This window comes from Loxodonta africana, chromosome 1, assembly GCF_030014295.1.
Source record: "Loxodonta africana isolate mLoxAfr1 chromosome 1, mLoxAfr1.hap2, whole genome shotgun sequence".
Lineage (NCBI taxonomy): Eukaryota > Metazoa > Chordata > Mammalia > Proboscidea > Elephantidae > Loxodonta > Loxodonta africana.
The window spans coordinates 239,164,430-239,452,787 of record NC_087342.1 but is presented as its reverse complement, the minus strand read 5'-3'; the positions used below and the strand labels follow the sequence as shown (position 1 = coordinate 239,452,787).

At 44.3% G+C, this 288,358-nt stretch overlaps 1 protein-coding gene across 1 annotated transcript; it reads left to right on the top strand.

The window, feature by feature from the left end:
* Positions 1-45,407: 45,407 nt before the first annotated feature.
* Positions 45,408-237,238, top strand: SMOC2 (SPARC related modular calcium binding 2; the record flags this gene model as incomplete). Its single annotated transcript, XM_064293301.1, has 12 exons — positions 45,408-45,591; positions 67,925-68,031; positions 69,103-69,202; positions 83,226-83,273; positions 88,978-89,028; positions 90,079-90,153; positions 141,656-141,842; positions 151,612-151,694; positions 217,739-217,841; positions 220,826-221,100; positions 233,062-233,099; positions 235,829-237,238. Coding segments are annotated over 12 exons (1,269 nt in total), but the record flags the coding sequence as incomplete, so codon positions are not given.
* Positions 237,239-288,358: the final 51,120 nt, after the last annotated feature.

Genomic DNA, 288,358 nt, shown 5'->3' with positions numbered 1-288,358 from the left:
CCAGTCCTGTACCCCCCCAGGATCAGTTGCAGATCAGACTGCTGTGATGATCCACAGGGCCTTCACTGCCTCCCAGTCCTGTACCCCCCCAGGATCAGTTGCAGATCAGACTGCTGTGATAATCCACAGGGCCTTCACTGCCTCCCAGTCCTGTACCCCCCCAGGATCAGTTGCAGATCAGACTGTCGTGATGATCCACAGGGCCTTCACTGCCTCCCAGTCCTGTACCCCCCCAGGATCAGTTGCAGATCAGACTGTCGTGATGATCCACAGGGCCTTCACTGCCTCCCAGTCCTGTACCCCCCCAGGATCAGTTGCAGATCAGACTGTCGTGATGATCCACAGGGCCTTCACTGCCTCCCAGTCCTGTACCCCCCCAGGATCAGTTGCAGATCAGACTGCTGTGATGATCCACAGGGCCTTCACTGCCTCCCAGTCCTGTACCCCCCCAGGATCAGTTGCAGATCAGACTGTCGTGATGATCCACAGGGCCTTCACTGCCTCCCAGTCCTGTACCCCCCCAGGATCAGTTGCAGATCAGACTGTCGTGATGATCCACAGGGCCTTCACTGCCTCCCAGTCCTGTACCCCCCCAGGATCAGTTGCAGATCAGACTGTTGTGATGATCCACAGGGCCTTCACTGCCTCCCAGTCCTGTACCCCCCCAGGATCAGTTGCAGATCAGACTGTTGTGATGATCCACAGGGCCTTCACTGCCTCCCAGTCCTGTACCCCCCAGGATCAGTTGCAGATCAGACTGCTGTGATGATCCACAGGGCCTTCACTGCCTCCCAGTCCTGTACCCCCCAGGATCAGTTGCAGATCAGACTGTCGTGATGATCCACAGGGCCTTCACTGCCTCCCAGTCCTGTACCCCCCAGGATCAGTTGCAGATCAGACTGCTGTGATGATCCACAGGGCCTTCACTGCCTCCCAGTCCTGTACCCCCCAGGATCAGTTGCAGATCAGACTGTCGTGATGATCCACAGGGCCTTCACTGCCTCCCAGTCCTGTACCCCCCCAGGATCAGTTGCAGATCAGACTGCTGTGATGATCCACAGGGCCTTCACTGCCTCCCAGTCCTGTACCCCCCCAGGATCAGTTGCAGATCAGACTGCTGTGATGATCCACAGGGCCTTCACTGCCTCCCAGTCCTGTACCCCCCCAGGATCAGTTGCAGATCAGACTGCTGTGATGATCCACAGGGCCTTCACTGCCTCCCAGTCCTGTACCCCCCAGGATCAGTTGCAGATCAGACTGTCGTGATGATCCACAGGGCCTTCACTGCCTCCCAGTCCTGTACCCCCCAGGATCAGTTGCAGATCAGACTGCTGTGATGATCCACAGGGCCTTCACTGCCTCCCAGTCCTGTACCCCCCAGGATCAGTTGCAGATCAGACTGTTGTGATGATCCACAGGGCCTTCACTGCCTCCCAGTCCTGTACCCCCCAGGATCAGTTGCAGATCAGACTGTCGTGATGATCCACAGGGCCTTCACTGCCTCCCAGTCCTGTACCCCCCAGGATCAGTTGCAGATCAGACTGCTGTGATGATCCACAGGGCCTTCACTGCCTCCCAGTCCTGTACCCCCCAGGATCAGTTGCAGATCAGACTGCTGTGATGATCCACAGGGCCTTCACTGCCTCCCAGTCCTGTACCCCCCCAGGATCAGTTGCAGATCAGACTGCTGTGATGATCCACAGGGCCTTCACTGCCTCCCAGTCCTGTACCCCCCCAGGATCAGTTGCAGATCAGACTGCTGTGATGATCCACAGGGCCTTCACTGCCTCCCAGTCCTGTACCCCCCAGGATCAGTTGCAGATCAGACTGTCGTGATGATCCACAGGGCCTTCACTGCCTCCCAGTCCTGTACCCCCCAGGATCAGTTGCAGATCAGACTGCTGTGATGATCCACAGGGCCTTCACTGCCTCCCAGTCCTGTACCCCCCCAGGATCAGTTGCAGATCAGACTGTTGTGATGATCCACAGGGCCTTCACTGCCTCCCAGTCCTGTACCCCCCCAGGATCAGTTGCAGATCAGACTGTTGTGATGATCCACAGGGCCTTCACTGCCTCCCAGTCCTGTACCCCCCAGGATCAGTTGCAGATCAGACTGTCGTGATGATCCACAGGGCCTTCACTGCCTCCCAGTCCTGTACCCCCCAGGATCAGTTGCAGATCAGACTGCTGTGATGATCCACAGGGCCTTCACTGGCTGATTTTCAGAATTAGATCACTAGGCCTTCCTTCCGACTCCATCTTCGTGTGGGAGCCCCGCTGAAACCGGCTCATCACCATGGCAGCACAAAGGCCTCTGCTGACAGAGGCTGGTGGCTGCAGGTGAGGTGCATTGGCCGGGAGTTGAAGCCGGGTCTCCCACATGGAAGGTGAGAATCCCACCACTGAACCACCATGCCTCTTCCAGGGATTCGGGTGATGTAAAAGGGTCATGAGCCACAGTCCCTTCCAGGAAGAGCTCCGGTCTGTTGGGGAGCTAAGGACAGGCTTGGAACGTCCCAAGGAGCCACTTCTCCTGCAGTCCTACCTGATGGGATAGAAAGGGGACAACTGAGGGAACTCAGATGAAGAAAGGGGGATTGTGATGAGGTGGTGAAAGGAGGATTAGTGGAAGTGGAATCTCAGGTGAGTCTTCAAAGAGGTGTAGGAGTTATACCCAAAAAAGGTCAATGTGGGTAAGGAAAGAGTTAGGAGGAAAGGAAGGAAAATGGTAATAAAAAAAACCTGTTCCTAAAGAACAGAAGGAAGGTGACCTGTCTGCTGCCGAGGCCTCCTGATGCCCAGTGTGCTGGCAGGTGAGGCCGAGAAGGGAGGGGCTTCATTCCAGGGGGGACATGCTGCTCAGTGGTTTTCGCAGCACGCTCTGCTGTCCTTAGAAGCTGAGTGCTGTCGGAGGAAGAGCCGCTGTGTGGGGTGTGTTTAATCCACACATGCCTTGTCTCAGAGACCGAGCCAGGGGCGTCTAACGATACACAGCAGTGCTGGTTCAGTGAGAAGGATCCTGCTGTTGACTAGCAATTTAAGGTACAATATTTGTAAATATGTAAGTGACCTTTTCCATAGCATAAAGGGTACCAAGGAATTAAAAATGCTGGTAGTTGCATGTATTAAGTGTGAAGTTTGAAGTCTCTTGCAGTTATTAAATGTGTTTAGATGGACTTCCAATCATTTATTTCTTTACCCTGGGAAGTTTGATGACTTTTTATTTTTCTTTCCTAGGCTGCTGTAACAAAGTATCACAAAGTAGGTGGCCTAAAACAACAGATACTTATTTTCGCACAGTTCTGGAGGCCCAAAGTCCAAATTTAGGGTGTCCGCAGGCCCGTGGTCCATTCAGAGTCTCTAGGGGAAGACCCCTTCCCGTCTCTGCTGGCTTCTGGTGACCCCAGACATTCCTTGGCTTGTAGCTGCAGCATCACATGGCGCCCTTCCTCTGTGTCTGTCTGTCTGTCTCTCCAAAGCCATGAGCTAATGGCTGAACCGGGAAATAACAACGGTAGATGTCCTGATTCTCAAAGCATTGCTTTGTCCATCCAACAGCGTTTTGGATTTAATATTCACGTAATTGTCCTTCTGTTCGTGTTCAGAATTGCTTAATGCAGGTGTGGCAGTCCAGCATTTACAAAGGGTCCACATGTTTCTTTGTTCAATTAAGCAAAGGAGAGAAAAGAAGAAAAATTAGGAAAAAGAAGAATGCCATGTCTTGTACCTGTACTTCTTCATAAAGATTAGCAGTAAACAACGTAGCAGAGATTAGGAGTTTGATGTGGCCCATTTTTAAGTCTGAGAGAGCTGCTCTTTATCCCAGCAATTTCCGAGTTGGCCCCCACGGCTTCCTTTCCCGAAGCCAGCACTGGTTGCAAGCACAGCCAAGCCGACTGTGATTCACCAGTGAATCAGGAGCAAAGTATGCTGGGGGCTGATTCGAGAAAACACATCTGACTTCGTACTTCGTTTGCTCATATTCTATTGCGGTTCTACAGTGTTGTACAAAAAAAATATGCCCCGTTCCAGCTCTCTGCTATCCAAATCCATGTCCTGTAATTTTTTATTACAGAGTAAAAGTCCAGGGTAAGACCTCAGCGTTCATAGAGTTGCATTTTCCTGGAAAAGAACCATGAAAGAAGTATCGATTGTATTATCCTACCAAAAACAAATCAAACCCATTGTCTTTGAGACGATTCCAACTCCTAGCAACCCTGTAGGACAGAGTAGAACTGCCCATAGGGTTTCCAAGGAGTGGCTGGTGGATTTGAACTTCTGACCTTTCGGTTGGCAGCCGAGCTTTTAACCACTGTGCTACATGAGGATCCTCCGCTGTCAGTTCACCCCGTGAGAAGGTTACTTGCGGACTTTTGATGCAATAACATTTAGGCCAGGGAACTACAGATAGTGTGAGAGTGGTTTATTGTTCTTGTTCATCAATTTTTGGTTAATCTCTAATGTACTGTATATGAATGGGCTGGAAGGTGGGCAGCCAGGGGATGGAGGCTGAGAAAGTTAAATAATCCTGCTAGAGGATGTGGCTGTGCCGTCATTAGCACGGATGTATAATCTATTACTGTCATTACCTACTTTTGATGCTCAAATTATCGGCCAGTGGGAACCCCTACAAGCTGGTTGCTGTGTCCTTTTGGAAAATCCCATACTTTTTAGAGCATGCCTTACATTTTGGCGCAAGAAATGTTCTAGGCACACCTTGTACATCTGCAGCCACAGCCCTGGAATCAGCCTTCTCTCTAAGGATCCCTGATTTCCATTAATAGAGAGTGCTATTTTGAAATGAAGACTGGACAATAGATGTGCTCATTGCTTCTGGGGTGTCTTTGCTTCTAGGTGCTCTCCACAGTGCTGGGAATTATGTGTTTGGATACACACGTGTGTGTGTATGTGTGTATATAAATATCCATTCATATCTACCTGTTTGTTTATCATCTATCTATTCACTCATCATCTGTCTATCTAGCTATCTATTCATCTATTATCTATCCTTCTGTCTATATATCTGTCTGTCATCTATCCTATCTATTTATGTATCTCTCTATCATCTGTTATCTATCTATGTATTAATCTAGCTCTCTCTCTCCCTCCCTACCTAACTACCTACTTAGCCACATATCAATGTATCTATTCTAATAACCAGGAGCTTGCAATGATTCTTCCAATACTAGTCTGACACCACGGGATACATTCTCACCTTCCTCCTTTCTGTAACTTCTCTCCCTTACAGTGAGGAACTTAGTTCTAATAACCCAAAATATACATTCTAATTTGATCAATCCTAGAATATCCAGAAAGTATTTCAGAAAATCTAATCCATTTCTCTGAGAAAAATATATCTAGTAACTGGAATTCAGTATTCACTTATCACTTTTTTTGTCTCTAGCCTCAGGCTATATAATTAAGTGCTATATTTAAAAGTAACTTTGGCTAGTTCTTCCCTCCTTCCCTTCAGTGTGGTTATGTTATTTATTTTAAATACAGCTTGGTTCCTTTGTTTCCTTTTGCAATCCATTTTAGCATTCCCACCAACATTGTTCCAGAATGTCAGAACTAAACAAAAAATGTCTGTGCTGAGAAATGTCACTGTCCTCTGCCCCTGTCTCTTTCTCTTCCCCTCATTCTTTCCACCCCCCGAAGGTTTCTGGTTTATTTTTCCTGTATTTGTGTTTTGTGATTTTCATTTTCTTAAAAGTCCAGTCTGATGATCATTGTCTTTTCGTTGAATTATTTAATTCATTTACATTTAGTGTGATTACCAATATATCTGGATTTATAAACATGCTTTTAATTTGTGCTATTTTTTCTGCAGTTTTCTGTGTCTTCTTTGCTACTTTTTTGTCTTAACCCTGACCATGTATTTTTTTCTCGTTCCATTAATCTAGAAATGAGAGCAAAACCTATATAAATTTATCAAAGTTTAAAGTTAATTGACATTAACTTTAAAGCATTCCTCCTGAACAATACACAGACTTTAGAACATTTTGACTTAATTCACAACCTTCTAACTTATGTTATTTTCCTGGGAAGTTTAATAAGATAATATTATTGTTCTGAACAACTAATATTTGTTCAGATTACTCATATGGTTCCCATTTTTAGAGTTTTTCATTCATTTTTGAACCTTATATCTTTCGCCAGCATCACTTTCCTTTTGTCTGCGATGTATCTTTTAGCATTTTCTTCAAAATCTTCTAGTTTTTGTATATCTGAAAGTGTATTTATTTCATCATCATTCTTAGAAGTTATAATTGACAATAATTTTCTCTCAGCTTATTGAAGGTATCAGTCCAATGTCTAGTAGGGTCTCTTGTTGCCTTGAGTATCCAGTGGGAGGGTGACTCCAGGTATCTAGTCCACCATTTTGTTGGAAATAGAAGGTCATAACTGAATTTTCTAGAAAGGAGACTGGTGACCTACACATAGTACCTAAACTCTCTAGGTTTTTTTGTGTGTTTGTTTGTTTTTTAATAAGGAAAATGAATAGACTATAATAAGTAAGATCTGAAGCTCAATTCTACTTCCAAGTTTTAGGATTGTGTTTCAACTTCTTTAGTCTTTCATAAGTGCACGTTATCTTGTAATCCTCTTAACGTAAAATTTATTATAAAACTAGAATATTCAGTTAGCCTCTCCTATGTATCTTGTACAGCATAGGTGTTATGGAGTTACAAAGAAGTGCAAGGATGTGTAGAAAAGACAAAAGAGAGGGAAGCATTAATACTATTTTTTTCTCTTAGTAAAATAAAAACATCAGTAATTTAATCATTTGGTAAAATCTTTAGCCATGCAAAATACTACATAGAATCTAGAAATACACCAAAAACAAGAGTAACTGAAACAAATGTCATTATTAAAAAAAAAAAAAAAAATCATAAAAACCTAATTTCTTGAGGAGTTGATAAAAGCCAGGACATGCTTAATTTGGAAATAATTTTAACAACCTTTATTGTCTGAAGTCTTTCTATTATGCCACATTTGGAGGCTCACTGATTATAGCAAAAATGTGATACCCAGTATATGATAGGAGAAGGGCAGAAATAATACTAGGAATTAGAAACGAGAAGAAGAACAATTACGAACATTGAATTTAGGTGTGAACCAGCTTGTATACCCCAATAGCCATGAGACCATCAAAACATTGCAGTACAGAACAGTAATGGGCATTCATAATGTCCGTTCCTAAGCCTGAATCATCATTAAATACTTAAATTGTAGTCATCGTAGTAGTGATAATAATGACAAAAATAGCTAATCTTTCTTGAGTTCCTACTGTGTTTCAGGAACTGGGCTGACATACTTAAACATTTCCAAAGAGAAACACCAACTTTTTAAAATATTTACTGCTTTCATGGGTTCATTTCAGAGTCCTAGTGGTGCAGTGGTTAAGAGCTCAGCTGCTAACCAAAAGGTTGGCAGTTTGAATCCACCAGCCACTCCATGGAAACCCTATGCGGCAGTTCTATTCTGTCCTATAGGGTTGCTGTGAGTAGGAATTGAGTTGACAGCAAAAGGTTTTTTTTTTTTCTGGTTTATGGGTTCGTTTCAGTTATTTGGAAGATTAACTTTATGCGAACTGACCCCTCCTTAGGGTTTCGTATTTAAGAGCTTGGTTATGCAGTATGATTAGGAAAACAAGTACACAGTCCATGTTTCTAACCTACAGCATGCTAGGAGATGTGACTTGTCTGTGAGATTTACTCTCTGAGTTTTGGGGCCCTGGGGGGTCAGTGGAAATGCTGATGGCATAGTGGTGAAGTGCTATAGCTACTAGCCGGAAGTTCGAATCTGCCAGGCACTCCTTGGAAACTCTATGGGGCAGCTTCTATTCTGTCCTGTAGGGTCACCATGACTTGGAATTGACTCAACGGCAACAGGTTTGGTTTGGTTTTTTGGGGGTCTATGTTGTTTAAGGCCATGGTGTTGTGGGGTGGGTGAGGGAGGTGGAAGGACACACTTAGGTTTCTGACCATTGTTGTTGGAAGCACAGATCCTGACCCAGGCTCTCAGGCAAGTCAGTCCCTGCCAACAAAACTGTTACAGAGTAGAACGAGTCAGGGAAGAAAACAGAGAAGCGTGGGTACCCCTTTCTCCCTTGGTGGTCATAGTAGTGCGTGTAATATTTAAATCACCATGGGACAGAAGGATAAGGATGCCTCTGGAGTGGACCACCGCTCCCTCATGAGGTTGATGCTGCACAGAGTCATATTTTCACGAGTGCATGCCCCCGTCTATAAACGCCAATCAGGGGAACTTGGAGACAGGGGAGCTAAGAGTTTTAAAGCTTGGTAGAAACTTAGAAATCACTTGATGCAATCCCCCAGGTTCATAAAGAGGAAACCAGCTGCAAACTGAGAGAAAGCAGCCACATGGACAGCTCAGGCAGGGACGGGGAAGAGTTTGGAAACTCCTTCTCCTTGTTGTTAGCTACTACTGAGCTCATCCCGACTCATGGAGACCCCATGTGTGTCAGAGTAGAACTGTGCTCCATAGAGCTTTCAGTGGTTGATTTTTTGGAAATAGATTGCCAGGCCTTTCTTCTAAGGAGCCTTTGGGTGGATTTAAATCACCACCTTTTGGTTAGTAATCGAGCGTGTTAACCGTTTGCACCACCCTAGGATTCCAGATGCAACCCCAGACCCCTCTAAAACCTTGTGACCTTCTACTTCAGAGTGAAATTCCTACTTTTGTCATCAGCACGGTTATTAATTTGCTGTATGTTTGGATTATGAATGCAATGCCACCATAGTGGGGTTACATCATAAAGCTGGTAGGATTCCGTTAAAGAGTTGTCAAGTCTGTCTGACTCAGGGCAAACCCGTGTGTGTCAGAGCAGAACCTTGCTCCAGAGTTTTCAGTGACTGACTTTTTCAGAAGATCTCCAGGCCTTACTTGTGGGGCACCTCTGGGTGAACTCCAACCTTTAGGTTAGCAGCTGAGCATGGTAACCATTCGCACTACCCAGGGACTCCTTCAGAAACTGAAGTGTTGGTAAATACAGAAGGGAGGCCATAGGGATTTCAGTAGCTTGGCTGGAGAAGAAGGCCTCGCATCTCACTTAGAATGCGCCCTCTGTGTGCTGAGCCCCCATGGGCTAAAGCTGCCTTGGGATTTGGACTTCCTGCTAGCTCTAAGTGGGGGCAGACCCTGCGGGAGGCCCCCATACCCACCGGGTTGTGGTTATGCACCATTTCAAACCCAGCAGGCAGGGGGCGGGAACATTTTTTCCATTATAAAGGATGACCCCGTGTAACTCTTGATAGTTCATCCCTAACGACGGGGAAATATTTCTGGAGGATCTTGCATACTTTGCAGTGGGCCAGCCCAGTTAATGGCACATATTTTCCCTATCAGGCCCTCACTATTATGTGTCTGGGGAAAGCAGCATTTTTGGTCCAGGTCCAACTGAAGCTGGATGAATGTGAAGTATGAAGAAGCAAGAGACAGACGGTGCTGAACAGAAAACTGACTTATTTCACTGGAATCACAAGTTAGTATGTGCCCACGAGGCTGCGGATGCTGAGAGGATGTGAAGTTAGTTTCCAAAACATCTGGATACTGTAATGGGAACAAAGTGCAAGAATTCGGACAGGGCTTTTCCGAGGCTGTGGACAGTCAGGATGTCAGGATGGTTCCAACCAGCTGGCATGGGAGGCTGCTCTGGCTTCAGGGTCTGACTGAGAGGCTATGTCCCATGGTACGGCTCTTTTAAAATGAGTTTTTGGGGTCAAAGTCAGCCTGAGTCCTCGTGGGTGACTTCCCCCCAAACCAGTCAAGGCTTCCCATGTGTATCTAAAGATGAAAACCATTATAAGCAATAAAATGACAATATTTAATGAAGATGTAAACCAAAGCGTTGCTTTGCTACCCTAGTTAAATACCTGCACGTAGGAGCCGTATGTGTGTCTGTCTTACACCTGATGGAACATAGATGCAGAAAAGCTGTGCGTTTCCTTTGTTGTGATTTTAGTTTGTTATTTTCAAAGAGATACTGCCCTGTCGCCCTGTTACAAACACCGGCATTAGACGGGAACCTTGACTGTAGAAATTATAAACTCGGCAAGGAGTAAAATGTGGTGTTTGATGTTAAAGTAGTATTTTAACCACTCTAGGACCACTCTCAGACTTGGTTCTTCTCTTTCTTTGATGAGTCTGACTTTCTCACTTTGGAAGCAATTTTTTTTTTGATTGTGGTAAAAACATACGTAACAAAACATCTCCCAGTATGGCGGGCTTTGCTTGTACTATTGCGTAACACCGATTGCACCCTTAGTGTTGTGTAACCATTGTCACGACCCTTCTCTGACTCATCCCAACACCATTAACATAAGCTCCCCGTGGCCCCTAAACAGTACCCCCCTTTTCCTCTACCCCCTCTCCCGTGTGGGTAACCAACAGTAAACAATCTTTGGTTTCTACCTATTTCCTATTTTGTGTAAGTGAGATCATACAATGTTTGTCCTTTGGAAACAATTTTTAAATATTGTATTATTTTTTTATTCCTTTTAAGGTGGCTCAGTCTTATTGATCCTCTTTTGGAATTACTACTGATTTATTTAAATGAAATAATTTCTCCCCCATTTTTTACTTGTGCGTGAAAAATCACAGGTTGTACCTGAAGGAAAGTGGAAAACACGGTTGCATTTAAAATGAAAGTTTTGACGTGCTGTTCACAGAGAATGCTCTTGGCCTCAAATCTCCCTTCTTAGAGATGCAGAGAGACACACGCCCACAGACACGTCCACGCAGATTATTTCTGATTCACAGTGCTTTCATCTCCTCCTGCTTTCACATAGCTTCCAGCTCATCTTGTTTATTAGAGAGAAGAGATACCATGAGACAACGAGAAAGGTCTGCCCCAATTAGATCAGTGGTTGTCGTCAGCTGCTGTCAAGTTGGCCCCGGAATCCTGGCGACCCCATGCGCAATGGAACAAAATGCCCCAGTCGTGTACCATCCCCATAATCAGTTGGGACCGACTGTTGTGATCCGTAGGATTTTCAGTGGCGGGTTTTTTGGAAATTGATCACCAGGCCTTTCTCCCTCGTCTGTCTTAGTCTGGAAGCTCCACTGAAACCTGTTAGCACCACAGCACTGACCGACAGGCGCTGGCTGCTCGTGAGATGCATCGACCGGGAGTTGAAGCTGTGTCTCCCACGTGGAGGGTGAGAATCCCACCGCTGAACCACCGCTGTCCCCTCCCACCCCAGGATCAGTAGCCCTGCACTAACTGTCAAGTTCTCATAGTTACTGGTTTGTCAAATCTCACTAATGTGAACCTGAAAACTTTACCCATGTGTTTGCACAATCAATGACACAGTTGAGGGCTAGAGGCAAAATAGTGTTGCTAAAAATAGAAGCGTGCCATCAGTTACAAATTCCATGGTTATAACTTCGCTGAGAAGTTTTATATGGCCAAGTGGGTTGATGTGGACAGACTGCTCTTTCAGTTATGAGATGACGGGGTACAACAGGCACGTTGCATTCCCAGAGACCACGCTGTCTTGTGGGGAGAAATGTCTTTCCGTGTGGCCCCCTTCTCCCACCACCACTAAGTAGTGTTTTCCGGTTTGAACAAGGCATTGTGTTTCTGCGGACATCAATATTGCCACCTGTAAAGTGAGGAAGAGTTTCTTGGTTTTCCTGCAGTATAGGTTCGTTAGGATTGAATGTGATTATATAGATGAATAGAGCCCTGGTGGCGTTGTGGTTAAGTGCTCAGCTGTTAACCAAAAGGTTGGTGGTTCGAACCCACCCAATGGCCCTGTGGGAGCAAAGACCTGAAAGTCAGTTCCTGTAAAGATTACAGCCTAGAAAACCCTATGGGGCAGTTCTACTCTGTCACATGGGGTTGCTGCAATTCGAAATTGACTTGATGGCCCCCAACAACAACATACAGATGAAAATTCTTTGTGTATCAACACCACCTCCGAGGGTCAGGAGACTGGCTTTCCCTGAGTTGTTGGTTAAGTGTTCTGAAGAACGCTTCTTCCAAAAGAAGAGCTTACGGATTCGTGTGAAGAAACCCTTTCCCTTGCTGCTGGGGATGCATAATGCTGCAGCCACTGTGGGAGACAGCTTGGCGCTTCACCAAAAAGCTGAACGTAAAACTACTATGTGACCCAGAATCCCAACCCTAAGGGTATTCCCAGAAGAAGTGATGGCAGGAACACAAGCAGAAACCCGTTCACCAGTGTTCATTGCAGCACTGTTCACAGTGGCCAGGAGGTGGGAACAACTGAAATGCCCATCGACAGATGATGGATAAACAAAATGTGGTCTCTACACACAATGGAATACTACTCGGCCATGAAGAGGGATGACGTCCTGATGCGTGCCGCAATACGGGTGAACCTTGAAAACACCACGCTGAATGAAATGAACCAGACACAAAAAGACAAATATTGTATGACCCCATTTATATGAAATAAGCAGATACAGAGAAGCCAATGATTATTAGTGGTTACTGGAGTGGGAGGGAGGGGAGAAGGGTAAGATTTTGCTTAGGGGGCAGCGAGTTTATGTTAACGGTGGTAGAACGATTGGAAGAGGTAATAATACTGGTTGCAAACTTGAAGAATGTAATCAATGTTGCTGAATTGTGCGCGTAGAAATTGTTGAGTTAGTGTATGTTTTGTTATGTGTATTTTCAACACAATGAAAAAAATTGAGTGAAGACTAGATTGTTGGAATATTTAGATGCGTTTGAAAGTAATCTTTTGAAGGACAACAGAGTTGAACATTGATCTTGGCTGGTATACATTTGTTAAAAGCCTGTTTCCCATTGCTTCATAATCTTAACTTGTGCAAGATATTATTTTACACAATGACGGAGTCAAATATTTTAAAGTAAGTGACAGTTTCCCATAACTAAAGGAAAATTATTCTTGTTCAGAAAATGACATTCAAAAAATAAAGGTCAAGATACGTATAGAATGGACACTCACTGTGATAAGATTTGGCCCTACAATAGTATTGCAATTTAAAATCACATTTAAAGGCATATCATGTTAATAGCAATTTCATTAAATCTTAGCTAGTTAAAGTTAGCTTTTGATGGACAAGTTGGCAATGCAGATATAATTTTATTTTTCAAAAATTGTATAAGCTATGGTTTTTCTATTCCCAGGTAAGTAACATCTGAGAAAGTCTATTTCCTCTGAGTCTTTATTTCCCCGGATTTATCTTCTAGTTTTTAAATATGTCTTCGTTGTTGTTGCTGTTTGAATTGATTCTTGTCACTCAGTGTTTTTTGGCAAGATCTCATAAAGGAGATGCCCTTCAGAAACACAATTTGACTTTACTCAGTAGCCACTTTTCATAAGTTTGCCTTGTCAACAGCCATGGATTCAGTAATTCTCAAAGACTATGAGTGTGGAACCATCATGATGCCATGGGAATGGTCCTGCATTTTAGGTTTGCCTTGTCAACAACTGTGGATTCAGTAATTCTCAAAGATTATGAGTGTGGAACCATCATGCCATGGGAACAGTCCTGCATTACTGTCTGTTTTCATTATAAACCTCATTGTTTTCTTGGTTTGGCATCATTCCAAGCATATTGGTCTGAATCTTGGCAAGTCTGCTAAATGGTTATACCAGATGTTAGCAAGAGCAGTTTTGTCTCATCATCTTGAGGGAGTTTATTCTTTATAAAATGTCAAAGCAACAGACCTGGAGCCAGGTGGCTGGGCACATGGGGGCAGGCGTTGTGATTACTCCCAACTGGGGGGTCTTAGGCAAACAATTTCAGGTTTTACTCGGCACACACCTCTGTGAAGTGCCTAGTACAATTAGTAAATCATTAAAAACAGTGGGTAGGTTTCTTCTATTCTTCCTCCTCTTATTCTTCTGGATTTAACACCTGGATAGCGTTTTTCTTCTCTTTAATTCAAGTCCTTATTAGGGTCAGCTACCACCCATCTATGGGCAGTTCTACTCTGTCCTATAGGGTCGCTTTGAGTCAGAATCGGCTCGATGGCAACTGGTTTGGTTTTTTTGGTACCACCCGTCTGTCAGTTTGTCATACAGTGGTGGCTTGCATGTTGCCATGAGCCATGATGCAGGAAGATAGGCCACTGGTATATCAAATACCAGCAGGGTCACTTATGGTGGACAGGTTTCAGTGAATGTTCCAGACTAAGACTAGGAAGAAAGGCCTGGCAACCTACTTCTGAAAATATGCCGGTGAAAACCTATGGATCACAGGGTATTGTCTGAGACTCCGACTGCTTTACTTTGGATGTGTCGGCAGGAGGGTTGAACCCTGGAAAAGGACATCTTGTTTGGTGAAGCAGAGTTCCAGCAAGGGTGTGGGAGACCCTTGGCAAGATGGATTGGCACAATATCTGCAACAATGTACTGTGAGGATGGTGCAGAACTGGGCAACGTTTGGTTCTGTTGTACAGGGGTCATCGTGAGTCTGAGCCAGCTGGATGGCACCTACCAAAAACAGCAAACTAGGATCAAAGAACCCATCAGAATCCTTTTGGATAAATGAATACACATTGCAAATATCTCATTTTACTGGTTAAGAGCTACAGCTGCTAACCTAAAAGTCGGCACTTTGAATCCACCAGGCACTCCCTGGAAACTCTATGAGGCAGTTCTACTCTGTCCCATGGGGTGGCTATGAGTCAGAATCGACTTGACGGCAATGGGTTATCAAGAGGATGGAGTCCTAGTGGTACAGTAGTTAAGAGCTCAGCTGTTAACCAAAAGGTCGGCAGTTCAAATCCACCAGCCACTCCTTGGAAACCGTATCGGGCAGTTCTACTCTGTCCTGTAGGGTCACTATGAGTTGGAATCAACTCAAAGGCAACAAGTATCAAGAGGATGGGGAAAAGCTTGTAAGTACACTGGAAGTTAGCTCACTGTGGGGCAAGGGAAACCCTGATGGTAAAGTGGTTGAAAGCTAAGGCTGTTGACCAAAAGTTCAGCAGTTCGAATCCACCAGGCACTCCTTGGAAACTCTATAGGGCAGTTCTACCCTGTCCTATTGACTCCCTATGAGTTGGAATGGACTCCCTACAGCAATGGGTTTGGTTTGGTTTTGGTGGGACAGAGAACTCTGTTTGGCCTTTTATCCCTGGTTTCTGAAAATAACTCTTGGAATTCTGAGCAATCAAGTTGTGTTTGTCTTTCTAAAACAACCAGGCAAAGTTTAAACGTGTGCAAATGCCTTGGGAGTCCCCAGCTCTTACCTTGGCAACAGGGCTCAGGAAGGGAAGGGGTATGGTGAGGTATTGGGACAACCGCCTCCGCTCCCCAGGCCTGATGTTTGTTAGCAGAGTTAAAGAGATAGCTTTCTGGAATGGGGCCAAGGTGTCTGACCCTACCCCCTCCTCAGGTGCTCAGGCGGGAAAAGTCTGCGTTCTAATCTGTGTAGCATGTCACTTAGGCTTTGTGGTATAAAATGTCTGGGGACGGGATTCTTGGGGTCTGTGGCTACAATGCTGTGTGGAAGCACTCACAGCGGCCGGTTTTAGCCTACCCACCTAAGCCTGCCTGGCCAGGGGGATCGGCAGAAGGCAGACCCCCCTCTTAAATCCTTCGCCTGTTGCAAAGTGGGGTCCACGTAGAGGAGCTGCCATCTCTGCCCAGACAGCCTTCTCCAGTGTGGAGGGGTCCACGTAGAAGAGCTGCCATCTCTGCCCAGACAGCCTTCTCCAGTGTGGAGGGGTCCACGTAGAAGAGCTGCCATCTCTGCCCAGACAGCCTTCTCCAGTGTGGAGGGGTCCACGTAGAGGAGCTGCCATCTCTGCCCAGACAGCCTTCTCCAGTGTGGAGGGGTCCACGTAGAGGAGCTGCCATCTCTGCCCAGACAGCCTTCTCCAGTGTGGAGGGGTCCACGTAGAGGAGCTGCCATCTCTGCCCAGACAGCCTTCTCCAGTGTGGAGGGGTCCACGTAGAAGAGCTGCCATCTCTGCCCAGACAGCCTTCTCCAGTGTGGAGGGGTCCACCACGTAGAGGAGCTGCCATCTCTGCCCAGACAGCCTTCTCCAGTGTGGAGGGGTCCACGTAGAGGAGCTGCCATCTCTGCCCAGACAGCCTTCTCCAGTGTGGAGGGGTCCACGTAGAGGAGCTGCCATCTCTGCCCAGACAGCCTTCTCCAGTGTGGAGGGGTCCACGTAGAGGAGCTGCCATCTCTGCCCAGACAGCCTTCTCCAGTGTGGAGGGGTCCACGTAGAGGAGCTGCCATCTCTGCCCAGACAGCCTTCTCCAGTGTGGAGGGGTCCACGTAGAGGAGCTGCCATCTCTGCCCAGACAGCCTTCTCCAGTGTGGAGGGGTCCACGTAGAAGAGCTGCCATCTCTGCCCAGACAGCCTTCTCCAGTGTGGAGGGGTCCACGTAGAAGAGCTGTCATCTCTGCCCAGACAGCCTTCTCCAGTGTGGAGGGGTCCACGTAGAAGAGCTGCCATCTCTGCCCAGACAGCCTTCTCCAGTGTGGAGGGGTCCACGTAGAGGAGCTGCCATCTCTGCCCAGACAGCCTTCTCCAGTGTGGAGGGGTCCACGTAGAGGAGCTGCCATCTCTGCCCAGACAGCCTTCTCCAGTGTGGAGGGGTCCACGTAGAAGAGCTGCCATCTCTGCCCAGACAGCCTTCTCCAGTGTGGAGGGGTCCACCATGTAGAGGAGCTGCCATCTCTGCCCAGACAGCCTTCTCCAGTGTGGAGGGGTCCACGTAGAGGAGCTGCCATCTCTGCCCAGACAGCCTTCTCCAGTGTGGAGGGATGCTCCAGAGTGGACCTGCCCTTTGCTGGGGTGCACTGGCTGCTGCTTCTTGTGAGCAATCAAGGTACCTTTCCCTGCACTCCTGCTCTGTCAGAAGACGTGATTAGCCCCCTGTTTCTAACGGCTTCCTGGCTATTTAGAAATCTGGGGTGACCTGTGAGTCCATATTTCTGGAGGCAGTGTTTATTTAACTTATTCTGCTTAAAATTTAACTATTTTCTGAACAGGGAATCCTAGCACTTGGAGCTGACATGAATTAAGCGTATTTTTACTTATATTGGTGTTTTGCAGGGCTTTTTTTTTTTTTTTTTCCCAAAAGGGGTGGGGGAGGCCCATCATCTGGTGCAACCTAATTCCGCATCCTCTCCACACACACCCGGGCTCAGACATCTCTGAGTCTAAGAGAGGAATCCAGCCCCAGGGCTGGGGGCTGAGGTCAGGAGAGCTGAGGTCAGGGGGCTGAGGTCAGTAAAAGGGAACCAAAACCCTCTAGTTACAAGGTGCCCTCTGACGGAAAATCAATACTGCCAGCATGGTGCGGGTTTGCCTTTGAATGGGGATTTCTGCTTCTCCTAATGAGTCGAGAATTAGGACTTCACACTCCAGGGAAGGAGCAGAGCAATTCCCACTTCTGAGCCCTCCTTTCTTCAGGGGAGGCCGTCTCCCTCTAATCTGCGGTTTGCTTGCTGTGAGGATAGGAATCTCGGGTTGCATGCTCCACCCCAGGAATTATGGGCTGGAGACATCTGCTCATCTGTGACCTCTGGGAAACCCTGAGCTTGATGTCTGTCCTACCTCCTCTCTTGTGTACACCAACTGGTTCAGTGACTCCCTGCCTGATTCTAATCAACCCCTCGGGGGCCTGTCTCAGTCACCTAGTGCTGCTATAACAGAAATACCACAAGTGGGCGTCTTTTACAATCAGAAGTTTACTCCCTCACAGTCTAGGAGCCAAGAAGTCTGAATTCAGGATGCCAGCTCCAGAGGAAGGCTTTCTCTCTCTCTTGGCTCTGGAGGAAGGTCCTTGTCATCAGTCTTCCCCTGGTCTCGGAGCTTCTCAGGGCCGAACCCCAGGTCCAGGGGACGTTCTCCATTCCTTGCTCTTCTTACTTGGTGGTGTGAGGTTCTCTGCTCGCTTCTCTCTTTTATATCTCAAAAGAGATTGACTCAATATACAACCTAATCCTGTAGATTGTGTCTTGCCGCATTAACATAACTGCCTCTAATTTGGCCTCATTAACATCCTGGAGGGTAGAATTTACTACACATAGAAAAATTACACCAGGTCACAAAATGGTAGACAACCACACAATACTGGGAATCACGGCCTAGTCAAGTTGACACACATCTTTTGCAACACAATTCACTTCATAACAGGGCCCCTCCAGTATTTGAGACATCTTCGTCTGAAATCCTGATTTCTTATGGAGTCCCTTACCAACTTCCATTCCCTGGAAGATGCAATGTCCGGGTGATATTTTGAGTACTGTATGGAAACTAAGGCATAATTTTAAGATGCCATGAGTTTTCTTCAGTCCTTAATGGCCTGAAAAGAGTTTTGTGGGACTGATGTTTAGGATGCCCCTCATTGGCCTCTTGGACAAGCACACACTGGCTATCTTCACGCTCCCTCCTGTTAGTTAAAACAAGGAGCCCTGGTGGCATGGTGGTTAAAGTACTTGACTGCTGACTGAAAGATCACCGGTTCGAACTCACCAGCCACTCTACTGGAGAAAGATATGGCAGTCTGCTCCCTTAAAGATTACAGCCTTGGGAACCCTATGGGGCAGTTCTCTTCTGTCCTGTAGGGTTGCTAGGAGTCGGAATTGACTCCATGGCAGTGGATTTTTTTTTTTTTTTAACAGGGCAGTGGTCGTTCAGTGGTAGAATTCTAGCCTTCCACGCTGGAGACCAGGGTTCCACTCCTGGCCAGTGCACCTCACGCATGTGCAGCCATCACCCCTCTGTCAGTGGAAGCTTGCATGTTGCTGTGATACTGAAGAGGTTTCAGCGGAGCTTCCAGGCTAAGACAGACTAGGAAGAAAGGCCTGGCAGTCTACTCCCCAAAACCAGCCAGTGAACACCCTGTGGGTTGCAACAGTCCGATCCGTGACCAATCATGGGGATGGTGCAGGACCAGGAAGCATTTCATCCCCTCGTTTCTGAGTTCCCCATAAATCAGAGGCTGACAGAAGAGTACCCAACAACAGGAAATGGGTATTTCCCAAATTGCAGAAACTCCACTTGCAAATGGCCCAGGTCACTTCACACAAGTTCAAGTCCACAGTGTCTCCCACCCCTGCCCTGTGGGTTTGCTCCGGGGGTATCAAGTTGCCCTGGCCCAGCGTGAGCTCACGGGCTCCCAGGGCAGACCCAGCCCGCTCCCCTAAACCCATCCTCCTTCCCCTCATTACCAACTTTTGGAACACCTTCCAATCCCTCAAAATCCCCTTACATCCTCCACAAAAGCCTCCTCCTAGGTGCGCTTCCTCCTGTAATTAAAAGATTTCTCCTTTCTCTATAATTAGAAGTATGCACGTCAAGCTGGTTCATAAAAAATAATTTTTCCCTCAGTATTTCAGGGTTTTTTAGTGAAAAATATAGCCACGGAATTGATTTTCATTGGCTGTTTTGCCACTGTGCATTTCTTCTGCGTTTCATGGAGAGATGTCCCTCCCTCACTAACCTGCCTCTGAGACACTGTTCTGTCCAGTGAAGATTTGTCTTCCTGCTTCCTGTTGTTAATCCTTAGCTGTGCTAGTTCAGGAAAGCCATCCCCTTCTAACCCTTGATTCTCGCTGGCACTGCCCAGCAGGACATTGTGTGACAATGGGATGGTCTGTGGTCTGCTGTGTCTGGCAGCTTCTCAGGGGACAGTTGAGAACTTGACTTGCAGGTAGTGTGACTGAGCAGGGGTAGTTTTTTTTTTTTCTTTTTTAATTGAACTTTAGATGGTTTACAGAACAAACTAGTTTCTCATCAAACAGTGCACACATTGTTGTATGACATTGGTTAACAACCCCACAACATGTCAACACTCTCCCTTCTCAACCCTGGGTTCCCTATTACCAGCTTTCCTGTTCCCTCCTGCCCTCCTGTTCCTGCCCCAGGGCTGGTGCGCCCCTTTAGTCTTGTTTTGTTCCCTGAGCCTGTTTAATCTTTGACTGAAGGGTGAACCTCAGGAGTGACCTCATTACTGAGCTGAAAGGGTATCTGAGGACCATACTCGCAGGGTTTCTCCAGTCTCTGTCAGGCCAGTAAGTCTGGTCTTTCTCTTTGAGTTAGAATTTTGTTCTATGTTTTTCTCCAGCTCTGTCCGGGACCCTCTATTGTGATCCCTGTCAGAGTAGTCAGTGGTGGTAGCCAGGCACTATCTCGTTGTACTGGACTCAGTCTGGTGGAGGCCATGGCAGATGTGGTCCATTAGTCCTTTGGACTAATCTTTCCCTATGTCTTTAGTTTTCTTCATTCTCACTCCTGAAGGGGTGAGACCAGTGGAGTATCCTAGATGGCCACTCATAGGTCTTTAAGACCCCAGACGCTACTCTCCAAAGTAGAATGTAGAACATTTTCCTTATCAACTATGATATGCCAGTTGAGCTAGATGTTCCCCGAGACCATGGTCCCCACAGCCCTCAGCCGAGTAATTCGGTCCCTCACGGGAGTTTGGATGTGTCTATGGAGCTACCATGACCTCGCCTTGTACAGGTTGTGCTGGCTTCCCCAGTATTGTGTACTGTCTGACCCTTCACCTAAGCCTCCCCTTATCTGTTGTCTATTAAGTGTTTTTCCATCTCCACCCCTCCCCTCCCTTGTAACCATAAAATGTTTCTTTTTGTACGTAAACCTTTTCATGAGTTTTTTCAGTAGTGGTCTCATACAGTATTTGTCCTTTTGTGATTGACTTATTTCATTCAACATAATGTCCTCCAGATGCATCCATGTTATGAGATGCTTCACAGATTTCTTGTTCTTTATCGTTGTGTAATACTCCATCTTGTGTATGTACCAGTTTGTTTTTCCATTCATCTGTTGATGGGCATCTAGGTTGTTTCCATCTTTTTGCTATCGTGAACAATGCTGCAGTGAACATGGGAGTACATATATCTATTCGTGTGATGACTGTTATTTCTCTAGGATATAGTCTTAAGAAGTGGGATTGCTGGATCATATGGTATTTCTATTTCTAGCTTTCTAAGGAAGCGCCCTATCGTTTTCCAAAATGGTTGTATCATTTTGCATTTCCACCAGTGGTACATAAGAGTTCCAATCTCCCCACAGCCTCTCCAACATTTGTTATTTCCTGTTTTATTGATTTGTGCCAGTAATGCCGGGGTCAGATGGTATCTGATTGTGGTTTTGATTTGCATTTCTCTGACGGCTAGAGATCATGAGCATTTCCTAATGTGTATGTTGACCGCTCGAATGTCTTCTTTGGTGAAGTGTCTGTTCATTTCCTTTGCCCATTTTTTAATTGGATTATTTGTCTTTTTTGTTGTAGAAGTGTTGGATTTTCTTGTAGGTTTTAGAGATTAGACCTTTGTTGGATTTGTAATAGCCAAAATCTTTTTCCCGGTCTGTAGGTTCTCTTTTTAGTCTTTTGGTGAGTGTAAGTGTTTAACTTTTAGAAGATCCAAGTTATCTAGTATATCCTCTGGAGCTTGTGTGTTGTCGATTGTGATTTGTATCCTGTTAATGCCGTGTATTAGGGCCTCTAGCGTTGATCCTATTTTTTCTTCTATGAACTGCATTGTTTTTGGCTTTATATTTAGGTCTGTGATCCAATTTGAGTTAGTTTTTGTATATGGTGTGAGGTATGAGTCCTGTTTCATTGTTTTTGGAAATGGACATCCAGTTTTGCCAGCACCGTTTGTTAAAAAGACTGTCTTTTCCCCATTTGATGGACTTTGGGCCCTCGTCGAATATCTGGTGACCATAGGTGAATGGATTTACATCTGGGTTCTCAATTTTGTTCCATTGGTCAATGTATCTGTCGTTGAACCAGTACCAGGCTGTTTTGACTACTATAGATGTGCAGTAGGTTCTGAGGTCAGGTAGTGCAAGTCCTCCTACTTTATTCTTCTTCAGTAGTGTTTTACTTATCCGGGGCCTCTTCCCTTTCCATATAAAGTTAATGATAAGTTTTTCCATCTTTTTAAAGAGTGTTGTTGGTATTTGGATTGGTATTGCTTTGTATATTTGAATTGCTTTGAGTAGAATTTTCATTTTCACAATGTTGAGTCTACCTATCTATGAACATGGTATGTTTTTCCATTTAGGCAGATCTCTTGGTTTCTTTCAGTAGTATTTTGTAGTTTTCTTTATATAGGCCTTTTACATCTCTGATTAGATTTATTCCCAAATATTTTATTTTTGGGGGGCTATTATAAATGTCATTGTTTCCCTGGTTTCGCTTTCATCGTTCTCTTTATTGGTGTGCAGGAATCCAGCTGATTTTTGTGTGTTTATCTTGTATTCTGCTAGTCTGCTGAATCTTTCTATTTGTTCCAATAGGCTTTCTCATGGAGTCTTTTGGATTTTCTTAGTATGGTGTCATCCACAAATAGGGACAGTTTAACTTCATTACCAATTTAGATGCCCTTTATTTCTGTTTCTTGCCTTATTGCTGTAGCTAAGACTTCAACACAATGTTAAATAGGAATGGTGATAAAGGGCATCCTTGTCTTGTTCCGGTCCTCAAGGGGAGTGTTTTCAGCCTCTCTCCATTGAGAATGATGCTGGCCATTGGTTTTGCGTAGATGCCCTTTATTTTGTTGAGAAATTTCCCTTCTATACCTATTTTATGGAGAGTCTTTATCAGAAATGGGTGTTGGACTTTTGTCGAATGCCTTTTCTGCGTCAATTGAGATGATCAAGTGATTCTCTTCTTTCCTTTTATTTATGTGGTGGATCACGTTGATCGATTTTCTAATGTTGAACCATCCTTGCATACCTGGTATGAATCTTACTTGGTCGTGGTGTATAGTTTTTTTGATATGATGTTGAATTGTATTGGCTAGAATTCTGTTAAGAATTTTTGCATCTATATTCATGAGAGATATTAGTCTGCCATTTTCTTTTTTTGTGGTGTCTTTGCCTGGTTTTGGTATCAGGGTTATGCTGGCTTCATAGAATGAATTCAGAAGTATCACTTCCATTTCTATGTTTTCAAATAATTTGAGTAGTACTGGGTAAGCTCTTCTCTGGCTGTGGGCTTCTTTTGCTGTTCTCTTTCTATTTGTTCAAGCTGTGTAACTAATGTTTTGAATTTGTGCCTTCTTTTTTGATGTGTGCATCTAGTGCTATAAGTTGACCTCTGTGGACTGCCTTTGCTGTGTCCCAGAGGTTTTGGTATGGTGTGTTTTCATTCTCATTTGATTCTAGGAATGTTTTGATTCCATCTGTGATTTCTTCTATTACCCAGTGGTTTTTAAGCAGGGTGTTTTTCATTTTCCATGTAATTGATTTTTTATTCCTTACTCTTCTGGTTTTTAATTTCTACTTTGATGGCATTGTGATCAGAAAAGATACTTCGTATTATCTCAGTGTTTTGGATTTTGTTGAGGGTTGCTCTGTGGCCTAAGATATGGTCTATTCTGGAGAATGTTCCATGTGCGTTGGAAAAGAATGGGTACTGTTCAGCTGTTGGGTGGAGTATTCTGTTTATGTCTATGAGATCAAGTTGGCTGAATGTGCTCTTCAGCTCTTCTGTATCTTTGTTGAGTTTCTTTCTAAGTGTTCTGACCTATACTGACAGTGGTGTTGAAGTTTCCTGCTATTAATATGGAACTGTCAATTTCTGTTTTCAGTGTTGTTTGAGTTTGTTTTGTGTATTTTGGAGCCCTGTCATTGGGTGTGTAGATGTTTATTATTGTTAAGTCTCCATGACAGTTCATCCCTTTAATCATTATATAGTGCCATTGTTTGTCTTTTATGGTGGGTTTTGTTTTAAAGTCTATCTTACCTGAGATTAGTTTTGCTACTCCTGCTCTTTTTTGGTAGTTATTTGCTTGGTGCATTTTTTTCCTATCCTTTCATTTTTAATAAATTTATGTCTTTGTTTCTAAGGTGTGTCTCTTGTAGATAGCATATTGATTGATCCTGTTTTTTTATCCATTCTGTCACTCTGCTTCTCTTTATGGGTGCATTTAGACCTTTTACATTCCGTGTAATTATTGATAGGTGTGAATTTATTGCTGTCATTTTGTAGTGCCTTTTTTGTGGTGCTAACATTTTCTTGGTTCCTCTTACTCTCCTGTGCTGAGTTCTTTTCTTTTGTGGATTTCTTTTGTTTTTATAGATTTTGTTTTTATTGAGACTATGTTTTTCTTCTTTATTTTGATGAGGTTTGTTAACTTTCTTTGTGGTTACCTTGAAATTTACTCTTATTTTCGTAGGTTTGAACCAGTCTATTATTACTTGGTGTATTGCCTTGCTTTTCTCCCCATTAGAAAGTTCTATACCTATACCATGTATTCCCTCTTTTATTGTTCTGACATTGTTGTCATTTACAACTTAACCTTTCTGGTTCCCTGTGGAAGTTGTTTTGGTTTTGGATAGTCCTTGAGAGTTCATTTCCTAGATTGGTAACTGGCTGGCACAATCTTGCATCCTAGATTCAGGCTGTGGTCTGATGTTGTTTCTTCTCAGACCGAAGGACTCCCTTTAATAATTCTTGTAAGTCTGGTTTGGTTTTTACATATTCCCTTAATTTCTGTTTATCTGGAAATGTCCTAATTTCACCATCATATTTGAATGAAATTTTTGCAGGGTATATTATTCTTGGTTGGCAATTTTTTTCTTTCAAGGTTTTATATATGTCTTCCCATTGCCTTCTTACCTGCATGGTTTCTGTCGAATAATCAGAGTTTAGTCTTATTGTTTCTTGTTTGTATGTTACTGTTCGTTTTTCTCGAGCTGCTCTCAGGAGTTTGTCTTTGGTTTTAGTGAGTGTGATTATGATATGCCTTGGTGTTTTTCCTTTGGGATCTATCCTATATGGGGTTCGTTGAGCTTCGTGGGTGGTCAACTTTTCATCATTTATAATATTAGGGAAGTTTTCTGTCAGCAACTCTTCAGTGATCCTCTGTGTGTTTTCCGTTTTCTCTCCCTGTTCTGGAATTCCGATCACTCACAAATTTTTGCTTTTGATTGTATCCCACATTCTCAGGATTTCTTTATTCTTCTTCATTCTTTTTTCTGATTTTTCCTCAAACAGAGTTGTAGCCAAGTGGTTTGTCTTCAGTTTCACTGATTGTCTTCCATCGTTTCAAACCTCCTCCTCAGCCCTTCTATGACACTGTCCATTTCTGAAATCTTGTTTTTTATCTTTTAGATTTCTAATTGTTATTTTTGAATGATTTCTAGTTGTGAATTTATTTTGGCATTTTGTTTCTGTATTACTTTCCTGAATTGTTTCATTTTTTTCTGTATTTTCCACGAATTTGTCCGCCTTTTACATAAATTTGTCTATTTTTTCCTCATTTTTGTCTGCTTTTTGCTTCAACTCTTGGACTGCTCTGAATATTAGAGATTTGAATTCCCTGTCAGGTAGTCCTAGTGCTTTTTCTTCTACTGAAAAGTCACCTGGTGTTTTATTTTGGACCTACTGGAACCATCCTGTCCTGTTTTTTATACGTTTTGTTATTGTGTTATTGTCTGCTGTCTTTGGGACTTTCAGTAGTTATTTTCCTCCTTTCTTGATTGTGGATTTGTTTGTTTTGCCCTGCTTTTTTGTTTTATTTGGTTATGTCTGAGCAGGTGGGCTGTGCATTCTTTGTTTGTTCGACTGTGGTCACAATACTTTTTACTTCCTTGTCCAATGGGCAGGGCCAATCAGCTCTGATGCAGCAGGGCAGGTCCAGCTGAAGGGGACGGGCTGGGATGGGTTGTTTGTGGCATGTATTAGGTCCGACAGGGCAGGCCAGGAATCAGGGCTGGGCAGGCTCCAGTAGGCTGTGTCTGTGCTGCTTGGGGGTGTGATGTTCAGTGCACGGTGCAGGTAGGTAGGAAAGAGGGGGAAGGTTGTGATGCGTGGAGCTAATAGGGGTATGGGAAAGAGGAGAGTGATAGAGGAACCAAAACCAAACAAGGAAATGAAGAAAGAGAGAGAGAGAGAAAAGAGTGCTAAGGGAGCTTGCTTCTCAAGTGGATAGGTGAGAAACCAAGAAATGGAGCAAAGCAAAAAGGAAAAAAAAAAAAAAAAGAATAATTAGGTAAAAATTTGGAAAAGAAAAGCCCCCAGGAGTTCCAGAGTCCCACCAGTGGGGCTGTTAAGGCCTGGGAAGTGGCTTCCAGGCTGCACAGTATAGCCTGGCTAGAGGGAGTATAGATGTCACACAGCACCAGGTATTCAGGAGATAGGAAAAGAAGATAAGTGTAGAGAGGCGAGAACTGAGAAATGGAGAAAGGTAGAAAAGGGAAAAGAGAGAGAAAAGAAAAAAAAAAGGGGGGGGGAAGAAAGAGGAGGGAAAAAAAGAAATGCCCCCAAGGATCCTACCTACGCGGCTGTGCACATTGGGGGCTTGGCTCCTAAGCCATGTAATGCAGCCTGGCTAGGCAGGGCTCCCAAGCTACAAAAAGAAAAAGAAAACAAACAAAGCAAAACAAAACAGAACAAAGCAAAATGAGGGGGAAAAAAAAGCCCCAGGGATCCCATTAGCGTGGTGTTGTGGGCCAGAGGAGTGGTTCCCCAGTTGAGCATGGCTTCACAGCCTTTCAAGAAGAAGCAAAGATGGCACACGGAGCCAGGTGTTCCAAAGAAAGGAAGGGGAGGTGGTCGGAGGCACAGAAGAAACCAAAAGAGACAGAAAGAAGCAATACCAGTTCAGGGGCTCGATCAGTGTGGGCAGGGCAAATCCAAGCAGTCTGAGGCCAAAGCAGTTGCCTCCTGGCCAAGAGACTGCGGCTAGAGGGGGACGAGTGTGGGGGAGAAGGAGGGGAACTAGGAGAGTGTGTATATGCTTGTTACTGGGTGCTCTGTCTCCTGCTGGGAACTTCGTGAAGCTACTTTTCTATAGTCTCTGTCTGCCAATCTGTGATGTGGGTGGGGCGAATCCAAGCAGCACAGACACTGCACTTACCGGCTGGCTGAGCCACCGCAGCCAGCCAGGAAGCTCAGAGGTAGAGTAGCGGGGAGAGGATATGGAATGGGAAAGCATGTATCGCTGGTAACCGGGTGCTCTGTCTCCTGCTGGGAGTTCTGCAAAGCTGCTTTCCCGTGCTCTCTGTCTGCCGATCCCCAACAGGAGCCCAAGATGGTGGATCCCTGCTACCTTAGCTAATGGGGCCCTTAGCACGTATCACTCCTCGCTGTCCCTCCTGTCAGTTTCTTCTCCATTCGGTGCTTGGCTGCGTTCTTTATCTCTTCATTTGACACTTCAGGTTCCAGGAATGACATTTATCTCTGTTTTATTTAGTTTTTCGGGTCTTTGCTGTGGACGGATGGCATAGTGTTTCTGTCTATGGTGCCATGTTGGCTGGAAGTCAGCAGGGGTACTTCTAATTTGATTTGATTTTAATTTATTTGAACGTGAATAACTACATGCGCATACATGGAGTGTTTGTATGCATCGGCATCCGAGCCGCAGCACTGGCATGGTGTGCCAGAAGAGAAGGCCCCCAGGGAAGCATCGTCTGCCTGGCTACCCCGGTCTCATCGGAAAAATCTGTGTGGAGCACAGGTCAGCCCTGGTCTGGGTTTACGTGACGTTCAGATCCTGACCTCTTATTAGCAACTAACCCTTCTCAGCCTCCACATCTTTATTGGGCACAAGCAATGCCCAAGAAAGTGAAAGATAATGAAAAGAGAGGGCCGTGTGAGGATGGGAAGTGGTCAGGGGATGGACATGGAGTTTGGAAAGGCCTGAGAGTTCCAAGGATTTAGATGGCTGGGCTTTGGCAGCGGGCTACGCAGGGCTTCTTCAGAGGTTCTGGTTGAATCACAGAGAGGTCCAGTCACTTGCTCCCATGCGAGATGCTTTCTGTTTGTATGAAGCATGAAAGTTAGCGAAAGCACTGGCTCTTCCCGTGCTCCCCCCAGGAGAAGAGGTGGCAGGAGATGGGCGGCCGGAGCAGGTGTCAGCCATGAACAGGCCTTCTGGAACCGTCTGTGCCCATCTGGAGGCTGGACCCCTGCATTCCAGCAGTCATGTGAGGCCTCCAGAGAGTCAGATATTCCCTTTCAAATAGAAGCTTTGACTCCTAGACTATCTCAGAACTTAAACACAGGCTTTTAGGAATGTGTGGAATAGTTTCACACATAAACCAAGGTGAGTAGGGTTGGGCCACCTTGCACCTGTGGCGAAGCCAGAATGCTGGCCAGCACTGCACCTTGTTGGAATGGGGGTGCCAGCAGTCTGAGCAGGATCAGGTGGCAGGGGAAAGGTCATGTCAGGGACAGGCCTTCCAGGCCCCTCTCAGTGCCCTGGTCAGGGCATTCTGACATGTCGCGGTCCTGTGTGTGCATACATGTGTGTGTAAATGCAGAGGTGCGTGGGTGTCTGTGTATGTGTGTGCTTGCATGCGTGTATAAGTGTGCGGGGTGTGTGTGCATGTGTGCGTGTAAGTGCGGGGGTGTGTGGGTGTCTGTGTATGTGTGTGCTTGCATGTGTGTGCGTGCATTTATGTGTGTGTAAGTGTGGGGTATCTGTGCACATGTGCATGTGTGGTGTGTGTGTGCATGTGTGGTGTGTGCGTGTGTACATGTGCATGTGTGGTGTGTGTGCATGCATGTGTGCTCACGGGTGTGTGCGTGTGCATGTGTGGTGTGTGTGCATGGGTTTGTGCACGTGTGATGTCTGTGCATGTATGTGGGAGCATATGCATGTGTGTGCCTGTGCATTGTGGTGTTTGCATGTGTGTGTGTGCGTGTGCATGTGTGGTGTGTGTGCATGTGTGGTGTCTGCATGTGTGTGCATGTGTGTGTATGTGTGTGCATGTGCACGTGTGGTGTGTGAGTGTGGGGTGGGTGTGTGTGTGCAGTGTGTGTGCATGTGTGGTGTGTGTGCGTGTGGTTTATGTGTGTGAGTATGTGTGTGGGGGTTAATAGCAAAGCCCTTGGGGTCAGGTCCTGGGGAAAGAAGACCCCCCAAACCCTCTGAGTGAGGGAGAGCAGAAAGCCTGGGGGTGATGGAGGTCTTGGGGGCCAGATGGAGGTTTTGGGGGCGGGTGGAAGTGTTGGGGTGGGGGGAGGCCTTGGGGGATGGGTGGAGGTCTTGGGGACAGGGGGAGGTGTTGGGGTTGGGGGAGGCCTTGGGGGCAGGTGGAGGCCTTGTGGATGGGTGGAGGTGTTGGGGTTGAGGGAGGTCTTGGGGCAGCTGGTGGAGGTGTTGGGGGTGGGAGGAGGCTTTAGGGGTTGGGGGAGGTCTTGGGTTGGTTTCTGGTTGTGCACAAGTGAGTTGGGTGACCTGCTGTGGGCCTCAGTTTTCTTGTCAGAAAACTGAGGGGCCTGAACTCCATGCTCCCCCAGCATGACTCTGACTGAACCTGGCTCAGCTCTGAGCAGAGTCTTCACTCACCCGGGTGTGTGAGAAAAAGGCGTTTGGCTTTCATTATCTCAGAGAGAGAAACAAGCTGCGTGCACAGGGGATTCCTTTTGCATCTGCAGTGCCACATGGTATACGTCATGAGTGTGGTATGTGGCATGGATGTGGTATGTGGCATGAGCGTGGTATGTGGCATGAGCGTGGTATGTGGCATGAGCGTGGTATGTGGCATGAACGTGGTATGTGGCATGGACGTGGTATGTGGCATGGACTTGGTATGTGGCATGAGCATGGTATGTGGTATGTGACGTGAGCATGGTATGTGGCCTGGGTGTTGTAGGTGGCACGGGCATGGTATGTGGTACGTGGCATGGCATGGTACGTGGCATGGGCACGGTATGTGGCATGAGCGTGGTACGTGGCGTGGGCGCGGTATGTGGCATGGGCGTGGTACGAAGGTGGGCAGGGGCAGGGGCTTCCCCAGCGTCGCCTTCCCTGTCATTGCTCACCCTCCACCACACATACACAGAGTGTTTGTGTGCCTCGGTGACCTAGCCTCAGTGCCGGCACGGCATCCTGGAAGAGAGGGCCCAATGCAGCATCCTCTGCCTGGTTCGCCTGGTCTCATTGGGAAACCCTGCGTGGAGCACAGGCCAGCTCTGGTCTGGGTTTGCAGGACATTCTGATCCGGACCGCTTCTTAGCAGCTAGCACTTCTCAGCCTCCACATCTTTATTGGGCACAAGTATTGTCCAAGAAAGGGAAAGATGATGAATACAGAGGGCCATGTGAGGATGGGAAGTGCTCAGGGCATGGGCGTGGAGTTTGGAAAGGTCTAAAGAGTTCCCAGGGGTTTAGGTGGCTGGTCTTGACTCAGAGATAAGAGGCCCCAGTATATGATGTGCTCATTCTTCAAGGGGTTTATAAAATGAAGGTCAGTGTGAACACAGGTGAGGTCCCATGGCTAGTACGTACCTTCAGACCTGTCGTGTGGGACACAAGGGGACCTTCCTAATCTTGCCTCAGAAACATGACTGCAGCAAAGACGTGTCTCTTGGCTTCCTATTTCTAATCCTTTGGTCATGCCTTAAGGAGCCCTGGTGGTGCAATGGTTAAGTGCTCGGCTGCTAGCTGAAAGGTCAGTGGTTCAAACCCACCAGCCGTTCAGCAGGAGAAAGACATGGCAGCCTGCTTCCAACAAGATTGTAGCCTTGGAAACTCTGTGGGGCAGTTCTGCTCTGTCCCACAGGGTCGCTATGAGTCGGAATCGACTTGACGGCAGCAGGTTTGGTTTTCTGGTTTTGGTCATGCCCCTCTGTGGGGATGATTTAACTGTGTAAGGAGTCTCCACTGAGGTTTGGCTGTGACACAGACTGTCTGGTACTCGGCTTTTGTATACAGCTCCCTCCCTTCCAGGTTGCTCTCATATTCTGCGACACACATTTTAGTGTAATTTGCTCTGAATCCTTTAAAATGAGCAGGAGCTTTAAGAAGAAACACCGCTCAGATGCCTGTGAGAACGCCATTTCATCAACGAAGGCGTTCGCTATTCCGAGGAAAGTGAAGACGAAAAGGAAATGGCAGCTGCACGCTGTTCAGGGCGCTCTCTCTCAGGAGGCGCCGAGGTATCAGGACTGTGAGTTACGTATGCACACGGGCAGAGCTGGAACTCTGTCCCCCGTCGGGAGACCTGGAATGGAGTCCCAGCCAGCACACCTCAGGCACAGCCATCACCCAGCAGTCAGTGGAGGCTTGCACGTTGCTATGATGCTGAACAGGTTTCAGCAGAGCTTCCAGGCTAAGGTGGACTAGGAAGAAAGGCCTGGAGATTTATTTCGGAAAATCAGCCAGTGAAAACCCTATGGATCACAAAGTTACCACGAGTCGGGGGCCGACTCAGTGGCAGTGAACAACAGCATGAGTTGTACATGGTAATGAGAATAGAGCTACTTTTCAAATAAAAGGCAAACAGTTGGGCCACGGGGGTTTTATGATGTCCCCTTTGGATACGTACACCTGGGTACCTTTCTTCCAGCTTCCTCCCTGTTACCTAGTCACTTGGTAAGAAATGCTGTTTGCAGTACTTGCGGAGTGTTGCTTCATAAGGATCATTGAAGATCTCGTATGTTCATATTTACCACTTACTGTATACCTGGTGGAGCCCTGGTGGTGCGGCAGCTAAGAGCTCAGCTGCTAACCGAAGGTTGTCAGTTCAAATCTAACAGCTGCTCATTGGGAACCCAATGGGGAAGTTCTCCTTTGTCCCATAGGGTTGCTAAGAATTGGAATTGACTCGATGGCAACGGGTTTGGTTTGTTTTTTTTTATGGATACACCTAGTGGTGCAGTGGTTAAGCACTCGGCTGCTAACTGAAAGGTCAGCGGTTCGAACTCATGAGCAGCTCTTTGGGAGAAAGATGTGGCAGTCTGCTTATGTAAAGATTTCAGCCTCGGAAGCCCAATGGGGCAGCTCTACTCTGACCTATAGGGTCACTGTAAGTCAGAATGCACTCAATGGCAATGAGTTTATTTCTTTCTGCATTAATTTTTTGGTACACAAGAAGTCTTAGGTCTACCCTAGGTCTGCTAAGTGAGAATCTCGGGGTGGAGACCTGGGGTCTGCATGTCGAACAAGCCAGCCTGGTGATGGAGATGTAACTAGAACGACAACGGCTGCAGTTTTGGTGTGGGGAGCTGGCTGTTTAGGAAACGCAGCCTAACGCTGGTGTGGGGAGCTGGCTGTTTAGGAAACACAGCCTAACGCTGGTGTGGGGAGCTGGGTGTTTAGGAAACACAGCCTAACGCTGGTGTGGGGAGCTGGGTGTTTAGGAAACACAGCCTAACGCTGGTGTGGGGAGCTGGCTGTTTAGGAAACACAGCCTAACGCTGGTGTGGGGAGCTGGGTGTTTAGGAAACACAGCCTAACGCTGGTGTGGGGAGCTGGCTGTTTAGGAAACGCAGCCTAACGCCCGCTGAGTGCTGATTTTCAAGGCTGTCTTTCACTTCTGTGGTTAGACACTTCTCAGTCTACCTATTTAATCTTGTCTTTAGTGAATTAGTCTCTGGGAGAAGTGTTTCTTATTGATATCACTGTGCATTTGTGTATGACATTCTGTGTGAGCCTAGAGATGTATGAAATACACCTGTATTAGAAATGTACCAAAAAGAGGGAAGTAATGAGAGGAAAGCTTAACTTGTAGATTAGAAGGCACTCGTTCTCAACATAGTTACCGTAGAAAATTTCAAATGCATGCTGCCTCCTGAAGTTTAATTTTCTTCTGTATGTCAACAAAATATACTTATGTATCTCCGTTGTTGATTTTGTTCCTGCCAATAGCATCATAAATACTTGTATCCATTTCCTAGCACTGCCATAACAATGTACTGTGCACTGGGTGGTTTATTAAAACAGAAATTTATCCTTTCACAGCTCTAGAGGCTGGGAGTCCAGCTGTCGGGTCTGGGCTGTGTTGACGGCTTCTGAGGGCTTGGAGGGACAATCTGACACGGGCTTCTCTCCTACCTTCTGGCAGCTCCTTGGCGTTGCTTAGTTTGTAGCTGCATCACTCCAGTCTCTGCTTCCGTCTTCACCTGGCTGTCTTTCCTCTGTCTTTCTCTCTTTATGTCTCTCCTCTTCTTTGATAAAGACACCACTCAGATGGGATGAGGACCCAGCCTACGCCAGCCTGGCCTCAGGTTAACCTAAGTGATAACACCCTCAGAGACTCTATTTCCAAACAAGGCCATGTTCACAGGTACTAGGGGTTAGGTCTTCAGCATTTCTTTCTGGAGGATACCATTCAATCCATAATGGTACGTTGTATCAGGTCACCATATAGGTTCCATTTGAAGCACTCAAGGTGCCACACATGCCGTTCTTAAATAAGAACAGTTTGGGGTCCGGGGTCCAGCTGCCTGTGTTCAGAGGGAGTGTAATGATGGATGATGCAAGTCGCTTAATCTGACTCCATCTTCTCACCTGTAAAATGGGCTTCATGATAGTGTTAGTTCAGGCAGTAGCTAGGTTAAAGGAGATAATGCACATATAAAAGTTTTTAGAACCGTGCCTGGCCCGTTTTAGCTGCATTACTTTGTTTAAATTTTGAGCGGTGGAGCAGTCTAGCAGGAGATGAATTCAGAGGGAGCTGAGCAAGAGGAGAAAACAGTGATGGGAGAAGAAGAGGTTGGAGGCAGGAGGAAGAGGAAAATCCTCGATGTACTGATCTTCAGCGTATATACTGTTGATTCACTCAGACAGGAAAGGGGTGCCTTAGTATTACAGAAAGTGGGATTTGGCACGGAGGTTTCTCTGTGGGCTGCCTGCCCGCGACCTTGTCTCTCTATAAACCCCATAATTATGCATCAACTTTCTCTACCACCTCCTCTGGCCCTGCCGCACCCTGTAATTCCATAATGGCCCGTGACGTTACATTAATACAGCTTGTCATCCAACAAACATTTACTGAGCACCGACCACAGGCCAGACACGTGCTGGGGCACCACAGCTACGTAGGTGAGAAAAGACCGTCTGTGTCCTTGAAGAGTTACAGGCAATGGGCTCTGAGGCAACAGGCTGGTGTCCACTGTCACGTCCACCACATCCCAGATTGGAAACCAGCTCCCGTGGAGTCGGCTCCAACTCATGGCAACACCATCTGAGCCAGAGTGGACCTGTGCTCCACAGGGTTTTCAATTGCTGGTTTTTTGGAAGTACGTTGCCAGGCCTATCTTCTGAGGCACCTCAGTCCAACCTGGTTGGACTTGAACCACCAGCCTTTCAGTTAGCAGCCAAGTATTTGCACCACCCTGGGACTCCTTGTGAAAAACATATCAATTGTTAAATATTCATTTGGCCTGTTCCTTGACTCATAATGAGATTGTGGATAAGAAACTAGTACTTTATTGTAGTTAAACTAAAGAAGGTAGTGCCAGAAATCTAGCGACTCCTCCATAAACGCTATTTTTGAAAAACATATGGTAGACATATATGTAGCAAGACATTTGCCATTTCAGCACTCTGTGTACACAGCTCAGTGAGGGCAATCGTGTTTGTCGTGTGCAGACATCACCATTACCTGTTTCCAGATTTTTCCATCACCCTTAACAGAAGCTCAGTGCCCCCTGATCAATGGGCCCCCTTTCTTCACTTCCCTCTGCTCACCCCTGGTAACCATTAATAACCGTAGGTCTGTGTGCACTTGCCTGTTCTAGAAATTTCATACAAGTGGAGTCATACGACGTCTGTCCTTTTGTGACTGACTTATTTTACTCGGTGTGATGTTTCCAAGGTTCGTCCATGTTGTGACGTGATTAAAAGTATGTGTATGTGATAACAGTATGACAAAGCCCTCAAATAAAGCATGTATTACTTGAGTAGAATTCCAGCTCCATTTCAGTATTTTATAGGGTATTCATTTAATCTTCCTTCTGCAGGCGAATCACCTCTGTTCCGTAGTCTATGGGTATTACGTGGATCGTATGGATGTTAAGTACGGTAATTTTTTATTGTTATTTTACTTTTGGTGAAAATATACACAGCAAAAGCTGCACCCATTCAACAATCTCTAGGATGCAGGTCAGTGACGTTGGGTACCATCTTCATGTCCTGCCACCATTCTCGCCATCTACACAGAGTTCCACCACCATCAGCTTGGACACACTGCCCTCTGAACGTTTGTCTGCGCTTCAGATAATCCCTTAAAAGCGCTCAATGTTGACGGCAAACACTCTGTACTAATTGGGCTAAACTCTTGTTCAGTTTAAAGATGACTTCAGGGGATTGTTTCAGTTCAAGGTTTACTTATCTTGGGATGAACAATTCAGAGGTTCCCACAGTCTCATGGGTCTAGTTAGTCTGGTTTTCATAAGAATTTGAATCTCTACTGCACATTTTTCCTCCTTTTGATCAGGATACATCTGCTGCATTTTTGATCAAAACATTCAGTTCTTCTAGTCCTTCTCTCCTCATGACAAAGGAGGTAGTAGCTCGTGGAGGCAGTCCATTTATTTCTCTGATTCCTGGGTCTCCTTCTTCCTCTGCAGTCACAATAGAGACCAGTTGTATCTTGGATGGCTACTCACAAGGTTTTAAGACCCCAGCCACTACTCATCCAACTAGGAGATGTAACAGAAATTCCAAACACAATATTAGGCCAGTTGACTGGGCAGACCCGAAAAGCTGACTCTAGACCTTAGAACCCAGAAAAGTGATCTCATGAGACATTTCATTGTACCTAAGTAGTATCAGCAGTTGCAGCCTCTTTTTTTATTTTTGGTTGCTGTTGTTTTTAGATTATATATAGCATTACATTTGCCATTTCGCCCTTTTTCTGGTGTACAGCTTATTAGTATCAGTTACATTGGTCAGTGTGTAACTATTACCCTCCTTGTCATTGTTGTCAGGTGCTGTCCAGTGGATTTCACTCATAGCCCTGCTTAGTGCCAATTTTCCTATCACCATAAACACAAATTCACTGTTTCCCAGAGATTGTTTCCCTCCCCTTCCACCCCAAGTACAGTAATTTTTTTGTTGCCAAAGATGATTTTTGCATTAAGATAACACTATCCACATGGTATTTCATTAAGAAGAGTTTTAGAGTAACAAGGTTCCCACTGAGTCTCAAGTAGATATATATCTGGGAAAGTTAGTACCCCGAGAGGGTTCCTGAATTATCTCCAAGAAGTCACTAGCAAGAGGCAACAATATTAATTTTCATCATAGAAATTGATAGAGATACGGAGGCAGGGAAGGGACATAAATAACAGAGAAATGCTTTGGGAAAGGATAGGTGAATGGACACAGCAAAACATACGCCCACCGTTGACTGGGGTTCAGGATGCAAAGCTCGCGTGTAGAATGTGGGATCAGAGCAGGAACTAGGACAGTTACGGGAAAACTGGGCTTGAGGACCAAAAGCCAATAAAGAGTCTATAAAAGCACTTATAAAATGTTTTATGTCCACTAAAACAAAACAATAAAGATAGCACAGAAGGTCATGAGGAAAATGGCTGTGGCTGTTCTGTCCCCAGCTTTAGTCACTTGGTGTGCATAGCAGGTTCCTGTCTGTCAGTCCTTGCTCTCTAGGAGACTCCTGGGACCTTTACCCATGCAGGTTTCTGGAAGGGTGATGGGACTGGGTTTCTCTTGGTTGCCTCCAAGCCCTGGGAGGCCTGTGTTGGTTCTCCACGCCAGGTGGATATTGTCCTGGTGTTTGGTGCTCAGGGGTGCTGCCACCAGCCTCTCTGTACCTGGTCCCCCAGGTCCTCCCTCCTGCACTCTCAGACCCCATCTCTGTGTCTGCTGAAGACCTGTGGGGCCTCTGGATCCCCCAGCATTTCCTTCATCTTCTCAAAGCTTCTATGAAAAACCTGCTTGCCTTCCTGACCTTCTAGTTTAGCTCTCTCTTTAATTTCACATTCCCAGGTTTTTTTTTTTTTAATTATCACAAACAGGAGGGTTATGAAGTGCTCATGTGGTAGAATGGAATTTCTCATGGATACTGAAAAGTGTACCCGTGTAAACATGCCTCTGTTTGCATATTAGGTAAGCGGGGCTGTCTGCTCAGAAGGGCTGATTCAAAGAACATCTGCAGGTTTTCTGAACATTTCCTTATGAGCCATCTCATTCTCTCCTCACAGGAATCCTGGGAAATGGGCATTGCGGCCACCACCTCCATTTTACAGATGAGGGGACCAAGGCTCATTTGGCTAAACAAGTGTCCCTGTCACAGCTGGCCTCTGGTCCCCAGTGTCAGTGCTCTTGCCCTTGACCCAGAGCCCAGGGCGAGGACCGCCCCGCACACCAGCCTTCACCATAGAGATGGGATTTGCTGCTCCTGCCTGGGCTTGCAGCTTCAATTTAGTCATGTGGATACTTTTTTAATTCATTCCTTTTGATAGTTTGCCTGTGATTTTTAGACTACTGCAAGTGCTCAATAAATATAAGGAAAAGGCACAAAGAGGCCGGAAACAATGGTGGTGAGAGTTGAAATTACCAGTTTGCCATCTCATCAACTTCACTCAGGCTCTCAAGCTCAACGGGACAAGCTGCCCTGTGATAGCACGTCTTCGTTTCACGCTCCCAGCTGTCCTCCAGGGAGAGTAGGGAGTATCTAAGAGAGAGGTCATCCTACTGTCTTTGCTGCCCTTGATTCCTCTTGGTGTGATGGACACTGAGCTATAGCGAGGGGCACTGTAGAAGTGCTTACAATGTGTACCACACTCACACAGACTACAAATCCAACCCCCAATGTATTCCTTTCTCTCTCTCTCTTTTTTTCTATTCTTTAGTGCTTTAGGTGAAAGTTTACAGCACATATTAGTTTCTCATTCAAAAAATTATGCACAAATTGTTTTGCGACATTGGTTGAAATCCCCACAATGTGTCAGCACTCTCCCCCTTTCCCTTTCCACCCTAGGTTCTCTGTGTCCATTCGTCCAGTTTTCCTGCCCCTTTCTGCCTTCATGTCTTTGCTTTTGGGCAGGTGCTGCCCAGTTGGTCTCATATGTTTGATTGAACTAAGAGGCACATTCCTCACGTGTGTACTGTTTGTTTTATAGGCCCGCCTAATCTTTGTCTGAGAAGTGGGCTTCGGGATCGGCTTCAGTTCTGAGTTAGCAGGGTTTCTGGGGGCCATAGTCTTGGGGGTTCCTCCAGTATCTGTCAGACTAGTAAGCCTGGTCTTTTTTATGAATTTGAATTTTGTTCTACATTTTTCTCCCGTTCTCTCCAGGGCTCTCTATTGTGATCCTGGTCAGAGCAGTCAGTGGTGGTAGCAGGGCACCATCTAGTTCTTCTGGGCTCAGGCTGGTGAGAGCTGTGGTTCATGTGGTCCGTTAGTCCTTTGAATTGATATTTTCCTTGTTTCTTTGGTTTTCTTCATTCTCCTCTGCACTGGACAGGCTGGGACCAATGGATGTATCTTAAATGGGTGCTTGCAAGCTTTTAAGACCCCAGATGATACTCACCAAACTAGGATGTAGAACATTTTCTTTATGAGCTATGTTATGCCAGTTGACCTAGGTGTCCCCTGAGACCATGGTCTCCAGCCTTCAGCCTCAGTAGCTCGGTCCTTCAAGGTGTTTGGATGTGTCTAGGAAGCTTCTGTGACTGCCTGGGTCAACTTGTGTTGACTTCCTCTATATTGTGTGTTGTCTTCCCCTTCACCAAAGTTAACACTTGTCTGCTATCTAGTTAGTGGTTACCCCTTACCACTCCACCCCTTTCGTAACCATCAAAGATTGTGTGTGTGTGTAAACCTTTTCTTGGGGTTTTTATAATAGTGGTCTCATATAATATCTGTCCTTTTGTGACTGACTTATTTCACTCAGCGTAATGCCTTTCAGATTCATCCACGTTGTGAGGTGTTTCCTGGGTTTATCATTGCTCTTTATCATTGGATAGTATTCCGTTGCCAATGTATTTCTTTACAGTAATCATTCACATGTGTAGAACCTCACTGTTTCTTTTTTTTCTCACAGTTACCTCAGAGGCAAACAGAGAAAGTATGATAAATCCCATTTTACAGATAAAGAAGTGCAGTCTCAGATTGCAGAGGTGGAGAAATGCAGAACCAACAGTGCCTTCCAATCTATTGCTTTAAAACAGGATACTGCATTGTTCGGATAGTAATTGTGATGGTTTGCCAAATGCCCTCCGTAAAATTAAATGGTGGCCAGAATCCCATTTTAATTGACATACAGTTGTTGTTGTCACGTGCCGTCGAGTCTACTCCAACTCATAGCGACCCTATAGGACAGAGTAGAGCTGCTCCATAGGGTTTCCTAGCCTGTAATCTTTATGGGATTGCCAGGTCTTTTCTTCTGCTGAGCTGCAGGACCTTTTGGTTAGCAGCCGAGCACTTAACCACTGTGCCACCAGGGCTCCAACTTACAGTTAGTATCCATAAATGTTGCCAGTTGGTCTAGTTCATTAAAAAAGACCTAAAACTGTGCTAACAAACAACCAGTTAAATTCTAAAAGAGGTTTGTTCACTGGCATCATATATGTAATAGTTAAAATACGCTATTTAGAATTTTCTGATTGATGGAACAAGGCGGAAATGAAACATGGCTTTCCCTCCTCCTGCCGCTGTTTTCCTGGCCACTGAGTGACTGTTCCAACATCTGGGCCTCACAGTCTCTCAAGCGATTCCCGTGGGTAAGCCACCCACCAGCACGATCATGTTCTTGGCCTGTTAAAAATTAGACTTCTTTCCAGTTTCTCCGTATTATTGATGTTTACACATTGGTTTATATTGGTTTTTCTCTGGGATTCCATCTCATATCTTTTTGTATCAAAGTTTTCTCCCTTCTTCCTAGATGATCTCTTTTATGAAGCTTTTTATATCCCCCTTGTCAGAGGCAAACCGTTTCTCCTCTCAGCCTTGTATGCTCTGCCTTATGTGATAATTACTTGGAGACTTATATTTGCTGCCGTTTAGATTTTAAGCAGAATCCCTTGGTGGCACAAGTAGTTAGGTGCTCAGCTGCTAGCTGAAAGGTTGGTGGTTTGAACCCACCCAGCAGTGCCTTGGAAGACAGGCCTGGCAATCTGCTTCCAAAAGGTCACAGACTTGAAAACCCCGTGGAGCAGTTCTGCTCTGACGTGCTTGGGGTCACCATGAGCCGACATCAAATCCATGACAACTAACAGCGTCAAGATTTTATGCTCCACTCCTGTATAATCGAAATCGACTCCATGGGGGGTGGGGTGGGGTAGGGGCACGTTTAGTACAGGGCCGGGGTTCTAGCTGTCTTGGATTCCCACCGTCCTGGCGTCTGGTAAAACACCTCGCAGGGCGAAATCACACAAAAATTCTTTAGTAAGTTCAGTTCCAGCTGGATCTGACTTTTGAGCTAACATAGAAAAGTAAGGCTTTATCCTCAGGGTGTGAAAAAAGAGGTAAAGACAGCAACATTGCTTAATGTAAGCATTCCTTAATGAAGTGAGGCATTGTGAAAACACACATACGGGTTGGCTTAAATTGCTTCCATCAAATGAATAAATGAATGAATGGAAGAAAGAAACGGCAGCTCTCTTTGGGAGGAAATACCCTGCGTCAAATCCTGTTGTATTCTCACGGTTAAGCTGCAGGTTTGCAGGTGCTACGTAATCATTTCCACGTCTGCACCGTGGATTGCAGCTCTCCATTTGACTGCACGGGGAACGCTGTGCTGAAATTGGAGCCGCTTCAGGCTGCACAGTGGAGAAATCACTGACTGAAGCAGGCCTGTGTTCATAGCACGTCTCCACCTGCCTCAGTTGTTCCAGAATTACTCGCCGTCGGCAGCGCCCATCAGGCCTGACCTGGAGAGCCTGCACCCCGCTCTCATCTGCTCCCCCAGTGGGTGACCTCGTCCGTAGACCCAGCAAGAGCACTTGGAAGCTTATCCTCACTTTTCAGGGGTGTTCTGTTTAGAAAGTCCCAGCTTTTGGACTCTTACAGCCGTGGATGTATCTATATCAGAGGCGGGTTTTCTTAGTGCCATCCTGCGCCAAAAAATAGGCTTCAATCAGTTAGTATGGTGGGAAAATTCATAAGATTCTTTAAGATTTAGAGACTATTTTAACTCTCTTCTTAAATATTAGATCTTGTTCCAACTTTTCCTTCTGGCCTAAACCCAAGTGTAAGAAAAACACAGAGCGCACGTCTGATTTATTTGTATTAGTCCTGTTGTGGCTGCCATTGCCTTGACCACGACTCATGGTGACTCTGCACAGTGGAGGGAGAGGCTGCCCAGTCCTGCACCATCCCCATGATCAATTGCCAGCTGGACCCTTGAGATCCCTAGGGTTTTCACTGGCTGATTTTCAGATGTAGATGGCGAGGCCTTTCTTCCTTGTCTGTCTTAACCTGGAAGCTCCTCTGAAACCTGTTCAGCGTCACAGCAACGTGCAGACCTCCACTGACAGACGGGTGGTGGCTGCGCCTGAGCTGCACTGGCTGGAAATCGAACCTGGGTCTCCCTCATGGAAGGCGAGGATTCCACCAGTAAACCACCACTGTCCTCATGTTGGGCCTTAAAAAAAAAGAAACCGCTGCCATCAAGTTGGTTCCGACTCATAGAGACCCTATAGGACAGAGTAGAACTGCCCCACCGGGTTTCCAAAGAGCAGCTGGTGGATTTGAACTTCCGGCCTTTTGGTTAGCAGTCAAACACGTAAACCACTGTAATTTTTAATGCATGATTGAGTCATTTTCCACAAAACAATACTTGCTGCATCTCCTGTAGCTTCCTAACACAGTGCCCTCTTGCACCCATGCAGACAGAGCTCTTCAGGAAAATAAAAGAAATGAAAAGCCCTTGTAACTGTCAGGCTTTTTTTAAGCGAAACCCCTCAAGGTCTCATTGATTTCTTTTGAAATTTGGCAAAATGCCTTTTATCATGAACTAGTGTGAGGACCCTCAGCCAAGTTTCTTTAGTAAATAGTGAGCTCTTTAGATGGGGGTATCCTCTTTTCTTCAATGGGTTCTGTTTATAAGAGAAACGACTTCGTTAAAGCCTTGTTTTCCTCCTCAAACTGACTGTCTCCCTCTGGATTTTAATTGCTGTTAAAACGGGGTGGGGGAGGGGACCTGTGCTCTCTCATTTCTGAGGGAGAATGCTTCCATTGTTCCTGCCCCGCCGTCAGAGTATCACCAATTATGGTTCAACTCCAAATACCTGAACTCTAGGGCTTTTTTTACCCCCTTCTTTTTTAAATAAAATTTGTAGAGGCTGTCCCTTTCTATTTAGAGAAAATGATAATTACAATGGCTTACCTAAGGGTTTACCTCACTTAGGGTTTCAGGAAATGCAAATAGACCCCTGCTTAAACATAAAAATTAACAGATTTAGGTTGTTCCATCTTTTTGTCTAAAATAGAAGAGAGCTATGTTATAGGGTGGAGTCTCTGCGTGGTGCAAAGGGTTAGTGTGCACAGCTGCTAACCAAAGGACTGGCGGTTCAAGTCCACCCAGAGGTGCCTTGGAAGAAAGGTCTGGCCATCTTCTGAAACATCAACCATTGAAAACCCTATGAAGCCCAGTTCTGCTCTGACACACATGGGGTTGCCAGAGTCAGAGTCGACTGGATGGCAACTGGCATGTGGTAGGGCGGGCTCCTGCTTGAGACCAGGGTCCTGTGACTTCTCGTGAACATTCTGTATGTTCAGGCTGAACTCTTGGTGGGTGTTTCCCCCCTCTCTTCCTCTTGTGCCTTGCTAAACTGTTCTGATGCAGCCCTGTGTTATGAGAACAAGTCTATCAGAATTCTCAGGGACTTGCAATGAGAAGAAGGTAGCACAGTGAAAAATTCTGTCCAACAGCCCACCTCAGCAGGCTTCGTCCCTTCTGACGTACAATATCCCCAGAGGGTCCTTGTGACTCACGCTGGGAACGTTTCCCAGAGGATGCATAGTTGGGGCCCCTCTCCGTGAAAGTTAATGATAGGTAAAGTGAAAAATGGGAGTCGAAACCCCTCATGCCCAAAGTGACTGTGCCCGTTTTTAAGTAAAAGCACACATTTTTGCAAAACCCCGAAAAGGCAATAATCTAATTTTCCTTTCCATCGTGGCTAAAATATGCCAGTATCACGTACCAGGTGAAGTTGGTCTCAGAGATTTGGAGCATGGTGCTTGAAGTTGGGAAAATCGGAAAAATGAGTATCCCCTTTGTGCCGGAGGCTCTCCCGACCAGCAGGCCCAGTCACCTGCCAGATGTGGGCCACGTGCCCTTTGGCTCCGGCCTTCCTCCAGAGACCTGGGCATGGCACTGTGAGCGGTGTTGACGGCTTCGATGTTACTGTCCACACCTTGCTGACCACAGCCTACCTGCTGCCCCCCTCCTGGGACTCCAGGATCTGGGGTGCCCTGAGCCCACCCCAGGTCCTTGTTGGTGATGTGGCTCTGCACAGGTGGTGGCTCTCTCTACCGTCTTTCGATGTCTCACCGTGGCTTTTATTCCAGCTTCAGCTTCTAGTTCTTTAAACGGAGCCAGTGAGGACACACAGAGCCTCAGGGCAGAGTTTTGGTGTCTTCTCCAGAATCAGAGCACCCTGAGCTGGAGAATGTTTCTCTTTTCTGATGCCAGAACAGTGGATGGGGTTCTACTTTTCCTCCAGCTCCAACTGGAGAAGGTTGAGGGGCATCTGATCTGAGCTCTCTTCATCTCCGTGAATGATGTTGGGGAAAACAGTGGTCGTGTTTGGACCCCCTCTGTGTTGTGTGCATTTGAACAAGTTTATTTTGCAGAGATTATTTAAGAATAACCACAGCTCCAGGTTTTCTTTTTTAATCAATTACTAAAAAAAAAAAGTTGTCACTGAGCCCCTGGGTGGTACAAACGGTTAAGTGCTTGACTGCTAACCTGAAGGTTAGCAGTTCAAGTCCACCCAGAGTTGCCTTGGAAGAAAGGCCTGTTGATCTGCTTCTGAAAAATCAGTCACTGAAGACTGTATGGAGCACAGCTCTACTGACACACGTGGGGCCGCATGAGTCAGTGAATTGTGGGGCCGCATGAGTCAGTGAATTGTCGTTGTTGTCACAGAGTTGACTCTGACTCATGGCAACACCAAGGGTGCAGAGCAGGACTGCTCCGTAGAATTTTCAAGGCTGGGAACTTTCAGAAGCAGATCGCCGGACTTTTCTTCCGAGATGCCTCTGGGTGGGTTTGTATGACCAACCTTTTGGCTAGTAGTTGATCTGTTAACTGTTTGTGCCACCCAGGGACTCCAGTGAATTACTAATGCTCCATAAACAAGAGAAAGCACATTTGTGGGGCAGGTGACATGTCAGTGGCCAAAGGCTTATCGTAATTCTGTTTGTCCTCATCGTAATTCTATAGTGCAAGCCCTTCATGAGTGTTATTCTGAAGTTCGCCTTCCCGTTGTCTTGTCCGTCATGGTATAGGGCTAGATGAGACCATGGTCTGGGACAGGCCACGGTGGAACTGGAAGGTTAGTGAGGGCAGGAAACGATCAGTAATCCAGGTTGTGGGGAGGTAGGATCAGAACCCAAGACTCCACTGAGCGCACTGTCAGCCCTGAGGCTGTGTGTCAGGGACATAAAATAGCGAGGCAAGGACTGGTGACCCAAGGGCAGTCAATGTAACCAGAATCTCCACGTGCAAAATGGCTACTAGGCGGCAACCCAGATGTGTTCCGTCAGAGAGTAGCTCTCTTGCTTGTAGCCATGTCTGAGAATCCCGGATGCCCAGTATGGCCAACATGTCATCTCATTATGCTGCTCTGTGCTGGGTGTGCTGCACTTTCAGGCATTTTCATAGCAATCATCAAGCCTCTTCTTGAGTATAATCCCATTAATTTACTCAACCAAAACTTGTTCACAACACGATGATTAAGTTCAAACAAGTATACATGGGTGGATTTTTAGACTGTAGATGGAGCTATGAATTCTTGGCGGCACAGTAGTTAAGAGCTTGGCTGCTAACCAAAAGGTTGGAATCCACCAGCTGGCTCTACTCTGTCCTATAGGGTCACGATGAGTTGGAATCAACTCAACGGCAACAAGTCAGATAGAGTTCTAGGAGCTGTTTAAATTAGGAAAGATCTCATCCAATTCCAGACAAACAGTGGGCATTCCTGACCCTTGTCACTTCCAGAATGGTGGTACACCACATTGAATGTTGAAGTAAATTAGCAAATGAATGACAAATGAAAAGAAAAAAACACTACTGTTCAAAAACCAAAATTAAACCCAGTGCAATCGAGTTGATTCCTACTCATAGTGACCCTATAGTGACCCTACAGGACAGAGTAGACCTGCCCCACAGAGTTTCCAAGGAGTGCCTGGTGGATTCGAACTGCCGACCCTTTGGTTAGCAGCCGTAGCACTTAACCACTACACCACCAGTGTTTCCACACTGCTGTTATCAGCTCATTAAAGACAAAACAGAGTATAGTGTTCCTTGACGGACATAAAACTTTCACCTGCCAAGTTGTCTATTAAGAGATTCCACCATCAAACATTGACAGAATTATCAAGGCTTTTGAAACAGTTGATAGGCTGATGGCTTATCATTTTCTAAGAGATCTCTGTGCTTCTGGCAGTGATAAAACTCAATAGTGTCATCCTTGATTTTTATTCCCTGCCTACTTAAAAAAAGTGGCCTTTAAATAGCCTCCTGTTTTTGGCTGCCCTAGAGAACATTTCTCTGAATTTCTCTGCTTTTTTTTTCCCCCAAGTTTTTGAGAGTTGACCAAGATAAAGACAAGGACTGTAGCTTGGACTGTGCGGGCTCTCCTCAAAAAGCTCTCTGTGCCTCTGATGGAAGGACCTTCTTGTCCCGCTGTGAGTTCCAACGCGCCAAGTGCAAAGACCCCCAGTTAGAGATTGCTTATAGAGGAAACTGCAAAGGTAAGTCACATTTTAATTATTCATTCAAAGATTGGTAGGTCCATCACTAAAATAAATGTCTGTGTATTTTATTTTTATCTTTGCTAGCTTATTTTGTATTTAAAAACACAAAAGGTATTTATTTGTTAATTTTTTCAGAGCACACAGGAAGTAATTTCTATGAATTCCAAGAGCGTAATCATTTTTTCTCATTTGCTGTTTTATTAGAAGGTGTGATGCCATCGTGAAACAAATCTACCCAAGTGTCTCACAGATTTTTTTTCCCCAAAGTCTTCTGAAGTTATTCTCACCAACAGTAAGCTCCTGGCTCTTTCAGCTCTTTCCCGCTTCTCTTTGCAGCAAGTGGCACCCGTGGAACATCACCTGGCAGGTTTGGCGATTTTATTGGCGCTGGTTTTACACTTGAAATTTTTCTCTTTCCTGATTTAAGAATCAGATTTAGGGTTAAGTAGTAGGCTTAAAGCAAAATGTTGAAATGCTTCCCACGTTAATGACGGGTTTGATTCTGAGCAAAATATGCTGATGTTTCAAACACAAATAGAGTGCTTTTCAGAAAGAGATTTGCCTTCTTTTTCTTATTATCCAGGAAGAAAGACCACACAGGCTAAAACTCCTTTGAGATAATTTTCTGCACTGTCTACCTATTAGCTCCAACAACAACTTAAATAAAACAAAACAAAGCAAAATAACCACCACCACAGCAAAAACCAGGAAGAACACATGGTCCCAGCCGTGTACTTAAACCAGGCTTTGAGTCAGTTTGCTCTGCCTTTGATGATGCGATAGAAGGCTGGTGAATGGATTTGAGTCCCTTCTTCAGATGAGCTACAATGCTAGATGAATGGGTCTGAGGCAGTTCTTAGGATGAGGAAGTCAGAATGTTGCCACGTTCTTCAGATCTGGGAGTTCTTCCTGTCACCACGATGGAGAACGCTCTCTCCAGTTAGATCCAGCCCTCTGGGTCTGAGGAACAGTGCAACACTCTGTCTGGAATCTTGGGCTTTGCTCATTGAGGAACCATTTCCCTACTCATTGTTTGTGCATAGCATCTGTGGGCACCAAGATCCCGAGCAAAGACTTCTTATTTGGTCCTATGGCTTTGCCCATAACTGATAGCTATACATCATTGAGATTTTTGTCTGCCGTCATAGTTTGTTCAAATTAAAAGAACTTTAAGACACTTGTTGTTGTTAGTTGCTGTCAAGTCAGCTCCAACCCATGGCAACCCCTTGTACAACAGAATTAAATATTGCCCAGTTTATATTGCCATCTTCATGATCGTTGGTATGCTCGAGTCCATTGTTGCAGCCACTGTGTATATTGAATAGCTTCAGCTCATTTTCTAGCATTATATCGGATAATGCTCTGTTGTGATCTGTAGGGTTTTTATTGGCTGATTTTTGGAAGTAGATCTCCAGGTCTTTATTCCCAGTCTCTCTCAGTCTGGAAGCTCCCCTGAAACCTGTCCAGTATGGTGACCCTGCTGGTATTTGAAATACTGATGGCATAGGCTCCAGCATCACAGCAACATACAAGCCCCTGCAGGACAACACACTGACAGACAGGTGGTGGTTCGTTCTCTTAGGCTCTCCAATAAGAGCACCTGCAGGCATTGTTTTATGTGCTAGGGAACAGGAGGGCACGATGCTGCAGGCCTTCAAGGGTGCTGGTCTTACTTTGTGCTCACAGTGCTGTCCCTGATTTGTTAGCCAAACTGATGGAGTTGCCCCTCGTCCTGTGCAGAGGGGGTCATGAAGAGACACAGCAGAAGCTCAACAGAGAGCCCTGGACGGGTGCTAGGAGGGGGTGAGAGGAGTCGGTGGAGCAGAGCATGGAGAGCTTGACTATCAGATTTTGGTCTTTGCGCTTGTCTTGCGGGAAATGGAAAGCCAGGGAGTTAGAGGCAGAGGAAGGGAGGAAGTGAGTTTTGCTTTGCTTTGAGAACTCCTGACCCGTGTTTTACCAGACTGCCCTGCTTGTCCGTATTCCTGGGCCTTGGACCATGGCACGCCCATGCTACAAGTCAGCTGATGCAGTTGTTGTTGTTGCTAGGGGCCGTGGAGTCGATTCTGACTCACGGCGGCCCCGAGTGTGTCAGAGCAGAACTGCTCCATAGGGCTTTCAGGGCTGTGCCCTTCAGTAGCTGATCGCCAGGCTTCTGAGGCACCTTTGAGCAGGTTTGAACCATCAACCTTTCTGCTAACAGTAAAGCACTTAACTGTTTCTGCCACCCAGGGGCTCCACTGATACAGTTACCTACCAGCATTGGTGTGTTTGGACCCTGGCATGTTCCAGAAAGGGTATACAAAATGAAGATGCAAGCTACATTTAGAGGAAAATTTATTTTTAGTTCATTCCGTAACCTCTCAATAGGCTACTGGGCATACAAGGGAAAAAGTGCAATGAGAAAGTTATTTTAATTTTGCTTCAAAAAAGGGCACTGCCATGGTAGTCTCATATCTGGGTCCAAAAACATGAAGCTGAAGGTGGTAAAATGACCTCACTGGGTTAGGTGTGGCAGAACTACTCAGAGTGGGGCCCATGGGCCGGCAGCATGAGGGTGACCTGGGGCTGCTGAGAAGGCCATCCTTGGGACCTGCCCCAGACCCCTGGTGAGAAAAGACCCACCAGTCACAGCACCCATCCTCAGGACCCACCCCAGACCACCAGTCAGAGCCCCAGTCCTCGGGACCCACCCTGCACCTGCTGGTCAGTGCCTCAATCCTCGGGACCCACCCCAGACCTGCTGGTCAGAGCCCCCATGCTCAGGACCAAGCCCAGACCCCTTGTCAGTTCCCCAGTCCTCAGGACCCACCCCTAGACCTGCTGGTCAGAGCCCCAGTCCTCGGGACCCACCCCGCACCTGCTGGTCAGTGCCTCAATCCTCGTGACCCACCTCAGACCTGCTGGTCAGAGCCACCATCCTCGGGACCAAGCCCAGACCCTTGGTCAGTGCCCCGGTCCTCAGGACCCACCCTAGACCTGCTGGTCAGAGCCCCAGTCCTCAGGACTCACCCTAGACCACCAGTCAGAGGCCTAGTCTTCAGGACCTACCCCACACCTGCTGGTCAGTGCCCCTAGTCCTCAGGACCTACCCCAGACCTGCTGGTCAGAGCCCCAGTCCTCAGGACCCATCCCACACCTGCTGGTCAGTGCCCCCACTCCTCAGGACCCACCCCAGACCCCTGGTCAGAGTTCTAGTCCTCAAGACCCACCCCAGACCACCAGTCAGTGCCCCAGTCCTCAGGACCCACCCCAGACCTGCTGGTCAGAGCCCCTGTCCTCAGAACCCACCCTAGACCACAGGTCAGAGCCCCCAGTCCTCAAGACTTACCCTAGACCACTGGTCAGAGCTCCAGTCCTCAGGACACCCCCTCCCCACACCTGCTGGTCAGTGCCCCTAGTCCTCAGGACCCACCCCAGACCTGCTGGTCAGAGCCCCCGTCCTCAGGACCCACCCCAGACCACTGGACAAAACCCCCATCTTCAGGACCCCCCCTAGACCACCAGTCAGTGCCCCCATCCTCAGGACCCACCCCAGACCCCTGGTCAGCACCCCAGCAAGCTGAGCTGAGGAATCCGTGCTCTCCTGGAGTCTGCTGAAAGCATGCTCTGTGACATGAGGGGCCAAAACCCCGTTTAGAAAAGTCTGGTCAGTGATTGTCGTGACTAGACTGACTCTCCGGGCCCCTGAGTACCCGGAAAACCATTCCTTTGGAGGGAGTTTTTCTTAACTCTGGCACAAAAAGAAAACCAGGTAGCTTAGGAGATGAATTAATAAGAAAAAACTATCATTTTTTTGATGTACAAAGCCAATGTAATTCACAAATTAAATTTTACTTTAGTAGGGAAAAACAGTTAAAAAAAATTTAAAGCACAGATGTGAAATTTCTTTCTGTAGAAAATTTCCATAAAAATAAAGAGGAGTGTAAGTCAAATCAGCTGCATTTGAAGTTGTTTCATTGAATTACATGCTCGTATATACTGTCTAAGGACCCCTGGTAGTGCAGTGGTTAAAGCACTCAGCAGCTAACCAAAGGTTGACGGTTCAAAACCACCAGCTGCTCCATGGGAGAAAGATGTGGCAGTCTGCTGCCATGACGATTACAGCCTTGGAGACCCTATGGGGTCGCTATGAGTCGGAGTCGAGTGGACGGCAGCAGGCTTGGTGGCTTGGCATGTGCTATCTAAGAGTTTCTGAGTTAAGCACTCGACTACTAGCTGGAAGGTGGGGGTTCAAACCCACCCAGAAACACCTCGTAAGATAGACCTGGTGATCTGCTTCCACAAGGTCACGGCCTCGAATACCCTATGGAGCACAGTTCTACTCTGCACACATGGGGTTGCCATGAGTCAGAATCAAGTCGACAGCAACTAACAATCCACTGTCTACGATAAAACGTATTAGAGCTTTGAGTGTAGGAGCAGCAAGCTGGAGTCTTTCTCCAGTCGAAGAAGAATTGCTCGAGGTTGCTTTGTGGTCATGAGGAAAGAGGCACATCCCTTTTAAAATGACTTTTTTGTAAACGACAAATTCTTTTTTCCCGATGAATATACATTCCCATCTGTAGAAAACAGCAGAAAATAACGTACTAGATCTCATCTACCTGAGATCTCATGGTTCCATATCATTATTTTGTCCTTATAGCTGGTTTATCAGGTTTTGGTAAGTGTATCTATTGTATTTTTAATTTCCTTGGTGGAAACTTGAATGAATGAAAACTCTCAAATTCATTTAATGGGAAGTACATGCACATACACACACACACACATTCATGCACACACATACACACACTCATGCTCATGCACACTCACACTCATACACACACACTCACATTCACACAACACATGCACACACACACACTCACAAGTATTCATACACACTCATTCACACATATGCATACACACCCATACACTCACACACCCATGCTGTCACAGACACCCATGCTCACTCACACTCACAACACCCATGCCCACTTACACAACACCCATGCTCACTCACACACACCCATGCTCACTCACACAACCAATACCCATGCTCACTTACACAACACCCATGCTCATTCACACACACCCATGCTCACACACACTCAGGCTCACACCTACGCTCACAACACACTCATGCTCACACCTATGCTCACAACACACCCATGCTCACTCACACTCACAACACCCATGCTCACACACACCCATGCTCACTTGCACACACTCATGCTCTCGCACACACCCATGCTCACTCGCACACACCCATGCTCACGCTCATAACACCCATGCTCACACACACCCATGCTCACACCCATGCTCACTCACACAGCCATGCTCACACCCATGCTCACTCACACACCCATGCTCACTTGCACACACCCACGCTCACACTCATCCTCACACTCAGAACACCCATGCTCACACACACACACACCTGTACCTATTCACACACACCCATGCTCACTCACACTCATGCTCACTCACACACACACATGCTCATTCACACACCCATAGTCACACACGCACTTTCACAATTCACACACACTCAGACTCACACACACAATTTATACACACATATAAACTGGGCCTCATGCACACACTTACAGTCCACATACACTGACACACATACGCACATTCACACATTCTCACACACTCGCATTCATATGCACTCCCGCATACACTCATACTCACAGCCTCACACACAGCGTCATACCTTCACACACGCACTCACACACACACACACAAATCTTAGTTTACTCAAGTGGACAATTGATACTCTTTGAGGCAGGTTTATTCTATATGATTTTAAAATTATATGATTGATAAGCTTCAACCTAATATTTTTCAACAGGCTCTGATGTTACTTAGTATTAATAACTTTAATAATTGGTGTTTTCTTATTATTATTAATGACTCCTTGCAGAGCAATCTGAACGGAAATGAATCAGTTTCCCTCTTTTATCAGAACACATTGCAATGTTTCTGTCTCCATTTAATTCAGTCCGGGAGTTCCCAGGCCGTGTGGGTGTGGCAGAACCCAGGGGCTGCAGCACCATTGTTATGTCATTACGTTGTTTCACAGGCTGGGTCCTAAAATTGGCCTGTTGATATTTATGACAGGATCCTAGAGCTTCCTCCATCAAACTCTCCTCTGGCCTTCCTTTGGCATGGACTGCCGAGGGCCCCTCGGTGACCCTGACTCACGCACCACAAAGGCACAGGCACTGGTCCCGATGGGGCAGCCTGGGCTGAGTGAGGAGGGCTCGTCTTACCTACTGGGGACTGCAGCATCATGGGGCAATGGAAACAGGCCCTGCGCAGCACCCCCTCCCCTCAGCCTTGGCCTCCCAAGCACCCCCCGCCCAGCACTGGAAATGTGTTTACATCGTATTTGACAAAGAATGAGTCAGCCCATTTATTTGGAGATCAAATATGTATTTAAAGAAGTGTTTTTCAAACCAAAGGACACACGCCCTGGAGGAACGGCATGTTTTGTTTCACATTTTGCCTTTTTTCAACCACAGACAGCTCGGCTCTTGGAGTTCTCTCACCTTCTCCTATAACGAACAATGTCCCCTGGGCAACTGCCAGAGGAATAAAATGGTTTAAAGTGGGGTTCACCACAGGGAACAGCATGGGGCAGGGATTACGGGAGTTGATGTAAAATAAGGAACATCAGTTGAAGAAACTCACTCCGTAGACAGTGTGTGCCAAAAATTCAGAGAGAGTGTTAGGCCCTGATTGTTGCTACCCACCTCAGTTATCTGTACTGACAAACAATTTAAAGATAAGTTTGAATATCCAATGATCTACTCTTCAGAGAAGGTTCTAGAAGCCACTGCCTGTGAAGTCTTAGTTTGTGTAAGCAAGTGCTGTGAGAATGGAGGGGTCAAGTAGTCTTGTTAAAGCTTGAGTTTAATATTCCTTTTTCCTGCCATGTTCCTTTAGATAACCCCAATCATTGTTCTGTTGAAAGGCCATGAGAAGGATATCGGATTAAACCTTCCCTTTAGTCACTGCCTTTGAGGCTTGGAGTCTGTGACGGATTTATTAGACAAAGGCTGGAGGTCTTCAGTTCCTTTTTCTGGGTGGAAACCAGATGCCTGTGGCCTTGTCTGTCCCTCAGTTTACTGTGGGCATCTCTCCCCGAGCATCTGATCCCAGATCTTTGCCATGCCCATCTGCAGGGCCAGTGCTGCATTCCTTCTTGACAGAGAGGGTAAATTTGAATTGAACACAGATGTCTTTTTCGGTAGTTTATCATTGTTGGGTTCTTTGTGTTTGAACGTAGCATCGTTTTTCTGGATGGTTCCCCTAGTCAGGATTCTTATTCACTTCACCAGACACATTTTGTACCACAAATTGGTGACACAATAAAGGTGAAAAGGGAGAGGTAGGTAAAGACAAAACTCACCTCACAAAAGTAAGTTTCCCTTAAAAAGATTAAATAAAAAGAAGGCTCAGGTACCTGTGGACTTCAAAATCATGCTTGTTTTGGCCCTACAGCCTCCAAGGAGAGCAGATGTTAAAATGATGTTACTTTAAGGAGAGGTTGTTAACTATACATTATATTTTAAAAACAAGTGGGCATTCTGCATTGTCTTAATTTCCTTGGGCTTCTGCAACAAAAATACCACCAGTGGGTGGCTTTAAAGAACGGGAATTGATTGTCTCACAGTTTTGGAGGCTGAGAGTCTGAATTCAGGGATTTGGCGGGGCCAGTCTCCCTCTCCCTGTTGGCTCTAGGGGAAGGTCCTTGTCTGTTTCAGCTTCTGTCACCCAGGGTGTTTCTAGTTGCTCCTTGGCTAGTAGAAGATTCCTCACATGGCTTCTCCACTGTGTGTGTCTCTCCCTGTCCCTTTTCCCTTTTTGTAAGACAGCATTCAGAAATGATTAGGTGTAGGACCCACCCTACTCTTACCTGACCTTATCAACATAACACAAAGCCTGTTTCCAAACAGGGTTACATGCACAGGTGTAGGGGTGAAGACTTCTGTGTATCTTTTGGGTGGGGCAGTTCAGCCCATAATGTGCATCTCTGATATTCTAGATTTGGGGTGCAGGGTTTGGGTTCGGAGAAACCTCTGGTTTAGCAGTTATCTTGCACCTGATTTAAATATGCTCCACCATGGGGACTGTCCTGAAAAAGTGGGTCTGTATCTGTCGTCACAGTTCTCACTCCAAAGCCCACTCTTACTGAGTTCTGGCTCATGGACGGGAATAGGACCTTGTTGTTGGAGAATGGCTCCTTCTCACAGGCAGGTTTACGTTGCCATCACTTACCGTCTGTTCACCCTGTTATGGATTGACTTGTGGCCCTCCCAAAAGATGTGTCTAAGTCCTGATCCCGGTAGCTTGTTTGGAAATAGGGTCTTTGAAGGTTGAGTTATCAGCTAAGTTAAAGTGAGGTCATACTGGAGTAGGGTAACTCCTATTCCCACCTGAGTGATGCCCTCATTAAAGAGGAGGAGGGACACAGAGAGAGACAGAGAAGATGCCATATGGTCATGCATCTGCAAGCCAAGGAATGGCCAGAAGCTGGATGAGACCAGGCAGGATCTTCCCATAGAGCCTTCAGAGGGAGTGTGGCCCTGCTCATGCCCAGAACTCAGACTCCCAGCCCCCAGAACTGTGAGACAATGAATTTCTGTTCTTGTGAGCCATCCAGTCTGTTGTACTTTTTTATATCAGTCCTGCAAAGCCAATACACTCACTCTTCACTTATCAACATGGTTGGGTTCCAAAGACCAGGTTGTTCTGGAGAAATTGGCATTATGCAAAAATGGAGGATGACTACATCAGATCACAAAATGGAGGATGACTACACTGTTATACAACTGCCAAATTATATCATTACATAGCTGCCAAATTACTTCATTACCCAGCTGCCAAATTACAGCATTATATAACTGCCAAATTACATCATTACATAACTGCCAAACCACTGAGAATCATGGTCCAGCCAAATTGACCCACAACCTTAAATTAACCATCATAGCCACTGTTACTCTCACCTTGTGCCTTGGTGTTCGTTATTGCCAGATATACATCGTTAATGTGCAAAATAGTAGATAGCAGATTTTTTACTATTGTCATAAATGTGGAATGTCAGATAACAAGATAGTTGATAAGTGAGGAGAAGGTGTACAAACCCCACTGTCCAGTGTTTAATAGCCACCAGCCTGCTTTAGGGAGTCCCTGGGTGGCACAGTGGTTAAACACTCAGCTACTAACAGGATGCTCCTCGGAAGAAGGCTCGGTGGGTGATCTACTTCCATAAAATCAGTCACTGAAAACCCTACAGAGCACAGTTCTGCTCTGACCCACATGGGGTCACGTAAGTTAGAACCCGATCGATGGCAGCTGCTCAGGTGTTTTTCAGCCTGCTTTCTGGGCAAATGTGGCAGAACTGATGCTCTGGGAGGGCAGGTGAGGTCTGAGCTTCCACTGAGCTGCTGCTGTTTCTCTCCCATCTCTAAGAACAAATTCTGCAGCAAAATCCAGGTCAGGAACCTTCATCTCTGAAGGTGAGGGAGGGAGGGGATTAAACTGTCCTCTTACGTCGTTCCCAGGAACACAAACAGCCATCCTGATTTCCTCTAAATTGTTCCTGTCGTTGAAATCCACCATGTCTCAGAGCAGCATCCCAGCAAATGCTGGCTCTGTCTTCAAAGTTCTGAGGGCGTCGTTGCGTATTTGGGGGTGACGGTCTCTAGGCGGATCCCTTTTGTGTGTCCTCGTTTGGAAACAACAATTAAAATACTTCAGTCCATATCTAATTAAGTTGGATGAAAATTTTCTGCCTATTTCCTATTACGGCCGAGCAATTGACCTTGAGAAGAATCACAGTGGTTTATGCTGGTGGTTTTTCTCATATTTCCTGGACATTTGTGGAGTTTGTGTTCTCAGAACTCAGTGAACACGTTAATATTTTTCTTTTGATCTGATACCATTTGGGCCCCCTTTCTCTTCAACAAACTCTCTGGCATTGAATAAAAAGCGGCAGAAAAAAAAAAGTTAAATGCCAGGAGACTTGGAGCTATTTTGAGATTTCTGAGAACAAGATTATAATGGATATCTGACAAAAGTAACTTCCTTGGAGATTTCCGGTACCAAGAGCTTTATAACTGACGGATTTGTGTGACCGGAGGGTGATTAGAAACTGGCCCCTGTTGTTCATCACGCCGTCCTTGTGGCGGGCGGGTCATAGACACCCTCATCACCATTGTGGCAGAAGTAAGCCCCTGCTCAGCGCTCTGGCTGGCTCTGTCAGAGGCAGCCACGACTCCGCAAGCGTAGGAGATGGGCTATCGGAGGTAATGACTGTAGTTATAAAGCCACGTCCACACCCTCACTCCGCAGTGTGAGTAAATGAATTATTATTAATATTTCCACTGCGATTTTGGCTGCTTAGAGTCTTTGTTCTTCCCCTAGGGGAACCCCCAGGGTGAGGCCTAGGATTTTACAGTGGCCAAATAATAATTATGGTTATATGAAGCTTAATATTTATTTACGGCACGTAGGACGGTGTTTTATCTCACACTCCCCAGGCAAAGCCTGGTCCTTCACGAGTGTATTCAGTGCAGCCTGGTAATCCGCTGGTTCTTACGGGTGGCGGTGGCATCATGAGGGCTGGGGGCCTGAGGGGCTGCTCTCCGGGGTCACCCGCCCAACATGTCACCTTCAAACCACCTGGATCCCGCCAGGGTATCTCTTCCCAAAGAGACAAGACCTGGAGCAGAAATGCCTCACAGAAAGCAAGCAGAGCGTTCCCTTGGATATGAGCAGGTGCCGTGTGCCAGGCGTCCCTTCCTTTCCTGGGGTGTGAGGTGAGGGCCGCTCGGGGTGGGCACACCAGGGCGGCCAGGACAGAGTGCGGCTGTGACATCCAGCAGAGATGTGGGTTTGACTATTCCACAGAAGGCAATAACTTACAGTTGTATCAGCCGTGGTCCCAGCTGACAATAAGGAGGGTTACCAGTGGAATTTCTGTGACACCTGAGGTGCCAACACCCCCCTTCGCTGCCCATGTTGGGTTGCGCTCTGTACATTTTTATTTTTATTTTATAAAAGAAATGTGATGTAAAGCCTGTGGTTGTTGGTTACAGTTGAGTTGACTCTGACTCATGGTGACCCCATGTGTGCAGCGTGGAACTGCTCCATAGGGTTTTCAAGGCTGTGACCCTTCTGAAGCAGATGGCCAGGCTTGTCTTCTGAGGTGCCTCTGGGTGGGTTTGAACCTCCAAACTTTTGGCTAGTAGTTGAATACTTAACCATTTCTGCCACTCAAGCCAAAAACCAAACCCACTGCCGTTGGAGTGGACAGAGTAGAACTGCCCCATAGGGTTTCTAAGAAGTGACTGGTAGATTTGAACTGCTGAACATTTTGGGTAGCAACTGTAGCACTTAACCACTACGCCACCCAGGGACTCCTGTATAGAGTCTGTTTTCCTGTGCCATTGAGTGGATTCTGACTCATACCAACCCCACAGGATATGGTAGAACTTTCCCACAGGGTTTCCTAGGCTGTAATCTTTACAGGAGCAGACTGCCAGGTCTTTTCTCCTGTGGAGCCACTGGGTGGGTTCCAACCGCCGACCTTTTGGTTAGCAGCCAAGAGCTTTAACCGTTGCTCCACCAGGACTCCTTCCCTATCAGTACACTCAGTGATAATCACTGTGTCTCTACCCACCCCCCAAACCTCCGAGTTTGTGGCTCCAACGTGTGTCAAGACCCTTGGGAGCTAGTTCACTGTACAGCCCGGGGCCCCCCAGCCCACCTGGAGTAGAATCTTTGAGGAGGAGGCCCCAGTATCTGCATTTTAGAATATTTCCAGGCTGTTCTGTTGTTCATTCAAGTTTGAGCACGCCTGAACTCACATAAAAAGCACTGTCTTCATTTCCGAGGGATGCGCTAGCAAAGGACCACAGCTAGGTGGCTATAACAATGGGCGTTTGTCGACTCACAGTTCCGGAGGCTGAGATGAGGGTGTCAGCCATGTCGACTCTTCCTGAACCTACCCTCTCACAGCTCCTGGTAGCTCCAGGGATTCCTTGGTTTGCATCTGCAGCGTTGTGGCCGTCCTTCCTCTGTCGGCGTCTGTTATTTTTTATAAAGGCGCCAGTCATACAGGATCTCGCTACTCCAGTGTGATCTTATGTTAATTTAGCTGACAACATCTTCAAAGACCCTATTTCCAAACAAGGACATGATCACAGGTACCGGGGTCAGGACTTCTGCATATCTTTTTGGAGGACACAGTTCAGACCACTATGGGCATCAAATTGGAGGTCACTCACTAGGTTTCTCCAACAAACTGGGTAAGGGACTGCATACATTTGAACCAGTTTTCTAATTTCTAAAATGGTAGTTGAACCAAATGAAGTCTAAGAATTTTTTTCTTTTTAAGATTTTCTGACCATTAAAACGTGTTCCTGCACAAAATATGGTAAATACAGACAATTGAGTATTGTTGTGGCTGTTGTTGTTCGGTGCCATCGAGTTGGTTCTGACTCATAGCAGCCCTATGTACAAAACAGAACACTGCCCGGTCCTGCACCATCCTCACAATCATTGCTATGTTTGAGCCCATTGTTGCAGCTGCTGTCAGCCCATCTCGTTGAGGGTCTTCTTCTCTTTCGCTGACCCTCTCCTTTACGAAGCATGATGTACTTCTCCAGGGATTGGTCCCTCCTGATAACACACCCAAAGTACATGAGACAAAGCCTCTCCATCCTCACTTTGAAGGAGCATTCTGGTTGTACTTCTTCCAGGATGGATTTGTTCCTTCTTTTGGCAGTCCATATATTCAATATTCTTCACCAACACCACAACTCAAAGGCATCAGTTCTTCTCTGGTCTTCCTTATTCATTGTCCAGCTTTTGCATGCATATGAGGTGACTGAAAATATCATGGCTTGGGTCAGGCACACACCTTAGTCCTCAAAATGACATCTTTGCTTTGTAACACTCTAAAGAGTAGTCCATTACTACTCAGCCATAAAGAGAAATGAATTCCGCTGTATGCCACTACATGGATGAACCTTGAAAACATCATGCTGAGTGAAATAAGTCAGCCACAGAAGGACAAATAGCGTGTGATCCCACTTATATGAATGTCATGGATTTAATGATATCCCCCCCAAACGTGTGTCAATTTGGCTGGGCCATGATTCCTGGTACTGTGTGACTTTAACATCCTGCCTCTATGATGTTAATGAGGGAGGATGAGCGGCGGTTGTATTAGTGAGGCAGGACTCAACCTAGAAGATTGGATTGTGTCTTGAGGCAGTCTCTTGAGATATCAAAGAAAAAAGTGAGCAGAGAGACGTGGGGACCTCATACCACCAAGAAAGCAGTGCCGGGAGCAGAGCGCATCCTTTGGGCCCAGGGTCCCTGCGCAGAGAAGCTCCTAGTCCGGGGAAAGATTGATGAGAAGGCCGACAGAGAGAGAAAACCTTCCCCTGGAGCTGACGCCCTGAATTTGAACTTTTAGCCCACTTTACTGTGAGAGAATAAACTTCTCTTTGTTAAAGTCATCCACTTGTGGTGTTTCTGTTATAGCAGCACTAGATGGCCAAGACAAGGAAATAAATGCATGTATAGAAACTAACGATTTTTGGTGATTACCAGGAGTGAGAGGGAGGGGCAGGGGAAGTTTTTGCTTAGGGGCCGTTGAGTTTCTGGTAATGGTGGTGGAACGTTTTGTAAAAGGATAGTGGCAATGCTTGCTCAGCGTGATGAATGTGTGTCACTGAATTGTACCTGTGGAAGTTGTCAAAAAACAAAAACAAGCGTGTTCCTAGCAAGCATTTCCTAGAAAGCTCTGTCACCTGCCCCTCTCCTTCTTCCATTGACGCTGCCATGGCGGAGGACAGAACCGTTTGTCTTGTTGCCACATAACTTCCTCTGGAAGCTCCTTTACCCACAAAAAAGCACCCGGTACTAGAGGGTGTAGTTTGGCTACTACAAATGAGTCAGCGGCCTGCAGTCATTTTCTCCACTGCAACAAGCCCATGGGGCCGTGGGCTTGTAAGGTCTGCACCCTGTTCCTACCACACTGGGTCTAAGTTAGATTTCTCTCTTCCCCCAGGCATTGTGAGCCTGTCTGAGATGTGGTCCATCCCGGGTCGTCCTGGGACTTGTTCATGCCATCTGCACTCATCTTTCAGAGACACTGTATCCAAATAATGTTTGCCGTAATCTTTTATGGCATTCTAAGTAGGTCTGCTGTTTGGAAATGCCCTTCTTTATGGACTAAAGTAGACATAACAAGAGGTGGTGTCTGGTCTCATGTTCAAGCCGTGATCAGAAACACACCAGCATATTTCTGAACCGTTACATAGGAATAAGAAAAAAGAAGATCTGTCTATTAGCAATACCTATTGTCTTTGGAAACCCTGGTGGCATAGTGGTTAAGTGCTATGGCTGCTAACCAAGAGGTCGGTAGTTCGAGTCTGCCAAGCACTCCTTGGAAACTCTATCGGGCAGTTCCACTCTGTCCTGTAGGGTCGCTATGAGTCAGAACCGGCTCGACAGCAGTGGTTTTTTGTTTTTTTTTTTTTTATAGTCTCGAAGCACTAGCTAGTCAGAAGAGCTTGGAAGAGTTGTAACACAGCTTTAAGGTGGGTTCCTGCCCCCAAGAAGGTCATAATCAAGCTTCACAGGAAAGGGCTTGGTGAATGTCTGTGTGATAACCTGTTTTGATGATTATTCATTATCATGGAGATGGTTATGATCAGTTGTTTCCTATATAAATGTTGTGAAAATTGTCTGAAAGCTTTAATCTACGCTTGCAGTAGTTTGCACTTTATCTTAATATTTTTCTTTGATGATTTGGTAGCTCCAGTTATGCAGTCAGCATTTTCCTATAGTAGCTTTTTTCCCCCATCATTATGAATTTAAAATGATAATATTTATATAAAATAAAAATATTTAGTTCCCTTCTCTCCTCACTCTAAAATAACATCTTTGTTAGTTACCTCACCTGCATCCTGGAGGACTTTCAGCCATATCCTTCTATTCAGAAAGGAAGAGAATATTTTGTTTATATCAAAGAAGATTGCAGCTAGCATTCTAAAATTTTCTCAGTCTGACCATCAAAATGATGGGTGATTAAAATGTTGTTAGTTGCCATCCAGTTGGCTCCGACTCAGGGCGGTCCCATAAACAGCAGGACGGAACACAGTCTGGTCCCGCACCACCTTCCCAGTCACTGGTCTGCTTGAGGCCACTGTTGCGGCCACTGTGTATTTTGATTCCAACCTTGGGGGCTCATCTTCCGCCATTTTATGGAACAGTATTCTTTTGTGATCCCCGAGGTTCCCATTGGCTAATTTTTGGAAATAGATCGCCAGGCCTTTCTTCCTAGTCTTCCTAGACACCACTCTCTCGTCAGTTTGTCACACCGTGGTGGTTTGCCTGTTGCTGTGATGCTGGAAGCTATGCTACTGCATGTCAAATACCAGAAGCATCACCCCCAGTGGAGAGGCTTCAGTGGTGCATCCAGACTAAGATGGGCTAGGAAGAAAAAAAAAGCCTGGTTAAAGTGTTACATCTTATAAAACAGTGTCTGTCTTCATTGGATACCAGTAGAAGACAAATTGTTGTCACTCTTGGGGATTTCACTTCTACGGCCATGACAATGGAGGGTTTACGTCTTTGCCTCTATTCAGTCACTCATCCAGTAGTCTTCGGATGCCAGCCCTGGGTGTGTCAGGCCCTCCCCAGCCGTGAGAGAGTTTACGGAGCCACCATCACAGTCACACCTACTTAGTAACCATCCTATATCCAGAGTTAGCACAGGACTCTGTGGACCAGAAACGCCTGCTCTCGTATTTCATGCTATCTGCCGTACCGTGTAAATCTGGTGTTGGTGGCGGTTGCTGTCGAGTCGATTCCGACTCGTGGCGACCCCGTGTGTGCAGAGTAGAACCGCTCCATAGGGTTTTCAAGGCTGTGACCTTGCAGAAGCAGCTCACCAGGCTTTCCTTCCGAGGCACCTCTGGGTGAGTTTGAACCTCCAGCCTTCTGGTTCGTAGTTCAGACCTTCAGCATTTGCACCTCCCAGGGACTCGGGTTGCGTATAAAAAAAATGGGACTCTAAATACTAACATATTTTCCCAAGGTTTCTGCCTCAACAAGAGGCTTACTGACTAGAGTTGAACTCTAGACCCACAAGCTCCGGGCTGTACTAAACACCTTGGAAAAGTAACACACGGAGAGTCAGAAGAAGTATGTGACTCATGTTTGTCTAGTTGAGCCTTCTTATGGCACCCTGTTCTATAATAGACACTACACGGCCCCACAGAGGGCTCGTGGGGCTTGAGGATGAAAGGTCAGACCACCCATAAACATCCGCCGACTGAGTCTTGTTTTGTTCAAGTGTTCTCAGTGTTTTGTAACTGGGTCTCTCCAAAGTTCCTGTGTGTAGAATGTTCAGCAAAGCTGCCTCTCCCAATTGTTCCTTCCTCCTGGTTTGATTGATTTTAGCAAAGTAGAAAATATTTGCTTGCTGCTTAAAAGGAAACCATCGTTAGAAATAACCATTAAAAACACGGTTGTTTATTTCTGGTTTATAATGAGTATTACATTTTGATGGTTTCCATGACTAGAGTATCCTGATACATAAACAAGTTTTGTGACCCCACTGGAAGAAGAATCCATTTTACTTTGTAACTGAGGGAGGGAAAAAAAAAAAAAAATCAACAACCAGGTTGAAATAAATTGCTTGCAAAACTCATTAACCTATACAACTCAGCCAAAAATTAATTTTAAAAGCCAGTTGTTACCAGTGCCTTGTGAAACGTGATATTAAACTCTGTTTTCAAGTCTCTGTTCTCTCAGATAAGAGCAAAAGATTTTCAAAAACATATGATCAAATTTGCAACAAGGAGTTTTCCCTTCGTCTGGTGAAAAAGCAATTAAATTCTTTGATTAGAATGAGAGTCGATTATTATTTTGATTTAATTAATTATTTTTTAATTAATATTATAGTTTTGAGATACGGTAGACTTCCTGAGGTGGAAATTGACCTAAACATTATTATGAGCCAAAAATTATGAGATACTACTTCTTATCTACTAGGATGGCTGTAATTAAAAAAACAAAAAACAGTAACAACAAAAACCTGGAAGTAAAGTGCTAGTAAGGATGTGGAGAAATTGGAACACTCTTCTTGCTAGTAGGAGTGTGAAATGGTGCAGCCAATTTGGAAAACAGTTTAGCGGCTTCTCAGTATGTTAAGCACAGAATTACCGCGTGACCCAGCAATTCCACTCCTAGGTCTGTACATCTAAGGGACTTGAAAGTGGGGAGGGACTCGAGCAGATACCTGCTGGCCATTGCTCATTGCAGCGCTGTTCACAAGAGCTGAAAGGTGTACACAACCCACATGTCCATTAACTGATGGAGAAACCAGACGTGCTATGTGCACGCAGTGGAGCACCGTTCAGCCACAAAGTTCTCATACACACTAGGGCAGGGACAAATCTTGGAAACATTATGCTGAGTGAAGGAAGCCAGGCACAAAAGGTCACATATTGTGGCCTTCATTTATATGAAATCTATCCAGAATGGACAAACCCATAGAAGTTACAGAAAGTAACTTAGTGGCTCGAGGAATGAAAGGATGGGGCGTGGTTACTGAGCAGGCACGAGCTTCCTTTTAGGGGATGAAGGTGTTGTGAAGCCAGATAGTGGTGATGCTCCTGCGTTATGACCATACTTAATGCCCGCTGAATTGTTCACTTTAAAATGGTTAAGATGGTAAATTTTAAGTAATGTGTACCCATTGCCTTTGAGCGGATTCCAATCCATAGCGACCCCATAGGGTTTCCAAGGCTGTAAATCTCAGTGGAACCAGACTGCCACATCTTTCTCTGGCAGAACCACTGGTGGTTTTGAACCACCAACCTTTGGGTTAGTAGTCAATTGCTTTAACCACTGTGCTACCAGGGCTCTTTAGGTTATGTATGGTTTGCCATAATAAAAGAAAAAGATGCTGTTCATGTTTTGAGGATTTAGAAATAGAAATAGTGTCCAGAGTAAAATATCAGTAAGGCCACTGAACAATTAAAGACCTGATTAATTTTTAATTTAACTTCTAGAAGCAGGAAGAGTGAAAATAAAAGAGGAAAAGAAATTAATAACCTGTAAATAAAGCTTCAAGGGGAGAATATTCTCTCTATTAAATTATTTCAAACGTGATTGAAAAGTTGGGGGTGTCTTTACTATTTTGCCTTCTTTAAAGAGGAACATTTAATTTAGTCTAAGGCTGAATTGAAGAGGACTTGAAGCACTTCCTGATGCAGATCAAAGACCACAGCCTTCAGTGGATTGCACCTCAACATAAAAAAAAAAAAAAAGGGAAACAAAAATCCCCACAACTGGACCAATGAGCAACATCATAATAAACGGGAAAAAGATTGAAGTTTTTAAGGATCCATAATCAACAGCCATGGAAGCAGCAGTTAGGAAATCAAAAGACACATTGCATTGGGCAAATCTGCTGCAAAAGACCTCTTTAAAGTGTGGAAAAGCGAAGATGTCACCTTGAGGACTAAGGTGTGCCTGACCCAAGCCATGGTATTATCAATCACATCATATGCGTATGAAAGCTGGAAAATGAATAAGGAAGACTGAAGAAGAACTGATGCCTTTGAATGGTGGTGTTGGTGAGGAATATTGAGTATACCATGGACTTCCAAAAGGACGAATGAATCCATCTTGGTAGAAGTACAACCAGAATGCTCCTTATAGGCAAGGATGGTGGGACTTCGTCTTACATACTTTGGACATGTTTCAGGAGAGACCAGTCCCTGGAGAAGGACATCATGCTTGGTAAAGTAAAGGGTCAGTGAAAAAGAGGAAGACCTTCAGTGAGATGGACTGACACCGTGGCTGCAACAATGGGCTCAAGCATAACAATGATTGTGAGGATGGAGCAGGACCTGGCAGTGTTTCGTTCCGTTGTACACAGGGTCCCTACGAGTCGGAACCAACTCGACGGCACCTAACAACAGCAACAAAGATGTGGGTACATTAAGCATATAATGGTTTAAAGTAATATTCAGAAAACAAGGGAGATGTTACTATCTTGAACATGCAGATCCCCTGATGATTTTGCACATTTCTATATAATTGGTTTGTTGGACAGCTATGCAGACTTCTCAAATAGTAAGGACCCCAAATCTGATTTAACACTAAATATCTGGAATGAGGAACAGTAAACAGTTGGTATGAGACACATTGGGACACCCAACTGTTTAGCACTTGGTTTAACAAGGTGACTGCAAACTGGCTTTGAAGGTGTGACTTACACAGCTGCTGTAATTTCATGCTGCGAAGTCGTAATTGCTTCCTATCACTAAATAATCTGCAAAACGCTAGATGTAAGCTTGCAATTTAATATTCCATTCGACGCGGGAGCTGCAGGTTGGGGGAATATTTGATTGGTTGCAAATGTGAAGTCTTTACTAGAAGAAATCCAAAACTGGGAATGAAGTCGGCAAGTTGCTTGGAAAATTTATGTGCTTTTTTGGCATGTTCTGTGATAATTCAGATATTAGAAATAATTTCTAACTCCATCTGTACCCTCGTAGGGACCTTGCAAGCTGGAACACATATCACTTTTCCTTTCAGGCAGCCAAACCACAGGTTATACTAAAAAAAAAGGAGGACAGGAGTCCACCAAAGCTGTGATTTATCCTCAGTTAAAGCACAGACTACATTAAAACCACATGTTGCTAAGTGCTGGCTGGCTGGGCCAGCATTTAGAATAGGACTTAGGCCCCAGAGCCTGGATGAAAGAGTTTTTTTTTTCCTTAAACGCAGAGGCCCATGAGCACAAGGCGGTGTGTTACCCTAGCGGTCTAGGAAAGCACAAGTCGTACAAAGGTCTTCAAGAATTTTCCGTGGTAGAACCTACACTCAGCCTCCTGCTACCACCAGAGTGATGGCAAAGGGAGCCCGAGTCCTTGAGCCGGTGCCCAGGACGGTGTCGTGCCTGAGCCAGCAGTTTTTAACTACCAGGCAATCAAAACGTTGCCATCGAAAGACCTTGGAGAGCAGACAACATCTGAAGTATCTCTTGCAGCCCCACGCCTTCGAGCTCTCCTCGAGATACAGACACTTGTTATTTGAATCTGGAAACACTTAAGAAAGATTGGGAAACCCGTTCTTTTCAAGCTTCAACATTCAGATGAGCTACATCTCGTGATGGGCCAAAGAAGTCAAACATGTACTTGTGGTGTGCTCCTCAGGCCTGACGCCCATGGTAGCAAACATTATAAAATTCTTCTCGAATGGCAGGGTGTTTTATTCCCCAGAACATGTTTTATTGGCCCTGGTTCACCCGGAGCTCAGCCCTTGTTAATGTTAAGCTCACACCTTTAACTTGTACCGGAAGCCTGAGACCAGCTCCAGTAAGCCCCGAGCTTTCCTGTTCTCAGAGATCTCGGTCCTTGTGTTTTGACAGACAAGAGGAAGAGAAAATTAAAGTAAGACTGAGCCATCTGTTCGTTTGTGCGCCACTACCTTACTTATGGCGATGCAGATCTTGCGTGGCTGATTTTATTGTTTCTGTATTTCTTAAGTCCGTGGGTGGGTACCACCCATCTGTCAGCTTGTCCTAGTGAGGTATCTCACCTGTTGCTGTCCTGGTGGAAGCTGTGCCACTGGTGTTTCAAATATAGGCAGTGGGTTACCAACACCCAGCTTACATATAACCTGTAGTTCTGAACCAACCCCATAAAATCTATTATATTAGGAATTTGAGGTAGAGCAATGGTTCGTAACAACAAACCGGGCGCTACCGGTTCGTAACAACAAACCGGGCACTACTTTGTGAAGTGCATCAAAACATTATTGCTGCATTATTGTGTTAAAAACATTTTAGTGTATCTGGAAGTATTTTTTTAATGTTCTTTATGCATAGAAAGGTACACTATACAGTATATACTGAGACAAACAGTACCTAACTGTTGTGACTTATGTACAAATTTGACTTAAAGATGGACTTAGGAGTGGAACTCATTTGTAATCTGGAGCCTGCCTGTACCTGCAAGGTCACCTGTGCTGGACTGGTTTCAGCAGAGTTTCCAGACTGACAGACTAGGAAGAAAGGCCTGGCAATCTATTTCTGAAAATCAGCCAGTGAAAACCTCTGGATCACAATAGACTAATGTCTGACATTGTGCTGGAAGCTGAGCCCCCTAGGTTGGAAGGCGCTCACAATGCACCAAACCCAAACCAAACCCGTTGCTGTCAAGTCGATTCCAACTCCTAGCAACCCAATAGGACAGAGTAGAGCTGTCACATAGAGTTGCCAGTGAGGGCCTGGTAGATTTGAACTGCCGAGTTTTTGGTTTGCAGCCATTGCTCTTAACCACTACGCCACCAGGGTTTCCTCAAAACACACAGTGGCTGCAAAAATGGACTCCAGCATAGCAACTATCATGAAGATGGCAGGACTGGGCATCACTGTACATAAGGTCACCTTGAGTTGGAGCCGATTCACCAGCAACCACCACCACCACCACCACATTTCCTAATTAGTTTTATCCAGAGTGAGATTCGCTATGCTTGCGTGCTTTTAGACTTACCACTTTTTTCTAGTTTGTTGAGGCAGTATCTTCTGAAGCAGCAGACATAGACTGCACTATGTCAAACTAGAATGTCATGGCAACTTTAACGTGGACACGTGGACATTTGCTGCAGAGTGGGGAGAGGGCTAAGGATATTTGATCCCCTTCTCTGATTTATTTTCAGTCTTTCCTTTTGAAGTTGGAAGAGGCAGAAGCTTAGTATTCACTTTTGAATCCTGCAAAACTGAGATGCAGAGAAAAGAGACAGCTCTCTTCTAAGGAGCATTATTTCGGTTGTATTTCCTCTGAGACTGGCTCCTTGGTGTGATCTTAATTGGGGCTCCTAGACTCACCTCCCCACTGTGTGCCTAGACGTGGTCCCAGTGTGCTTGGGTGGATGTCCTCGTACCCAGAGGAAGCCTGTCTGTAGTGACTAGATGACAGCTAGTGTTTCTCATTTCGAAACCAAGTAGCTCTCGGAGCCTCGGTTCCCTCATTGCTTAAGTGCAGAGAATGGCGTCTGCCCTTTTACCTCACGCCGTTTCATTAGGGTACAGATACGGGTACAATCTGTGGACACACCTGCTTTTCTGCTCAGAGGATCCTTTCGGGCAGCCAGAGAGAATTAAGTAGCCCAAGACAACATTGCCAGCCTTGGGCCTCCGCACTCATCTGTGACTCACGTGTTTGCGCTTTGAAGACGTCGTGTCTGTTCTGTTATCTTCACGTTGCATAACTCCCACCCACTCTGTTCTCTCCCTTAGATGTGTCCAGGTGTGTGGCCGAGAGGAAGTACACCCAGGAGCAAGCCCGGAAGGAGTTCCAGCAGGTGTTCATCCCTGAGTGCAACGATGACGGCACCTACAGCCAGGTGCGTGCCTGGGCTCAGGGAAGGCCACACCTGGGCAGTGGGGGAAGGTGGTGCTGAGGGGGCAGGGCTAAGGAAGTAGGAAATTGTGTTATCCCAGGAAGTTAATTAGTAACAAGACTCATCTTCATAAATGAGCGTGTAAGTGAATTTGTTTATTCTTTACCTGGGGCAGGTGTTTATGTCATTGGCATTGAAGTTCACCTCCATTACTGGGTGAATTTGGTGGGGGCCAGCTTCCTAGTGAGGTGAACCAGCCTATTGCGTAGAACTTAATTCTGGTTCCACTGTATTTCTAAGGGAGTAGACACTGAAAGCTACACTGCTCAAGTGCCAACCCGATAGTTACGGGCGAGGGGGCCAGGCCAAACCAAGCTCAATGTCTTGCCAAGGAGGTGTCCAGAAAGCAACCAAAATGTCTATCTCAGGTGCAATAGTTTAAGCTTGTCAATACTATTATTCCTTTTTCAGAAAAAAAAAAAAAATTCTAACGTGCAATGCTAATTAATAAAGTTTTGGGTGGAGAAGTAAAACATGATCTGCTATCTTAGATGCCCTTGACTCATCAGATCACGGTGAAATTCTGTGTATTTTTGCAACATCCATCTGACCTTAGCAGGAGTGAAGGATGGAGAGAGGTGGGGGTGAAGACAGTGTCTTCTCCGTGTCTGAGGGGTGGTGGGGGGAGCCGACGGAAGGACGTGCTTGGGAGGGGAAGGGAGAGCTGGGTATCCAAGCCCTTCCCCGACTGCCGCTGTCCACCGGTAGCCACCGCGAGCAGTTCTGGCTTCTCTGGCCTCTGGTTCCTCACTGGTTAATGAGGCCGAGGCTGCATCTCACAGGCAGTAAGGATTAGATGGTGCAACAGCTGATGTGCCAGCCCGCCCAGCCTTCACTCACAGCGCCTTTGGTCATTTCTGTCTCTGAAATCCTGTGGTCAGTACCAGGAACTCAAACACAGCACCTACGAAAACACTGCTCACCTGAGACCTTTGTCTCAAATGGAGCTGTAGAGGCGGGTCTGTCTTCCAACAGTGCTCCCAGGAGACTGCCCCACTGTGTTGTTTCTCACAGGTCCAATGCCACAGCTACACGGGATACTGCTGGTGTGTCACGCCCAATGGGAGGCCTATCAGCGGCACGGCCGTGGCCCGCAAGACACCCAGGTGCCCTGGTAGGTTCCATGTCACGTTTGTCGGGAGACACTGCTGCTGACATGAGCGTGCTTCTTTCCTGATCATTGTCTGCTTCTCTCTGTTTTCTCATGATTTAAAAGGAAATTCAGCTTAGGTGGAATTGTGAGGGGGAGTGGGAATGGGTTTTTATCACTGGACAACATATAACATAATATGAAACCTTTTTTTGGGGGGGAAAGGAGAAAAGCAAAGGCGTGTGTTCATAGGTATAAATATGTACATGTATGTATATGCACGTGTATTTACGTATATAGGTGCGTGTTTATACTTGTGTGTATATAGAGATACAGGTCTAAATATAGATACAGGTACAGATGTCTAGATACAGATACAGTTACAGATATCTAGATACAGAATAGATACAGGTACAGATCTAGCCAGGGACAACTTACCAAATGAAGATCTCCCTCAATCTGAACTGTGATGGGTTGACAACTCAGGACTCCTATTTTTTTTCTTTTTTTTTTTAAATAACCGCAAAGATGGTAGTCACCAGTGGATATGACCAAGTGTTTTCTTTGGCAAGAAAAAGTAAATGTTTCTGGCTTTGTATGTATATATTTGCAAAGAAGAAGTGGATAATTCTTCATAGCTCGATTTCCAGACGGTTTATTTGTGGTTTTGTGTTACTCCTGAGACAGTTTGACGCACTCAAGGCAGTAATACTGGCAGGAGGATAATCTACAACGTGGCCTTTTTTCCACGAGTATTTTACCAAAGTGCAATACAGTGTTCGGATTATTTTCATTTGAAAATAATGTGCAGTCCAATTTGGTTAAATTTTGGGGAGACTTATATATATATTTTTTTTATCTGATCACCTATGAAGAATTTTTGTGATCCACCCGTCAAAATCCCTATACCAGACAACCCCCAACAGGCAAAACGCCTCGAATACAATTCTACTGGAGTACATCTTTCCTGAGTTTTCATGTGTAATCAAACGTTGGTATTTGGAATTTACTGTTAGACTTATATTTTATTTAAAGGCAGGCATTTTATTAGGATTTCTGTTCATTATTCAGATACATATCGAACACCCCCGTATTGTTGTTGTTGTTGTTTAGGTGCCTTCCCATCAGTTCCAACTCACAGCGGCCCTGTGCACAACAGAACGATACACAGCCCGGTCCTGCGCCATCCTCACAATTGTTGCTATGTTTGAGTCCATTGTTGCGGCCACTGTGTCAGTCAACACCCCTATAGCCAGGTTAAAATTTGCAATTGCTGATGGCTTCCATAAGAATGAGGAAATACATAATGAACCATGATATAAAACCTAGACCTCAAGTGACTGGGCTATAGGCGTGTACAGTATGCAGTTAAACTATATTTATTTTTTAAAACTGTTGTGTTCTCCTAGACCTACATATGTTGGAGAAAATATTTTTGGTAAACTAACCTTTGCCATTAATAATTATTTTACAAGCTCTTGGAAGGACCAAAAGAAAGACAGACCCTAGCCTTGTTGAATTGACTTCTGCGTTTCCCTCCTTCTGAAAGATACTTTCAGGTTTCTATTTCATTCCATCTGCTTAGCAGCGTTCTGAGCCAAGCTTTATTTAACAAAGGAGGAAACAGAGGGGTATCTGTGTTTTTCTGTGATCTTAGTGATACTGTTGAAAAATTAAGCCATGTCCAAAAGTGCTTTCTTAGAAAGCCATATGCAAAATGGTTGAATTTCTTACAGTCTCCAAATAGCACTTGGTTTCTGGAATCAAATCACCATACTGCCCTCTCGCACTGTTTTTTTCAACCAGGTGTCCGGAACATTTTATGGTATCAAAATGACCCTTCTTTTCACTGCCCACGTTGATGTTTTTGGTCTAAGATACGGGTTACAGAAGAAGCAGCGTTCTCTCCTTTGCTCAACAGCCGGGCATTTATTGTATGGGAAATGCAGTGAGTAGGAAGTGTTCTAGGTTAAGATTACGACAGGTCTCCCTGAGCCATCTCGTCAGGGTGGCTGTCCCCCTTGGGGCTGCCTTAGGAAGTGCTGTCTCATACCCGGGTGGCACTACAGTATATTCTGTAATCCCCACACAGCTATGAGAAACCAAACGCAATCCCCAGATGTATTCCATGCTTTTACTCTGGGGGAAAAACAACAACAACACAAAGAGCCTGAGTGGGAGAGCAGGTGCCTTGCTTGGAACCTTGTGAAAACGGTGTAGCTGTGGGAAATGGTTGAGAGAATTTTGAAATTTAAGGGAAGGCAATAGAAGGATTGGTGTCCCTGGGTGGTGCAAATGATTAACATGCATGGCAGAAGGTTTGCGGTTCCAGGCCACCTAGAGGCAACTCAGGAGAAAGGCCTGGTGATCTATTTCCAAAAAAATTCATCATCAAAAACCCTACGGAGCACAGTTCTCCTCTGACACACGTGGGATCATCCTAAGTCAGAGTTGACTAGGAGCGGAGCACTGCATATATGAATACGCACACACAGAGACACACAGACAGACAGACACAGACACACATGTAGAGACGCACACAGAGAGACGCACCCAGAGAGACGCACACAGAGACACACACAGAGACACAGAGAGACACAGAGAGACACACAGACACACAGAGACACACACACAGACACACACAGAGACGCACACAGAGAGACGCACACAGAGACACACACAGAGACACACAGAGACACACACAGAGATACACACAGACACACAGAGACACACACAGAGACACACAGAGAGATGCACACAGAGAGACGCACACAGAGACACACACAGAGACACACACAGACACACAAAGACACACACAGAGACACACACAGAGACACACACAGAGAGACACACAGAGACACACAGAGAAACACAGAGACACACAGACACAGAGAGAGACACCCAGAGACACACAGAGACACAGACACACAGAGAGACACAGACACACAGACACAGAGAGAGACACACACAGAGAGACGCACACAGAGGCACAGAGACACACACAGACACACAGAGACACAGAGAGACACATAGACACACAGAGACACACACAGAGACACACACAGAGATGCACACAGAGAGACGCACACAGAGACACACAGAGATACACACAGACACACAGAGACACACACAGACACACAGAGAAAGACACACACAGAGAAAGACACACACAGAGACACACACAGAGAGACACACACAGACACAGACACACAGAGAAACACAGAGACACACAGACACAGAGACACCCAGAGACACAGACACACAGAGAGACACACACAGACACACAGACACAGAGAGAGACACACACAGAGACACACAGAGACAGACACACAGAGAGAGACATACACAGAGACACACACAGAGATGCATACACACAGATACACAGAGACATACAGACACACAGATACACACAGAGACACACACAGAGACACACACAGAGACACACACACAGACACACAGAGGCACACACACAGACACACAGAGACACAGACTCACAGAGAGAGAGACACACAGAGACACACACACAGAGACACACAGAGACACAGACACACACACAGACACACACAGAAACACAGACACACAGAGAGAGACACACAGAGACACAGAGACACACAGAGACACACACACAGAGACACAGACACACAGAGAGAGACACACACAGAGAGAGACACACAGAGATGCACACAGAGACACACACAGACACAGAGACACACACAGAGATGCACACACAGAGACACACAGAGATGCACACACAGAGACACACACAGACACACACAGAGACGCACATACACAGACACACACAGAGGTGCACACACAGAGACACAGAGACACACACAGAGACACACAGAAACACAGAGACACACAGAGACACACACAGAGACACAGAGACACACACAGAGACACACACAAACACACAGAGACACACACAGACACACAGATACACAGAGACACACAGAGAGACACACAGACACACACAGAGACACACACAGACACGCAGACACACAGAGAGACACACACACAGAGAGACACACACAGACACACACACAGACAAGTTTATGATATGCTTGTGCATAATATAAATTAATTTCTCCCTGAATGTTGACGCAACCCTCAAAAATAATGCAGAACGCATCACTATGTGTGAGATTGTTATTAACAGGAAGGGTCGAGCTGGCCAAGGTTTCCATCTGCAAGCACCAGGGAACTCAGTTTCCCGGTGCGTCCTCAGCCCCTCGTGGCGTGTTGACCGGCACATGTGACAGCTGAAATGGGTCACCCACTGCCTGTAAGTGATACCAGTGATTTCCATTAAGTTTGTTAAAATCGAGAAAGAGTCTCCATTCATTAAACGATTAACTTCATTGTTCAACAGTTATATTTTGACCTGCAATTCACACTGAGCTTACTGTACAAGTGCACTATAAACATTGGAAAGTCAGAAAAATTAGCTGTAAATAGTAGCTCACTTAGAATGTGTATGTATGCGTGAATATTACACAAACATGCAGATTTCACCATGAGGCAGGCTACCTGGGGCGGGGGCACCCGAAATGCACTTATTGGTGTGATTTCAGTAGGACAGAGGAGGGTCCCTGTTCCAAGAAAGACCTTCAAAAGGGGATGAATCCTTTTAGTTGACAATTATATATTTTTAAGCCATTAATGCACATGGCTGGTGCAGACGGCTAAGGGCCCACCTAGCACCTGAAAGGTTGGTGGTTGTAACCCAGAGGCGCCTCGGAAGAAAGGCCAGGCAGTCTGATTCCGAAAGGTCACAGCCTTAAAAACCCCATGGAGCACAGTTCTACTCTGCACACATGGGTCGCCAGGAGTCGGAATTGACTTGACGGAAACGATCAGCAACAACCAACAGTCCATGTGGCCGATTTCTCTAAGGATGGCCAGTTTGGAGCTGATGACTAATTAGGGCAGATTTTCGCATCTAGTGGGTGATCTGCTCTGTCACTATTTCTAGCCTCTGCAGCTCGGCTCCCAGAGTGGAGATCAACCTGTAAGAGGTGCACCAGGGCGATAGCCCTGACGGTCATTTTTCTTCTTGTGTTTTCTCATCAGCCAGGCACAAGAGACGGCGAGGTGGGGTGGGCAAGGAGCCTTAAGGGAGTACTCTTGGGGTCAGAGGGGTATATTAAATGGCAAACGGCAAATCCCCCTTAGAGAGCTCTAGGGCCAGCAGGCTGCTCTGTAGGCCGTATCCAGCTGCACCTCCATGTCTGGCCTGCTGAAGGGCAGGATTTATCACCAGGAGGTTTCCATGCTCCCAGAGCCCCGAGGATGGGACCCCTGGTCTGTAGCTGGCCTCCATTCAGGGTGTCACCTCACGCACTAGCATAAACGGCAGAGAGCCCCCTCCTCATTCCCTCTGTGTCCCAAGTGCCCGCCAGGTGGGTGGGGCTCACGGTCTGCACCTGTACAGGTGACTTATCTCTGTTCTGAAGGGGATGCTCCCCATTGTTTAAGATTGGGGCCAGGCGAGGACTTAAAAACAAAGGATCTTTTTCCAAGGGAGAATTCTTGTAGCGGGCCTATTCTGTGTTATTTGGAAATGGCTGCAGGCTTTTAATCTCATCTCTCTTCTGTAACTGTGCACCCAAGCCAAGAGCTTGCCCCTGGCATGAGTACAAAGTCCCTTCAGCTACTGTAAAGTGAACCTGCGTGCACGGATGTCTGATATTACCATGGCCAAGGAATCGGTTCTGTTTGTGAGGTAAGCTACAGATTTCCCTGTTCAGAGACAGGAGTGGAAACGCCTCAGAAGCACAGCCAGGGAAGCTCTTCTTAAGATTCCTTCCACCCCCTTCCCAACCCCCGCATTCTGAAAATCCCAAACCGGGGGCTGCACGTCACAGTTACGGGTTGAACGTTTCTGGTGAAGGTGCGGAAGTCGCCTTGTTGAAGCTGACATAACAGCGTCTAGTTTCAAGCAGTTCTTTCACAGAGCAGAGAAAAGCAAGTCGCTTCGTTGTCCTGTGTGTTTCCTACTGAGCTTTATAACATCAAGGATCTGAAGTTTTACTTTAATTGCAGAGGACTTTTCACTCCTGGTCAGGGATGAGCGGGTGAGTGGTCTTCTGGCGTAACTTTGTAGGGTCTGAAGGTGAACCTCTGCTCCTGGGCACTCGGATTGTGTATTCCAGAGATTGCCAAATTGGAAATCTTCTCGTGAAGGCCTATTTTTAAATGACAGAAATATCTTAAGTTGGGTCAAATAATAGTTCAATATATAAGTTACATTGACTATGATACCTGCATTTTCCTACGATGCCAAAGTTTTGGCCTCCACTTAATATGGAGGAACTCATGTTTGTTCGTGGAGCCCTGGTGGTGCAGTGGTTAAGAGCTATGCCTGCTAACTAAAAGGTCGGCAGTTCAACTCCACCAGCTGCTCCTTGGAAACCCTATGAGGCCGTTTTACTCTGTGCTTTAGGGTCACTATGAGTCAGAATCCACTCAACAGCAACGAGTTTGTTTTGTTTTGTTTATGTTTGTTGGAGCGCCCTAAAAGATTTCTGAAAATTTTCACTTTATAAAAAGAAAACCAGTTGCCGTTGAGTTCACTCCAATTCGTGGCGTCCCCATGTGCTTCACAGCAGAACTGTGCTCTATAGGGTTTTCAGTGGCTGATTTTTCAGAAGCAGATTACCAGGCCTTTCACGGTGCTTCTAGGTGGACTTGAACCTTCAGCCTTTTGGTGAGCAGCTGTACCACCCAGGGCTCCTTATAAAGAGAAGCTAACTTTATTTTTTTCCTGATTTAATTTCCCCGGCTCCACGTTAAGGTCCCTATTTAAATAAGGAGCTTGAAGGAAACATTCAGAACAACTGAAATGAACGGGATGGCTGCTGCTGATTTCCAGTACTGCCGAAGTATTTCCTTATAAAAGTTATGAAAGCGCAGATTGGAAGTTGCTTCATTTGAATTGGAACTGATCAAAGAGAAGGTGGTTTTTTCCGCAAAATGTTCTTTTTTTTTTTTTTTCCTGTGGGCTTAGCAGCTCTTTTCCTGAAAAGTGATAGTTTTAAAATAAAGCATTTCCATTCACAAGGAAATGGGAAAGCAAACGACTTTAACGGTCATTGGAAACTGTTCAGTGGAGATGAAGCCAGTCATAGATGATAACTTGGCACTTCAAGTGTCAATAAAACAATAAAACATGAATCTGAGTTTTATTTAAAAAACAAACTTATGAAGTGATTTTTTAGTGAACACATAAAGTATATTTGCCCAGGAATACTTCTCAGTATGAAAGTTCTTGCAGTATTGAGAAAATTCATTGTACAGCCACAATGAGGCAAAATAAGGGCAGGATTTGATTCAACCAACACAGAACGTTCAAATTTTCCAGTAAAAATCCCAGACTGTGGGAATTTCTGATGGTATTTCACTGATATTGAGAATTTTGAAAACAGTTAGATAAAAGGGTCGAGGGAAAGTCCTCAGGGAGCGGCTATCATGCCCAGCAGGAGACTTCACACGAGTTGAGGGTCAGCACAAGGACCTGGGTCCAGGCACATTGGCCTGTAGAGCCAGGAGCCCTGTCTTTTCAAGTTCTGATTTGCACTTCTTTGTTTTTATGATTTGGAGGTGTCTTTTAAAAATTTGGACATGTTTGGAATTATTCAGCTGCCTGAGGGACAGCGTTGCTGTGCTGTTGTTTCCCTCACTCCTTTGTGAGGCACCGAGGCGTCCAGCACTGGTGTTTTCGTCGTAGTCTGCTCAGCGTGCCTTTAGCGTGGTGGCTAGTTCGTGGCTGAAACTCTCATTAGCTTAAGAGAGTGCTCCATAAACTGCGTCCACCTGGTGCCTGCCCCGCCTGGTCCACACAGGCTTTTCTCTAACGTCTGCTCGTATTTAGTAAAACTTTCTAAGGAAAAGTAAGAGGCATTTCAGAAGTAAATGATCCCAGTTTACAGTGTCACTCAGAGAAGAATGGACTCTTGGTGCCCTTCCAGAGACATTCTAGCATCTGAAAGGAGGAAGGAGCCTGGCGGCACAACGGTTAAGTGCTCAGCTGCTAACTGAGTGGCTTCTCGGGAGAAAAGACATAGCAGTCTGTTCCTGTAAAGATTTCAGCCTAGAAAATCCTATGGGGCAGTTCTACTCTGTCCTAGAGGGTCGCTGTGAGTCAGAATCTACTTGATGGCACACAGGAACAGCAGATATTCTTTATCAAGTATATATTGCCTTTATAACAGAAAAATATATTGTCAGATACAAGAAGGTCTGGCCTCCAGGTGGGGCTGGTGGTCCCGCTGAGCATGATATTGCTGTCATTCTTGACCCCTGTCACCCGAGACCGAAAACAAAGGTGCAGAAGGGCTGGGTCCCTGGTGCAGGGCACACATGGAAGTCCATCCAGATGCCGAGTCATGACTTACAGAGGACGGCTGTGCCCTGGCAGCCGGCAGCCTTGCTCGTCTTCACACTGACCACAGGGCCAAAGCCCAAGCCCAGAGGGAACAGGTCCTGGCAGGCACCCAGCAGCCTTGCTCCTCTTTGTAGAGGCCATGGGACCAAAGCCCAACCCCAGAGGGAGCAGATCCTCCCTGAGACCCAGCAAGGCCATCTTGTGAGGAGCTGCGGTGGGCCTCCTCATCGCTGCTGCCTTCCTGAGCACAGAACACCCTGTGTTGGGCTCCACTGCCCTGGGACAGTAGCCACCTACCTCTTGGTGAGGAGGACAGCCCACACCCCCCAGTACCACTGCAGACTAGGACACACAGCCTACCTTCATGAGAGTCAGCTCCTCAAGGTGGTGTGGCCATGGCTGGTTCTATCTATCACCGCCCCTGGTCGATTGTTGTACAGAGGGACTGGGGTGCAGTGGTAGACACCTGCCAGCCTGGCTCATTGTCTGCTTAGGTGATCCACTATGGGATTCCCTGGGGCTCACTGTGTCCCAGGCTACACTGTGGGCATATGGATCACACCTGGGGGTACCACTGAGCTGCTGCATGGGGACCACATGGCTCCCAGCTCATGGCTGGAGAGGATGCTCCAGGAAGCACAGTCCCTGCCGAGTATGTTGCTCTCCTTTCATGTTCCAGCCTTCTGTGGGGAGGCACATAACTCTTCATCCTTGGGAAGGAGACAGGGCAGGTGACAGGCCTTCAGCACCCAGGACCTTACTGCTTGGGGACAGGGCAGGTGACAGGCCTTCAGCACCCAGGACCTCAGTGTGTTGCTCACATGACCCCCTGAGTTAGAGATCATCCAGGCAGGAGTAAGCAGATGGCATTGAGAAGGCCCAGCACTTCTTACCAGGGAGGGAAGGGCAAAGCAGGGACCATGAGACCTTAGGGGCAGTGCTTCCCTAGACCTCTGCCCCCAAGGGCCTCGGGGTCAGGAGGCTGCTCAGGTTCCTAACAGAGACAGATTTGCCCAGAAAACTCAGGAAGGATGTGGCCCTCTTGGTGCCTTTTCATTTGTTTCTTTGTTTTTCCTTCCTCCTCGTCCCCAGCCTCGTTTTTCCCCCTTCCCTACCTGCCTGCCTTCCTTCCTTTCTTCCTCCCTCCCCCCACTCCCTTCCTTCCAGGGTGTTCGGTAGGGTTGGTGTCACCCCCCATGGACCTCCTCCTCTACCAGACCATCCAGAATCCTTAGTAATATTTTTGTAGTAATGTTACTCATAAATCGCTATTCTCATCTATCACTCCTTTTCCTTTAATTACTACCTTCTTCTCAAAAAAGTTTTTGATAAAGGTTCACAAATACTAATTGCCAAAATATTGTAGCTAAAACACCAGAAAATCCAACAGAATCAGCGACAATAAAAACACGGGCAGCAAGGAAAACCACAGCTTGTGCTTGGAGCAGGTACAGACATAATCACGTGAGTCACAGTGTCACTGCAGTCGGGTCACAATGGCAGCCCTGACCAGAACGCATTAGAAGCTTCAAAAAGTAAACTAGCATAAGCCTTGTGGGTATATTGACACATATAAACTGGGCTTAAGAAAAATGGTTTTGTTGTAAAGAACTGCAGGGATATTTTTATAGATGGTCATTTGCTGTCATCCCCTCTGACACAGTCACCTGGTGCGGTCCACACCCCTGTACCCCCCCCAGTGACATCACCGCCTTCCCCCCGCCATCCCTCCCTCCGTTACTCTTTCTTTTTCTTGCTGAAGAAAAGCCACCTGCTGTTGTAAATCTGCCTCACGAAGTGAGATTTCCAAAAGGGGATAAATCACAGGAACTGCTTGTTTAACTCCATGGAAGGCACCGTCAGTCCCTGGGCCGAGCAAGTGCTCCGCACGGTGGCCTGACCCCATTAAACCCTCTTGCTGCCCCGCTAACTGCAAATATCACAGACCCTGCTTTTCTCATTTATTGTAAAAGTTCATCAAGTACTTGTGAAAGGAGCTTGTCTGAGACCACCAACTCTTTCAGCAAAATCCTGTATTCTCCCCTGGGACGTTTTGGCAACACGTTGTTGTTGCTGAGGGTAGCTGGATTTGAACCAGTTTCCTAGGACTAAAGACTTCCTTGCTCATTATTCCCCCCTAAAACCATAGACATTTTCCTCATACTGTATTTTTGTTGTTTTTGTATGCCCTAATTGCTAAAAAACAAAACAAAAAAAAACACCCTTTTTGAAATAGCATTTAGACAGGATAAGAATTTACAATGGAAGACATTCAAATGTGTCCCTAGGAACCCAAGGGAAAGGTGCATCCTTGGGGAGTGTCTTTGTGAGAACGAGTAATGATGAGAGTGTGAAGGTACAGCTGACCAACGCATGGTTTGCAAACCCATTTACTGTCCTCCAAAAGATTGTGTGCATCACCCTGAACTTCTAGACCCCCTCTCTGCACCCACGTGTTAGGGTCCTGTCTGTCAGCAGCACCTGGGAGTTCGTCTCTAATCCTTATCTCTAGGAAAATGTAATAAAAGAATGTTGATAGCAGTTTTGGCTCTGGGTCCATGATAGTTTGCATGGTTTTCTCATCATGTGGAGAGGATGCTAAGTTGTGCCCCACGTCCCCAAGGACACAGTGGGAGCAGGAAGTGTGGGGAGAAGCCTTTTTTCTAGAGGCAGTGAAAAGATGCAGTCAATGTGAACAAAATCATGTACGCAATGTTCATTCCAACGCTGTTCACGATAGCCAGAAGGTGGAAACAGCCCAAGTATACATCAATGAGTCAATGCGCACACAAACTGTGGTACGTCATACAATGGAGTATTACTCAACCAGAAAGAGAAACAAAGTCCGGATACACGTTACAACAAGGATGGACCTTGAAAACCTGATGCTGAGTGAAATAAGCCAGACACAAGAGGAAAAATATTGTATGACCTCACTTACATGAACTACCTAGATTAGGCAAATGTGTGGAGACCAAAGTTAATTAATGGTTACCAGGAGTGGGTGGGCGTGGGATAGGGGGATCAGTGCTTAGGGGCACTGAGTTTCTGTTATGGGTGATGGAAAAATTAGGGAACAGATAGAGCTAATGCTGTATAACATGGTGAACGCAACCAACGTTACAGAATTGTGCATGTAGGAAATGTTGACATGGCAGGTGTATCATTGTATGTATATTTACCACACACACACACACACACACACACACACACACACACACACACACACCCTATTGGATCTCTTCCAAATTCTGTGCTGCAAAAAACAGTTGAATCTTGGAGCAGATTATCAAGGGAAGCTTGGCTCTGTTTTAAAATGATTTCTTACATATTAAGAACAAAATAAAAAATTATTTTTGATAGACTTATTTAAGCAGATGCAGATTGGATTCAGGGCCTAGATGAGCAAGACACACTGTAGGTTAGGGTTGGGGAGAGAGAGATTGCCTCCGGCAGAGGCAGGCCCTTGTTAAGTGTTATATCCTGGAAGGCATCCACTAATGGAATTTTCCGTGGGGAGTGTGGGCTGTTTTTTTTTAGTGTGGGTTGTTTTGACATTAGGTTAAAAAATGGTACCTGAATTCAATTTTGAACCCCTCTCACAAGGGAGTTCAAGTGGTGGCTTAGGAGTTTCACACTTAGCCCACAATAGAAAGCCCTGCATAGGTCTGTTCAGAAATGTTAGGGGTATATGGTTAGTTCCAGTCCACAGTGGGAAACATGTTTCTTTGACTCACTGCAGGAACACATCTAAAAATGAGCTGATGACTGAGAGACACAAACTCTTTAAGAAATCTGGGTTTGTAAATGGAGGACAAGTAAGGGTGAGACAGGAGAGTGGGGTTTTGAAAGCTTTCTGTGGTGGCCACGTGGAGGGGGCCGAGGCAGCATTATTTCACGGGGGATAGTGAGAAACAAAGCAGAAAAAACACAGCTGCTGTTGCTGATTCCGACTCATGCCGACCCTGTGTATTCCAGCACAGGGCTGCGATCCAGAGGGTTTTGAATGACTAATTTTCCGGAAGCAGATTTCCAGGCGCTCCTTCCAAGGTGCCCCTCAGTGGACTTCAACTTCCAACCTTCTGGTTAGCAGCCGAGCAGGTTAACTGTTTGCACCACCCAGGGACTCCCTCCAGAGTTAAAATCTGGCATTTTTGATGCCTGGAAACCATGGAACGTTTCACCAAATGGTAACAGTGACAGTTGGGAAATGGCTTGCGTTATTGTCCAAATCCAAATCTGTTGCTGTTGAGTCGATTCCAACTCGTGTAGGACAGAGTAGAACTGCCCCATAGAGTTTCCAGGGAGCAGCTGGTGGATTCAAATTGCTGACCTTTTGGTTGGCAGCCAAGCTCTTAACCACTGCACCACGAGGGCTCCTACACTATTGTAAACACTTAAAAATGGTCTAAAAGTAGATGGACCGGGAAAATGGTGATCCTTTGATCCACTGGCAAAATTAACTCTGCAAATGCTTCGCTCAGTAACTTCACCGACACGTGCGTGGGCCGGGAGAGGACTGGCGTGTCTCCTGATGGCCGTGCTCAGGCCTGGGACATGGGCAGCGGATGATCAAGAATGTCCACATGTCAACCACCACCTCTCTCGAGACGTCTACAACATGGCGGACACCCGCCTGTGGAAATGGGTGTTGTGCAATGGTTGTATTTTGTTCCTTTAAGCATGTGAGAGCCCATAACCTTAGTGTGATTGAGTCAACACCTCCAGTCAATAAGTGATGCCCACGAGTTTATTTCCCTGCCGTCAGCAGTCCTTGAGTGTAATGACTTTCTCTACACTGCCCCACAACATTTGTTTTACTGTACTTTCTCCAAGAAACTGGGCAGACACTCACAAAACATCTCAGAGTGTGTGTCTTTAATGTAAACGTGGGCCTGTACCCCAGAGTCATATTCAGAATTTAAAAATAAATTTCAAGTTCCCTTCCATGAGAACTCTTTGTTAAGTAGTATTACCTAGCACGCGCCTAATTCTAAATGAATTCTGAAGAGAATATCCTGAGCTAAACTCCCAGTTAGTTCTGAACAGACTTTCCCCCCCTCTTTTAGGTGTAGTAATGATAGGGGAAATAGTTGGTACTACAGCAATTTTGATCGATTGGAAAAAGAAGAATACTGCATATTTGTAATATAAATCTTGTAGTATAAGTGTTAAAAAAAAATATGTCACAATTTACTTGGTCCACCTTAATATTTCCTGGACTCCTCTGCAAAAAGATAGCTCTTCAGTGTTCTTTTCTGTAAGTTGGAATCAAGCTGAAATCTGGGCTTTTAATTGGCTTTAGTTTCATAATTTGTTTATTTAAAAAGCCTTCTAATCTAATTATCTACACTAGTTCAGCATGGTGACACATGTTTAGAAGGTTATTTTGACACTTTTCAGAGGCATAACTGTAATCTCATGGTTGAAGGGTCTCACATACTTGCTCAGCTAGTTAACCGCGGGCTTAGGAGCTAACCTAGTCTAGAGCTCGTTACTGCAGATGGCACTGTCCCCTCAGGGCGCTGGGTTGTGTGCAATTTAACTGGAAAGTGCCAAGCACTGGGAACTAATCAAGGTGGAGTGGAGTGGCTGTGTGACATAGTAACTGATGACACGTGATACCGAAACGTAATTTCACTTCTTACCTTCTTCATTTAGGCTCTGTAAATGAGAAGCTGCCACCACGAGAAGGCACAGGAAAAACAGGTAACTATCTTAAATGAATTTCCCTGATGGAACAGGACGTCTAATCCAATCGGCTCCTTAATATGTCCTGTTTCTCAAGTTCAGAATTAAACATTTTTTTAGTAACGGTAGAAGGAGCCCTGGTGGTACAAAAGTTAAACACTTGGCTCCTAATCAGAATGTTGGGGTTGGAACCCACCAGTGGCTCCGTGGGAGAAAGACCTGGAAGTCTGCACCCATAAAGATTAAAAAACCTTGTGGGCACTCCTACTCCGTCACATGGGGTCACTATGAGTTGAAATCAACTGGACAGCAATCAACAGTAACTGTAATGGTAGTGAGAGCCGAGATGGTTGTTAATGAAGTATTCATTCAGCAAACATTTATTCAAGATTTATTCTTGCCAGCCGCTTTGCTGGGTGCTGGGCATAGAATCTTCCAGAAGGGCCATGTGTCCAGACCAGGGGCTTAGGACTGGGCTATGACAGGACCACTTGTAGATGGTGTGAAAGATGGAGTCATGGGCACTGCTATGAGAACCTGGTGCAGTGGCCATGGAGAGGGGTCAAGGACTCAGTGTCCCAGTTCTCTAGGTGTCCTGCAGTGTGCCATCTTGGGTACCTCTGGTGAAGGTGTCCCAACTATTCCTCACAGGGAAGAAGGACACTTTTCCCTTCCACAACAGTTGCTTCCTCTGCCCCTGGAATCAAATAGAGAGCCAACCATTCTCCCTGTAGCTTACAGGTTCGTCTTCCTGTGGCTAGAGCTTGCCTGCTGTGACCTTGCTCATTCTGTTTTCTTTGCCCTTTCTTTGGCTTCCACCCTTTAGAACCAGTGACAGTTCTCTGCTTTTTAGTCTTAGATCAACCTTTGAAGTCAGAAGCCATTTTTATAAAACTTTAGAGTTATTAACACATCATTAACAAAGCATCTTGGCTCTCACTGCTATTAGTAGTAACAAGGTGAAATTATGTTATGGAACCAAAGTCTTAGGCACTCTCCTTTTTTTAATTTTTTTCTGATGTAGTTTATCGTACACTGAACCAGTTGTTACTGAGTGCTGTGGAGTCGATTCTGACTCGTAGAGAACCAGTAGCAGAGATAAAAGTACTGTGAAAGCCCAATATTCTCTAGTTGTATAGACTCCAGCTCCCTGGGTACCTGTCGAACCTGTGGTAGACACTGTCCCTGCCCTAGGGGCTTCACCATTTGTCTTAGTTATCTAGTGCTGCTGTAACACAAATACCACAAGTGGGTGGCTTTAACATGAAGTCACTTATTTTCTCATAGCTTCAGGAGGCTAGATGTCAGTTCAGGCCACCAGTTCTAGAGGAAGCCTCTCTCTGTCCACTTGGAGAAAGTCCTTGTCTCAGCTTCTGTAGCTTCTCGGCACTTCTTGGAGATCTTCACATGGCATCTGTCTCTCTCCCCTTTGGGTGTGTTTCTCTCTGCATTCAATCTGCTCTTTTATATCCCAAAAGTGATTGGCTTAAGACACACACTACGCTGACTTGGTCTCACTGATATGACAAAGAAAACCCTATCCCCAAATGGGATTACAGCCACAAGTATGTGGGTTAGAATTTACAGCACATATTTTAGGGAGACACAATTGAATCCATAACATAGTCTCTTTGTATTATTAATGTGTGATATTGCCATATATTGTATTATTAACGTGTTGTATTGTCATATGTGGTATTATTGACGTGTGGTATCGTCGTGTGTCATATTATTGACATGTGGTATTGTCGTGTGTCATATTATTGACGTGTGGTATCGTGTGTCATATTGACGTGTGGTATTGTCATGTGTCATATTATTGATGTGTGGTATCGTTGTGTGTCATATTATTTATTGACATGTAGTATCATCGTGTGTCATATTGGTGTGTGGTACTGTCATGTGTCATATTATTGACGTGTAGGATCGTGTGTCATGTTATTGACGTGTAGTATTGTCGTGTGTCATATTATTGACATGTGGTATTGTCATGTGTCATATTATTGACGTGTAGTATCGTGTGTCATATTATTGATGTGTGGTATTGTCGTGTGTCACATTATTGACATGTAGTATTGTCGTGTGTCAAATTATTGATGTGTGGTATTGTCGTGTGTCATATTACTGACGTGTAGTATCGTGTGTCATATTTTGACGTGTAGTATTGTCGTGTGTCATATTGACATGTAGTGTTGTGTGTCATATTATTGACGTGTAGTATTGTGTGTCATATTACTGACATGTGGTATTGTCGTGTGTCATATTATTTAAGTATGGTATTGTCATATGTTGTATTATTGACATGTGGTGTTGTCGTATGTCGTATCATTGATGTGTGGTGTTGTCGTATTATTGACGTGTGGTATTTTCATATATTATTAACATGTGGTATTGTCGTATATTGTCTTATTAACACGTGAAATGATGCTACACACATTGGCAAAAGCATAAATGTTAGCCTATTTGAAGACACTTGATGGGATTTAGAGAAGGCGTTGTTGATGGGGTGGGCTCAGGGACGAGGAGGTGCTTGACTTGGACCTGTTGGCTGAGAAAGCTTGGGACAGGTGTCATGGGGAGCAGGGAAAAAGCTCACTTTCCAGCTGAAGAATGGTAACAAACAGGCATCCTTGGGACACTGGCACAAGGGAGCGTTTGTGTTTGGCAGGGAAGGAGCTAACCTTGCAAAGCTGGAGAGCATTTGCCTTTTGAGTGGTCTTGAATGCTAGAATAAGCTGTTTGGGTCTGAGCTGTAAGCTAACGGGGGACATATTGAATTTTTGCATTGAAGAGCAGTGACAATGTTCATGATTAGAAAAATTAATCAAGTAAAAGGAGGAGGAGACTGAGAGGTCAAACTCCTCAGGGGCGTTTAGTCCCTAATCCTGTTCATTATGGTACATGCTGAGCCCCGGTGATACATCCCTGGGGAGCTGGCACATGGACACAGAGATTAATTTCAGGAAGGACACGTTCCCTCTACTTATGCTCCCTTGATCTATAGACATAAATACCTGAAAGTAAGCATCAAAGTCAGCTTATGCTAAAATGAGATGTTTAGCAAACTCTAACAGGCGGATGTGGAAAACTTTGCACAGCGCTACATGATTTTTGCTTTACTTTCTTAAGGGTGAGCTCAGTAGGTGCAGTGGATTTGAATACTGGGATAAAATTGCTCCGGAGATGGCTGAGTGGAGGCTGGTGTGAGGAGGAGGAGGCTGATGGTGGGAGGAAGGACATGCAGAAAACAGAGCTACTTGTTATTCAGGGTTGGGGGAGAGGAGAGGTAGCCAGGTGCATTTTCACGCTGACGTGGACCCAGTGGTTTCAGGAATGGGATGGTGGCCCTCAGCAGAAATGCACAAAACTAATTGGGTATTAATTGTTGTCATTCCAAACCACGTATTCAATTGTTGTCATTCAAAAAGACTTTAAATACATTTCCCATTTTATTTCACTTTCATGGACTTATAATCTTGGAAGAGTCCCAGACCCAGTGCCGTTGAGTCGATTCCGACTCATAGCGACCGTATAGGACAGAGTAGAACTGCTCCATAGAGTTTCCAAGGGGCGCCTGGCGGATTTGAACTACCAACCCTTTGGTTAGCAGCCGTAGCACTTAACCACTATGCCACCAGGGTTTCCCTTGGAAGAGTATTACAAAATATTCAGTAGCAAAACACTCCGAGTTTATTTTACTCTCAATGGTGGACTTGGGGACTTCAAATAAATGATGCTGTATTTTTAGTATTTTGACAAATAGCAAACAATATTTCCAATGAATTGTGCAATGCTAAAGACTTTTGAAAACTCCTTTTTGGTTTTCTCTGAAAAGAACTTGAGAGAAACTTAGTTTTCATTCTTTGGATGGCTAGGAAGTCAGGGGTCACAGTTACCTAATCAGCGCAAGTAGCCTGGCTCTTGTCTCTACCACAGTTTCTTGTATTTTATCCTGAAATTTCTACATAATAAAATCACATGAGCAAGCTTGAGCAGAAAAAAAAAAAAGGATGGTTCTTGGGAGAGCCTACAAAGTACCAGAAAGTACCTGTCTGTCTGGAGCCCCCACTGGTCTGGAGTACAACTTCTAAAAAGCTCTTCAGTGTCTTCGTGTTAATGCCTCGAAGCTTTTTCACACAATACAGGGAAGTCAGCACACCTTGACCAAGGCAAGGTCACAGAAGCTTTGAAGACACATCCAGACACCTTCAGGGACTGAGTTACTGGGGCTGGGGACCATGGTCTCCGGGGACATCTAGGTCAATGGGAATTACATACTTCATAAAGAAAATGTTATACGCCCTATTTGATGAGTAGCATCTGGGGTCTCAAAAGCTTGCAAGCAGCCATCTAAAATACATCTGCTGGCCCCATCCCCTCTGGAGCAAAGGAGAACAAAGAAAACCAGACACACAAGGAAAATACCAGTCCAAGGACTAAGTAATCACATGAACCACAATCTCCACCAGCCTCAGTCCAGAAGAACTAGATAATGCCCAGCTACCAGCGCGGACCGCTCTGACAGGGATCACGATAGAGGGTTCTAGACAGAGCAGGAGAAAAATGTAGAACAAAATTCAAATTCACAAAAAAAATACTAGACTTACTGGTCTGATAGAGACTGGAGGGACCCCTGAAACTATGGCCCCTCGACACCCTGCTAACTCAAAAACGAAGCCACTCCCAAAGTCCACCTTTTAGCCAAAGATTGGACAGGCCTATAAAACAATAACATACGTGAGGGACGTGCTTCTTAGTTCAGTCAAATATAGGAGACCAAACGGGCAACACCTGCCCAAAAGCAAAGACGAGAAGGCAGGAAGGAACAGGAAACCTGGACGAATGGACACAGGGAACCTGAGGTGGAAATGGGGAGAGTGCTGACATACTGCAGGGATTGTAACCAATGTCGCAAAACAAATCGTGCATAAATTTTTGAATGAGAAACTAATTTGCCCTGTAAACTTTCACCTAAAACACGCTTTTAAAAAAGGCTTATGCTTTAGCAGAAACCCCAAGGTGTGTTTTTCGATTAGTTACAAAAAGATGGCTCAGTTGACACGTTTCAGTGAAGTCTCAGTGGTGTCCTTGTGTAAGCCACACTAGGATGGGTGTCCATCCTCTGATGGTTTTTACTCTTGCTCCCCACCCCCACCCCCACCTCTGCTCTGTGTTCCCCGTTCCACTGCAGAAGTGGGGAGAGGAGTCTAAAGGCCTATGTTGAGGGCCAGGGCTGCCATTCCAGCCATGGTCCTTGAATGCTGGCCCCCTACTTAGAGAAACAGTGGGCAGATTAAGTTCATCTGGCTTCGACCCTGGGGTCCAGTCTCTCATAACACCTCTGAGCTAAGTCCATTGGCTTTTCTGACTAATTTTCATTCCCAGCCAGCCTTCCTTTGCTTACATTTTTTCTATCTCTTCCTCATCCATCCTATAAAATATGGTTGGCTCTCATGGTTTCCAGCCAAATCCATTTCCCTCCCTTACATTTGTTTTTAGCCCTGAAGAGCTTATTGAAGTAGCAGCTCATGACAATGCTAGTTTATGGTTCCTGTCAAGCCATGGTCTCAGGGTCAGCTGTCAGTCGGTGTGGTGTGGTGTGGTGGCTGTGATGAATCTGTGGGGGCTGTATGCATTGTCAGCGTCAGTCATGTGTGCTCACTTACGTAACTTACTCTCATAATTGTAGTCTCCTTGCAAATCTTTTCCATTCTGAATTCAGATGACGCGGCTCCCCCTGTACTGGAGACTCAGCCCCAAGGTGATGAAGAAGGTAAGTCCTGGGGGTGGCGTGGCCGTCTTGGTGGTGGAATCAAGCAAGGGTGGCCGTGGCACTGGGGTAGAGCTCTCCTTACAGTGGGCTGTATGCAGCAGCCATTTCCCACCTCTACAAGAGCATTTCCATTATTTTTCCCTATTGACTTTGGAGGAAGGGCTTTTTAAGTGTTGGTTTTTTAATACAAATGTCATATTGCTTTCATATAGCAGAAAGCTAAGGTTGTTTTATTTTGTTTGCTTGTTTTTTATGATAAAAGTTTAAAGAGACACAATGTAAGCAGCCTTTAGTGTCTGGTTATGCATTGAAATATTACAACTTGGATGATATAGAATATATATTTCAAAAGGGTGCAGTGACGTGTGTTGTTTTTCCCATTCGTATTTCACGTCTTTGTAATTAGTCACAACAAGGATAGATTTCCTGTTCTTACCCAGGAATAAATTGTCTTAGGTACTTTCGAAAAAATCAACCATTGAAAACCCTGTGGAACACAGCTCTACCCTGACGCACACAGGGTTGCCATAAATCAGAGTTTTCTCTTCGACAGCTGCTTTTTTTTTTGAACTGTTTCCAGTATTTGTGTTCTTAGGTATAAAATAGTGACCCCTACTATAAACATTACTAAAACTGATGTGGTCCCAAAAAGATTTTGGCAAAGTTGTATTTTAAATATTGTCTTTGTATTGAGACTTTCAGCTGAGTGAAACCCCGTGTGTGATGGGCACTCACAATCTTTACCACATAAGAATACGTTTTTGTACGTTGGGGCTTTTTTTTGCTTTAAAAAAAAAATTAAGTAGCACCTGTCTGGATTCAAATAGTCTTTATAGATTAAAAAAAAAAGAAAAATGTTCTAAAAATAGTATTTTAAAGTGTGTATTATTGTTTTTATCTCATTAATTTTAATAACTTTCTTTAAAATATATAAAACGTGTTCTTTCTTTCTTTACTTATTTTTTACTCTTATGCTCCCTGCTACAAATCTTTGAAAGGCTTTGTGTTTCATGATGAGTTAAAAATCATTATTTTATTTTGATTTATTAGATATTGCGTCACGTTACCCCACTCTCTGGACCGAGCAAGTGAAAAGTCGGCAGAACAAGACCAACAAGAACTCAGGTAAAATGGGCTTAAGTCCCTGTGTAAGCAGTGATTTCACAGGCCTAGAAAACGGCTTTCTCTTCTTGAAGTCGGATGTAGACTGCCCATGTTCCCTTGGTTACAGTGAGCGATCTGAAAATAATTCTTACGACTTGACCACCAAGAACTATTTTAAATTCTGGCGTTTTTAGTCAGATTTTTAAAATTCTTTCAAATATTGCTCTGTACAGTCCAGGAAAACTATAGTTTTGAAGTATAAAAATAGAAATATTTGATAAAAAATATATGAGTTTTGACTTAATTTCCACGAAGCCAACAGGTGTGTCTAATTTAAAATCCACCCAATTGTGTGTGTTGTGTTTGCTACAAAACAGTGTTTGATGGGACTTTCACTGTTTAAAGCTGATGGTTTTGACATTGTGTAGACAGTCAGGCAATGGGTTTGCTTCATCTTAAGTTAGTGATTTTAATGGGTTTCATGAAGTCTGATTTTCTCTGAAATTTGTATCGAAGCTCTCAGTTGATTGCCTGTGTGTTTCCTCTTGCTTTTCAAGTGCGGTTTTTTTGTTGTTTGGTTTTTTAATAAATCCTATTGAAAGAGACAGTCATTCTGGGCTCAGAGTGGTCCAGCTGCTGAGGCAGCATGAATCAGCAGCAGCATAAATTCTCTGAGACCGGCCGTGCGGTTAGAAGTTTGTAGACGCTTCCTTAGAAAGGCTTCCTAGCGTCAGGACTTTGTTTTATCTGCGGTTATGTATTGCTCTTCAAAGTGTATTTTTGATAGCCATTTATAAAAGAAAATTTAAAGCTTTATTAAAATTCAGGATGTTAAGGTGGTATGTTAGTTATCTATTGCTGCTACAGGAGAAATACCCCAAGTGAGTGGCTTTAACAATCAAATTTATTTTTTCACCGTTTAGGAGGCCAGAAGTCCAAATTCAGGGTGCTGGCTCTAGGGGGAGTCTTTCTCTCTCTGTCGCCTGGAGGAAGGTCCTTGTCTCTTCTGAGCTTCTGCTCCTGGGTGATCTTCATGTGGCTTGGCATCTCTCTTCCCTATCTTTACTTCCTAACTTGCTTGTTTAATCTCTTTTATGTCTCTAAAGAGATTGATTGAAGACACACCCAACATTAATCCTGTCTCATTATCATAACTAAGACAACCCATTTCCAAATGGGTTTATAAAACCACAGGCATAGAGGTGAGGATTTACAACACATGTTTTTAGGTGACACAATTCAGTCCATGCCAGGTAGTTTGATTTCCTTTCCAGCATCTATATCTCTTACAAACACATCCTGATGAGCTAACATTAAGTTTTGATGAGATATTTCACAAGCCACCTCTAAGCCTCAAGATAGACTTTGCATGGCGAACCCATTTACTGATTTACAACTGCAAAAGGAAGGCGACAAAATGCCAAACGAACACCAGTGTGATTTTGTTCATTTCTAAAGCATCCTGGGGTCACTGAGTTTCCACGTGAACATTTGCCCAAACGTATTTGCCAGACAGCACCTAGAATACATGTTGGAAACCTCAAATTATACCATTGCATATTATATGGATTCACCAGTTATTTTTGGTGTGTGAATATAGCAATGCTGATAATACTGCTTCCATCATTACGCCAACTGGAAAGTACCAGGGACTGGGCGGCAGCGGCAGAAGCATTGTGGTGCCCGTGCGGAGATGGAGAAGTAGAGACAAAAGCATAGATTTTAGAGTGTTCCTGCCAATAACATGCCATCATTTAACCCATGCCTCCGTTTATGAGATCAAACCAGTTTTGCTTTCTGAATGTGGCACAGATGTTAGCTCCATGAGATCAAGAATTTGTGTGGGTGTGTGTGTTCACTAGTCTATTCACAGCCCTTAGAACAGTGCCTATAAAGTAATAAAAACCAAAGAAAAATAAAAAACCAAACCTGCCACCATCGAGTTGATTCTGACTCATAGCGACCCTATATGACAGAGTAGAACTGCCCCACAGGGTTTCCAAGGGGAGCCTGGTAGATTCGAACTGCCCACCTTTGGGGTAGCAGCCATAGCTCTTAACCATCACGCCACCCGAGTTTCCAGAATATAACAGGCACTCAGTAAATGTTTGTTGAATGCGTGAATGAATTATTAGAATACACAAACATGGATGAGAGAAAGGGATTGATAAGGTTTGAAAGAAGTTAGAGTAGTTACTTAAGGACCCTAAAAAAAAAACAATAACAAACAAACCTATTGCTGTCAAGTTGATTCCAACTCATGGTGAACCTGTAGGACAGAGTAGAACTGCGCCATAGGGTGTCCAAGGAGTGGCTGGTGGATTCAAGCTGCCCACCTTTTGGTTAGCAGTCGAGCTCTTAACCACTACACCACCAGGGCTCCTTTAAGGACCCCAGAACCCACCAATTTCCCCATTATTGATATTTTTCCATTTCAAACCAAATTTTGTTCACCATCTATCTACAAGGTGTTTCTATGTAGAGGGATATGTAGAAAGGTGATATTTATTGTGTTCTTACTGTGGTCATCTCTGTGCATCTTGGTACTCAATAATGAAAGCAAAACAGTAACAGAAGATTGGTCAAAGTGAACAACAATGAGGAAACTAATACTCTCCTTTTGTATTTCTAAGAATGTAACCTAAATGTCTACACTAATGAGAAAAACTGGTAATAAAATGTAGTTTCCAAGAGAAGCAATAATTGCAGGATCTTCGAGGGATATCCTTCCTGTGTAAGAACTTGGGAATGTTTTTTCCTAATTTCTATAACTCCGTTAGATATCTTCATTAGCAGAATGGCTTAGGACAAACGTTTCTTGTGTGTCTAGATAAGGTTTAGCTGTTGGGCAGTTGAAAACTGCAACGTTGAGTTTATTCTGTTCCGCCCATGTTGATGACTTCTTGATGAGCGACCCATGAAAGTGCAATGGACAGGTCAGATGGAACAAGCCTCATACAGTCTTCTCGCGTGATTTTTACCCCACAGTAGTCCTCGAACACTATGTCCTTTCTTGTGTCTGAACTGCTTGTCTTCAGGTTGTTACTGCTGAGAGCTTTCCCTTGGTCCTTCTTGGCCCCATCAGCCTGAGATGAAAAGGGGCAAAATCCAGAATTTTGACCATTAGATACCATGGGAAGCAATGGTATTGAAGTTTAAAAAATAATTTATAGAACTAAAAAATTTCAGAAATTATTGTTATGGACAAGATTTCTTTATTGTATAGAGATATTAAGCTGTAAATTTCTCTCACGAGCTTTAGCCACTGAGTTATTTTCATTCAACCTTGTCACCACATTTGAACTGTTATCTTCTGTTTGATTTGTTTCTGTATCATATAGCTCAGTGCATGGGAAATTAATTGAAATATTGTACGTTTCAAACTTACTGGTGGATCTTGAAAATTCCTCATAGGAGAAGTAATATGGCGGTACCTAAACTTGATGTACAAACAATGTCACTAGAAATGTGTATTTTTTCAAGCAAATTTTTTGGTAGGAAACTATGTCAGATTTTGACAGATTAAGGTCTCAGTAGGCTACTGGAACAAGTACATTTTTGTATGTCACCCTTCACTTGCTGTTAACAGATTTTCAGGCCTTTAAGTGACCTGCCAATTATAATTAACCAATTAAACAGGGCAGACATACAGTATTTACTGAGACTAAAAATAATGTTTCAGGAAATTCCAGTTTACCTAAGTTACCCTACACTGTAATTTGATTTAAATTGGCCTAAGCGAGTAGAACACAAAGAGATGACGTTGAGTAGATGTATAGACGTGGAGCATGAAATTGCTGGATGGTGTTTACGTTTCACAAACCAGTGGTCCAGGCACACGTTATTTCTGAGAGTCCGAAGAAAGTCAGACCTAGTTGGTATTTTAAGACATTAAAAAATAGTATGTAATTGATTAAGTTTTAACGATGAAGCGGCAGTCTTAGGATTTCCAAAATGATCACTGTTGTCATTGAGATTTCCAACATCCACAGCGTCTCACTTGTACAGAAAAGATACCGATGACCATCTTTGGTAGACATAGACCCATTTAACAACATGTAAATAATTTGGGACTTGTTTATTATTCTGCATTTTAAAATTTCACCTTATTTGTTAGTACTCTTTCATGTGCTTCTATAGGTAATGCCATACTTGGAATGGATTGCTTTTTTCTCTTTTTATTTTCGTTTTTTTTTTTTAGTTAGATAAGAGTGGAATATTTTTGCCAGACATTTGTACTAAAATAGTACATCACTTTCCTGATGTGAATCCGTATATATTAAATAAATGAGTAAAATATGAAATTGTGTTTAAGAATACATTACTCAACTCTTCCTATTAATATAAATTTGAACGTTGATTTATTTCTTTACTGTTTTGAATCATTTTATTATATTCAGTTTTATTATTCTATTCTTGAAAGACATATAAATTAATTACCAAATCTTATTGGATTAAAGTTTTATAAGATATTTGCTTTAGTTATGTAAAATTTATTCATATACATATTTATTAAATAAATACAATAAGCGCACTTCCTCAGTGGTACATTAAATACTTTGTAGATTTCTGCCTGATTTCCTGAAAAACCAATGTAGAATATTAAAGAGTTGAGTTCTGGGTTTTTTCTGTTAACTGAACAAGTTATTAGCCCCATCACAGGATAACTAGTGCTATGGATGAACTGGCAGCCCTGGTGGCGCAGCGGTTAAGGACTTTGGCTGCTCACCAGAAAAGGTTGGCAGTTTGAATCCACCAGGCGTTCCTTGGAAGCTCTGTGGGGCTGTTCCACTCTGTCTGATAGGGCTGCTATGAGTCAGAATCAACTCAAAGGCAGTGGGTTTGGTTTTTGGTTTTGGTAATTGATGAATTACAAACGGCCATGTGCTTAGTGCTCTGTAATCCGTCAATAATGAAGTGTTATATACCCAGTAAAAGCTTACAATGGCAACACTTTAAAACAAGCTGAAGAGTCGGGTGGGTCCTGAATTCTGTCCTCCCACCTCGGCATCAATGACCTACAGTCACAGCCCTGGCCAGCTGAGAGGTTCCAATTGGGCTGGACACTGGTCAGAAGCAATGTCTGACCTAAACCTGGGTGGTGCCCAGTCTGCGTGGCACCAGAGGAAGCCTCAGCCTGGAGCCCCAGCTCATGCTTCCTGTGGCTCTCTTCCTCATCCAGCACCATCATAAGTCGTTGTTGAGTCAACCCCAACTCATGTCACCCCTTCTGTCAGAGTAGAATTGTGCGCTGTAGGGTTTTCAGTGGCTGATTTTTTGGAAATGGATCACCAGGCCGTTCTTCTAAGGCACCAGTGGGCGGACTCGATCCACTAACCTCTTGGTTAGTAGCAAGTATGTTAACCATTTACACCACCCAAAGACACCCTCCTTTTTATTCCATCTTTACTGTACATCCCAAGTTGGCCACAGAACCAACTCTCTCCCATGGCGCTTCTGAGAGCTTAGTACTTGGGGCCAAGTAGACCAACCTCCGCAGACTGGGTGCTGGTGGCTGTGAAGCAGTCCTGGGCTGCCAGCACAAGGACTCACCCTATGCCTATCCCACTTTGACAACCCTCTGGTTTCGCGGGCGTGTTCATTTATTATCCTTTTAAATGGTGCAGGTAAGCTGAAGAAAACACAGGGGCCTCCAGTTTTGTCATCTCTGAAATCTTCCTCCCACTTGGGAGAAAAATATGTCTTCCTCCCTAAACTATTAAAACAGCTCTGTTTTCTGTCCAGGGAAGGCATCCTTTATGTTCTGGATGTTCCGCAGTTTTATGGGACCCCCTCTGTGGAAATATTCCTCTGCTGAATCCAGGGTTGATAATTTTTGTTTTATTGCGCATATTGAGATTAGTGCCAGGAGATAACTATCTTTTGATTCTGCTTTAAATCACAGTATATTGCTTTCCCTGGGGAAAAATAATACAACTTATATTTTCTTTTCCATTTTTAAGTTTAAAACAGTTATTTCCCCCATTTTCCTTTTCATTCCATTTTTCAGGCATAAGACTGAAAAAGCATAAAGATATAGACTACATTCTTAAATGAAAAAGCTTGGGGAATTTAAGAGATAAAGAGATTAAAATAAATCAGATAGCTTTTTTAAAATGTGGACTGTAAAAGTGTGTTATTTGAACACGTTGATTTATCTAAAAACATGCGCAACTGAATTCATCCAATGTTCCTAATTATACAATGGGGTTTTAATTTCAAACATTTTTAATTCTCAGATGTCAGTATTCAGTCAAACATGTGGATAAGTAATCAGGGTGCAGGGCTTCAACCTAAGAACAGGGAATAGTAGTGAAAGCAGGCAGATTGTATCCGAGCTGTTTGGAAACACGAAATTTCAAGTGTGAGCGCAAGGCCTTTGTACTCTCTAGAGGTAAAGAAAGGTATTTGACTTACTTTATTCTCTCCGTATAAACTTACTTTATTCTCTCTCTGTTACCTCATCACTGAACTCATGAGGTCGGAAATGAAATGGTTTCTTCTGTAGAACCGTAGATACAATATGTTACTGTTAGTCAGCTCCTGCGCCATATTCATGATCGTCGGTGGGTTTGAGTCTACTATTTAGGCCTTTGTGCCAGTTCATCTCATTGAAGGTTTTCCCATTTTCACTGACCCTCTACTTTACCAAACACGATGTCCTTTTCTAGTGATTGGTCTGTTCTGATGATGTGGCCAGAGTAAGTGAGTTGAAGTCTCACCATCCTCGCTTCTAAGGAGCATTCCGGTTGTATTTCTTGTAAGACTGATTTGTTCATTCTTCTGGCAGTCCATATTCTTCACCCACACCACAGCTCAAATGCACCCATTCTTCTGTTTTCCTTTTTCATTGTCCAGCTTTCGCATGCAGATGAAGTGATTCACAAGACCATGGCATGGGTCAGGAGCACCTTAGTAATCAAAGTGACATATTTGCTCCTTAGTACTTTAAAGAGGTTGTTTTGCAGCAGCTTTGCCCAGTGCAATACATCATTTGATTTCTTGGTTGCTGCTTCCGTGAGAATTGATTGTGGATCCAAGTAAAATGAAATCCTTGACAACTGAAGTCCATTTATTATGATGTTGTTTATAGGTCAAGTTGTTAGGATTTTCATTTCCTTCACATTCAAGCGTAATCCATGCAACATTCTGTTTTTATCCATAAGGTTTTCATTGGCTGATTTTTGGAAGTAAAGCCTGGTAATCTGCTTCCGAAAATCAGCCAATGAATATCTTATGAATTAGCTACAATATACAGAATGCTTAATATGTATCAGGCAAAGTATGAAGTGTTTTAAATGCATAATAAACTTAATTTTGAAAATTTCCCTGTGAAATTGCTTCTACTCCTCTTACAGGTATAATTTTCAAATTTCAGTATATTTTCAAAATTCTTAAGTAGCAGAGCTGGGGACTAAACCCAGGTCTGTGATTCCAAATCTCCCATCACTACGTGGTAGATAAGATGGAACTGTTTAATTCCGAAACCAGCGGTCTCTCCATGGAATAATTTTGGTCTGATTCTCTGGAAGATATCTTTATGGTTCACAGTGTTCAAGAAAATTGGGTTGCATGCACAGCTGTGGAATGCATGTATTGTAAGCTCTTGTCGACCTTGTACAAGTGGTTCTTGTCTAGCCAGGCTTGCACTTCGGGGGAAGGAGGTTGAATTCCAGAAGTAGAATTAAGTGTAAAATACTAAGCAGATGACTTCTTGGGCATACGAACAACGTTGTGGAAGGAGAGCCTGAAAGGAAGCAATGTTTCCACTCTTGCCCTAGAGCAAACCATGCCTTCCTGGTTTATTTTAACATAGAAGGGAGCACTTTAGACTGAGGAGAGGACAGAGAAAAGAGTGATTTGAGAGGCTGATTGATGTACTGTGTGGAGCAAAGGTATGTTAGGACAACATGCACATAGTAACCCGCCTTCTGTGTATGGGAGCACAGTGGCCTGAACAGATCTTTAGGTACATGTATCACACTCCTGCATAGCTGAGGGTCTATATTGGAGCCTGCCTTCTAGCGGGGATTCTACTTGCTGTTGCCTGAACTTGGCCTTGGCCTCTGGGAAGTCTGGAGGGAAGGGGACTGGGGTTGATTCTTACCTCCACTGTGTGGTCTTGACCGAGCCATGTGACTTCTCTGAGTTGCTGGATCTCATCTTTTTTTTTTTTTTTTATATATAATTTTTATTGTGCTTTAAGTGAAAGTTTACAAATCAAGTCAGTCTCTCACACAAAGACTTATATATACACCTTGCTACATACTCCCAGTTACTCTTCCCCTAATGAGACAGCCCACTCCCTCCCTCCACTCTCTCTCTTCGTGTCCATTTCACCAGCTTCTAAACCCCTCTACCCTCTCATCTCCCCTCTAGGCAGGAGATGCCAACATAGTCTCAAGTGTCCGCCTCATACAAGAAGCTCACTCCTCACCAGCATCCCTCTCCAACCCATTGTCCAGTCAAATCCATGTCTGAAGAGTTGGCTTTGGGAATGGTTCCTGTCCAGGGCCAACAGAAGGTCCAGGGGCCATGACCACCAGGGTCCTTCTAGTCTCAGTCAGACCATTAAGTCTGGTCTTTTTATGAGAATCTGGGGCCTGCATCCCACTGCTCTCCTGCTTCCTCAGGGGCTCTCTGTTGTGCTTCCTGTCAGGGTAGTCATCGGTTGTAGCCAGGCACCATCTGGTTCTTCTGGTCTCAGGATGATGTAGTCTCTGATTCATGTGGCCTTTTCTGTCTCTTGGGCTCGTAATTACCTTGTGTCCTAGATGTTCTTCATTCTCCTTTGAGCTGGATCTCATCTTTAAAGGCATGCTAATGAGACCGAGGAAACCCTGGTGGTGTTGTGGTTAAGACCTACGGCTGTTATCCAAAAGGTCGGCAGTTCGAATCCACCAGGCACTCCTTGGGAACTCTATGCAGCAGTTCTGCTCTGTCCTATAAGGTCATTGTGAGTTGGATTCAACTTGATGGCAAAGGTTTAACGAGATGGACCTCATGGAATCAAGGTGAATCTGAAAGCCCCAGGTGCTCAATTGAGTTGGGCCCATCAAGATCCGATCAGTAAAAAGGACTTGGATTAGTTTCTAGCTGTGTGTATCCCAGGTCAGCACTGACATTGCAAATAACAAAGACTCAGATACTTCCTGAGAATCTGCTGTGTTCATGTATGTGTTACAAAGATAACAGGTACTGGAGAATTCGGGAGCTGGGAATTGTATGTGACAGCATAAATGAGTCTGTAATGATGTACTGAGAAAAGGTATACATGGTGCACTGAAATTCATGAACTGAGTGAAATGTCTGAGCCTGCTTTTCACACTCAATTTTGGAAAGTTAATGGAATGGATACTACAGTGCTTCTGTTTCTGTGTTCTCTCCATCAGCTAGACTGTAACACCTCAAACAGAATTGATCCATAAACAATAGAGGGCCTTTTTGGAATGACTCACAAAGTCAAACTAGAATTAGGATTCCTACCTTTACCTGTAACCCACTGCCAGTGAGTCAATTCCGACTCATAACAACCCTATAGGACAGAACAGAACTGCCCCCATAGAGCTTCCAAGGCTGGAGATGGAAAACCAAAAGGGAAGAACATGCTCAGCGTTTCTCAAGCTGAAAGAACTTGAGAAAAAAATTCAAGCCTCGAGTTGCAATAGAGAAGGATTCCATGGGGAAAATATTAAATGATGCAGGAACCATCAAAAGAAGATGGAAGGAATACACAGAGTCATTATACCAAAAAGAATTGGTCGGTGTGCAACCATTTCAAGAGGTAGCATATTATCAGGAACCAATGGTACTGAGAAGTCCAAGCTGCTCTGAAGGCATTGGCGAAAAACAAGGCTCCAGGAATTGATGGAATATCAATTGAGATGTTTCAACAAACAGATGCAGCGCTGGAGGTGCTCACTCATCTATGCCAAGAAATTTGGAAGACAGCTACCTGGCCAACTGACTGGATGAGATCCATATTTATGCCTATTCCCAAGAAAGGTGATCCAACCGAATGTGGAAGTTATAGAACAATATCCTTAATATCACATGCAAGCAAAATTTTGCTGAAGATCGTTCAAAAATGGCTACAGCAGTATATCAACAAGGAACTTGCAGAAATTCAGGCCGGTTTCAGAAGAGGACGTGGAACCAGGGATATCATTGCTGATGTCAAATGGATCCTGGCTGAAAGCAGAGAATACCAGAAGGATGTTTACCTGTGTTTTATTGACTATGCAAAGGCATTTGACTGTGTGGATCATAACAATCTATGCATAACATTGGGAAGAATGGGAATTCCAGAACACTTAATTGTGCTTATGAGGAACCTTTACGTAGATCAAGAGGCTGTGTCGTTTGAACAGAACAAGAGGATACTGATTGGTTTAAAGTCAGGAAAGGTGTGTGTCATGGTTGTATTCTTTTACCATATCTATTCAATGTGTATGCTGAGCAAATGATACGAGAAGCTGGACTATATGAAGAAGAACAGGGCATCAGGACCGGAGGAAGACTCATTAACAACCTGCTTTATGCAGATGACACAACCTGGCTTGCTGAAAGTGTAGAGGATTTGAAGCACTTAGTAATGAAGATCAAAGACCACAGCCTTCAGTTTGGATTGCACCTCAACATAAAGAAAACAAAAATCCTCACAACTGGACCAGTGAGCAACATCATGATAGATGGAGAAAAGGTTGAAGTTGTCAAGGATTTCATTTTACCTGGCTCCACAATCAACAGCCATGGAAGTAGCAGTCAAGAAATCAAAAGATGCATTGCATTGGATAAATCTGCTGCAAAGGACCTCTTTAAAGTGTTGAAAAGCAAAGATGTCACCTTGAAAACTAAGGTGCACCTGACCCAAGCATGGTATTTTCAATTGCATCATATGCATGTGAAAGCTGGACAATGAATAAGGAAGACCGTAGAAGAATTGATGCCTTTGAATTGTGGTGTTGGTGAAGAATATTGGACATACTACGGACTGCCAAAAGAACAAACAAATCTGTCTTAGAAGAAGTACAACCAGAATGCTCCTTAGAAGCAAGGATGGCGATACTGCGTCTTACATACTTTGGACATGTTGTCAGGAGGGATCAGTCCCTGGAGAAGGACATCATGCTTGGCAGAGTACAGGGTCAGCAGAAAGGAGGAAGACCCTCAACGAGGTCGACTGACACAGTGGCTACAACAATGAGCTCAAGCATAAAAACGATTGTAAGGATGGCTGAGGACCAGGCAGTGTTTCGTTCTGTGGTGCATAGGGTCACTATGAGTCGGAACCGACTTGACAGCACCTAACAACAACAACAACCTTTACCTGTATGGGTGGCAGAAGGAATATTCTGCCAAACGTTCTCTCTAACTGCATCTTGTATTGTAAAGAGCCACGCTCTTGCTGTTGTTGTTGTTAGGTGCTGTCGAGTCAGTTCCAACTCATAGCAACTCTATGCACAACAGAACAAAACACGGCCAGGTCCTGTGCCATCCTCACAATCATTGTTATGTTTGAGCCCATTGTTGCAGCCACTGTGTCAGTCCATCTCATTGAGGGTCTTCCTCTTTTTCACTGTCCCTCTACTTTACCAAGTATGACATCCGTCTCCAGGGACTCTCTTGCTAGCAGTGGGCAACTCACAATTTATGTAGGGTGGGTAGTAAATAATTGACTCGTGGTGATCCCATGTGAAAGAATAGAAATGCCCCATAAATCTGCTTCCTTAAAAGATTACAACCAAGAAACCCCTCTGGGGCAGTTCTGCTCTGTCACATGGGGTCATTATGAGTTGTAATTGATTTAACAGCACCCAACAACAACAACAAATATTCCAGGGGACATACTTACACCAAATTATTCCTTGTTTATCTGAAGTTAAAATTTGACTGGGCATCCTGTATTTTATAGGGCAACCTGTCCTGTGCGTAAATACACTCCCCCGTTCACAGCGCTCGTTAGCTGATCTTCTGTAAGGGGAAGGTGTCTGGGCTGTCTTCAAAAGTCACATTTTAATGGATTATAGTGTGGCTTGGATTTGGGTGATTTTTCCATCGAGGACAAACCTGCCAGTAAAAAGGCGCAGCACAGGGGTGAGTCAGCGATTGATACGTCTGAGTACGTCTTAAACCTTCCTCTTCATTCTTCTTCCTGGGTCATTCTGAATTCCAGGTATCTTTCTCTTGAAAAGTCCTTTTGTAGCAGGACCAATTTTGTATGCTAATAAAGAAAAGTGATACTAGTAAAAGCCATGTGGGTAATTTCTCACCAATCTTTGAGACAAGTTTCCGCTTTGAAATGGAATTAAATGTCTTCCAGTGTATCAAATGTTGGCTGAAGGCAAAATCGAGAATGTCCCTCCAATTTACAGATATTTTAAATAAAATAGTTATTTTTAGTCAGTAGCAATTTTTCTTTTTCTTCCTTTTTTACTATTTTTATGAAAACCAATCAAGTGCAGTTCCCGTTAACTGAGAAGAAATGCACACGTTTTATGAACCCACGGCGACGTGTCTGTTACTTCTGCCAGCAAGGGTTTCCTTCAAATGTTCGTTTTGCCACATAAGCATGCCCTTGCATGCTAATGCACAGATGTATAATTTTTTATGAAGCACATGATTCTACTGCAATTTTCAGTAGTACATGGTGTAAATAATAAAATGTAGCATTTAAGATTGTATAACAAATCTTGTACGTGATTTGCCTTTGGTTTGTACATTTGTGGATTTAATATGCTTTCAGGACTGAAATTTCTAGCTAAGCTAAGAAGCATGGAAGGCGTTTCAGCCTTCATTATGGATATCCTCAGAGTTCTGCTGCGGGGTTAGGCTTCAGGAAACGTGGAGCGTGTGGCACCTTCGGTTCTGCTGGAAGACTCGCGCCACCATTTGATGATTTGGTTTCGGGGGAACATTGAAAAAAAGGGCTGGGTGGTCTACCAGCAAGGAGGACACAGAGCCCAGGGTCTTTATTTACAGTTAGATCTCTGGCTAAGAATGCCCCGAGACTCTCCCTCACCCTGTGTTTTTACTGCTCGTAACTTCTCAAACTTTGGAAATAAATTTTCCGAGATTAGTTTCAACCAGAAGGCATTTTTCCCTTTTATTTGGAAACTTGGAAATAAGTTTGTTTTTCTGTTTTGATGTGATTTTGCATCATGAAGAAGGAAAAAAAAAAAAAACCATCATTTTAGAAATCAATTTTTAAAACTAAAACTATTAGAGAATTTCTTAAAACGCTTGCTTGGTCAGGAAGCGAAATTGCATTAACTCAAGCATTTTTTGTTTTAAATTTTAAGCATTTTTCAAACGTGATGTTTTCTCATAAAAGGTAAAATAATTTATCTAAGGCTATTGCTTCAGTTTCTGAAATACCAGTGTGTTACAGCCAACACCGTATATGAACTGAAATTATGGCTGGGTATCATATAGTCTACTATGCTGGGAATGACAGCTTGAAGAGTAATGGCATTGCATTCATCATCAAAAAGAACATTTCAAGATCTATCCTGAAGTACAACACTGTCAGTGATACGATAATATCCATCGCCTACAAGGAAGACCAGTTAATACGACTATTATTCAAATTTACACACCAACCACCAGGGCCAAAGATGAAGAAATAGAAGATTTTTATCAGCTGCTGCAGTCTGAAATTGATTGAACATGCAATCAGAACGCATTGATAATTACTGGTGATTGGAACGTGAAAGTCGAAAACAAAGAAGAAGGATCGGTAGTTGGAAAATATGGTCTTGGTGATAGAAACAATGCCGGAGATCGAATGATAGAATTTTGCAAGACCAATGACTTCTTCATTGTAAATACCTTCTTTCACCAACATAAATGGCCACTATACACATGGACCATGCCAGATGGAACACACAGGAATCAAATGGACTACATCTGTGGAAAGAGACGATGGCAAAGCTCAGTATCCTCGGTCAGAACAAGGCCAGGGGCTGTGGAACAGACCATCAATTGCTCATATGCAAGTTCAAGCTGGAACTGAAGAAAATCAGAGTAAATTCACGAGAGCCAAGATATGACCTTGAGTATATCCCACCTGAATTTAGAGACCATCTGAAGAATAGATTTGATGCATTGAACACTAGTGACCGAAGACCAGACGAGCTGTGGAATGACATCAAGGACATCATACATGAAGAAAGCAACAAGTCATTGAAAAGACAGGAAAGAAAAGACCAAGGTGAATGTCAGAAGAGACTCTGAAACTTGCTTATGAACGTCGAGCAGCTAAAGCAAAAGGAAGAAATGATGAAGTAAAAGAACTGAACAGAAGATTTCAAAGGGCCTCTCAAGAAGACAAAGTAAAGTATTATAATGACATGTGCAAAGAGCTGGAGATGGAAAACCAAAAAGGAAGAACATGCTTGGCGTTTCTCAAGCTGAAAGAACTGAAGAAAAAATTCAAGCCTCATGTTGCAATAGTGAAGTATTCTGTGGGGAAAATATTAAATGATGCAAGAAGCATGAAAAGATGGAAGGAATACACAGAGTCATTATACCAAAAAGAATTAGTTGATGTTCAACCATTTCAAGAGGTGGCGTATGATCAGGAACCGATGGTACTGAAGGAAGAAGTCCAAGCTGCTCTGAAGGCATTGGCGAAAAACAAGGCTTCAGGAATTGATGGAATATCAATTGAGATGTTTCAACAAACAGATGCAGCACTGGAGGTGCTCACTCGTCTATGCCAAGAAATATGGAAGACAGCTTCCTGGCCAACTGACTGGAAGATATCCATATTTATGCCTATTCCCAAGAAAGGTGATCCAACTGAATGTGGAAGTTATAGAACAATATCATTACTATCACATACAAGCAAAATTTTGCTGAAGATCATTCAAAAATGGCTGCAGCAGTATATTGACAGGGAACTGCCAGAAATTCAGGCCGGTTTCAGATGGATCCTGGCTGAAAGCAGAGAATACCAGAAGGATGTTTACCTGTGTTTTATTGACTATGCAAAAGCATTTGACTGTGTGGATCATAACAAACTATGGATAACACTGTGAAGAATGGGAATTCCAGAACACTTGATTGTGCTCACGAGGACCCTTCACATAGATCAAGAGGCAGTTGTTCGGAGAGAACAAGGGGATCCTGATTGGTTTAAAGTCAGGAAAGGTATGAGTCAGAGTTGTATCCTTTCACCATACCTATTCAATGTGCGTGCTAAACAAATAATCTGAGAAGCTGGACTATATGAAGAACAGGCATCAGGATTGGAGGAAGACTCATTAACAACCTGTGATATGCAGATGACACAACCTTGCTTGCTGAAAGTGAAGAGGACTTGAAACACTTACTGGTGAAGATCAAAGACCACAGCCTTCAGTATGGATTGCACCTCAACATAAAGAAAACAAAAATCTTCACAACTGGACCAATGAGCAACATCATGATAAATGGAGAAAAGATTGAAGTTGTCAAGGATTTCATTTTACTTGGATCCACAATCAACAGCCACGGAAGCAGCAGTCAAGAAATCAAGAGACGCATTGCATTGGATAAATGTGCTGCAAAGGACCTTTTTAAAGTGTTGAAAATCAAAGATGTCATCTTGAAGTCCAGGGTGCGCCTTACCCAACCCATGGTATTTTCAATCACATCATATGTATGTGAGAGCTGACCAAGGAATAAGGAAGACGGAAGAAGAACTGACGCCTTTGAATTGTGGTGTTGGGGAAGAATGTTGAATACACCAATATCGTGGACCGCCAAAAGGATGAACAACTCTGTCTTAGAAGAAGTACAACCAGAATGCTCCTTAGAAGCAAGAATGGTGAGACTGCGTCTTACGTACTTTGGACATGTTGTCAGGAGGGATCATTCTCTGGAGAAGGACATCATGCTTGGCAGAGTACAGGGTCAGCAGAAATGAGGAAGACCCTCAACAAGGTGGATTGACACAGTGGCTGCAACAATGAGCTGAAGCATAACAACGATTGTAAGGATGGCTCAGGACCTGGCAGTGTTTTGTTCTGTTGTGGGTAGGGTCGCTGTGAGTTGGAACTGACTCAGGGGCACCTAACAACAAATAACCGTGAGTTGAAGTAGATTCAGTCAGGGATAAACTACTAAAGCTATTCTTTGTTTCATGACTTTCCTCTGTGTTTAAGTATCACCTTCTGTTTTATTATTGAGGAGCCCTGGTGGCACAGTGGTTAAAGCACTCGGCTGCCAACTGAAAGGCCTGTGGTACGAACCCACCAGCCACCCCTTGGGAGAAAGATGTGGCAATCTGCTCCCATAAAGATTACAGCGTCGGAAACCATGTGGGGCCCTTCTGCTCTATGCTATAGGACGCTATGGGTTTTTTCATTTACCATATTATTATTTTATTAATATTATTGCCTTCTTTTCTTTGCCTTTTATAATTTGTAAAGCAAAGTTGGGCATCTAGTAGGTGCTTAACAGAGCACTGAAGGCCTGTGAGTTTCCTAGGGAATCTTCTCAAACTTTTAGTCATTTTTTGATGTGACATAGAGATTCAGATTTGCAACCAAGTAATACGAGAAACCAGAATGATTCAAGGCGTTGGGGGTCTTGACTAGGTCAAAGAATGAATGTGTGGCTGTAACTGAGCAGCAGACTAGAAGAATGGAGTGGTAGTCGGTGTCTGCTGCCGGACTTTAATATTTGGTGTCTTTTACTCAGGTATGGAACAGTTTTATTTTATTTTCTATTCAATAGAATTTTTTAGAGAAGCTTTAAGTTTGCAGAAAAATTGTACAGAACGTACAGTCACCATTTACCCCTTCCCTCTGTACACTGTTTCTCCTGTTAATGTCTTGCATTCCTATAGTAAATTTCTTAGAATTGATGAAACAATATTGATACATTACTGTTAATAAACCCCATAGTTTACATTGGGGTTCACTCTAAGTGTCTTAAGTGCTATGGATTCTGATACATGCACGATGTCTTGTGTCCAACATCACAACAGCATATAGGATAGTTTCGGCGCCCTAAAAATGCCCTGTGCTTCCTCCCCCCACCTCTGGAAATTAATGATGATGTGGTAATTAATGATATAGGATGTCAAACATCTTTTCCCAGACCCTGTTTTTCATCCATGTATCTGTTTTGGTGAAGTAGCTCTTCAGGTCTTTTGCTCATTTTTTAATTGGGCTATTTGTTTTCTTATCTCTGAGTTTTAAGGCTTCTTTGTGTATTTTGGATACAAGTCATTTATAAGATTTGTGTTTTGCAAATATTTTATCCCAGTCTGTGGCTTATCATTTTCTGAACATTATCTTTTGCAGAGCGAAGTTTTTCATTTTAATGAAGTCCAATTTTTCATTTTTTTCTTTCACAGATTGGGCTGTCGTTATAGCTAAAACACCATCACCAAACCCAAGGCTGGCTAGGTTTTCTCCTAGGCTGTCTTCTGGAAGTTGTATACTTTCGCATTTTCCACTCTGAGTAAATTTTTGTGAAAGGTGTAAGGTGTGGGTCCACATTCATTTTTTGCATGTGGATGTGCACTTGTTCCCCACCATTTGTTGACAAGACTATCCATTCTCCTTTGAATTACTTTGCTCCTTGTCAAAGAGCACTTGACTGTATTTGTGTGGCTGTATTTCTAGGCTCTGGAACAGTTTTAAGACTTAAAAATTTTCTCAAAAGTTGACCATTGTGCGGGTGGCTGGGAACAGAACGGAAGGTGGCTAGAAATAAGGAGCTCTTAGAAGGAAATAAGAGGTTATATGTTGAAAAGAGGCAACTTGGCCAAGGTCTCCTCAGGAAAAACAATAAAATCTTGACTGTAGGTACTTGCTGCGACATGGCACTGAGACCTTTCCTGCCTTGAAGTAACCAGATCTCTACAAATCGGATCATTTCTGTGGAAATTAAATTTATAACTCTTAGCTGGAAGGAAGTCAGTTTTTTTGATAATAGCATGTATCATGCGCACATGGGTTGCATTTCTGCTCTTTGAAAGGAGTATGAAGGCACTCGTGGCGGTTCTGTGAGATGGTCACTTGAAACCACGTCTGCAGTGGGACTCATTCCCCACAAGGTGTTAGCCGGGTTTACAGAAACTTGGAGAAAGCCAGCAAATACTTTGAGAAAAAAAAAGTTGAAAATAAAATCTGACAAGTGATGAGAATTGAAAATAATATAATTTTAATTACTAAGAAGTATATTTTAAGTACTCTGGGATGGAAAGTGCACCACTGTTATTTGTATGGACATCTTTAATCCTTCCTTGCATTCATTTCTGTTTTTTTTTTAGGATATATCATACATATATTTGATTTTTTTTAAATATCTCCATTTCTTTGTCTTTTCCACAAGCTTACCCATATTAGGAAGTTCAAGTCTGATTGAGCCGCGTAGGCACTGTCTGCAGAAACGAGTAGGACAGTTGAGCTGTTGTCACAAGCCTCCTTTGTAGTGGCTGCGCCAGGAGGCACATCTCTTGTAACAACCCATTTTTATTGCTGTACCCACCGACATGGGCTGTTCTTCGTGTATCCTGAGAATTGACTCTGCCTGGGTACAAGCGTGTCTATGTCAAGACTGTTGTTAGCTGCTGCCGAGTCAGTCCCAACTCCTGGTGACCTTACGTACAACAGCACAAACCGTCGTTGTCGGGTCCTGCACCGTCTTCACCCTCGGGATCGTTGGTGTGTTTCAGCCCATTGTTGCAGCTGTTGTGTCAATCCATCTTGCCGAGGGTCTCCCTCATTTTCCTGTACCCTCTACTTTATCAAACATGATGTCCTTTTCTAGTGACTTGTCCTCCTGATAAAGTGCCCAAAGTAAGCAAGCCGAAGTCTCACCACCCTCACTTCTAAGGAGCCTCTGGTTGTGTTTCTTCTAAGACCGGTTTGTTCATTCTTCTGGCAGTCCATGGTATATTCATTATTCTTCGCCAACACCACAATTTGAATGCGTCAATTCTGCTAGGTTTAGAGTAGGTGTAAAACTGCTAGGTGTAGACTAGCAGTTGAAAAACGTGTTTTCCCCCTTAGGACAAAAGTTATAAATATTCATTGTTGAAAATACTAGCAGACAAGGAAAATAAAATAAAATATCTTAACTTCCCAATCCAGAGATCACTTAATGGTAGACATGGTAGTGGATATACCATATCATACAGTGCAGGCTTGGAGTCTCTGCATGGTGCAAACAGTTAAGTACTCAACTACTAGACAAAAGTTTGGAGTTCAGACCTGCCCAGAGGCACCTCACAAGACAGGCCTGGTGATCTGCTTCTGAAAGGCCATAGCCTTGATAACCCTGTGGAGCAGCTCCACTCTGCTCACATGGGGTTGCTGTGAGTTGGAATCAACATGACAGCAACTAATTATATACATATATGTAATCTCCTTCTGCATTTCACAGTATAATGTAGGCATTTTTCCAAGCCACCAAGTATTATTCTACAGCAGTATTTTTAAGCTGTTGCCCATAAACCATCTCAGGTTATGAGAGAAGTGCAGGCTCGCGGTCCATCTGCCAAATCAGAACGTTGCAGGAGGGGGCCGAGAATGTGAATGTCTGGTAAGTTCCTATGCATGGTAATATTAGTGAGACATTGTTCTACAGTATCTTTTTTTCGTTTCACTGTTTAAAGAATTTTTATTAAAGCAAGAATTTTAATAATCCAAATATAACCCAAGTTGCTCAGTTATCAGTTTATTCCATACAGAAGTGACATTCCGAGCTATTCTGTAATAACCTGTAAACCCATTGCGGTCGAGTCAATTCCGACTCATAGCGACCCTATAGGACAGTGTAGAACTGCCCCACAGAGTTTCCAAGAAGCACCTGGAGGATTTGAACTGCTGACCTTTTGGTTAGCAGCCGTAGCACTTAACCACTACGCCCCCAGAGTTTCCATTCTGTAATAAAGAATTACAAAATTAAAGAAATGCTTTAAATTTTGTACTTTGAAAATTCTTTTTTCCCTGGGTCTGTATAACGTTGGAAACCCTGGTGCTGTAGCGGTTAAGAGCTAAGGCTGCTAACCAAAGATTGGCAGTTCGAATCCACCAGGCACTCCTTAGAAACCCTATGGGGCAGTTCTACTCTGTCCTATAGGGTCGCTGTGAGTTAAAATTGACTCCGTGGCAATGGGTTTTCATAAACCTTAATTTCATTTTTATATTTTATCATTTTTTGTTGTTTTTAAATCAATAACTTAGAACAACCATTGTTTGCTAGACCTGGCACTAGCTCAGTACATAATTTCAGTGTTCCCTTTCCTTATTTTGTATTTTGCAATATTTTTCCTCAATATTTATGTTTTTCGAGGTTTAGATATTTTTCTTTGATGAGGCACGAGTTTTTTCTTGGAACACCAGTGGCACTGCAAACTGCCCTCTGAGCTGCCTCTTCAGCTTGGTGGGCTCATAGTCCAGCTACAGCTTCACCAGCTAGAACGCAGAGGCTCTGAGATGCAGGCATATGAAGGAGTTCAGAGTTACTGATCTCCAACAACACGCTGTGGTTTTACCAGCAAGAGTAGGCGCATGGCTTGACTAAGAGGATGTGAAGTTCACTTAGCCTTTGCCTCGGCTCTTGAGGAGGGCTGATGGCAGCAGGGCAGCAGTCAAGGTCCCTGGCCATGTACGTGAACTACAGGCTGCTGCGTGGTACCTCCCGGCGTTGCTTGAAGATGCTGGGATCGAACCCCTGCCGCGCGTTCATGCTGGGCAGCGGTGCCGGCAGCAGGAGTGGTTGCAGCAGCCGCGACTGCAGCTCTTTGCCCCGCTGTCTGGATTCCTGTGTCAGCCGCATGCTGTGTTGAGGACTCGGGGAACACTCCGTGGATGGCACTGGGTGTATCTTGGAAGGGATGAGGCCTGGCACCCTGAGCAGTCCAGCAAGGGCTTGGTCTTCGCTGAGCGATTTGGCTAGGAGGCTAGTGTGCAGGGCCCTGAGTCTGCGGGAGAGCTGCCAGGAAGCAACCTGGGGAAATGCTGGCTGGTGCGGTTGGCTGGGACTGGACAGAGCTCTGTGCTTGCCTTTCTCTGCACAGCGGTCAGTGGCGAGGCTGGCACCCTCGTTGAGCTACAGCTGCGTGCACTGGCTTGGGGTCACTGCTCTGCCGTTCATTCTGTAGCTGCTTAGTGACTCCTTCTGGGGAGGAGAAACATACAAAACCACACCCTCTGTTGTGCCTGCTCCACATCATAACCTTGCATTAGTGAGTGCACCAACAGAGAAAACTCTTCCCATCTCGCCATCACTCACATTTTTCACGTACAGGTTAACACCCTGGTGTCTGGTGGTCCAATCTCTGTGACCAAAGGGAAGTGGCATACCCATTGGCCAAGCTTAGGTCACATGCCCAGCCCTGAACCAATCACTGTGTCCAGGGTATAGGATGTGCTCATTGGCCAAGCCTGGGTCATATGTCCATTTCTGAACCAATCACTGTGACCAGAGAATTAGGACATACCCATTGGCCAGCCCTGTGTCACATGCCCATCCCTAAACCAATCACTGTGACCATGGTATAGGGCATACTCATTGGCCAAGCCTGGGTCATATGTCCATTTTGAACTAATCTCTGTGACCAGAGGGATAGGACATAACCTTTAGCCAACTCTGGGTCACATGTCCATTCCTGAAGTAAGGGATGAGGACACTCAGGTCCTCTCACCGACCACAAGGGCTGAATATGGGTGGGGGTTCCCTATCCTCCATCAGAATACTGAGAAAGAAATACAACCAATGTCCACTGCAGCCCCCCTCTCCACAAACTGTGACTCCATTGGCTTGAAGCTCTAGCCGAGGAAATGTCCAGAGCTCACAACACCCGGGGCAGGTAAGGAGGGGAGGGCTGGTGAGGCTGACGCTGGGCAGATGGACCCAGGTGCAGAGATTGAGCATGGATGGCTTAGGGAAGGGGCTCAACAGACCTGCCTCTGTGGAGAGTCCAGCTCAAAGGTAGCAGGCATCAGCAGAACAAAGTGTGGGGCACAGATAGGGGAGGCAAGACCAGTATCGGGCGGAGGATGGTGCTAGCAGTGAGCCTGACTCAGGCCCGTGCAGTGCAGACAAGTTGCAGGTAGGGAGACCACGTGAGACCCCAGGCTCCACCGCACAGCACATTCCCCTCAGGTCTGGAAGTGTTGGAGGGCAGGCAGGTGAGCCTGAAGTCACAGGTGAGAAGACCAAGGGTACCTGTCAGGAAGGTGTTGCCTGGAATGTCCCATAGGAGAGCCTTTGGAGCCCTGGTTTGCTCTGGAAGCATCTAAGCTCTTCGTTCTGGGTGACTTGGAGAAGCACTCCTTCTGGTGTTGTGAAGGCCCACTGGCGAGAGCAGAAGACGAAATGCAGGCTCATCTCCCACAGCTGCAGGGAGCTCTGCCCTCCCCCAGGGTCTGCGCAGCCCACTGCGGCCTCCCTCCAGACAGCCAGGAAGCTCCCCTCTTCCCAAACCAAAACAAACCCGGAAGGCGTGGACGTGTAGACGGCGGCACAGGGACCAGCAGATGGCCCTGTGCGTAAACTCAAACAGAAACGTTGCCTTATTTGGGGACGGAGTGCCCCAGTTGTCGTGCCCCACGGGGCCAGTGATCAGCAAAAGTTAAATATTTAGAATCTGTTCTGTGTGAACACTTTGGCCGATGTGTTTCTTTAGGTTTTCTCCCCTTGTCAGGAAGGGCTTCAAACTAAACCCGTGGTCCCGAGGTCAGTCCAGCAGATGGACACGCGTGTGGGTGGGAACACGCTCAGCAGAGCTGTGGGTGGGAGTGGGCACGGGCTGGCCGTTCTGAGGACGGTACACAATCGCATTGTTCATTTTCAGAGGGGCAGTATTTTCCAGCCATCTGCCTATTTTTGTGGCGAGTTAAAGACTTAGAAATAGCTACTATGTTAATAATTACAGCAGATATCAGGTTATACCATGAGTCTGAAACGCAAGTATTTGAGACCTCTTTCGTAATCGTTTGTCCCTCCTTGGATCTTTTTCTTCCTTATACAAGTCTCGTTCAGCATGTCCATTAATGTCCTGCTGGGAGAGAGAGGTGTGTGGACAACACTCAGTGTGGCGGGAGACAGTCTCCGTCAGCAGGGTGTGGGGACTCCACTGATAGCAGGGTTATGGGCGTGCTGACACAGGAATGGAAGATGGGGTACTTCACAGAGGTTTGGTCTCTTTCCCTGAGTTTGAAGGGAGAGCCAAGCCGAGGGTCTGGCTTTAAGCAGGGTCATTGGAACCAGCTGTAAACTTCTGAAAAATAAATGTTGCTAAAAAATATGAAAACAGTGCTGCAACTGAGAGAAGCCGCCTGACCGCTGGGACTGGCTTCCTGGCACGGTTGATTTTCATCCACAGACAGACGCAGAGCTGGGCCCAGCCAGCTGCTCCCCAGAATCTTCCTCAAGACATTTCCACCTCTGCTTACGAAGCCATTTCCTATTAGAGATAGTTTGTGGGCCCATGGGTCTTTCCACAGGTCCTGCTTCAGCATGTTGATTTCACTCATTTTCATGCTTACAAGCTGCCCATTTGAAAGTCCATATACCTACATTTGTATAAGCCAAAAAAAAAAAAAAAAACCCATTGCCGTTGAGTCGATTCCAACTCATAGTGACCCTACAGGACAGAGTAGAGCTGCCCTGTAGGGTTTCCAAGGAGTGGCTGGTGGACTCAAACTGCTGACCTTTAGGTTAGCAGCGGAGCTCTTCACTCTTGCAGCCCCAGGGCGCCTACATTTGTATACAGTAAGGCCCCGTGTAAGAAAGTCCGATTTACTGACAGCTCCTACGTGCCCTTTAACATTAGGTAAAGTTGCCCCCACATTGAAATGACTGAACCAACCCCTACTCGCAACAAATTCCTCATCACAATCACCTCACTTACTGCATGTGTGGCTTTCACATGGTTGAAAAGGCTTCGAGCCTTTGCTTGCACTAAAAGTAAGGCTAAATAAGAACCGTATGCGTCTGTTCTGACTTCCTACAAAATTTTAAAGACACTCTTAGGAACAGAGCTCGTTCGTAACCTGGAGACTGCCTCTGTCTGCGTTTATACATCTGTACGTATGGATCTGCAATGGGCTCAGGCATAACAACGATTGTGAGGATGGCGCAGGACCGGGCAGTGTTTCGTTCTGTTGTGCAGAGGGTTGCTATGAGTCGGAACTGACTCCACGGCACCCAACAACAACAACATTTGTTTATCTACATTTATACATTTACGTTTGCTGATGGCAGAACATTTTCTCAGAAGGCAGTTGGTCACCAGATGTCAGGGCCGTGTGGTGTGGTGGCTCAAGGCAGGACCCTGCAGCCCAACCGTCTTGGCTTCAGCCTCGGCTTTCCCCAGCTCGCTGGGTTTCTAGGTCAGGTTGCAATCCTGGCGGTTTAGTTTCAGCTGGCAAATGGTGATGTAATAGTTCCAAACTCACACAGCTGTGTTGTTGTTAGTCGCCATTGCGTCAGTTCTGACCCATGGCGACCCCACGTGTGCAGAGTAGAACTGCCCCATAGGATTTCCAAGGCAGATCACCAGGCCTGTTTTCCCAGGCGCTTCTGGGTGGGTTTGAACCGGCAACATTTTGGCTAGTAGTCAAGCGTATAACCATTTGCATCACCCAGAGACTCCATACGGCTGCAGTGAAAAGTAAACGAATTAGGTGCTTGGAAGGGCCCTGGCATAGAGTAGGCTTATGCAAACTTGCCATTGTTAGGAGTCTACCATGTGCTCAATTTAAAAATAAAAGGAATGTATAACAAGGTTTTTCAATTAGTTTATGGTCTAATTCAGCAGTTCTTAAACTTTTTGGTGTAAGAACCCCTTTACCCTCTTAAAACTTGGCCAAGACCTCAAAGAGCCTCTGTTCATGTGGGTTATTCCTATTGATACTTAGGATTAGTGGTGAAAGAGACTTTTAATGCGTGAGAACACGTTCTAGTCACATCAGATGGCTGGTGCCATCACAGGTTGGCAGGCTTGGAGAACTCCGCCATACCCGTGTGAGAGGAAAAAGGCAGTAACATCTTAATATTTTATGAAAATAGTTCTCATCTCATGGATCCTCTGAAAGGGTGTAAGGTACTCCTAGACTTTGAGAACAAGGAACCCTGGTGGCGCAGTGGTTAAGTGCTCAGCTCCTGACCAAAAGATCGGCAGTTCTCCATGGGAGCAAAGACCTAGCAATCTGGTCCCATGAAGATTACAGCCTAGGAAACACTATGTGTCAGTTCTTTTCTGTCTTACAAGGTGGCTATGAGTCAGAATCAACTTGGTGGCATGTAACAACAGTTTTGAGAACTGCTTGTCTAATTTTAGGGACATAGACGCATTATAAGTAAACAAACCCTGACTTTATAAAACCACCTATGAATGGTGGCAGAAAATAAATGGATGTGCAATAGAAATTCAAAAGAAGTATTAATTACTCGCACACGGAGAGAATTAGGAAGAGTTCTGCTGAGGGTGTGGGACAGAGTAAAATAGAGGGTTTTGGGCAACATTGCTATTGTGGTCAGGCGTCACCAGCCTGAGACCCATCTTGACCCAACACATCTAACAGTTGACATCACTCATTCCACATGTCTTCACACCTCAGTCTTGGGCAAGCTCATACAGGTTATTTAGATGTTTCTCGAAAAGCAAGCGTGGCAAGCTATATCTGGGGAAATAAGGGCCAATTCAGAAAGTTTTCCCAGAGTAGGAAGCCTGAACGGAGCGTTCGAGCCCTCATATCTTGGGAGATACTTGCTGTTTTGGAACGGCTGTTTGCTCATTGAAACCCATCAATGTTGCCAAAAAAAAAAGCCTGAAGGCCAGAGTTCAGTCAGGACACCTTGCTGCTGTCGGCACTGTCTCTCTGCACCCCGTCTCTTTAAGAGTTTGCTAGCACTTGAACTTCATGACGTTTGGTTTGTTCCCTCGCGTTAATTGTAGGTAGTGGTCCTGGCTTCAATTCCAAGGGTTATTTTGGGCCCAGTGATTAGGCAGAAAGTTATCCGAAAATGGAGGAGCCATGGTGGCACAGTGGTTAAAGCGCTGGCTGCTAACAGAAAAGTCAGCAGTTCGAACCCACCAGCTGCTCCGCGGGAGAAGGATGCGGCAGTCTGCTTCCGTAAAGATTTACAGCATCGGAAACCCCTATCCTAAAGGGTTGTAATGAGTCGGAGTCGACTTCACAGCAGTAGGTATAATTAGAAAATACCAGAATTTCCTAATGTAGCCAGTCTAAACGTAGAATACTCTGAAAACTTGTCCCAGCCTTGCTGCGATCATCACTGGCGCTCAGAGGTGAGGTCGTTGCTGTCTGTGACTGAACCCGTTTTGTCCATCAGTCTTTCCGGCAAACTCTGTGACAGTAAGACTCACTCACTTTCACCTGTCGCTCAGAGACAGTGCACACTGCGGCACTTAGGGTGGCCCGTTCCAGAACCACTGACAAGTGCGTGGTCGTGACGATGCAGGGAAGCATGAGACAAGGAAGTGGCTATTCACAGGTCCTATGACGTGAGCCCAGTACTGAGAGCCTGGCTTCAGAAGGCCCCGCCCTGGCCACCGCTGGCCCGGCTGAATCCGTCTCTCCCTGCTTGTGAGCTCCTGGAAAAAACGGAAATAGCATACATGTTCTCTGCCGACCTGACCATGTAGGGCCCGGCACCCTTTATCCTGCCCCCAGTGGAGAAAGGAGCTAACGACTGGTGTGTGCTCACAGTGCGGCGGGCGTGTGCACGTGTACGCGTGTGTGTGTGGTTTTTCTGATTCTTACAGTAAGCTTGCAGGTTGTTATTGTTAGCTGCCGTCAAGTCAGTCCCCGACTGATGGTGACACCATGCGCCAGAGCACTGCCAGGTCCAGTGCCGTCCTCTCATCAGTTGTGGCTCAGGCTGTTGTAGTCTACAGGGTTTCCACTGGCTGATTTTCGGAAGTTGATTGTCAGGCCTTTCTTCTCAGTCCGTCATAGTGTGGAAGCCCCACTGAAACCTGTTCAGCGTCACAGCGACCCACAAGCCTCCACTGACAGACAGGTGGTGGCTGCACATGAGGTGTATCGCCCAGGAATTGAACCCTGGTCTCCCACACAGATGGCGAGAGTTCTCCCACTGAGCCGCCACGGCCCATATAACTCAAAAAACCCACTGCTGTCGGGTTGATTCTGATTCATAGTGACCCTAGAGGACAGAGTAGAACTTCTGATAGGGTTTCCAAGGATCAGCTGGTGGATTCAAACTGCCAAACTTTTTGTTAGCAGCCGAACACTTAACCACTGCACCACCAGGGCTCTGACTGCCCAGATAGTAGAGGCTTTTATTCTCGTCTTGTAGAATCAAAGGTCAACCCAGGAGTGAACAGTTGGTGAGGGTCTTAGCTCAGGTTTGCATTACTCCCGGGTTAGTGCTGTGACCCATGCACTATACTAGGAAGCGTGGTGCAGGGGGAATGTTCCCAAACACCTGTCACTGCTGCCAAAATCGTGTTTTTATTTTTCCTTTTTCTCATCTCTCTCTCTCTTTTTTTTTTTTAAGCCACTGTTCTTTCCTTGTGGAGCCATGGTGCTGCAGTGGTTAAAAGCTTGGCTGCTAATCAAAAGATGAGCAGTTCTGATTCACCAGCTGCTCCTTGGAAACCCTATGGGGCAGTTCTGCACTGTCGTATAGGGTCACTATGAATTGGAACTGACTCGACAGCAGTGTTTTTTATTCTTTCCTTTATCCACATGCAGAGCAAACTGTTGTGGAGGAATCTGGCCACAACTGGCTATTGACCTGTGTAAACACAATACATTTTAAAATAGGATGTCAGTATCAGTTTTATTTAGTCAGCATCTGTGTTAAATCAAACTGCTGGTCTTAATGCTAGTTTTTTCTGGAAAATGGAAAATATTCTGATTCTTTTTGCAAGGCATCCCAATATAAAATTAGGCTTCTTTTCTTCCTTTTTGAATCAGCCTCCTAATTCTGCAGATTGTAAGAGACATAAAAGTCACATTTCTGTGGCACATTTTGAGCATAATCACGTGTTTATGCCTCACCATTCGCTCAAGGTCCTGCGCACAAAGAAAACAGATGACACAGGCGTGGTTCTCAGGATGAGGATATATTACGCTCAACGTTGGCAAAGGATCAGGAGGCTTAATAAGTAGCGCCAGGAAGAATCCCGTGTGGCAAGTGCGCCTTGTGGAGGGGGTCTCAGTGGGTAGAGTGATTTGCTGAAGATGTGGAGCCGGTGGGGGGGAGGATGCCGGGGTACACCTGTAGGGGTCACGCAGTGTTGGTGGCTTTGTCATTGGAGCCAAAGGAGAACTTGGAATAAACAGTGACTTGAAATCAGGGTTTTCAAGAGTGACGGTGCATTGCCACTCTGATACATGTTTAGAAATGTTAATATTCACCATGTCTAAGGCTCTGTGAACACCAGGGACACGGGCAGACACGGAGAGAGGCCCAGAGGGGAGGGGCTGGCGGTTTGGGGCCATCCCCAGTCCAAGCCTTCTATAGTGAATTCTGGGCCTGTTTCCCTTTGCCACGGCTTAGAAGCTGCTCCTCCTCCTGAATCAGGGCCTGGGATTCATGTATCAGGTCACACAGCCCATAGTCTGCCGTTCCTTTACAACTGTGTCTGTTACTCAGAAAATAGATACAGAGGGAATAAATCAAAATGTACACTCTTGGTCATTATTTTCTTTCCGGAGAAACTGAATTTGTGAATTTTATCCAAGTATCTGCTTTTTGGATATCTAATCTCCCCTGTGAGCTTCCCATATGATCTAAGTTACCATTTCATGAGTGTTCCAATAGAGGTACTGGGCCCCAACACCCCCTGGCCCTGAGAAGCAGGGGTGCGGGAGTTAAGACAATGGGTTTATTTGCCACTGGTGTGAGCCTGGGATTCTCACAGTCTTTTCTTAGCTCAGTGACCTTGGGTAAAACAGGAAATGTCTTTTTCCTCTCTGCTAAAATATACAAGGATAGCAGACGCTTCGCCCTGCTGTTGTGAGCTGGTTAGGAGAGTGTGCAGAACCCTGGTCCCCAGCATACACTGCCTCCAAGTAGTGTGGCGATAATCCTGGATTAAAATGTTTACCTTCACAATCTCCCTTTGGAACCAGAGTATGCGGTCAGTCACAAATACGTGCTTCTTCTAGGCAAATAAATCCCAATTTGGTCTTTCATTGGAGTGGGCCCCGTGGTCAATTATATTCCATTAAAACTATCATTTTCCAGGTCTCCCCCTCCGTCATCTGCCATTTCCTGAAAATCAAATTCTAAAAGGGGTACTTCTTTTTATTTATTTATTTTTTACCTTCTTTGATCATCTCATTTAAATGTTGTATAATTAAAAAGAAAACCACAGAAAATTCCATGACTGATGAAGACAGCATGTCTAAAAAGTAAGTAATCAATTCTAAGAGAAAATGAAAACCCACATGCAGAAATCTGTGACAGATGAAAACATACACTTGGCTTTGGCGTCATCTGGGAGATTGTGGAAACACAAATGATCCAGCCTCCACCAGACCCGCTGAATCAGAATCTGGGGTTGAGGCCCTCATTCCGTGTTTTAAAGGCCCTCCAGGTGCTTCTGAACGCCAGAGTTGTTACAACATAAATTTGATCATAGGACTTTTAAAAATCCTTCGATAGCTTTCCATTGTAGAATTCCAAAACCTGGCTCAGGATGCCTGCTGAGGTCTGGGCACTGCTGCACGGTGACACCTTCTCTTGCCACGAACCTTCCCGTTCCTCTCTACCCTCCTCATGCATAGCCTGGTGTTCACTGAAAAGATGTCTGTTCAATGAACACGAGTCACTTGTATAGACATGAAGGGCCAGTCCTGTGTACTAATATGAGGATGTGACAAAATGCCTGGAGAATCAACATACTCAGTGGCTTGATGAGGAGTATTTTTAAAGAGAATTCTGAAAAGGGAAGACATTGGCCTTTCCCCCTGGAGCTCACAATGGAATGGTCAGCCATTGCTTCGTAACAAAGAACTACAGAATGCAAGAGACCATCAACCAAGTGTATTTATTTCTCAAGCACCAGCAGAGGGACTGGTCCCGGCAGGGCTCTGCTGGGAGGCTCGAGGCTGCAGTGCATCTGGGTCTGCTCCACACGTTGCTCTTCCTCCTTGGGTGAGTGAGAAAGCTCAGGAATGTTCTTCCCAGGAATAGCAGAGGCGCAAGAAAACCAGTCCAGACACTCCAACATGACACTCAGATATCCCAGGTGTCTCATGACTACAACTACCTGCTGCCCACAGGAGGTCACTGGCTAACCCTGAAGTCCCAGGCCTGGGAAGAACACCTGCCCCTGTGGGGAATATAAGGCCAGTCCTGCCCTCTCTTTATCCCTGGAGGTAAATATGAAGTCATCCTGAGTGGGGACAATCTGAAGGAGTGGAGGAGGGCCTGAGGGCCCCACAGTGCACAGTCAGGTATGAGCACATGAGCAAAGGTTAAGGAAATAATGCATTTCAGAGCCTGGCTGAAATGGTTAACAGGACATGACAAGGCTCTGGCAATCTAATTCTGAAAATCAGCCAGCGGAAGCCATCTGGATCACAACAGAACATTGCCCGACTCATGTGCTTTGGCCATGTCATCAGGAAGGATCAGTCACTGGAGCAGGACATCACGTTTGGTGAAGCAGAGGGCCATCGAGAATGAGGGGGATCCTGGGTGAGAAGGACTGACACAACAGCCACTGAGGGGCACATGCAGTGATCATGAGGATGACACAGGACCCAGTAGCTTTCCAATCTGGTATGAATAGGTAAACATGAGCTGGAGCCAACTCCATGGCAGGTATTTATCTATCTCTAAAGGTCATTTAAAGGGCAAATCTGCTGCAAAAGACCTCTTTAAAGTGTTGAAAAGCAAAGATACCACTTTGAAGACTAAGATGTGTCTGACCAAAGCCATAGTGTTTCGATCACCTCATATGCGTGCAAAAGCTGGACGATGAATAAGGAAGACAAAAAAGGAACTGATGCCATTGAGTCATGGTGTTGGTGAAAAATGCTAAATATACGATGAACTGCTAGAACAAATCTGACTTGGATGAAGTACAGCCAGAATGTTCCTTAGAAGCAAGGATGGCGAGATTTCATCTTACATACTTTGGGCATGTTATCAGGAGGGACCAGTTCCTAGAGAAGGACATCAGGCTTGGTAAAGTAAAGGTCAATGAAAAAGAGGAAGATCCTCAACGAGATGGGTTGACACAGTGGCTGCAACAATGGCCTCAAACACAGCAATGATTGTGAGGATGGCGCAGGACTGGGCAGTGTTTACCTTCTGTTGTACATAGGGTTGCTATGAGTTGGAACCAACTGAACGGCACATAACAACAACAAAGGTCATCATAGGTGAACAAGCTCTGTTTGCTCATGCAGAGTAGCACAGCAGGCCCAGGGACATTTGGGGTCAAGACCAGCCAATATTAGCACGATTCCAGGCAGGCAGAGGAGATGTACGTAGGATACCACCAAGTGCACTGAGAAGCTAACAGGAGAACAAGGAACGCAGATGACCCACGAGGCTTGTTTATATGACAGATCTGACTGGACATGAAGGCAACTTGTAAGTGAGGTATTCTGATGGTATAGGTTGACACAGGAGTCGATTTAAATCATTGGACATGGGGCCTAAACAGAACCAACTCACTCTGGTGATGCTGTTCACGTGTTCTAATGAAAACCTCATTTTTATCAATAAAGTCAGTACCTCAAGGCCCAGGAATATTATGAGCAAAGCTAAACTTGGCTATTATAACATCAGACTTGGCATAGAGTTGCTGATGTTCATACCCTTTCCTTTGTACCACACTTCATGGTAAGAATTCTTGTTTTATAGAGTATGCATATAGTGGAACACCAAGTTCTCTTGGAAAAAAAAAAGAAGGAATAAGATTAAACATTGTTTCCTGAACTTGACTACGTGCTTTCACATGTATTCTGTGATATCATTGAATCTGAGATGCCTTTGCTTGGAAGACACGTCAAAAAAGAAAAAAAAAAAAGTCAATTAAAATGTGACCAAACCTACCTCATCTCTAAGAATTTCTAATTTATACCTATTAAAAGAGTGTTTAAAGATTTATTCAGATTCTCGCTTTGTTTATTGAGAATATTGATGTACAATGAAATGTCCAGACCTTGGTGTGCAGCGAGGTGAGTTTTGATAAATGTTTCCACTCCTGTAACTCATAGTCCTGTCAGGATAGAGAATGTATCCGTCACTCAGAAGTTCCCTCCTGCCCCTTCCCAGCCAATGCTGTCACCTACAGAAGCAACTGTATGCTCTCCTCACTTATCAACATGATTAGATTCCAAAGACCAGTTCGTTATGCAAAAATGGAGGGTGACCACATCAAATCACAAAATGGAGAATGACTACATCTTTTTAAAACCATAAAACCACAGCTTTATGTAACTGCCAAATTACACCATTGCATAACTGCCAAACCACTGAGAATCATGGCCCAGCCAGGCTGACTCATAACTTTAACCGTCACAGCTAGTGTTACTCTTGCCTCACAGCTCGACATTTGTTACTGCCAGACGTACGTCGTTAATACACAAAGTAGTCGGGTAGTACATTTTTTTACAGTTGTCATAAATACAGAATGTAGGATGAGACAGTCGATAAGTAAGGAATAGGTGTACTGTTTTGATTTCAGTCACCATACATTAGTTTTGCCTTTTCTAGAGCTTCATATAAACAGAAGTGTGAACTAGACCCATTTGTGTCTGTAGGTTTTTGCTCATCATAATGGTTTTGAGAGTCATCCACCAGTTTACCCTCTGAATTATATGCATAATTATTGCATTGTATGTATATACCACAATTCATTTATGCGTTCTCCAGGTACGGTCTTCAAATAATATTAAGCCAATAATATAAATTGATTTGAGTTTTACTTAATATACGATTTACAGATCAGGCAACACTTCTGACCAGACAGTCAAAGTGTTCTGAAGATGAGAGAAGGTCCAAAATTCTTATACCCCATCTTAGCGACTGACGGAACAAGTTGTGATCAAGCAGGAATTCATACAGCGTTGTCTTGAAGACCTGTTAAAACAATTACTGATTTACCCTGAAACATAGTTCTAGTCTGATTTTCGGAGTCTCAAAACAGGTTGTTGCTGTTAGGTGCCGTCGGGTTAGTTCTCACTCATAGTGACCCTACATACAGCAGAACAAAACACTGCCCAGTCCTGCGTCATCCTCACAGTTGCTGCTATGTGTGAGCCCATTGTTGCAGCCACTGAGTCAGCCATCTCATTGAGGGTCTTGCTTTTCTTTGCTGACCAAGCGTGATAGCCTTCTCCAGGGACTGACTCCTCCTGACGACATGTTCAAAGTATGTGAGATGAAGTCTCCCGTGCTTGCTCCTAGGGAGCATTCCGGCCGTACTTCGTCCAGGACAGATTTGTTGGTTCTTTTGGCAGTCCATGGTATATTCGGTATTCTTCACCAGCACCACAACTCAAAGGCGTCAGTTCTCCTTTGGTCTTCCTTATTCATTGTCCAGCTTTCGCATGCATATGAGGTGATTGAAAATATCATGGCTTGGGTCAGGCACACTTTATTTCTCAAAATGACATCTTTGCTTTTTAATACTTTAAAGCAGTCTTTTGCAGCAGATTTGCCCAGTGGGGTACGTTGTTTGATTTCTTGACTGCTCCTTCCATGGGTGTTGATTGTGGATGCAAGTAAAATAAAACCCTTGACAACTTCAATCTTTTCTCTGTTTATCATGATGTTGCTCGTTGGTCCAGTTGTGAGGATTTTTGTTTTCTTTATGTTGAGGTGCAACCCATATAGATTGCAAAACTGACTGCAGATGGGTAATTCTTCAAAAGATCCCAATGCTTAAGGCAAAACAGTCTTTTACTATTTATCTACACCATTGTTTGGACTCAAAGGTGAGTTTTGGAAACCAGTTTCTTCAAGGCTCAAGGTTCAAGAGAACATCTTAGGGCAATGACCTGGGTGGGTTGACCAAACTTCATGGACTACAGAGATCTGGATTCCAGAATTAAACTCTTTTCCTCAATGAGTATTTTGTTTTTATCTAGTGTTCGGTTATTATGCATAAAGCTGCCATGTACATTCTTGTACAGGTCTTTTTGTGTTGCATTTTTTGATTGGTTGGTTGTTGTTGGTTGTTAGTTGTCATCAGTCAGTTCTAGCTCATGGAGACCCCAGGTGGGTTTCCTGGGTGGCACAGTTAAGTGCTTGACTACTGATCAAAAGTTGGCCATTTTAAACCCACCTAAGGGTGCCTGGGAAGATGGGCCTGGGGATCTGCTTCTGCAAGGTCAGAGCCTTGAAAACCCAATGAAGCAGTTCTACTCTGCATACATGGGGTAACAGTGAGTTTTTGTTGTCAGTCTTGGGTAAATATCTGAGTAGAGTAACACGGTGGTCTACCATTTTACACCCCCGGGAGGACTGCATGAGAGATCTAGCTGCCCTACAACCTTGTCAACTTTGGTGTTCTTGATGTTTTCAATTTGGGCCATTCTAAAGAATGTGAAGTGTTAGCTCATTGGGTTTTAGTTTACATTTTCCTGCTGACTAATGATGTTGATGAGCCCTGGTGGTGCAGCAGTTAAGAGATTAGCTGCTAACCAAAAGGTAGCAGTTTGAATCCACCAGCTGTTCCTCGGAAGCCCTATGGGGCAATCCTACCCTGTCCTATAGGGTCTCTATGAGTCATTCAATCACATACTTTTCATTTTGAAGCGACTGTTCAAACTTTGCCAAATTTAATTTGGTTACTTGTCTTTTTTAAAAAATTGATTTATAGGAGTTTTTTTATATAACCTTAGTTCTTTGTCAGATACATGAATTAGGAACATTTCCTCCCAGTCTGTGGCTTGCATTTTCACTTAGTGGTATCTTCTGGTGAGTGTTTGTTTTTAATTTTGATGAAGTCTAATTTACCAAATTATTCTTTTGTGATTAGTGCTTTCTGTGTCTGCCCTAAAAATCTTTGTCTAACACAATGTCACAAAGGTATTCTCTTATAGTTTCTTTTGCGGCTTTTTATATATTTAGCTTTTATGTTTAGATCTCTTTTTCATCTCAAATAAGTTTTTGCTAATGGTATGAGTTAAGCTTTATTGTTTGCTAGTTTGTTTTTTATTGTTGGCATGTAAATATTCTTCTGTTGTTCCGGAATCATTTGTTGGAAAGAATTTCCCTTCACTATTGAGTTGCTCTGGCGCCTTGTCGAATATCAATAGAACATATACTTTTGAGTCTATCGATGAGCTTTCTATTCTTTTATAATAATTGATTTAGCTATCCTTACTCCTCTAACACAGTCTGAATAACTGTAGCTTTAAAATAACTTTCCAAATAAGGTAACATTAGTTCTCCAGAGTTGTTCTTTTGGAAGAGTGCTTTGGATAGCCTAGGTCTCTTCCATATCTATTTTAGAGCCCAAACACCAATTAATACAAAAACACTTCAAAAGATTTTAATAGCAACTATGTTTAATGCACAGATCAATTTTGGAGGAATTAACATGATAACATCACTGAGTCTTCCAGTACATTGACTTGGTCTATCCCTTCATTTACTCAATCTAAAAAATTTCAGCAGTGTTTTGAAGGTTTCAATATCTTGCACATCTTTTTATAAATTTATTCCTGAGTAATTTTTTTGATATTATTGCAATTAGCATTTAAAGATTTTATTTTCCAATTGTTCATTGCTTGCATATGGAAATACAGGTAATTTTTGTATATTGACCTTGCATTTTGGATCCTTGCTATGTTCACTTATTAATTCTAGCAGTTTATTTTTCTTTGTAGACACATTAGAATTTTTTTACATACATAATCCTGTCATGTGTGACTAAAGACAGATTTTCATCTTTCTTTCCAATCTTTATGCCTTTATTTTTACTACCTTATTGCATGACCTAGGACCTCCAGTACAATGATAAATAGAAGTGTTGAGATTATTTCCACGATTAGGGTGAAGTCATACAGTTTTTCATGATTAAGTGTGATGTTATCTGTAGGGTTTTCTTATGTGATCTTTATTCCTAATTTTCCAAGTGTTTTGCCATGAATGCATCTACTAAAATAATTATATGGATTTTAATCTTTGGTCTGTTAATGTGTTGAATTAGGATTGATTTTCAAATGTTCACCCAACCTTGCATTCCTGGTGTAAACTCTCCTTAGTCACAACATACCATTCCTTTTATTTGCTGCTGTGTTCAGTTTGTGATTTTGTTGCTGTTGCTGTTGGTGTTAAGGAATTTTGCATCTGTCTTCATGAGGGGTATTAGGCTCTAAGTTTCTTTTCAGGTGTTGTTTCTATATGGTGTTCATAGTACGGCTATGCTGACTTTCTAAAATGAGGTGACACATATTCCTTCCTCTCTATCTTTTGGAAGCCCTGGTGGTACAGTGGTTAAGAATTTGGCTGCTAACCAGAAGGTTAACAGTTCGAATCCACCAGCCGTTCTTTGGAAACCCTATGGGGCAGTTCTCCTCTGCCCTATAGGTTCACTATAAGTCAGAATCGACTTGACAGCAATGTTTTTTTTGTTTTGTTTTGTTTCCTATCTTTTAAATGTGTTTGTTTAAGATTGGTGCAGGTGAGGCCAAGATGGCAGAATAGACAATCGCTTCTGGTAAGCCCTCTTACCACAAAGACCTGAAAAAAAAAGTGAAATAAGTATATTTATAACAAGCTAGGAGCCCTGAATATCAAAGGCAAGGTTAGAAAATGAACTGAGGGACAGGGGGAGGAAGAGATGGTTCAGAAGCGGAGAGGAGCTACCAGACCTGAATTGCCCAAAAATTACCTGTATTTCTATATACAAGCAATGAACAATTGGAAAATAAAATCTTTAAATGCTAATTGCAATAATATCTAAAAAATTACTCAAATAAATTTATAAAAATATGTGCAAGATACTGAAACCTTCAAAACACTGCTGAAATTTTTTAGATTGAGTAAATGAAGGGATAGACCAAGTCAATGTACTGGAAGACTCAGTGATGTTATCATGTTAATTCCCCCAAAATTGATCTGTGCATTAAACATAGTTGCTATTAAAATCTTTTGAAGTGTTTTTGTATTAATTGGTGTTTGGGCTCTAAAATAGATATGGAAGAGACCTAGACTATCCAGAGCACTCTAGTGCCTGAATCACTGGTACTACCTTTCGGCGGCTGTTTCCTCAGGGAAGCAGCCAGCCACACAGCCTACTCACACCTCCAGAACCAGAGAAGAACGGTGCTCTTAGCAAAAGCTAAGTACTTGCGTATTTTACTGCTCCCCCAACCCCCAAGTTGGCTTCAGCAGCTGTTGATTTCCCTGGGCTTGAGATAGCCCCTGTTGAGCACCTAGAGCCATCCTCCAGGCCCTAGAGAAGGAATAAATTTGAAATTGGGGGAAAAGATAATTTGCCAGCTCCACTAACCGGGGAAGCTCAGGACAGAAGCAGCTTCTGTCCAGGCATAAACGGTCCATGGACTTGGAGTACATTTCCCCTCTGCATAGACCTGTGTAAGCCTGTTTCAGGAGAATAGGCCCTTGTTGGCAGACTACAACTGTATCAGCTGTGCAGTGTAGAGGTGTGTGTTTGATGCTTGATACCACTTTGCCTATTAAACAGGGTCCTCACCTACCCACATCAGGGGTCTAAGAACTGGTGCCTCCACTCATGTCACCCAGCCACCTGAGAGAGGGGTCTCAGGATAACTGGTACTTCTTCCCAGTCCTTACAACTAAAAACATAGGGTGCCCATGGTCCGTCTGCAGAACCCACCCACCTGTACACTCTAGGGAACAGGGTTTTGCTTTCCTCAAAGACACGTGGGGGACGATTCTCAACCCCTGCCTTGTTCAGAGTGTGACCCCCTGCTGCAACCAGTAGGTACCTACACCAATCACCCCTGCCCCTCTAAGACTGTAGGACAGAGCCTGTACCACACACTTGATGATCAACTACCAGGACACCTGAGCTGAATTCTTACAAGAAAAGTGAATGGACTCCTAGACTGATATACCTGATAACAGCTCTACCCATTTGGGGACACGACATGAGAGCTCCAAAGGTAAAAATAATCAAGCTAGCTCACTCAAGCAACCCATCTGGGCATATCAAAACAAAACAAAGCAAGAAGCAATGATACAGTAAGCAAACATAAAATAAACTAATACAATAACTTATAAATGGCTCAGAGACAACAGTCAATATCAAGTCACATAAAAAAACAGACCATGATTGCCTCAATGAGCTCTCAAAACAAAGAATCAAGAGATCTTCTAGATGAAGATGCCTTCCTGGAATTACCAGAGGCAGAATACAAAAGATTAATATACGGAACCATTCAAGACATCAGAAGGGAAATGAGGCAGTACACAGAACAAGCCAAGAAACACACAGATAAAGCAGTTGAAGAAATTAAAAAGGTTATTCAGGAACATAATGAACAATTTAATAAACTGGAAAAATCCATAGACAGACAGCAATCAGAAATTCGGATGATTAACAATAAAATTACAGAAGTAGACAACTCAATATAAAGTCAGAAGAGCAGAATTGAGCAAGTGGAAGGCAGAATTTCTAAATTTGAAGGTAAAGCCCTTGGCACCAGTATATATGAGGGAAAATCAGATAAAAGAATTTAAAAAAGTGAAGAAACCTTAAGAATCATGTGGGACTCTAACAAGAGAAATAACCTACGAGTGATTGGAGTACCAGAACAGGGAGGGATAGCAGAAAATACAGAGAGAATTGTTGAAGATTTGTTGGCAGAAAACTTCCCTGATATCCTGAAAGATGAGAAGATATCTATCCAAGATGCCCATCGAACTCCACATAAGGTAGGTTTTAAAAGAAAGTCACCAAGACATATTATAATCAAACTTGCCAAAACCAAAGACTAAGAGAGAATTTTAAGAGCAGTGAGGGATAAACGAAAAGTCACCTACAAAGGAGAGTCAATAAGAATAAGCTCAGACTACTCGGCAGATGGCAACACTGGTTGGCTTAGTGGTTAACTGCTATGGCTCCTAACCAAAGCTTCGGCAGTCGAATCCACCAGGAGCTCCTTGGGATCTCTGTGGGTCAGTTCTACTCTGTCTAAATAGGGTCGCTATGAGTCAGAATCAACCTGACGGCACTGGGTTTGGTTTTTGTGTGTGTGTGTGTGAGTGTGTGTGTGTGTGTGTGTACTCAGTAGAAACTATGCAGACAAGAAGGCAATGGGATGACATATAAAAAATTGAAGGAAAAAAACTACCAGCCAAGAATCACATATCCAGCAAAATTGTCTCTCAAATATGAAGGTGAAATTAAGATATTTCCAGAAAAACAGAAGTTTAGGGAATTCCTAAAAACCAAACCAAAACTATAAGAAATATAAAAGGAGTTCTTTGGTTAGAAAATCAATAATATCAGGTATCAACTCAAGACTAGAACATTGGGTAGAGCAATCAGATGTCAACCTACAGGGAAATCACAAAAATAAATGAAGATAAAAAAGCTCAAAACAGGGAAACAGTGATGTTATTATGTAAAAGAAGACAACATTAAAACAATAAAGAGGGGCTAAGAAATGTAGTCATAGATCTTTCATATGGAGAGGAAGACAAGGTGATACAAAGAAGTAAAAGTTAGGTTTAAATTTAGAAAAATAGGGGTAAATAATAAGGTAACCACAAAGGAGACAAACTGTCCCACACATCAAAATAAAATACAAGAAAAAATAGAAACTCAGCAGAAACAAAATCAACAACAGTGAATATCAGGAAAAGACAATATATAAAGTTAATCTACTCAGTTCAAAAAATTAAGTGGGAAAAAGAAACTGTCAACGACACACAAAAAAAGACATCAAAATGACAGCACTAAATTCAAACCTATTTGTAATTACGCTGAATGTAAATGGGCTAATTGCACCAATAGACAGAAAGTGGCAGAATGGATTAAAAAACAAGATCCGTCTATATGCTGCCTACAAGAGACACACCTTAGACTTAGAGACACAAACAAACTAAAACTCAAAGGATGGAAAAAAATATATCAAGCAAACAACAATCAAAAAAGAGCAGGAGTGGCAATATTAATTCCTGACAAAATAGACTTTAAAGTTAAATCCATCATAAAGGATAAGGAAGGATACTATATAATGATTAAAGAGACAATAAACCAGGAGGATATAACCATATTAAATATTTATGCACCCAGTGACAGGACTGCAAGATTCATAAAACAAACTCTATCAGGACTGAAAAGTGAGATAGGCAGCTCCACAATAATAGGAGATTTCAACACACCACTTTTGGTGAAGGACAAGACATCTAGAAAGAAGCTCAGTAAAGACACGGAAGATCTAAATGCCGCAATCAACCAACTTGACCTCATAGACATATACAGAGCACTCCACCCAACAGCAACCAAGTGACTTTCTTTTCTAGTGCACATGGAACATTCTCTAGAATAGACCACATGTTATGTCATAAAGCAAGCCTTAGCAGAATCCAAAACATTGAAATATTACAAACCATCTTCTCTGATCATGAGGCCATAAAAGTAGAAATCAGTAACAGAAAAAACAGGGAAAAGAAATCAAACACTTGGAAACAGAACAATACTCTGCTCAAAAAAGACAATTATAGAAGACATTAAGGATGGAATAAAGAAACTCATAGAATCCAATAAGAATGAAAACACTTCTTATCAGAACCTTTGGGACACAGTGGAAGCAGTGCTCAGAGGTCAATTTATATCAATAAATGCACACAGACAAAAAAGAAAAGGCCAAAATCAAAGAATTATCCCTACAACTTGAACAAATACAAAGACAGCAGCAAAAGAAACCCTTAGGCACCAGAAGAAAACAAATAATAAAAATTAGAGCTGAACTAAATGAAATAGAAAACAGAAAAACAATTGAAAGAATTAACAAGACCAAAAGCTGGTTCTTGGAAAAACTCAACAAAATTGATAAACCATTGGCCAAACTGACAAAATAAAAAGAGGAGAGCAAGCAAATAACCGGAATAAGAAATGAGATGGGAGTATTACAACAGACCCAACTGAAATTAAAAGAATCATATCATATTACCATGAAAAATTGTACTCTAACAAATTTGAAAACCTAGAGAAATGGATGAATTCCTAGAAACACACTACCTACCTAAACTAACACAAACAGAGGTAGAACAGCTAAATAGACCCATAATGAAAGAAGAGACTGAAAAGGTAATCAAAAAACTCCCAACAGAAAAAAGCCCTGGCCCTCAAGTCCTCACTGCAGAGTTCTACCAAACTTTCAGAGAAGAGTTAACACCATTATTACTAAAGGCATTTTGGAGCATAGAAAAAGATGGGATACTCCCAAACTCATTTTATGAAGCCAGCATATCTCTGATAACAAAACCACGTAAAGAAAGAAAAAAAAAAAAAGAAAATTACAGACCTATATCCCTCATGAACTTAGATGCAAAAATCCTCAACAAAATTTTAGCCAATAGAATTCAACAACATATCAAAAAATAAATAAAGAATGATAATTCACCATGACCAAGTGGGATTCATACCAGGTATGCAGGGATGGTTCAACATTACAAAAACAATTAATGTAATCCATCATATAAATAAAACAAAAGACAAGAATCACATGATTTTATCAATTGATGCAGAAAAGGCATTTCATAAAGCTCAACACCTATTCATGATAAAAACGCTCAGCCAAATAGGAATAGAAGGAAAATTCCTTAACATAATAGCCAACATCATCCCAAATGGAGAGAGCCTGAAAGCATTCCCTTTGAGATCAGGAACTAGACAAGGATGCCCTTTATCACCACTCTCGTTCAACATTGTGCTGGAGGTCCTAGCCGAGCAATTAGCCAAGATAAAGAAATAAAGGGCATCCAGATTGGCAAGGAAGAAGTAAAATTATCTCTATTTGCAGATGACAGGATCTTATACACGGAAAAACCCTAAGGAATCCTCCAGAAAACTACTGAAACTAATAGAAGAGTTCAGCAGACTATCCGGATACAAGATAAACATACAAAAATCTGTTGGATTTCTCTTTACCAACAAAAAGAACATCGAGGAGAAAATCAAATCAATACAATTTACATTGGCCCACAAGAAGATAAGATACTTAGGAGTAAATCTTACCAGAGACGTAAAAGACTTATACAAAGAAAACTACAAAAAACTTCTGCAAGAAACCAAAAAGAGACCTACATAAGTGGAAAAACATACCTTGCTCATGGATTGGAAGACTTAACACTGAAAAATATCTATTCTGCCAAAAGCGATCTATGGATTTAATGCAATACCGATCGAAATTCCAGTGATGTTTTTTAATGAGATGGAGAAACAAATCACCAACTTCATATGGAAGGGAAAGAGGCCCCAGATAAGTAAAGCATCACTGAAAAAGAACAACAAAGTGGGAGGCCTCACTCTACCTGATTTTAGAACCTATTACACTGCCACAGTAGTCAAAACAGCCTGGTAGTAGTACAACAACAGATACATAGACCAATGGAACAGAATTGAGATTCCAGACATAAATCCATCCACATATGAACAGTTGATATTTGACAAAGGCCCCAAATCAGTTATATTAGGAAAAGACAGTCTTTTTAACAAATGGTGCTGGCATAACTGGATATCCATCTGCAAAAAAAAATGAAACAAGACCCATACCTCACACATGCACAAAAAGTAACTCTAAACGGATCAAAGACCTAAATATAAAATGTAAAAGGATAAAGATCTTGGAAGAAAAAATAGAGACAACATCAAGAGCCCTAATACATGGCGTAAACAGTATACTAAGCATTACTAACAATGCAGAAGAAAAACTATATAACTGGGAGCTTTTAAAAATCAGACACCTACGCTCATCCAAGGACTTCACCAAAAGAGCAAAAAGATTACCTACAGACTGGGAAAAAGTTTTTAGTTATGACATTTCCGATCAGCTCCTGATCTCTAAAATCTACATGATACCACAAAAACTCAATTCTGAAAAGACAAATAACCCAATTAAAAAATGGCAAAGGGTGTGAAGAGGCACTTCACCAAAGAAGATGTTCAGGTAGCTAACAGGGACATGAGGAAATGCTCACGATCATTAGCCATTAGCCAAATGCAAACCAAAACTACAATGAGATTCCATCTCACTCCAACAAGGCAGGCATTAATCCAAAAAACAGAAAATAGTAAATGTTGGAGAGGTTATGGAGAGACTGGAACACCTATACATTGCTGGTGGGAATGTAAAATGGTACAACCACTTTGGAAATCGATTTGGCACTTCCTTAAAAAGCTAGAAATAGAACTATCATGGGATCTGGCAATCCCACTCCTTGGAATATATCCTAGAGAAATAAGAGCCTTTACACGAAAAGATATATGCACACCCATGTTCATTGTAGCACTGTTTGCAATAGCAAAAAATAGAAGTAAACAAGGTGCCCATCAACAGATGAATGGATAAATAAATTATGGTATATTCACACAAGGGAATGCTATGCATCGATAAAGCACAGTGCCGAATATGTGAAACATTTCATAACGTGGAGGAATCTAGAAGGCATTATGCTGAGTGAAATTAGTCAGTTGCAAAAGGACAAATATTGTATAAGACCACTATTATAAGAATTCAAGAAATAGTTTAAAAAGAGAAAAAAATTTTCTTTGATGGTTACAAGGCGGGACGGAGGGGGGAGGGAGAGGGTATTCACTAATTAGTAGATAAGAAGTACTTTAGGTGAAGGGAAAGAGAACACACAACAGTTGAGGTCATAATAATAAAAATAATAAAATCTGTAAGAAATATAAAAATAATAAAATCTATTAAGAAAACATTCTGCATCCCACTTTGGAGAGCAGCATCTGGGGTCTTAAATGCTAGCATACGGCCATCTAAGATACATCAATTTGTTTCAGCCCACCGGAGCAAAGGAGAATGAAGAACACCAAGGATACAAGGTAATTACGAGCCCGAGAGACAGAAAGGGCCACATAAACCAGAGACTACATCATCCTGAGACCAGAAGAACTAGATGGTGCCCGGTTACAACCGATGACTCCCCTGACAGGGAACACAACAGAGAACCCCTGAGGGAGCAGGAGAACAGTGGGATGCAGACCCCAAATTCTTGTAAAAAGAGCAGACTTAATGGTCTGACTGAGACTAGAAGGACCCCAGTGGTCATGGTCCCCAGACCTTCTGTTATCCCAGGACAGGAACCATTTCCAAAGCCAATTTTTCAGACAAGGATTGAACTGGACAATGGGATAGAAAAAGATGCTGGTGAAGAATGAGCTTCTTGGATCAAGTAGGCACTTAAGACTATGTTGGCATCTCCTATCTGGAGGGGAGTTGAGAGGGTAGAGGGGGTTAGAAGCTGGCGGAATGGACACAAAAAGAGAGTGGACGGAAGGAGTGTGCTGTCTCATTAGGGGGAGAGCAAGTAGGAGTATATACCAAGGTGTATATAAATTTTTGTATGAGAGACTGACTTGATTTGTAAACTTTCACTTAAAGTACAATAAAAAAATTTTTTTAAAAGATCAGTGTTATTTCTTAAATGATCATGTAACTCATCAATAAGCCATCTGAGCCTGAAGTTTTCTTTGTGGACAAATTTTTAATTGTGAATTAAAGTTCTCTAAGGAATATATAGGGCTACTTAGATTTTCTATTTCTTTCACTAATTTGTGTTTCTCAAGGAATTTTTTTTCCACTTCATACAAATTCTTCAATATTTTGGCATAAAGCTGCTCATAATGCAGAATTTCCCCTTACTTTCCATAGGATGTACGATGATCTTCCCTCTTTCATTCCTGATTTTAGGTAATACCTCTGTCTCTCGCATCAGCTCAGTTAGGGCTTTATCAGTGTTTTTCGTCTATTCAAAGAAACAAATTTTGGTTTCATTTGTTTTCTTCCTGTTTGTCTATTTTCTCTTTCTTTGATTTCAGTTTCTATACTCATTATGGAAACCCCGATGGCATAATTGTTAAGAACCATGGCTGCTAACCAAAAGGTCGGCAGTTTGAATCCACCAGGTGCTCCTTGGAAATTCTATGAGGCAGCTCTACTCTGTCCTATAGGTTCGCTATGAGTCGGAATTGACTTGACGGCAAAGGGTTTTTTTTTTTTGTTTTGTTTTAATGCTCATTGTGTCCTTCTTTCTACTTGTTTTGGATATACTTTGATATTCTTTTTTCTAGTTTCCTTAGGTGGAAGCTTAGATCATTGATTTCAAAACTTTCTTCTTTTCTAATAAAAATAATGTATAACTTCTGTTCAGACTTTTCTTTAGCTGCACCTATAAATATTGTTCTGGATTATGGGTGGGAGTAAATAGAAAATAGAAGCTGTCAGTAAAAAAAAAAAAAAAAAAAAATTTTTTTTTTAGAAGCTGTCAGTAGATATGAAATTAAATTTGAAGCACTGTAAATATAAGGGGTAAGAAGTATTAGGGCCACATATGGGCACACTGTCATTCCCTGTGGTAATTTCTGAAGAGCTCTAAAGGTCTTTCTTCTTTCTTTCTGGAATAGAAATTTTTTTGCTTTCTTTTTTTTTTTTTTTTAAAGCTGAGATGTCTGGGAAACATAATGTTCTAAGAATGGACTGTATGTGGAAAAAAGGGACATGAGACCCCTTAACAAATAACAATAACACTAACAACCAACCAATCAACCAACCAGGCAGGCAACACTGTCCCCAGCAACAAAAACAACAATAGCAACCGTGTTGTGAAGAGTTTGGGAGCAGGAGAGGATCACTGGCAAAGTAGACAGACAACTAAGAGTAGAGAACAGAGAAACTGGAACCAGGCAGAAGTGACTAGAACTCGTGACAGGTTCTGCTGAAAGCGGGAGAACTCTGGATCCCTGGCATTTGCTTGTGAGAGGGAGGTAGTGGACATGGATATGGCCAAGTAGACATTGTCGGCTATTTTTGTTTTTTAAAATCTTTTTAGGATTCTGTATCTGTTAGAAGGTGAATGATAAAACTCTAAATATTAATGCAAAGCTATTAAGGAGGTGAGCTAGCCAAAAAACTTACTATATGCAATGTGAACCTTCTTGAAATATGGCCAAATCTAAAGATATAATTTTAGGATTGATATAATTTGTTATTCCTTCCTATAAAAATGCTCTAGGCATTTAATGGGATCATCACTTAAGCTTTATTTTATTTAAGTCTGTAGATGTCAGGAAGCCACTTGCTGTAATCAAAATTCCCTGTAGTTGTCAGATTATTTGAACAAACTGTCAAATACATAATAAGTCCCTGCCATCTCTTGCTAGTTTGAGGAGTAAACTAATGCCCTTTTGATGGTTACTCTACCAACTTTACAAAAGTATCTTTCTAAAAATAAAGAGTTGTTATATGGTTATAAATCTTAAAAATCATTGAAGTAAATTGGAATTATAATTATGTTCATATTCTATATTTTAACAAAAAAATTCTGAGCCAGAGTCTCTCCCAGTGTGTTAATTACTTTTCCAGAGTAATTTCCAGATGGGCTTCATAGTCCAGGGCACAAATTATCTGAGCAATAAACATAAACAAGCCCTTAGAGTAGGGAAAGCCCAAACACAGTGGCTTGGAACTCAAAAAATACAAAAACTTTGAGAGAATTAGCTATGGGAGAATGTGCAATGCAGGTGTCATAATTATGTTCAAGGGTTAGTACATTTCCCTATGGGCTCAGAGTACCCTCAGGTCAATCTATTATGTATACGTAAGGAGCCCCTAGTGGCACAGTTAAGTTCTTGACTACTAGTCAAAACTTTGGCGGTTTGAACTCAACCCGAGGCACCTCAGAAGAAAGACCTGATAACCTGCTTCTTAAAGGTCACAGCCTTGGCAACCCTATGGAGCAGTTCTGCTCTGCACATGTGGGGCCACCATAAGTCAGAGTTAACTCGATGGCAACTAGCATATATACGTTTAAAATTTGAGTAGACAACTCTATTATCACGCAGAAAAAATGCAGACTTCCGGACTTAATTCTGATGTTCCATTTCCATTGTTGTCAGTTACTTGAGGCATTGTTATCTGTCTTTACTTGGTAGGCCAGATATTTAGGATAACATACCATAATCATGGTTGTTAATGAATCCACGAGTTATAGAAAAATCTAATATTGCCCCGTTCTGATGATGGTTTGGGGTTTTAGAAGATATCTACATATGTGATACTGAATATATATGCAAGTTGTATTTTGGGTTTTGACTCTTGTTTTTCTTCATGGGACCTTTTACTCTTTGTGATCCCATGTGTCATGGGTTATGCCAAATGTTTGCTCAATAATACTCCTTTGAATTTGTGCTCAACCGTGTAACGTTGTACATATTATTCCCTTTCATCACACAGGGATCCTGTGAGGTAGGTGGGACAGATGGATGAGAATATGGAATCTACGAAAGATTATGCTTCTTGGTAAAGTGCATCAAGCTAGTAATTCAAGAACTAGGAGAGGAACCCTGAGCCTTTAGTCTTCTGGGCCTAAATGGCTCTTTTCTGTTGCCAAAAGTGATTGGCTTAAGACACACCCTACAGAGATACAGCCTCATTGACATAACAAAGAAGGCCCTATTCCCAAATGGAATTATGTCCACATATATAGTACCATACCAGTACCTTTGCCATCAAGTGGATTCTGACTCATAGCCACCCTATAGGACAGAGCAGAACTGTCCCATAGGGTTTCCAAGGAGCAGCTGGTGGATTCGAACTGCAGACCTTTTGGTTAGCAGCAGATCAGTTAACCACTATGGGGTCACTATGAATCAGAACTATGAGTCTACATATATAGGGGTTAGGATTCCAACACATATCTTGGGGGGACATATGACACATTCAATCCATAACAGATAAGATTAAGGTCATTTATAGAGCCAGGACTGATTTTGTGCCAGAAGGAGCCATAGATGAGTAAACTCTTCCCTCTCATTACCTCCATGGGGCCGAACTGCAGCCCCACATGGAAGTGGGGACCCCTCTCCCTGCTGGTCCCACACAAGAGGAGAACTCGGGAATGTGTTCATGAGTACAGGGCCACATCCAAACATGTAGATTGTGCTTCTGTGTAGCCTTTATTCCCAAGGGTCATCTTTCATCTGTTTACAGAAGGTCTTCTACTTTTCTGCAGCCCTTCCTAGGAGAAAACGGCACTGCATTTCTTCAGTAAGTTTGAGTTCCCTGCAGGGAGCCAGGTTCACCAAATAAAACTGCATGTGTTAACAGTCCTCATCAGGCCAGGATGTTTATAAAAAACAAACACCGACTTTCTTTAGACTCTGCTGTAATATCCTATTTTACAATTTCTCAGCAATTTTTAAGAGGTTGATTTACTCAATCCTATTTGGCTTATTATGTACCGTAAGGATGGTAAAATATGACGACGTAAAATCCCCAAAGGGACATCTCAAGAATTTTCCAGAACAATTTCTATAGGTACAGTATGTCCTTGGATAGAGCAAGACAAGCATTTTGTGGCCAGATGATCACACCATAAATTCTGTACATGAGTTTGGTTTCTGAACAAGGACCAAGTGCACATTAACGTAAGCGGTGTGTTTTCCAGGCAGCCTGCTCTTGAAAAGCAATCAGCGCTGTCATCATGAGGCTGATTAGGAGACTGACTTGGTCAGATCCTCCCCAGGGGGTTTACTTTAAGTTAGTAATAAGATGACCACTTTGAGGATCTCTCAAAAGCAGACATCAGTTGCATCTGAAAATGTTTAGCTGAATCTCCATTTTCCTTAGTTCTTTTTTACGTGATCGAAACTAACTTGTTGGACAATTCCAAAAAATAAGGATTGATGCCAAATTTATTTCATGCCAGTTTCCAAGTGGTAGGTGGGGTGAAAGTCTCTTAAAAATAACCTTATAACTCAGGACTAGAGTTTATTTATTTACCTATCAACATTAGGGAAACCCTGGTGTCATAGTGGTTAAGAGCTCGGCTGCTAACCAAAAGGTCGGCAGTTCAAATCTACCAGGAGTTCCTTAGAAACCCTATGGGGCAGTTCTACTCTGCCCTATGGGGTCACTATGAGTTGGAATTGACTAGACAGCAATGGGTTTGGTTTGGTTTTTTTGGTCAACATTAGGCGGATGGTGGGCAGCTTCCATCCAAACACAAACAGTAGGTTCGTCACTGAGATTTGAGGTCTCAGTCCGCCCCACACTGTGTGCCTCGGGCAAGGTGTCTTACATATCTGTGCTTCAATTTTCTCATTTATCCAATGGGGAAAGGAGTTGGGTTTTTGTGCAGATTAAATGAGAAAATCCATGACATGATATAGTTCAGTGCAAGCACTTAAAAAACTTTAAATAAGTGGTAGCCATTTTGTTACATAACTTTTAGACTTATTAGATAATGTTTTTCTTACTGTTAATGTCAGGTCCCCTGGTGGCACAGTGGTTAAAGTGCTCGGCTGCGAACCAAAAGGTTGGCAGTTTGAACCCACCAGCCTCTCCACATGAGAGATGTGGCAGTCTGCTTCTGTAAAGATCACAGCCTTGGAAACCCTGTGAGGCAGCTCTGCTCTGTCCTATAGGGTCTCTGTGAGTCAGGGTCAATTTGGGGCCAGTGGGTTAATGGGTTATCATTAAAGGCAAGTTATTTCCATTGTCATTTCTAGAGTTTGCTTAGCATTCGCACCTATCACTGCGTTCTACCTACTAGATCCTTACTTCTTCAGACCACAGAGTGTTAGGGTTTGGATCTGTCTCCAGCTAATCTAGATCTGCTGGAACAATAGCCAGGCGGCTCACAGGATTTCCGCCCCTTTTAGTTTAGCATTGCCGTACATTTAAATTAGTGACAAAATTGACAGAAGTAGAAAATGGTTATCTGTCCAGCACCAATGACAATAAAAATGTTCAAAGATTTTGGGAAGACTTCAAGATATTTTTGGTTTAAGGTTTAAAGATTATCTCAGGGCAATAGTGTCAGGAATTCATCCATCCTCCGTGGCTCCAGAAAATCTGGAGTCCTTGAGAATTTGAAATTCTGTTCTGCACTTCCCCACTTTTGATCAGGATTCTTCTATGGAACCTTTGACCAAAATGTTCAGTAATGGTAGCTGGGCACCATCCAGTTCTTCTGGTCTCACAGCAAAGGAGGCAGTTGTTCATGGAGGCACTTAGCCACACATTCCATATCCTCCCCCTATTCCTGACTGTCCTTATCCCCCTGTTGCTCCAGGTGAATAGAGACCAATTGCTGCGCCTTGGATGGCCACTGCAAGCTTTCAAGACCCCAGGCACTATGCAACAAACTAGGAGATAAAACAGAAGCACCAAACATGTTATTAGGCCAATTAAGTGGGTTGTTCCATGAAAGCATGATCCTAAATCTCCACACCAAGGAACCAAATCCCCTGAGGTGTTTGGTTGCACATAAGCAGCCTCATCAGCTGCTTGAGCTATTTTTGGTTGATTACCTTAGATTTAGCTTTGGCCAGCCCTTGGGAGGCTCAGGGTAGGGAGGTGGATATTTTCCAGGTACCTCTGGGGAGGGTGTGGTCAACGGTGACCAGCATGCTGGGAAGGTGGGGAGCAAAATGACAAAAGCAGTGGGAGACACACCCATGCTTGTGCTCAGGCCCCTTGGACACATCTTGAGGTTTGCCTACAAGTGTGACCAAGGAGCGGAGGAGGATTCTGTCCATCTAGGCCTGCTCCAGCCAGTGGTGGTAGGGCGTCCAGCAGGCATCAGATCCATGTGAGAATCATATGCCCACGCTGACCTCCCAGCTTTAACTCTTGGGCTGCACCATGTGTTAACATGAGTATGTACTAGTACCCACACCCAGCTCACTCAGAGAGTGAGGAAAAAGCGCTTGGGCCCACCAGGCAATGGGGCATGGCCGGGACTTCTGAACCCCAACCCTGGTCTCTGCTCCCTTGTGTCAGCCTTTCTGCCCCTGGGGGTGACCACAACCCTTTCTCTACCCCAATTTCCCTTCCCTTTCCAGTGGTACCCTTCAGTGTGCTCTACATGTCTACCTGGTTGTATGCTGACCCACCTATCTTGTATCCTTCAATGTGCTCCACTTGTCTAACCCCTTACCTAGCTGTGTGCTAGCCCATCCACCTCGTATCCTTCAGTGTGCTCCACATGTCTCTCCCTTACCTGGCTGTGTGCTAACCCACCCACCTCGTATCCTTCAATATGCTCCACATGTCTAACCCCTTACCTTGCTGTGTGCTAACCCACCCACCTAGTGTCCTTCAATGTGCTGCACATGTCTCTCCCTTACCTTGCTGTGTGCTAACCCACCCACCTTGTGTCATTCAGTGTACTCCACATGTCTAACCCCTTACCTGGCTGTGTGCTAACCCCCCCCACCTAGTATCCTTCAATGAGCTCCACATGTCTCTCCCTTCCTGGCTGCGTGCTAACCCACTTACCTTATATCCTTGAATGTGCTCCACGTGTCTAACCCCTTACTGTGTGCTAACCCACCCACTCTCTATTTCCTTCTTTTATCTAGCATCGTCATGTGATCAGGAGCACCAGTCAGCCCTGGAAGAGGCCAAGCAGCCAAAGAATGACAATGTGGTGATCCCGGAGTGTGCACATGGTGGCCTGTACAAGCCCGTGCAGTGCCATCCCTCCACCGGGTACTGCTGGTGCGTGCTGGTGGACACAGGCCGCCCGATTCCTGGCACATCTACGAGGTAAGCCCCTCACCGTGGGGACTGGTGGGAGAGTTTGGGGCATGAAAATCAGCAAGTGAAGACCCCCTCCTTTACAATTGCACCAACTGTGGATGCCTGAGCCTCCTAGGCCTAAGGGTCCAAGACCCCAGTGAAAATGCGTTTCCTGCAGCAGAGACAGCCACATGGCCAGTTTCCCTTGTGGGCTGGCTGGTAAAAGTGCGTGACTTCGGGCATTTGGACGCTGGTGGAAACCATTTCTGTGACGGTCACCAGGGGCTGACACTGAGCCACAGTCTGCACAGGAGGGCAGGAAAGGCTGGCCGTGTTTGTCTCTTGCATTTCTCATGCAGGACTGGTTTCTGAGAAAGCACTTAGTACTGGACACTGTGGTGGGCACTTAAGACGCATACGACATCAAGTGCAGTGAACTTTTCCACCTGCCATTGGCACAGGGAGCCGGTGCTTAAGAAGCTGAAAGACCTGATCTCCCAAAATGGCTTTCTACAGTATGAAGCTATTTGTTTTGAAATTATCACTTTAAGAAAAATGCACTGAAGTCAAGAGCAATACTAGTTATCCAAGGATCTGAAATACAAAAACATGTATTCATTCATGCCTTGTGTGTATTTGACCAAAGCAGATGATTTCACGCTGGCACCCGAAGAAGAAGAGCTGTTTGTGTGTGGAAATAGTATAAACACGAGTGGAAATGGTTCCTGAGCTCTTTGCTATATGGATTCATCTTTGGTTTTATAGATTTAGGTAACATGGCTTATAAATAGTGAAAATATTATCAAATGTAACCACCGATTTCACCCCTAACCCCCAGGCATGAACACATTGACCTTCCTAGTTATTTTCCCGAATCTTTCGAGGCTGATTATTAGGCATTTAGAGGTGGAAGGGTATCAACCCAGATTCCAGCAGCTGGGAGTCCAGGTGGCCAACTAGTACGTGCTTTACCAAAATGAAGCGCACCTGGACCTGTCTCTCAGCTGTTTAATGAACCAAGACTCCTCAGGAGCCTCATGTTGGAAATCCTTAACACTAATCTAGCATTAAAGCCAATCCTGACACCGTGGTCCTAGCTGCAGACGTGCACTCCTTCCAACCACATTCCATACATCCAGGCATCTGTGCTGCACCTAACAGGTGAAGCAGGCAAGTGTCAGATTCCAAACGAGGTGATTGGGGCCAGAGGCTGAGGTTTGGTTTGTGCAGTGGCATTACAGGAGACCAGCTTAAACCAGTCTGCTCTGCACAGTGTGGAGAGAACAGAATCTTCTCAAGGTTTTGGTATAAGAATTTGGGGGGAGGGAGTGGTTCTTATGCAGTAGCATGTGTACAGGGAGTACTGTTGTCTAGGAGACCTTTCTTGGGCGCAGTGTTTCTGCATATTTTAAGACCCTGCTTGTTTATTGTGTACTCAGGTGGGGGCATTTGTTCCTGAGGCTGCACTTGGAGCAGCTGCAGGTGAGAGTCTGTAGCCCAGCACTGAGGCGGGTGTCCCTACAGATGGCCTCACAGTCCTGGCCAGCAAATACCCTCCAGCTGCCAGACTCTGACTCCTTGAGCTCTGAAACCATGAGCTCAGCATTTGAATGTTACCCCTAAAGAACCTGTGAAGGTTTTCAGTGATGAGCAGACCCGACACACAAGGGCCCATCTCTCCCCTTCCGTGGCTCCTGACTGCACTCCGCCCGCACTTTGTCAGGGCTTCATTTTGAAGTGTCTCGTCTGTCCCATCCACCTGCACTCCCGCTGCTCCTCAAGGACTCGGGGAAATTATTCACCCTCTCTAAGGCCTAAATCCCTCATCTGTTAAAACAAACAAACAAAAAGGAGGTGTGTATGTGGAGGAGCCTTGGTGGCACAGTGGTTAAGCACTCGGCTGCTAACCAAAAGGTCAGCTATTCAAGCCTTCCAGCCACTCCATGGGAGAAGGATGTGGCAGTCTGCTTCCGTAAACATCACAGCCTTGTAGATCCTATCCTATGGAGCAGATCTACCCTGTCCTATAGGGTCACTGTGAGTCAAGACAGACTCAATGGCAGCAGGGTTTTTGTCCTTGTAGATGTATCTATCACACAACTTTTGCCAATCCAACTTTTTACTGGTATGCAACTTATTGCCAGCAATTCCAGTAATTGGCTGTATAACCCTACCCTTAATCAATGTAATTTAAGAACTATCTCCATGGGATCAAAGTGACAACAGCAACTGGAAAGATTAGACAAGAATCGTAGGAGGCTGTGAGTTTACGTTGAGAGAGAAACAACTCAGAAAAAGAGGATGAGAACGTTTGCGCAGCTCAAAGGACGCAATCAGTGTCACTGAATTGTACGTGCAGAAACTGTTGAATTGGCGTATGTTTTGCTGTTTATATTCTCAACAACAACAAAATAAATAAAATTTAGGAAAAAAATACCTCTAAAAAACGTTCAAAGATGCTTATAAACGGTCTCTGTCTAGTCTCCTATTGTTGCTGTAACAGGAATACCACAAGTGGGGGCTTTAAAGAACAGGCATCTATTTTCTCACAGATGAGGAGGCTAGGAGTTAGAGTTTCAGGGCTCCGGCTCTAGGGGAGGGCTCTCTCTGTGGGCTCTGGGGGAAGGTACTTGTCTCAGCTCCTGTAACCCCAGCATTCCTCGGTTTCCAGGTGATCTCCATGTGGCATCTGTCTCCTTCCCACCTGCTTTGTGCAGGCTGTCTCTGTGTCTGTCTGCTCTTCCTGTAGCTTAGGAGGGGTTAGGTGTAGGACATGCCTACACTGATGTGCCTGCATTAACATAACAAAGAAAACCCTGTTCCCAGAGGGGATCCCATCCACAGATCTAAAGGCTCAGATCCCAGCACATATTCTGGGGAGACACAATTCAATCCATAACATTCTCTAGTTTACAGTCTAAGAGCACAGCCGTGGACGTAGACTAGCACTGCTGTCCTGGTTTTCATTAAGGGCTTGTGCAGTTTCTGCTTTTCCATCCTTCCCTCCTGGTCTGCCCTGGAATCTTCACTGATTTGGACTAGACGTCACTGAGGGGACAGCCTCCTGTGAGGGGTCGCTGATCATGCCTCAGCAGACAGAGGCTGGGCTTCCCAGGACCCCTGTGCACACACACACACGCACACAAACACTCGTGCACACACTCCTGTGCTGCCAGCGAGGGCACATCACGTGTCAGGCTGCACACGGGCTCACACGCCTCCACCGAAGTCAGCTGACTGCACAGGAGCAGCTTGTGCTCACAGCCTGAGTGTCACTGAGACGCTGTGCGTGCACTTAATTAAAAGGCAGGAGCAGACAGAGAAGCAAAATCTTGGTTTCACTTCAGTGTTTTGTTTTCTTTTGTTTGTGTCTTCTCAGTTGCTAACAATCAATCTTCTATTGACTAATATAGTTTATAAGAGAATCCTTTATAGGGGTGTGTGTGTGTGCGTGTTTGCATTGTGTGTGTTTGTGTATATGTATGGAGCCCTAGTGGTGTGGTGGCTAAGAACTCGGCTACTAACCAAAAGGTGAGCAGTTCAAATCCACCAGCCGCTCCTTGGGAACCCTATGGGCAGTTCTACTCTGTCCCATAGGGTTGCTCTGAGTCAGAATCGACTTGACGGCAACAGATTTTTATTTAGTTTATTAGCATAGGAAGAGATAAGCCTTTATACGTTGCAATACATGGCACTGGAATTTTCTGAAGTAACATTTTCAGCGAGGATGTCATAGGACCTGTTAGTAATTCCGAAAAACTCTCTACTCCTATCCACTCATCCTCTCATTCTCTTTTTTGTTCAGTACAAGTTCGAACAGCCCTGATGATACAGTGGTTAAGAGCTTGACTGCTAACCAAAAGGTGGACAGTTCAAATCCACCAGGCGCTTCTTGGAAACCCTATGAGGCAGTTCTATTCTGTCCTATAGAGTCGCTATGAGTCAGACCCTACTCAAGGGCACCTAACAACATGTTTGAAAACTCCGTTGCCTAGGTGCTGTCCCAGGTGCTGGAGACAAAGCAATGTCTCAGTCTCCTGGTGCTGTTGTAACACAAATTCCATGTGGCTTAGCAGAACGGAATTTTATTTTCTCACAGTTCTGGAGGCTGCAAGTCCAAATCAAGGTCTTGGCCATTTATTTCCTTGCCAGGCATTCCTTGGTTCCTTGGCTCCTTGGTTCCTTGGTTCCTTGGTTCTTGGTCCTTGGCTTGTAGAGGCTTCTCACATGGTGTTTTTTGTTTCCCCTCATGTGTGTCTCTGGGTCTAATCTCCATTTCTAACTCAGAAGTCATTGGATTTAGAGCCCACCCTACTCAGGTGTGATCTAGTTCACATATAACAAAGATGCCTCTGTTTCTAAACAGGGTTATATGCACAGGTATTTTTTTATAGCACTAGGATTTCAGTGCACATTTGGGGGACACAATTTAAAGGACAGCAGCAGAGAACAATATGAACTAAAGCTGATGCTTCCCTGGAGCCTGCCTTGTAATGGGAGGAAATAGGCAGCAAACCCGGAAATTTGTAGAGGAGGAGAAATGGGTAAATATGTCAGTAATGCTTGTTTCTGTGAAGGAAAACAGAGGAATGGGGAGGCGAGGGTGGAGGCACACTGTGAATGGAATGATCAGCTGGCTCTTGAAACTGCTGGTATCGGTGTGAAGACGTGCAGAAGGCAGGAAGCAAACGCATGTGTCAGTGGGCCAAGAGTCTAGAGACCAAGCCGGCACCCACGCAAGTGTTCTCAGAGGTGGGTGTTGGTTAGAGGTGTGGGGACCTGGCTAACCAGCTTAAACAAGGGAGGCCGTCACCTCACATGACAGGGATTGAGGAGAAGCTGACCTGATCAGTCCACATTGTGATCTGGGGACATCACCAAGGACACAGATTCTCCCCACACCTGCACCTGATGCCCTCACTGAGCTGGCTCTGCCCACCAGGTTCCTCATGGTTGCAGTGCGGCTGCCTCTGGTCCAGCCAGCTTACCCAGATGCGGCACAGGACTCTGAGCCGTCTCTTTTCTCCTTCTTAAAAAACCTGTCACCATCAAGCCAATTCTGACTCATAGCGACCCTATAGGACAGAGTAGAACTGCCCCATAGGGTTTCCAAGGAGTGGCTGGTGTATACAAGCTGCTGACCTTTTGGCTAGCAGCCGAGCTCTTAACCACTGCACCACCTTCTTAGGAATCTAATATTCCTTCCCCAGAAGTCCCCTGGCTGATTTTACTTCTTGAATCATTGGCCAGAATTGGATGATATGCCCATTGCTAAACCCGTCACTGTCAAGAAAATGGAATTTGTTTGAATTTGGTTTTAAAGTAACTATCTGGGGAGGTGTGGGTTTTGGAAAATCATCTATGGGAAGGAAGGCATCTGATTGTCTCCAGGCAGCTTACCCAGTCCTGGCCCCACAGCTTCTACTGAGACCAAGTAGAGTCCAGGGAGCGCTCAGCATGATGGCTCAAAAGCACTCTCAGTCCCCTAAACAATATTCTCTTGCTGATTTTCTGAAATACAAGGCTCCAGGGAGAGACATGATAGATTTATGTACAGGTGAGCAGACAGTTCAGATGTTAGCTTTCCTCAGACATTCTATTTCTGTTAAAAAAAAAAAAAATTTTTTTTTTTTAAATTTCTGTTAGGGAAGAATAATAAACCACCCAACAGCAGAGGAAAACTGAATGTAAAATGCATTGTCATATATGAGCCAGCTCTCCTTCCCTTACGTCGCCACGCAAGGAATTAAAAAAAAAAAGTTGCCTTCGAGTCGATGCCAACTCATAGTGACCCTATAGGACGGGGTAGAACTGCCCCACAGGGTTTCCAAGGCTGTAATCTTTGTGGAAGCAGACTGCCACATCTTTCTCCTGCAGAGCAGATGGTGGGTTCAAACCACCAACCTTTCCGTGAGCAGCAGAGCACTTATCTACTTTGCCATCAGGGTTCCTAGGCAAGGTGATTAGAAGGCTGGGCTGGATTACCCAATAAGCACATCTTTGATGTGGTGAAAAACAGGTGAAATTGTTCACTACAGATTAGTAAGTAAACACAAGTAAGCCCGTGTGCACCTTGCTTACCGATTCATCTGCCCAGGAAGTATGGGTTTTGTAGAGATGCCTGTCAGGTACAATAACCCACAGCATTCTGCACACCGCAGGCTGGGAGCTGCTGCCCCCGACTGAGAATTTCTAGTTGGATGAATCACCAGGAGAGAAATTCCATGGAGGCACAGTGCCCCTGCCTCTGGCTCACCTGCCCTTTGGTGCCATGGTGAAGCCTCTGTCAGGTGTGCAGACCCTGAGGACAGAGTGCTGACCTGTGAGCGCTTCTGCAGGGGGCGGGCTGGGAGAGGGAAGGAGCAGGTCCCCTCCCCACTGATGAGCATGGGGTAGGGACAGGCCAGGCTGACAGCGGCTCCTGTATTCATGGCCAGGACCCAGAGATTCCCTGTCCACTTTCTGGAGGGTGGATGGAGGGTTTGTCCATCTGCAGTGGTCAGACAATCGACCTCAGGCTTCTCTTACCTGGCCTTGAGGGCAGTCCCTGCCTCTGACCTCTCCCTGGGAGTGCACACCAGTGGCAGTGAGCCAGGTACTGAGGGGCACTAGACTGGCAAGCAGGGGTGGATTACCCAATAGGCAAGGTAAGCACGGTGCTTACTTGTTTACCAGATCACCTGTAGTGAGCAAGTTCACATCAACGATGTGCTGAAAGTCATGTGACATTGTTCACTACAGATTAGTGAACACAAGTAAGCCCATACTTACCTTGCTGGTTGTGTCATCGGCCCCCTTCAGGGACTGTGAATTTGAAAAGAAGATTTGGTTCTGTAGGAAGGTGACGTGGGGCTGGGATCGAGAGAGATGCCACCCATACCTAGAAGCAGAATCTTTGATGTAGTGAAAAAATGTGAAATTGTTTGCCACAGATGACCTGGTAAGCAAAGTAGGCATCATGCTTACCTTGCCTATTGGGTAATCCGCCCCTGCCGGCAAGAGGGCTGCTTTTGAGAAGATGGTGCAGGACCAGCAGAGTTTCCTTCTGTTACACATATGGCACCATGAGTCGGAGCCAACTCCACGGCAGCTAATTACAGCACCAGCAACACGGAAACGAGTTCAACAGTGTTGAGTAGAATGGCCATGAATGTCCGAGTGAATCTGGATTTTTTTTTTTAATTTGAGATTTCACGGCATTCACGGTATTTCTTGAGATGGCTCTTTCCCAAGTTGCAGCCATTCCCCACAGTCCTTTAAAAGCAGCAGAGCCTGTGGTTTAAGCACGTGTCTTCACATCCACGTCAGTGCCAGGACTCTGAAGACACCCCAGAGGCTGGAACAGGACCAGAATAGGCGTCCAGCTTCCTGGGTGCTTCAGAGTTAGAAGATTGCTTGTGGCGGCTAGGGCCATGAGATCACTCGTCACCCGCAGGAATGGCTCGACGTTGGTCCTGAAGCATTGTGGTTACTCCACACCAAGCTCACGTGCACAGTTTAACTTCCTGTCACAGCCTGGCACTGAGGCCCTGAGATGGTGCTGAACACTCACCAGACCCCGATGTCCTGTAGGATGGACTGGCATTTGGCCTCCACTGGGACTCCATTGTCAGGCCCGTCTAACTGAGGTGACCTGGCCATCTGCCTGCCACGTGACAGCCTGCAGGGTCTTTGCTAGGAAGGTGTCAGTGCTACACAGGTGTCACAGGTGCCAACCCCAGGGACATAGGCCAGACCTACAGCCTGAAATGGGGTTTCCCAACCCTGAGAGTGTCCACCTTCTGCAGCTTCAATAAGCATGAGTAAAAATGGAGCTTCACAATCTAAACTGGCCTCTTTGACCTGCCTTCTCTTGGTGAACGCATCAACTCGCCATTGACTTGCCATGGTCCCCACTGGATTGGGAGACACCCCAGTTCAGAAACGGGCCCCTCCACCAGTATCCACATTCCCAGGGGACTGGGCCTCTGTCTTCTGGTTTAGGACACCGCTGCATTTTAAAGAATACAAGCTAATGGCTGCCGTTCACTGTTCCTACTTATCTTCGACATTTTTGTGAACCTGCAAGACAAGACTGGATGCTCTCTGATGGCGCTTGCCTGGAGTGCGAGGCTTCCCTTGGAGTATCACCTGTCACAGTGTGCTACCCCAGGACCCTTGAGCAGCAGACAAAACGACAGGATTCCATGTGCAAGAAATGTGTCAGGGGAGAGGACTTGGAAAGAGAACCAGGGGCAGGGGGGCCTCAGACCAAAGTGGAGTCAGGCTCAGAGGGGAGAAAAGAGGGAATGAAGAAGGTGGTGGGAAATGTCTTGTTGTCATTCACTGCTCACTCCTGGTGACCCCATGCACAATGGAATGAAACATTGCCTGATCCTGTGCCATCTTCATGATGGTTGGTGTGCTCAAGTCCATTGTTGCGGCCACTGTGTATTTTGAGTACTTTGTAATGTAGAGCTCATCTTCCAGTACTGTATTGGATAATATTCTGTTGTGATTCATAGGGTTATCAGTGGCTAGTTTTTGGAAGTAGCTAGCCAGGCCTTTCTTCCTAGTCTGTTTTAGTCTGGGAGATCTGCTGAAACCTGTCCACCATGGGCACCCCTACTGGTATTTGAAATACTGTGGTATAGCTTCCAGCATCCCAGCAACACGCAATCCACCACAGAACCACCGCTGGCAGACAGGTGATGGGGAAGTGTCTCATTCAGGAAGTTGGGCAAAGCCATCTGGGGTCCTGAGTCAAAGTTGGTGTCAGGGTCCCCGCAGCTCCCAGGAATGGCCTTTCCTTCATAGCTTTCCCATGCTCAGTTCTGCCTGGGATCCTCCTGTGAGAAGCTTGGCTTGGGGAGATGGGATGGACTTGTGCATGGGAGCAGGATCCATCGGTGAGCCTGCTCTTTGGGGTCAGAGCTCGAGAGGCAGACGCTTAGTGCTGGTACACCTGTGTTCAGAGTCTGGGCCCTCCACCTGGCTGGGCTAGTCCTCACGGAAGTGCTGGGGGTCTCCACTGTTGTAACACAGTGCCCAGACCCAGACCAAGGCAGGCACATCCCAGGAGATGCAGCGAGACCACACGGAGGCACGTGAAGTCTCTCTCACTGGTGGGATCTGAGCCTTCGGTGAGAGGCACATGGCTCTCTCCACCAACTCAGCAGAATCACCCAACACCAACCTTACACTGCAGCAGTCACTGGGGCAGAGGGTCCTGAGAGGTCGCAGGACCCGTGGGCTCAGAAGTTAGCCCCCTCCACAGTCAGGGTTTTCTAAGTTTCCTGTCAACTCAGCGTGTGGCCGGAAAGTAGCCTTTTTTAATTTATTTTAAATTAACAGTGAGACAAAATTGTGTAGCTTCGCGAGTTGTATGGAAAATTAGACTAGATGGTCTTCGAGTGACATAAGGATCTAAAGCACTGAGGTTCTTCTGAGACTTCACGCCCTTCTGGGGGTAGGGGGGCGGCTAGGTGTTTGCAGATGGCAGTCATGCTGCCCTACCCTCTGGATTGTCCCCGATCGGATGGAGGAGGGTGCTTGTTCACAGCGCACTGCAGCGGATGGCAGTGGGGACATGCAGAAGGTTTGTTTGAACAACTGTGTCTCGAGAGACACAGTCACGGTGCCCAATACGCCCACTCTGTTACTCCCTCTCCATAGTAACAAAGGTGATGAATTACGTGTGCTGTGATATGACAACGAGATGTCTGCAGTATGCTGTGAGCCACAGGGAACCGTCGCAAAGTCTCAAACCAGGTGTTCTTTCTTTCTTTTCACCCACCCCACTCACCCCTCCTTGCAGGTACGAACAGCCCAAATGTGACAACACAGCCAGGGCCCACCCGACCAAAGCCAGGGACCTGTTCAAGGGCCGCCAGCTCCAGGGTGAGTAGAATGGGTGGTTTTGGTGGGAATGTGTTAGGCCCGCTTTCAGATTTCTTGCGGATGTAGGATGGGAAGTTATTTATTCAACGCTGTTTACCCTCTCCCAGCCGTACTTGAACCAGGTAGAGCGTACAGACTGGGGCCTTGGCAGGTTGATTTCATGTGGGACCAGCTGGATGGGAAGAGTGTCCAGGTTCAAACATGTAAGCAAAGAAAACAATGCAACCCTAAAACCGTAATGTTATTACTGCGGAATTTCTAGATGCTTTTGAAATGCCCAAGAGGCTTCTTTTTATTTTACCTAAAAGAAAGCAGTAATTCAAACGTCATTTTCTGACATTCCGTTTGAAATGGAACCAGCAGTCCAGGAAACTGAAGTTTAGGTTGGAGCCAAACATGCATTTAATCTGTTTATCAAGTGTGTTTCATGGCAGTGAACAACTTCAAATTAAACAGAAGCAGGGAGCTTAAACATCATTATTAAAAATGCGTTCACAAAAAGATACTTCGTGGCTGTTGTCATTCTCAAAAAGCAAGTAGGTGTTTGTGATGCACCAAAAATGCTGTGTGATCAGTTCAGCCTAAAGCCTTCCTGGAGCCACCCTCGACTCAGCAGTATAGGTAAGACTGAAAGTGGCCGCATCGCAGGACACCCACGGACCCACACGCACGGGGCCCCAGCAGCTCCATTCACCCCACGAGAGCAAGGAGATCCAGACAGAGCGCTGCCGGCAGATGGTGACTGCACCAGCAGGGTGCTTCTGCGCTGGCTGCGAGCTTGTGTCGTTTATGATCCTCTTCATGATTTTTTCTGTAAACACCCCAGATTATGTGTGTTTAGCCAAAGCCCCAGAGATCATAAGACTCAATCACAGCGCCCTTAGCTTGAGATCCTCTTTGGTCTCGGTCTTATACGAAACCTGGTAAATTCCTTTCCAGAAAGCTTGCATGGCTCTTGCATTATTTGTAATACCATTGACAAGGGGGTTTTAAATTTTAAAATGTAAAGATGTTTTTCTGCTTTACAAACAAAGACAGAGAAGACAAAAATATATACAATGTCGAAATTATTAATTTGTACATTTCCATATGCATTCAACAAGATTTTGAAGGAACATACTTAACCCCGAGGAAGCAGAGAGGACAGAATGGGGTTGTAGGGAAGCAAAACGAACATCTGCCCCTGGGGATTGCCTCATTTAGTCGGGGAGGCGACAGAATGTCGAGGAGGAGGTAGAGAAAATGTGCGGACATTCTGAGGAGAGTAGCCAGAACCTGGTTCCTAGAGGAAGAAGGCTAAATGGTTGATTTTCCACCTAATAAAAGTGGCCCACACTCTGCTCAGCTCCCCCATCCTTTCTGGTAACAGCAGCATCCAGAACATTCCGGGAAGTGGAATGTAGCCAGTCCTTGGTGGTCCACACGGCACTGTCCAGCAGCTGTGCAGGGGTTAACAAGACGGGCAGTTTTCTGTTTTCAGTTAATGAAAGCACCTCCTTTGGTTTGTCTCCTGGTGTCTCAGACACAGAAACAGATGCACTTCATTGCAGGGGGCGGTCCTGGTTGTCTGAGGAGCCACTTCTTCTAATTTCCAACCTCTAGGTAATGACTCAGGATCTTCAAGTGTCTCCCCTGGGCTTCTTTGGGCCTCGGAGCAATAAAACAATTTCACCTGCAGAGTAACTCTCCTTGGCCGTCAATCGTCACCATGATGCTGCATTTTTTTTTTTTGGAAAACTGAGAAACTAACACTGGCTCATCATCTCACGATGATACTGACTTTTCAAATTTTACTGTGTTCCTCTGTTAGATAATAAGACTTTGCTAACTCAGTCCTCTGTTGTATTCACCGGCAAGAATGGAGTACTAGAGCCTTGATTGTGGTTTGATGCAGGTGGTATGAGGAGTCCGTTCTGCTTCTCTGGAGGTGCATGTGTGTCTGTTTGGTTTGTAAGCTTTCATGTTTATTTTTTAAAAGCTTAAAAAGGCACAAACACATTTTTATGTTTATGGGTTTATTTGTTTTAGCAGCGTTATCCTATTATTTTAAATGTTTTAAAAATTAAGGGAGATAAGAAAATGCAGCTTTGTCTTTTGGGTACTGAATTCTTACGTGCAGACCCTGGCAGTGTTATCGCTTCAGAGGCTTGCAGGTAGGAGAGAATTTATTTAGAACAGGTGCGATGTCTGTGGTCTGCAAAAACGTGCTACCAAGTAAACAGTAATGAGTCATGGCCCCAGGTCAGTATCAAAAAGTCTTTCCCTACTGAGGACCGTGGTCTCTGGGCACATCTAACTCGATTGGCATAATGGAATTTATAAAGAAAATGTTCTACATCCTACTTTGGTGAGTAATGTCTGGGATCTTAAAGCTTATGAGTGGCCATCTGAGATACTCCACTTGTCTCACTCTATCTGGAGCAAGGGAAAATGAAGAAAACCAAAGTCACCAAGGGAAAGATTAGTCCAGAGGACCAATGGACCACAAGTACCATAGCCTCCACCAGACTGAGTCCAGCACGATTAGATGGTGCCGGGCTACCACCCCTGACTGCTCTGACAGGGATCACAATAGAGGGTCCTGGACAGAGCTGGAGAAAAATGTAGAAAAAAATTCTAACTCACAAAAAAAGACCAGACTTACAGGCCTAACAAAGACTGGAAAAACCCAGAGAGTATGGCCCCCAGACACCCTTTTAGCTCAGTACTGAAGTCACCCCTGAGGTTCATCCTTCAGCCAAAGATTAGACAAGCCCATAAAATGAGACTAAATGGGCACACCAGCCCAGGGGCAAGGACTTGAAGTTAGGAAGAGTCAGGAAAGCTGGGAATAGGGAACCCAAGGCCAAGAAGGGGAGAGTGTTTACACGTTGTGGGGTTGGCAACCAGTGTCACAAAGCAATGTGTATTTATTGTTTAATGAGAAGCTCATTTGCTCTGTAAACCTTCTTCTAAAGGACGGTAATTTTTTTAAAGTCTTTCCCTAGATAATGAAATCAGAGGTAATAAAGTTTTCTAAACAATCGTTTTATTTTGCTCAGTATAAAAACCCTTATACAATTAACAAAGCCTTTTATTTTGCTCAATATAAAAACCCTTATACAATTAACAAAGCCTAGCAATGTCACAAAAAAAAAAAAAAAAAAAAAATTTTTTTTTTTTTAGCAATGTCACATTCCTATTTAACCTATCCACAAAGGAATGAATCCTGTAAAACATGACTTAACCAGACATTCCTTGGCACCGTTAGCTATGTTTTTCCCCAAACTTGATTTTTATCAAGCACTTGGTTTTTATCGACCCGGTCTTTCCCTTTTCCACCAACACTAAGTAACAACAGTTGCTCAGAATCTTCTCTCTGCTTGTTCTAAATGTCGTCGTCTTAGAGCTCTGGCTATTTCCCAGTTGTGTTTTTCTGTTGGTGCCAGCTTGAGAAATCTCTGGGCAACATTGTTTTTATCACACTCCATTTCTCTACGTCGGTGACCAACTTGCTTTCTGCTTCAGGAATCAAACTTCTTTCTGCATCTTGGAGAGAGCAGGAGGAGGAGCTGAGGGAGAGAAACCAGGAGGGTGCAGGTGCAAATACCCCGTGTGGACTCTGGGTCTGGAATCTTCCGTATACATCCTGCCTTTTCCTCAGAAGGTGCTGGGTAATAGTTGATAGCCTTCTTTCTGGTGACCACCAGTGGGAAGAGAGTTCCCTTCCTCCATTGTCTGGTGGAATCACTTGCTTTGAAGTCAGGTTGTGACACTGATAGATGGTTTTTGCCTTAAATGACATGGTGGATTTTGCACAGTGCTTGGCACATAGAAAGCCCTCAACAAATGTGTGCCGTTTCAGCTGGTCCCCAGAATCACTCCACATTACTTCAAACAGTCTGTCCTTGGTCCCTCAGACACACCCTGTAAAGGGACCAAGACTGTTTCTTTTTCTGATAATACAGAACTTCATTACTCCTAGGTACAGTTTGGCTGTAATTTTCACAGTTTACTGTAAATGTGCTGCGTTAATGTCCAGTCAAGCTTTACCCTTCACTGGTAAAATGTACTGCGACCAGAGGCAATTTCTCCTCTTTCTTTGTGATTGTACTTTGCTGGGAGGATGTTTTCACGGCAGAATGGAATATGTTATTTCTAGACCCAGGATTATTGGCTTAAAAAAGGAAATGGTCATTTATCTTGTGGGGGCAACTGGTCATCAATATGTAGAAACATGAAATGATGTCACTGTTGGCTTGTTAGACATGCCATTCAGAGAGAGAGAGAATCTAAGATTCCAAGTCTAAGAGCAATTCGGGAGGAAAGAGTCGTGCAGAGGTGTACATCCAAGCTGTAAAAACCCAGCCATGCCTGCTGCGATGAGGGAGAGAAGGACTGTGAGTCCGTCAGAGCAGAGATGCTATGTCCTCATCCATATCTTAAATGAAAACCAGACTCCCAGTCCCACGAAACCACCCTCTGTAAAGGTCAGCTTATTCTGTAGTGGTGGATGTTTGTGAGTGTCCTGCTCATAACCACTTAATCATTTCGGTTATTTCCAGATTATTATCCTTATTAGGGAAAAACAAGTAGGTCTTAAAATAACCCCAGGAGAAGGGCTGATCTCTGTAGGAAGTAGAAGCATATTTCCAGAATAATTTGGTTCTTCATTGGGCAAGTAGATATGTTAAGCCACTCATAGGCTAACAATTTTTGTTTTCTTTTAAAAGTTATGGTTTTCCTTTTTAAGTTGCTTTTCCAAGTTGTCACTAATAAGGGTCCTTCAAGCTGACAATATTGTCACACCCATCTCACTTTTTTTTTGGTGGGGGGTTGTTGGCTGCCTAGTATTTATTTCCATCTTTTGCTCAATAGTTAGATTTTTCAGCTCACAGGCATTGACAGTAAATGATAGCTTAATCTTTGGAGGCCAGCATTTCACCATGTGGAAAGAGAGTTCAAGAGCCTGCCTGATGGGTCATATATTGAGAAGGAGGTCATTAGGTTGGCCCTTCAAGGTCACATACTGAGAAGTGGGTCATTAGGTTGGCCCTTGAAGGTCACACATTGAGATGTGGGTCATTAGGTTGGCCCTTGAAGGTCACATACCAAGAAGTGGGTCATTAGATTGGCCCTTGAAGGCCACATATTGAGAAATGGGTCATTAGGTTGGCCTTTGAAGGTCACATATTGAGATGTGGGTCATTAGGTTGGCCTTTGAAGAGCCTAATATTTGTCTTTCCCTTGAGGGTCTGTCATGTGATCCATGAGAAGTCAGAAACCAGGTGTGGTAGAGATGGTAAACAGAGGCGTCCAACCACGCCTTCTCCACTTTACACATGTATTTAAGTTTACTTTGCACTGCCAACTCTTAGCTGCACTCTAGCTGATGTTTAAAAACAATCCTCCTCCCACCCCCCATGCTCCAGCCGCACCCTCCCCTCCATCACTCCCTCCATGCTGGAGAGCTGCTCCCATCCTGGCCTTTTGCTCATGTCCTGTCTGCTGGGACTGCTCCTCCTTGGAGTGTTCCTTCAGGACCAGCTTCCTAGGGGTGCTCTCCCTGAGTCCTGCCCACATGCTCCCATGGCCTCCAAGGGCACATGGCATTATCGGGCAAATGCTGACAACTAGTCTGCCCTGCTTACCATAGTGGTCCTCTGGAGGGACTGGCTTCGGGTGTCCCCAGCATCCCACACCATAAAAAAAGAGGCACATGTAAAACCAAAACCAGTTGCCATGGAGTCACCTCGGACTCATGGCGACCTCGTGTATTAAGGTAATACTGTGCTCCATGAGGTTTTCAATAACTGTGACCTGTTGGACGTAGATCTCCAGGCCTTTCTTTTGAGGCACCTCTGGATGAATTTGAACCACCAACCTGACAGTTAGTAGCCAAGCACTTAGCTGTTTGCATCGCCCAGGGACTCCGTGCAGGGAACATAGGAGGCACCCAACATCCTGAAAAGAATTCGCCAATTAAGGACACTTGGCATTTCCCTTTGCCTATGATGATGCCTTCCTGACTATTCTGTGTGGGTGACATCATGAACCTAGACTTACCAACCACGTATCTGACTTAGTTTAAGAGCCACGATATTAGTCTTAGACAAATTAAAACCCATTGCCATTGAGTTGATTCTAACTCGTTGTGACCCTATAGGACACAGTAGAACTGCCCCATAGGGCTTCCAAGGAGTGGCGGGTAGATTCAAACTGCTATCCTTTTGGTTAGCAGCCCAGCTCTTAACTAGGGGCTCTCGAAGTGGTCAAAGACTTTGTTGTTGTTGTTAGTTGCCATCAAGTCGATGCCAACTCATTCCAACTCCATGTGACAGAGTAGAACTATCCCATAGGGTTTTCTAGGCTGTAATCCTTATGAGATCTGATCTCCAGGTCTTTCTCACTCAGAGCTGCTGGGTGAGTTCGAACCACCAGCCTTTTGGTTAGCAGCCAAGTGCTTAACTGTTGTGCCACCAGGGCTTGTTTTGGGTTGAGGATACGCTGTACCTTTTCCAGGAAGAACAGCACAGAGTCCATTGGTCCTATTAGACCCCAGGGCTCCTTGTGCCCAGCATGAGGAGGAAGACACAGCAAAGTCTTCACTTTGTTAGGAGGTGCCTACAGATTTGCAAAGAGTCTTAGAGACGGAAGTAGAGTGTAGTGCTTGGAAGGCCAGAACTGAGCCATTAGCATAACCTCTGCAGGGAGGACATGCAGGCAGAGGACAGAGAACACTGAGCTGTGCTTGCCTCAGGAACTTGGGAGAAGCATCCAGCCAGCTGACCTAGCTCACCAATTACTTAGAGAGCTCAGCTCTCCAGAGAGCAGGCTTATCATCAAGACTTTTATTTAAAGTGAAATCAAAATATGTTGTTTTTCTGGCTCAAGTTTTATGACTTCTGACTTGTACTGAGCAGATAAGTAGTGTCCTGTGCACATACAGCCTTTTCTGGCTCGTCCTCATGCTTAAGTGTGGCTTTAATTGAGAAATGTGCTCTCTTCTTTGACTCTTCACAGGCTCTTGCTTCATTTCCATTTGAACTAATGGGCTGTCACTTGATTCAGTTATTCGTTATTGATTGTGGTGCAGTATAATCAAATCATATCCACAGGCATTGCCTATGAAGTACCCCAAGATGGGAATGTAGCTCTGTGAGCAATGAGTCTACAAGGAGAAGTCGTATTCCTTATGCTAATCCACTCTTCCCTCCGTCAATTCAATCAGAATCTATAATGACTTCGTATAGACTTCACAGCGTTCATGTCCTAGCTGGGATCCCAACACCAGAATAGTGAAGTAACTGAAGAAGGAGCACCTTGGGCGTCCTGGTAGACCTCAGGACAGATTCCATCCTCCACTGCCTTAGCCTCCAAGCCCACACGCCAGGTCTGTGCCATCAGCTAGACAGTGCCTCTCCACCTCCTGATTCTGGGCACTGGATAGATAGAGTGGCATTTATTTAGGTCACGCAGTCTCTCTCCAGAGTGCCCCCTGGTAGTTCTGTGGACCTAAGAGCTATCACTGATAGTCAAGGCTCCATCTTAGCTAGAAGTCCTCCTAAGAGGGAGTTAACCCACAACGTTTCAGTTGTTGTTGAGTCAGTTCTGACTCATGGTGCCCCCATGTGTGTCAGAGTAGAACTGTGCTCCACCAGGTTTTTAAAGGCCGATTTTTCAGAAGTAGATAGCCAGGCCTTTCTTTTGAAGCACCTCTGGGTGGACTTAAACCTCCAGTCTTTCAGTGAGCAGCCAAGCCCATTAACTCATTTGCACCACCCAAAAACTCACTGCCATCAAGTCAATTCTGACTCATAACAACCCCATCGGGTTTCCAAGGCTGTAATTTTCTGTGGAAGCACACTCCCACATCTTTCTTCTGTGGAGCCGCTGGTGGTTTCCAACCATTGACCTCTCAGTTAGCAGTAGAGCGCCTCAACCGCTGCATCACCTAGGGACTCCTAAGCAACAAGGCAGAACCCTCTAAAGCCTCCAGCAATGAGCATCTCTTTTCTTAGGGCCCCCAGTGACTGCAGGTATGATGTAATCTGTGACTCAAATAGAAACCCTGAAAACACCCCTTGATTCTTCAGGTACTATTTTAGCAAGATTCTAATTTTTTTTAATTAATCATGATTTTTTGAGGCAGTGTAAAATGATATATACCTTGCCTTAAACTTAATTTACGGTATTTTCCAAAGATAATTAGATCCTGAATTAAGTATTTGTGCAAAGGATTACATGACACTTTAAATTTTAAATATTTACCTTTTCTCCAAAGTGGGTTTAACAGCCAGCCAAGGGGTGTATTCTGCAGCCTTTGAGGCACTTTCAAAGACAGCATGAGAGATCAGCACTTCGCCAATTAAAGACCTCAACGTCTGTGATTTCTACTGTCAAATCGAGCACTGAGTCCACAGATGTCATCCTGCTAAGTTTTAGCTGAGTGAGGGAATTCAGTATTAAGTTTTCGGTGTGTAACCCTCAGATGTCCTGCTGATTCAAATGGTTCAGCGAATGTCGTAAGTAATCCTGTGCCTACTATGGGGCCATTATTCTACTGCTTGTTTCCTCTTTACCTGCAGACTTGGAGAAGCCTTATCCCATCTTCCTTCTCAAAGCCTAGGGCGAGGAAAAGGCTGTTAGGAAGTTAGGAAAAATGTGCCATGTGAGAGAGGACTGTTAAAACACAGAATGGTGCATTTAAGAGCTGTCTGATGAGATGATTATACCTAGGAACATTGCTTCTTAACTCAGCGTCAGTGACTTGTGTTTTGACTTCTCCGATACAGAGGGGACTTTTCTGAGTGGCGACGCTTGAGAGAGAGACCTGAGCTGACATTTTTTTTTTTTTGAGCAGTGAGCTTGATGATTAAACATGAAATTAAATTTGTAGATGAATAAGATTACTAACCCTTAGAAGAAAATTGCATGCTTTAGAAAGCTTGACTAAGAAATGGTCCATTAAGTCAGTTTTATAGAGGAAAGGAATGCTATGAATGAAAAGTCACTTACAAGGATCACACATGTATTTCCATCCTAAAGGCTTCTTAAGTCGGGAATACTTCCTAAGATAACGGTGCCGAAGGCACTGGAGTGGAATGGTTGGAATCTGTGAGGTGCAGGAGACAGCATCTGCCGGAATATCTGGGAAGGCTCGGTCCGTCTCCCAGTCAAGATGGAGGGAACGCCTCGCAAGGACTTGGAAACGCCTTAATAGACACACAGGACTAATGTAAATTGAGTGTTTTGTTTATACCCCCTGTTTCTGGAGCCCTGGTGGCACAGCGGTTAAGAGCTCTGCTGCTCAACAAAAGGTCAGCTGTTCAAACACTCCAGCTGTTCCTTGAAAACACAATGGGGCAGTTCTACACTCCTGTATGGTCGCTGGGAGTTGGAATCAGTTCGACAACAGGCTGCAGGTTTCTTTAAAAAAGAAAAAAAAAAGGTTGATAGACTGCTCGAATATTGCAGAAGGCATACAAAGGAAAGAACCAAAAAGTAGCCACCATTCCGTACACTTGGCAGAAGCCTTAGTGAGATTTGTACTAGAATATTTAGTCCCATTGGTATTTCTTCTCCATTTTTAAGCAAATGGGGAGAAGGCATGGGGGAAGGCTGGGGGAATTGCTCACTCATAATAAAATAAGAACAGACACAGAGAATATAATTGTTGTCATTAGGTGCCATCCAGTCAGTTCCAACTTAGGACAACCCTTTATACAACAGAACGAAACACTGCCTGGTCCTGCACCATCCTCAAAATTGTTATTATGCTTGAGGCCATTTTTGTAGCCACTGTGTGGATACATTTCCTAGGGAGTTGTCTTCTTTTTTGCTGACCACCTCTACTTTATCAATCATGGTGCCTTTCTCCAGGGACTGGTCCCTCCTAATAACATGTCCAAAGTATGTGAGGTGAAATCTCGACATCCTTGCTTCTAAGAAGCATTCTGGTTATACTTCTTCAAGACAGATTTGTTTGTTCTTTTGGCAGTCCGTGCTATATTCAATATTCTTCCCCAACACCACAATTCAAAGGTATTAATTCTTCATAGGTCTTCTTTATTCATTGTCCAGCTTTCACATGCATATGAGGTGATTGAAAGCACCATGGCTTGGGTCAGCACACCTTAGTCTTCAAGGTGACATTTTTGCTTCTTAACACTTTAAAGAAGTCTTTTTCAGCAGATTTGCCGAGTGCAATGCGTCTTTTGATTCCTTGACTGCTCCTTCCGGTGGTATTGTTTGCGGATCCAAGTAAAATGAAATTCTTGACAACTTCAATCTTTTCTCTGTTTATCAGGATGTAGCTTATTGGTCCAGTTGTGAGGATTTTTGTTTTCTTTATGTTGAGGTGTAATCCATACTGAAGGCTGTGGTCTTTGAACTTCATCAGTAAGTGCTTTAAGTCCTCTTCACTTTCAGCAAGCAAGGTTGTGTCATCTGCATATTGCAGATTGTTAATGAGCTTTTCTCTAATCCTGATGCCCCGTTCTTCTTCATATAGTCCAGCTTCTCTGATTATTTGCTCAGCATACATGAATAAGTATGGTGAAAGGATACAGCCATGACACACACCTTTCCTGACTTTAAACCACGCAGTATCCCCTTGTTCTGTCTGAACAACTGCCTCTTGATCTATGTACAGGCTCCTCATGAGTACAATTACCAAAAAAAAAAACCAAACCAAAACCCGTGCCGTCGAGTTGATTCCAACTCATAGCGACCCTATAGAACAGAGCAGAACTGCCCCATAGAGTTTCCAAGGAGCGCCTGGCGGATCCGAACTGCTGACCCTTTAGTTGGCAGCCATAGTACTTAACCACTACGCCACTAGGATTTCCTGAGTACGATTAAGTGTTCTAGAATTCCCGTTCTTCGCAATGTTATCCATAATTTGTTATGATCCACACAGTCGAATGCCTTTGCATAGTCTGTAAAACACAAGTAAACATCTTTCTGGTATTCTCTGCTTTCAGCCAAGGTCCATCTGACATCAGCAATCATATCCCTGTTTCCAGGTCCTCTTCTGAATCTTCAGTGAATTTCTGGCAGTTCCCTGTCCATGTACTGCAGCAACCATTTTTGAATTATCTTCAACAAAATTTTACTCGTGTGTGATAGTAATGATATTGTTTGATAATTTCTGCATTCTGTTGAATCACTTTTCTTTGGAATGGACACAAATATGGATCCCTTCCAGTCAATTGACCAGGTAGCTGACTTCCAAGTTTCTTGGCATAGACGAGTGAGCACCTCCAGCATTGCATCTGTTTGTTGAAACATCTCAGATGGTATTCTGTCAATTCCTGGGGCTTTGTTTGTCACCAGTGCCTTCAGTGCAGCTTGGACTTTTTCCTTCAGTACCATCGGTTCTTGACCACCTGAAATGGTTGAATGTCAAGCATTTCTTTTTGGTACAGTGGCTCTGTGTATTCCTTTCATCTTCTTTTGATGCTTCCTGCATCATTCTATAAGATTCTGCCCGTAGAATCTTCCAGTATTGCAGTTTGAGGCTTGAATTTTTCTCTTCAGTTCTCTCAGCTTGAGAAATGCTGAGTGTACTCTTCCCTTTTGGTTTTCTAAGTCTTTGCACATTGCATTATCATACTTTACTTTGTCTTCTCAGGCCTCCCTTTGAAATCTTCTGTTTGGCTCTTTTACTTCATTTCTTCCATTTGCTTTAGCTATTCTGTGTTTAAGTTTCAGAATCTCTTCTGACATCCATTTTGGTCTCATCTTTCTTTCCTGTCTTTTTAATGACCTCTTGCTTTCTTTATCCCACAACTCATCTGGTTTTTGGTCATTAGTGTTAAGTGCATCAAAGCTACTCTTGAGATGGTCTCTAAATTCAGGTGGGGTATACTCAAGGTTGTAATTTGGCTCTCATGGACTTGTTTTAATTTTCTTCAGCTTCAGCTTGAATGTGCATATAAGTAGTTGATGGTCTATTCCATAGCCAGCCCCTGGTCTTGTTCTGACTGATAATATTTAGCTTCTCCATTTTCTCTTTCCACAGATGTAGTCAATTTGACTCTTTTGTATTTCATCCGGCAAGGTCCATTTGTATAGTCGCCATTTATGTATTTGAGGTACGTGAAACCTCTGCCTCAGTCTAAGTACATTATTTAGTCTAGAAAAGGGAGCCCTTGAGCCTAGTAGTCTGTGAACAATGAAAATGAGAGGCAGAGGCTGTCTCTGTTCTAGCTCAAGAAGCAGGAGATGCTTGCCTGCGAAGTATCTTCTTATCAATTCCAAGTTTATGGCACCTACCAGAATAAATGGGAGTTTTCAATTATTTCATTCTACGTGGATAAGCCATTAAGGCCCATGGAAGCAGAAGTCAAGAAATCAAATGATGTATTGCATTGGACAAATCAGCAACAAAAGACCTCTTTAAAGTCCTAAAGAGCAAAGATGTCACTTTGAGCACTAAGGTGCGTCTGACCCAAAACATGTTGTTTTCAGTTGCCTCATATGCATGTAAAAGCTGGACAATGAATAAGGAAGACTGAAGAAAAATCGATGGATTTGAATTATGATGTTGGCAAAAAATATTGAATCAGTCAGAGAAGAAATTCAACCAGAATGTTCCTTATAAGCAAGGATGTTGAGACTTCAACTTGCTTACTTTGGATAAGTCATCAGAAAGACCAACCTCTAGAAAAAGACATTATGTTTGGTAAAGTAGAGGGGCATGGAAATGAGGGAAACTCTCTACGTGATGGATTGACACAATAGCTACAACAGTGGACTCGAACATACCAACGATCATGAAGAGGGCACAGGACTAGGCAACTTTTCATTTTGTTGTACACAAGGTTGCCATGAGTCAGAGCCCATTCAACAGCACCTAACAATGGCACTAGAGGTAAAATTATATGAGATTTATGTTCAATTAGTCCACCCATTTCTTTTCCACTCAAGAAAACTTACAGATTTATAGACACTCCCCTGCATAGTTCCCAAGCATATATTTATACAGGTAATATATTAGCAGCAGGACCAGCTTCACAGGGAGGTAGACTGGGCCTTTGCACAGGGTCCTGTGCTCAGAAGGGTCCTGCTCTTGGTTTAATGCACCGCTGTCAGCAACATGAAATTCTTAATAACATTTGAACAGGAGGCCCCACATTTTCAGTTTTTCACTAAGGCCTACAAATTAGCTGGCCCTGATAAATAGCAAAGGAGCCCTGGTGGCACAGTGGTTAAGCACTCTGCTGCTAGCCAAAAGGTTTTTGATTCGAACCTACCAGCCACTTCTTGGGAGTGAGATGCAAGTTGTACTCTGTTCTTTAGGGTAGCTATGAGTCAGAATGAACTCAGTGGCAATGGGTTCACCAGATAAAAAGCAACAAAATTCTTGCACTTCATCTCACAGTGGTGGCAAAGAACCAGTGTGTGCCACTTTGGATAAGAAGAGGTGATAGGCGATGTTGTAGTTGTTAGATGCCGTCGAGTCGGTTCCGACTCATAGTGACCCTGTGTACAACAGAAGGAAACACTGCCCGGTCCTGCACCATCCTCACAGTCATTGTTATGCTTGAGCCCATTGTTGCAGCCACTGTGTCAATCCATCTCATTGAGGATCTTCCTCTTTTTTGCTGACCCTCTATCTAGGCAATAGAGGAAGTAAAAAGTTGTGTAGGTTAAGGAGGTAAAAGGGCTGGAAGAGATCTTGCAAAAAGAATGGGAAAAAATGTAGGGATGGAAAATATAAGACATATTTAAGGGACACCAAGGAGTCCAGTCTAGCTGGATTAGGAACATGGTACCTTTTACTTGAGTAAATATGGGGCTCTTAACATCATGGACACTCTGAGTATTGTTCATGATAGAGGTATCCATGGTAAGGAACACCAAAATTCCCTTCAGCTGTAATTAAATAAGCAGTTCCAGTTGTCATCAAGTCAGCTCCAAGTAACGGCGACCGTATGTGTTCTGGAGTAGAACTGTGCTCCAAAGGGTTTTAGTGCCTGATTTTTCAGAATTAGATCACCTTTCTTCTGAAGTGCCTCTGGGTAGACTTGAACCTCCAACCTTTCACTTAGTAGCTGAGCAGATTAACTGTTTGTACTACCCAGGGACTTCCATAACCAGATAAACACTCTTAAAATGAGATTTTCAGTTGCCTCATATGCACGTGAAAGCCGGACAATAAATAAGGAAGACCAAAGAAGAATTGATGCCTTTGAATTATGGTGTTGGTGAAGAGTATGGAATATACCATCACCTCCCAGAAGAACAAATAAGTCTGTTTTGGAGGAAGTACAGCCAGAGTGCTCCTTAGAAGTGAGGATGACAAAACTACATCATGCCTGGTAAAGGGACCCTCAACGAGGTGGGTTGACGCAGTGGCAGCAACGGTGGGCTCAAACATATTAACAATTGTGAGGATGGCGCAGGACCAGGCAGTGTTTGGTTCTGGTGTACATGGGGTTGGTGTAAGTTGGAACTGACTCAGGAGCACCTGATAACAACAAACTGAGATCCGTGAAATATAACTACATTGACAAATGATTATAAAAAGTTAGGCTAACTTTTTGAAAAGTGTTAAATTTCTAAAATTCACAGGTTCCAACCTGAATTCTTATTACCCAACATTCTGTTGGGTAACGCAATAAATATCTTAATCTCAAAATTCCCAGGAAGTTGTTAAAATAACACAGAGCCAGGTGTTAGGTACACACACCAGTAGAGCAAAGAAATTCAGAGAAGGGAGGTTCACGGTAACCCCAAAACACAAGTTTCGTATCCGTTCTTCTTAGAAGAAATGTAGCTGAGCTGGTGTTGGTTTTGCTGTTTTCTTGTAAAGCCAGACTTTTGAAATTTAAAGGACCAATAAAAAGTCCTTGAAGATGGCAAGGAGCACTATCAGTTACATCAGTATACGGAAATTCTGGCCAGATTGGCCTCGGTTACTTTGAAAAAGTTATGATTCTGCATAATAGAGATGGAATAAAGTTTAGATCTGTATTAATCACGAAAGACGCATTCGCCAGACAAATTAGTAGTGTAAGCAATATTCTGGGGACAGTTTAAATAACTTAAGGAAACAAACTATTCTCAAACATCATCAAATAAGTTAAATTTGTTGTTAAACAATTATTATTCTATTACAGACAATTCCTATCTCTTTACTGAAGCAATTTGTCTGTGTAATTAACCAATATAAAAACCTCTCTAGCCTGGTATATACTTGAAATTAAAAAAAAAAAAAAAAATTACTTCTAACTGTCCTATAACTCACTTTTAATAATTTAGGCTCTGCTCATACTTAATCTGAATTTATTCACACCGGACTATAGCCAAATCAGAATTTTTTTCTATAATACAAGATTAATTTATTTTCATAATAATATAGCCATGATGCCTGGAGTCATTAGTCTAAAAAAAAAAACTTTTAAAAAAGGGCCTGTGTGTCTCAGGTGAAACCAGGATGCAGCCAGTCCAAACAGCTAAGAGAGACCCAGCCAGGGCTGTAGATCTTCCAGGGTAATCCATCTGTTTCATGATTTAGCACCCGCCGTAGTTAGAAAGTTCTTTTTATCAAAGCTACAGTCTTCACTTTACCTCCTCTGCCTCTTTTGACACTTGCGTAATCAATGCCAACCAAAACTGTTGTTTTCCCATAATTTTTTATTTTTAATTCATGTCTGTCTGTCTTATTTCTCATTCAGACTGTACATGCTGAGCTCAGTAGTCCCAAGTCCTGTTTGGGCACACAGGTGTGGGATCAATTGCTGTTAAATGCTTGTAATGTTTGCTTCTGGTTTCTCCTCTTCGCCAAGCGGAGCAATTCTGACACCTGGAGCTTTTCTTTGCTGTTGTAGAACAGCCCCTTAGGGTTGTTTTTGCATGTGAAAGCTGGACAATGAATAAAAAAAAAAAAAACCAAATAATTGATGCCTTTGAATTGTGGTGTTCTGGAGGAATGTTGAATATACCATGGACTACCAGAAGAATGAACAAATCAGTCTTGGAGGAAGTACAGCCAGAGTGCTGCTTAGAAGCTAGGATGGCAAGACTACATCTCACATACTTTGGACATGTTGTCAGGAGAGACCAGTCCCTGGAGAAGGACATCATGCTTGGTAAAGTAAAGGGTCAGTGAAAAAGAGGAAGATCCTCAATGAGATGAATTGACGCAGTGGCCGCAACAATGAGCTCAAGCATAATGATTGTGAGGATGGCGCAGGACTGAGCGATGTTTTGTTCTGTTGTACATAGGGTCCCTATGAGTCAGAACCTATTGATGGCACCTAACAACAACAACGGTCTTTACAGGAGCAGATCACCAGGTCTTTTGTCTGAAGAGGTGCTGGGTGGCTTTGAATCACTGACCTTTCAGTTAGTAGCCGAATGCTCAACCACTGTGTGACCCAGGGACTCCTTAGCTTTTCTTCTGCACCTTATTTCCACCCTCTTATGGAATCATTTTTGTTGCTCTCTTGGAAGTTCTCATCCTCGTGGCTTTCATGTGATTTTAATCTAGAACTGGTCAGAATACTGCCTTAGTGGCCTCCTGCTGCTGTCACAGAAATACCACATGTGGGTGATAAACAGAAATTTATTTTCTCACAGTGCTGGAGGCTGAAAGTCCAAATCAGGGTCTTGGCTGTGTCAGTTAGTCTGTCAGCCTTTATCCTAGTTTGCAGTGTCAGCCAGTGATCCTTGGAGTCCCTTGGGGTTTGTCTGCCCCCTCCCCACCCCCTTGTGTATCTCCGTGTCTATGCTGGTGTCTTTATAGCTCAGAAGTGACTAGGTTTAGGACCCACCTTACATAACAAAAGAAAACCCCTATTTCCATATAGGTCATATTTAAAGGTACCAATCAAAACCAAACCAAACCCATTGCCACTGAGCTGACTCTGACTCATGGTGTCCCCGTGTGTTACAGAATAGAACAGCTCCATGGGGTTTTCTTGGCTGTAATCTTTACAGAAACAAATCACCAGGCCTTTCTTCCTTGGTGCCACTGCGCGGGTTCAAACCACCAACCTTAGGTTAGTAGTCAAGCAGAAACTATTCGGGCCACCCAGGGATGTAATATTTACAGGGTTTAGGATTTCAACACATATTTTTGACGATACAAAATTCAATCCATAACAAACACTAAGTCCACACTGCAGATTCCCTGTTTTGTCTCCTCGTGATCACGATGAATGCTATTCTTTTTTTAATTTTGTGAGCAGACTCCTATCACTTAAGCCAGCTTGTCCACACGACCCTTTGCCTGGTGCTCTGGGAGATGCAAAGTGACTTCAGACCCAATTCCTATGCTCTAGGAGCCTAAATCTGCCAGTGAGGGTTGCAGTTTTATTATACCAGGATTGATGCTGCTCCTCAAGAAAGCAACTGTATAAGCAATTAGGAAAATGGAAAAAATGGAGCCTGGTGTTTAATAAAAATTTCCCATCACATCTGAAAACACTGCAGTGTAATTCTTGAGAGTGGTTTGTGCCAATGTCAGGAATATTTCACCCACACACTTGATAGCACTGTTTGAGTTCGGATTCCCTTGGCAGTGTGGAATAGCCTAACACGGAGCAGCTTTAGGGAGTGAACATGAAAAATCACTCCTCGAGGTGAAATTCCAAGGGGGTTTGAGACAGGCGAAATCCAGTTGTCCAAGTTGGACATTGGCCAGAGCTCTGGGGTTATTACTTCTAGAATGGAGGCAAGACTAATGAAAATGGAACAGCTGATAGTGGAAACTGAGTTATATTCTCCCTGATAACTTAATTCTCTAAGAATTTAATTGGACAAACGGAGACCGCAGTGCTCAAATATATAAGCTGTGTGTCAGGCTACTTGAGCACTCCAGTCGGCCCATGATGGCAGGAAAGTTCAAAACCTCACTTATAATGAATAACAGCAGCCCATGGAAACTTCTAGAATGTTTTCCCTGAGGAGCTAGGACAGCATGATTTAATTTTTTTTTTTTTTTTTTTTTTTTGCCTGGTCTCTTCTGGCTTGTCGAATCAAGGATGGTTTTTCAGAAATGTCAGTGGTTTTCCCTATGACAGGGAAGGATAAATTGCTGCCCTTTAGTTGTTAATTGGCTTTCTGATATTCCTAAGATAAATTGTCCAAAAGTGATTTCCAGCAGACCACTTTTAGAGTTTTGAGTTCTGGTCCCAGTCATCCATCTTTTCTCTTGGAATTTTACTTATTAAATTAATTAACTCACTTAAAATTTATAATCCCCTTATTTCCAGGAGAGTCTGAGGCCTTGTGTCTGTTCAAAGTCAGATTCTCAGAGTTTGGTTGATGACTGGCGGATGGCATTGTATTCAGAGATTCCTTAAATTCAACAAGTATTGGATTTCTCATTTTTTTTTTTTTTTTTTAAATCTCCTGAAAAGCATGCTGTCTTCCTCAGGAAACAGTGCCTTGGAGCGCACTTTGATAAGCTCCACACAGTGCAGATGAAGTCGGTATTTTACTTTGCACTTTACAGGGAGACACTGTACATTGTCAGGAATTACCAATTGATTCATTATTGTACACACAGGTAAAATTGTTTATTCAGGCACAATAGAGTAGAAATTTTGTCTTTGTGATTTTTCTAAGGAGGAATCTTTCTGAAACAAAAGACAGAGAGAATCCTGGTCGTCCGTGGGTTCCCTGCAGCCACCCCGCTCTTCCAGGATGTGTCACTCCCATCTCCTTCTGGATTCTGAGTGCCCACCTCTGCGTCCTTTCTGACTGACCACCTCTGCGTCCTTTCTGACTGACCACCTATCTTCATGACCCAGTGCTGCCTTAACAGACATGCCAGCAGAACAGAACAGTTAGGAGGCTAGACACCTGAATTCAGGGCACTGGCTCCAGCGGAAGGTGCACTCTCTGTGGGCTCTGGGCAGGGCCTTGTTTCTCTTCACCTTCCGATCTTCATGTGGTGTGGCACCTGTCTTCCCCCATCTGTGTTTCCTTGCTTCTGCTCTTTTTTATCTCAAAACTGATTGGGTGAAGACACGCCCTACATTGATATGACTTTATTAACATAACCAAGAAAACCCTTTTCCCAAATGGGATTATGGCTACAGGTACCTCTAGGGGTTAGCATTTACAAGGCATACTTCGGGGGGACACAGCACCACATAATAGCAATAACTTTAACAAATATTTCCTCATACAATCATTTCATTTGATCCTCAGTGACTTTGAAAACAGACAGGGAGAGTCAGATGTCCACAGAGAAAGAGGGGCCTTCTGAATGACAACAAAAATGAGGTTGCAAGGCAAGGAGGTTGCCTTATCTTCATTAATCCGGGAGCCCTCTCCACTGTGTGGCCCTGGTTCTCATACTGGCAGGAAGCGAAGTGGCCAAAACACAGATGCTTTACAGACAGAGTAGATTCCTTTTCGCCTGGTGGTAGAGTCCCCAGAGGGGCACCTTGGAGAATGCAAAATGCAATTGTGCTAAGGACAACAACAGTACTTCCTTCAGTTCCGAGGGCAGGGGCAGGTGTCCAAGGCCGGATGTGTGGGAGACTGAGCCGTCCGGCAGCAGCCCCATAGGACTCTGAAGGAGCAATGCTGAGCATCTCTGGGAAGCCTCTAGTAGAGCTGGCTCTAGTTTTTCAGAGCTCATCTATCCGCACGGCCACTTACTATGTCATTACATAAATGAATATGGGTGGAGAGATCTCTGTAATTACCTTCTAGGGCTGCCATCCAGGCCAGTTCTTTGGAAATTGCTTGGATGTTGACACAGAAGAAGTTAGTAGGGACTCAAGGAGCAAACTGAGGTCACCGTGCAATATTCTAAAAGGAGACAAACAGGAAACAGTGGGATTCAATGAACTTTTTTCCTCTGTTGTAATCATACTTAGATGTCCGCTGAAACCCCTGCCCCTGCTACGCTGGCCTTTGAAGCATTCAGGTTATTCAGGAAACGTCTTTGCTTTTGGTTTAGTCCAGTTGTACTGACCTCGCCTGTATCGTGTGTTGTCTTTCCCGTCACCTAAAGTAGTTCTTATCTACTATCTAATTAGTGAATACCCCTCTCCCACCCTCCCTCCCTACCCCTCTTGCAACTATCAAAGAATATTTTCTTCTCTAAACAATTTCTCGAGTTCTTATAATACTGGTCTTACAAAATATTTGTCCTTTTCCAACTGACTAATTTCACTTAGCATAATGCCTTCCAGATTCCTCCATATTATGAAATGCTTCACAGATTCATCACTATTCTTTATCCATGCATAGTATTCCATTGTGTGAATATAGCATAATTTATTTATCCATTCGTCCGTTGATGGGCACCTTGGTTGCTTCCATCTTTTTGCTATTGTAAACAGTGCTGCAGTGAACATGGGCGTGCATATATATCTGTTCCTATAAAGGCTCTTATTTCTCTAGGATATATTCCAAGGAGTGAGATTGCTGGATCGTATGGTAGTTCTATTTCTAGCTTTTTAAGGAAGCGCCAAATTGATTCCAAAGTGGTTGTATCATTTTACATTCCCACCAGCAGTGTATAAGTGTTCCAGTCTCTCCACAGCCTCTCCGACATTTATTATTTTGTGTTTTTTGGACTGATGCCAGCCTTGTTGGAGTGAGATGGGATCTCATTGTAGTTTTAATTTACATTTCTCTAATGGCTAATGATCGTGAGCATTTCCTCATGTATTTGTTAGCTACCTGAATGTCTTCTTTAGTGAAATGTCTGTTCATATCTTTTGCCCACTTTTTAATTGGGCTATTTGTCTTTTTGTTGTTGAGTTTTTGCAGTATCATGTAGATTTGAGAGATCAGGCGCTGATCGGAAATGTCATAGGTAAAAACTTTTTCCCAGTCTGTAGGTAGTCTTTTAACTCTTTTGGTGAAGTCCTGGATGAGCACAGGTGTTTGATTTTTAGGAGCTCCCCAATTTTTTTTTTCACTATCTAATTTTTTTTATTATCTAGTTTTTCTTCTGCATTGCTAGTAATGTTTTGTATACTCTTTATGCCATGTATTAGGGCTCCTAATGTTTTCCCTATTTTTTCTTCCGTGATCTTTATTGTTTTAGGTTTTATATTAAGGTCTTTGATCCATATTGAGCTCGTTTTTGTGCATGGTGTGAGATATGGGTCTTGTTTCATTTTTTTGCAGATGGATATCCAGTTATGCCAGCACCATTTGTTAAAAAAGACTGTCATTTCCCCCATTTAACTGCTTTGGGGACTTTGTCAAATATCAACTGCTCATATGTGGATGGATTTATGTCTGGATTCTCAATTCTATTCCATTGGTCTATGTGTCTGTTGTTGTACCAGTACCAGGCTGTTTTAACTACTGTGGCAGTATAATAGGTTCTAAAATCAGGTGGAGTAAGGCCTCCCACTTTGTTCTTCTTTTTCAGTAATGCTTTACTTATCTAAGGCCTATTTACCTTCCATATGAAGTTGCTGGTTTATTTCTCCATCTCATCAAAGAATGTCGTTGGAATTTGGATCGGAATTGCATTAAATCTATAGATGGCTTTCAGTAGAATAGACATTTTTAGAATATTAACTCTTCCTATCCGTGAACGAGGTATGTTTTTCCACATATGTAGGTCTCTTTTGGTTTCTTGCACAAGTGTTTTGTAGTTTTCTTTCTATAAATCTTTTACATCTCTGGTAAGATTTATTCTTAAGTACTTTTATCTTCTTGGGGGCTACTGTAAACGTTATTGATTTGGTGATTTCGTCTTTGATGTTCTTTTTGTTGGTGTAGAGGAATCCCACTGATTTTTCTATGTTTATCTTGTATCCCGATACTCTGCTGAACTCTTCTATTAGTTTCAGTAGTTTTCTTGAGGATTCCTTAGGGTTTCTGTGTATAAGATCATGTCATCTGCAAATAGATACTTTTACTTCTTCCTTGCCAATCTGTATGCCCCTTATTTCTTTATTTAGCCTAATTGCTCTGGCTAGGACCTCCTTTTTTTTTTTTAGGACCTCCAGCACAATGTTGAATAAGAGTGGTGATAAAGGGCATCCTTGTCTGCTTCCCAATCTCAAGGGGAGTGCTTTCAGGCTCTCTTCATTTAGGGTGGTGTTAGATATTGGCTTTGTATAAATGCCTTTTATTGTGTTGAGGAATTTTCCTTCTGTTCCTATTTTGCTGAGAGTTTTTATCATGAATGGGTGTTGAACTTTGTCAAATGCCTTTTTTGCATCAATTGATAAAATCATGTGATTCTTGTCTTTTGTTTTGTTTATATGATTAAAAAAATGGATTATATTAATTGTTTTTTCTGATGTTGAACCATCCCTGCATACCTGGTAGGAATCCCACTTGGTCATGGTGAATTATTTTTTTGATATGTTGTGAAATATATTGGCTAGAATTTTGTTGAGGATTTTTGCATCTAAGTTCATGAGGGATATAGTTCTGTAATTTCCTTTTTTTGTGGTGTTTTTACCTGGTTTTGGTATATTCCATCCTTTTCTATGCTCTGAAATACTTTTAGTAGTAGTGGTGTTAACTCTTCTCTGAAAGTTTGGTAGAACTCTGCAGTGAAGCCATCTAGGCCAGGGCTTTTTTTTTGTTGGGAGTTTTTTGATTACCTTTTCAATCTCTTCTTTTGATATAGGGCTATTTAAATGTCCTACCTCTGTTTGTGTTAGTTTAGGTAGGTAGTGTGCTTCTAGGAATTCATCCATTTCTTCTCAGTTTTCAAATTTGAGTACAGTTTTTCATAGTAATCTGATATGATTCTTTTAATTTCAGTTGGGTCTGTTGTAATATCGCCCATCTCATTTCTTACTCCGGTTATTTGCTTCCTCTCCTGTTTTTCTTTTGTCAATTTGGCCAATGGTTTATCAATTTTGTTGAGTTTTTCAAAAAAAAAAAAAACAGCTTTTGATCTTGTTAATCCTTTCAATTGTTTTTGTGTTTCCTATTTCATTTGGTTCTGCTCTAGCTTTTATTATTTGTTTTCTTCTGGTGTCCGAGGGTTTCTTTTGTTGCTGTCTTTGTATTTGTTCAAGTCGTAGGGATAATTTTTTGATTTGGGCCTTTTCTTCTTTTTGGATGTGTGCATTTATTGATATAAATTGACCTCTGAGCACTACTTTTGCTGTGTCCCAAAGGTTCTGATTAGAAGTGTTTTCATTCTCATTGGATTCTCTGAATTTCTTTATTCTATCCTTAATGTCTTCTATAATCTAGTCTTTTTTGAGCAGGGTATTGTTTAGTTTCCCAGTGTTTGATTTCTTTTCCCTGCTTTTTCTGTTACTGGTTTCCACTTTTATGGCCTTATGGTCAGAGAAGATGCTTTGTAATGTTTCAGTGTTTTGGATTCTGCTAAGGCTTGCTTTATGGCCCAATATGTGGTCTATTCTAGAGAATGTTCCATGTGTACTAGAAAAGAAAGTATACTTGGTTGCTGTTGGGTGGAATGTTCTGCATATGTCTGTGAGGTCAAGTTGGTTGATTGTGGCATTTAGATCTTGCGTGTCTTTATTGAGCTTCTTTCTGAATGTCCTGTCCTTCACCGAAAGTGGTGTGTTGAAATCTCCTACTATGTGGAGCTGTGTATCTCACTTTTCGATGCTGTTAGAGTTTGTTTTATGTATCTTGCAGCCGTGTCATTGGGCGCATAAATATTTAATAAGGTTCTATCTTCTTGGTGTATTGTCCCTTTAATCATTATGTAGTGTCCTTCCTTATCCTTTATGATGGATTTAACTTTAAAGTCTGTTTTGTCAGGAATTAATATTGCCACTCCTGCTCTTTTTTGATTGTTGTTTGCTTGATATGTTTTTTTTCCATCCTTTGAGTTTTAGTTTGTTTTTGTCTCTAAGTGTAAGTTATGTCTCTTGTAGGCAGCATATAGAAGGATCGTGTTTTTTAATCCATTCTGCTACTCTCTGTCTCTTTAGTGGTGTATTTAGTCCATTTACATTCAGAGTAATTACGGATTGGTATGAATTTAGTGCTATCATTTTGATTTTTTTTGTGTGTTGTTAACAGTTGCTTTTTCTCACTTAATTTTATGTGCTCAGTAGATTTTCTTTATATATTGTCCTTTCCTCATATTCGTTTTTGTTGATTTTGTTTCTGCTAAGTCTCTATTTTTTTCTTGTATTTTATTTTGATGTGTAGGATCGTTCATCTCCTTTGTGGTTACCTCATTATTTACCCCTATTTTTCTAAATTTAAACCTAAATTTTATTTCTTTCTGTCGCCTTGTCTTCCTCTCCATATGGAAGATCTATGACTACATTTCTTAGTCCCTCTTTATTGTTTTAATGTTGTCTTCTTTTACATAATGACATCGCTCTTTCCCTGTTTGGAGCGTTTCTTTATCTTGATTTACTTTGGTGATTTCCCTGCCTAGGTTGACTTCTGGTTGTTCTGCCCAGTGCTCTAGTATTGGGTTCATACCTAATATTATTGATTTTCTAACCACAGAAGTGCCTTTGATATTTCTTGTAGTTTTGGTTTGGTTTTTATGAATTCCTTAAACTTCTGTTTATCTGGAAGTGTCCTAATTTTACCTGCATATTTGAGACACAGTTTTCCTTGATATATGATTCTTGGCTGGCAATTCTTTTCCTTCGATTTTTTATATAAGTCATCCCATTGCCTTTTTGCCTGCTTGGTTACTGCTGAATAGTCCAAGCTTATTCTTATTGACTCTCCTTTGTAGATGACTTTTCGTTTATCCCTAGCTGCTCTTAAAATTCTCTCTTTATCTTTGGTTTTGGCAAGTTTGATTATGTCTTGGTGACTTTCTTTTAACATCTACCTTATGTGGAGTTTGATGAGCATCTTGGATAGATATCTTCTCATCTTTCAAGATATCAGGGATGTTTTCTGCCAACAAATCTTCAGCAATTCTCTCTGTATTTTCTGTTATTCCTCCCTGTTCTGGTACTCCCGTCAGTGGTAGGTTATTTCTCTTGATAGAGTCCCACAAATTCTTTGGGTTTCTTCATTTTTTTTTAATTCTGTTATCTGATTTTTCTTCAAATATATTAGTGCCAAGTGCTTTATCTTTAAATTCAGAACTTCTGCCTTCCACTTGCTCAATTCTGCTCCTCTGACGTTCTATTGAATTATTTACTTTTGTAATTTTATTGTTAATCTTCTGAATTTTTGATTCCTATTTTTTTTTATCTATGGATTTTTCCAGCTTATTAAATTTTTCATTATATTCCTGAATAATCTTTTTAACTTCTTAAGTTGCTTTATCCATGTGTTCCTTTGCTTATTCTGCATACTGCCTCATGGGTTCTGTATATTAATCTTCTGTATTCTGCCTCTGGTAGTTCCAGGAAGGCAGTTTCATCTAGAAGATCCCTTGATTCTTTGTTTTGAGAGCTTGTTGAGGCAATCATGGTCTGTTTCTTTATGTGACTTGATATTGACTATTGTCTCTGAGCTATCTATAGGTTATTGTATTAGTTCGTTTTATGTTGGCTTACTGTGTCATAGCTTCTTGCTTTGTTTTGTTTTGATATGCCCAAATGGGTTGCTTGAGTGAGCTAGCTTGATTATTTTTACCTTTGGAGCTCTGACGTCCTGTCCCCAGATGGCTAGAACTGTTATCGAGTATATCAGTCTAGGAGTCCATTTACTTTTGTTGTATGAATTCAGCTCAGGTGTCCAGGTAGCTGATCATCAAGTGTGTGGTACAGGTTGTATCCTACAGTCTTAGAGGGGCAGAGGTGATTGGTGTAAGTACCAGTATCTGGTTGCAGCAGGGGGTCACACTCTCGACAAGGCAGAGGGCTGAGAATCATCCCCCATGTGTCTCTGAGGAAAACGTGTGCCTATTCCCTAGCATGTACAACTGGGTGGGTTCTGCAGAGGGACCATGGGCACCCAATGTTTTTGGTTGCAAGGCCTGGGAGGTGCCAGTTATCCGTGGACCCCTGTCGCGGGTGGCTGGGGACCTGAGTGGAGCCACCAGTCCTTAGATCCCTGATGTGGGTAGGTAAGGACCCTGTTTACTAGGCAAAACAATGTGAAACATCACCCACCTCTCCGCCGCATAGCTGAAACGGTTGTAGTCTGCCATCAAGGGCCTATTCTCCTGAAATAGGCCAACACAGGTTCATGCAGAGGGCAAAGGTACTCAAAGTCCACGGACCATCTATGCGTGGACAGAAGCCACTTCTATCCTGAGCTCCCCTGGTTAGTGGAGCTGGCGAATTATCTTTTCTCCCAGTTGCAAATTTATTCCTTCTTCAAGGCCAGGAGGATGGGTCTAGGCACTCAACAGTGCCTGTCTCAAGTGCAGGGAAATCAGCCACTAAAGCCGGCTTGGAAGCGGGGGGCACGGTAAAATATACACAAGTACTAGCTTTTGCCGAGAGTGTCATTCTCTGGTTCCGGAGGTATGAGTAGGTTGTGTGGCTCGCTGCTTCTCCCTGAGGAAACCGCAGCCGAACGCTAGTACCACCTTGCCTCGGCTGCTCCCGGAAACGGTGCCTCAGGGCTCCCCACGATTCAAGTCCAATAATTCCTCTCTCCTTCTGAACCATCTCTCCATTCCCCTGCCCCTCAGTTCATTTTCTAAGCTTGCCTTTGATGTTCAGGGCTCCCAGCTTGTCATCAATATACTCGTTTCACTTTTTTCACTTTTCACTTTTTCAGGTCTTTGTTGTAAGAGAGCTCACCAGCAGCATCTATCTATTCTGCCATCTTGGCTCTGCCCTCTTGATCATACTTTCATTAATTTCAGGTAGTTTATGAGTGAGGAACAGGTCTGTAGTGGTGCAAACAGTTAAGCACTCAGCTACTCTCCAAAAGATTGGTTGTTCAAACCCACCCAGAGGTGCCTTGCATAAAGGCCTGGCAGTCTGCATCTGAAAGGTCACAGCCTTGACAATCTCATGGAGCAGTTTTACTTTGCACGTGGGTCACCATGAGTTGGAATCAACTTGACAGCAACTAACAACAACGAGTGATGAGAGTTTAGATTAATTGAAAATACTCTGGTTTTCTTCACAGAGACCTCACCATTTGTAACTATTTTATCATTTTTATTACTTTCATAGTTTTAAGGCCCATGAAAGCAATGTCCTTGTGTTCTTCACATCTGTCTCTTGCTGTGATGCTTGGCACAGAGCAGGCACCCAGGAATATTTGTTGACTGAATACACAACTTTTCTAGATGCCAACTAACTATCCTTTTTATTCCTTTGGGTTATGAATAAACAAAATACATAGGTTATAATGACTAATACAATGTGACAAATAAAAATACAATATAGTATTTTATATATATATATACACATATACATAATGATCACAGAGAGAGCCAAAGTATGACCTTGAGTATATCGCACCTGAATTTAGAGACCATCTCAAGAACAGATTTGACACATTGAACACTAATGACTGAAGACCAGATGAGCTGTGGAATGACATCAAGGAATCATCCATGAAGAAAGGAAGAGGTCATTGAAAAGACAGGAAAGAAAGAAAAGACCAAGATGGATGTCACAGGAGACTCTGAAACTAGTACTCAAACATCAAGCAGCTAAAGCAAAAACAAGAAATGATGAAAGAAAAGAACTGAACAGAAGATTTCAGAGGGCGGCTTGAGAAGACAAAGTATTATAATGACATATGTGAAGAGCTGGAGTTAGAAAACCAAAAGGGAAGAACACAGTTGGCATTTCTCAGGCTGAAAGAACTGAAGAAAAAATTCAAGCCTCGAGTTGCAATAGTGAAGGATTTTATGGGGAAAATACTGAACGACCCAGGAAGTATCAAAAGAAGATGGAAGAAATACACAGTCATTATACCAAAAAGAATTAGTCAATGTTCAACCATTTCAAGAGGTAGCATATTAAATTATCAGGAACCAATGGTACTGAAGGAAGAAGTCTAAGCTGCACTGAAGGCATTGGCGAAAAACAAGGATCCAGGAATTGACGGAATACCAGTTGTGATGTTTCAACAAACAGATGCAGTGCTGGAAGCGCTCACTTGTCTGTGCCAAGAAATATGGAAAACAGTTTCCTGGCCAACTGACTGGAAGAGATCCATATTTGTGCCTGTTCCTAAGAAAGGTGATCCAACCAAATGCGGAAATTATCTAACAATATCATTAATATCACACACAAGCAAAATTTTGCTGAAGATCATTGAAAAGCAGCTGCAGCAGTATATCAACAGGGAACTGCCAGAAATTCAGGCTGGACTCAGAAGAGGACGTGAAACCAGGGATATCATTGCTGATATCAGATGGATCCTGGTTGAAAGCAGAAAATACCAGAAGGATGTTTACCTGTGTTTTTTTTGACTATGCAAAGGCATTCGACTGTGTGGATCATAACAAATTATGGATAATATTGCAAAGAATGGGAATTCCAGAACACTTAATTGTGCTTATGAGTAACTATACATAGATGAAGAGGCAGTTTTTCAGAAAGAACAAGGGGATACTGCATGGTTTAAGGTCAGGAAAGGTGTGCATCAGGGTTGTATCCTTTCACCATACTTATTCAGTCTGTATGCTGAGCAAATAATCTGAGAAGCTGGACTATGTGAAGAAGAACAGGGCATCACATTGCAGAAAGACTCATTAACAACCTGTTTTATGCAGATGACACAACCTTGCTTGCTGAAAGTAAAGAGGACTTGAAGTACTTACTAATGAAGATCAAAGACTACAGCCTTCAGTACAGATTACACCTCAACATAAAGACAACAAAAATCCTCACAAATGGACCAGTAAGCAACATCATGATAAATGGAGAAAAGATTGAAATTTTCAAAGATTTCATTTTACTTGAATCTACAACCAACACCCATGGAAGCAGCAGTCAAGAATTTAAAAGACACATTGCATTGGGCAAGTCCACTGCAAAAGACCTCTTTAAAGTGCTAAAAAGCAAAGTTGTCACCTTGAAGACTAAGGTGCATCTTACCCAAACCATAGTATTTTCAATCACATCTTATGCATGTGAAAGCTGGAGAATGAATAACGAAGACTGAAGAAGAGTTCACCTTTGAATTGTGGTGTTGGTGAAGAATATTGAATATACCACGGGCTGCCAAAACAATGAACAAATCTGCTTTGGAAGAAGTACAACCAGAATGCCCCTTAGAAGTGAGGATGGTGAGTCCGCGTCTTACATACTTGGACAGGTTGTCAGGAGGGATCTGTCTCTGGAGAAGGACATCATGCTTGGCAAAGTACAGGGTTAGCGGAAAAGAGGAAGACCCTCAGTGAGGTGGATTGACACATTGGCTACAACAATGGGCTCAAGCATAACAACGATTGTAAGGATGGCGCAGGACCGGGCAGTGTTTCATTCTCTTATGCATAATGTTGCTATGATTTGGAACTGACTTGACAACACCTAACAACAAAAACAATGATCACAGTTTTGGAAAAATTTGCAGAGAACTTGGTGATGACGAACTGAATCTTCACAGTCACCCAGTGTTTAGACATAGTGTTATCATCACTCAAGTACAATCACGTCAAGGACTTTCAACCAAAATGTGGATTCATGCTCTGTAACCACTTACGGAATGATGGCGTTTCATCTTCTGGTTCTGTTGTTTTCAATCATATAATTTTGCCCTGTTTTTGACGTAAAGTTCTGGCCAACATGTTCACCTAAGGATTTTCTCCATCTACCTTGCAGCGGTCTGAGTCTCTCCTCTGGAGGAATGTATCCGTGATGTAAGAGTCCCTGGGTGGCGCAAACAGTTAAGTGCTCAACTACTAGCTGAAAGGTTGGTGGTTCAAACCTACCCAGAGGCTTCTAGGAAGGCAGCCCTGGCAATCTGCTTCCAAAAAGTCATAGCCCTGAAAACCCCATGGAGCAGTTCTATTGTGCACACTTGGGGTCACCATGAGTCTGAATCGACTCGACCACAACTACCAACAACACCACCATCCCTCGTATTTCCTGCTGAGCATGAGGACTGTGCTGAGCCCTGACCTCAATGGTGGGGTAGTGAACAGAAACCGTGTTCCAGCTGGTGTCCTGAATTGTGGTCTTATTACCAGACGTTAGTGCTGTACATTTTGTCATCCTATGGCTTCTCATATAGGTTTTTATATGTAGAATACTTTGTTGTTGTTGTTGTTAGGTGCCGTCGAGTCGGTTCCGACTCATGGCGACCCTATGGACAACAGAACGAGACACTGCCTGGTCCTGCGCCATCCCCACAATCGTTGTTATGCCTGAGCTCATTGTTGCAGCCACTGTGTCACTCCACCTCGTTGAGGGTCTTCCTCTTTTCTGCTGACCCTGTACTCTGCCAAGTATGATGTCCAGGGACTCAGCCCTTCTGACAACATGTCCAAAGTATGTAAGACACAGACTCACCATCCTTGCCTCTAAGGAGCATTCTGGCTGCACTTCTTCCAAGACAGATTTGTTCATTCTTTTGGCATCATCACAATTCAAAGGCATCAACTCTTCTTCGGTCTTCCTTATTCATTGTCCAGCTTTCACATGCATATGATGCGATTGAAAACACCATGGCTTGGGTCAGGCGCACCTTAGGCTTCAGGGTGACATCTTTGCTCTTCAACATTTTGAAGAGGTCCTTTGCAGCAGATTTGCCCAATGCAATGCGTCTTTTGATTTCTGGACTGCTGCTTCCATGGCTGTTGATTGTGGATCCAAGTAAAATGAAATCCTTGACAACTTCAATCTTTTCTCCGCTTATCATGATGTTGCTCATTGGTCCAGTTGTGAAGATTTTTGTTTTCTTTACGTAGAGATGTAACCCATACTGAAGGCTGTGGTCTTTGATCTTCATTAGTAAGTGCTTCAAGTCCTCTTCACTTTCAGCAAGCAAGGTTGCGTCATCTGCATAATGCAGGTTGGTATTTAATTACATTTCCTTTTTTGTTTTGGTTTTTTTGGGGGGGGTGGTAAGCATTCCGGAAAAAAAAAAAGCATTCAGGAGAAAAAAACCTTCAAGCAGATATAACGTGCACCACCTATGGCTTCCTATGTTTCAGAAGTGCTTCTGTTACGTGGTGCAATGGTGGTAAAGCAACATCATAGACAACTGATAATTTGTAGAATAACCAACTATGGTTAACCAAAACACCAAATCAAACCCGTTGCCATCAAGTCAGTTCTGACTTCTAGCAACCCTATAGGGCAGAGTAGAACTCCCTCATAGTTTCTAAGTAGCACCTGGTAGATTCAAACTGCCGACCTTTTGGTTAGCAGCCTTAGCGCTTAACCACTATGCCGCTACCTCAAAATAAGGGTTGATGCCAGAAAATCACTAAACTGAAATTTGAGCAGAGGACACCATGGAGTCAAGTTCTTGCACATGACATTTTGCCACATAGATAGTAAAAATTCTGTTAAGAAAAAGGATGTGTTCCAAACCCATTGCCATTGAGTTGATTCCGACTCCTAGCAACTGTAGGACAGCATAGAGCTGCCCCATCAGGTTTCCAAGGAGCAGCTGGTGGATTTGAACTGCTGACTTTTGGTTAGCAGCCAAGCTCTTAGGCATTGCACCACCAGGGCTCCGTGGATGTTTTCCAGACATGCTTAAATTTTGAGATATCCTGGAACTTGGCCCTAAGTAGATCAGTGGCGCAGTTGAGAAGGGCCAACAAAGTCTTTGCAATAAACCCTTCTTGAGGGGAGGTGGGTGTGGGGAGAGGAGACCCAGCTGCAGGGGCTGTCGTGACAGGCTGGCAACATAAAGACAACTTTGGTGGCTGACTTTGTAGAAAAGTCAAACTAATAATAGAAGATATCGTGGTTGTTATTCTATCAAGTTGACCTTATGTATAATGTAACAAAAACGTGCCTGGTCATGTGCCATCTTCATGATCCTTTCACCCTAGAGGGCTCGTCTTCCAGCACTATATTGGACAATATTCTATTGTGACCCACAGGGTTTTCATTAGCTGATTTTTAGAAATAGATGGCCAGGCCTTTCCTCCTAGTGTCCTTATTGTATGATTTTGATTCTTTCCTGTCTGCTACCTTCTGAAAGTTCACAAGCTTGCCATGGCATTGAGCCATGTTCTCTGGAAGGTTTAATTTTCTTGTTGACTCTGTGAGGACTCCGGCAAGTAAGATGAGGAAGGGTAGGTGTGTGTGTGCACCAGCCCACGTCCATCTCCTGACCGCAGAGCACCATTCCATGTCCATGTGTCTGTCAGAGATGCCCACGCTGGGCCTGAGAAAATGCACAGACATGCTCTGGGCTTTCTCACCCCTCGAAAGAAAAGTCCTTCAGGGGAGGAAGTGGTTTCTGTGTTTACACTGTGAATAGTCTATGGCACACCTTCTCCACGCTGGGGTGAGGACTTGATCTGGCATTTGTATTTTACAGTAAGCAAGGGGATTGCTAAGATAAGAGCGCCTTGCTAACAGGCCAAAAGTTAACAATCAGCTCCTCCAGCACCTGGAGACACCACTCAAGTGGCCAGGACAGCATCTGAGTGCATGGATGGAGCACTAGTGTCCGTGAGAGGGCTGGCTCCCTCTACAGTAAAAATACCTTGGATCTGTGGGTCTGGAGGGCTTTATTCTTCTCATTCTTCCTGGTAGGAGTCCATGGCCAGTTCAGCACAGTCATGTCCTACCATTTGATGACACAGTAGTACTGTGCTTCCGCAGCTCTTCCATCTGAGCTGGCTGACTCCTCCAGGCTCCTCATTCCTGCTTTATGGTGGAGGCACTGACCCTCAGACACCCTGCCTTATGGTAGATGCGTTGAACCCCCCAACACCCTGCTTTATGATGGAGGTGCTGACCCCCCAGATACCATACTTTATCGTGGAGGTGCTGAACCCCCAGACTCCTTGCCTTATGGTAGATGTGTTGAACCCCCCAACACCCTGCTTTATGATGGAGGTGCTGACCCCCAGATATCACACTTTATAGCGGAGGTGCTGAACCCCCAGACACCCTGCTTTATGGTGGAGTTGCTGACCCCAGACTCCCCGCTTTATGGTAGAGGTGCTGACCCCCCAGACTTGCTGCTTTATTTTATGGTGGAGGTGCTGACCCTCCCAGAGTCCCTGCTTTATGGTGGAGGTGCTGACACCCCAGATACCCACTTTATAGTGGAGGTCCTGAACCCCTAGACATGCTCCTTTATGGTAGAGGTGCTGAACCCCCAGATACCCCACTTTATAGTGGAGGAGCTGAACCCCCAGACATCCTGCTTTGTGGTGGAAGTGCTGACCCCCCAGACTCTCCACTTTGTGTGGAGGTGCTGACCCTCCAGACTGCATGCTTTATGGTATAGGCACTGACTCCTCAGACATCCCACTTTATGGTAGAGGCACTGACCCCCAGACTCCCTGCTTTATGGTAGAGGTGCTGACTCCCCCGACTCCCCACTTTATGGTAGAGGCACTGACCCCCAGACTCCCCGCTTTGTGGTGGAGGCACTGATCCCCCAGACTCCCCGCTTTGTGGTGGAGGCACTGACCCCCAGACTCCCTGCTTTATGCTGGAGGCGCTGACCCCCAGACTCCCTGCTTTGTGGTGGAGGCGCTGATCCCCAGACTCCCCGCTTTGTGGTGGAGGCGCTGACCCCCAGACTCCCCGCTTTGTGGTGGAGGCACTGACCCCCAGACTGCCCGCTTTGTGGTGGAGGCGCTGATCCCCAGGCTCCCCGCTTTGTGGTGGAGGCGCTGACCCCCAGACTCCCCGCTTTGTGGTGGAGGCGCTGACCCCCAGACTCCCCGCTTTGTGGTGGAGGCGCTGACCCCCAGACTCCCCGCTTTGTGGTGGAGGCGCTGACCCCCAGACTCCCTGCTTTGTGGTGGAGGCACTGATCCCCAGGCTCCCCGCTTTGTGGTGGAGGCGCTGACCCCCAGACTCCCTGCTTTGTGGTGGAGGCACTGACCCCCAGGCTCCCGCTGCTGGCTGCACTGGCTGCACCGCGGCTTGGGTGGTGAGCAGAGAAGTCAGGCATCTGGGTTCTCATCCCAGCCTCTGCTGCTTTTCCTTCGCAGAAATAACCAGCATGTGTGCACAACTTCTGCAGGTAAAGCTGGGATTAGCTGAGGGAGTCCAGAGAGGTCTGGTCTGCAGCTGCACTTTAGTACACGTTCTGTGAAGGGTCAGAATAGGCACAGGTAACGGGTAACGTAGCCACAGTGTTTGCACAAGCGCGGCTGAGGCCGCGTGGGTCTTGACTGTGTTGGCTGCACCTGTCTCCTGCCATGTCCTCGTCCTTACACTGTTCTGGGCCATAAAAGGGCAACGGCGTCTTCTCTCTAATCATCGCTCAAAAACAAGTGCTGTGGATCAATTATGCCAAAACGAGATGTTATCATTTACTGGTGTATAGTTAGCAAACATACATAGCAGCTTAACTCATTCTGCTCCCTCCACACACCCTTATGGTCTGCTGCTCTTAGCTTGTTCTCCAGGAAGTAGCCTGAGTCCATGAGTCCTGACCTGGGACTTTTTGGCGGTAGCTGGGAGAGGTGTTTGGTTATATCAGCTTTAAAAGTCTTTTAGACTGACTATATGGTTATAGGGAGAACCTGGGTGGTGTCGGTGGTTAACAGAACAAAACACTGCCCTGTCCCGTGCCATCTTTCCGGTTGGAGGTGCAAGTCCACCCAGAGGCCCCTTGGTTGGAGGTGCGAGTCCACCCAGAGGCCTCTTGGAAGAAAGGCCTGATAATCCACTTCCAAAAAATCAGCCACTGAAATCCCTGTGGAGCCCAGTTCTACTCTGAGACACAGGGGGTCGCCATGAGTCAGTAAACCTGGGGCTACAGTAGAGTCTGGAAAAAGGCAGTTTTCACCCTGAGGCAGTTAGTTGTGTCACAGCTTGCGGGCAGAACACTACTAAGAAGGGAAGGGCATTCCTGAAGACAACAGAGCTGACAAGTCGGATCCAGGGAATCTGCTGGTCGCTCCATCTGATCCAACCCAGGCAAGGAGTCAGGTGGGAACTGCTGGACCAATGCTGGACTGATTGCTTTGTCACTGACCAGGCTCAACACAGCCTTCGAGCTCTCAAAGCCTGTGGTCTTGTCTGAGGCGAGGGCGGCCATGTGGTACAGGTTAGGCTGTGCCTGTGCTGGAGGTGTGGTTGTAATTAGCTCAGCACCTGGTGGGGGGAGGCTGCATGGCCAGGAGGTGAGTGTGCAGTGCCCTCTACAAGCTGGGCTGCCATTGTCTGAGGAAATAAAACCTTCTTGACAGCAGAACAATAAAATCGAGCTACCCTGGGGAGCAAAGTTAACCATTCTGTGACCACCTCCCCAGTAAAAATCTGGGGCTGGAGAAAATACTTCTGCCACAAGTCAGCAACCTGAAAAAGAAGAGGAACAAACACTGAAGCATTGAGTGAAAGTGAGGTTGCTAAGCAAGGTCCTGCATTTAGTTGGCCACAGTCTGTTTAAAAGAACTGATGGGGCGGCAGGCCTCTGGGGATTTCTTACAAGAGCATAAACACAGCTTCAGTGTAAAGAAACAAGCTGAGTGTGATCCAGAGAAATAGTCTAAGGATAGCAGTCCCTGGTGGGGCAAACGGTTAAACGCTCGAGTACTAGCTGAAAGGTTGGCTGTTCCAACCCACCCAGAGGCACCTCAGGAGACAGGCCTGGCGATCTGCTTCAGAAAGGTCACAGCCACTGAAAACCCTACTCTGCACACATGGGGTCACCATGAGCCGGAATCGACTCAATGGCAGCTAACAGCAACAACAGCAATGTGTGCCCCGTATAACTAACTTACAGTTCATTTGTGCTGTACTGCAGTTCCTCAATCCTACTTCTTCTCTGTTGTTTATTGAGATTACCAACCCCCATGCAGAGTCCCAGGCGAGAAGCAGTGGCAGGTATACACCTGTTGAAGGTCTTTTATTCAGCTCACTGACACTGCTCTCTGTGGTGTTTCTCGGCTGGAAAACTCTATTTCCCCTGGGCGTTCACTTCTGTAGAGGCCAACTCTTTGTGGATTATATAATTTCCTAGTTTTATGCAGACTGAAGAGGATGGGAAGCCCCCAGTCACTGGAGCGACTTCAGTGGGGGTCTAGGGAAAGCTTTGTGTGACAATCCTAACTCTCAGTCTTGGCTGATGGCGGGGACCCAGAAACACCAAACCTATTGCCATTGAGTTGATTCCAACTCATGGCAACCCCATGTAACAGAACTGCCCAATAGGGTTTCCTAGGCTGTAACCTTTACGACAGCAGATCTCCAGCCTTTTCTTCCTCGGAGCCTCTGAATGAGTTTCAACTGCCAACCTTTAGGTTAGTAGTTGAGTGCAAACCATTTGAGCCACCATGGAAAACTCTTTCACCCTTTTTTCCAGCACAAATGCTCCTAGCAGCCCTGCTAGCTTTGAAAGGCGTATCCTCCATTGCTGGGATGGCAGCTTCTCATTTTGCTGGGGACACCATTTCTTTGCACTCATGCTCTAAAAATAACCTTGGCCTGGACCGCCACCTCGTGAGGACTTATGCCTGGGTCTGGACCTCGGGCTCTGGCAGAGCTTCCGTTTCCAGGCCTCTGGACTTGCCCCCAGTTCCTCCCTGTAAGCACCAAGGTGGGAGTACAGCCCCAGGACACACGGGTCTCATCCCCCTGCCAACCCCAGCCTCATGGTTCCATATTAACATTCCATATCAACACCCAGAGTTTCCTGAATTCAGTGAATTTCCGAAAGCTGATTTTAGCCATGTTGTCATCGTTGTTCATGGCTGTCCAGCCAGCTCCAGCTCATGACAACCCCCCGTGTGACAACAGAATAGCGCCCTGTCCCGTGCCATCCTCAAGATCCGCGGCGTGTTTGAGTCCGTTGTTGCGGCTGTTGTGTCAGTCCGTCTCATGAAGGGTTTCTTTCACTGACCCTCTACCAACCGTGGTGTCCTATTCCAGCGATTGGCCTGTCCCGATAATGTGTCCAAGGTAAACAAGCCCAAGTCTCACCATTCTTGCACACACGGTAGTAAAACGAGCCTTTCAGAATATACATGCATCAGACATCAGTAACTGTGTTATCCTCCACAGTGCATCTGTGAAGTATTGTTTGTAGAAGTAAAACCCAAAACCACACAATGGAATGCTTACCCTTTCTTTATCCACTCCTTGGTTCCTTGCTAAATCAGAAAGCAATTCTACTCTAAATAGTTGTTAAGATTATCTAGGCATTCATCTTTTAGTGTGTATTTTAAAGTCAGTGATTATCCACTTGGGTACGGTACCATTCACCTTGAGCAACGTGTAGAGCAATCCGCTTCTGCAGGAAGAAGCTCTGTGATCCAGGGAGGAATTTTTCCAGGATGCCCTGAACATGTGTCTGGGAGCTGCTGCTGAAAACTTCCCACAGTGGGAATGCCCCACCCTGGGAAACACCCCTCCCATATGAGACAGAAAGGTGATTCCTTCGTTGAGCCAAAATCTGCATCCTCAAAACTTCTACCATTTTTCCCTGTTTGCTACCATTTAACACATTGTAGAATGTCTGTCGGTTTGTCGTGCTGTGGTGGCTTGCATGTTGCTGGAAATATGCTACCAGTATTTCCGTTACCAACAGGGTCATCCAAGGTGGATAGGTTTCAGTGGCGCTTTCAGACTAAGACAGACTAGGAAGAAAGGCCTGACAATCTCCTCCCACAAATCAGCCAATGAAAACCCTATGGATCACGATAGAATATTGTCCAATATAGTGCTGGAAGATGGACCCCTAGGCTGGAGGGCACATAGTAGCCACAACAATGGCCTTGAGCATAGCAATGATCACGAAGATGGTGCAGGACTGGGCAGCGTTTCTTCTGTTGTACATGGGGTTGCCACGACTTGGATCTGACTCAGTGACATCCAACAAGAAGAAGAATATTTTTAATCTTTCCGTCACAGGACAGCTTTAAGTACTTGAAACAAGCCTTTGTGAAGAGTTAGAACATCCCTTCTCCAAGTTTATAACTCTGGCTCCCACCATTCTCCACCAGGTGGTCCCCGTCAGTCCCCGGACCCCTGGTTCTCCTCTCCTATGGGGTTAGTCTGTCCCCAGAACAGAATAGAGCAGGACTGCGCTTCTCACCCAGCACAGGTCATGGATGGATGCGACTCCTGAGCCCAAGACTACTTGTTTTAAAATAATCACATCACACTCCTGGCTTAAATTAACTTTACAGTCAACTAAAATCCTCACGTATCTGTTAAATGAATGCCTGTCAAGATACATCTGCCCCATCCTGGACTCGCATGTTTAAATGCAACTTCTGCTTTCTTTGCTGTATTTCTACATGTTGGTGTTGGCTGGATGCCCCAGCTATCGAGATAATTTTTAATCTTTTTGTTTATTCCTCCGCCTAGCCTGTGACAACTATCCTGACTTGTGTGCAACTTGGATATGCAGACCATTCATGTCTTTGTTCATCCATGTCATTGTGAAGGGATTTGAAAATGAGAAAGCTGAAGATAGAATTCTGTGGTTCTTCCTCCAATAACTCAGTAGACATTGACATCAATCATTAATTAAACACTTTTTGCCTAAAGTTGTTTCCAAGCCAGTTACTGTTGAGTTAACTCCAACTCATGATGACCCCTGGGTGTCAGAGTAGAACTGGGCTCTGCAGGGTTCTCAGTGGCTGATATTCCACGAGCAGATGGCCAGGACTTTCCTCTGAGGCCCCACCGAGGGGACTTGAACCTCCACCTTTCAGTTAGCAGCCAAGTGCTAGCGGTTTGCACCACCCAGGGATGCCCTAAAGCTGTTCAACCGGGTGCAAACCCATTGGCTCTGTTATCCAAGGAGGAATCCATCTTATCTTCCCTGGAAATGATCTAAGAAGCACTTGGGGAAACCTTTGTGGTGCAGCCCCTTCCTCCTGGGGCGCTTGGGTACAGAACAGCCCACGTGTCCCTTCAGGCCCCACTGTTGCAGCAGCTGCTCGCACCCAGTTATAGCTCAGGTTCTGAACCACAGGTAGTTGATTCTCTGTTTAATATAAAAGTTTTGGTGAACCAGATGGTATACTAGTGAAGAGCTATGGCTGCTAACCAAAAGGTCGGCAGTTGAATCCACCAGGCTCTCCTTGGAAACTCCACGGGGCAGCTCTACCCTGTCCTATCCAGTCACTATGAGTCATTATCAATGACTCAACAGCAACGGGTTCTCCTCTTTTGAAAACATGAGTTAGAACGACTTTATTTTTCTTCTTTTGATAGTTAGTGTTTGTGTGTAAATTATCCTGCTGGGAATAAGTACAAGTGTGGATAATCTGGGAAGTCAACTTTGGAAAATGTGCTATATCCAGATAACAGTTTGACCTGAGAAGTGTACATACATGAAATCCTTTGATATTTGAAACTTTCACAGACGACATTAGACGTGCCCCCCTGTAGAGGTTTCTTCATTCTGGGGGACAAATCCACACACTTGCATAGGGACTCATGTTGGCCTGAACAGGAAGCACAGGACGAAGCCATTTGTCACGTGGACTGCTCACAGGTACTTACTGAGTGTCTTCCCCATGGAGTAGATTCTGGAGGGGGCAAGGAGATAGACGACTGGATCCTTGTGCTCATGGATTTAAACCCAAGCAGGGAAGTGCTAGGGATTGAAATGTGTCCCCCCAAAATATGTGTTGTAAATCCTAACCCCTATTCCTATGGATGGGGCTTTGGGGGCGCAATGGTTAAGAACTTGACTGCTAACTGAAATGTTGGCAGTTTGAACCCACCAGCTGTTGCTTGGAAGCCTTATGGGGCAGTTCTACTGTGTTGCACAGGTTTGCTATAAGTCAGAATTGACTCGATGGCAATGGGTTTTTTCATTCCTGTGGATATAATCCCATCTTGAAGTAGGGTTTTCTTTGTTATGTTAATGAGCACTTATCAGTGTAGGGTGTATCTAAAACCAGTCACTTTTGAGATATAAAAAGAGAAGATTAGGCACAGAGAAAATCAAGCTCAAAGTGGGTAAGATAGATGCCACGTGGAGATCGCCAAGGAACAGAAGAAAGTTGGGCTAGAGAAGCTGAGACAAGGGCTTACCCCCAGAGCCGACAGTGAGAGAGCCTTACCCTGGAGCTGGTGCCCTGAATTTGGACTTCTAGCCCCCTAAATGGTAAGAAGATAAATTTCTATTCATTAAGGGCACCCACTTGTGGTTATAGCAGCTCTAGATAACTGAAACAGGAATCAAAACCAAAATGTGGCAAATACAACAATAACTCAAGAATTAAGTACAAACAAAACACCACCTAGGATCTTTCACCATGAAATGCATGACTACTCGCCACCTAAGCAGACAGGCAGAGAGTTGCTGACTTCCTGGGTGGGGCCCAGGAGGGGCAGAGGGTATGAGGGATCAACCAGGTGGAGGCGCAGGGGCACCGGGGAGAGGCCTGTTCTCAGCGCCATCAGTGCTGGCTCTCTGATTTAGGCAAGGAGAGTGCAGCGGTCACGTGCGTGGGCATTGCAGTCTGGTGGCGGCATCTTTGAAGCCTGGCTGCACCACTTTCCAGCTGTGGGACCTTCACCCAGTTACGTAACCTTCTGCGCTTCCATTTGTTCATCAATAAAAAGAGAAGAATGCATACTACGTGCATCATACAGTTGTTGTGAAATTTGCATAAAACCATGTCTATAAATTGCTTTGCACGAGCCTCAACACATGAAAACAGTTGTGCGTTACGTGCTGACTACAGTTAAATTTACGTGGCAGTGGCCATTTTACGCGGACATCATACACAGGGAGTCAGCACATTTAAGAGTGGGTAGGACATCTCAGAAACTGCCACTTTCTGCCCAGTCCAGGGCTTAATGGACATCTCAGCCAGCTGGCCCTAAACAAGAAGAATCATTAGTTAACATTGTGTCAGAACTGTCCAGAAGACATTGTTCTAAAAAGCAGAATCCTGTGATTGAAACAGGAGTTACACGGTTTTGCATTTTTCGAGCCATTGGTTCTCTAAGGACTCTGCCAGTAGACTAAGAACTGGCCGACATCTAAAGTACTATAATTATTTTGGAACGTTTCCTCTAGGTAGACTTGTGGCGTTCAAATAATACAAACTATCCAGGAACCGGGCCGTGTTAGAACCTAGCGTCTCCAGCCCCTGCCTTGATTCCTGGGCACAGCACAGCAGAACTGTTGAAGGGCCGTCAGCTTCACCTGCTATTTCCCTGGCCTCTTTTAAGAACGTGTGGCTTTGAGTCAGTCTCTAAGCATTATTGTGACCTGAGTTTATTGTCGTTGTATAAGATACGCTGCATTTTATCTGGCTCAAGGGATGCTTTACTTTCAGACGCTGAGTTCAGCTGCTCAGTTAGAGAGTGACCTGGTAGCACAGGCCACGCCTGTGAGGACGTTTAAGTGAAGCTCCGGAAGCCAATGAGGTGGTTAGAATAAATCATTGTCAAAGGAGTAAATAAACAATCCCTCCCAAAAAGCACAGTCTCCTGAAGTTGCCAAGGATTTCGTTCTACTTGGATCAACAATGTCCATGGAAGAAGCAGTCAGGAAATCAAGTGACATATTGCATTGGGCAAATCTGCTGCAAAAGACCACTTTACAGTGTTAAAAAGCAAAGATGTCACTTTAAGGACTAAGGTACGCCTGACCCAAGCCATGGTGTTTTCCATTGTCTCATATGCATGTTGAAAGCTGGACAAGTAAGGAAGTCCAGGTTACTTGAGTAAGGAAGACCTAAGAAGAATTGAAGCCTTTGAATTATGGTGCTGGCGACGACTATTAAATATACCGAGGACTGCCAGAAGAACAAACAAATCAGTCTTAGAAGAAATACAACCGGATGCTCTGTCATGGATTGAATTATGTCCCCCCAAAAATGCGTGTATCAACTTGGTTAGGCCATGATTCCCAGTATTCTGTGGTTGTCTTTCATTTTGTGATTGTAATTTTATGTTAAAGAGGATTAGGGTGGAATTGTAACACCCTTACCAGGTGATCCAATGTGAAGGGAATTTCCCTGGGGTGTGGCCTGCATCAAGAGATAAAAAGGAATGGGGAGTGAGCAGAGGGTTGGGAACCTCATACCACCAAGAAAGCAGCACTGGAAGCAGAGCGCATCCTTTGGACCTGAGATGATTATGCTCCGATGCTCCCAGACCAAGGGAAGACTGCTGCATCACAAGGACCTTCCTCCAGAGCCGACAGAGAGAGAAAGCCTTCCCCTGGAGCTGATGCCCTGAATTTGGACTTGTAGCCTACCAGACAGTGAGAGAATAAATTTCTCTTTGTTAGAGCCATCCACTTGTGGTATTTCTGTTACAGCAGCACTAGATGGCTAAGACATGCTCCTTAGAAGCAAGGATGGGGAGACTTTGACTCACTTACTTTGGACACGTCATAAGCAATGACTGCTTACTAGAAAAGGACACCATGTTTGGTAAAGTAGAGGGTCAGTAAAAATGAGGGGAACCCTCAATGAGGTGGACTGAAACAATAACCTCTACAAAGGACTCGAGAGAATACCCATGAACATGAAAATGGTACAGGGCCAGGCAGCCTTTTGTCCTGTTGTGCATAAGGTCGCCATGAATCAGAGCTGACCTGATGTCAGCTAACAACAACAATGAGGAATAAGGAGACCAAAGAAGAGTTGATGCCTTCGAATTATGGTGTCGGTGAAGAATATTGAACATACCATGGACTGCCAAAACAACAAACGTATGTCTTGGAAGAAGTACAGCCAGAATGCTCCTTTGAAGCAAGGATGGGGAGACAGTCTGATATACTTTGGACATGTTGTCAGGAGGAATCAGTCCCTGAAGAAGGACGTCATGTTTGGTAAGGTAGAGGGTCAGCGAAAAAGAGGAAGGCCTTCAAAGAGATGGATTGTTACAGTGGCTGGAACGGCGGGCTCAAGCATGACAATGATTGTGAGGATGGTGCAGGACTGGGCAGTGCTTTGTGGTGTGGTACGTAGGGTCACTATGACTTGGAAGCGACTTGACAGCACCTAACAACAACAGTCGTGGTATTAGTACGAAGTCCTATGAGGAGCAAAGCGAACACCTGTGCTTACGTGCATGATAGAGGGTGTAGGAACGAAAAAAAAAAAAAACATTTCAGTGCCTTAATCTCTGGGCAGGCAATGCTGTCAGTGGCTCTTGGGTGCTGAGTATGGCTTCCCAGCTCTCCCTGTGAGCATTTTCATCTTAGAAACTTTTATTTAATCAGTGTTTTGTGTTAAAAAGCAAAAATAAAAATAAACTTTATACCTAAAGGCAGTTATCTTGTACATCCGTCTGTCTACAGGTAGTCTTGAAAAGCATAAATCTTCTTACTAAATGGAATATCCTGCTTTAGAAAACAATTTAGCTGGTTAGACTTATCCAGGACTTTTACTTCAGACCGTTCCAGGGGGTGTATAAAGTAAATACGTTCTACTCACTAATTGATTTAGACTTTTCTAATTTAAAAGCGGTTTTACATAAAACTGAATGTTGGCAATGAAACAATAGGATTAAAAAGTCTATTTCGTCTGACTGATGAAAACATAGCAGGCAGTTTCCAAAAACTAAGGTCTCTGCTTTACAAAGACTCTTACTGTTGGAGTTTTCAACAGAACATGTAGCTCAGTGTTTTGAATGCAGTTATAGCAAATTTCAGAGGAGTCGTTTATCGGCTAGGGTGTAACGCCAAATTTAATCATGACAACCCAGCATCTCCACAAGCATAACAGGAGAAGTTTTATATTCCAGAACCTATTTCTTAGACATGAGCGTTTTTTATGAAGACATACAGTATGTTAACAGGTTGCAATTAGCCTTTTCCAAAAATTTTGCCACCTTTTCCCTGATTATAGATGCTATTATCGAGATCACTTATGTAACTAGCCAATCACATATTTAACAGTTATATTTCTGGAGAGGTTTATGTATCCACGTATGTGGCAAACAGGAGGACTTCAAGACTAGAAAATACTGTAAGTATTTCAAGCGGACAGAAATTCAATACAAAGGATTCTGCTCACAAAGTTCTTGGAAGGAATGAGGAAAAAGACGTTGAGCCGTTGTTAGCTGCTGTCGAGTCAGTTCTGACCAGTGGAGACCTCATGTGTGCAGAGTGGAACTGCTCCACAGGGTTTTCAAGGCTGTGACCTTGCAGAAGCAGATCACCAGGCCTGTCTTCCAAGGTGCCTCTGGGTTGGTTGGAACCACCAGCCTTAACCATTGTGCCACCTTTGTATCCAAGGTCACAGGTCTGTGGCTAAGATTTGGCGTCAGGAACAATTGATCTCACTCACCCTTATGGCAATAAGAGCTGGGGCACTGAGCTTGGCCGCCATGATGTAGCTTGCTAGCCGCAAGGGTGCCCCCACCTCCCTGATGGTGGCCCAGCTTCTCTGTGCATCTCCTGTGACCCCAGCTCACACCTCCTAGGTGCACGGGGGATGTGGACCCGTGGTTTTTACTCTTCCAGTCTTTTCCAGCAGGGAGCAGTGGAATAGAGCTTCTACCACATAGTAACTTTAACTGGTGGAGGGTGGAGACACGTGTTAATTACTCCTAGAACAGCAAAAGCAAACTCTGAGCACAAATTGCCAGGCGTGAAATTGGAAAATCCAGGGACTGTTCTTTGTCTGAGTAGCAGTGAACTCTTGGTAGCTGGTCAGTGGCCTGAGTGTGGAGAGGAGAAGTTTTTGTCAAGGTTTTTGCCTAAAATGGGTTATAGAAGGATTGGAAGAGTTGGAAGCCTGGGTTCTTACCACCTTATCACTGTGCCAGCAGCAGGAAGAGTGAAGTAATTGAACGGAATCCTACTTACACTGGCAGCTTCTTACGCTACAGTATCGATGATGTTTTGAAGGAATGAGCATGGTGGGTCTTCATAGCACGTTATCTTGTTAGTGAGTTTCCCACAGGTCTCGTTCTGTCACTGAAGAGCACACAGCTGAGCTGTACACGATTTGAGAAGCAGCTTCCTTTGCAAGAAATGTTTTGCTTGGCTCTACCAACCTGGAACCTTTCAAAGTGCTCACCAATCCCTACATTAAGCTTAATTTGTGAATTACCACTGCAATCACCTTCACTTAAAAACTGCATCTTCCAAACAAAGTTATGCAAAGCCAGCCTTTTTGCAGCCCATACCCCATGGGGGCATACTTGTTGCCTTTTTGTAGGTGTGGGCATGCCAAGTTGACTCAAGGGGCCACGGTGTTTCTGCAGGGGATACCTGGCAAAGCACTGAGTAGAAGCCCAAGGTGACCTGCCCAGCCTTAGAGGGGCTCTTGCAACTGTACATATCCCTACAGACCACTGGACACCCTTTCACCGATTGGCCGTGTGGGTAACCATGCACCACAGACTTTAATCCCAAAAGAAATAGTGCCATCCCTGAGAGCCATTACTAATAATTTTATGATAAAATGGAAAATGTAAACACAGCACTCTTTTGACTTTTGATGTTCACTGCTAAGAACCTACTTCGTCTTACCATGTGGAACTTAACAAATGCAATTTTGTTGGGACCTTCACTTAAGAAAAATGAGTGCCATTGGATTAGGCACTAAGTAAATATGTTTTTCTTAATATTTCCAGTGCCAGGAGTATTAAAATAGATGTATTTTACTGTTATAATTAGCTGCATGTTCTTTTTGGGGGGGGGCAGAGGAGGGTGGAAGTTTGGAAGAAGGGGCAGAAATTCCGCAGTGGAGAGCCTTGGGCAGGAGCAGTGTGAAGGACAGAGGGCTGAATGATGCTTTCCAACAAGCACATGCAGAGCTTTAAGGACACGGTGCTTAACCGTGGGGAAAGCAGAAGGCGGCTGTCAGAGCTAGTCAGCTGGTGATGAAAAGGTCTGGTGGATTTCTGTTGAGGGAAAGTCAGAGCTCTTTGGTTGGTGTCTGGGCGTCGTTCATTACCCTAGTCTTCATGAAATGACTGGGAGGAGGACGTATGGACTGAGGGGGGATATCAAGTGTACTGGGAAAATGTGTAGGGTCTGGGTGCTTTTTAGACTCTACAGGAGAGCAGCTTTGAAGCCATTTTCTTATGAATCATCTTATTTGTGACTCAAACAAGGAAAGTAAGTCAAAATGTGAATGAGGGTTGAGGTGATATGAGGAGAGAAACAGCTTTATTTCGAGAAGGAGAAAATGTTTGCTGTGTGTTTGTGTTCATATGCACATACGTTGTATAGACCTGACTGAATTTACAAAATCTAGATGGACCCAAGCATATTGTAATAGAATAGAACCACAGGGCTCCAAGGGCAAGGTCCATTACCCTAGAGATGTCTCAGAGAGTTGAGACTTTCACTGCAGATCACTCTTTGTTTCGATTCAGTGATAGTTTCATGTCTCATCCATCAAACTGTCAGCTGTGTCCACAGTTTTTGGCTCTTGGATAGCCTATCAAGATATAAAAAAGACAAAGAAAATTGTTGCTTAAGCCAATTTCAAAATGCAGCCAGACCTCTTGCTTCTGTGAGAACCAACCTTTTGTAAGTCGCCCAAATTCTGGCTAGTGTATTCCTGCAACCTGGCATCCATTCTATAGGGTAGAAAAATGAAGAAGACAGATGTTTCTCATTGTATTTATCTGACAATGCTTAAATTAACCTTTGCATTGAAAAATCAATTAAATTTGGGAATTATCCTTGTAATGCAGAAAATCTGGTAAGTGTCCAAGAACAAGTCCAAGTCCATGACGAGACTGTGACCAGAATCTCTTGGTACATCAGCCAATGAAGGCATTTTCAAGAAGACGAGATTCCTTGATTCTGTTTCAAAACTTCCATAGAAATCACCAGCTTGCATAGATGGTACAGTTCCGCATTCTATTTGGATTCTTGTCATGATCTGTAGTGAACTTGACTTTGTTAGTGGGCGGCCCTCTGATGCATGGAATGATAGGAAAAGCAACAACATCAACAACCACCACCACATAGGTGTCAGGTTTCTCTCTGCTGTCAACTTAGCTTTTTTTTCTTATCTTTTTGTGTGTGTGTGTGTCAGTTGTTTGTTTGGGTCTTGGAAGAGGAATTTAGTACGTGTATTTGGGTGAGTCAAACCTTTGGGTGACTCCTGGGTTCATTTTTTGGGGAGATTCACCCATGGGTCACTGGTCATCATTGATTGTTTTCCGTTCAGTTTTTCCTCTAGTTCATTGTAGATCTTCAGCATAGACTGTTGTTGTTGCTGTGGCTGTTGGTGGCGGTGTTCATGGTTTCTGACTCTCTAAAAGGGTTGTCGTTGTTGTTAGCTGCCATTGAGTCAGATCGGACTCGTGATGACCCCATGTACAACAGAACGAAACGCTGGCCGGTCCTGCACCATTTTCGTGATCACTGGTATGTTTGAGCCCATCATTACATCTATTGTGTCAGTCCATCTCACTGAGGGTTTTCCTCATTTTCACTGACTCTCTGCTGTACCAACCATGATGTCCTTTTCTGGCAATTGGTTTGTCTTTCTTTATGATGTGTTCAAAGTAAGTAAGAAAGAGGTTTACCACCCTCTCTTCTAAGGAGCATTCTGGTTGTATTTCTCATTTGTTCATTCTCTTGGCAATCCATAGTGTATTCAGTATTCTTTGCCAAAAGCACAGACCAAGCCATGGTCTGTTCAGTTGCCACATACACATGTGAAAGTTGACAATGGAAAAGACTGACAAAGAAGAATTGCTATATGTAACCCGCGGTGTTGGCTCTGAAGCATAGACCTCTCTGTGTTCACAGTAGAGTTTCTTGGTGGCGAGAGATTAGGTCCGGCCATTGGAATGAGAAAGGGAAGAAACAGAGTAGAGAGTTGCAGTAGGCAGGCAGCTGGTCCCAGTGCTTCCTCTGATGGCCGAACGAGTGGGCCAGTGGTGCCCCCAATTCTGCAGGAAGTCTTCAGCTGGCTCCATGCAGTGGGCGGCAGCTCTTTGTCAGGGCTCACGTGCGATCAGCAGTTAAGAAGTGACAGAATCCTTCTTGTAAACACTCGGGGAAACACGTGCTTACCCTCAATATTTTAAGAGTTTAGTAAAACAGAACCTCAGTTGAAATTAAATCAAGGTCCTTGGTGCTATAAAATATAATTTACAACTACATCTCAGAATGGGACCTTATTTTTTGTGACAGTGATGAATGGATTTTTAGAGGTTTGTGGTTTTCAAAAATATAGGCAGCCTATCTTGTTGTTAAACCTTATATTTTTCTTAAATTTCTTGTAAAGGGTATGAAACAGGCAGTATTGAAGAGCAAACTATTGAAATCAAAGTTAATGAACGCAGTATTAGAAAGAACAGTTTCTTCACTGGCCGTAAAAGAATCCCTTATACTGCATTTGTGCCCAGAGAAGCTGTCTTGCACACCTCCCCCAGCCCCAGATGGGAAGCTGCCCGGATACTGGCAGGAGGGTAAGTGCTGCCTCTCTGAGCTGAGCTCGGAGGTGGTGGCTTGAGCACGGCTCTGCTATAACAGGGGACAGATGGCTGGGAGGATGCATCTCCTCTGTGCCCCCTTTACCTGGCCCGGCCTCTGCTGGGTCTCTTTACTGAAGAAGCAACGCCATTCATCATTCATCAGAAATCACATTACATCGACATCAGATGAGACACAGGACTTACCAGCTGGGACAGTGCCTCAAACTATGGAAGCGAGCAAAGCCACAACCTGCATGACTGTCACCATTATATTTGTAGTGCTAATAGTAGTAGTCCTATTATTATTGCTTTCGTAGACCTAAAAAATCTTTGATTTGCAACTGCGTTTCCACCGACCAGCTTTGGCTTAGCCCCTATCAGGGAGGTAGTGATATCTCAAGAAATACTTTCAGAAATATTCTCAGAAACGCAAGCCTGTATAATTTAATCCATTAGTGGGCAGCTAGGCAGTGATTAAAATAAAAAGCTGTGGTCAACAGACCCCAAAACTTGAAGCGATGCTTATGTATACAGTTGTTGTTGTCCTTGTTAGCTGCCGTTGAGCTGGCTCTGACTCCAGGTGACCCATGTCTATAACAGAATGAACGTTGCTTGATCTGGCACCATCTTCATGATCGCTGGCGTCTTTGAGTCCAGTCAGACAATATTCTGTTGTGATCCATAAGGTTTTCACTGCTTAATTTTTGGACGTAGATCACCAGGCCTTTCTTGCTAGTCTGTCTTAGTCTGGAAGCTTTGGTGAAACCTATCCACCATGGGTGTCCCTGCTGGTATTTAAAATACCGGTGGCCTAGCGTCCAGCATCCCAGCAACGCAGAAGCCAGTGTAGTATGATACAGACAGGCAGGTGGTGGATGTATACAGCATAGTATCAAAATCCTTCTTTTAAGTAGTATGTAGGCACAATTCTTGCCCAGATATGACCAGGCATTTCTGGCATTCAGGCGTTCAGATATGACGTTCCAGTGCCTCAAGCACCTGAGTGTGATGACAGTGACCTTCTCGCTGGACACCGACTCCCTGTTGGTTCTTCAGTTCTCTCCCAGTCGCCGTATCTTTAAGCGAAGATCTGACCTCGCTCTTCCTCAGTAGCTTGGTTTCTCAGCGTGGATGAGTTGGCGTTCAAGGAGGCACTTGAACAACTTTAGGTCACCTGAGGAACTGGAGTTGAATCGCTTCCTGAAGCCATATAAACTCTCCAGTGTTTGAGGGCATCTAGTGGATCCTTGCTCTTTTTCAGTAGTCTGAAAGATGTTCTACCTACCAATTTTGTTGTCAGTTTGGGAATGTTCAACAATTCTTGTTCAAGGGAATATTATAAAAGCAGTCATTCTGTTCTGTCGAGTAACATCGGGGCTGAGAATAAAGCCCTGAGAATCAGGAAAGCCTAGACAGTCAGGACAACCCTAATACTCTGCCGAAATATTTGTCGGGCAAAAGGCCTCATTAGAACATGGACATATGTCCTTAAACGTGGGCTGTGGCTCAGCCAGCGTACAGCATTGGCCCTCGAGTGCTCTCCAGTGCTAGCACGATCTAGCGCCACAAACTTGCAAAACCTGGAGACATTCTGTCCATCCTGCAACACTGCCTTTCATCTTATTACGTCACCACAGGGCCTTCTTCCTTCTCACCAGTGCCTTACTCGACATGTTCCTTGACAGCAATCGATTATTGATAAGTAGTCCCCAGATCAGCATCTGAATGAACAACATTGTCCTTGAGAAATACAGGAAGACTCAGGAAGCAAAACATTGGTCTTTAAGGTAAACATTCATACTTACCTTCTTCCCTACACCAAACTCCTAGTGCAGGTGGTAAACACTGATAACCCAAAGAGAATTAAAATCAAAGCAAGGAATTTCTGGAACGTGGCAATCGGAGGGAGCCCTGGAGAAGTCACATCCAAGTCCTTGGTTTAATGGATTAGAACAAGGAAGGGCGAGGGCGGGACAGAAACCAAAGCCAAACCAAACTCAGTGCCATTGCTGACACTGAGTCATAGCAACCCTATAGGACAGAGTAGAACTGCCCCATAGGGTTTCCAAGGAGCACCTGGCGGATTCGAACTGCTGACCCTTTGGTTAGCAGCTGTAGCACTTAACTGCTACGCCACCAGTCCCTCCAAAATCAAGAATAATTTCCAGGTTCCTTCCAGGCGATATATTTTAATTAAGGGCCAATTTTCACCAATGTGTTATTAAGTATAAATTAATCAAAGCATAATCTAAGTCCTGTAAGTTTCTTTGTTTAGGATAATGAGAAAATACGTAGAAAATATAAACATATAAAAATAAATATATAAATTATATCATTGTTGTTAGGTGCTACTGAGTTGGTTCTGACTCATAGAGACCTTATGTACAACAGAACAAAACACTGCCGGTCCTGCCCCGTCCTCACAATCACGAGCCCACCGTTGCAGCCACTGTGTCAGTCCATCTTGTTGAGGGTCTTCCTCTATTTCACTGACCCTCTACTTCACCAAGCATGGTGTCCTTCTCCAGGGACTGATCCCTCCTGACAACATGTCCAAAGGACATGAGACGAAGTCATGCCTTCCTTGCTTCTAGGAGTGTTCTGGCTGTACTTCTTCTAAGACAGGTTTGTTCCTTCTGGCAGCCCATGGTATAGTCAGTATTCTTCGCCGACACCGCAATTCGAAGGCGTCTGTTCTTCTTCGGTCTTCCTTATTCATTCTCCAGCTTCCACGTGCATATGAGGCGATTGAAAACACCATGGCTTGGGTCAGGCACACTTTATATATTTATAAAATATATAAATGTATATAAATACGGAAAAAGTGCAATTAATAGGCAAGAGGGATGATTTTGTTTTCTCTTATGATGGAAAAGTTTTATGCTTTTTCTCGAGGGCCTTTATTTGAGAAGGAAACTTTACTGACTGTCCCTGCACAGACTTTCTAAAGCGTGACCGCTGCTGTCGGCGTTAGTGCCATCAGGTTGTTTCCCACTCAGGGCGACCCCATGCACAACAGAACAAAATGCTGCCCAGTGCTGCTCCGTCTTCATGATCGTTGGTGTGCTTGAGTCCACTGTTGCAGCCACTGTGTACCTGGGTGCCTTCCAGCCTAGGGGGCTCGCCTTCCAGCTCTATATCAGACGATGTTATGTTGTGATCCGTAGGGTTTTCGTTGGCTAATTTTCAGAACTTAATCACCAGGCTTTTCTTCCTTGTCTGTCTTAGTCTGGAAGCTGTCCTGAAACCTGTCCACCATGGGCAACCCTGTTGGTGTCTGAAATACTGGTGGCCTAGCTTCCAGCCTCACAGCAACACGCAGGCCCCCACAGTGGGACGCACTGACAGATGGTGCCGCAAAGCCTGAGTAAACAGAAGCAGTTTTTGACTTGTAATTTTAACTGTGGTTTGCTTGAACTTTTTTTCGTATCACTTGGTAGCTGGAAAGTGTGTCTGTCACTATTAGGCACCTCAGCAAGTGTGCCTAGGGACGTCTGTGCTCCTGTCCAGTGGGTGGGGCCTCTTCGTTCTAAGGCCGTCACCCTGGACGAGACACATTCGATTCTGTCCGCAGGGGAGATGTATTCAGACGCACTTTACTGACCTTGGACAAGCTGCAGGTATTTTATGGATCTTAAAATAAAAGTGCCTAAAGAAACCTTCCTAACTGTCTCTGCTTAATCCTGTTCTCATGTCTAAACTGCATAGAAAGTTTAAAATTAAGAAAAAAGACATGTATTTGAAGTTAGTTAAATACTCGATGGAGGAAATGAAGTACCTTAGAAATGTCTTTTGCAGGCTTCTTTCTTCGGCAGTAGGAGTACCTGGTATGAGTTATTTTTTAAGAATGGGTTTTGGACAGGGAGTCGAAACTCATGTTATACTAGAATGTACTCTGTGTGCGAGTTCTGTCCAGGAGACACGATTTAACCCTCCATTAAAAAAATCTCAAAGCCGTCGAGTTGATTCCGACTCATAGCAATCCTGTAGGACAGAGTAGAACTGCCCCATACGGTTTCCAAGGCTGTAATCTTTATGGAAGCAGACTGCTGCATCTTTCTTCTGCAGAGACGCTGGTGGGTTCAAACCACCAACCTTTTGGTTAGCAGCCCAGCACTTTAACCACTGAGCCACCAGGGCTCCTATGATTTGACCCTAGCCACACCACAATCCCCAAAGTGCCACCCACTCTAATTTCATGGTGTATCCTGAGTCTCTCTCAAACTGCCCCCACTGCTGCCCCTCTGATCCCAGTCATAGGAGCCCCTTCCCTAGACGGAAGCAGCTCCACGACGGGCCTGGCAGGCTCCCTCCTTGCCCTAGCTGTTGCCTCCACCAGGAACAATCTCTTGCCTATACCAGACGGCCTGCTCCTTGCTCACACTACCCCGCATCTCTGATAAGCAAGGAGCTTGTAAAGAGCTCCCAGAGGGCAGGGCCTGGTCTCCCATCCTGCTTTGCCCGTGGCAGCCGAAGCAGTCACAAGCACAGGGCAGGCAGGCGGCAAGCATTTGCCCATGGTCAGAATACTTCTGCCCCCCTACATCCGGCTGGCTTACAGTTCTTGAGGGCAATTGGAGTCTTCCACTTCCTAGGACATCACTGTAGGACCCGGGCCTCAGCCTCTTTTGTAAGAATCCTGACGGGATGCCCAGTTTTGCAAGAGGGCGGAGGGTCTGGGCAGCAGTGCTGTGGCCAGAGGTGCATGTCAGGGGAAGGTGGGCCGGTGCCCTCTGCCAAGGTGGTACACGGTCAGGTGGGAACTTTGCTGTTCTTCGTTTTGGTAAACCCTGCAATCCTGGGAGAATGTCTTGGGCCCCACAGGCCCTAGTACACACCTGTTGAACAATGTTCGAAGGGAAATCCGTGCTTGGAAAACAGCGCATAAGCTCAGTGTTCAATAAATGAGAACTTGCTCTTAGAGAGAGCCAAGTATGCTGGCTGTGTCGGACACGGTGGGGTCACGGTCGTCTTCAACCGGCGTTGCTGCTGTGATTCAAGGTTGCTGTTGTTGTTCGTTGCCATTGAGTCAGCCCTGACCCGTGGTGACCTTATGTACACCTTGCTCAGTCCTGCACCATCTTCACAGTCTTCAGTATGTTTAAGTCCATTGCTGTGGCCACTGTGTCAGCTGTCTCCTTGAGGGCTCCCCTCATTTTCACCCATCCTCTGCTTTACCAGCCAGGATGTCCTTTTCCAGCAAGTGGTCCCTCCTGATGACATGTCCAAAGTAAGCAAGCCAAAGTCTCAGCCACTCTTGCTTCCAAGGCACATTCTGGTTGCATTTCTTCTAAGACTGACTTGGTCGTTCTTCTGGCAATCCACGGTGTAGTCAGTAGTCCTCACCAGCACACAGTCAGAGCACACCTTTCACATTCAGCAGTGTGCTGAACCGTGGTGCAAGCTGTGGGGCTCAGGGTTATTAGGGATCCTCTGCTCGGTCCGTTTCCCTCTTGGTGTTTCTCACGCTCCTCACTTTCGCAGTAGTCTTACTGGGCACCTCTGCGTATCTTCCATCTTTTTTCCTAGATTGCCGTGAGTAAAACTGTGAGAATGCGCATCGATTCAATTTTATTTCTAGTTGTTCTCATAAATAATCAACTAAATCCCTCCCCACCCAAATGAAATAGCCTTCTTCCAGGGAACAAATGCTCTTTCTATGGCATGGGTGCAATGGGCCCTTTCCCTGAGTCAGAGATGAGGCTCCAGGTCAAAGGAGAAAGTCTGTTGTGGTCCTAGAGCTCTTTCCAGTGTATCCCTGCACACACATACACACACTCACACACACACATACACACAAAGGGATCGAAAAAATTAAACAAGGGAGTTATTTTTATTATCCATTCCTTTTTAGTCATTTCTTTCATATGCTAGTTTTCTATACATTTGAAATAACAAATATAAAACCAGGCAGGTGAAGATTGTAAACGCTGGTTAAAGTTTGATTATTCGGTCTCATGATCCCCAAACACTTCATACCCCTTTAAGGTATTTACATTTGAAATCTCAACATAATATTGGTAAGTATTGATCAATCTCATCCTCCCCGTTTATTTTCCCCGCTCAGAGATTGTCATATGCTGGACAATGGTCAGACCACATTTATGGATTCGTGTTTCACTTAAAAAAAAAAGGAAAAAAAAAAAAAGCACGTTGCCATCAAGTCAATTCAGACTCATAGTGACCCTACAGGACAGAGTACAACTGCCCCATAGGGCTTCCAAGGCTGTAAATCTTTACAGGAACAGACTGCCACTTCTTTGTCCTGTGAAGCGGCTGGTGGGTTTGAACCACTGATCTTTCAGGTAGCAGCTGAGCACTTAACTGCTGTGCCACCAGGGATGTTTCACCAACTGGCCCCAATCTATGGAGTATTATCATATAATCTCTTCTTTAGGTACATTTATGAGGAAACCACCCCCGTCAGCATCACCTTGTCCTGTGCTGATTTTCTTTCGGTGGCACAGTGAGTGTGCCAGGTGACAGAGCAGAAAGCAGAGGTCCGTTACAGGCAGGTGCGGGGAGGAGCTTTGCGTGGCGGGGAGGTAGCAGCAGTGAAAACGTACCAACTTGTACGTGAAAGAGACAGACGAACGATGGCACTCTAGGTAAACTTACTGAGGAGTCCCCGTGTGGCACAGTTAAGTGCTCAACTACTAACCATAAGGTTGGTGGTTCAAACTCACCCAAAGGTGCCTCAGAAGACAAGCCTGGCGGTCTGCTTCCGAAAGGCCACAGCCTTGAAAACCCTATGAAACACAGCTCTACTCTGCCCACATGAGGTCACCATGAGTTGGAATCGACTGGATGACAACTAGCAAAAACAATACAACTTATGTCAGTAATTTTTATACAAAAAGCTTCTGTTTTTTGAAATAATGAAGTCTCATGAAGAGTGCAGAATAAATTCATTATAAAGGATAAAAAGTCGACTAGTTTTTTTTAAAGTGTCAAAATATAAATTCAGATCCCCAAGGAGTCCCTGACTCACAGAGGACAGAATTGGGGCGAGGTGTTTAGAAATCAGCTCACTCAGCCCTGGGTCTGGAACGGACCAGTGCTTTGTGCAATATCACACATTCATTTCGGGTCAGTACCAGGTCCCTGGAGTCCCTGGTGGTGCAGACGGCTGATCGCTTAGCTACTAACCACAAGCTTAGAGGTTCAAACCCACCCAGTGGTGCCTTGGAGGAAAGGCCTGGCCATCTGCTTCTGAAAGATCACGGTCTTGAAAATCCTACGGCCCTGCTTTGCACACGTGGGTCACCATGAGTCCGAGCAGACCCCACAGCGGCTAGTTGTTTGGTTTGTCAAGTCTAGAACCCAACCGTTTTCACAGCAATAGGACTGAATGTCCAAGTCCTTGACTTGGAGTTCCTCAGGCAGACGGGGTTCACCAGGCTTCTTCACACTGAGACACACTCTTTGCTCTTCTGCAACAGATTTGTAAACACACTGATACAACAATGCTCCTTCTAGTTTTGAAAGCACACTGTAGTTTCCTTTCCTTCTATCAGTGTCCTTGAATTGCTCTGCTCTGTCTTCATGGAGACGCGGTTAACAGCCCAGCCTGGGGACGCATCTCACACTTACAAAGAGTGTCTCGCGTTTCCAGCGCAAGCGCGGCACTGGCGTGAGGCCGGCTCCTGTGACGTACGTGTTGATCTGAGACTCGGGACTCCAGGCTGTGTTCAGCTAGAGAGCATGTCCGTGGGTAAGACTACCCTGAGTAAACAGTTAGCTCGTGTCCCATCTCTGACCTGCGAGCTGTGCTTTCACTCCGGCCCTTCAGCACCACATGTTGTCTGTGTGAGCTGTGGAGCTGCACAACGCAGGCAGCTTCGCGAAGAGGCACGGGCTGAGCCACCGGCCGGCCGGGGGGAGCCAGGCACGCTCGCGGGGCGCCGGCTTCCCCGAGGAAACCCGCGGGCCGGCCTGCTGCCCTGAGTTACCTTTCCCAGTAAAACCCCGCTGTGTTGCTGCCCACCAGACTGGCTGGAGGAGAGATTGCAGAGGGGTCTGAAAGCAAGGAATCAAGAGCAGCTGCGGGAAGGAAGCCTCCTCTGCGTGGCCGTCCCACCTGAGCCGCGTGCGGGCTAGGCAGGGGCTTGGCAGTCGGGCCGTGGCTGTCCGGTGATCCCTCTCGCCTCCAGCCCCGTGGTCCCTCTCGCCTCCAGTCAGGTGGTCCCTCTCGCCTCCAGCCCCGTGGTCCCTCTCGCCTCCAGCCCGGTGGTCCCTCTCGCCTCCAGCCCCGTGGTCCCTCTCGCCTCCAGTCCAGTGGTCCCTCTCGCCTCCAGCCCGGTGGTCCCTCTCGCCTCCAGCCCCGTGGTCCCTCTCGCCTCCAGTCCGGTGGTCCCTCTCGCCTCCAGCCCCGTGGTCCCTCTCGCCTCCAGCCCGGTGGTCCCTCTCGCCTCCAGCCCCGTGGTCCCTCTCGCCTCCAGTCCGGTGGTCCCTCTCGCCTCCAGTCCGTTGGTCCCTCTCGCCTCCAGCCCCGTGGTCCCTCTCGCCTCCAGTCCGGTGGTCCCTCTCGCCTCCAGCCCCGTGGTCCCTCTCGCCTCCAGTCCGGTGGTCCCTCTCGCCTCCAGCCCCGTGGTCCCTCTCGCCTCCAGCCCGGTGGTCCCTCTCGCCTCCAGCCCCGTGGTCCCTCTCGCCTCCAGCCCGGTGGTCCCTCTCGCCTCCAGCCCCGTGGTCCCTCTCGCCTCCAGCCCGGTGGTCCCTCTCGCCTCCAGCCCCGTGGTCCCTCTCGCCTCCAGCCCGGTGGTCCCTCTCGCCTCCAGCCCCGTGGTCCCTCTCGCCTCCAGCCCCGTGGTCCCTCTCGCCTCCAGCCCCGTGGTCCCTCTCGCCTCCAGTCCGGTGGTCCCTCTCGCCTCCAGCCCCGTGGTCCCTCTCGCCTCCAGTCCGGTGGTCCCTCTCGCCTCCAGCCCCGTGGTCCCTCTCGCCTCCAGTCCGGTGGTCCCTCTCGCCTCCAGCCCCGTGGTCCCTCTCGCCTCCAGCCCCGTGGTCCCTCTCGCCTCCAGTCCGGTGGTCCCTCTCGCCTCCAGTCCGGGGATCCCTCTCGCCTCCAGCCCCGTGGTCCCTCTCGCCTCCAGTCCGGTGGTCCCTCTCGCCTCCAGCCCCGTGGTCCCTCTCGCCTCCAGCCGTGTTTCTGCTTTTGTACGGGCTCTCACTTTTTCTCAGGGTGGTGAACTTTTGCTTTCGTGGTACTTCTACCATTTATCGTGCAGTGAAAATTCACTTTCAAATGATGAGTTCTCCGGTTTTTTTCTTCTGATATCTTCTCATTTTAAAATTTTACTTTCCATTTCTTCCTCAGAAATAGCTTTGAACTCCACTCAGCCATCACATAATTCAATCCATACATGGGTGTCCTGAATGACGTGATACAAACTGAGATAGATAACAGGGCTCTAGGTCCCTTTCTCTCATGCCCTTTTTAGCACCTCCACCCTACGTCTAAACAGAACTTTTAATTCCCTCCCCAACCTTCAGTGAGACCCTCTGGCTGTTTTCCCAGCATGTCTTGTGGTGGTTTCCTAGTACCATGAGTTGGGGAGCTTCAAAGAACAGAAATGCCTTCTCCCATGGCTCTGGAGCCTGGGAGTCTGAATTCGGGGCATCGGCAGGGCCACGCTCCCTATAACGCTCTAGGGAAGGATCCTTCCTTGTTTCTCCAGCTTCTGGAAGCCCCAGCCTTCCTTGGCTTGTGGTTGCATCTTCACACGGCACTCCTCCCTCTCAGTCTGACTCTCTGTGTGTCTTTTATAGGACACCACTCAGAGGGGATTAGGGCCCACCCTGCTCCACTATGACCTCAGGTTAACTTAGCTGATAACACCTTCAAAGGCCCTATTTTCAAACAAGGTCGTGTTCACAGGTACAGGGGTTAGGTTTTCAGTGTATCTTTTGGGGGACACAACTCCTCACAGTAATGGTGCCACCTTCTGCACTTTATTCTCTGGACTCATTTTGCAAATGAGGCGTTGTTGTTAGTTACCATGAGCGGATTTTGACTCATAGGGACCCCATGTGTGCAGGCTAGAAGTGCTCCATAGGGTACTCGAGGCTGTGGCTTTCCAGACAGAGATCACCAGGCCTTTTCTCTGAGGTGCCTCTCGGTGGGTTTGAACCACCAGCCTTTCAGCTAGTACTTAATGTTTAGGTAGTGGTTTGTACCACCCTGGGACTCGATATTACATGCTAGGATACATACTATCCGCATTTCATCAATAGTTCCCTTAATATTGTAACAGACATGCTTCTCCAAGTCTGAAGTGAGTCAGCCTCTGCACTGTCCTGTCAGGCGATACAGAGGTCTTAGAAGCTTCAGACTCTGGCACCGCGTGAACAAGTGTGGCGTCCCTGCCCTCTGCGGGGGTCTCGGCCCTCCACTGGGTTCTCCAGCAGTGTCGGCTGAGCCAGGGCGCACCATGTGACAAGCGGATTGTGTGTGTGTCATCTCCGTTATCGCGTCAAAATGTACATATCCGTAACGTATGGGACAGATACCACCTTGTGGGCTGGTCTCAGGGAAGTGGCAGCTTTGTCTTCTTGCCTCTAAATATATGTGTTTTTTCCTTTTATTTTCTCAAAATGAAGTTCAGTGTCTTTGAAAAGAAAAATAAAAGTACTTTTTTTTTTTGGATTGACAGACCTTAGCGGAATGATCTGTGCATTTCACAACATGGAAACTGCATACCATTTAAAAAAAAACAAAAAAAATTCAACAGTGTCTGTTATCTAGTGCTGATATAACAGAAATGACATGAGTGGGTGGGTTTAACAAATAGAAATTTATCTTCTCACGGTTTAGGAGGCTGGAATTCCAAATTCAGGGTGCCAGCTCTAGGGGAAGGCTTTCTGTCTCTGCTGCTCTGGAGGAAGGTCCTTGTCTCTTCTGAGCCTCTGCTCCTGGGTGACCTTCATGTGGCTTGGCATCTCTTTTCCCTCGTCTCTGCTCTGCTCACTTGTTTAATCTCTTTTATATCTCAAAAGAGATTGACTCCAGATACAGGCTCCAGTAATCCTGCCTCATTACCATAAACAGACAACCCATTCCCAAATGGGATTATAACCACAGGCATAGAGGTTGGGATTTTCAGCATGTATTTTGGGGGGACATAATTCAATCCATAACATTCCACCCTTTGGCCCCCCAAAATTCATGTCCTTGCCACATGCAAAACACATCCATCCCATCGCATCTTCCCAAAAGTCTTAAATCAACTCCAAGTCCAAAATCTCATCTTCAAAGCATCTAAATTAAATATAGGTAAGACTATAGGCATAGTCCATCCTGGGGAAAAATTTCCGTTCATGTGAGAGCCTGTGAATTCCAAAGTACAATGGTAGAACAGGCACAAGTTAGACATTTCCATTACAAATGGAAGAAACTGGAGGACAAGAACGGTTAACAGGCACCAAGAGAGTCAAAAACCCAGCAGAACAATTTACATTAGCTCTCAAGGGTTGAAAATAATCTTCTGTTCTCTGAGACCATCTAGACAATGACCTGCCCTCCAGACTCCAGGTATTGGCCATGCCCTCTGGATTCTGAATGGGGGCCCCTCCACCCTGGGCTCCAGCGCTGCCTTCAAGCACCTCTGGGATAGTAACTCGGCTCCCTTGGCTGTAGGCAGCCCCATTTTCCTAGTCTAAGTGGCAACTCCAACCCCCTCAGCCCAGATAGGCCCTGTTCTCCTGCTCCCTGGGCATGGCAGCCCTGCCATGTCACCTTTGGGTGGTGGCCTCATCTCCCTGACACACTTTAATAGCAACCCCACACTCTGGAATGGAGTTTGGGAAGATCCAGCTCTTTGAGACCTAGGAGGCTGTGGCCCACCCTTTGAGGTTCAGGAGAACTTGGCCCCACCCCTGGGGCCCTGCTTCCTGTGCTCCTTCTGACAGCTCTGCTGATATCCAGGCAGCTTCAGGGGTGGTCCTTTTCTTTTGGTGGAGGACAACAGATGTAGCTCCTTTGGCCTGTTTCCTGCCTATAGAATTCCAAGAGGCAGACAATGTTCTTTCTCTGTCCCCTTCAGTCTAAACTGATGTTTTGTTTTTTTTCCCCCTGTGGTTGTTGGTTAGATCCATCATTCACTGACTTAATCTAACAAAAGATTGGGTAGCCACATCTTTGATGAGAATTCTAGGACTTATGTCCTTAGTTTGTACAACAGAATTTTCCAAATCTTTAAGTTCTGTTTTGATTTCTCACAGTTCACTTTTAAGTCCATCTCTTTCCTCCCACATTTAAAGATAAGAAGCAAGGAGAAATGACATAGCGTTTTAAATTATGCCACCAGTATTTCAAATACCAGCAGGATCACCCAGGGTGGACATATTTTAGTGGAGCTTCCAGACTAAGACAGACTAGGAAGAAGGACCTAGCAGTAAGCTTCTGAAGAAATTGGCCAATGAAAACCTTACGAATAGCAGTGGAATTTTTTCTGATGTAGTGCTGAAAGATGAGCCTTTCAGGTTGGAAGGCACTCAAAATACAACTGTGGGAGAGCTGCCTCCTCAAAGTAGAGTTGACCTTAATGACGTGGTTGGAGTCAAGCTTTCGGGCCTTCATTTCTGGTATGGCACTGACTCAAAATGAGAAGAAACAGCTGCAAACATCCATTAATAATCAGAATGTGGAATGTACAAAGTGTAAATCTAGGAAAATTGAAAGTCATCAGAAATGAAATGGAATGAATAAAGATTGATATCCTGGGCATTAATGAGCTGTAATGGACTAGTATTGGCATTTTGAATCAGACAGTCCTATGGTCTGCTATGCCAAGAATGACAACTTGAAGAGGAATGGTGTTGCATTCATCATCAAAAAGAACATTTCAAGGTCTATTCTGAAATACAACACTGTCAGTGATAGAATAATATCTATACACCTACAAGGAAGACCAGTTAATCTATTACTCAAATTTACATACCACCACTAATGCCAAAGATGAGGAAATTGAAGATTTTTACCAACTTCTGCAGTCTGACATTGATCAAACAAGCAATCAAGATGCATTGATAATTACTGGTGAATGGAATGCAAAGTTGGAAACAAAGAAGAAGGATCAGTAGTTGGAAAATATGGCCTTGGTTATAGAAACAACACCAGAGATTGCATGATAGAATTTTGGAAGACCAAGGACTCATTCATTACAAATACTTTTTTCAACAACATAAACGGTGACTATACATGTGGACCTCAATGAGTGGAAAACACAAGAATAAAATAGACTACATCTGTGAAAAGAGATGAAGGAAAAGCTCAATATCATCAGTCAGAAAAAGACCACGGGCCAAATGGGGAACAGATTATTAATTGCTTCATATGCAAGTTCAAGTTGAACCTGAAGAAAATTACAACAAGTCTGCAAGAGCCAAAACATAACCTTGAGTACATACACCTGAGTTTGGAGACCACCTGATGAATAGATTTGAGGCATTGAACACTAATGACCAAAGATCAAATGAGGTATGGGATGACATCAAGAACATCATACACGAAGAAAGCAAAAGTTGATTTAAAAAGACAGGAAAGAAAGAAAAGACCAAAATGGATGTCAGAGCAGACTCTGAAACTTGCTCTTGAATGTCATGTAGGTAAAGTGAATGGAAGAAATGATAAAGTAAAAGAGCTGAACAGAAGATGTCAAAGGACAGCTTGAGAAGACTAACCAAAAAACAAAACCCATTGCCATCCAGTCGATTTGGACTCACAGCAACCCTTAAGGACGCAATAGAACTGCCCCATAGGGTTTCCAAGGAGCGGCTGGTGAATTTGAACTGCTGACCTTTTCATTAGCAGCCAAATGCTTAACCACTGCTCCTAACTAAAGTGCTATGAAACGTGCAAAGACCTGGAGTTAGAAAACTTAAAGGGAAGAACATGCTCGACATTTCTCAAACTGAAACAACTGAAGAAAAAATTCAAGCCAAAAGTAGCAACATTGAAGGATTCAGAGGAAGCACCCAAAGAAGCTGGATGGAATACGGAGTCACTGTTCCAAAAAGAACTGGTCGACATTCAGCTATTCAAGAGGTACCATATGACCAAGAACCATTGGTTTGGAGGAAGAAGTCTCAGCTGTACTGAAGGCATTGGTGTAAAACAGGGATCCAGGAATTGATGGAATACTAATTGAGATGTCAACAAACAGATGCAGGAGTGGGAGTCATCTATGCCAAGAAATTTGGAAGACAGCTTCCTGCCAACCAACTGAAAGAGATCCATATTTGTAGCCATTTCAAAGAAAGGTGATCCAACAGAATATCGAAATTATTGAACAATATCATTAATATCACATGCAAGTAAAATTTTGCTGAAGATAGTTAAAAATGGCTGCAGCTGTACATAGTCAAGGAATGCCAGAAACTCAAGCCAGATTCAGAATAGGACATGGAACAAGGGATATCATTGCTGGTGTGGGATGGATCATGACTGAAACCAGAGAATACCAGAAAGATGTTTACTTGTGTTTTATTGACTATGCAAAGGCATTCGACTGTGTGGATCATAACAAATTATGGATAACATTATGAAGAATGGGGATTCCAGAACACTTTGAACCTATACGTAGATCAAGAGGCAGTTGTTCAAACAGTGCAAGGGGATACTGTGTAGTTTAAAATCACGTAAACTGTACATCAGGATTGTATCCTTTCACCATACTTATTCAATCTGTACGCTGAGCAGATAATCCAGGAACCTGGACTCTATGGAGGAAAACAGGGCATCAGGATTGGAGGAAGACTTGTTAATGCCCTGCGATATGCAGATGACACAACTTTGCTTGCTGGAAGTGAAGACGACATGAAGCACTTACTGATGAAGATCAAAAACCACAGCCTTCAGTATGGATTACACCTCAAAATAAAGAAAACAAAAATCCTCACAACTGGACCAAAAAGCAACATCGTGATAAATGGAGAAAATATTGAAGTTGTCAAGTATTTCATCTGACCTGGATCCACAATCAATGCCCATGGGAGCAGCAGTCAAGACATCAAATCCCACTAACCATGTTTTGCATTGGACAAATCTGCTACAAAAGACCTCTTTAAAGTGTTCAAAAGCCAAGATATCACGTTGAGGACTAAGACGTGCCTGACCCAAGCCATGGTTTTTTCAGTTGCTTCATATGCATGTGAAAGCTGGACAATGAATAAGGAAGACCAAAGAAGAATTGATGCCTTTGAAGTGACGAACAATATTAAATATACCATGAGCTGCCAGAAGAACAAACAAGTCTGTCTTAGAAGAAGTACAGCCAGAACGCTCCTTAGAAGTGAGGATGGTGAGACTTCATCTTAAGTACTTTGAACAAGTTATCAGGAGGGACCATTTCCTGGAGAAGGACATCATGCTTGGTAAAGTAGACTGTCACTGAAAAGGAGAAAAACCCTCAGTGAGGTGGATTGATACAGTGGCTACAAGCATTACAAGGATTGTGAGGATGGCGCAGAACTGGGCAATGTTTTATTCTGTTGTAATAGGGTCGCTATGAGTTGGAACTGACTCGATGGCACCCAGCCGCAACCACAACCCAGATTGGGGGGTCTAATTGAATTAACAAATTTAACTTGGGCATGTGTTCTTTGAAGTCGCTAATCAGCATAAAAAATATAAGCATAATTCTTTCTTAAAACTGATCAATACCAAGCCTTATCTAATGCACTAAGACTTTCCCCAGTTGTGTTCTTGTTCATCTACTAGAGTCCTCTGGGGCCTAATAAGGTGGCTTGGAGATTTAGGAGGAACAGCCTCCAATGGCAACTTCCCGAGGAAATGGGACCAGAGGTTTGTGTGTGGGATCCTTGGGCCCAGTCAGCCCACCATTCCAGACCCTGAAGTTGGCACCATCTGGAATGTTCTCCCAGACCCTGACTGCCAAGAAGAGCTGCTACCACCACGCATCCCATCATGGGGCTCAGACTTGCCTGTTCCTTTTCTCTCAGTGGTTGGCCCCCTGGTTGGGAGAACTGATGTTACATTGATCAGGGAAGCTGTTGTCTTCCTGAGTCAGACTCTGAGAGGGGTTTTGGAGGTATCGGGAGCGCCACCGGACACCTGCAATGCACCTGACCCACGTCTTCTGTGTCTGCCCTGGGGAGTGGTCAGTGAGCCGAGCTCTTTTCCTTGGCATGTAACAGCTTCCTGTGGTTGTGTTTTCCGCAGATGATAACCTCAGTTCTCGCTTGTACTCAGAGGGAACGTGCAGCCCGTCTCACCCCACCCCTCTGTGAAGGATGCCCATCTGTTTTCCGCTGTGCATTTAATGAAATGGAAACCGGGTTAGATGTGTTCCTGCTATAGGCAACTAACATACAGCTGATTAATAATAGTACAGAGACTTAAGTGTCAAAAGGCAATTTATAAAAACTGAGTATCTTTAACTGCATAAACAGGTTGGTCTCTGAATGATTTAGCTGCTGTAACACACTCCACCATGCGAAGCACGCCAAATATTCCTGCTCCTCCAGGGCACGAAGAAATAGTCAGCTCCAACCCTTTGGGTCACCATAACGGATCTGCAGCTGATCCTGGGGATGGCACAGAACTGGCAATATTTCATTCCTTTGTGCAAGGGGTCTCCTCCCACCATGAGCCGGGTGCGACTCAAGGACAGCTAAGAACATGGAGCACATGCCTGAGGGAAAGACCCCAAGGTTATGACTTCCTTAAGAAGTCATCCTGAGGCGAGGATGGGGAAGGATGTCCCTGGCAGGCCCAGAATGAGTTTAAGGACTTCAGACAGGTGTGAGTAAGAGTAAAAGATGAGACAATGACAACGAAATGACCTCTTGGATGTGAAATTTGTTGTAGAATGTTTAGGCTTTATATAAATTAAAATCAGTACTGAATGACCCCTGGGTCCCATGGACTCCAAAATTACAAGCTCTAAATCCTACTGAAATGTGTTAGAGCCAGTATCTGGGTGTAGAACTATCCCTAAAGAGACAGAGGTCGCGAAGCTCCACTCCTGTCTCCTGTGGCTTCCGAGAAGTGAGGTGCTTTGTGCAAGGCCATGGCTCGATTGTAGGCACTGCACTCAGGCACCCTGGGATGAGAACCCCAGCTCCATCCTTTTCTCGCAGGAGGGCTCTGGCGTGTTTCTGAATGTTTCTAAGTATCAGGGGCCTCATGCATAACGTTGTTAGTTACCACCCCGCATACACAGAATGGAACATCATCTGGTCCGGTGCCATCTTCACACTTGTTGGCGTGCTTGGATCCATTGTTGCGACCGCTGGGTATTTTGAGTGGCTCACCTTCCAACTCCATATAAGGCAGTGTTCTGTTGTGAATCATAGGGTTTTCACTGGCTGATTTTTAGGGGTAGATTGCCAGGCCTTTCTTCCTAGCCTGTCTTAGTCTGGAAGCTCTGCTGAAACCTGTTCACCATGGCTGACCCTGCTGGTGTTTTAAATGTTGGTGGCCTAGCTTCCAGCATCACAGCAACACAGAAGCCTCCACATCATGACAAACTGACAGATGGGTGGTGGGCATACGTGATACAGGGACAATGATACTGCCTTCCTTAGAGAGCTACGGTGAAGATCAGTGAGATAATAACGTCTCTTAGTCTAAATATTAGATTTTGTAATTACCAATAACTGTGTCTGACTCACAGTCAATATATTGCAATATGGTTGCAGGTATTCAGGTTAACTCATTAATATTACGGTACCTCAGCATGCAAATTTCCAAATACTAAAACATTTTTTTCTATAATAGGGAAAAATCCATTATACTTTGTTGAGTTTTGTGAAACATGAAAAACAAAACTACATATTTCATTTTTTCAGGCTGTCCTGGGGCCAAAAAGAATGAGTTCCTTACCAGTGTCCTGGATGCGCTGTCCACCGACATGGTCCATGCTGTTTCCGACCCGTCTTCTTCCTCCGGCAGGTATGGTGCCTTGCACAGAAGAGCATGGAATTGGGAAGATGGTCCCAGTGATTCCAGGAAATCTGGAAAGCCACAAATCAGAGTCTAACTGTTAGATATCTGAGCCCCCGGGCAGCTTCTCTGGGCAGCATGGGTCTCAGTTAAAGGCATCCTTTCCAAACACCTGAAGCCACTTCGTGCTGTTGGAGGTGCTGCCGAGCAGGTTTTTTCTGATAACGGCACTGAAAGCATGACAACCTCGTCACAGTGGGAAGAAGCCATACCCATGCCTTTTCCATCAGGACGTGACGGCTTTTGCTTCTATGGGGGGCAGAGGTGGTCTAAGGGTGCAGGGGAGGAGAAGAAAGGACGGGTGGCTTTGCTTTTTTGAACTGCAATTTAGAGCAATTGATTGGATTTTTGAATTAAATATTCAACTTAAAGTCCTCAAAAAAAAAAAAAAAACTTTAGAAATGTCCTCTGAGTGAATGGAGACATAGCTCTCCTTGTGTGTCTCAGGCATTGGGTCGGCGGCACTTCTAGAAGAGACTTGAATCAATTCCTGGAAACGTCTCTCTGTCGTTTGTAGACACAGCTCTGTCAGTACAGCTCCCGGTGTCTTCATTACTGCCCCCTTCCAAGTGTTAGATTTCCCCCTGAGAATAGCAGTAATTTATTATTTTTTTTTTTCTGATGAAGATTTCTGCTATCTTTCCGTTTCCCCTGATCATCAGAATCCGCCCCCCAACCATCGATGACCTCACCTGTCCTGGATGACCTAAAGCCTATTGGTCTCCTCAGTAAAAGGCTTCCCTTCCGCCTTTACTTAAGAGTAAGAGTGGAGATGGGAAAAAAAAAATGCTAATGGGGAATATTACACTTGGGCACTCAAATTTAATAAAGTAAGAAATAACCCAAATTGTAATTATGTATCTCATATTCTTAAGAAGAGTGTTCTTATCTGAAAAATTAAAATTGAAAGCAGTAAGCAAATGGCCATCTGAGAGACTCCCCTAAAGGTATGAAAAATAATCCACGGTTATCACCGGTAGTTCAGGGGTAGAATTCTGGCCTTCCCGGTGAGAGATCTGGGTTTGATTCCTGGCCAGTGCACCTCATGTGCAGCCTGCACCCATCTGTCAGTGACGACCTGGCTGTTGCGAGGTTGCTGAACAGGTTTCAGTGGTGTGCTCAGACTAAGATAGTCTAGGAAGGAAGGCCTGGCAACTGACTTCTGAAAATCATTGAGTGAAAACCTTGTGGATCACAGTGGTCCGGTCCACAACGGATCATGGGGATGCTGCAGGACTGGGCAGGATTCATTCCATTGTGCAGGGGGTCACTATGAGTTGGGGACGACTTGACAGCAGCCAGCAGCAACAACACCCTAATAAATATGAACGATTGATATCAAACTCACTGTTTTCACCCTCACGGGAAAGCCAGGCTCCTCCAAATCAAGGAGGATCTAGAGTCCAACAACCAAGCACAGAGGGGCCGACAGACATCTGAGCTCGTGGTCGTTCCTCTCCCGCTTGATCAGGGGTATGTCTTACCACATCTTACCATTTGGTGCTGTTTCAAAGGTCTGACTCAAATTCAGCCCTTCTGGAAGGGGCTTCATTTTTTTAATGTCTCAGAATACCAACATATTTTAACCCAAGGGAAAATGTCTAAAAAATATACCTGTGACCTGAGTGATATTTGAATGACTCACATTTAAGGGAACAAAAGTCATCAGGCTTCACGTTTTCAGAGGCGGGTTATGGGTGTCCAAGCTGACGTGCCATTTTGGGATTGCGGACTTGGGGACACCGAGGGATTGCAGACTTGGGGACACCGAGGGACTGCAGACTTTGGGACACCGAGGGATTGCAGACTTGGGGACACCGAGGGATTGCGGACTTGGGGGCACCGAGGGATTGCGGACTTGGGGGCACCGAGGGATTGCGGACTTGGGGGCACCGAGGGATTGCGGACTTGGGGGCACCGAGGGATTGCGGACTTGGGGGCACCGAGGGATTGCGGACTTGGGGGCACCGAGGGATTGCGGACTTGGGGGCACCGAGGGATTGCGGACTTGGGGGCACCGAGGGATTGCGGACTTGGGGGCACCGAGGGATTGCGGACTTGGGGGCACCGAGGGATTGCGGACTTGGGGGCACCGAGGGATTGCGGACTTGGGGGCACCGAGGGATTGCGGACTTGGGGGCACCGAGGGATTGCGGACTTGGGGGCACCGAGGGATTGCGGACTTGGGGGCACCGAGGGATTGCGGACTTGGGGGCACCGAGGGATTGCGGACTTGGGGGCACCGAGGGATTGCGGACTTGGGGGCACCGAGGGATTGCGGACTTGGGGGCACCGAGGGATTGCGGACTTGGGGGCACCGAGGGATTGCGGACTTGGGGGCACCGAGGGATTGCGGACTTGGGGGCACCGAGGGATTGCGGACTTGGGGGCACCGAGGGATTGCGGACTTGGGGGCACCGAGGGATTGCGGACTTGGGGGCACCGAGGGATTGCGGACTTGGGGGCACCGAGGGATTGCGGACTTGGGGGCACCGAGGGATTGCGGACTTGGGGGCACCGAGGGATTGCGGACTTGGGGACACCGAGGGGTTGCGGACTTGGGGGCACCGAGGGGTTGCGGACTTGGGGGCACCGAGGGACTGCGGACTTGGGGACACCGAGGGACTGCGGACTTGGGGACACCGAGAGCGTAGTTGACGCGCAAGAATTCAGTGTGTCATTTACAGTTTTGAGAACCAACTTGAAAAAATTTTGCTAAATCATATTTTCTAAATTATTTTTGAAAACGATTATACCTCATGGCAAATACGTGCAGGTTGAGACAGCACGCCCACCAAAGCCACAGGCAGAGCTGGTCCTCGATGTGGCGGAGGATGTTGGGGCACAAGGACGGTGTCTGGTGGAGCCAGCAGTGGCAGGACAGGACAGGGCTCTGCGGTGAAGGGTCCTGACGGGTCTGTGTTCTCTTCCAGGCTCTCGGAACCCGACCCCAGCCACACCCTGGAGGAGAGAGTGGTCCACTGGTATTTCAAAGTACTCGATAAAAATTCCAGTGGTGACATTGGCAAAAAGGAAATCAAGCCCTTCAAGAGGTTCCTTCGGAAAAAATCAAAACCCAAAAAATGTGTGAAGAAATTTGTTGAGTATTGTGACGTGAATAACGACAAGTCCATATCGGTTCAGGAGCTAATGGGGTGCCTGGGAGTCACCAAGGAAGAAGCCAAAGGGAACACCAGGAAGCGCCACAGTAAGAGCTGTTTCTTACTGCTTTACAGTTTGTAACCTGTCCGATCTTAATGCCGACTTGCTTTACTTTTTTAAATGTACACATTGTCCTTATGGCCTGTGGTCCTGGGAAAAGAAAATACCATTTATGTAGGTCATCTGTCTATGGAGATAGTGATGGCCATCGGTAGCATGCCACCCATCTGGAGGCGCCAGGCTAAAGGGCAGGAGCTGAGTTACGTCCTGAAGACCAGCGTCTTATTGTTCAGCGTCCCAAGCATGTTTGCCTTCAGATGTTTGAAGTGCAAATCTGGGCGCTACTGGGTGCCATGTGCTGACCCTGTCCCTGGACTGCAAACTGAATTTTTAGGCCAGGGCATGAGCAGTCTTCAGCAATATCCTCTGTATCATCCATACCAGTTATTCGGAGCCCCTGGGTAGTGCAAACGACAAACGTGCTTGGCGGCTAACTGAAAGGTGGGCAGTTCCAGTCCATCTGGAGGTGCCTCAGAAGAAAGGCCTGACAATCTACTTCTGAAAACCCTATGGAGCATAGTTCTATTCTTGCACACATGGGGTCACTGTGAGTTGGAATTGACTTCATGGCAACTATTTCCTGTTATTATGATAGTTGAAAACATCGTTTTAGCTGTTTTTCCAATTAAATACATCTCTTTTTGTGGCATGGCCTAACTAATTAGCTGTTGCAGGGAGAGAAAAAATCCTGCAGCTGCCAGACCCCGGGCACCCTCAGGAGTCAGTATGGCAAGGAGAAGGCTGAGGCCAAGGGCCAGGGGACACAGCCCTAGACTCTGCATTGCTGGCTGTTGCGTGTGCTTAGAAGCCACTTTATCTTGGGGACCTTGGTTTCCTCTTTTGTACAATGAGGGTGTTGGGTTGGGTGGGCCTCTATCTACCATCTCATATCACTCATGTTTTGTTGTTGTTATTAGGTGCCGTCGAGTCGGACCGACTCATAGCGACCCTATGCACAACAGAATGAAACACTGCCCAGTCCTGCACCATCCTTACAATTGTTGTTATGCTTGATCGCATTGTTGCAGCCACTGTGTCAGTCCACCTCATTGAGGGTCTTCCTCTTTTCTGCTGACCCTCTACTTTACCAAGCATGATGTCCTTCTCCAGGGACTGATTGCTCCCAACAACATGTCCAATGTATGTAAGACGCAGTCTCACCATCCTTGCTTCTAAGGAGCATTCTGGTTGTATTTCTTCCAAAACAGATTTGTTCATTCTTTTGGCAGTCCATGGTATATTCAATATTCTTCACCAACACCACAATTCAAAGGCGTCAGTTCTTCTTCGGTCTTCCTTATTCATTGTCCAGCTTTCACATGAATATGGTGTGATTGAAAATACCATGGCTTGGGTCAGGCACACCTTAGGCTTCAGGGTGAGATCTTTGCTTTTCAACACTTTAAAAAGGTCCTTTACAGCAGATTTGCCCAATGCAATGCATCTTTTGTTTTCTTGACTGCTGCTTCCATGGGTGTTGATTCTGGATCCAGGTAAAATGAAATCCTTGACAATTTCAATCCTTTTTCCATTTATCATGATGTTGCTTATTGGTCTAGTGAGGATTTTTGTTTTCTTTATGTTGAGGTACACTCCATACGGAAGGCTGTGGTCTTTGATCTTCATTAGTAAGTGCTTCAAATCCTCTTCGCTTTCAGCAAGCAAGGTTGTGTCACCTGCATAATGCAGGTTGTTAATGAGTCTTTCTTTAATCTTGATGCCCCATTCTTTTTCATATTGTCCAGCTTCTCGGATTATTTGCTCAGCATACAGATTGAATAGGTACGGTGAGATGAGACAACCCTGACACACACCTTTCCAGACTTTAAACTACTCAGTATCCCCTTGTTCTGTCTGAACAACTGCCTCTTGATCTATGTACAGGTTCCTCGTGAGCACAATTAAGTGTTCTGGAATTCCCATTCTTTGCAATGTTATCCATAGTTTGTTATGATCCACACAGTCGAATGCCTTTGCATAGTCAAAACACAGGTAAACGTCCTTCTGGTATTCTCTGCTTTCAGCCAGGATCCATCTGACATCAGCAATGATATCCCTGGTTCCACATCCTCTTCTGTATCCAGCCTGACTTTCTGGCAGTTCCTTGTCAATATATTGCTGCAGCCACTTTTGAATGATCTTCAGCAAAATTTTGCTTGCCGGTGATTTTAATGATACTGTTCGATAATTTCCACATTCGGTTGGATCACCTTTCCTGAGAATAGGCATAAATATGGATATCTCCAGTCGGTTGGCCGGGAAGCTGTCTTCCATATTTCTTGGCATAGAAAAGTGAGCACTTCCAGGGCCGTATCCATGTGTTGAAACATCTCAATTGATATTCTGTCAATTCCTGGAGCCTTGTTTTTTGCCAATGCCTTCAGTGCGTCTTGGACTTCTTCCTTTAGTACTGTCAGTTCCTGATCATATGCTATCTCTTGAAATGGCTGAATATCAACTAATTCTTTTTGGTATAGTGACTTATATTTTATCATTCTGTAATTTTATTCCATGGGAGAAAGATGTGGCAGCCTGGTACTATAAAGATTACGGCCTAGGAAACTCTGTGGGGCAAATCTACTCTGTGCTGTAGGGTTGGTATGAGTTGGAATTGACTCGACAGCAATGGGTTTTTATTATTTTATTATCAACTCTGTTAGCACATTAAAAAAAAAGGATGTGAGAGTTGGTTTTGGGACACTCTACACTGTGTTCTTTAGGATCCTTCATTCATTAATTCAACATAGTTTTTGAGTGCTTACTATGAATTAAGAAAGGGAAAAAAGAAAATAATTATACAGTGTGATAAAGGAGTGGTGGTTTGTATAAAACGTATTGAGAATGTGCATTGTGACAAGTACTGCAAAGGTGCCTCAGTACCCTTCCACATCCCATAACCAGGTTTCAACCCTTTTTGGTCAGAGATGGCAGCAAGATGTTGGTTGGGATGAACTGTATCTGATGGCATCCCACATAGCAGCCTCACTTGGAGGAGCCCATATGCCTAAGAGCTGCTTTTCAAGGACTCTACAAAGTATAAAGAATAAGGAAGACTGAAGAAGAATTGACGCCTTTGAATTATGGTGTTGGCAAAGAATACTGAATATACCATAGGCTGCCAGGGAACAAACAATTCTGTCTTGGAAGTACAGCCAAGACGCTCCTTAGAAGCAAGAATGGTGAGACTTTGTCTCATATACTTAGAACATACCATCAGGAGGGACCAGTCCCTCGAGACGGACATCATGCTTGGTAAAATAGAGGGTCAGCAAAAAAGAGGAAGACCCTCAATGAGATGGATTGACACAGCGGCTGCAACAATGGGCTCAAGCATAGCAGCAATTGTGAGGATGGTGTGGGACCAGGTAGTGTTCAGTTCTGTCGTACACGGGGTCGCTATGAGTCGGAACTGACTAGACGGTACCTAACAACAACAACATAAGGTAGCTCAGCAGAGGTTTCCGTTTGTGAAAGAAGTAAGATGGGACTTTGATGTTCTTGGAAATTCTGACAGTTCTGGTTTTACCTCTGGGGAAGCGACTTCATAGATCTTGGTGGGTTTCTACCAAGGACAGGTGGCCAAAATGTGACACTGGAAGTAAGAGTTCCTCTCTGACATGCCAGGGTGAAAGATGGCATCTGAAATGTCTTAGTGGAGAAGAAGTGCCCAGGAAGGAGGGAGGTATTTGGGAGGAATTCACATATAGATGGTCTTTAAGCCCCGAGCTCTTCTAGGGAGTGGGCATAAGTAGAAGAAAGTAAGCCTTGGGTACTTTGAAGATTAGAGATTGGAGAAACCAGCAAGGAGACTGAGGAGACTGGTGATGAGGGAGGTGAGGACAAATCACCAAGGAGACTGGAGAAACTGGAGATCGGGAGGTAAGGAGAGACCAGCAAGGAGACTGAGGAGACTGGAAATGAGAAACTGGAGTTCGGGAGGTAAGGAGAGACCTGCAAGGAGACTGAGGAGATTGGAAATGAGGGAGGTGTGGAGAGACCAGCAAGGAGACTGAGATTGAAGATGAGGGAGGTAAGGAGAAACCTGCAGGGAGACTGAGGAGATTGGAGAAGGGGGAGGTGAGGAGAAACCAGCAAAGAGACTGAGGAGATTGGAGATGGGGGAGGTGAGGAGAAACCAGCAGAGAGACTGAGGAGATTGGAGATGGGGGAGGTGAGGAGAAACCAGCAAGGAGAAGGAGCAGGACCTTCCAGAGAGGTGGGAAGAAAAGCAGGTGGTACCAGGGGAGGGTGACTGAGAGGCAAGTAAAGGAAGCATTCAGAGCAGGAAGAAGCTAGTGGAAGACACCATGGCTTCCACCTGGGTTCTTTCAGTCACCTCCTGAGCAGTCTCCCTGCTCTTCCCCTCGCCCCTGTTCTCTGCACCCCTGCCCTCCACACCCCTGTCCTCTGCACGCCTCTCCTCTGTGTCCCGGCCTCTGCATCCCTTTGCACCCCAGTTCTCTGCACAGCATCCAGGGTGTGCTCATTAACAAGGAGTGCGTGCACTTCCCTAAGCAAACCCTTCCACCAGAGTCACATCTCACCTCGCGAAAACAGAAGCCCGATCTTTCCAATAACTGCAAGGTTCTACGTGATCTCTCCCTGCCCAGCCCTCCCGTCCACATGGCCCTCACCTCTCCACCCCGCTCCCCTGCATCTCCCTCCCGTGCTCACCCTGCCCACACACACTGGTCTCCTGGCTGTGCTCACTCTAGGACTTTGCACTTCTGATTCCTCTGCTCTCCCAGCAGATACCTGCATGGCTCCTTCACATCTTTCCTAAACGTTCAATTTTCACCAAGACCTTCCCTGGCCTCCCTACCTAAAATTACAGCACCATGATTCCTGCAATTTCTATTCTTTTGCTCTGCGTTATTTGTCTCCTTAGTATTATAATGTTCCAAATGTTTTCCCTTTTTTTTTGTTTAATGTTATTCCCCACCTATTGGGACCTTTGTGCTCCCAGCCCCGAGAACAGGGCCCAGCACAAAGCAGTGCTCAGTACGTATTTAATAAATGGAAGAATGAATCCTTGTAGAGTTCATTGCCTAAATATGTAAGGCCGACCCAGAATCTTAGAAAGCAATTTTTTTTTAAGTGCCAGAAATTTTAACTGAAAAAGAGAAGTCAGACCCAACCACACTTACAGCAGATGCGTATGTGTGGTTGGAGTCCCTGGGGGTAAAAACGGTTAATGTGCTCAGCTGCTAACAGAGGTTGGAGGTTCGAGTCCACCCAGAGGCACCCCGAAAGAAAGGCCTGGCAATCTAGTTCCCCCAAAAATCAGTCATTGAAAACTCTATGGGTAGCATCCCTGGGTGGTACAAACGGTTAAGTGCTTGGCTACTACCCAAAGGCTGGCAGTTCAAACACACTCAGAGGTGCCTTGAAAGACAGGTCTGGCGATCTGCTTCTGAAAGGCCACAGCCTTGAAAACCTGTGGCAGTTCTGCTCTGCACAAGTGAGGCTGCCATGATTTGGAGCTGACAACAACAATGTTGTACAAAGCTCATTTGGGCATGGATTAAACCTTACGGGCACAGTTCTACTCCGCACACGTGGGGCTGCTGTGGATCGGAATCCACTGAAGGCAACTATTTACCGTCATTTAGTTCCGTCTGCTCATTCTGGTGGCCAGAGCCTGGGAGAGGGTCGGGGCATCTCAGACTCTGCCTGCAAGAGGCTTGGAGACGGTGGGACTGTGCACGGCTGCCACAGAGGAGCCCAGATCTCCTGTGATGACACCGTCATTTACTGGCAATGTTTGAGTTACTGCAGACTTTGGTTGCCTTCTTTAGGTCCCTCTGAATAAACTGGTAGCCTGCGTATAACTGTCTGATTAATAACCAAGTATGCATATTTTCCCCCAGAAGCAAATACGTTACAATTTGGTAAAAAACAGCCATTTGGTCAAAAATAAACATCAGGAATTTGGATATACCATTAGTTGGTTTCTCAGCCTTTTGATTGTTCTTGCAGACATTTTTGAAGCTGGTTCCTACTTTTTTTTTTTTTTTTAGCAGTTATTTTTTTCCTATCCTGTGTAGTTTGAAATAGTGAAGAGCCAGAAAAACCTAAATATCCAAGAGGGGATTATTTGGGACATTCCAAATATCCAGTCAGTTTCAAGTTTTATTTTATTACCTTTGTTTTTGCACACAATGCATTTTTCCCCAAAAAATTATAAATCAAGTAAAGAGCACCAATAATGACTGATCCTTTATTCTCAGAGATAATCAGACCTAGACCCATGTATTTCATACACACACACACATGCACCCACACAGTTCTTTTTCCCTATAAAATTAGATTATTATATATAGATATCGTCTTAGTCATCTAGTGCTGCCATAACAGAAATACTACAAGTGGATGACTTTAACTAAGAGAAATTTGTTCTCTCACAGACTGGTAGGTTACAAGTCCAAATTCAGGGCGTCAGCTCCAGGGGAAGGCTTTCTCTCTCTGTTGGCTCTGGAGGAAGGTCCTTGTCCTCAATCTTCCCCTGGTCGAGGACCTTTTCAGGGACAGTGACCCCAGGTCCAAAGGATGTGCTCTGCTCCTGGTGCTGCTTTCTTGGTGGTATGAGGTCCCCAACTCTCTGCTTGTTTCCCTTTCCTTTTATCTCTTGAGAGATAAAAGGTGGTGCAGGCCACACCCCAGGGAAACTCCCTTTCCATTGGATCAGGGATGTAACCTGGGTAAGGGCATCACAATCCCACCGTACTAATCCTCTTAACATAAAATTACAATCGCAAAATGGAGGACAACCACAGAATACTGGGAATCATGGCCTAACCAAGTTGATACACACATTTTTGGGGGCACATAATTCAATCCATGACAGGTATATTTCCTAAACTAACCACATATAAGCAATTACAGATTTTGCAGTTAAATTACTGCTACTGAGACATACTATTGGAAAACTGGCTTTCTCTAAACTTTTAGTATTACAAATAACACAAAACAGAAATAATTATCTGAAAGTAATGGAGCCACGATAAAACCAAAAAAGGAAACATTTCTGAGGAATTCTGAAAAATAATTCATAAAAGATGACAGCATACCCTCGTGATTCCCCAAGATGACCATTACCCGGAAACCTAGCAGTTAGGAAATATTCATTTCTGACCAAATTATCCTTTTTAACCAAATCGTCAAGCTAGCTACATTTCTGTCAGGCACGTGGCCATGGGCCAGATCACCTGGAAGCAGTTAATATCATCTGATACCGGTGACGTAACCCCTTCCAGCTGCCCTGGACTTCATGCAGGGGTGGTGAGAAACACAGCTTCTCGCCCTCACTCTTGTGGTCTCACTCTGAAGTATTTTTTATTGATACGGAATTCCTGCATATTTATTTTGATAATTTATGTTCTGTTTCATTAAAATTAAATAACTATATTTTCCTGCCCTTTATGTATTTTAAGTAGTGTTTTTCCTATCAAATCTTGGGTGAAATATTCCACAAGGTGGTATTAATGAAATTTTTATTCTTTTCGTCTACATATAAGTATCTATATAGCAAGCCTTTTTCTCCTTTTTTTTTTTTTTTTAAACCTGAGGAATGTTAGCATATTCTTACTGTAACTTCCATTTAATATACAGCTATCTCTGGGTCGCTAGGAGTTTAAAATCAACTTGATGGCACCTAACAACATCTCTGATTTCCAGGGAGATTCCTATTTACCAAAAGACAAACCAACCAAAAAAAAAAAACCTGGTTAAAAAAACTTGGCACGGACTAGACTGCTGCTTTTATATTCTGTAAAATAAACCAACTGCCAAAAAGCCTATTGGCTCTGTGAAGTAGCCATTTCAGGCACAGCAGAGCAGAAGAGGGAAGGCCCTTATCCAGATATGTAAAAACCGAAAAAAGCCGTTGCCATGAGACTGTTCTGACTCATAGCGACCCTACAGGTCAGAGCAGACCTGCCCCCTAGAATTTCCAAGGAGCGGCTTGGTAGCTTTGAACTGCTGACCTTTTAGTTAGCAGCCGAATGCTTAACCACTGCGCCACCAGAGGTCCATCCAGATAAGTAGATCTATAAAACCTGCAATTGAAGAAAAATTGTAGATTCAGGTGCTATTTATTTAATATTTTTGCAATTTACTTAATCCATTTGTTTCAACTTTTCACAATATTTCCGTTTCCTCTTCAGTTTTTTTTTCCCCCTCTTTTCATGGCATAGATAGAAATCAACAATTAATCAAGGAAGTTGGGGTGCAGAGTGCTGTCCCCCATGAATTTGTTCAGGAGCTATGTGTTGAGTGCCCTCTGTTCTAGACATTGGCGAAATGACAGTAAATAAAACAGACAAAAGTTCTTTTCCTTCTAGAACTGACATTTTAGTCTGGGAACAAGAAAAAAAAAAACAAGCTAAGTAAGGAAAAATCACAGTGTGCTAGCTGATGAGAGGACATGTAATGGGATGAGGGGAGGGGGGCTGGGAGTTTAGATGAGGGAGGGGCTGAGGAAGGGCCTCTGTCCACTGTGACATCTTAGTCTAGACTGGAAGGGGTGCAGGAGGGAGCCAGGCAGATGTGGGGGGAAAGCAGGGCACACAGAGGAAGCAGGGATGCGAGGGACAGGTAGGGGTGTGAGGGGCAGGGCAGGGCTGCGAGGCTTGGAGCAAGGGTGCCCCAGCCTGTCCTAGCGGCCTGAGGGGCAGGGCTGGGCAGGACCCAGCAGGGCGTTAGTGAGGGAGGAGACCAGCGAGGGGAGGGGAGCGCAGAGCGCATAGAGGCCTGAGCATTCCTCTAGGTTCTTGCTCCTGTAACAGGTTAGGGTAGGAAGACGTGGTTGCTGTGTGGACGTGGATGGAGCAAGGAAAGGCGTTAGGAAGCTCATGCAGAGTCCAGGCAGGGTAGCGGGGTGAGGTCTCTGTGGGCTAGCGGTGTGGTAGTGGAGGTGGTGGGGAGTGTTTACATTCTGGAAATGTTTGCAAGGTAGTAGCTGTTGTTAGTTGCTGTGGACTCAACCTGGGGTGACTCAGTGTGTGTAGAACTGCACGCCGTAGGATATTCAATGGCTGCTTTATCCAGGCGCCTCTGGGTGGGTTCGAACCACCAACCTTTAGGCTCGCAGTCGAGTGCTTAAACCATTGGAACCACCCACAGAGCCCAGAGAATGGCCGAGGGATCCAACGGTGGGGGTAGGGGAGGAGGAGAGAGGAGGACGCCAACACAGCTGGTTCTGAGCGACTCAAGGATGGGGCGATCATGTCCTGGGAAAGGACGGCTCTGGAGGAAGATAAGGATTTCAGTGTGATCCTGTGAAATGCCTATAAAAACCCAAATGGGGATAAAATTTGGATCTCAGCATCGAGAGCTGGAGAGGGATCGTGGGGTGTCATCCATGTAGAGATGTTTTTTAAAAAAACACAAGACCAGTTGTGACCTCCAGTCGCTGGGACCAGACAGAGGAGGCAGAGTGGTGAGTCTCCTGGGAGGGAGAGGAGGGGGGATGCGCAAGAAGGCTGAGAGGAGACAGCTGGAACTGGAGGAAGAGACCAGGGGTTTCAGAGGTCGGCCGAGAAGCCAGAGAAGGGAGGAATTGAGGCCATGGGTGGACGGGGAGTGTGTTGAGCAATGGCCATGGGTTACAGGAAAGTGGAGGTCAGGGTGCCTGGCTAAGAGGGGTTTCAAGAAGAGGGCAGCCAGAAGGTAGATATGGATGGCAAGGGGTGACGTCAGTGACCACGGTGACCACCACTGTCCCCTGTCAGCCTTATCTGGCCCTTCCTCCAGCACTGGCTGGCCACCCACAGAAGCATCCCAGCGCCTCTTCCCCCAGTGATTCAGGGAACATCGTGTTGAGCCAAATCTGTTAATTTCTCCTGATGCTGATGTAAAGTCAGAAGAGGTCCAAGATCTGGTGTGGGTGGACTCCCCCAGGGGGGAAGTGAGGCTCCCGTGGGGACAGTCCCAGAGGACTTGTGGGAAGGTTCTCCACAGTCCGTGGGCATACTGGGGATTTTTGTTAGGATGAAGCATCCTTCCCCAGAGGGACAGCACGCGTGCAGTGTGGCAGCCTTACCACAGCGACTTCTGTGACCACTGCTCCTTGTCTCTGCCGGATGTGTGTGGTCTCGTGTCAACGAGTTTGCTGGCCGATGACACTAGCAAAAGTGACACTGACCCCATCCTGGAATTGCTCTGAGCCTTCCACTTGGTGGAGGTACTCGGTCGCTCTGAGCCTTCCACTTGGTGGAGGTACTCGGTCGCTCTGAGCCTCCCACTTGGTGGAGGTACTCGGTCGCTCTGAGCCTCCCACTTGGTGGAGGTACTCGGTCGCTCTGAGCCTCCCACTTGGTGGAGGTACTCGGTCGCTCTGAGCCTCCCACTTGGTGGAGGTACTCGGTCGCTCTGAGCCTCCCACTTGGTGGAGGTACTCGGTCGCTCTGAGCCTCCCACTTGGTGGAGGTACTCGGTCGCTCTGAGCCTCCCACTTGGTGGAGGTACTCGGTCGCTCTGAGCCTCCCACTTGGTGGAGGTACTCGGTCGCTCTGAGCCTCCCACTTGGTGGAGGTACTCGGTCGCTCTGAGCCTCCCACTTGGTGGAGGTACTCGGTCGCTCTGAGCCTCCCACTTGGTGGAGGTACTCGGTCGCTCTGAGCCTCCCACTTGGTGGAGGTACTCGGTCGCTCTGAGCCTCCCACTTGGTGGAGGTACTCGGTCGCTCTGAGCCTCCCACTTGGTGGAGGTACTCGGTCGCTCTGAGCCTCCCACTTGGTGGAGGTACTCGGTCGCTCTGAGCCTCCCACTTGGTGGAGGTACTCGGTCGCTCTGAGCCTCCCACTTGGTGGAGGTACTCGGTCGCTCTGAGCCTCCCACTTGGTGGAGGTACTCGGTCGCTCTGAGCCTCCCACTTGGTGGAGGTACTCGGTCGCTCTGAGCCTCCCACTTGGTGGAGGTACTCGGTCGCTCTGAGCCTCCCACTTGGTGGAGGTACTCGGTCGCTCTGAGCCTCCCACTTGGTGGAGGTACTCGGTCGCTCTGAGCCTCCCACTTGGTGGAGGTACTCGGTCGCTCTGAGCCTCCCACTTGGTGGAGGTACTCGGTCGCTCTGAGCCTCCCACTTGGTGGAGGTACTCGGTCGCTCTGAGCCTCCCACTTGGTGGAGGTACTCGGTCGCTCTGAGCCTCCCACTTGGTGGAGGTACTCGGTCGCTCTGAGCCTCCCACTTGGTGGAGGTACTCGGTCGCTCTGAGCCTCCCACTTGGTGGAGGTACTCGGTCGCTCTGAGCCTCCCACTTGGTGGAGGTACTCGGTCGCTCTGAGCCTCCCACTTGGTGGAGGTACTCGGTCGCTCTGAGCCTCCCACTTGGTGGAGGTACTCGGTCGCTCTGAGCCTCCCACTTGGTGGAGGTACTCGGTCGCTCTGAGCCTCCCACTTGGTGGAGGTACTCGGTCGCTCTGAGCCTCCCACTTGGTGGAGGTACTCGGTCGCTCTGAGCCTCCCACTTGGTGGAGGTACTCGGTCGCTCTGAGCCTCCCACTTGGTGGAGGTACTCGGTCGCTCTGAGCCTCCCACTTGGTGGAGGTACTCGGTCGCTCTGAGCCTCCCACTTGGTGGAGGTACTCGGTCGCTCTGAGCCTCCCACTTGGTGGAGGTACTCGGTCGCTCTGAGCCTCCCACTTGGTGGAGGTACTCGGTCGCTCTGAGCCTTCCACTTGGTGGAGGTACTCGGTCGCTCTGAGCCTTCCACTTGGTGGAGGTACTCGGTCGCTCTGAGCCTTCCACTTGGTGGAGGTACTCGGTCGCTCTGAGCCTTCCACTTGGTGGAGGTACCCGGTCGCTCTGAGCCTTCCACTTGGTGGAGGTACTCGGTTTTATTAACGGGAAACGAATTTGCCGTGTAAACCTTCATCTAAATCAGAATTTTAAAAAAGGAGTACTTGGTTTTTAATAATGCATCTTTATTTTCTCTCTCTCTGCCAGCTCTTAGAGGAAATGCTGAAAGCAGTGCTAATAGACAGGTAAGTGTGTCCCTTTTAGCCTTACTGATTTGCGGGTTTAATCGCAGGCAAGGGTAACTCGGGCTTCCGTGGACGTGGAGCTTGCCACGCTTGCCAAGCAAACAAACGATGCAGAGGCAGCGTCTCACACGCACACCACTGTGGAGCCTGACACTGGCTGCCAAAGGCCGTCCAAGGCATCGGGGCTTTGACCTTCCAGGGTGATAGGTACAGATGTTGCCCTAATGTATGTGTATTTTCGCCATTTGAAATGTCAATTTATTACCTTAGAAAAAAGTCCAAGTCGCCTTGTTTTTGTGGACACGTAAATGATTCCACACGTTTTGTTAAGGAGCCTGCAGGAACGAGAGGCAGTCGGGTACACACTGAATATTCTCTTCTTCTCTGGGGGATCCTAAGGAGACAAGTGCTGGGCTCCAGAGGGATTTCCCATTTCCTGCTGTGACTGTTCATAAACACGTACCTCTGTTTCAGAGTCTGTATCTCACTGTTCCCAATTAAGGGATATAGTTGTGGTACTTCTCCATCATTCCACGCCACGACCTGTCAGAAGTCTGGAGTATTTGCCAGCAGATAAACACAAGCTGATTTATTCTTCCTTCCCTGGAAGCCAGGACGAAATCCTCCTTCCTCTCTGCAGCTCCTCAGTTTGTTATTTTCTCGTCTCCTGTGTTTGCTGTTGGGTCAGCTTTTCTGAGGGCGAGCCATGTGTTTGCTGAGGGTTTGAAGGGAGCCCTCCAACACACACCTCATGTCCTGTAGGATCTGTGCATTAGGAGAGGCGTGTGAGAAAGTTTTCTTTGTTTAGCCCGTGTTTATGGTTTTAACTTTTTAAATCCTACCACAAATCACTTGCACTTTAAAATAGAGCTGGTCTGAAAACAATTACCCCGGCTGCACGCCAAGGGCTTTCAAAGGGTGGTTTTAATTAGAAGATGGCAAATATTGGCAAACACATGTCACACTCAATCAAACTCAGTTCAAAAAACAGGTCCCCTTTTCAGCTTTTCCCCAGAAGGAGCAGCCAGGTCAGTTTCTCCAGCTCTTTCTCCAGTGCCCACGTGGATATGTGACTTCCATACCCTGATGGGGTGGCTGCTATGCAGAGAAGCTCCCGGAGTTAAACGCAAATGTGCCAGCCAGCCGTGGCCTGCCCACGATGTAATTATCAAAGGCCCTGAGCGTTCACCAAGAAGGAATAGTACCAGCCACCCAAACCTTTCACTCTCTGAATAGCCACAAAGAAGAGGAAACGAATGAAGGGCGGGCAGGACCCGTGAACACACGTGTTTCAGCTAATGGTTAATCACACCTGAGCTGTCTGTCTGGCCTCGTCTCCAGTTTCTTTTCTGTTTCCAACCTGGCTCAGAAATGATCCAGATGGAGCTGCTGCGCATGTAGGTTAAACTGTTAGTCACACCTTTTTTCCAACGATCTTGACCAACTTAAGGAAAAAAAAAAAAGCCCAGACCAGTTGCGATCGAGTCCTCCTACTCACGGCAACCCCATGTATGTTAGGGTAGCACTGTGCTCCATGGGCTTTTCAGTGGTCCATCTTTCAGACGTAGATTGCCAGGCCTTTCTTCCAAGACACCTCTGGGTGAACTAGAACTTCCAGCCTTTTGGTTAGTAGCTGAGCGCCTTCGGCATTTGCACCAACCAGGGACCCGGAGCCTTTCATAAACCAAAAGCAAACCCATTGCCGTCTAGTCGATTCTGACTCCTGGGGACCCCGTACGTGTGTCAGTAGAACTGTGCCCCATAGGGCTTTCAGTGGTGGTTTTTCAGGAGTAGGTCTCCAGGCCTTTTTTTGAGGCACCTCAGGGTAGATTCAAACCTCCACCTTTTGGTGAGCAGCTGAAGGCCTTCACTGTTTGCACCACTGGGGACTCCAGCCTTAGGAGCTGGTACAACACTTTGGGGAATTATCTTTATCCAGTTCTAATTAAAACAAAGCCTGTCGTTAGACTAACGTAGGGAATGCCTTCCTCCGTCTTCTCACTACCCAGGCATTCCTTTGTTAAAACACAAGCCGACGACCCCTGAGTTCTCCCCTGAAGTTGTTCTTAATAATAAAACAGAAGCATGAATCAACTTGTATTTGTAGGATTTGAAACACTTGGGAAAAAATAAGTCTAGGAGATTATAAATTATGTTTGTATGTTACTTTTCCTTTTTATTCTAAATTACTTTTAATTGAGAGTCAGGCTGCTGCATTCTAACCATGTAGAAAACACATTTTTCATGTTGTATTTCTTAGAGATAAAGCAGTAAATGGAAAGCATGAGCAGAAAAATGAAAAAAAAAAAAAAAAACAAAATTCAACTATCCCTTTATTAAATTTGAAGCATAAATTAGATTATGAAAAGTATTTTGTATAATTAAGGTGGTAGGTGACTCTGAGGAGCACTTGAGGCATTCAGCCAACTTAACAGTATTTGAATTGAATGCTACTTGTCTAAGCTGATGTATTTTTCCTGGTATTTCTGACCATTTCGAGGGAGGGAAAGGCTAAGAAGTTGCCAGTGCCCACAATGTTTTCCTTATTTTTCCTGCTTTTTACCACTAAAACAATCCGCCCAGCACTCTGTCCTCTCACATCTGGTATAAAATACTGCTTTTCCTTGCCCTTACCTGTCTAGTTACCTGTGATTCCTAGAAGGCAAGCCTTAGCGTTCACAGCTGAGTTGTGCAAACTTCTTAATGTGGGTTTTTTTTTTTTTTTCCAGCCAAGGAAGCAAGGATGAACAGCTCACGTACCCACGGCAGTTCCTAGACGTGTGGGAGACTCCCTCACCAAAGAGCAATTAAAAACCAAAAACACATAGTATTTGCACTTTGTACTTCAAATGTAAATTCACTTTGTAGAAATGAGATATTTAAACAGACCGTTTTAATCTGTGAAAATGGAATGGCTGGTTTCAAAAAAAAATTAATCACATACAATGTATGTGCCTTCCTTTGACCCTGGAAGTCTTACTTGGTAGGGGCGCGCTTTGGCTGCGTTAAGTGGAATTTCTTTGTCCTGCCGATGCTGACACAGAGGAAGCCTCAGTGGACGGCTTTGTGGCTCCAGCACTCTGCCTTTCTTCCTGACCGGCACAGGCACGTAGAGTCAAGCCAACAGCTTGCTTTATTTGACAACTGCTGCCCTCGCAGCCTGGCTGAATCCGGGCTGGAAGCGCCACGTTGCCATGCAAGTATGTAAAGTGCTGTGCTGTGCTGTGCAGTCCACAAGGGTTGGGTTTACTTTTTGGGATTTGCTGTTAGTTTGTTTTCTGTAGCTTTCCAGAGATATTGCAGGCGCTGAGTTAAGCAACCACTAAAGGAACCCAGTAACTAAGGTAGTGCTCTGTAGAGAACGCTTTTCTAAAGCTTTCAGCGTGCCTGCCTTTCCATTGCAAGCTTCTGTTCTGCCTTTGGCTTGGATTAACCATGCAGTAAAATGCAGAACTGTTCCTGCTGCCCACAGGCAGCAAGGAGGGGCCCCTCGTTCAGAAAAGTAAGTCTCATCATGGCACAGTGAAGCCTCTAAGCCCGTTTGTTGGCCTGGCCTTCCTTTACACCTGGCCACTGCCCATCTACCTTGGCCCACCCCAGGGCCCACTGGAAGGTAGAATGATCAGCTGAACAAATCATGAGCAGTCCCCTTAAAGAGGGCACAGCTGAGATAAGCTGGACCATGGTGTTGGTCTCAGCAGCCAAGAAGTTCTCTTAGGCATCCTACCGCCCCTTCTGAATGCCTTCAGGGCACGGGGACTTGCTGAGGGGAAACTCCCCAGAGTTGACTTGTGCAAGCAGGGTCAGGGAGCAATGCCCACACTGTGAACAGCACAATTGGCCTTGTGTGTGCCTAACTGCCACATCCAGACCTGGACCTAGAGACCTGCTCTTTAAAGCCATCTGCAGCCTGGTGTGAGGGCGCACACAGGCTTCTTGCAATGCTCTCTCAGCTAGGCTTTTCCTTAGAAAAAAATCTCCATGGCTCCGAAGCCCCCGACACATGTCCTGTAAAATGATGTTTGTGAATATGCATGAAGATATTTCATTAGGCTTTTTCCTTATTTCATCTATCCAAAAGTACAAACTGAACCTTTGGAGCTACCAAAACAAAGCTCAATTGCATGTCAGCATTATTTTAAGAAATAGTTATAATCCTAAATTTATTTGATAATCTTTTATATTTCTAAACTTTGAATTTAATCATTTTTCTTAGATTAAAATACAATATGCTATCAGCACTGTATTTGGTCTTTTCTTTCCAGATACATACGGCGTTTTACAGTTGCCTTATTTTAAGGGTGTCCACCATGAGGAAAGCAAAGACAGGGGCGCTGGGGCCAGAATGAGTTTGAATCCTGGCTCGCTGCTTAATGGCTGTGTGACTCAGGGCAAGTTACTTAACCTTTCTGTGCTTTATTTCCTCCTCTGTAAAACAGGGACTTGGTAGTGGGCACCTCATAGAGTAGGATTGTACGAGCCAACGTATGCACAGCGGGGCCCTGCACATGGCCTGTGCTTGGTGTTTGCCCTGATCACGGGAAAAGGCTGGTCACTCATTTGCTGCCGAGTGAGCACCACTGAGTTGTAGGATGCTTGGGGCAATTTAGAGAAGAGAAACAAAACAGTATTCTTATTTTGATTGGCGCTAATGCCATTCATGGGAGCCCTGGTGGCACAAAGCTTAAGCACTCTGTTGCTAACCAAAAGGTCCACGGTTCAAACTCCCCTCAGGAGAAGAGACCTGATGGTCTACTCCTGTAAAGGTTACGGCCTACGAAACACTATGTAATAGTTCCACCCTGTGCCACATGGGGTCACTATGAGTGAGAATCAACCTGAAGGCACCTAGCAACAACACTGCTGTTCCCTGAGTCACGAACCAGAACCGTGAGCATGCTTCCCGTGCAGGCCACACCCAGTGCCCCGGCCTGGTCTAGACACAGCCTGCTTGGACCATCGCAGTAGCCTCATAACATGCTTCCTCTGGGATTCCCCATTCCCTCCTGGGAAATCCCCTCCCCATCCTCCATTTTTCTCTACTCAAAACCCAATTAGAAGTGATACTGGGAAGGAGGTTAGGAGAAAGACAGCTGAGGGGAAACACTCCTAGAGGAGGCTCTGGAGCAGGTAGGCAGCAGAGCTGTCCAGGGAGGCTGAGAGCTTGGACAGAAACCAGAGAGCAGAACTGGGGAGATACCATGGGGAAGGTGGGGAGCCAGCTTGCCTGCTGGAGCAGACGGTTCCCTTTGGAAAGTATTAAGATTGCAAATGTAAAACCTCCCTCCCATACCTGGTGTGGCTGTTTTTAGTGGTAGATTTTCTCTCTCCAAAACGTGCCCTGGTGTCCTTCTCATGTTCAGAATATTCTCTTGCAACTTTGTCAGACTGACCAACTCATAAATCATGCCCAGGAATGTCACACCAGCACTCTTTAAATTCTCAAGGTGAAAGGTAGCCGCTTTTTTGGAATCAATATGCAGATGTGACTGACATAATCATAAACTGCCAAGTAAACTTAAATCATGCAAACACCAAAGTGTCCCCAGAGGGAAGTAAGAAGTGATACAAGGCTGAGCTGAGGGACCTGTGATGATGAGGTGGTTATGGCGATGCTGGTGGTGATGGTCATGGTGACGGTGAGGATGATAGTGGTGGTGATGATGATGGTGAGAGTTTTGGAGAAAGAGATGGTGATAATAAGATTGGTGATGATGATAATGGTGATGCTAATGATGGTGGTGATGATGGTGGTGCTGGCAAGGATGATGGTGGTGATGGTGATATGTTGGTGATGATATAATGGTGGTGATGGTGGTGATGATGGTGGTGCTGGTGGTGATGATGGTGGTGCTGGCAAGGATGATGGTGGTGATGGTGATATGTTGGTGATGATATAATGGTGGTGATGGTGGTGATGATGGTGGTGCTGGTGGTGATGATGGTGGTGCTGGCAAGGATGATGGTGGTGATGGTGATATGTTGGTGATGATATAATGGTGGTGATGGTGGTGATGATGGTGGTGCTGGTGGTGATGATGGTGGTGCTGGCAAGGATGATGGTGGTGATGATGGTGATATGTTGGTGATGATATAAAGGTGGTGATGGTGGTGATGATATAATGGTGGTGATGGTGGTGATGGTGATATGTTGGTGATGATATAATGGTGGTGATGGTGGTGATGGTGATATGTTGGTGATGATGATACAATGGTGGTGATGATGGTAGTGATGGTGATGAAATGGTGATGATGATGATGATGATGCAACTGTGATGATGGTTTTCTCCCTAATACCACAAGTTGCTGCATAGGCCATAATATGAAAAGCCTTTGGGACTGATTAGATACTGAGCCATTTTTGGTATTTCTTCATTACGAGGAATTACATCAGCCATGTTTTACAGTCGTCATGCTGTGAACAAGCCACCCCAAAGCTCAGTGACTTAAGACAGCAATCATTTATCCTCCGGTTCATTCCTGTGTGCTGCTGGGCTGATGAGCCTGGTCTGGGCTCAGCTGACATCTCCCTTGTCCCACTTGGAACAGGTCTTCTCCACAGCCTCTCACCCTCCTGGTTGAGGGGCTCTTGGGGGCATCCTCTCTGCACAGCTACAGCACAATAAGATGAGCCAGCTGCACAGACACGTCAAGCCTCAGCTGTGACTTGTCTGCTGAGGTCACTGGGTCAAGCGCATAACATAGTTCAGAGCAAGAAGAGGGGCAGGAAGTGCCCTGCACCCACCACGAGGCCAGGCGAGGTGTGTACAGAATATGTTTTCAGGGAAGTAAGACTTGCAGCCAGAGCTCCAGTCTGTACACAGCAAATGTCTATCCTCTCAACATCAGAGCGCCGGGTTTAGTGGAGCAGCTGAAAGGTAAGGAAAGGGAGCAGATATCAGCACAAAGCAGCAGTTGGTGGAAAATGCATGGACCATGGAGTGAAAACTAAATGAACTGTGGCTGTCAGCACATACCTGCAGCGTGACCTTCAGCAAGCACTTAGCCTACTCAACTTCAGCCCTGCATCCATAAAAGAGGGTTATTCCTACCCCCTTTCAGAGTTATTGTGAATACACTAGGAGGCCATGCATGCAAAAGGCCTGGAATAAAACAGGCATTCAACAGATGGCTTTTATGAACTCAGAGCTGGGTGTCAGAATTGTTTTGTATCCAAAGTCTCTGAATTTTAATCTTAAGAGCATATGAAGAACAGGGAGGCAGGAATCAAAAAGCCTGAACAATATATTGTTGTTAGTGCTGCCAAGTCAGTCCCAACTTACAGCAACTCTGTGTACAACAGAATGAAACACTGCCTGGTCCTGAACCATGCCTACAATCCTTGTCATACTTGAGCCCATTTTTGCATCCACTGTGTCAGTTCATTTCCCTGAGGGTCTTCCTCTTTTCCGCTGACCCTCTACTTTACCAAGCATGATGTCCTTCTCCAGGGACTGATCTCTTCTGACAACATGTCCAAAGTATGTAAGACTTAATCTCACCCTCCTTGTTTCTAAGGAGCATTCTGGTTGTACTTTTTCGAAGACAGATTTGTTTGTTCTTTTGGCAGTCCATAATATATTCACTATTCTTTGCCAACACCACAATTCAAAGGCCACAATTCTTCTTCTGTCTTCCTTATCCATTGTCCAGCTTTCACATGCATATGATGTGATTGAAAATACCATGCCCTGGGTCAGATGCGCCTTAGCCTCCAAGGTGATGTCTTTGTTTTTCAACACTTTAAAGAGGTCTTTCAGAGCAGATTTCCCCAATGCAATGCATCTTTTGATTTCTTGACTGCTACTTCCATGGCAGTTGATTGTGGATCCAAGTAAAATGAAATCCTTGATAACTTTAATTTTTTCTCCATTTATCATGATGTTCCTTATTGGTCTAGTCATGAGAATTTTTGTTTTCTTTATGTTGAGGTGTAATCCATACTGAAGGCTGTGGTCTTTGATCTTCATCAGTAAGTGCTTTGAGTCCTCTTCACTTTCAGCAAGCAAGGTTGCGTCATCTGCATAACACAGGTTGTTAATGAGTCTTGCACCAATCCTGATGCCCCGTTCTTCTTCATATAGTTCAGCTTCTCGGATTATTTTCTCAGCATACAGATTGAATAGGTATGGTGAAAGGATACAACCCTGACTCACACTTTTCCTGACTTTAAACCATGCAGGATCCCCTTGTTCTGTCCAAACAACTGCCTCTTGATCTATGTACAGGTTCCTCATGAGCACAATTAAGTGTTCTGGAATTCTCATTCTTTGCGATGTTATCCATACTTTGTTATGATCCAAACTGTAGAATGCCTTTGCATAGTCAATAAAACACAGGTAAACTTTTTTTTTTTAAACATCTTTCCGATATTCTCTGCTTTCAGCCAAGATCCATCTGATGTCAGCAATGATAACCCTGGTTCCACGTTCTCTTCCGAATCCAGTTTGAATTTCTGAAAGTTCCCTGTCAATATACTGCTGCAGCCCCTTTTGAATGATCTTCAGCAAAATTGTACTTGCATGTGATATTCATACTGTTAGATAATTTCCACATTCGATTGGATCACCTTTCTTGGGAATAGGCATAAAATGGATCTCTTCCAGTTAGTTGGCCAGGTAGCTGTCTTCTACATTTCTTGGCATAGACAAGTGAGTACTTCCAGTGCTGCATCCATTTGTTGAAACATGTCAATTGATATTCTGTCAATTCCTGGTGCCTTGTTTTTCGCCAGTGCCTTCAGTGCAGCTTGAGCATCTTCTATCAGTACCATTGGTTCCTGATCATATGCTGCCTCCTGAAATGGTTGAATGTCAACCAATTCTTTTGGGTATAATGACTCTATGTATTCCTTGCATCTTCTTTTGATTCTTCCTGCCTCGTTTAATGTTTTCCCCATAGAATCCTTCACTGTTGCAACTCGAGGCTTGAATTTTTTCTTCAGTTCTTTCAGCTTGAGAAATGCCAAGGAAGTTCTTCTCTTCCGGTTTTCTATCTCTAGCTCTTTGCATGTGTCATTATAATACTTTGTCTTCTTGAGCCATCCTTTGAAATCTTCTGTTCAGCTCTTTTACTTCATCATTTCTTCCTTTCACTTTAGCTACTAGATGTTCAAGAGCAAGTTTCAGTGTCTCTTCTGACATCCATTTAGGTCTTTTCTTTCTTTCCTGCCTTTTTAATGACCTCTTGCTTTCTTCATGTACGATGTCCTTGATGTTATTCCACAACTCATCTGGTCTTCAGTCATTAGTGTTCGATGCATCAAATCTATTCTTGAGATGGTCTCTAAATTCAGGTGGGATATACTCGAGGTCATACTTTGGCTTGGTGGACTTGTTCTAATTTTCTTCAGTTTCAACTTGATCTTGCATAGGCACAGTTGATGGTTTTTTCCACAATTGGCCCCTGTCCTTGTTCTGGCTGATGATGTTGAGCTTCTCCATGCATCCTGATTGCATGTTTCATCAATTTCAGACTGCAGAAATTGGTAAAAAAAATCTTAGTAAAATTGGTAAAATATCTTCGTCTTTGGCCTTAGTGGTTGGTGCATAAATTTGAATAATTGTTGGCAGTGGTGTGACTGGTCTTCCTTGTAGGCGTATGGATGTTATCCTATCACTGACAGCATTGTACTTCAGGATAGATCTTGAAATTTTTTTTTTTTTTGACGATGAATGCAGTGCCATTCCTCTTCAAGTTGTCATTTCCAGCATAGTAGACCATACGATTGCCTGATTCAAATGAACAAAACCATTCCATTTCACCTCACTAATGCCTAGGAGATTGATGTTTATGCATTCCATTTCAGACGATTTCCCATTTTCCTACATTCATACTTCACACATTCAAAGCTCCAATTATTAATGGATGTTTGCAGCTGTTTCTTCTCATTTTGAGTTGTGCCATATCAGTAAATGAAGGTCCCAAAAGCTTGACTCCATACAAGTCATTAAGGTCAACTCTACTTTGAGAAGGCAATACATATTGGACTAAAAATTGAAAGTCTTAACCTAAAGATGGTAATTCCATAAAGATGGAATTAGTAAAACTTTACTCTTACTCGTTTGTTGGTTAGCATGTAGAGTTGCTTTTTCTCAGCTAACAAGAAGACAGACAGAAATCAGTGTGCGCAAGTGTGGCAGCCCTGCTGTTACCAGTACCCCAGGCTCCTTCAGGGCTCTGCTCCAGCATCTTTGTTATTGTTGGTTGCTGTTGAGTTGGCCCCCTGACTCATGGTGACCCACCCTGCACAATTAAAGAAAATACTGCGCTATCCTTGGTCACCCTCATGATCAGTTGCAGATTGGATGGTTGTGATTCATAGGGTTTTCATTGATTTTTCAGAAGTAGATTCCCAGGCCTTTCTTCCTAGCCCATCTTAGGGAGCTCCACTGAAACCTATTCAGCATCATAGCAACCCGCAAGCTTCCATGGATATATGGGTGGTGCCTGTGCCTGCTTGAGGTGCATTGGCTGGGAATCGAACCCAGGTCTCCCATATGGAAGGCAAGGATTGTACCACTGAGCAATCCCTTAAACCCATTGCTGTTGAGTCAATTCCAACTCACAGCAACCGTATAGGATAGGGTAGAACTGCCCTATAGTGTTTCCAAGGCACTGTTATGTTTTACAAGGTCCTTGAAGCAGAGCCTACACCTTGAACATTTTCTAGTCCCCACAGCACCTAAGAATCACATGGAAGAGGCTCTCAAACACCACTGCTTGAATGAATGGTGAAGACGGTTCCATATATTCCATGGGCATTTTCAACAGTAAATAGATTTTGTTATGAGAGCATGTCTTCTGCGTCATCTCTTTCCCCTATACTTGATTAGTTATTTTTTACTTTCAAATATTTTTTCCTGAAAAATGTGTTAAGTGACACCTCGAGAAATAAATTATATTCTGTTATTAATTAGCATTATCAAGGCATCTTCCCAGAGAAGGGAAAACAATAATAACAATTAGGGAGTTGGAGGCTTTTGGTGGGGAAGCTACCTTTTCAGAGACTCGCATTCCTCGTGGCATAGCCATAAAAGAAATGGACTGTCTGTTGCTGAGTCACAGCTCCTGACAAATGGGTCATTTTTGCCTTCCAGAGTCAACTTAATTGCAACCTTATTCTCACCTCAGAAACAGCTATCCACATCTGCCAGTCACTTTGATTATTCTCCACCCAAATTTTGAACAATAACACTTTTTTCCCCATATCTAAGACCAGTCGTTCCTGAAACTTGCATTGTTTCTCTAATATTTAAAATGCGTGGGTGGAGCTCAGCTGTAACTACGAATCAGTGGATAGATGATGGATGAATGGATGGATGGATAGAGATAGATGATAGATGACTAGATAGAGAGATGGTAGATAGATGGGTAGATGATAGATACACAGACAGACAGATAGATAGATGGATAGCTAGAGAGAGAAAGATAAGACATCTGCTGTCTAGTCATCATGGCAGCCTTAGGCAAAACAGAAAAAAAAAAAAAGTTTGCCTGATCCTGCGTTATCCTCACAATTGCCAACACGTTCAAGTCCATCATTGCAGCTGCTGTAACAATCTATTTCACAGAAGGCCTCCCTTGCCCTCAATAGCCCTCTTATTCACCAAACATAAAGTCCTCCTCTTCTGATTAATCTCTCTTGATGATGTGCCCAAAGCAACAAGTCAGGAAGTGATCCTGCAATGAGAGAGGGATCAGTGGGAGCTGCTGAAAATGTCTTTGCTTAGAGCTTCCAATATGATTGAGTCCATCCATTATTTCACCAGTTCTATTTTTTTTTTTAAGTTTAAGAACCCAAAATATATCTACAAAGGATATACCTCATAGATACCATACCCAGTACCCAGTGCCAAGAGATTGGCAGTTCAAATCTGCCAAGCACTCCTTGGAAACTATGGGGCAGTTCTACTATGTCGTGTAGGGTCACTAGGAGTCAGAATCGACTTGACGGCAGTGAGTTGGGTATAGATACCATAGACAATATTTTTAAGTAACATTAAATTCAGTCAAGAGGGACCTCCATTTCAAAAACTTCAGATTCACAGAATTGCCTATACCTCACAGTTGAAATCCTGAGCTTCGAACCACTTCAGTCCTGACTGACAAAGCTAAACCAGAACAGACCCAGAGTTTCAAAATTTAGGTGAACCAGAACAATAACAAGAATGGGAAAAATTATGGGCTAAAGCTCTGGAATGAGAGACTCAGAAGAGGCTCCACATGCAGAAGATTGGATTATTGGTAAAACTGTGGAAAGAAACACACATTTAAAGTGGAGTAGGCAGCTGCCATCTTTGAGAGGCCTTGCTGTTTCCATCTCTGCTCAAAATCCAGTGAGCAAGAGGTTTGGTTGCTATGCAACATGTATGCTGCCCTTGTTTTCTAAGAGGGAGATTAGGTTTCTATCAGGGCTTTGAAGCGTAATTTTTCCCATTCCAGTTATTCCGCTTCACTCAAATTTTTAAAAACTTGGGTCTATTCAGTTTTACTTTGTCAGCTGTGACTGAACTGGGCAGAACCACTTCAAAGCCCTGTTAAAATCAAATGAAGATGTCCTCCATGATTCAATTGATATACTATCCCTCAATAAATATTTTGTTATCTTTAATTATATCTCTTAAAAAAATTATATCTCTTAGTTGATAAAAATAACTTTCTTTTGACCTGTATTTTTCATATTCTGACTGCGACATGGAAATTCCATTTAATATATTCGCATTCAGCATGCTTCTTTTCATGCCCCTCAGGCTTTCTTGCCTCAAAAAAAAAAAAAATGTAGATGAACTTATCTTCCTGTTAACTGCTAAACACACATTTTACAGAGAGTGTTTCTTTGGAGAGTTAGACATGAAGGCTGTCTTCTATCTTGTTGATGGAATGCAGATTGACTATTAAAAGGAACATCGTTTATTTAAATAAAGCTTAGAAAGAAAGGCCCTTTAAAAATCCCAGCTGGTTGAATTTGGGGGGCTGAAAGGCCCCATATATTAATATCCTGTGGCAGTGAGAGCAAAGTATTCTTACTTGATTATAAATTGGATACATTTTCAATGAATCGAAGTCTGCCTTTTGCAATTTTTCTCTTCTGAGACAGACTCACCTGTACTGATAGATAGATGAGCTCCAGTTAGACAGCTGCTCTTTCTCTGATGGTCTAGGTTAGTTTTCTTCCCAAAAGGTGGTTGCCTAGGTTCCTGTGAGTGTACAAAGAATACTGGTTGTCTTCCTGGACTTTTGTTCCCTTCTGCATTCAGAAAACATTCTTTCAAACTGTTCCCCATTTCTAGAATGATGATGAATCAACTTGAAGGCAACAGATCTTTTTTTTTCTTTTTGATATGGTACAAATCATGTCTGTCGAATGCTAATGAAGAAAGGAAGGGAGGGAGGAAGGAGGGAAGGAAGAGAGCCATTTATAAAAGGAGGTAGTAGGAACCATGCTGAATTCCTCCTGCAGGTTTAGAAATGACTTGGGAGCAGGAGTGTTTAACCCTCACATGTGTCTATTACTTTGTGACCTTGGTCAAGCTATTTAAGCTCTCTGACCTTCACTTCCCTCCCTATGAGAATCTTATTATCTATCTCATAGTGTTACATACAACAGACATGTCAGTGCTTTTCCTTCTTGTCCCTACCACTCTGTTACCTCTTCCTCCTTGTAGGAAAGTCCCCTAAGGGTCACGCCATCTGTCTTTCCCTCCCTCTCCCTATCAGGACACCATGACTTGACTATGGCAGCACCTGATGTACCTTCTTTCCTCTCCATCCGACTCCCGTATTCTCCTGGGTCATCCCAGCACTTCTTCAATCTCCTTATTTGCAATGATCCTTATTTCACTCAACTTTAGCCACCCATTTCCAAAGGGATGCAGGAGAGCTTGCTGTGTCTGGGGAGTGCTCCATCTCCCAGATCACGCATCTCACATTCATACCTCCCTCTCCTTCCAAATCAAGTAGACCCTCAGGGATCATCCTTCAGCCTCATTAAGACCCCATCCACAGCCAGTCCAGATCCATTCTGCTTAGACTTCCTGTCCAAGCATTCCTCCTCACTCAGGGTAGAGCCCATGGTTTGTCATTATGATCACCACTTTGCAAATATCTCTGCTGCATTTGTGGGGCAAAACCCCAACCCTAAGTGCACCCAGATGTCCTTTTCCTCTGTCCATATTCCCATCCAGTGGAGCGTTGCTGGGGAACAATTACAAAATTATGACAATCAGTGTCACTTTCATGTGTAACCTCCCCTCACAACACAGCAGGGCTGACTGGTGATCCTGGCCCACCTGCCTCTGCCTCCCTCTCATATTCTGGGTCCCCCATGCATCACCTTCCACCCTTTTCCCTCTCCTTGCTGTGTCGTAACACACACACACCTCTAGCCACTGACTCACCCTTGAATCTCCAGGGGGAAGGGGTGACTTCGGGTGGGGTGTCCCTCACGTTCTCTAGAAGAACATGAATCTCCCTGGAGCTGCAGCCTCTTCTCCTTCCTCCCTCGTTCAATGGAGAATCTTACTGAGAGGGCTTCCCTTTGCGTGTGCTCTGAATCACATCCTTTTCACATCGTTGGGCAGGGTTGGCTCTCAATCATCCCTCTCCCCTGGCCATAGTATCCTCCCTAGCCCATCCTTCCATGGTCTCCTCAATCTGCTCTAAATCTCGCAGCTGGAAGAAGATGTTCCTCTTGACCCCTTACCCTCTTCCAGCTCATCCTCCCTCCCCCTAACAGAGCTTCTGCCAGTATCTCTAAATACATGCTCTAAGATAAAGAGATAAAAGAATCATAGCTGACAGCACAGGCTCTTCAAATAATACCTGCAATCTGTGGCACATTCTTAAACTCAGAATTTGCATTGCCTTGCTCTAGAAAGAACTGACCACCCTTCACAGGTAACCTGTCACACACAGACTTGAGTCACACGCAGTAGAGGCTATCCATAAACGACGGGTGTTGCTCTGTCTTAATTTGATTTCATGTGCACACACACAGCGATCCTTCATCTGCATCAAGTGCTTGAAACAGTGGGTACTCCTCACTCTGCTTTGTCTCACCCACATGAGCAGGGGCTGGCAAGGCAGGAATTTGAGAGACTGGTGCCCACACACCCGGCAAGTGGGTTGTTAGCCAAGGAGGCACAACTAGGCATATCCCAGATTTTCCCTGCCCGTCTTACTTTGCCTTATACTCAGAATGCAGTGTGAGTTATTACGCTTGTATCAATTCAATTATAGTCAAATTAATGTTCATATTTCCTGTTTAAATACAGCATGTGGACATCTGGGCTTTAAAAGGAAAATGTTTTTTTGCTGCTGCTGTCAAGTCAAACCCCAACTTGTGGCAACCCCATGCCTAGTGGAATGAAACGCTGCCGGGTCCTGTGCTGTCCCCATGATCAGTCACGGATCAGACTGCTGTGCTCCATTAGGTATTCATTGGCTGATTTTTGGAAAGTCAATCACCAGACCTTTCTTCCTAGTCCATCTTAATCCAGAAGCTCCCTTGAAACCTGTTCAGTATCATAGCAATGTGCAAGCCTCCATTGACAGGGAGGTGGTGGCTGCATGTGGGGTGCATTGGCCAGGAATTGAACCCTGGTCTCCTGCATGGAAGGCGAGAATTCCACCACCGAACCACCAAGTACATGGAAGTACCATTATCTTACCATAATCTTGAGGTTTTCTCTACGGACCCTCTAAAGTCACCAAGAGTAAGAAATTATGAAGTAGCTTGAGAAGGCCAAGTGAGGCCCTTAAGTAAAACACTGTCGGGAAAGAGACTATGAGCTGATGAAGGCAGGTGACTGGTGTTTGCATCACCACCATCAAAAAGAACAGATGGAAGTATTGGAGAGGGGAGTGAATAAATAAAGAGGGTAGAACACAAACAACAGAGAGTTGGATGTGTGAACAAAACCAGCTGCCTGAAATTAAACAATGTCAACGATCCTTTCAGAGATGCCTGGAAATTTATGACTTCTCTCTACTAAAGTAGTTTGGCTTTTAGCTGTCCTTTAATATGGACATATTATTTACATTAACCACCAACTCCCAGCCTCCACGAGATACGCATGCAGGCTAGGTAACATCTAATGAAAAACTAAGAGCAGAAACCAACACACATTTCTAAATTAATAGCAGATTTCAACAGATTGAAGAAACCTGAACCACAGCAGAGGCGGATTTTCCTTTGTAGGTTTTATATATTAAAGCTGTAAACAAAACCTAATTCCATGATATTTTCTGCTTTATTGCTATAACAATAGATCTTTTGAAGGTGTGTCTGACAGAGTAAGCAAAATGTCTTTATTTAGCAAGCATATTGGTGATGAAGGAGAAGGCCAAGTGTTGGCTTTAATTTTTTTTTTGGGGGGGGGTAGTTACCAACAGTTTTTGGCCTGTATTTCTTGAAATAAAAGCAGAAATTTCCACATAACTCATTCTTATGAAAGACATCATCAGAGGCCGTTTTCACAGAAACCTTACTGGAGCTGGACGGCCATATTACAAACATCTTATTATGTTAGGAAGTGTTGACACACAAGACTCTCTGTGATTTCATGAGCAAGGTGGTTTTCTGTGTTAACAGTATTTCCCTAATCATTTTTTTTCTCTGCCTGTCAAAATCCTTGCATTCCTTCAAAGCCAACAGCAGCACTCAGAGGTACCCTTGGTTTTAGCATACTGAGAAGTTCTGTCCCTTTCAGGGATCCCATAGCTCTGAGCCTCAGCTTCGGCTTGAGCATCAGTAAACTGAGGTTAGCAAACAGAACCCAGATCTGTGGGGCCCTAGGGAACTAACTAAATATAAGGAGCCATGGTGGCACGATGATTAAGTGCTTGACTGCTAACCGAAAGGCCAGCAGTTTGAGCCCACCAGCAGTTCTGTGGGAGAAAAGACCTGGCAATCTACTCCCATAAAGATTTAAAAAAAAAGATTACAGCCTAGAAAACCCTATGGGGCAGTTCTACTCTGTCAAATGGGATCGCTATGAGTGGGAATTGACTCGACAGCCTGAAGCAACAACCATAAAGACAGGGGATTAAGGAGAATATTGTATAGACAGCTCTTAGCAAAATAATTGGCACATAGTAACTACTCAATTAAAAATCCTGTTGTTGTTAGGTACCATCGAGTTGGTTCTGACTCATAGTGACCTAAGTACCTAAGTACCAACTCATAGTGACCTAAGTACAACGAGACACTGTCCAGTCCTGAGTCAGCCTCGCAATAGTTGTTATGCATGAGCGCATTGTTGTAGCCACTGTGTCAATCCATCTCGCTGAGGGTCTTCCTCTTTTTTGCTGACCCTCAATTAAAAATAGCTGTTATTATTTATATTCACTGCCTGCTCTCTCTTTTTCAGGTACCCTCAAATCATACATTATCAAGATCCTCACAATAAATTTGCAATGCAAGGCATTTGAACCTTACTTTGAAGCAAATTAAAGAAAGAAAACAGCGTAGCAGAAATACCAGGTATTACGGATTGAATCGTGTCCTCCCAGATGTGCTGTAAATCCTAACTGTCTCAGTCACCTAGCGCTGCTATAACAGAAGTACCACAAGTGGATGGCTTTAACAGGGAGACATTTATTTTCTTACAGCCTAGTAGGTTACAAGTTCAAATTCAGGGCATCAGCTCCAGGAGAAGGCTTTCTCTCTCTGTCGTCTCTGAAGGAAGATTCCTTGTCCTTAATCTTCCCCTGGTTGAGGAGCTTTTCAGGCACAGGTACCCCGGGTCCAAAGGACGTGCTCTGCTCCTGGTGCTGCTTTCTTGGTGGTATGAGGTCCCCAACTCTCTGCTTGCTTCCCTTTCCTTTTATCTCTTGAGAGATAAAAGGTGGTGCAGGCCACACCCCAGGGAAACTCCCTTTACGTTAGCTCAGAAATGATACCTGGGTAAGGCTACTACAATCTCACCCTAATCCTCTTTAACATAAAATTACAATCACAAAATGGAGGACAACCACATAATACCAGAAATCATGGCCCAACCAAATTGATACACACATGTTTAAAAAAAAATTGGGGGGGACGTAATTCAGTCCATGACACTAACCCCTATACCTGTGAACATAAATCCCTTTTGGAATAGGGTGTTTGTCATGTCAATGATATATTGATGTAGGGTGTGTCTTAAACCCATCACTTTTGGGATATGAAAAGAGCAGATCAGGCCAAGAAGCACAGACAGGAATATTGATGTCTGTGGAGATCACCAAGGAGCTGAGGAAAAGCTGAGGGGGAAAGGATGTTTCCCCAGAGCTGACGAACCAAGCCTTCCCCTAGAGCTGCCACCCTGAATCCAGATTGCTAATGGCCTAAACTACAAGGAAAATAAATTTCTGTTCATTAAGTCCACCCCCCCCCCTTATGGTATTTCTGTTACAGCAGCACTGGGATACTGAGACGCCAGAGAAGTCCAGGCTAGAATAAGTCTTTGAGAGAGAAATGTCTTGCTAAAGATTTGGTTGTAACAAGCAGGTCTAGAGATTCTCTTGAAAAAGCTACCTCTGTGTTGTCATGGGAAGTTAATAAACAAGGAAGACAAGGGAAGGGAACCAAACAACTAGAAAGCTAAAACCCTGGAAAAAGAAAAGTACATTAGTTGATAAAATTCCTTATTTTTCAATTGGTTTTTCCATATTTGTTTTTAATTTCCCTGTTGTTCCGGAAGGCTTCTTCCCTCCCTCCACTGTATTTCTTTCCTTCTCTTCCTCTCTTGCTTTTCCTTCTACTTCCTCCCTCCTTCCCTCTTTCTTTCCCCCCTTCCCTTCCTTGGCTTAATTTATTTCTTACCTATGAAATGAAGAGTCTTCATTCTTCCAGACCGGGTAGGTTTTGTTCCTGGGACCACACCCCATTACCGCTCCAAGATGCTGGGGCAGTCTGTTCAAACAGTCCTCCATTTCACCGGTCGGCAGTTAAACCAGTTGCCGTGGGGTCGACACCGACTCCTGGCAACCCCACGTGTGTCAGAATAGAATTGGGCTTCACCGGGTGTTTAGAGGCTGATTTTTCTGAAGAAGATTGCCAGCCAGGCCTTTCTTCCAAGGCACCTCTTGGGTGGACTCAAACCTCCAACCTTTCAGTTAGCAGGCTGGGGAATCTAGTTTCCTTCACACAGTGTCCGAATCCCATTTATTCTTCATGCTGCTTCTGGTCTCTCTTTAGTGTTTGAACAATTGTGTATTGTTTGTATTTTCTAATAAAATACCAAAGCGTTTCCCAATAAAACTCTTGTTCCATTATGATTTTATGTTTTTTAATTGAGGGACAGTGTAGGTACCGCTTTGCTTCATATCTCCTCTGTGTATTTGGAATACCTGGGAGACTTGCAATAGGGAAAGTAAAGATCTACCTGACTTTTCCCAAATGAGTGCTGCTCGTGGTCCAAGAAAAAGATATGCAGAGGCATGCCTCCTGTCTCCTCCTGTTAATTCATGGCCATGAGTCCACCTGACATAGGCCAGTCATATGTCATTCTCCCCATGTGTGCCAGGGTCACCACCCACCCACTCCCCCTTCCTGCCCACTCAATCCCTGAAAGTACTATTCAAGCCCCACCTTCTGTGACATGCTCAACATAGAAGAGTTTTATCCCTTCATAGCGTCCAGCTTAGATGATGTCCATTACTGCAGAGTCAAGTCAGATGGACCCTCTGTCCCTGGTCGAACTGGGAAGAACAGCAAGAGTGGCGTCTCACTGTGGATTCCTAACAGTCTTCTCCCGCTCTCTCCTCGGAGACAGTAATCAGCTTCGGGCTTTTAAACGCTTATGGTACTAAAAGATTTCCTTAGATACGATTCCATTGTGACTCAACATCTCTAACTGAAAACAACCTGTTGAATGCAGGTCTGAAGGCTAGCTCAAGTCAGCCCCAAACTCACATGCCCTTTGTGGGTTATATCAAAAGCTACACAGTATTATGAGATCAGAAGAGAAAATGGTTAAGAGACAATGAGTTCCACATTTCACGGCCCTGGAATCCTTTAAAACTTGCAAATGTGGACTGAGCACTCCCTGACAGTTGTAATCGTTTTAGCATGTAACTTTGCTTTTGGTTAGCATCAATCATATATGTAAAAGGTGAAGCATGCGACTTGAGTTATCACGTGTGTGTTAATGTATATTTTCCTTAGCCTGTGTTCATATTTAAACACTCTTGTAAAAGCCTCCATATGCTGCTAAAGATCCAGAGGTGAAATACGAACAGCAACCTCCCTATTGCCTTGACATTTTATTGAAACAATTAAGCAAAGGCAGAAGTACTATAAACAGACAGGGCAGCCGCAGATGGAAGCTAGGTTGATGGCAGCCCAAATGAAAACAAAAGTCATCAGCTTTTCTTCAGGTTTCTTCTACGGCCTCTACATGCTTGGGAAAAGGGAATTCCCATCAGATCACAAGAGCAAATGTTGCAGTTAGTTTTCTTTCAAACAGATGAAAGGAATCGGTGATGGAAAGGGTCTATCAGGCAATTTTATCCATTCTTCTATTGTTTTGGCATTTATCCACAAGGAATGTCTTGCATCTCTCCTGTATTTAATCCGTGGTTAGAATAAATGTGGTTAGTGTTATGTGTAGCCTTGTATAGTTGAATTATATATTCCTCAGAAAAGTGTGTTCACAACTGAAGGGATTGATTGAAGTGATAGAATATCTTCCAGAGGTCTTAATATGTGTAGGAGTGCAACAGAAGAATAATTGATATATTTGAATTGTGGTATTGGTGAAGAATATTGAATAAACAGAAAAATTCATTTTCGAAGAAACACAAGCAGAATGCTCTTAGAAATGAGGATGGTGAGACTTCGGCTCACTTGCTTTGGACACATCATCAGGAAAGCCCAATCACTGGAAAGAACATCATGTTCGGTAGAGGGTCAGGGAAAATGAGGGAAAGCCTCCATGAGATGGACCGACACAATAACTACGACAATGGACCCAAACATGCTGACGATCACAAAGATGGCACAGGACCAGGCAAGTTTTGTTCTGTCATACATGGGGTCGGCGTGAGCCAGAGCTGACTCCTCAGCAGCTATCAACCACAACAGCAACAAGATGTCCCGGAAGGAGCTCCATGTCTGTCATCAACGAGCTGCAGGAGGGATTCTCCTGGGACGCGGTTCTTAGCAGTCACAGCTAGGTGAGTCAGCTGAGAGGCAGATATCCATCTTCTCCCCTTTGCTGTGGACTGAACTGTGTTCCCCAAGATATGTGTTAGAATCCTAACTCCCACACCTGTGGATATAATCCTGTTTGAGAACAGAGTTTTCTTTGTTATGTTAATGGTGCCATATCAGTGTAGGGTGTCATAACAAGCTCAGGTTAGACACGGACTGGAGTCCTGGTTGCACAGTCATTAACAGCTCAGCTGCTAACCAAAAGGTTGATAGTTCGATCAACCAGCTACTCCCTGGAAACCCCATGGGGCAGTTCTACTCTGTCCTATAGGGTCCCTAAGAATTGGAATCAACTCAATGGCACCGTGTTTGTTTGTTTGTTTGTCTGAGACACAGACATATGCACAAACTGGGGAAGACACACACCATGTGAGAGTCATCAAGGAGCCAAAGAACACCAGGGGTGCTGTAAAGAAACAGAAAATTTGGCACTGCTGGAAAAACACCTTGATTCCTGTGTTTAACTCATTCAGCTTTTCCTGGCTACCAATGCCCACGGCATTGATTACACCCCAGTACTGGGGATGGAACCACAGAATTCCAGAGCTAGAAAGGACACTGGAATTATGTAGCTCAAGTGTTTTGTTTGGCAGATAAGGGCATCGAGACCCAGAAATGGTGGGTGACTCACTCGTGGTGAACCATTGGATCCGCAGGTCCATTACAAAAAACCAGGCATCCCGAGTTTGCAGAGGAAGATCATTATTTTGCATGTTTGCAACTATTTTGAACTTTCATCATGGATTCTTTAAGAAGGCTGATGTAAGGGAAGATTTAGCAGCATTTCCTCCGTAGTTCTTGCACCCTGAGGACCGTATAGATGCCACTTGTGATACTCTAATAGTGCTGGCTCTGAGTGTGGGCACCTGCCCTATGTGCCTATGTTAAGCTCTAGCCATATGCACACCTCTCAGAGCCAAATGTCACCCAAGTAATTACAGCAGAGCCACTTTCAGCCAAGGATGGCATCTCAGGTGTTCTCCACCTTGAAATCTGGAACTGGTATCTTCTAGCTCATGCTTAGAACTCTCGTATGTCCTCTCAGCTGAGGATTCCCATCACGTCAGCATCACTGCCTTATGGTGGCTATAAGATCATCATCCAAGGGGATCCTCAGTGTACGCATTGGCTGAGATGACACAAAATCTAGAGCAGAGCACAGGAGAAAATACTCTCTCCAAATGTCCTGGAATGAATTGTGTCCCCCAAAATATCTGTCAACTTGGCCAGGCCATAGTTCCCAGTATTGCGTGCTTGTCCACCATTTTGTCATCTGATGTAATTTTCCTATGTTGTAAATCCTGTCTCTATGATGTTGATGAGATGGGATTAGCAGCAGTTATGTTAATGACACAAGACTCAATTAACAAGATTAGACCGTGTTTTAAACCAATCTGTTTTGAGCTATAAAAGAGAGAATCCAGCAGAGAGACATGGGGATCTCATACCACCAAGAAAGCAGTGCTGGGAGCAGAGAGTGTCTTTAGACCTGGGATTCCTGCACAGAGAAGCCCCTAGACTAGAGGAAGATTGGTGACGAGGACCATCCTCCAGAACCGACAGACAAAGAAAGCCTTCCCCTGGAGCTGATGCCCTGAATTTGGATTTGTAGGCTACTAGACTGTGAGACTCCCAGGTGTCTGTCAGTTTGTCGTACTGTGGGGGCTTGTGTGTTGCTGTGATCCTGGAAGCTATGCCACCGGTATTCAGATACCAACAGGGTCACCCATGGAGGACAGGTTCCAGCTGAGCTTCCAGACTAAGGCAGACTACGAAGAAGGACCCGGCAGTCTACTTCTGAAAAGCATTAGCCAGTGAAAACCTTATGAATAGCAGCAGAACATTGTCTGACATAGTGCTGGAAGATGAGCCCCCCAGGTTGGAAGGCACTCAAAAGATGACTGGGGAAGAGCTGCCTCCTCAAAGTAGAGTTGACCTTAATGATGTACATGGAGTAAAGCTTTCAAGACCTTCATTTCCTGATGTGGCATGACTCAAAATGAGAAGAAACAGCTGCAAACATCCATTAATAATCAGAACCTGGAATGTACGAAGTATGAATGTAGGGAAATTGGAAATAGTCAAAAATGAAATGGAACACATAAACATCGATATCCTAGGCATTAGTGAGCTGAAATGGACTCATATTGGCCATTTTGAATCAGACAATCATATAGTCTACTATGCTGGGAATGACAACTGGAAGAGGAATGGTGTCACATTCATCGTCAAAAACAACATTTCAAGATCTATCCTGAAGTACAACGCTGTCAGTGATAGAATAATATCCATACGCCTACAAGAAAGACCAGTTAATACGACTACTATTCAAATTTATGCACCAACCACTAGGGCCAAAGATGAATAGAAGATTTTTATCAGCTGCTGCAGTCTGAAATTGATTGAACATGCAATCAAGACACATTGGTAATTACTAGTGATTGGATGGAAAAGTTGGAAACAAAGAAGAAGGATCAATAGTTCGAAAATATGGCCTTGGTGATAAAAACAATGATGGAGATTGAATGATAGAATTTTGCAAGACCAACGACTTCTTCATTGCAAATACCTTCTTTCACCAGCATAAACAATGAGTATACACATGGACCTCACCAGATGGAACACACACAAATCAAATTGACTACATCCGTGGAAAGAGATGACAGAAAAGCTCAATATCATCATTCAGAACAAGGCCAAGGGCTGACTGTGGAACAGACTATCAATTACAAGCTCACATGCAAGTTCCAGCTGAAACTGAAGAAAATCAGAGCAAGTCCACAAGAGCCAAAATATGACCTTCAGTATATCCCACCTGAATTTAGAGACCATCTGATGAATAGATTTGATGCATTGAACACCAGTGACCAAGACCAGGCAAGTTGTGGAATGACATCAAGGACATCATACATGAAGAAAGCAAGGTCATTGAAAAGAGAGGAAAGAAAGACAAGACCAAGAAGGATGTCAGAGGAAACTCTGAAACTTGCTCTAGAACTTCGAGCATCTAAAGCAAAAGGAAGACTTGATGAAGTAAAAGAACTGAATAGAAGATTTCAAAAGATGGCTCCAGAAGACAAAGTAAAGTATTATAGTGACATGTGCAAAGAGCTAGAGATAGAAAACCAAAAGGGAAGAACATGCTTGGCATTTCTCAAGCTGAAAGAACTGAAGAAAAAATTCAAGCCTCGAGTTTCAATAGTGAAGGATTCTATGGGGAAAGTATTAAAAGATGCAGGAAGCATTAAAAGAAGATGGAAGGAATAGAGTCATTATACCAAAAAGAATTAGTCGATGTTCAACCATTTCAGGAACCAATGGTACTGAAGGAAGAAGTCCAAGCTGCTCTGAAGGCATTGGCGAAAAACAAGGCTCCAGGAATTGATGGAATATCAATTGAGATGTTTCAACAAACAGATGCAGCACTGGAGGTACTCACTTGTCTATGCCAAGAAATATGGAAGTCAGCTACCTGACCAACTGACTGGAAGAGATCCATATTTATGCCTATTCCCAAGAAAGGTGACCCAACTGAATGTGGAAATTATACATCAATATCATTAATATCACACGCAAGCAAAATTTTGCTAAAGATCATTCAAAAATGGCTGCAATGGTATATCGACAGGGAACTCCCTGAAATTCAGTCTGGTTTCAGAAGAGGACGTGGAACCAAGGATATCACTGCTGATGTCAGATGGATCCTGGTCGAAAGCAGAGAATACCAGAAGGATGTTTACCTGTGTTTTACTGACTATGCAAAGGCATTCAACTGTGTGGATCATAGCAAATTATAGATAACATTGGGAACAATGGGAATTCCAGAACTCTTAATTGTGCTCCTGAGGAAACTTTACATAAATCAAGAGGCAGTTGTTCGGACAGAACAAGGGGATACTGATTGGCTTAAAGTCAGGAAAGATGTGCATCAGGGTTGTATTCTTTCACCATACCTATTCAATCTGTATGCTGAGCAAATAATCCAAGAAGCTGGACTATATGAAGAAGAATGGGGCATCAGGATTGGAGGAAGACTCATTAACAACCTGCGTTATGCAGATGACATAACCTTGCTTGCTGAAAGTGAAAAGGGCTTGAAGCACTTACTACTTAAGATCAAAGACCACAGCCTTCAGTATGGATTGCACCTCAACATAAAGAAAACAAAAATCCTCACAACGGGACCAATGAGCAACAGCATGATAAACAGAGAAAAGATTGAATTTGTCAAGGATTTCATTTTACTTGGATCCGCAATCAACACCCATGGAAGCAGCAGTCAAGAAATCAAGAGATGCATTGCATTGGGTAAATCTGCTGCAAAGGACCTCTTTAAAGTGTCGAAAAGCAAAGATGTCACCTTGAAGACTAAGGTGTATCTGACCCAAGCCATGGTATTTTCAACTGCATCATAGGCATGTGAAAGCTGGACAACGAATAAGGAAGATGCAGGAAGAGCTGACAGCTTTGAATTGTGGTGTTGGCGAAGAATATTGAATATACCACGGACTGCCAAAAGAACAAACAAATCTTAGAAGAAGCACAACCAGAATGCTCCTTAGCAGCAAGGATGGCGAGGCTTCATCTTACATACTTTGGGCATGTTGTCAGGAGGGATCAGTCCCTGGAGAAGGACATCATGTTTGGTAAAGTATAGGGTCAGTGGAGAAGAGGAAGACCCTCAATGAGGTGGATTGACATAGTGGCTACAACAATGAACTCAAGCATAACAACGATTGTAAGGACGGCTCAGGATTGGGCATTATTTCGTTCTGTTGTGCATAGGGTCACTACGAGTTGGAACTGACTCAACGGCACCTAACAACAACAAAAACAGACCGTGAGAGGAAACCCCGGCAGTGTAGTGGTTAAGAGTTATGGCTGCTAACTAATGGGTCCACCGTTCAGATCCACCAGGCACTCCTTGTAAACTCTATGCGGCAGTTTTACTCTGTCCTATAGGGTTGCTCTGAGTCAGAATCTACTCCACAGCAACAGGTTTGGGATTTTCTTTTTATTTTTCAGACTGTGAGAAAATAAGTTTCTGTTTGGTAAAGCCACTCACTTGTGGTATTTCTGTTATAGCAGCACTAGATGACTAAGACACCAAGTAAACAACCCCAAGCTATCTTGTTGTCCTTTTCTTCCTCCAAATCCCCTTTTAGGATTCTTATAGAGATAAATGTCTTTTTGCATTTTGCATAGTAAAACCAAAAAACCAAACCTGTTGCTGTCAAGTTGATTCTGACTCATGGCGATCCCATAGGACAGAGTAGAACTGGCCCATAAGGTTCCCAAGGAGCAGCTGGTGGATTCCGACTGCTGATCTTTTGGTTAAACGCTGCTGAACTCTTAATCACTCCGCCACCAGGGCTCCATTGTGCATAGTAGCGCACACATATTCACTGCACGGGTATAGAGTCAATACGCCTCGCTGGAATAACGCCCTAAGAGTTCCCTTACAGCTGTGCAGGGACTTAAGGGAAAACTTTCTGATGACCTTGAAGTGCATTCTCTAATCACAAGTGTTTAATGGCGTCCACGTATGAATTCCATCGCTGGAGGATGTAGACCGCAGGCTGCCATGTTTTAGATTATCGTCCTAGTTCTTCCCATTACAAGTCCTTCCAAGAGACAAATCTGCAGCCGGAGGCGGCCAGCCCATCACAGTCAGAACGGCAGGTTATCCGGAGCTTATTTGACCAGAAACACGAGATCCTCACAGAGTGAAAGCTGCTCTGGTATAGCTCAGGGTTTTCCCATTTTGACTCTGCAGTAACTGCTTGTTGCTGTGGCTCCTGGCAACTTTACGTATCACGGAATGAAGCGCCGCTCGGTCCTGCCACATCTTCATGATCGTTTTAAGGCTGCACAACATTTTCTATTATTTCTCAGACTTTCACAACATTTTGATCGATACTTTAGATGGAACTCACTGTGATTTCTGTGTCAGCCCTGTGAGGTTGCTATCCAAAACCATGTAAAGGCGATCCCCTTTATTCACAGATTCTGTATTTGTGAATTTTCTTACTCACTGAAATTTATTTGTAACCCCAAAATGAATACTCACTGTGCTTCCAATGGATACTTAAAGTGCTCTTGCGGACACTTGCAGATGTACACAGAGCATTGAAAATCTGAGTCATCCACACGTATGTCCCCAGCTGAGGTCAAACAAGGTGGCACTCTGCCTTCTTGTTTCAGCTCCTAGACTGTAAACAATGGCCCTTTTGGTGGTCTATTTAGTGACACATTTTGTGCTTTCCTTGCTAATTTCAGTTTAAAGTCGCCCCCAAACATAGTGCTGAAGTGTTGTCTAGTGTTCCTAAGCACAGGAAGGCCATGACGTGCCTTACAGGGAAAATGCTGTGTTAGATAAGCTTCACTGAGGCAGGAGTTACGGTGCTGCTGGCCAGGAGTTCAATGTTCACGATTCAACAATATGTATTAAATGGTGGTGGTGGTGTTTGCCATCGAGTCCGTGCTATGTCATGGTGACCACACATGCGCAAAGTAGAACTGCTCTCTGGGATTTTCAGTTCTGTGATCTTTATGGAAGCACATTGCCAAGGCTTTCTTCGGAGGTGCCTCTGGGTGGGTTCAAACCGACAGCCTTTTGACTAGTAGTCAAGTGTTTAACTGTTTGCACCACACAGGGACTTCATGTATTAAACAGAGGGTCTTTAACAAGAGGCCCCAAGGCAGCTCACCCTCATCTGTGTCATCTTGCCCACCACCAAGCCCAGCCTTAGGAGGTGGAGGCTTGGGACTCAGCGATGGCTGGATGGATGCTGAGTCCTTGCCCTCTGGGCTCACACTCCTATCTGGGGCAGGTCGATGTGGGTCAGCTGGAAGCATACCCCCTTCTTCTGCCCTCAGCCTTTCTCTGGGTCTGCCCAGGCAATCAACTGTCTAGCTCAAGGCCAACACATCTCTTCCCCTGCTCTTACACCCTGGCTGCTGTCTTTCTTTTCCAGTCCTAAATCAGGTTTCCCCCTGCTTGACCTATTGTTTCAAGTTCCCTTTACTTTAGGACTTAACACAGTACTTCTGCACCAGCGTGTTCTCAAAAACCACTTGTTGAATGAATGAGTGGTTGAGTGAACAAAGCAACTACAGATTCTTTCATTGATGTTGGCGGTACAAACCATCAACATGTCAGACTGCTAACCAAATGCTTGGAGATTCAAGTCCACCCAGAGGCACCCCAGAAGAAAGGCCTGGAGATCTACTTCCAAAAAATCAGCCACTGAAAACCCTACAGAGCACAGTTCTACTCTGACACACATGGGGTCACATGAGTTGGAGTCTTCGTGACAGCAGTTGGTTTTCACTGACAGTGCTGAGTAGGGTACTACATCACACAGCTTCTAACAACCCCTTCTGGCCCCCGGCCCACCAAAGTCAAGTGGAAATACCTGCTGGTTGACAGTGGACCAGCAAGGGGTGGGGGATGAGAATGGTGTATTTTGTTGTTGTTGTTTTGTGCTGTTTAGCCAGTTTTCATCTCATAGTGACCCCATGTGACAGAATAAAAGTGCCCCATAGGGTTTTCTAGGCTGTAATCTTTATGGGAGCAGATCACCATGTCTTTCTTATGCAAAGCCACTGAGTGGATTTGAACCACCAACCTTTCAGTTAGCAGCTGAGCAGCACTTAACTGTTGTGCCAGAAGGGCTTCTTGGAGTATGTGTAGAGATGATAAATATAACGCATTACTCTGCATTTGTAGAATACTTAGGCGCGTTCCTTCCTTTTTCAAATACTTGGATCAAATCCAGCCCTCACACTAGCCCTCAGAAGCAGGCTGGATAAGTATTACTCTCTATAGTTTTCAAATAAGGAGACTTAGGGCTTGCAAGTCTCACTTCTTTGTCCATGTCACAAAGTTAATAACTGGAGAATCTGGGACTCTAACCCAAGTCTTCTGACTTGAAATCCTCAGCCTTTGGATAACCAGTGTGATATGGACCCAATAGACTGGGATGTTGTTAGGTGCTGTCAAGTCAATTTAGGTTTCAGATACATGTATCATCTTTGTAGACCCATTGTTGTTGTTAGGGGCCATCAAGTCAGTTTCAGCTTATAGAGACCTTACTGTACAACAGAGCAAAACACTGCCCAGTCCTGTGCCATCCTCATGATCACTGTTACCCTTGTTGTAGCCACTGTGTCAACCCATCTCATTAAGGGTCTTGCTCTATTTCTCTGATCCTCTGCCAAGCATGATGTCCATTTCCAGGGACTGCTCCCTCCTGACAACATGTGGTATCTCCATCCTTACTTCTAAGGAGCATTCTGCTTGTACTTCTTCCAGGACAGATTTGTTCATTCTTTTGGCATGGTATATTCAATATTCTTTGCCAACACCACAATTCAAAGGCATCAATTCTTCTTTGGTCTTCGTTATTCATTGTTCAGCTTTCACATGTATATAAGGAAACTGAAAACACCATGGCTTGGGTTATGCACACCTTAGTCTTCAAGGTGACATCTTTGCTTTTCAACACTTGGAAGTTGTAAACTTGTGGGTTTTTTTTATAAAACAGGGGAAGAGACACAGAGATGCAGAGGGAAGACAGCCACATGAAGATGGGGGCAGAATGTGTTCTTCTAGCCTCCAGAACTGTAAGAGAATAAATTTCTGCTCTTTTAAGCCACTTAAGTACCAAAATTGGTGGTACTTTGTTATGCAGCCCAAGGAAACCTACACACATGCCCCCTCGTAGGGAGAGAGAGAAACATTTACCTTCACCCTTGTTAATATCTCAGTAGTCTTTGTCTATCCCAGGCTCTCACTTCCAGAAAAACAGTGTTCACCCTTCCAGCACAATGGGGGGAACATTTGGAAGGACCTTGACTCCATAAACCAAAAAAAAAAAAACAAACTATTGGCTGTCAAGTCAACTGTGACTCATAGCGACCCTGGAGGACAGAGTAGGACTGCCCCATAGGGTTTCCAAGGAGCACCTGGTGGATTCCAACTGCTGATGTTTTGGCTAGCAGCTGAGCTCTTAACCACTGCTCCACTATAATTCCATATAAATACAGAAAACAGGAGCCCAGGCCTCACTGGCTCTGCCCCTCACCGGGCTACACCCACCATCACTCTCAGTCCAGAGGTCAGACCCAGGGGCTCACCTGGTTGTCTGTTTCTTCCCACCTGAACTCCATTGCAAAAACAACTGAGTCTTAAAACAAAGCCAAGCTCCTTCCCTTCCTTTGATTCCTCTTGTTCCTTGCCCACTACCACAAGGACAAATGGAATTCCATGATTTAATCCTCGGCTATTTGTAGAGAATGGCATTTGCTCATATACAAAAACTATCTCAAACCTCATGAGTTCAGAGTTGAAATATGTAGGGTTTTAAGCTAATTGTTTTTCCAAACAAGGCACTGACTTTGGGGAAACAGTTAAAAGTTCAAAAACTTTTGTTCATCAGATAACTATTACCAAGTAAACCTTTAGAATAGTTTCAGTAAGAATAAAGGAATTAGAAACATATGAATTGTAATTTCCTTTAAAATCCACAGATTAAGGGGCAGGGAGATACTGCCTCACCAAATGTATTCAAAGACTTACTAAATCCAAAATAATTTAAAACATAATGAAGACATTTAGGGGGAAAATATTTACTACGTTTATTCAATCCCATCTGGGCCATGCAAATAAAGCAGAGTTCTTAAAAATTATTCATGGCTCAGTGTTGCTTAACTTGGGCCAAAATGAATCAAGAACATTTGATTTATGGGCACATATACTACCTTTCCATGGCTCTCCGGATTAGCTCTCAGAAAAATAACACTGAGACTCTCGGAGGTCAGTTATTAAAGGTGCTGATAACCCAAAAAGGAAAAATAATGTGGCCGGTTCCTTGATCATTTTCTGGCAAATCAATGTGGCTAACTTAGACTTAGTAAATATTTATGGAGTACTTTTCCATTTTGTCAAAAGCACACTTTTGTTGTTGTTGTTCTGAGTCAATGGCAGATCCATATAAAACTTTGTTATTGTTGTTAGTTGCTGTCAGTCAAGTTGGCTGTGACTCATGGAGACTTTTATGGACTGAATTGCTTCCCCAAAAATGTGTGTCAACTTGGCTAGGCCATGATTCCCAGTATTGTGTGGTTTTCCTCCATTTTGTGATCTGAGGTAATTATGCTACATGTTGTAAATCCTGACCTCTATGTTGTTAACAAGGCAGGATTAGAATCAGTTATGTTAATAAGGCAGCACACGATCTACAGGCATAGGTTGTATCTTAAGTCAATCTCTTTTGAGATATAAAAGAGAGAAGCAAGCAGAAAGGAAAGGGACCTTGTTACCACCAAGCAAGAAGAGCCAAGAGCAGAACACATCCTTTGGACCCGGAGTCCCTGCACTGAGAAGCTCCTAGACCACGGGAAGATTGATGACAAGGAAGATTGATGCCTTCCCCTGGAGCTGGCACCCTGAATTTGGACTTCTAGCCTCCTTAACTGTGAGAGAACAAATTTCTCTTTGTTAAAACCATCCGCTTGTGGTATTTCTTTTACAACAGTACTAGATAACTAAGACAGAATTTTTATGTATTCTTATGTAATTTATTTTATGAATTTTTATAAAAGAAACATTGCCTGGTCTTACGCCATTCTTGTGATCATTGACATGTTTGAGCCCATAATAAAACTGTTTAACAGCTTTCAAAACATATATACTATAATAGGATAAAAATAGATAAACTAGAAAATTGGTGCAAATAGAACAAGAGTTTAAAAGTGTAAGACAGGCTTAAGATGAGGTTGATGGACAAAGGATTTGCAGGAAGCATCTGCATGCTGACAGTGGCCAATGATGTGGTTGTGAGCTGTCCAGAAACCAAGGCAGAGAGAACCGTGATCATCACAAGTTTCTTCATCCAATAAGAGAAACAACAACCACACCAAGAGTAGCTGGATGAAAAGGCGAAGGCTGATTTTTCTAGAAATGAAACCTGGAAAAGCAATAAAATTATCATGGGCCTGGGCAGCATGGGTTCTCCCCATTAAAGCAGTCACCGTGGAGTCAGTTCTGATCGCTGGCAACCCCATGTATGTCAGAGTAGAATTACGCCCCATACGGTTTTCAGTGACTGGGTTTTCAGAAGTAGATTGGCAGGGCTTTCTTCTGAGGAGCCCCTTGGTGGACTCAAACCTTCAACCTTTCAGTTTGATGCTGAGAGCTTTGATCATTTGCACCACCTGGGTGTGAAAAGAGTTACAATCTGTACCTATTCAGGAGTTGGCTCTCCAAAATATATTATAATAGTAAATCAAGCTTTTTAATGGTGTTGTTACCTTCTTCCGTGCCTTTACCTTTGTTGTTGTTCTTCCTCAACTAGCAGTTAATGTGAAAGTTATGTAAAAGGTTTATAAGTGTTTTTATAATCTGTCAATTTTACTTTTATACAGCTGGAGTGGCCATCCAAGGCATAGCAATAGGTCTCCATTCAGCTGGAGCAGCAGAGACAGAAGGACAGTGAAGAATAGGAGGAGGTTATGGAATGAGTGGCTAATTGCCATGGCAACTGCCTCCTCTGCCATGAGGTCAGAAGAACTGGATGATGCCCAGCTACCATTACTGATCATTTTGGTGAAAGATTCTGTAGAAGAATCCTGTTCAAGAAGGGGAAGAATACAGAGCAGAATTTCAAATCCTCATTGGAATGCAGACTTTCTGGAGCACTGACACTGGATAAACCCTTGGAACTATTGCCTTGAGATAATCTTTAAACTTTAAACCCAAACTATCCCCTGAAGTCTTCTTTGAAACAAAGTGAGGAAAAAAAGTTTAATAAGTAAATTATGTCTGCCTTGAGCATTGTGCTTTTTTGTAGAATTATCTATGTGAGATCAAATTAACAACAGCAACTCAAAAGGTTAGATGAGAAGCTTAGAAGGAAGTGAGTTTAAGTCAATAATGGTGGAATAATATAGAGAAGGATGGCAAGAATGTTTGCACAACTTGAAGAATTTAATCCATGTCACTCAGCTGTACATGTAGAAATTGTGGAAACGATGTATGACTCTGTATTTTTACCAATAAATGATTTATTAGTATTTTTGTAATCTGTCAATTTTGCTTTTATAGTTAGAGACTGCATTATTAAGTGGAGATTTATTTATACTTATTTTTTCTTGCTTATTCTTTACATAGCAAGCAAATATCCCTCTTTCTATGTAATGGTTTTTACCTTATATTTTGTTTTACCAGATATTAATATCGTTATATCAGTGTTCTGCTTTTGTTTTTGTTCCTTTTACTTTCAATTATTTGTGTGTTACTTTAAGAATGCCCTTTCCAAGCTGTGTAAAAATGGGTTTTTCAAATTCAATTTTATACCCTCTGTTCTAAGACAACTCCACTTACATTTATTATGCTTACTGATGTAATTAGAATAATTTTATTTTGCATTTTATGTTTTTTTTTTCTTTTTTTCCTTTCCTTTCTTCTGTCTGTGTTGGAATGGTAAAGTTTAACTTCTTGACTTTAACTCTTTGCTAAAATGCCCCTCCTCCTTCCATGCTAATGATGCCTAGAATTCTAGTTCCACCTTTAAAAATATGACACACAAAATTAGCTTTGTCAAGAGATTTCAGAAACATTTTTGCTCATCATTGCTTTCTTCATGTATCTCACTTATTCCTTCTAGATTGAGTTTTATTTTTGCCGAAATACAGATGTTAACAATACTCTGAGTTTGCAAGTGGCAAATCAGTTTTTCCCTAGCTAAAAATGCCTTCATTTAGTCCTCACTATTGAACCATGTTTTAAATATGGTTTAATAAAACCAAAATTTTTGGTTTTATTGAACCATACTTTAGGTGGATAGAGACTCCTAGGTCAAGAGCTGTTCCTCCTGAGTACTTTGAAAATATTATTCCATTGCCTTTAGGCAAATATTTATTTTTTCAGGTGGCTAGTCAACAATTCTTCTTGTCTTCATTTTGTGCCGTTGAGTCAATTCTAACTGATAGCAACCTTATAGGACAGAGTCAAACTGCCCCATAGGGTTTCCTAGGCTGTAATCTTTATGGGAGCAGGTCACCAGAGTTTTCTTCTGTGGAATTGATGGTGCATTTCAACCACCAACCTTTTGGTTAGCAGCCAAGCTCTTAACTCTTCCACCATCAGGGCTCTTTAGTCAACAATTATTATTGTTGTTTAGGTGTCCTTGAGTTGGCTCCGAATCATAGAGACCCTATGTACAACAGAACAAAACACTGCCCGATCCTGAACCATGCCCACAATTGTTGTTATGCTTGAGCCCATTATTGCAGCTGGTGTGTCAATCCATCTCACTGAGGGTCTTCCTCTTTTTTGCTGACCCTCTACCAAGCGTGATGTCCTTCTCCAGGGACTGATCTCCTGACAAAATGTCCAAAGCATCGAAGACACAGTCTAGCCGTCCTTGCCTCTAAGGAGCATTCTGGTTGTACTTCTTCCAAGACAGATTTGTTTGTTCTTTTGGCAGTCCATGGTATATTCAATATTCTTCTCCAACATCATAAGTCAAAGGCCTCAATTCTTCTTCGGTCTTCCTTATTCATTGTCCAGCTTTCAGAGGCATCTGATGTTATTGAAAATACCATGGGTATTTTTTTGGGTCAGGCCCACCTTACTCTTCAAGGTGACTTCTTTGCTTTTCAACACTTTAAAGAGGTCTTTCACAGCAGATTTACCGAATGCAATGCGTCTTTTGATTTCATGACCGCTGCTTCCGTGGGTGTTGATTATGGATCCAAGTAAAATGAAATCCTTGACAACTTTAATCTTTTCTCTGTTTATCATGATGTTACTTATTGGTCCAGTTCTGAGAATTTTTGTTTTCTTTATGTTGAGGTATTATCCATACCAAAGGCTGTGGTCTTTGATCTTCACCAGTAAGTGCTTCAAGTCCTCTTCACTTTTAGCAAGCAAGGCTGTGTCTTCTGCATAACGCAGGTTGTTAATGAGCCATCCACCAATCCTGGTGCCTCGTTCTTCTTTATACAGTCCATCTTCTTAGATTATTTGCTCAGCCTGCGGATTGAATAGGTATGGTGAAACGATACAACCCTGATGCACACCTTCCAGACTTTAAACCACGCAGTTTCCCCTTGTTCTGTCCCAACGACTGCCTCTTGATCTATGTACAGGTTCCTCATGAGCACAGCTAAGTGTTCTGGAATTCCCATTCTTTGCAATGTTATCCATAATTTGATATGATCCGTACAGTTGAATGTCTTTGCATAGTCAATAAAACACAGGTAAATGTCTCTCCAGTATTCTCTGCTTTCAGCCAGGATCCATCTGACGTCAGCAATGATATCCCTGGTTCCACGTCCTCTTCTGAATCTGGCCTGAATTTCTGGCGGTTCCCTGTTGATATACTGCTACAGCTGCTTTTGAATGATCCTCAGCAAAATTTTACTTGCATGTGACATTAATGACATTGTTTGATAATTTCAGCATTCGGTTGAATCACCTTTCGTGGGAATAGGCATAATAAATATGGATTTCCTCCAGTTGGTTGGCCAGGTAGCTGTCTTCCACATTTCTTGGCATAGATGAGTGAGCACGTCCAGCACTGCATGTGTTTGTTGAAACATCTCAATGGATATTCCATCAATTCCTGGAGCCTTGTTTTTCAAAAATGCCTCCAGTGCAGCTTGGACTACTTCCTTCACTATGACCAATTCCTGAATGTATGCTACCCCTTGAAATGATTGAATGTTGACCAATTCTTTTCAGTATAGTGGCTCTGTCTATTCTTTCCATCTTCTTTTGATGCTTCCTGTGTCATTTAATTTTGTCCCCATAGAATCCTTTAGTATTGCAACTTGAGGCTTGAATTTTTTCTTCAGTTCTTTCAGCTTGAGAAATGCAGAGCGTGTTCTTCCCTTTTGGTTTTCTATCTCTAGCTCTTTGCACATGTCATTATAATACTTTACTTTGTCTTCTTGAGCCACCCTTTGAAATCTTCTGTTCAGCTCTTCACCATTTCTTCCTTTTGCTTTAGCTACTTGACTTTCAAGAGCAAGTTTCAGAGTCCCTTCTGACATTCATATTGGTCTTTTCTTTCTTTCCTGTCTTTTTAATGACCTCTTGCTTTCTTCATGTATGATGTCCTTGATGTCATTCCACAATTCGTCTGGTCTTTGGTCATTGGTATTCCATGTGTCAAATCTATTATTAAGATGGTCTCTAAATTCAGGTGGGATATACTCAAGGTCAGACTTTGGCTCTTGTGGAATTGTTCTGATTTTCTTCAATTTCAACTGAAATTGCATATGAAAAATTAATGGTCTGTTCCACAGTCGGCACCTGGCCTTGTTCTGACTGATGATGGTTAACCATTAAATAACCATTAGGCCCTGGTTAATTTTGCTCTTTGTTTAATGATTTCCCACTGTTTTTACATATGCTCCTGTGACCATATCTCCTTGAAGATCTTAAGAAAATATATTTTAAAGTCATTTCCAAACCATTTTTTTTATTTCTATGTACTTATGAGTGAATTTGAAAATTGTTTTAGATTTTTAGTGCTGTTGTAACAGAAATACCAAAAACGGGTGGCTTTAATAAACAACAATTTATTTTTTCACAGTTCTGGGGGCTAGAAGTTTGAATTCAGGGCACCAGCTCAGGGAAAGGCTCTTTCTTGTCAGCTCTGAGGGAAGGTCCTTGTCTCAGCTTCCCTAGCTAGCCATCCTTGGAGTCCCCGAGCTTGTAGATTGGTTTGCCTGTCATCTTCAGACAATGTTGCTCTTCCCATGTGGTTGCTAGCCCTGGTGGTGCAGTGGTAAAGTGCTAGCCTGCTAACTGAAAGGCCAAAGGTTCTAAGCCAAGGTTCTAAGCTTTCTTCCCTCAGTGGAAGAAAGATGTGGCAGCCTACTTCTGTAAAGATTTACAGCCTTGGAAATCCTATGGGGGCAGTTCTACTCTGTCCTACAGTGTTGCTAAGAGTCAGAATCTACTCGGCAGCAATGGGTTTCTTTTTTCTTTTTTTTACTTGCCTAATCTGCTCTTTTGTATCTAAAAAGTATGGATTTAAGACACATCGTACACTGATAGGAAACCCTGGTGTTATAGTGGTTAAGAGCTATGGCTGTTAACCAAAAGGTTGGCAGTTCAAATCCACCAGATGCTCCTTGGAAACTCTATGGGGCAGTTCTCGTTTGTCCTATAGGGTCGCTCTGAGTCAGAATCGACTCAACAGCAATGGTTTTTTGTTTTTTCTGGTACACTAAAAGAAACTCTAGTGGTGCAGTGGTTAAGAACTTGGCTGCTAAGCAAAAGGTCAGCAGTTCAAATCTACCAGCCACTCCTTGGAAACCTCATGGGCAGTTCTACTCTGTCCTATAGGGTGGCTATGAGTCAGTCTCCACAGAAACAGGTACACTGCTACGGCCTCGTTAACACAGCAAAGAAAACCCTATTCCCAAACAGAACTACATTCACAGGTATAAGGGTTAGGATCTAAAACACATATTTTTGGGATTACTAGTCAATCCACAGCAAGCATGTATTGAGTGTTTATGTTTTTCTACTGTTGTGAGGTTATTTTGAGCTTGCGTTTTGATGCCTTATTTGTTATTTGCATGCTCCCCTTTAGGGAATGACTTCTCCCTCTCTCCACTCAGTGTTTTGGTCTCCAGTCCTACATTGATGGTTTGGAGCTTTCATCCCTGAGAGTTATTACAGAGTCAGCCTCCAGCCACTTGGTGTCCTGTCCTATCCTCGTCTGCTCCTGTCAACTTCCTCTGGCAAACCTGGGCAAGCAGCTCTCCATTCTCCACAGTCCCTACAGGTAGGGACTGCTGGGATCAGTCTTCAGGTGGAAGAGCCCTTTCTAAGCCCTCTTGCTCTGCCCATGTTCCTTGGGGCTTAACTCCACATGGTCTGCACCAGGCCCAGGAGGACCCAGCTTCAGGGACTGCTCACAGGGGTGCTGTTGTTGGTAGGTGCTGTCAAGTCAGTTCCAATTCATAGCGACCCAATGTACAACAGAATGAAACACTGCCTGGTCCTGCACCATCCTCACAATCGTTGTTATGCTTGATAAGGGATGCTGTAGTCTACAGCATTTTTGTCTTATTTTTGAGTGAGACTATGTCTTTGGATATGTTTTTATAGGATATCTAAAGTCACTCTTTATTTGGAGTATGCCTTGGTCAGTTGGCTGAAAGCCACAATTAGAAAAAAGGTACCTGTCTTACTTCGCTCTCTTGGGCACACAGCAAGCTGCCTTGCCTCACAACGAAGCAATTGATCGCTTCACCTGACTTAAGACATGGACAAGCTACTTGCAGGAATGAAAGAACATTGGTGTTTTTCATTTACTAGGTGCCTTAAGTTACAATAAAGATATTTCCTTTGTCATAACTTTTAAAGAAAAATGTTTGTTTCCAAACAATGAGTGATCCTATAGACAAATTAAGACATACTGTCCAGGTGAAAAAGTCCAGGTGGTGCAAATGGCTAAGGAGCTCGGCTGCTAACCAATAGATTGAAAATTCTAGACCACCCAGAGGTACCTCAGGAGAAAGTCCTGGCAATCTTCTCCAAAAAAAAATCAGCCATTAAAAACCCTTTGGAGCACAATTCTACTCTGACACGTGAGTTAGGGTTGACGCCACAGCAACTTTTTTTTTTTTAATATTTATTAGTCTTTAGCTCACATTTTTCAAAAAGATCTTTTAATGCATGCTATATTTTCTTTACTTCGCGTATTCTTCATTTCTTAAGAGTTCTGCTGCACTCTATGCAAATTCATGAGATTATAAAACACACTTGTAAAACACTTAAAAACTTATGAAAGAAATAAAAAAGGAAACGAAGCCATTGACAGATTGATTATTAATGAAATAGTGTTAGTTAAATGCACGCAGCCGATGTCATCAATGTTTGTCTTTGCACTGATTGCTTTAACTATCCGAAAGTGGCGGAGATACCTAAGACACTGTCTCAAATGTAGCAAACGCACTTAAGAAGGATCTGAAATGAAAGGTGCTGTAAGACAACACGTCGGATTTTGCATGTCTTCAAGAAACTTGCCAGTCAATGACAAGAAGTGTCTCAATGAGCCCCATTGTCCTGGGACTGGCCCTCTGCAGGTGGAGTGCCTGTGTGTAATCCTTTGTGGGGTCTACATGGATCACGTGCCAGGCTCAGAAAGGAATGTTCTCTTTCCTTCCAGATCGTATTTCATGGCAGCAGGTGTTGTGTGGAATGTTCCCTCCTTACTCAGAGGCATCAGGTGACAGAAGGTCTTATCTAGAGGAGCAGACTGGCCTCTGGCATTTTCTATTTCTCCTTTGAGTCTAGCGTTCACCCAAAGCTTCTATTCCCACTATACAGACCCTGTCTTCCACTTGACCAAAAAAAAAAAAAAACTAGTCCTTAGGAAGAAAGAGCAAAGAAATAGAGCTTAAAGCTAAAGAGCAAAATGAAGCCCAAAAGGCCATTTAACAATGATTACACAAGGAAATGTTTGAATAGATTTTTAAATGAATTTTATAACGATATTAAGTCATACTGTAGAGACTCCATTTATTAATATAATGATTAGTAGTAATTACATCTTTTGCATAATCCTTTATTTTTTACAAAATGTTTTCATTCTGTGAGCCTGTATCAAATTATTTTATAAGATATATTTTCTTCTCTACAATTTTTTACTTAGGCAGTACTGTTGTTGGCGCCATCAGGTTGGCTCCACGTCATGGTGATCTTATGTACAACAGAACAAAACATTGCCCTATCCAGTGTCATCTTCGTGATTGTTGGTGTGTTTGAGTCCATTGCTACAGCCATTGTGTCAATCCATCACATGGAGGGCTTCCCTTGTTTTCACAGACCCTCTGCTTTACCAAACATGATGTCCTTTTCTAGCTATTGGTCTTTCCTGTTGAGGTATCCAAAGTAAGTGAGTCAAAGTCTCGCCACCCTTGTTTCTAAGGAGCCTATTTGTCAGTTTGTCATACTGTGGGTGCTTGTGTGTTGCTGTGATGCTGGGAGCTATGCCCCCAATATTTCAAATACCAGCAGGGTCACCTATGGTGGACAGATTTCAATGGAGCTTCCAGAATAAAACAAACTAGGAAGAAAATTAGCCAATGAAAATATAGACTTAATAAGTTTGTTGTTGTTAGGTGCCATCAAGGCAATTCTGACTCATAGTGATCCTGTGTACAACAGAAGCAAAGCCTGCCTGGTCCTATGCCATCCTTACTAGTATTGTTATGTTTGAGCCCGTTGTTGCAGCCACTGTGTCAGTCCATCTCATTGAGGGCCTTCCTCTTTTTCACTGACCCTCTACTTTACCAAACATGATGTCCTTCTCCAGGGACTGTTCCCTCCTAATAACATGTCTCCCCATCCTCGCTTCCAAGAAGGACTCTGGCTGTATTTCTTTCAAGACAGACTTGTTTGTTCGTCTGGAAGTCCAATTCAATATTCTTCGCCAACACCATAATTCAAAAGCATCAATTCTTCTTCAGACTTCCTTATTTATTGTCCAGCTTTTGCATGAATATGAGGCGATTGAAAATATCATAGCATGGGTCAGGCTCACTGTCTTAGTTATCTAGCTGTCATAACAGAAATACCACAAGTGGATAGCTTTAACAACAAGTAATTTATTTTCTCACAGTCTAGGAAGCTAGAAGTCCAAAACCAGGGTGCCAGCTCCAGGGGAAAGCTTTTTCTTTTTCCTGGCTCAGGGGAAGGTCGTGTCATCAATCTTCCCCAGTCCAGGAGCTTCTCAGGGCAGGAACCTCAGGTCCAAAGGGCACACTATTTTCCTGGCTCTTGTTTCTTTGTGGTATGAGGTGTCCATGTCTCTCTGCTCACATCTCTCTTTTATATCTCAAAAGAGATTGGCTTAAGACACAATCTAATCTTGTAGATTGAGTTCTGCCTCATTAATATAACTGCCTCTAATTCTGCCTCATTAACATCTTGTTGTTGTTAGGTGCTGATGAGTCAGTCTAAACTTATAGTGACCCAATAAATCTTTCTGCTAAGTAGTCAAATGCTTAACCGTTTGTGCCACACAAGAACTCCCAACAAAATGAAAACAAAATGTGTGCTTGAATGTAGCTGGATAAAGCATGAGAACCAGGTAGACATGTTCTGATAAAACATCAGCTCTCAGAGCTCAGGAAATGTGAGCATTGGGCAGTGCCTGGGACGTTTGTGTCCTGCGACTAGCGGAGGTAGCCTCAGCCCTGGTCCCACAGTCAGACACTAGGGTGGTGGCTCTCCAGGTGTCTTTCCTGCAACTGAGGCACACACTATGAACAGCTGACTCTCATTTTTTGGTTCCCTTGGGAGCATAGATGCTTTCCTGGAACCCTACAGGGAGGCAAAATAGCATATAGCAACTTTCTGTTTTAATCAACCAAGTGGGACAGTTTCGTTTATTGAAGTAGCCACTTGGGGAGTATGCTTTGAGAGGTACTAAGAAGGTCCCATGTCCCTCTCCCCCATGGTGTTTGAAATTTTACTTTGAAGTTTTCATTCCTCCAAATAAAAGCTTTGCATTTAATTGCTTTTTTCTTATATTTGGGGGTTTCACGTTATTGATTTTCCTCAATATTTTTAAGTAGCAAAAATATGCTTACTTTAAGTTAAATATAAGGTTCCATTTTTTTTTTCCAAAGCAAAAAAAAAACATCGCTGTCAAGTTGATTCTGACTCATAAAGACCCTATATGACAGAGTAGAACTGCCCCAAAGGGTTTCCCAGGCTGTAATCTTTGTGGGAGCAGGTCACCACATCTTTTCTCCCTCGCAGCCGTAGGTTCAAGACACTGACCTTTTGGTTAGCAGCTGAGCACTTAACCACTGCATAACCAGGGATCCTTAAATACAAGTGTGCACAAACACAACATTTGATGTCTCTTTTCAACCATTTCTCTCCTTCCCTCCACGCCTGTTCCTCTAAAGCAGCCAGCCATCCTTCCACATCTTTCTCCATCACCTTCCTGAGGTACACCAGTTCTTATTTAAAAAAAGGAAATGGTTTCCTGCAAGTACATTACTCAGAGATTTGTTTTTGTCAATGTCCTTCAGTTAGTAGATATATCCATAACCCATCTAAAAAGCCACTGAATTCCTGTGGAGCTGGAATGGTTCTGAATTTAGAATGTGGTGTTTTATGAATCCATATATGTGACAAGATGCTACAGAACTACACACAAGGATCTACTGCCAAAACAGTGAATGCCTATGAAAACTGGCAACATTCAAGTCACATTCGTAGTCTACTTAACTGAATTGTGCCAATGTGAATATCCTGGGTTTTCTATTGTACTATAGTTATGTAGGAGCCCTGGTGATGCAGTGGGTAACAGCCCAGCTGCTAACCCAAAAAGTTGGCAGTTCAAATGCACCTGCTGCTCCTTGGAAATGCTTTGGGGCAATTCTACTTTGTCCCATAGGGTCTCTGTGACTCAGAATGGACTTGATGGCAACAGGTTTGGTTTTGATAGTTATGTAAGGACCCCTGGTGGGATGGTGGTTAAGTGCTCAGCTGCTAACTGAAAGTTTGGCAGTTGGAACCAACCAGCCACTCCATGAGAGAAAATGTGGCAGTTTGTTTCCTTAAAGATTATAGCCTTGGAAACCCTATGGGACAGTTCTACTCTGTCCTACAGGGTTGTTATGACTCGGAAATGATTCCATGGCAATGAGTATAGTTATGTAAGGAGTCCCTGGGTGGCAGAAACAGTTAAGCGCTCTGCTACTAACCAAAAGGTTGGGGGTTCAGACTTACCCAAATGCACCTCGGAAAAAAGGCCTGCTGATATAATTCTGAAGAATCAGCCATAAAACCCCACGGAACACAGTTCTACTCTGACACCTTGGGGTTGCTATAGTCAGAGTCGACTCCTCGACAGTTGGTTGTATTTTTTGGTTTATAGTTAGTTATTCCAGAACACTTAATTGTGCTCATAGAATGAGAGGCAGTCATTCAAACAGAACAAGGGTATAATGCATGGTTTAAAATCAGAAAAATTTTGCATCAAGGTTGTATCCTTTCACCATATTTAATCTATATGCTGAGCAAATAATCCAAGAAGCTGAACAATATGAAAAAGAACACAGCACCAGGTTTGGAGGAAGACTCATTAATAACCTGTGATATGTAGATGACACAACTTTGTTTGCTGAAATGAAATAGGACTTGAAGTAATTACTGATGAAGATCAAAGACTACAGCTTTCAGTATAGATTACACCTTAACGTAAAGAAATATGAAACTAGAAGAATTGGAAGTCATCAAAAATAAAGTGAAACTCATAAAGATCAATATCCTAGGGATTAAGGAGCTGAATTAGACTGGTATTGGTCATTTTTTTTAATAATTTTTATTGTGCTTTAAGTGAAAGTTTACAAATTAAGTCAGTCTCTCACACAAAAACACATATACACCTTGCTACGCACTCCCAATTACTCCCGGCCAGTGAGACAGCCTGCTCTCTCCCTCCACTCTCTCTTTTCTGTCCTTTTCGCCAGCTTCTAACCCCCTCCACCCTCTCATCTCCCCTTCAGCCAGGAGATGCCAACCTAGTCCCAAGTGTCCACCTGATCCAAGAAGCTCACTCCTCACCAGCATCCCTCTCCAACCCATTGTCCAGTCCAATCCATGTCTGAAGAGTTGGCTTCGGGAATGGTTCCTGTCCTGGGCCAACAGAAGGTCTGGGGGCCATGATCACCAGGGTCCTTCCAGTCTCAGTCAGACCATTAAGTCTGCTCTTATGAGAATTTGGGGTCTGCATCCCACTGCTCTCCTGCTCCCTCAGGGGTTCTCGGTTGTGTTCCCTGTCAGGCAGTCAGTGGTTGTAGCCGGGCACCATCTAGTTCTTCCGGTCTCAGGATGATGTTGTCTCTGGTTCGTGTGGCCCTTTCTGTTTCTTTGGCTCATGATCACCTTGTGCCGTTGGTGTTCTTCATTCTCCTTTGGTCCAGGTGGGATGAGACCAATTGATGCATCTTAGATGGCTGCTTGCTAGTGTTTAAGACCCCAGACACCACTCTTCAAAGTGGGATGCAGAACGTTTTGTTAATAGATTTTTTTTATGCCAATTGACTTAGATGTCCCCTGAAACCATGGTCCCCAGACTCCTGCCCCTGCTACGCTGGCCTTCGAAGCATTCAGCTTATTCAGGAAACTTCTTTGCTTTTGGTTTAGTCCAATTGTGCTGACCTCCCCTGTATTGCGTGCTGTCTTTCCCTTCACCTAAAGTAGTTCTTATCTACTATCTAATTAGTGAATGCCCCCTCCCACCCAACCTCCCTCCCACCTCGAGTAACCACGAAAGAATGTTTTCTTCTCCGTGTAAACTATTTCTCAAGTTCTTATAATAGTGGTCTTATACAATATTTGTCCTTTTGCAACTGACTAATTTCCCTCACTCAGCATAATGCCTTCCAGGTTTCTCCATGTTATGAAATGTTTCACAGATTGCTCACTGTTCTTTATCTATGCGTAGTATTCCATTGTGTGAGTATACCATAATTTATTTATGTATTCATCCATTGATGGGCACCTTGGTCGCTTCCATCTTTTTGCTATTGTAAACAGTGCTGCAATAAACATGGGTGTGCATGTATCTGTTTGTATAAAGGCTCTTATTTCTCTAGGATATATTCCAAGAGTGGGATTGCTGGATAGTATGGTAGTTCTATTTCTAACTTTTTAAAGAACCGCCAAATCAATTTCCAAAGTGGTTGTACCATTTTACATTCCCACCAGCAGTGTAGAAGTGTTCCAATCTCTCCACAGCCTCTCCAACATTTATTCGTTTGTGTTTTTTTGGATTAATGCCAGCCTTGTTGGAGTGAGATGAAATCTCATTGTAGTTTTGATTTGCATTTCTCTAGTGGTTAATGATCGTGAACATTTCCTCATATATCTGTTAGCTACCTGAATGTCTTCTTTAGTGAAGTGTCTATTCATATCTTTTGCCCATTTTTTAATTGGGTTATTTGTCTTTTCGTAGTTGAGTTTTCGCAATATCAGGTAGATTTTAGAGATTAGGTGCTGATTGGAAATGTCATAGCTAAAAACTTTTTCCTAGCCTGTAGGTAGTCTTTTTACTCTTTCGGTGAAGTCTTGGGATGAGCATAGGTGTTTGATTTTTAGAAGCTCCCAGTTATCTAGTTTTTCTTCTACGTTCTTTATAATGTTTTCTATGCTGTTTATACCATGTATTAGGTCTCCTAACGTCGTCCCTATTTTTTCTTCCATGATCTTTATCATTTTAGATTTTATATTTAGGTCTTTGATCCATTTTGAGTTAGTTTTTGTGCATGGAGTGAGGTATGGGTCTTGTTTCATTTTTTTGCAGATGGATATCCAGTTATGCCAGCATCATTTGTTAAAAAGACTGTCTTTTCCCCATTTAACTGTTTTGGGTCCTTTGTCAAATATCAACTGCTCATATGTGGATGAATTCATGTCTGGATTCTCAATTCTGTTCCATTGGTCTATGTATCTGTTGTTGTACCAGTACCAGGCTGTTTTGACTACCATGGTGGTATAATGGGTTCTAAAATCCGGTAAAGTAAGGCCTCCCATTTTGTTCTTCTTTTTCAGTAATGCCTTATTTACCCAGGGCCTGTTTCCCTTCCATATGAAGTTGCTGATTTGTTTCTCCATCTCATTAAAGAATGTCATTGGGATTTGAATCGGAATTGCATTAAATGTATAGATCAATTTTAGTAGAACAGACGTTTTTATAATGGTAAGTCTTCTATCCACGAGCAAGGTATGTTCTTCCACTTATGTAAGTCTCTTTTGGTTTCTTAAAGAAGCGTACTGTAGTTTTCTTTGTATAAGACTTTTACATCTCTGGTAAGATTTATTCCTAAGTATTTTATCTTTTGGGGGGCTACTGTAAATGGCATTGATTTGGTGATTTCCTCTTCGACGTTCTTTCTGTTGGTGTAGAGGAATCCAGCTGATTTTTGTGTGTTTATCTTGTATCCCGATACTCTGCTGAACTCTTCTATTAGTTTCAGTAGTTTTCTTGAGGATTCCTTAGGGTTTTCTGTGTATAACATCATGTCATCTGCAAATAGAGATACTTTGACTTCTTCCTTGCCAATCTGGATGCACTTTATCTCTTATTTCTTTATCTAGCCTAATTGCCCTGGCTAGGACTTCCAGCACAATGTTGAATAAGAGTGGTGATAAAGGGCATCCTTGTCTGGTTCCCGATCTCAATGGGAATGTTTTCAGGCTCTCTCCATTTAGGGTGATGTTGGCTGTTGGCTTTGTATAAATGCCCTTTATTATGTTGGGAAATTTTCCTTCTATTCCTATTTTGCTGAGAGTTTTTATCATGAATGAGTGTTGAACTTTGTCAAATGCCTTTTCTGCATCAATTGATAAAAGCATGTGATTCTTGCCTTTTGTTTTATTTATGTGATGGATTACATTAATTGTTTTTCTAATGTTGAGCCATCCCTGCATACCTGGTATGAATCCCACTTGGTCATGGTGAATTATTTTGTTGATATGTTGTTGAATTCTATTGGCTAGAATTTTCTGGAGGATTTTTGCACCTAAGTTCATGATACAAGTCTGTAATTTTCTTTTTTTGTGGTGTCTTTATCTGGTTTTGGTATCAGGGATATGCTGGCTTCATAGAATGAGTTTGGGAGTATTCCGTCCTTTTCTATGCTCTGAAATACATTTAGTAGTAGTCGTGTTAACTTCTCTGAAAGTTTGGTAGAACTCTGCAGTGAAGCCATCTGGGCCAGGGCTTTTTTTTTGCTGGGAGTTTTTTGATTACCTTTTCAATCTCTTCTTTTGTTATGGGTCTATTTAGTTGTTCTACCTCTGTTTGTGTTAGTTTAGGTAAGTAGTGTGTTTCTAGGAATTCATCCATTTCTTCTAGGTTTTCAAATTTGTTTCAGTATAGTTTTTCATAGTAATCTGATATGATTCTTTTAATTTCAGTTGGGTCTATTGTAATATTGCCCATCTCATTTCTTATTCGGGTTATTTGCTTCCTCTCCTGTTTTTCTTTTGTCAGTTTGGCCAATGATTTATCAATTTTGTTGAGTTTTTCCAAAAACCAGCTTTTGGGCTTGTTAATTCTTTCAATTGTTTTTCTGTTTTCTATTTCATTTAGTTCAGCTCTAATTTTTATTATTTGTTTTCTTCTGGTGCCTGTGGGTTTCTTTTGTTGCTCTCTTTCTATTTGTTCAAGTTGTAGGGATAATTCTTTGATTTTGGCCCTTTCTTCTTTTTGGATGTGTGCATTTATTGATATAAATTGGCCTCTGAGCACCACTTTTGCTGTGTCCCAAAGGTTCTGATAGGAAGTGTTTTGATTCTCATTGGATTCTCTCAATTTCTTTATTCCAGCCTTAATGTCTTCTATAATCCAGTCTTTTTTGAGCAGGGTATTGTTCAGTTTCCAAGTGTTTGATTTCTTTTCCCTGCTTTTCCTGTTATTGATTTCCACTTTTATGGCCTTATGGTCAGAGAAGATGCTTTGTAATATTTCAATGTTTTGGATTCTGTTAAGGCTTGCTTTATGACCTAACATATGGTCTATTCTAGAGAATGTTCCATGTGCACTAGAAAAGAAAGTATAGTTGGTTGCTGTTGGGTGGAGTGTTCTGTATGTGTCTATGAGGTCAAGTTGGTTGACTGTGGCATTTAGATCTTCCGTGTCTTTATTGAGCTTCTTTCTGGATGTCCTGTCCTTCACTGAAAGTGGTGTGTTGAAGCCTCCTACTATTATTGTGGAGCTGTCTATCTCACTTTTCAATGCTGATAGAGTTTGTTTTATGTATCCTGCAGCCCTGTCTTTGGGTGCATAAATATTTAATATGGTTACATCTTCTTGATGTATTGTCCCTTTAATCATTATATAGTGTCCTTCCTTATCCTTTCTGATGGATTTAACCTTAAAGTCTATTTTGTCAGAAATTAATATTGCCACTCCTGCTCTTTTTTGATTGTTGTTTGCTTGATATATTTTTTCAATTTTTTTGAGTTTTAGTTTGTTCGTGTCTCTAACTCTAAGGTGTGTCTCTTGTAGGCAGCATATAGACGGATCTTGTTTTTTAATCCATTCTGCCACTCTCTGTCTCTTTATTGGTGCATTTAGTCCATTTACATTCAGGGAAATTATGGACAGGTATGAATTTAGTGCTATCATTTTGATATCTTTTTTTTGTGTTGACAGTTTCTTTTTCCCATGTGATTATATGTGCTGTGTAGATTTTCTTTATATATTGTCCTTTGCTCATATTTGTTGTTGTAGATTTTGTTTCTGCTGAGTCTGTATTTTTCCCATGTATTTTATTTTGATGAGTAGGATAGTTTGTCTCCTTTGTGGTTACCTTATTATTTACCCCTTTTTTCTAAATTTAAAACTAACTTTTATTTCTTTGTATCACAGTATCTTCCTCTCCATATGGAAGGTGTATGATTACCTTTCTCAGTCTCTCTTTATTATTTTAGTGTTGTCTTCTTTTAGATAATAACATTGCTGTTACCCTGTTTTCAGCTTTTCTGAAATAATCCTGCTTTGTTTTTTTTTGATTTCCCTGCCTCAGTTGACTTCTGGTTGCTCTGCCCAGTGTTCTAGTCTTGGGTTGATACCTGATATTATTGATTTTCTAACCAAAGAAATCCCTTTAGTATTTCTTGTAGTTTTGGTTTGGTTTTTATGAATTACCTTAACTTGTGTTTATCTGGAAATGTCTTAATTTCACCTTCATATTTAAGAGACAGTTTTGATGGATATATGATTCTTGGCAGGCAATTTTTTTTTCCTTCGATTTCTTAAATATGTCATCCCATTGCCTTCTTGCCTGCATGGTTTCTGCTGAGTAGTCCGAGCTTATTCTTATTGGCTGTCCTTTGTAGGTGACTTTTCTTTTATCCCTCACTGCTCTTATAATTCTCTGTTTATCTTTGGTTTTGGCAAGATTGACTATAATACGTCTTGGTGACTTTCTTTTAAGATCTACCTTTTGTGGAGTTCGATGAGCATCTTAGATTGATATCTTCTCATCTTTCACAATATCAGGGAAGTTTTCTGCCAACAAATCCTCAACGGTTTTCTCTGTATTTTCGGCTATCCCTCCCTGTTCTGGTACTCCAATCACTCATAGGTTATTTCTCTTGTTAGAGTCCCACATGATTCTTAAGGTTTCTTCATTTTTTTTTAATTCTTTTATCTGTTTTTTCAAATATATTAGTGCCAAGTGATTTACCTTCGAGTTCAGAAATTCTAGCTTCTACTTGCTCAATTTTGCTCCTCTGACTTTCTATTGAGTTAACTAATTCTTTAATTTTATTGTTAATCTTCTGAATTTCTTCTGCTCTATGGATTTTTCCAGCTTATTAAACTTTTCATTATGTTCCTGAATAATCTTTGTGATTTCTTCAGTTGCTTTATCTGTGCATTCCTTGGCTTGCTCTGCATATTGCCTCATTTCCCTCCTGATGTCTTGAAGAGTTCTGTATATTAAAGTTTTGTATTCTGCATCTGGTAATTCCAGGAATGCACTTTCATATAAAAGATCTCTGGATTCTTTGTTTTGAGAGCCTGTTGAGGTGATAATGGCCTGTTTCTTCATGTGACTTGAGATTGACTGTTGTCTCCGAGCCATCTATAAGTTATTGTACTAGTTTATGCTTGCTTACTGTGTCGTAGCTGCTTGCTTTGTTTTGTTTTGGTATACCCCTATGGGTTGCTTGAGTGAGCTAGCTTGATTATTTTTTGCCTTTGGAGCTCTGGCGTCCTGTCCCCACCTGGCTAGAGATATTATCAGGTATATCAGTCTAGAAGTCCATTCACTTTTCTTGTATGAATTCAGCTCAGGTTTCCAGGTAGCTGATATCAAGTGTATGGTGCAGACTCTGTCCTATAGTCTTAGAGGGGCAGGGATTATTGCTGTATATACTGGTATCTGATTGTAGCAGGGGATCACGCTCTGAACAAGGCAGGGGGCTGAGAACCGACCCCCTAGTGTCTCTGAGGAAAACGCGTCTCTGTTCCCTAGAGCATGCTGGTGGGTGGGTTCTGCAGTTGGTCCATGGGCACCCAAAGTTTTTGTTGTAAGGACTGGGAGGTACCAGTTATCTTTGGACCCCATCGTGGGTGGCTGGGTGATCTTAGTGGAGCTACCAGTCCTTAGATCCCTGTTGTGGATCGGTAAGGACCTTGTTTAATAGGCAAAGCAATGTCAAACTTCAAACACCCACCTTTCCACCACACCACTGAAATGGTTGGAGTTTTCCAACAGGGCCTCTTCTCCCAAAATAGGCCCACACAGCTCCATGCAGAAGGGAAAGTTTATCAAGGTCCATGGATGGTTTATGCCTGGACAGGAGCTGCTTCTGTCCTGAACTCCACCAGTTAATGGAGCTAGCAAACTATCTTTTCCCCCCAGTTGCAAATTTTTTCCTTCCCCAAGGCTGGGAGGACAGCTCTATGTGCTCACCAGGGTCTATCTCAGGCCCAGGGATTCAGCTGCTGAATACGGCTTGGGGGTGGGGGGGGCGAGGTAAAATATACACAGGTACTTAACTTTTGCCAAGTGCACGCCATTCTCCTCAGGTTCCGGAGGTGTGAGTGGGCTGTGTGGCTGATTGTTCTCCCTGAGGAAACTGCAACTGAATGCTAGTACCAGCCCACTGCCGCCACTGCTCCAGGAATGGTGCCTGAGGGCTCCCTGCAACTCAGGTCCTATAACTCCTCTCCACTTCTGAACACCCTCTTCCTCCTCCTGCCCCTCAGATCATTGTCTAAGCTTGCCTTTGATGCTCAGAGCTCCCAGCTTGTCACAAATATACTCGTTTCACTTGTTTTTTCAGTTCTTTGTTGTAAAGAGGGCTCGATGGAAGCATCTGTCTCTTCTGCCATCTTGGCTCTGCCTCCGGTATTGGCCATTTTGAATCAGACAATCACATTGTCTACTATCCCAAGAATGAAAAATTGAAGAAGAATGGTGTTGCATTCATCACCAAAAACAGCTTTTCAAGAGTAATCCTTGAGTACAATGCTGCTAGTGGTAAGACATTATCCATATGCCTACAGGGAAGACCAGTTAATACAGCTATTTTTCAAATTTACACACCACTAATGCAAATTTTTTTTTTTTTTTTAATGCCAAAAACTCGACAGCACTGGGTACTGGGTAATGCCAAAGATGAGGAAATTGAAGATTTTTACCAACTTTTGCAGTCTGAAATTGACCAAACGTGCAATCAAGATGCATTGATGATTACTGGTGCTTAGATTGTAAAAGATGGAAGTAAAGAAGAAGGATTGGTAATTGGAAAATATGGCCCTGGTGATAGAAGCAATGCAGGTGATAGCATGATAAAATTTTGCAGGACCAACGGCTTCTTCATTGTAAGTACTTTTTTTCAACAACATAAATGGTGATTATACATGTGAACCTCACCAGGTGGAATACACAGGAATCAAATTAACTACATTGTAAAAGGGGGTGATGGAGAAGCTCAATGTCATCAGTCAGAACAAGGCCAGGGACCAACTGCAGAACAAACCATCAATTGATTGTATACAAGTTCAAATTGAAGCTGAGGAAAACTAAGGCAAGTCCACAAGAACCAAAACACAAGCTTGAGTGTATCCCATCTGAATTTAGAGAAAATCTCAAGAATAGATTTGATGCATTGAACACTAATTACCAAAGACCAGACAAGTTGTGTGATTACATCAAGTATATCAAACATGAAGAAAGCACATTTCATTAAAAAGACGGAAAAAAAAGAAAAGACCTAAACGAATGTCAGAAGAGACTCTGAAACTTGCTCTTGAATACACAGTAGCTAAAGTGAATGGAAGAAAAGATGAAGTAAAATAAATGAACAGAAGATTTCAAAGGGTGGCTCAAAAAGATAAAGTTAAGTATTATAATTAAACGTACAAAGGCCTGGAGTTAGAACATCAAAAGTAAAGAGCATGCTCAGCATTTCTCAAGCTTAAACAACTGGAGAAAAAATTAAAGCGTCAAGTTTCAATAGTGAAGGATTCTATGGGCAAATATTTAATGATGTAGTTTTTTTTTTTTTAGGAAGCATTAAAGGTGAATGGAAGAAATACACAGAATCACTGTACCAAAAAGAATTGGTCAATGTTCAACCATTTCAGGAGGTAGCATATGATTAAGAACCGATAGTATTAAAGGCAGAAGTCCAAGCTGCACCGAAGGCGTTGGGAAATAACAAGGTTTCAGGGATTGACGGAAATAAAATTGAGATGTTTTAACAAACAGATGTAGGAGGTGCTGATGCATCTATGCCAAGAAATTTGGAAGATGGCTGCCTGGCCAACCTACTTGAAGAGATCCTTATCTGTGCCCATTCCAAAGAAAGGTGATCCAACAGAATGCACAGATTAGTGAACCATATCATTAGTATCACACACAAGTAAAATTTTACTGAAGATGACTCAAAAACATTTGCAGCAGTACATTGACAGGGAACTGCCAGAAATAGAAGCCAGATTCAGAATAGGATGTGGAACAAGGAATATATCACTGTTGATGTCAGATGGATCTTGACTGAAAGCAGGAAATACCAGAAAGACACTTACCTGTGTTTTATTGGCTATGCACACACATTTGACTTTGTGGATCATAACAAATTGTGGGTAACATTGCATGGCAACCTAAATCTGTTACAGAGCATTCTCTTGTTCTGGGTCTCACACAAAACTAGCAGCTTTTCAAGTCACTTGATAAGTAGGCCAGAACGAGGGATATGAGGCCTCCAAAATCCAAAAAGGCCCACCAAGTGTTGTGCTTCCTTTTTAGTTGTAGGAGGGGCCAGATGATAACTTATTCTTCACTTTAGAGGAAATATCTTGACATGCCCCATACCATTGGACTCCTAGATGTTTCACTGAGGTGGAAGGTGCCTGAATTTTTGTTGAACTAATTTCCCACTCCAGCATGCAAATGGAACCCAGTGGCACAGTGGTTAAGAGCTCAGGCCGATAACAAAAAGGTCGGCAGTTCTAATCCACCAGCCACTCCTTGGACGCCATATGAGACAGTTCTCTGTCTTATAGTGTCACCATGAGTCGGAATTGACTCAATGGCAATGGGTATACAGGTAGCACATACATGTTTTACCAATAAATCTGGAGTCATTGGCATGTCTTCAGTACTAGGTCCAATCATTATAATGTCATCAATGTAATAGACCAGTGTGACATATTGTGGAAGGGATAGGCAATCAAGGTCCCTGTGGACTAAATTATGACATAGGGCTGGAGAGTTGATATACTCTGAGGTAGGACAGTGAAAGTATATTGCTGGCCTTGCCAGCTAAATGCAAACTGCTTTTGGTGGTCCTTTGAAACAGGTATGGAGAAAAAGGCATTAGCCAGATCAATAGCTGCATACCAGGTACCAGGAGATATATTAATTTGCTCACCAATGAAACAGCAGCTGTAATTACAGTCACCACATGGTTAAGTTTTCAATGATCCATTTCAATAATCCACTGTCATTCTCCAAGATCCATCTGTTTTTTGCACAGGCCAAATAGGCAAGCCGAATGGGGATGTGGTGGGAATCACTACCCCTGCATTCTTCAAGTCCTTGATGGTGGCACTAATCTTTGCAATCCCTCCAGGAATGCAGTATTGCTTTTGTTTTACTATTTTTCTAGGAAGGGGATGTTTTAATGGCTTACATTTGGCTTTTCCTACCATAATAGCCCTTATTCCACTTGTCAGGGATTTAGTGTAGGGGTTCTGCCAGTTACGGACTTTATCTATTCCAATTATGCGTTCTGGAACTGAGGAACTCATTACAGGATGGGTTCAGGGACCCACTGAGATAGACATAAACTAAGACTCCATTAAAAACCTGACCTCCATATGCCCCCACTTTGACTGTTGAGCCGCAGTGGCATTTTGGGTCTCATGGAACTAGTGTCAGTTCAGAGCTGTTATCCAGTAATCCCCCAAAAGTCTGATTGTTTCCTTTCCCCCAATGAACAGTCATTCTTGTAAAAGGCCATAGGTCTCTTTGGGTAAGGCTGGGAGAAAGATTAACAGTATAAATTTTGGGCAGTGTAGTGGGGTCATTCCTCAGCAGAGACCAGCTTCCCTTTCATTCAAGGAGTTGTGGGTCTGTAAACTCACTCAACTCTGAGAATTGATTGAGGGGCCGTGACTGTCTATTCTAGCAATTCTAGTTAGACTGATGTTCACTTGAACTAGAATTCTTCCACTGTACAGATCAAGTAAATATTTAGTGGATTTCCCATCTATTTCACTCCTAGGGACACCATGACTAAGTAGCCAATGCCATATGAGTCAGACTATTCCAGTTACTGCTTTGACTGTGCTATCCATTATGGTAACCACATCCACTTAGTCTTTGTCTGTTGAGTGCTGCCACGTGGCCCCTACCTCCATGGGGTCCAATCAACCCAATTGCAATTAGGTGTCTTAATTTAGTTAGGGCAGTTCCCACTGTCAAATCTGATTTACATAAAATGGCAATCACGGCAGTCTTCAAGGAGGCTGGGGCTCCCTTCACAAATTTTTTCCTCACTGTTGTGGTAAAAAATGTGTTCTCTGGGAACTCCATGTGTAAGTCTGTGGGTTTAACCTGATAAATCCACTCTAACACACCAATTCCCTAAGCTTTTGAATACCTTCTTCTACAGCATACCGAGGCCGGTCTGGTACTTCAACTTGATGTAATGCAGGTCACTGCATATTCCATGCTTCAGAGAACCAACCAAATAAGTTATTAAAGCCTTTCCTAACCTTTTGAGCAGATACATTGAATGAAAAATCTATGCTTAGTGGGCCCATATCAATGAACTCAGACTGACCCATCTTTATGTTCCTTGCACCATTATCCCACACCCTTAATAGCCATTTCCACACATATTCCTCAGGTTTCTGTTTGTACATATTAGAAAAGTCAAGCAGCTCTTTTGAAGTGTACTGTTGTATTTTGCCTTTTGGGGCTTGCTGGGACTTAAGTCTAGTTATAGACCTAGAAGCAAAAATGGGTGGTGGGG